Source organism: Falco punctatus (genome assembly GCF_963210335.1).
Source record: "Falco punctatus genome assembly, chromosome: 3".
Taxonomy (NCBI): Eukaryota; Metazoa; Chordata; class Aves; order Falconiformes; family Falconidae; genus Falco; species Falco punctatus.
The window spans coordinates 58,369,349-58,613,141 of NC_137582.1; the positions used below are offsets into that span (position 1 = coordinate 58,369,349).

At 40.4% G+C, this 243,793-nt stretch overlaps 5 protein-coding genes and 1 long non-coding RNA gene across 13 annotated transcripts; 4 read left to right on the forward strand and 2 right to left on the reverse strand.

Moving 5' to 3' along the window:
* The first annotated feature begins 16,517 nt into the window (after nucleotides 1-16,517).
* EMILIN2 (elastin microfibril interfacer 2) lies at nucleotides 16,518-62,222 on the forward strand. Of its 3 annotated transcripts, XM_080381369.1 has the most exons (9): nucleotides 16,518-19,435; nucleotides 19,586-19,708; nucleotides 32,525-32,700; nucleotides 35,489-37,423; nucleotides 43,467-43,799; nucleotides 44,379-44,417; nucleotides 50,808-50,939; nucleotides 51,713-52,074; nucleotides 52,632-62,222. In XM_080381369.1, exons 1-8 carry the CDS (start codon nucleotides 19,311-19,313, stop codon nucleotides 52,048-52,050), a joined length of 3,201 nt encoding a protein of 1,066 aa, XP_080237495.1. In that variant the 5' UTR covers nucleotides 16,518-19,310; the 3' UTR covers nucleotides 52,051-52,074; nucleotides 52,632-62,222. The 3 variants fall into 3 exon arrangements, with proteins under 3 accessions (XP_080237495.1, XP_080237494.1, XP_080237496.1); XM_080381368.1 differs by having other exon boundaries at nucleotides 51,713-62,222; XM_080381370.1 differs by lacking the exons at nucleotides 16,518-19,435; nucleotides 19,586-19,708 and having other exon boundaries at nucleotides 32,597-32,722; nucleotides 51,713-62,222.
* On the reverse strand, nucleotides 60,124-107,315 carry LPIN2 (lipin 2). Of its 6 annotated transcripts, XM_080381379.1 has the most exons (22): nucleotides 98,191-99,296; nucleotides 95,339-95,544; nucleotides 93,585-93,716; nucleotides 92,236-92,436; nucleotides 88,905-89,000; nucleotides 85,207-85,505; nucleotides 81,211-81,318; nucleotides 76,923-77,046; nucleotides 75,963-76,284; nucleotides 75,622-75,721; nucleotides 74,346-74,533; nucleotides 73,082-73,175; nucleotides 72,640-72,709; nucleotides 72,449-72,538; nucleotides 71,601-71,683; nucleotides 70,340-70,484; nucleotides 69,348-69,496; nucleotides 68,811-68,897; nucleotides 66,916-67,068; nucleotides 65,770-65,884; nucleotides 64,956-65,059; nucleotides 60,124-64,624 (listed from the first exon to the last, which is right to left on the reverse strand). In XM_080381379.1, exons 4-22 carry the CDS (start codon nucleotides 92,425-92,427, stop codon nucleotides 64,480-64,482), a joined length of 2,664 nt encoding a protein of 887 aa, XP_080237505.1. In that variant the 5' UTR covers nucleotides 92,428-92,436; nucleotides 93,585-93,716; nucleotides 95,339-95,544; nucleotides 98,191-99,296; the 3' UTR covers nucleotides 60,124-64,479. The 6 variants fall into 6 exon arrangements, with proteins under 6 accessions (XP_080237505.1, XP_080237507.1, XP_080237506.1 ...); XM_080381381.1 differs by lacking the exon at nucleotides 95,339-95,544; XM_080381380.1 differs by lacking the exon at nucleotides 93,585-93,716.
* A 3,004-nt stretch (nucleotides 107,316-110,319) lies between these two features.
* MYOM1 (myomesin 1) lies at nucleotides 110,320-230,759 on the reverse strand. Its single transcript, XM_080381367.1, has 41 exons — nucleotides 230,718-230,759; nucleotides 190,536-193,443; nucleotides 186,539-187,027; nucleotides 177,267-177,404; nucleotides 172,903-173,113; nucleotides 171,046-171,203; nucleotides 167,053-167,145; nucleotides 166,023-166,111; nucleotides 165,833-165,895; nucleotides 164,104-164,268; nucleotides 163,353-163,514; nucleotides 159,806-159,947; nucleotides 157,472-157,671; nucleotides 155,904-155,960; nucleotides 155,407-155,531; nucleotides 153,688-153,871; nucleotides 152,501-152,675; nucleotides 150,132-150,253; nucleotides 148,912-149,235; nucleotides 147,102-147,298; nucleotides 146,202-146,328; nucleotides 145,291-145,475; nucleotides 144,123-144,237; nucleotides 139,532-139,688; nucleotides 138,488-138,594; nucleotides 138,322-138,366; nucleotides 134,396-134,532; nucleotides 133,408-133,552; nucleotides 132,723-132,782; nucleotides 132,388-132,455; nucleotides 131,704-131,817; nucleotides 130,952-131,039; nucleotides 130,160-130,198; nucleotides 129,961-130,066; nucleotides 128,058-128,221; nucleotides 126,610-126,646; nucleotides 126,272-126,294; nucleotides 124,592-124,647; nucleotides 119,249-119,464; nucleotides 116,326-116,446; nucleotides 110,320-115,072 (listed from the first exon to the last, which is right to left on the reverse strand). Exons 3-41 carry the CDS (start codon nucleotides 186,964-186,966, stop codon nucleotides 114,861-114,863), a joined length of 5,355 nt encoding a protein of 1,784 aa, XP_080237493.1. The 5' UTR covers nucleotides 186,967-187,027; nucleotides 190,536-193,443; nucleotides 230,718-230,759; the 3' UTR covers nucleotides 110,320-114,860.
* LOC308061442 lies at nucleotides 119,472-124,500 on the forward strand. Its single transcript, XR_013927231.1, has 2 exons — nucleotides 119,472-120,319; nucleotides 120,628-124,500. It is a non-coding gene; the product is annotated as an uncharacterized lncRNA (long non-coding RNA).
* LOC308061437 (myosin regulatory light chain 2, smooth muscle minor isoform) lies at nucleotides 213,479-220,042 on the forward strand. Its single transcript, XM_080381396.1, has 4 exons — nucleotides 213,479-213,766; nucleotides 217,919-218,116; nucleotides 218,308-218,469; nucleotides 219,442-220,042. The coding sequence occupies exons 2-4, from the start codon at nucleotides 217,933-217,935 to the stop codon at nucleotides 219,612-219,614; spliced, it is 519 nt and encodes a 172-aa protein (XP_080237522.1). The 5' UTR covers nucleotides 213,479-213,766; nucleotides 217,919-217,932; the 3' UTR covers nucleotides 219,615-220,042.
* A 287-nt stretch (nucleotides 230,760-231,046) lies between the features above and the next one.
* On the forward strand, nucleotides 231,047-238,072 carry LOC308061436 (myosin regulatory light chain 2, smooth muscle minor isoform-like). The gene is made up of 4 exons (XM_080381395.1): nucleotides 231,047-231,186; nucleotides 232,640-232,838; nucleotides 233,030-233,191; nucleotides 236,927-238,072. Exons 2-4 carry the CDS (start codon nucleotides 232,655-232,657, stop codon nucleotides 237,097-237,099), a joined length of 519 nt encoding a protein of 172 aa, XP_080237521.1. The 5' UTR covers nucleotides 231,047-231,186; nucleotides 232,640-232,654; the 3' UTR covers nucleotides 237,100-238,072.
* The last annotated feature ends 5,721 nt before the right edge of the window (nucleotides 238,073-243,793 follow it).

The following is a 243,793-nucleotide window of genomic DNA, read 5'->3' on the forward strand; positions in this document are numbered from 1 at the left end:
GGAACTGGTTGGATGGTCACATGCAGAGGGTAGTGGTTGATGGTTCAATGTCCAGATGGAGACTGGTGACAAGTGGTGTCCCTCAGGGGTCCATATTGGGATGAGTACTGTGAAATGTCTTCACCAATGACAGCGGGATCAAGCGTGCGTGCCCTCGGCAAGTCTGCAGATGACAGCAGGCTGAGTGGTGTGCTTGACATGCCTGAGGATGCCATCCAGCAGGACCTGGACAAACTCGAGTGGGCCCACGTGAACCTCATGAAGTTCATCAAAGCCAAATGCAAGGTTCTGCAGTTGGGTCAGGGTATCAACACAGGCTGGGGGATGAAGGGATTGAGGGCAGCCCTGTGGAGAAGGCTCGGGGGGACTGCTGGATGAAAGGCTGGACAGGAGCCAGCAATGCACGCTGGCAGCCCAGGCAGCCAAACGTACCCTGGGCTGCACCAGAAGAAGCGTGGCCAGCAGGTCGAGGGAGGCGGTTCGGCCCCTCTGCCCCGCTCTGGTGAGACCCCACCGCAGCGCTGTTCCAGCTCTGGGGCCTCGGCACTGGAAGGGACAGGGACCTGCTGGGGCGGGTCCGGAGGAGGGACACAAACCTGGTCAGAGGGCTGGAACACCTCTCCTGTGAGGGAAAGCTGGGGCAGCTGAGGCTGCTCAGCCTGGAGAAGGGAAGGCTCCGGGGAGACCTTATTGTGGCCTTCCAGTGCCTAAAGGGGGCTTGTAAGGGGGATGGGGACAGGCCCTTCAGTAGGGCCTGTTGCGATAGCACAAGGGATTATGGGTTTAAACTAAAACAGGGTAGATTCAGACTAGATATATGGAAGACATTTTTTACTATTAGGGTGGTGAAACACTGGAAGATGTTTTCCCAGAGAGGTGGTAGATGCTCCCACCCCTGGAGATATTCAAGGTCAGCCTGGACAGGCTCTGAGCAACCTGATCTAATTAAAAGATGTTGCAGATTGTTTCAGGTGGGGTTGCGTAGAGGAATAGTAGAGGAATGAAGGTGGGTTAATTGACATTGATAATGTACAGCTGTGGGTTGGCTTCAGGGCCGGCGGGTTGGCTGATTTGGATAATGTGCAGCTGTGGCTGGTTCCTGCTAAGTAGTTAAATAGCTCTAAGGGGTATGGAAGAGGAGCACTGGATGAAGAGAGACCTGGAAGGAACAGAGGGAGGAGAAAGGAAAGTGCCCTGAATGTAGGAGAGGCCCCAGGAAAAGAAGGGGGCCCAGAGAAGGATGCAGCAGGGGCGAGAAGCAGGGTGGACTGGCCTGAAGAGGATGGAGAAACAGCACGAACAGTAGATGAACTGTTGAAACCTTGTGGGGGATTGGTGGCTGTGCCAGGGCAAGGTGTGGGAGCTACTTATTGAAGTTAACCTGGGATGGGGTGGTAAAAGCCTTATTGCAGCCAGCTGGTTTTGATAGTGCTGCAACAGGGTTGGACTAGGTGACCTTTTAAGGTCCCTTCCAACCCAAACCATTCTGTGGTTCTATGATTCAGTTGAAGAACTCAGTTTTACTTGATGCTGCTCAGGTGTTTAAAGATTCATTACAAATTAATTGTTTGACTGCTGGAATGGTGTAATATTTGCCCAGTTTGCTTCAGACTTTGCATTCTTTCTTGTTGTTGTTAATCCTAACAGTCATTTTTCTCCTGGTACCTTCATCCTCCTCATCACAGTTTGTATTTTCTGACTCCTCAAGAGTGCTTCTATCTTACTTCCTTTTTGTTTTCCATGTGATAGCAGCAAAGGAGTCAGCATTGTTTTTAAAGGTTGGTTGGTTTGTTTGTTTGTTTTTCCCCAATCACTTTTCCTAGCTAGTGTAACAGGGGTTCTTAATCAAAGACTTTTATGATTATAGAATGTGGCTGAGGTTGCGGTGGTGTCATTTCATGGACATTTAATAAAGCCTTAGTAAGGCACCATCATTAAAATGTGGTCTGCTTTCATGCATCAACATTTTCTCACAATAAATTGTCCTCCCACCTTTTTTTTTCCATATTTGGGAAAGAAAGCCACTTCCAATTGCATTTCATTAGCACACAGCAATGTTTCAACTGAGGCAGCCACTACAGAAGAGATCTCCAGTCAATTCCTTTTCATCTGTCAGAATGCAGTCCAGCACAAGAGAAGCCAAATTACTTCTAGTATTATTTTTTTTTTTTAAAGTCTGTTTGCTTATCCTCTGGGAATTAAAACACATTTTACTGATGGTAGCAGTAACGGTATCTTTCCATATAACATGACTACTAGGCTCCCTTTCTGCCTGTTGCTGGAAAGGGTGTATCCAGTGATTTTGACATTCCTGCCACACCAGATCATCTCCCCAGGCTTCAGCAACAGGGATCATTTCTGCTTCACAAAAAGTATAGGCACGTGTATGTGCGTACACACAAAAAGATACGTATGTATATGCATACATATAGTTCCTCTTCTATTTTATTTATTTTATTTCCATAAACAGGCTCTTCCACTCTCACTGTGACTATGGAAATGCATGAAAGTCCAGCAGAGCTACTGTGCTGACTAGGTGTACTTTAGCTGCTCTCTCTGCCTGTGCTGCATGTCTTTGCCACAAAATGGTTCCAAGAAACACCGCAACCTCAGCTTTAGCAAGCAAAACTTATATGAAAAATGTGTGCAAGTAAACTAATCAAATACAATTTCATTTTAAGCCACCCTATATGTAAAACTAAGGAAAATTTTCAGATATTGGAGGCAAACAAGAAGCACCATGAATTTTGCAAATATATTAGTTCCACAAGTTTTACTGTGTGTTTAATGTATGTTAATGGGTTCTTGCATCTCAGTATTTTTTATAGGACTGGGTATTTGTGAAGGCTCTAAAGCAATCACCACTCATTCCTTTGTGAGCAATTATTTTATAGCATGCTAGCTGTTTACAACTACAACATTTAGGCCCTGTTTGTATGCACACAATCAATCACACATGTAGTTTGCAACAGAAATGGACCACAAATAATAGACCTTTGTTTGATTTGCCAAAATTGAAAATATTTTACAACACCAGAACTATTTGTTTCACAGTCTTACATAAGAAAAAATTATGTAAGATAGTTTTTTTTGTTTCATCTAGTAACATAGGCCAAGAATTTTTGCCTAAACTATATACTAGTCACTTTTCTTAGCAAAGGAATGTTCTGTTCTAATTGCTTAAGGACATTTAGCAGGCTCCTATTTCCTATCATACACAAATTTGCATTCATGCATAATTTCTAGAACAGAAAAACTGCTTTATTTTCCCCCAACGTACTTACAAGTTTGGAAGAATGGTGAACCAAGCAACTGACTGCAGGAACCTCTCATTCATCATTTTTCACAAAAACTTGGTAAGTTAAAAAGTTACTGAATAAAAAACTGGGCTATTGAATTAAAAGTTGCTGCTACTTTGTTTAATGAAAATGATCCCAAAAAACCTAAAAGTTAACTTTCTGCAGTAAACAGCTAGTGAAAACATATATTTCATATTACATGCAGCTCCTGCTTTTAGCATGTTCTTACAGCGAGCATGTTCTTACAGCGAGAGAAATGAAATAGTGGTTTCATAAAATTAGTAGTTAATTAAAAACTCCTTCATAAACAGGCAAGGTGGACTGATGTGCTGCTCCTCTTTGTCTTACTTTCAAGACCCTGTCTTTTTAACTCTAAGGGGTTTTTAGCATGTGCATGCCCCTGTGTGCAGGTATAATATCGACCTCAATAACAGCTGCTGTATTGGAAGATAGAAATCTCAGGTCCAGCTCCGACCAAGCTGGAAGAGCTGGTTGTGCAAGAGGAAGATTCATGACAGCCTGAGGAATGCAGTGAAAAGAATTCTTCTGAAACAATGGAGGAGGCCATTCTACAAGTTGCTCAAGAGCTTCTTTTCTTCAGCAGAGTCCTGAGGCAATTCCAGGACAGAGGATGTCCTGTGAAAAGTGAGAAGGGATGGTTAGAAGTCCTCTTAACATTAGGGAGCTCTGGCAGAAGCAGTCATGACAGTAGTTTTAGTAATGCATACCAGAGCTAACTCAGTGAGGGAAATCAAAGCAAAGCTGCTGATGTGGAAGCACACTGAAGGCTGGTGCACACGCAAGAATCCTCCCGTGCTGAAATTGAGCCTGCTTCTGTTGCAAATGGTAATTTTGGCAGATAAATTGGCTACAGAGATCGGTCTCCGCAACTTTATCTTCCACGCCTGAATTGACCCGAAGGCATACAACAAGGCTGGTTGAGTCAAACTGCTGCAACAGTGTGGTAAAGATGGGGATGGGTTAGATCAGTTACTGAGTTACGGTGTGTTTCTGTTGCAGTGTGTTGTTAGACAGACATGTGGAAGCTTGCAACTAATCATGTCCTTCACTGGCATTTTAACCATGGTTTTGAAGTTTGTAATTACATTCTGAGTGCAGATCCTTCAGATGCCAAAGGCAGTTTATTGTCATGCACAGCATGAAAAGAAAAGTCTCTCTGAAAGCGGACAGTCAGGCCAAGACAATTATCCAGCTGGACTCTGGGTGGTGTTTTTATCTACCTGCAGAACTGAGCCCATCTGGGAGCCAGCGTCAGAGCATCAACCTGTATGAGATTTGAACATTCGTGTCCTCCTTACTCTGCAAGCACGCTGAGGCCAACAGGAACGCTGGCGAAGGGCTGTACTTGTCTCACACTGCACAAAGCCAAAAGGGTCTTTACTTTTTCCTCTTAACTGTTACTGGGAGTAAACTTGTGCTGGTAGAGTCTCTCCCTTCCACAAAACTTTGCTGCCCATATGTGCCAAGATGTTTCAAATATAAATGAGTCCTCAGAGAAGTCTGAATGGAGGAGTGTGTGGCAGGGAAGGGGGAAGTGTGGAAGTGATGGAAATAGCTTAAGGTATCAGACACCACTTTTTCACATCTCTCGAAAGGAGACCTGACATTCCTTAGACCTCTGGTTGTTGTTGGATGCTTCCAAGACTGAAGCAGCTTGAGGTTAAAGATGGACAAGCCATGGAGGCTACTGGCAGATGACTTCAAGAGCTTCCAAGAGACTCAGCTCTGTGGTAGGAGTTCCCTACAATTAGATGCTGATAGCACAGAGAAGACAAGCAGGAAACCAGAAACGGTTAGAGGTCCTGAAAATAAAACCCCCAGGTATGCTAAGTATACAAGAAGTAACGTGAAAGCTGAACTGAGGAGATGGATATGTCCATCAACACAAGAGAGAGTTACTGGGGTAGATATATGGGCGACCTCACCAGTAAGGCTCCTAAAGCTGATTTCTGTTTCCATGCTGACAGGTAGGTGTAGGTTCAGGATTCTAGATTATACATTGCAAAACCTCTACGTAGTGTATTGCAACTTATGCCAAATATCTTGTCCTAAAAGACTTTTTATGGGCCGCTTTTCCTGACAATTGTGATCACATAACTTCCCTGCATTGCTGAAAGATCAGGGAGACAATCAATTTTAAACAAGGTTTGGTGGTACAGTAACCATTTTTCTTATGGGAAAGAAAACTCTGATTTTTTTAGACTTTGTATCTTCCTTGTGGGATTTTTTTGTGGCTCCCAGAGACATCTAATCCCCAGTTAATCAACCACCCACTGAATCACACCGTGGGAACATATGTTCTAGGATATGCAAGTCCAAGTAATTTTTTATGTTAGTATTTCAGAAGTGTAAGCAGCATTTTCTAGAAAATTAAGTTAAGTGGGCTTGGAGAAAAAGAAATAACCACAGATATATGCAGATACACTTCATGTGCTTTCCATACAAAATGTCAGGTATTCTGGAGAAGAGTTGCTCCTTATATATTCATACACCAATTCTTAAATCCCATAAATACATTTAAAATGTGCATGTTGAATTTTTTTTTTCCTGAAGCGCTCTACTTTCTCTTGTCTTAGAATGGTAATATGTATGACTTCTGGTGTAAAGAAAGATTGGAAAGATTATTTTAACCAAATGTGTTGAAGTGCAAATAACAAATGAACTTTTGAACTCTTTTGCACTCTTTGAGGGTCTGGAGGGGTCTCTGCCAGGCTTTGAGAAAGAGCAGAATGCGGATGCTTTTGTTAGAAATTTGGCAAATAGAATTATCTGGAATTAACATGGTTTATTCAGATGTGTATATATTCCAACTTTTACTTTTAGGGTGCTACTAAGGAAATTCATTCATGGTTCATGATATTGAATCAAATGGTGTATTTTCACATTGGGGGGGGGGGTGTTTCTTTGCTTTTACAGATGGATTTTCTCGATAAAAACCCCATATTTTCAAGTGATCTGTCAGAATTCTCTCATACCTCAGATACTCTTGCACTCAGCAGATAAGAAAACTAGCATAGCCATAAAACAAAGGATATTTGCAATGTATTTGTTTTGGGGCCCAGCTTATCACTTCAAACTGGATTTCTCTTGAATAAGCGTTACCCAGTTTCTCTTCTGAAAGTCTCCTGTATGTGAGAGAGTAACAGTGACCCTGTGTCAAATGCATGATAATATTATCAAAATTGAAGAATTTGGGGTCAAAGAGTTTGCTGGTTAGGTCTGTTGCCAAGATTGACTGTTCCAGATCCTTATAAAGACATGCTGACACATCTATGCAGTGTGTCAAGGACCTGGTGATATGAAACATTTTCCACAGCCCTACTTGAAATGTGAGCCTTTCCTTTGTTGAAAAACTCTCCTACATATGCAGAGATTGTATGTGAAAAATAATAATGAAAAATATGCCATCTTTCTGGAGAGTAAGAATGTGAAAGAAATCTGGGCTCTTTTTCCTGAGCTGGCAAAGCAGAAAGTAGTTCAGTGTTCTGCACTAAAATGCAATTTTGCAAAACATTTACAATACAGTTAGATCTTTGGAAATCAGAAAGTTTATTAATTGTTACCTCGTTCTTTTGTTCTCAGCTTTCAGAGTGTTTCTGAATTTCAAAATCACAGCTATTGCTTTCAAATCTGCTCTGTTTTGGGGACCTATTTGCCATATTTTGCATGCACACTGACTGTATATCCCCTTCACTCCTTCCAGCAGTGCTCCTGATTCCTGGGAAAGAAGGAAATTTGTGAGAACATTCCTCAAGTTTTAGGCAATGCCCATTATTGCTCTTGGAACACTTTGACAAAGCAACTACACAAAGAGAGAGAGAGATACAGATGTAGTCAAATCCTGTCAAAATTCACTTACGTGAGAAATAAATAATATTTCTCAGATTCCATAACATTTAGGGGTTTTGTCTGCATATTTTCCTTTGTCATCTTACCTTTTAAAAAAACAACTGTTTTCTAATCCTTTGCACATATATATATATGTAGCTAGTAAAGACTGAGAAAGATTTGTGAGTGGTAAATTTCCTCTCAAAAGGAAAAAGAAAAACCAGAATCTTGAGGATGAAAAAAGAGCTATCGGCTTATCTCTGCCAAAGGGTCTGAAAGGCTTTGAAGATTAAGTGCTGGATGTCACGTCACACAATTAATTTCTTTCTTTCCTAAACTTCAGGTTAAGTCTGCCGGTATAAATTCCTCCAGATGGAAAATAAAGATGATTAAATAGGATTCATTCCTGTAGGCAGTGATGCAGTAGACTTCTGTGGGAGCTGCTGGCTGTTCTGTACTACTGAAAATCAAGCCATTGGATTTCCACCCTCAGAACACAACACAGTGGCTCTCTTTTGGGTACCCATTTTTGTTCTGAGGGTGATGACGAGTAGACTTGATCTGCTCATCATTGACTGTTAACAGCTGCAAAATCTGCCTGTTTTAGATGATCTGTCATTTAGTAACCTGCACTTGAAGTTTTAAAACCAAATGCTTTCTCCCTTTTTCTTCGTTTGAAATATCAGAAAAAGAACCAACATTCTAATAATTACTAAACAGCAGCTGTGGATGGGTCCTGTCTTTTTTAACAGTCTGGTCCTCTACTAGACTGGATAAATGTCTTGACCAGAGGTAGAAGCCATCATTCATTTGCATGTGTACGATTCTGAATGTTCCAAAAGTCTGTATTTTCAGCATCAGCTTGTCCATGCAGCTACATCGGATGCTAACACCTTAAAGCACAGACACAGGGGGCCAAGATTCAGGCTTCCCATCTGAAATGGCTCACAAGGTCTACAAAACTGAAAAATTGATTCCCTGTATTGTACAATCAAATGCACTGTCTGGTAGAAAAAGCAAATAAAAATGTTTATTGTGTACCTTGACTACAGCAACTGCCCACTAGTCTGCTGTTGGTCTAAGAACAGCAGATGGGTATATTGTGCATTATCAACAGTCTCAGCTACAGCACCAACTGCACATGTACTGGTAACTTTGTACTTACTGCTTTTCCTCACTTTCACAGGCTGCGTGTGCTTCACACAGAGCATGGAACCTCCAGAGGCCCCTTGCCTTCAAAACGCTCAAGCCAATCTCGTCCTTAACAGCAGTGAGTTTTTGTTGTCAGTGTAATATCATTTATAACCATCTTTTGCCAATGGCAAAACAGGACCAGACCCTAGAGACAGTCTGTACAAAAGGATTGTTTTGTTTCCACCCCTGGATATGTGTCCAACCTATGTTGCAATGTTTGGCTGTGGACTTTTGTCTTTCCCTGTCCCCACCCCCCTGCTTTTTTTTTTTTTTTTGTTAACTGTCTGAAAAGAAAAAGTATATCTATGCAAAGGATCTAGGCTTGAATTTTAAACTGAGCTCCTCACACTTGGAATCACTAAAGCCTGGAAACAATTATGAAGCCTGAACACTTATTCTTCTCAGAATTGTGCAAGTCACCAAGAAATGAGTCAGGCATGAAGCACTGTCTGTAGATTTAGGGGGCAGCTGAAATACAAATACCCAGTTACCACAGACTGAATTGAGGGAAAAGAAGGGAAAGTGTCTTTTACTCTAGGTTACAGCAAGTACCTATTCTAAAAGTTTCACGCCAATAACAACCAAGATAAATGACCTGTGCCAGAGAATGCTTACACACAAGGAAAATTATATCAAGTAATTGTAGAGGAAGGTTGAGCCATAAGAGAGAAGAGTGAAGAACTCTGATTCCATAATTGGATGGAGAAATTCATTAAAGTCTTTATTGCCTTCTAATATGCCACATGGTAAACAGTGCTTTCTAAGATAATCTGCATTGTAGAACAGCAACTCAGAGGACCACTGCAAGTCAGAAGCAGTTGGATAAAGACAGTAAGTTACTGCAAAGCTCTAGCAATAAAAAAAATTGGAAGACCAGCTTAAAAGTCAGGAGATTTAAGAAGTATACAATTCTTCGCACTTGCCTTTTTGTTTCTGAGTCTGTAGGATGATTTTGAGTCAGGTTTTCAAATTACGCTCTGCAAAGGAATGCCAGAACTAACTTTTTCTTGCAATACAATCTGATGTGCTCAGATCACGCTGGAATTCCAGGAACTGGAGCTTGAATGAAAAAGCAAAATGTAGGAGATGCTGCAATACTAAAAAAAAATGTAAAGACAAATGAAGCACAGCAGTTGGGGAGATGAATTTTTTTTAAAGAGAAGACTAATGGAACAAAACATATTCCATAATCTAACAATGATAAGACATTCCTCCTCCATCAGGGTTTCACTGTTGTAACAGGTAAAGTCCATTGAACTGATCAGACCTCTCTAGCAATAAAGGTCTTGGGAGCATTCCCACTTTTTCAGGGCAAAAAGGACAACTCATGAGGCAGTCTTAGGATACAGTCAGTGAAGTGGCTCTTGTGAGTTATCTAAAACTAATTGAAACCCCTTCAATTACACACAGTTGATGTTTCTAGACATTTGGCTTACTGTGCCCTGGATATAGATGTCATCTTCTGTGAAAGAGAACTGTCCCTGTAATTCAGGCTAATCTTCTGCAGTATACTATTTGCAGTGAAATCAAAATGTAATAATTTGCAGTGACTTCCTTGACCTCTAATTAGGAAACATCCTAATATGCTTAAAATAATTTATTTTCCCCTCGTGCAGTTTAAAACTGTGTCTACAGCTATAGCCTTAGCGAGGTTATTTCTATATTAATGACAAACTTCAGGGAAACAGTAGGAAGAGCTGATGTGACCCATTAATTGAACGTTTGCCTTCAAGTGGTCTGTTGTTGGTAAGATTGGAAAACTGTTCAGACTGAATGGGTAGACTGATGGGAAGCAGGGTGGCACCTCACAGCAGAGATCGTCCTCTTTCTCCACAATTAAATTTGAAAGGAGAGATACGATAGCCAATATGTTTCTTAACAGCAATGACAAATGTAAGCTTTTTTTTTTTTCTTTTGGAAAGAGCTATACAATGTGAAAGGAAAGACAGAAAGTCCCTACCCCTTCTCCTCTGCTTCCTTCCTGCTGCCTCGTTCCCCATCCCAACCTCAGCTGGCTCACACCACTTAGCGTGGGTGCTGTTATTACTGGAATAGAGGGAATTTCATCTGACACAGAGCTTAACCACTTCCAAAACTGAAAAAGGCTATACCAGTTTATGCACGATAGCCACATCTGTATCTACAAATCTTTTTTTCTGGCTTTAACACTGTTAATATAGCTGAAGTGGCAAAACTGCCTGTAAGGACCAGGCCTTGGCACAAAGCTGGCAACTGTGTAGCGCTGAAGACAACAGAGCTCTGGTTTTGTTCGTATCCTCTAGCATCACTGACAAGTACCTATAAAACATCAGGATTTCTTCCTTTATCATTTCTTATCCTAGACAGTAATGACCCCACCATGTTGTTCTGTAAATGGCTAAAGGGAATAAAAAGAAAAGCCTAACACTAACAGGCACAGAGGGTATTAGCAGTCCCTGACAGTTCATCCTTAACTTTTGGTTTGCATTTAACTGTCATAAAAAAGTATTTTAAATAACACTCTACAAGCCTGCAATTTTGTGCTCCTAGAAGTAAAAGCGAATGCTGTAAATAATGCCAGATGCTCTGAATTGTGTCCATGACTGAGTTCATTCTTGAACACATGCTGCTATACATGAATTCTTCATATCTTATGTTCTCTTAAGTAAATTCTGAAACCATGAGTTCATTTTACCACTACTGCATACAGTCTTATTGTTCAGTGGAAGTATTACAGTCATTTGATTCACCGGCTTTCAGCCCACCACACAGGAAACACACCAGCAATGTTCATCACTTCTAATAACTTCTTCCCTCCACCCCCCACCCCCCATAGCCATAGCTCTTCCCAAATGATATAAAAGACACACCCTCTTTTGGAAATGGATATTTCTTTTTAGCAATAAAAGACAAATTAAAGAGGATACAAGTCTGTGGCTGATCAAGAATGCTCACCCATACAGCCTGCAGCAGGACGTGTCTGAAAGAATCAGAGGAAATGGTGTCACCAGGATGTTTTTATCTCAGGTGGGAAAAAGGAAATTCAAGACTGAGCTGGACTCATCTCACAGGTGACTTGCAGATACTGCTGAAATCTCTGATGTTCTAAAATCTAAATATTTGTCAATATTTATAAATATTTACTTAGCTAAAGGATATTATGATGCAGAATGGAAATGCCAGTGGTGAGAGGGTTTAAATATGTGTTCAAATATTCCTCACTGTCTACTAATTGCAATTAAACTACATGGCTATTGCTTGTCAGGAGGCATGTATTTAAACCTGCCTACCCACCTGTCCTGGTACTGGAAAGAAACAATCAACAAAGCCATCACCTGAGGAAAACTCTTCTGTACTTCTCCATTCTCCAAGGACTTTGCCATCCAAGTCATGGAATTGCTTTAACCCAGCATGCCTGAACAAAAGGATATTTGATTTTGTTTAATTAAACTATTGATTTTTGCCTGAGATTTTCAAGAGAAGGTGACAGAGTGCAGCACACAATGCACACAGATAGTATCCAGTGATGTTATCTAGCAGAGGTTTGGTTGAAACAAATCTTGGGTGCTTAATCTCTAGTTCCCACAGAGATGAGGACTGTTAGCTCCCATCAAAATTGGTAGGAGTGAGTGCTTAAATACTTCAAAGATGTTGCCCTGGGCTCATTTACATCGCTTAACTGATCAAACCAGAGCGCTGCTACCACCAGTTTATTTACTTGCAGCCCTGAGAAATTCAATACAAATGGCTTGCACAGTCATTCCTACACAATTAGGACACAATGCAAAATATTTATTGAGAATAATTTCTTGAAAATAATTTGCAGAATAACCTCTAGAATAAACACAGATAATTTTTTTTGTAAACTCTGTGAACAAAATACTTTCCTTTTTCCCAGTTTAAGATGTTTCTTGGTATATTTGTCTTTGCAACCACACATCCCTTCAGAAGGTATTTAGAGTTCAGTAGCGGAACATTCACAGCCAGACTCTCCCCAGCATGCAGGGGGCCTGAGGAAGAACAAACACTTTCCCCTCAGCCCCAACTAGTAGAAATTTATGTTAGAGCAGATGAAGTACAGGAAAGTACAATACAGTAAGGCATATGTGTAAATAACAAAGTTTCACAGGATTCGAGCATATGACCAGGGCAAGATGCTGCCCATCCATACACCATGGAGCTCACCACCTCCTTTTTCCACATCTTACCTCCAACGTCTTTTTGTGCCTTATCCCCAGTTAACATTCTTGTGCGTTCTCTTACATTTTACTTCATCTTCTTCCTTCTTTTGTTTAACTTCTCATTTTTTAAAATTGCCACCTCCTTTGAAACTCTTGGATGATAAAAAGAGAATCAAAAGCAACTGCAAAAAATGATCAGATCGTTTCCTTTGCGTTTCACACTACGACGAAACAAGATATGAATTGTCACAATATAATACTGGAGCTTACAGATGAGCTGAGAATTATAACATTTGCTGCCTGAGTCTGATCTGACTGAACTCTTTTGGGTAGAAGATACATGTTCATTTTTATGAACTGGATTGTGATAGCCTTACTATTATATAGGAAGTCCTGTTGCTTTAGTAGGTCTGCACACATAGAAGTATTATAGCCTCATCAAGTATTTGTAGGAAGTTGCCGATGTCCTTCCACACAAAAGCACGTTGGGGACTGAGCAGGGGAGAAAAGAGCACTGGGGAAGGGTGAAGACAGTGATCTGCTGAAAGGGACTCTCCTGCCACTTTCCTCCCCATAGTTTTGCATTTCTGGTTAGAGTCTCACTGGCTGCAGGCACCGGAGCCTGGGGCTGTCATCTGCTTTGTTCATCAGAAACCGCAATCATATGTTTTGAGTTGTAGTTTTTGAGATGAAAGACAGCCACATACCATCATCATCCAGCGAGAATATAAAAATGGAGAAGGGAGGTGAAAGAAGAGGTTTTGGTTTTGTTCTTGTCTTTTATTTGGTTTGTTGCACCTTCAAGCTTCTGTAACCTTCATGAGCATTTACAGGACCAAAAATGATCAGCACCTTCTACCAGGGAGAAACCAGGAGAAACTAGAGAAGCTGAAGGAATTTACTCAGGGTCCAAATGGCTGAATCAGAAAAATGAACTAGCCGATACAAATCCTCTTCCTAAAACATGGTGTGACTGCAGAGAGTCATGAAATATTTGTGGCCATGGTCTTTACCTAATGAGGTCTTATTTAAAATATTCCTGGCATTTTTGTGTTTGGATAGCTCACTTTGAAGCACGAAATTTCCTTAAGAACCCTACATTTTCTTTACAGTGTGAAAGTTAAACAGAATTTAACCTTGCTTTTGAATGCGAAATAGATAAGAATTAGAAGAAATTTACAGAAGGCTTCCTTAAAACTAGCAGTCATTTTTTTAAATTTGGAAATAATTAGGCCAGGAGTTACTTTTTCCAAGGAAAAACACACACCTGTTGTGGCTAACCATGTGGTTACATGGTCAAACTTCCTTTACTGTCTTTCTTAGTTAAAACACCAGGAACTTCAGCAAGAGACTGGATAAACTGATGAACAAGGAATTAAACCTTCAGAATCATGTAATTTTCTATCAGGAACAATGGAATTGTTTAAAATTCTGTTGACAGTTTTGTCCCAAACACTGTAAAGTCATGTGCCACTCCCTTTCTTTCCTTTCCAGCTCATCTCTACAAAATCATGAAAGCTGAAATCTGACACATTCAGAGAGAGGCACATTAGGAAGGGCAGTGTGCGCCATGAAACTCTGGAAGCTGCCCTGTATTGGAGATAAGGACTGCACAGTAATTAATGCCCTCAGTTTTATTCTTTGTTCTGAGCTATTGCGCTACCATCAGAGGTGAGATATCAAAACCAATGGCAACTCTTCATTTCATAACAACCAAGACTGGAAGAAACTCTTTACAGTAAAAGTAAACAATGCATACAAATTCAGACTTAGTCTTTAATTACGTTTCAGCAATTTGCCTGCATTTTTTTTGAAGGGTCTGTTCACAGGTAGCAGACATAGCTTTGTATGAACCGACTTTGTCCTGCTCTATGTATATAGTAATATGAGAGAGCAGTCACCTTTCTTATGGAAGCCATGTAGAGCTTAATAACTATTTCTTTGACTGTCATGACTATTTAGTACAAAGTAGATAGGATGTTCCACAAGTGTGGCCTACTTGCAGTTTATGATGTTCCAGTGCTCAGGCAGATCATTCTTTCTGGTAGAGAATAATGTATATTGATCTCGTCTGTCCTGCCTTGAAGCCTTGAGCAGATTTTGTTCAGATAGCTGTTCCCAGGGACTAACTTTGTTTATTTTGTTCTCCAGCCAAACCCATAACTATGACAATAAAGAGCATCCTTTTGAATACGAACATTTAATGCATGCCACAACTGGGCAGCGCTTGGGCTGTTTGTAATACACTGATTTGGTTTTCTGTTTAAATAATTCAACTTAGCACAAATGTTTTCCCTGAAAACAGAAATAACACCAAGGAAGAAAGGCTGGAGTTGTGAGGTTGCCCACCCATGCACTGGAACACCCCCAAGCCTGTTCCACGGAGCTCATACAACACCGCACCATCAGTGCCCAGATAGGCAAATACGGCACATCAAGTAGGTGAAGATGTGGCCTAAGCATTGGTCAGGACCACAGGGGCTATTTCTGTGCTCAGTCCAAAGCTTCTAGAGTGGATCTCCACTACAGACCTTTTTTGTGGAATTAATGAAATCGTTATAGTTGTGTAACTGTTAAGGCCCTCCAAGGTGGCTCTTCAGTAAAAAGAAAACCAAAATCTTCTGTTCTCCCTCCTCTCTTTTGTTTATTTATTCACCTCTGACTAGGGCTTGTATTCTTCTCTTTAAGGTTACATGTTTATAAATAGTAATTTTATTAGCATCTCTTATTTACTTTTCATTCAGTCATTAATTTTCTTTAAACATTCACAGCTAAGTATGTCTCTGGCTGACCTTAGTGAGGTGATTACACATAAACATTTCAAAATTGAAACCTGACTCTTGCAGTGGGGAATAATTTTTGAAATCATATTGCAAAAAAAGCTCATGATCTTATCTGATAGGGCAGAAGCTGCAGGACACCAATCCTAGACTCAAATTAGAAATGTTAATGTTAATATTAGAGATTACTCTGTGGTGACATATACACCAGGCCAAATGAATGGGACAGGGCTGTATCACATCTCTGCAAAACAGTATTCAAACTCCTCTTTCCCCATGGAATACTTTTACTGGTATATCCAAACCAGCATGCATCATACACCTCAATCAAAGCCTTTCTCTATTAGCTTGGAGTTTCCTACAGCTTCTTTTCACACTTTTCTTTGTTCCCTAATACCAGTTTCATCTTCCCAGAGGGACACTGTGACCTGCTTTGACTCATGGATGGAGTTAATAGAGCACCGAAGAAAGCCAGACTATACACAGCTGTAGGCTGGCTTCTTGCCTCTGGTGGCCAGGTGAGAAGTATCTGAAAGACCTTTTGTGCCACAGACAGTATTTCTGGAGAGTTTTTTTATTAAAGAGGAGCGTCAAGGGAGTACAAATGCCTCTCTAAAACCCACTCACCTCAGGTCATTTTGGCAATTCTTTGAGGCAGTGAACCTGAAGAAAAGGAACACAGAATTCACGAAGCAATTTGTTGCTGAAATCCACAGAAAGAGCTGACACATGAGAGAGGTAAACTGCAGGGGGAACACCGTTTCCTCTCCATGCACCACACCATTAAGACACATTTCTCTTTTGGAGCTCTGCAGTAAATACGCTGATAATGTTTTTGCTGTTTATCCTGCCCACCTGCTCTGTGGACCTTTCTGTCTCTGGCAGACCCTTACACGTGGCCCTAGCTGCTTCCCCATCATCATTCTGTTCTGAAGCATGGAAGTGTTGTTGATCTTGATGCTGGACATGCAGTCTGACTGCTTAGTAAAGAAACAAGAACTTTACAACAATTTAAAAGGATTTATGGACACATGTCTGTGATCTCCGTCTCCCAAGAACATGTGTACTGACCTTGCCGGTACCCGAAGCCCTCCTCAGTGCATTCACAGACTACACGCTCCATTTGGAGGGAGGGGTGGAGGGATGCTTTCCATGTACTGTAAGAATCATCTGACTTGGGATTTCTGTGAATTTTAGAGATGAAGGGATACAGCACAGAAAAATAAACTGTGAGCACTATTAACCTTCATACTTAGACTCTGAAATAAAACTAGTTACACCCTTAGAAAAAATGCAGCCATGAGCAGAGCTGGGACCACGTGTTCAGTGTGCACCTGAGCTGAAGATTCTCCTGGCAAAGCCCAGTTTCTGTACTGGTTGTTGTTGAATCAGCTGATATCATAGGCCCAGTGTGAATATTAGAGGAGCTGAGGTCAACAGTATGCATCTGCCCAAATTCATCCATTTCTCTTCAGCTCAATACTGCTCAGCACAAGTCATCCTCTGCTGTTACTCCTTACTGAGCCATCACTCAGCCATGCATAAAACTTCACTCTCTGCAACAGCACTTGGATTAAAGTTCCCACAGAGCTCTGGTTTCAGCAAGGAGAAGCAAATGATCCTGCTGGATTTTGTTTTTCATTGTTATGGTTTATTTTAAATGAAACAAACTCAAAAATACACTGTGCTTTGCAGTGGAAAAAGTCTCACATATCCTTATAAAGAAATGGCAGCAAATACTATCGAAGTCCTGTTTCATAATATTTACAAAGTAGTTGATCCAGACAATAAAGGGACAACTCCTCTATATCAGAAATCAAGAAAGAGACTTCCTTGCACAGTTCTTGAGTGAACATTCACAGAGTCCTGAAGTTACAGGCACCTTCTGACTCATTATCTGCCATATCCATGGGGTAAGCAAAGGCTGTAAGTGCCCCATGTTATGTTTGATCCTGCAACTGAGTCTGCAGTTCACAGGTTAGAAGGGTGCCCTCATGGCAATTCAGGTAACATCTAGTTTATTTCACTTCACGGTATGTTTCCATACGCAAAACATTGAGCTTATATTTTATAAGCTCAGTGGTTTGTGTACGGAAACATACTATTTCTTCATGCTAATTTTGTTTAAATCAGCCTACTAATTTTTGTACCGTGCAGTCATTCTCAAGATGGGCATGACCTCAGTCTTTCATTATTTAATTATTTTCCCTTTGTGGGATAACATACAGCTCTTCCATGTAGCTCATCGCTTTTGGAAAAGGACCAACTTTGTGAGCTCCTTGACTGGATGAGGAAGGGAAAAAGGAAGAAAGAGCCTTCTTCATTGCTTTTTAGGGACTGAACTGTATTCTTGCTTTCTTCAGGCTGGAGAAACTCCAAATAGTTTCTGCTGGCACAAATAGTGACACCTGAAAGGGCATGCTGTTGCAAATGTAAACAGTGGCACAGCAAATTGTTTAACCTTTGCCTGAAGCATAATTTCTTCAACAGTGAGGTGCTACCCTTTCCAAAGCAGCTGCAGAGCATTAGGACAGTGCCATTTTTTCAAGTGAAACAGGACAAATTGAAACGACAGTAATAATCTCATATTTTCCCATTGTACTTAGCACCAGCAAAGTGTTCCTACGCATCTGTAATGGGACGCATTTCTCTTGGGGGCAGAAAGCTTTAGTGTGCACTTCCAGTGAAACAATTACCAAAAAAGCTGTTTAAAAGCGTAATTTTGACCTCAGCATTTAAAGCTTACTTCCCTGTCAGACTCAGAGGCTGAGGGAAGTTGTTGGGTGAAACTGGCAGGTGAGAAGCCCTCCTGTTTCAGCAGGTCAGAGCAGCCAACGAGGTCCCGGTTCGGCTGGGGCAGGCTGCTGCCCACAGCAGCAGAAAGGGCCCGTCCCTGCTGCCGGCTTCGCCTGCATGAGAGACCTGGAAAGCCTGAGTGGCTGCTGTGGCTGTGAGAGTCCTGGGAGTGCCTGGGCAGGGCTGGGACTTGTCAGGCTCAGCAGCAGGCACTGCTCCCAAAGCTCCCACCCAACCTTCTCCACCCAAGCATCACATTCTCCCTTCCCTTCCTTCCCTCTGGTGCGAGCAGCCTGCCCTGGCCCAGCCTTGACACCTTGTTCGGCTTTGGCTGATCCAAAGCAAATGCTTCAAAAGAGCTGGAGCTGAGGAGGACAGAGGGGCCTCCTTGTGGGCCAGGCCACGGTGGGACGAATCACAGCCAGCCTCATGCGGGCAGGTCACCCAGCCAAGGTGCTCGAGGTACGTTTTAACACCCCAGTGAGCCCGAACACCCATTGCTCTCCCTGCCCAGGGAACGTTTCTCCTCATGACTAATGGCCTCCCCTGCAACACTCGCAGCGGTAGCCGCCAGCAGCCCTCCCAGGCCCAAGGGTCGGAATGAGCCGTTGGACTAGCAAGAGAACTCCGGCCACGTCAAGCGGTGTCGAGCGGGGCCACGGGGCCACCACACGGCAGCAAGCCCACCAGCTCTCCCTCACACACAGCCGGCGGCCAGCGGGCCTGCGCCGGCACCACCGCAAAGGGGAACCCGCGGCTCTGGGGCCGCCGCCTGCCCCGCTCTCCCCCGGGGCCCAGCCCGCTCCCGTCACCAGCACCATTCCAGTGGGACAAACAGGCCCGGGGGCGGCCGGCGGACAGCTCGGGCAAGGGACGGAGAGCGGGGGCTGCCCTCGGGGGTCCAGGCGCCATGTGCGACCGGCGGCTGCCCCTCCGCCTGCCCGCCCCGCCGCTCCGCTCCTCCTCGGCCGGGGGGCTGGGGCGGGGCGGGGGCCGCCAGCGAGCGGGGCCGGGGCCGGGGCCGGGGCTGGCCGGGCGGGGGTGGAGGGGAGCGGCGCCTCGGCCGGGGGGGGTGCGGAGCCTCCGTGGAGGGCGGAAACGGGGTGGGGGGGGATTTGCGTCAGTGAGGGAGCGGGGAGCGGGCGAGGGCGGGCGGAGGGACAGACGGACGGAGGGAGCCCGCCGAGAGGCACCGGCCCTCCCGCTCGGCCGCCGCCGCTGCCCGTCGCCCCATGGAGCTGTGCCCGGGGCACGCCGCGCCCTCGGGCTGGGCGCTGCCGCTCCTCCTCGCCCTGGGCGCCGGTCTCAGCCACGCCACGCCGCACCTGCGGTACACCCGACCGGGCTCCCGCAGCAAGTGAGTACCGTCCGCCCCGGAGGGCGCTGCGGGAGCCGCTGCCGGCGGCGGGGCAAGCCGGGGCGGGCTGGGCAGCCGGGGGCGCTGGGGCGGCGTGTGGGCTCCCTCGTGCCGCCGCCCGTCCCTGACGGCCGTTGTCTTCCCCCCCAGGAACTGGTGCGCCTACGTAGTGAACAGGAACGTGAGCTGCTCGGTGCTGGACGGGACGGAGAGCTACGTCCAGGCCCAGTACAAGTGCGCCTGGAACCAGTTCCCCTGCCAGCCCACCCCGGTGTAAGTAGCCGAGGAGGCGACCTCGGGAAGGAGAGCGCTTGGCCACCCACCGCCAAGCCCCAGCGGGGAAGCGATCGCAGCCGCTGCGCTCGGGCCGCGCCGGCACCCCAACGAGCGCAGGGCTGGGGCGGGGGGGCTCGCACCGCCTTCTGCGCCGCAGCACGCCCCGAACAAAGCACGCTCTTAGCGCAGACGTTAAGGCTGCCGGAGCTAATTGGAGCCAGATTGAGTGCGTTGCCGGTCCGTACAGCCAGTCCGCTGCGCACAGCTGGAAGGGGAGCTGGGCTGGCACACCTCGTCACCCCGCGGCGGGGGGCTTGCCGGGGGGCAGCGAGCGCCCAGGCCGCCCTCTAGGGCGGTGGGAATGCCAGCACCTGCTAGGAGCACACCTACGCACCCTGCTCCGGGTTTGCCAGGATACGGCGGCGATTAAAATCAGTTTTATAGTTGCTCTGTCTTGCTGAATTGGTGCGTAACGGCAAGGGAGAGCCAGGAACACGAGCCAGTACATTTACAATGTGTGTCCTTGTCAGTTGTCCAGCAAGAAGAGCGGCCAGGGCAGAGATTTTTACAGGAGGTAATACAAAGTTACTTGTTCGGTTTTAGGCTTCATGCTGTTGAGTGTGACCACTGGGTTGTCTGTAGAGTGACCAGGTGTGCTGTAGCAAGGCCGTGTGAGCCTGCAGGTACAGCAGGAATCAGGGAACAGCTGTATCTCACTTACGTTCTGGCTAATCTCAAGTAAATCCCCTTTCCTCAGTTTCCCACTTGAAGAGCAGTAATACTCACACACTTCTGTTTGAAAGCTGTAGGTGATAAGCACTCCAGCATGCCCAGAAGTCAGTGGAAGGGCGCCCACGGATTTTCATGGGATTGGTATCAGAGTTGGGCTGACATGATGGTGAGGATTCTTTTGCAACAAAGAATAATGAGTTTTTATTTTGACATGAAACAGTGAGGATGAGACTGATACTGATAGATCCTGGGTGCTACCGAGATAAGACTGTGGACGTTGATGCTGCTGCTGCCCTGGGGCCTGCAACAATAGGTGTTGGGCGTTTGGCATTCAAGTACACCGTTTTCTGTTTATTTGGGTCGTTATTTTTGTTGAAAAACCAGCTTTTCTCTACTGGAATATATAAACACCGGGATTTGAGGGAAATAACAAAGGCAGCAGACAGCTGAGTAACATTGTCTTGTGTAATTTCCCTTGTTTCTCTTCTGAGTGTCGAACTGGCCATTTTGGACTTCTGGCTGAGCTTATGGGCTGTGTAATGGGGTGTGCCCTCTGTCATGCCAAGTCTCAGTAGTGGAGCTACAGAGGAGTGAGCTGAAACTGAGCTCTTTGAACACATAAATCACCAAGCATTAAGATAAGGAATTTCAGGGGTGGTAAATTAGGATTTTCTTGGACTGTTTGCTGGTAGATAATGAAGAAAGTGCAAAGCCATTGCTTGTAGCTCAGGAAATTCCTGAACCAAGGACTGCTTGAGCAGGTGAGATCTTTGGCAGGAGTTAGAAGGGGAAGCCCAGCTTGAGCATGGGGCTGGACTGGACGACCTCGAGAAGTCCCATCTCTTCCAGATTACTCTCTCTACTTCTGTGAAATGGCATAGTCTGTCCTTGTGCTTCTAAACATCTGGAGTTTGCTGCTGTCAGAGAGAAAATATGGGGCTAATCAGACATTTGGTCTCGCCCGCTGTGGCCAATCTCATGGGGATTTTTTGTTCTTTTGAGAATGGAATTAGATATTTACAAGCCTTTGTTTCCTCAATTTGGCTTTCTTCAGTGAGCATCACTGTTATGTTCTTCATAAGGGTAATGGCAACTGCAAAATAATTCCTTATTCTTAACATAAAATATTTTAAGTACCTTTCACAGCACCAGCTGATTTAACACTGAAAGCAGTTGGAATATTAAAGTCTTTTTATTTTATTGTTTTCAAAGCTCTCTGTTTGGAGGCTGTGACTCTTATTTTTCTGTCTGTTGCTCATATACACATTCTCTCAGTGGCATAGTAAGAAAGGAACTAAGCCAGAGCGTTGGAAATACACTTTCCAAATCCTGCAAACCCATAACTTCATTCCTGTGAAAAGTATTGTTTAATTCAGTAGGAGCAGTGGTCTGAATAACAAAAATGTGTTTATATACATTTGTTAGCTAATGTTGACAAAAATAGCACAGGAAGGAGCTATAAAAGCAACAAAGAAATGGCTGTGAGGACTTTTCTGAAATTATTCTCTTTTTTCCTTTATGCACTTACGTAGAGAAGTTAAAAATGAACTAAATAGCAGATATTCATTGGAATAAACTACAGTCCCTGTGTAGTCTTCTTTTGATACCCATGGTTCATCTAAAAGCTCGTTCTGCTGCAGACAGTGGGGGCAGTGAGATCCAAATCAAATGAAGAGTTTGTTAACTGTGTCATAGATGTATGGGGTTTATTAGTACTTAAGTACTATTAAGGCTTTTTTTAATCAGTCAGTGGATTTACTGTTGATTTAAATTAGGTTAAGATGAGGTTTAAAGAGCCCTTATAGTGTTTATGTAGGCTAGGTTATGCATAACAATTTCTTATATTAAAAGGCTCACTGCATTTTATTTGGGAGTGTTTCACTGGTTTAAACACAGTGTGCTCCTGAATTCCCTGTGTTCTTCACATACAAGACAGTGTATTGCAGATATGGATTGCAGTCAGCACTGATTTTATTTTTTTATTATTTTTTTTTTTTAGAAATAGAAAGCTCTGGTGATTATGCCTAAAAATTATATGCATACATGAACCCTTTTTATCTACTCTTTAGGCCCATTAAAATATAATTTGTCTGAAAGAGCCTACTGTTGGAATGACTGCACTTCCAGGAGTGTTAACTGTATTTTCAGTTTGGCTACAGGTTTTTTTTTTCTGAAATGTTAAGTTGAAATTCGGGAAATTACTACACTTCACTGTTTAACTGTTCTATAGGTATTTGGGCTCGATAGTGCGTTTCCTCACTTCACAGTTAGTGGATGCTTGGCTGATTAAGGTGTCAAGGATAAATGTGAGTTGAAGTGTGGCTGCTTAAGAGATAGGAAAAGAGGGAGTAGGAAGAAAAATCAGAAGGGCCCTTTGAAGTATGTTCTCTTTGAAGTATGGGGGGCTTCTGACTGATTTTTCTTAAAACTGTGACTAGCAAAGGAGGGTGGAACTTTTGTTATTTGTGGGTCACTGGACTGGAAGATACTTATAGAAAAATATTAGTGTTTATACCCACTAAAAAGAACTTGTATGTTTTGAAATTTAATATTACTTCATAAATAACTCACCCCTCCCCACTTACTGTGTTGTGAATTTCCTTTCCTAGCTTTCTTATGAATGGTTTAGTAACTTAATTAGCATTATTAGCAATTTGTAACTAATAGCATTGTCTGATTCTAAAAGAAAAATATGTTGCCCTTCTGGCTAGATCATACACACTTTAGGGTTGTGACTTCTCTTTGACATCCTCTGGTCAATGTTGTGGCTTCATGGTAGGATGTTACACCAGTTGTTTGTTTGCCTCTTGTGCTGTAGAGTATGTTGGGACACCTGGCTGTACCAGAGGTGCTCCAATTTATGACCCACTATTTTTAGGCAAAGTTGCTTTCACTAATAAGATTTTAATATTAAAGTTTGAAGTGAACTGAAGCAGAGGAACGTTTTCTGGGTTTCCATCTTTGCTACAGAACTGCAAATGGGACTTACGCATACGAGGTAGTAAATCAAATAGAAAATAAATCAGATTGGGAAGAACCTCTGAAGGTCATGTAATCCCCACATAGCACACAGCAAACAGCAGCCCCAGCTTCAAAGTTAGATCAGTTTGCTCAGGGACTTGAAGAAAGGATGTTTTATCAGATCTCCTTTTTCAAGTATCAGCCCCCATTAATTCTGCTCATGTGAATAAATATATTTGTGTGCTCAACTGTGTAATGAGTCAGGTCACCTGTCCATAGCTTGTGGGGACTAGTTTCATGATTTAATATGAGCTTCTCATCTTAACACTAATGAGAAATGTATAATAAGCAAACTCATTATTTCACTAGGTTGCGCATACTTAGGAAATGGACAAGTAAATGATGAATGAATGAATAGCTAAATTAGCAAGCCTTTCCAAATATCTCATTGAGCAATATTTTCCAACTTCTTGTCATTTAATACTTTCAAATGAATGTACATAAGCCCACTGCCAAATTAATGACAGGTTTAATCATTGCCAACAGGGAGATTTGAGGCAAAAGACTGAAATAACTATTTAGAGACTGGTACTGCTAGTCTTCTGCAGTCATAACTGTCAGGATAGATGACTATATGTATGAGTAACACACCATTTTCAATAAGCAGTATCCGGTGTTTATTAATAAAATAATATTGAGTAAAAGTGGAAATTTTAGTAGCGAAAACTAGCAAATCAGGCTCCCAGTTCAAGTTAAATGGCCTTATTGATTCACCATTTTCTGGCAACCCCAGAACAACCTGAGTGGAGCATGTCAGCCCCAGTCTAGGAACATGTAGGAAAACCACATGTAGTTTTCAACCCTTCAACAGTCCCAATGTATTTTTCAGTGAGACAGTTCAGTTGCTAGAAATTAAGCATACAGACCAGTGCCAGGCTGCTCACCACCAGGCAGGAACAAACCTAAGATTTACAAGTTAGTACAGATCAGAGCCTGTTTGCCATTGCCTTATAGCAATGCAGATCTCATAAGAAAAACTTTCAGGATGCACAAGAACTTGAAGAAAAAGCAAGGGCTGTTAATGTTTCCCCTCTAAATATCTAGAAAGGTCTTTTGGATTATTTTTTTTTTTCCCTACTCAGTGTATTTTGTATGAAGCAGAATTTCTTTGTACAGGCTCCAGCTAGCTGACTGCATAGGGAGGTTAGCCTAAGGGGTTGTGCATTGAAAACAGTAAGGAAACTTAAAAAACTTCAGAACGTGCTTCAGTTTCCTGGAGTGCTTGTTTGAAAATCTTTGAGCGCCTGCTGGGTGTGGTAAACTTTCCTGGCTGTCTCCCTTAACTTGAAATTGTGCATCTCTGCCTCCACGCACTGAACGCAACAGAGTCTGACTTCTCTGTGAACCGGACAGGGAATTTTCATTTCACACATCGTTCAAGCTTGTTGCAGTAATTCAAAAAAATCACGAACTTCTCCTTAGTTCACATTAATGTAAATAATTAGAGGTTTTATACTTTTCTGGTGTGAGAATGTGTGACCTGGAGGTCTGGAGCCTCTTCTGTTAAACATCAAACTGTTGCCAAAACAACAAATGTTAATTTTAGGGAGCTGCTTACCAGTTTAAGGCCTATTTTGTCATAGGTCACCCAAATAACAAAGGAACATTTTGCACTGTTAGACATTTTTACACATTGCAGATTATTACTCCCATCTGAATTCCTTTTTGCATTCACATCTCATCTTTCCTCTCCCCTCTGGTTCATTTTTGACCTAGTGTCTTGAAAAGCATCAGCTCTCAAAACAATGCTGCGTTTTGTTCTGAAAGTTGAGGTCCTTAGCTGATCCCACAGGTTAGCTCTTGGATTCGTGAAAGTACTGGTTATATCTATTTTGTCTGTGTATGTTTTCAAATAATCTGTCAGCAGTAGCTTTTTCTTGGAGTGATCCTGGAAATAAGCTTATTTCACAGGCAGAGAAGCAGAAGAGATACTACTGGAGCTCAGTTTTTCAGGCAGCAGTATCCGTAGCAGCGCTCTGCATCCTCATTTGACATTTCCACTGGTGTAAGGTGAGAAACTTGGTCCCTGCTGCTGGAAGAGGTATGTGAGCATGTTAACACATAACCCATGGCAAAGTTGCTCCTGTTCCATCCCTGTTAGACTACATCACACTGCTGATCCACAAAATTTTTTTTACATCCTTTTGAAAGGACTGTATTTTCAGGGTTCTCTTATCCCATTTTATTTTAGTAGTTTTTATAATAAAAATAAGTATTTAGGGTTTTAGTAGCGTACTGTTGGTCTTTCAGCATGTGGTTGACTGGCATAGGTTTATCTTGTGGCAAAATGGAAGGAAGCAACCATGTAAGATAATGCAAGATTGTAAATCCTAAGAATGAAGCTCTGCTTTGAGCCTTGCCACAGACTGTGGTTGTAAGTTACTTAAATGTCTTTATGTCTTGGTTTCTCTGCTCACAAGAAGAGGATGCCTACCTAGCTTTCAGGAGTGGTGATTCATGAACATCGAGAGTATTACAATTTTCAACCCGAAACTTACTTTTTGAGCATTTTCTACTGGTTTTCAGTGGTCTGCTTTTTAAAAGTAAAGTCCTTGGCAGCTGAGAGAGTTAAACAGATGTTTTCATAATGTATATCAGGACCTGATTATTATGTTATACAAAGACCTAACCATGGCCTTTTGGGAACTTCAGATGGCATGGCTGTGCCTGTGCCAGGCATTGGGCTTGTGGGTAAAACCGGCATTTTTTTCTGAAGAAAAAGTAATTCCCCAGACCCCAGCACCTGGAAACACATGCACTGACCTTTTTTTATATAAACTTTGGAAAGCAAAAATGACAACTGAAGGAAGAACAGCAGTGGAAAGATGAGACTTTTGTAAGTCCATCTATAAGAAGCAGCTTAGTGTCTATAATGCCAGATCAAAATAAAAAACTATTTTGGGGTTCACTAAGATTCTTTTAAAATTATTTTTTCTGCAACATATAATTGGGATTTCTTACGGACTCCATGGCTTGCTTTCACTGAACACCTAGGCTTCTGTAAGCTAATCTATTCCTGTCAAAACATCTTTTCACTGCTTACCCTAAATGCCTTAAGGATAAACTTATAGTAAAGACATATTTTTCTCAAATTAAGCTCATCTGTGGGCAGGAACACAAGCTAGCTACCAATGCTGCTGTGTAGCAGCAAAGTTATTAAAGAACAAAACACAGAGATGGGATTCCACTTGCGTTAACTTTAGTTGTCTACCATACAGAGGAGTGCATGTGAGCGTAGGCACCTGAAGTAGTGGTGATTCAAATGCAAGTTAGTGGTGTCCATCATGCTCTTTAGGTAATCAGATGTAAATAATGACTTTAGGATGAGAAGCAGCCTTGTTTCAACTCTACTGGCTGTGTTGACTATGTTTCTGTTGGCCATAATGGAAATACAGAAAACTAGTGCCTGTCCATACCTACACAGCAGGCACCTGAAATTCATGTGTGCTGAAACTCACTGTTACAATCACTAAAAGTCTCCGTGATTTCACTGGAACTAGGATTTCTGCCACCATGTGTAGGGGTTGCAATTAGGCTTGCACTCTTGGGAAAGAGAAAACTTGGAATCAACTAGTTCAAGTTCAGTAACTGTGTAGTATAAATGGTCAACTTTGCTGTATTTTCAGCGGAAGCCTTTGCAGCATACAGAATAAAAAATGCTTGGTCAAAATATGATTGCATTTAAATATATCTTCTAAGTAGTATTTTTTGGGGAGTGTCTATGTGCTACTTCAGCATTCCCATTGCAATATGTTGGAGATTTGGATGACTGGGACATGTAAGAGCAGACTATATAATTTACAAAGAATGGATCTACATTCAATAAAAGCCTTAAATAGTGAAGATTCATTATCTTCTATTCAGTAAGACTGTGATTTGCAGCCTGCTGAAGTTATGGGACCTATTCCAATGACTACAGAATTTTGGACCAACCTTGAAGTTTTGTGCTTAGAATAAACATTTTATACACTGCTTATGTAGAAACATATGCTGATTCTGCAGTCCCTTCCTCACAGTGAGGATGTGGTAGCACTTATCTCCTTGCATTTCCCAAAAGGTGGAATGTTAGTGTCTAGTTACAGAACTGAGCCATATGTTTTCCCACCAATTTTGTCCAAATGTTTCTAATTTGTTTTATCACTATTAGGTGACATTTGAAATATCAGTGCTAACTGCTTCCTTCTGTGGTTTAGCACCATGAGAAAATTACAGCTTGGTCCCTAGTCAGAATGTCTAGCATTTGCAGGAAACATGTATTTTTAATTAAGCATTTTCCTAAGAAAATGCTTTTCTCTCAAGAGGAATATTTGAATGCTATTGCCACACTTTACAGCTTTATTTCAGCTTTGAAAAAGTTAGATATTAAAAGCAGTGTTTGTATTAGTGTTCTGAATGTTTTCTCATTTGATCAGCATGTTGAATTCATGGTGAAGGTAGTAGGTGTTGGTAATTGTAAGCCTGTTGTGCAAAGACTCCTAAAAAACAGCTGTTCTTATTTTCTCTGTTGCAAGGAAAGATCAGAGGCTGTTGAAGTCACCCTTTATTCATGCTTTCTAAAAGAATGATTTCATTTGTAGTGTTTAGCTTAGTTCACCAAAAGGATACGATCATGATCTTGGGCTGGAAATCCAGAAGAGGATGGGTTGACTACATACAGTAAATGCTGGTGTATCGTATGTAACTTTTAACCACATAAGATTATGTTTTTTTTTAATATCTTTGAGGCACTTGTAAAAATAATTGTGTTTATTAACACTTACTTGAATAGCAGAAATCTAAGTCAGCTGGAGGAAGATCTAATGTTTTACTATTTTTTAATTACATTCTGGCATATACAGGCATTAAAGTGGAGCCTCATTTCTTTTGAGAGACTTTATGAACCCTTTTGATCAAAATGCCTCACTAGGTAACTGTGCAAATATTCACTCCTGCAAAATACAAGGTGTGAAACTGGCATGTTACGGTCTAACCATGAAACTCTAGCCATCGTGTATAGAGAAGCACCACTTTGTATGTTGGCTACACTGAGTGCATTTTGTGTGCTTTGAATGTTACATGTTTGCAGTGACTATGAGTGAGCAATTGGATTCAGAATGTTTCAAATGTAAATAAAGATGTGTCTGATTTGTATATTCTAGTAGCCCCCAGTCCTATGTCATTAGAATACATAGAATCACAATTTTTTCTCAGGACGTGGTCCCTAGCAGAAAGTTGCAGTTTGTTTTGTTAGAATTGTAACCAAGAACATAATTGTGTTCAGCGCTGTTAGACTGCTATATCCTGGCAAAATCCTGGAAGTCTCCATCTCCTCTACTGAAATCCACTGAGTGAGCAAAGTTCTGGCTTTAAAAAACGCCGAACCACTGAGAATCTCTCTTGGGCTGGATAATGAGAGGTGACTCTCATTAATCAGCGCATCTGAATGGTGCTGGCACAGTGACACCATTCCTTGCATGGACAACTTCCACAACTGTGTATGAATCTTGTCATCAGTAGAGAAGCTGTAGCAATGAAATTTTTAAGATTGTGATTTTTAAGAAACTTTTATGTGACTGGATTCAAATTAGAAAAGTGTTGGTGTAAGTTCCTGTTTCCCAGCCTTATGTGACTAGCCTTGCTGAAGCAAATGGGACTAGCTGTATGATTAATTCAGCTGGACTGGTAATATAGAGGAGCAATAGTTCTTGGCAAGTAGATCCCAATTTAATTTCTGACCCACCGGTGAGTATAGCTGTCTTGTTACCATAGTTCCAGATGTAAAATACGGAAGCAGTTCTACATCCAGATTTTGAAGCATTTTGGTTCTAGCTTATTTTTGCTCTAGGGGAATTGTGGTTTAGGATTCAGGTTAATCTGTATTTGATGTACCATAGCTGAAATCAAAACAGATCTAATTTGTGTATTTGCTTGAGCTCTTAGACTTGCAAGAATTTGTAAGGAATAGGCTGCTGTAACACTCTAGATACACAGTGTTTATATATATAAAAAAAATATAAATATATATGGTTTATAATTTAGAATGGGAGAATTCTTCTGCATTTCAAATAATTTTTGTATTAAATCATATTAAAACATTTAATGCCTATTAATATCATAAAACTATGAAGTAAAAAAAAGTGAGCGTTGAACTTGCTTATCTTTTAAGATGGAGTTTTGAAAAGTTTCATCATTTGCCCATATGAAAAGTACTAAGCTTGATTTCTTTTGATTTATTTATATTCTTCTTGTGTATTTGGTTGTGTCTTACAACTTGTCTGAATGTTGAAGTCATCTGAAGGTGTCTACGTTGATGGAATGTAGAGGAAGTATACAAAGAAAAACTTGTGGAAAATATGATAGGAAAGGCAGAAAGTCCTCATTATATAATTTGAGCAAAGTAGTGCACAATTTGCATAAAAGTAGTTCTTATTCCTTTTATAAGATTTGTTTCAGCTATATTCTTAAAACTTTGTTGGGAAAAAACAGAGAAGTTTAATGGTGTTTGAAGATAATCAAAATACTGTAATTTTCAGGAGGGAGTTTGGCCCTGAAAGTATAGAAAGGAACACACACAAAGTTTGGAGCAGCTAACTGTTTTATGGAAATCAGAGAAAAGTATGTACTATCATTTCCGGCATGTGAAAATTGATCTGGAAGTTCAAAGTTTGCATTTCAGTAATGTGGTGGTTGTGAGAGAAGTTGTAATGACTCTCAAAACCACTTCAAAACACTAAAGCATCTAGCTAATCCTGTTGCTTCTCTGACTCTGGCAGCTAGTTGGAAGAAAAGGAATCAAACCCAAATTACCTACGTGAGATGTGGTTTAATACTTTAGATAAGGGAGAAGGAAAAGGAAGTTCCTGGGTGGCCAGGATGTTGTCCTTCCCAATGCAGAAGTTCATACTTCCTCTACACTGCACTGTTCTATTTAATTTTTAAAGCACTTGACTGTGGGGATGTCTGTACTTTAAATTTGTAAACAGGATTCAACAGATGTTTCAGTGAAAACTATAACAAAAAGATGAGCTGGGGTGCAGTGTACAGCTGTTTTATATATGGTGTTGCAAAGGTAAAAAAAGGATTGGAAACCTACTCGTGAGTTTGCGTGCTCCAAGTCAGAATCTGAAAAGCTGACAGCCACAGCAAACCACTGGGGTTACAGGCAGCTGATAAGAGTTACAGCCTAGCCTGCCCCTGCCTTCCTATGAAGATTCACAGGAGAAAGGAATACAGAGGCTTATTAGAATGAACTACTCTTTGACCCCAAAATAGTTCGAAAAAATATGACATTATTGCTAGTCATAGTAACTTTTTCCCCTTAAATGAGAAGTAGTAGGTAAGGTAATAATGCAAAAGAACACAGTATTTCCCGACTGCAAAAATTACAATATATTGTGGCAGAACTGGGAAGGACATGGTTGGAAAAGAAACAAATTTGTAGTTAGTAGTTAACATTTTAAACCCTCGTCCCCTAGTTTGCTAAGCAGCTTGCCAAAGAGAGACAGCAAATGGCTATCAGATGTGGGATGTTATATTAAAATTGTGTCTCTGAAGATGAAAGATGCTGAATAAAAATATACAGAATTATTCAGCAATTATTTGCACACGTGTCAAGAGAAGCTTTGAAGAGTAACAGTTAAACTCTTACTCTGTGACTTTCAATAGACTTTCAGAGTCACTGTAAGGTTTAACTCCATTATTGGTAGGTGATTACGGGTTATTTTTAAACAGTAAGGAATTTTGCATATTAATACAAGGCAATACAATTTTGTGTATTAATGAAATGTAACTGATTTTTGTGTGATTACATTGCTGTTTCTGGTGCCCATTCTGTACTGTATTCTTTCTGCCCCAAAATATACTCCCTATGAGCCCAGCCAGGCTATCAGTGAAATCTGCTGCAGAGCTCCTGTTGAGTACTTTGCTGCTGTCCTGTATTGATTCTGCTGGTTTTACTGCTTTAGGGACACCTCAGCTGTAAAGTGAGCCTGTTGTTCATTAATGGTTGCAAACTGGAGTTGTAATTTGAAATAATTTTAAGAAAAAAGTTCTGGAAAGACCATAGGGAGGTTAATAGTATGATACTAGTTTTATTCAGAGTGAATAATGTGAGAAATTGGAGTAACTTTTTTGTTTCATTGTGTTCCAAGTATACTAATTTATAGAGCTCAGGTGGCAAATCCCTGTTTTACTTACTTTCCTCATCTCTCAACCTGAAATGAGCTGTACCTTACATGGATTTAGTTTTTATAAAATAGCGCAGCCCTGCTTGTGATCTGGTGGGACACCAGAGTGTCTGACTGCAGTTGAACCCACGGTACATGTACTGAAGGGAAGTTATGGAAGAAGTCTGTGGTTAAAGAAAGTTGCACAACCGGAATCAGTTTGCCATTTATTAACTTTTGAGTGATTGATCGGGGAAACTTAAGGTTGTATGTACATAATGTGTGCATAGGTTTGTCTGCAAGACCCTCTTCAACTTAACTAGTGAAGTAGGAGAGTTGATTCCTTTATTGGTTGTAGCGTTTCATCTGACTCCTTCTTTCATGTCCTTATCTGACTCATGCTTTCAGCATGTTGTCCTTCCCTGGAATATCCCTCCTAGCTTTTATTGCTCTGTGCATACAGATTCTGAGGAATGGTTTAAGTAGACTGCGGAAAGACAAGTGGAACAAAGCAGGCAGAAACATTTTTTGAAGTCCAGAATAGTTGCGGCCAGAGTAGCCCTGTGGGTGGGTTTGCAATGAGAAGCAGTTAGAGGAAAAAGGGTAATACACTGTGGTCACTGTTAACTTTCACCAGTGTCTGATGAGTTGAACCTTCAATTCCCACAACATGTATCCCTCTGCTCACACATGAAAGCCCCTATCCTATGGCCATATTTGCTCTCCCTGACATGAATGTGGTGAGTGTAGATAATTTTAAAACCCAGAAGCATTTTTTCATTTGATGTTTGAAGGAGAAAATTAGTCATAGATGAAAGTAATTGATTTTCATTTAAAACAACCCATTTTAATTTTAGCTTTAGTCTAAATAACAGATTAGATTATGGATTGTTTAAAATGCTTTCTGTTTTGGCAGATACCGGATGAGTTTCAGACCTCGATACACAGTTGCATATAAGACAGTAACAGAGCTGGAATGGAGATGTTGTCCTGGGTACAAAGGGGAAGACTGCAGAGAAGGCCCAGCAGAAAACCCAAACACTGCTCGTCGTCCCACACCGCCAGTGAAAGCTGTTGTGAAGAAAGGCTTGGGTAACTTTTTGTTTGAATTTTGGTATGCATGATCACATCTGGTTTCTTGTTTCATCTTTTAAATATAAAAGCCGTTATGGTTTCTATTAAGCTCAACTACTGGCAGGTACAAAAACCATATGGAAGATACTGTGTGATGGGGAAATAATAGCTAGTCAGTAACAGTCCTGGTACAGAGAATTTTCTGAACAATAATGGAAGGGTGGCTGTAGAACACTGGCTGTAAACATTAACTATCTACTCATGGTTCAGGAAAATATTTGTGTTAAGATTGGGGTTTTTGTACGAATTCAGGATTTTTTTTGTCGTTTCTTCAATGTTCAGGAAAAAAAGATGTATTTGAGAAGAACTATTATTAAGACAAAAAAGGAACAGGTACTAATTTTAATGTTATATCATGCTCCTTGGTGGTTTCACAGTGTTTTGTTTGTTCAAGGGCTTGTACAGATTTTTCAGATTCATGTTCTTGATCACCTGCCTCAGTACTAAGGAGTAGGGGAATGACAGGCCTCAATTTCTGAAAAAATACCTTAATGAATGAATGAATTATGTTTGTTTGTGTAAGATGCGATCTTCTGAAAGAGTAAGAAGGAATGCTGTTACTGCAGTATTATACCTTGCCTGCATTAACAAAAAATGATAAACAGATGTTCCCTTCTGAAGGACTTTTTCCAGCATCACTGGAGGTTAGTGTCACGAATAGTGCTTAGTCAGATTTCCATTTGTGGTTTTTGTATAGTGGAATGGATTGGTCCTGAACACATGGTTTCAAACCAGTCTTATAGATTATATACCTCCTCTAAAAATAAGCTTTTAAAATAATTTGTTAGCCTACCTAAAATATTATTTCCAAAAGACGATAATAAAACAGTGATATCTCTAAGTCACATGCGCACTACTTACGTCTAGAGATTTTCTTTCTGCTCTGACCCTGAAAGAACTGTAATTCAGTGCAAAAATAGACCAGTGTGTATGTAAAAGCTATACTCTGTGTGTGCATACTTTTTTATTATTAAAGGAATTGTCCCCCTGCCAGTCTTGAAGACTGTATCTCTGACTTCCTACCTTCTTTGTAATGTCTTTAAGCTGAAATCCAGTTTAAAACTAAGAAAAATTCCAACTGCATGTCCTTCGGACCCTACCTCAGTGTTCCTCTCCACTGTATATCTAGCATGCATAGCTTGGAACCAGTGCTAAAGTTCTTTTGTCTGAAGACTTAATGGTTAACACCACTTGTCATTTGAAAGTTATTCTAAGGCTAACAATTGTGTATCTCTTCTCTGTCATATTTAAAGAAGTATATTTCCTTTGCTTCTTAACTCATTTACTTTTTTTATGACCGCAATAGTACACCTTCACTGTGCAAAGGTCTTTGGATTATGCTTTGCATAAAAGGTATCACGCAAAATCTGAATTACGATTATACACGATGATTTATGGAGCGTACACCTCTGTGCGTAATGGCAAAGATGTATGCTAGCATGCAAATAAATATGGTCATGTGGATCCACACATTAAAGTGGTGTTAAATGTTTCTTAAACAATTGGTAGTCTAGCTGCAGGTTTTATTAATATTAGGTTATTATTTGGGATCACACTCAGTATCTTGACTTACTACTGCTTTGTTAAATGATTCTGTGGTTCTGCAATCCCAGAAAACAGGACTAGAGGAATCTTAAAGGGTCTCATTACCCATCTATAAGGTAGGATCAGCTATGTCTGTCCAGCCTCCAGTGGTAGAAATGCTGCTGCCTATGTGGACAATGTCTTCTGGCATTTCACTTTCTGTACAGCTATCCCACCTTACCTGCACTTGCTCCAGTTGAAGCCCATTCTTCTTGGCCTGTCCCATCAGTAGCAGATGTGGGAAACAGTTTATTCCCTACCAGTCTGCAGATATCTTCCAGAATATCACTCTTCATTCTCCTCTCCTCTAGCCTAAATAACAAACTACTTTGACTTTTCCTACAGTTTATACTTCCATGACATCTGATGATGTTTCTTTTTTTCTTCTGCATGTTCTGCCATTGTTACGCATTTTGCTTGAAACTGCACATCCAGTATTGCACATGCCCCTGCAAATGAGGTGCTGCCGATGACAAACATATTGCAAGGATGGTTTCAGATTTATTACGTGATTTGTACTAGGTAAAAAGTAGATTGCGGCTAAAAGTCTTTTACTTGATTTTGGCTGTGTAAAGTTTATGCTTTTGTACACATTTTTATTTCCTACTTACATATGTGTCAAATAATTATTTTTGAAGCAAGTGTGATAACTGAAATATCTTGCAGAACCCCATCCAGTATATGCATTTGGACCCCAGTGCAGCAAAATACTGGAGCACAAACCCACTTCAGGCACATAAATTACTGCCTCTTAAGTTTTCAATGGGAATTCAGAGCAGCACCTCCCAAATTATTGCTACAGGAGATGCAGTGGCTCTAAGGTGATTGTGTTGTGGTGTGTATGGATCTATAATGGTCTGTGATATATGATACAGCTTAGATATATTGCTGAACAAGAAGGGGGGTTCTGCTTTCTAATTTATTGATTTATTGCCATTGTATCTTGGCAGGAATTTGTCAAAGTGCTAAAACTTTTAGTTTGGAGTGTTTTGATAATATTTTAATTACAAACTAGAAAATAAGTATAGAAAAGGGAACAAGCATTATGCAATTTAAATCGTTATTTGGCTTTAAAGAAAAGTGAAGTTAGCCTCAGCTGATTAAAACAGATACCACTGGGAGTATTTACATCCAGACTTTGTCTGTTATTTCCATTAAACAGATGCAGAACCAACAGAAGTACCAGAACCTCCACCATATGAGAAGAAAATGCAGTTTCTTGAGGATGAATTGTTTAGACTTACACGATCAGTGCTTGAACTTCAGTCCTCTGTGGCAGGTGTGAATGAAAACCTGAAGTTGACTGTCCAAGAAGACGCTAGTAAGATGTTGGTCACTTGGCTGAACAACCTTTATGACCGCCCAGAGCCTGATCACGCAGTTGGTGGTGAAACAGACACTATTCATCTGCCTGGGCTCCTCAGCAATAAAGATCAAAAAGACCCTTTTATTGATTTTGAAATGGAAGACATAAAGTCTGAGCTAGCTGAGGTCAAAGAAGCCTTGAAGATGAGGAATGACAAGCTGGAGGAACTGAATGGAAAAGTAAAAGGCTATGAAGGACAATTAAAACAACTACAGGAGGCAGCACAAGGACCTACAATAACAATGCCCAGTGACAATATTTATCAGGAGTATATAGACTCAAAATTTGAGTCCCTTAGACAGGAAATACTGGAAGGATTTGAAAAGAAAATGGCAGATCTGAAGAACTCCTGTGAATATAAACTACAGGATATCCAGCAGCAGTGTGATGACAATGAAAATAACTGTTTAGGAATAATTGATGTTATAAGAGGAAAAGAGAATGACCTGAGGAAAGAAATAAATACTCTCCGAACTCAGATTCCATCAAACAAATCCAGTTGTTGCAAAGAGGGCGAGAGAAATGACTTTGACCAACAGATAAAAGATTTAGATAAGAAGATTGACAGAATTGTGGAAGCACACAGGATCTTGAATGTCCGAATAGATAACGAAATCAGTCGATTGTCAACTCCAGATCTAGAAGACATGTTTGGTGAGAGGCTGGAGGAGCTAGATGCGAGGATGAATGTTACAGAACGAAATGCTGAAGAACATTGCTTTTATGTTGAGGAAACTCTCCGTGGTGCTATAGCTGCTGAGGTAGATGAATTGAGAGACTTGTTTGACCAAAAGCTGCGGGCACTAGAAGATAGGCTAGGCGGCACTATTTTAGAGATCGCCAATACCACAGACCCAGATGGAATGTATATTAATCCTGGGCCCATCTTGCCCAGTGACGCAGGGTTTGCAAATGAGCAATTTACAGCAGAGGTGAATTTCCTGAAGAACAAAGTACTGTCGCTTGAACACCTCTGTGGGCAGAAATGTCAGTCTGCACTACAAGGTACAGAGGACCTTCAGAAAGAACTAGAAAACTGTAACAACAGATACAATCACTTGCTTTTGAAAACAGAGAATAATTCTGTTCTCCTGCAGTCTCTAAATAGTTCTCTTAATGAGAAACTCAACTTAATTAAGGGTAACCAACGTGACATCCAGAAAATGCAGAGAGATGTACGTGTATTCCGGTATAGTCTAAATATCATGGATAAAGATATGAAAAATCTTCAAGATGGCTTGAGTAGCTGCAAGGAGCAGCTTCTGGGTGTCAATTCTACCTGTAGAAAAACACAACGAGGTGTCTTCCGAAAAATCGATCAAATGCAGAGGACATTTGCAAATCAAACTGCTCATTCTAGTGATAGTTGCTGTGGTGAAGTGAAAGAGAGACTAGAACAATTGAATGATCATATCCTGGATGATCTTAGCAAGTGCAAGGAAAAGACTCAGGGTATCCAGGAGGGTGTTTCAGATGTTGAGAGCAGAGTCTCACGTGTTGAAAAAGTTTGCGGCAAGCTGGACTTGGTTTCAGGTAGCCTGCAAAAGATAAAAGAAGGCCTGAATAAGCATGTGAGCAGCTTATGGAATTGCATCCATGAAATTAATGGAACTGTGTCATCTCATTCCACTGATATTTCTGGCCTCAAGAATTCTGTCCAGCAGTTTTATAGTCAGGTCTCCAGAATCACTGCAGACATTGAAGGCATGCTGAAATCTCAGCCTGACACAAGTAAGGGTTTTTTTGGCTTTTTTTAATACTTTTTTGTTTGTTTTTCAACTGGTTTTCTTTTCTGAATCATTTATAAAGGAACTAAACAAGAAAGGAAAATATTAGTACTAAACAAGGAAGGAAAATATTAGTATTAAGCAATTTCCACTTTGTTTCTACAGTGACTTTAATTTTGGCTCTTTGCTTTAGAATTCTTAGAGGACTTTGAGTGCTTTTAAAAGTATTCTCAAAAGGAAAAAAAAAAAAAAGAAAAAGTCATCTTTCATGCTTTCATGTTTACTTTCAGCCAGAATAAAGAGAGTGGGAAAACTAATATTTTTGGATAGTGAGTTTAAAGTAATAATTATCTGTGGGTATTATTCCAGTTGATTTGGTTTGATTTTTAATTATTTTTTTGGTTTGTTGTGTGAGATTATTCTTGATTCCTCAGGGGAAATTGACAAGTAAGTGGAGAAAACCGAAGTCAAAGGAATTCAAATTTACGATAAGGAAGATTCCCTGTAGGTCTTTTTCTCAGCATAAGTTAATGATTATAATTCAGCACCAACTCTTTGATTTAGGACTTTTGCAAACAAGCTCTGGCACATCTTGGTGTGGCAATATAAGACTTCTGCTTCATAGCTCTCCCAGAAGTTTTCATTCCCACAATGTAGTTGGCAATAGGTGCACACCCCAGCTGGCAGGGTTTTCACACCTCAGCCACTTCTGTTAGTAGTCCAACGTGTTAGCTCAAATCTGCCTCCACAGATGGTTTAAAGTTTGCAATAGAGTGGCTGAGAAGCAGAGGCATGTTCCCTTTGGCTCGAAGTGCTGTGAGATGGTAATAACCTCAATACGTTGGTGAACCTTGCCATGAAGGTTAGAGACCTTGCCAAATACCACTCTATTCCCTCTGCAGTTCTTGCCCCAGATTTCAGCAACAGGTTGTTTTTCTGAGTCAGAGTTTACAGAGGGAAGCCAAGTTCCTGTTTCTGTTAGCATGGTACAAAACCCTAGGAATTGCAGGCTATTTTGAAACTGCGCTCTTCAGTTGGTTGATGCTTCTGGTTTTAATTCTGTGCACTTATGAGATAAATAAGAGGCTGATTTCTGTGACTGGCCTTAAATCAGAAGAGGTGCTGAGGGAAGAGCCTGTGGGCTGTTGCAGCTGATGGTGGTTGGGGGAAATTTCATGCAGGACCGAGTGCTCTTGCTTGAATGGACAAGTTGTGCTTCATGAAGGGTTTGAAAGTAATTTCTTTAGGGAAGAATATCCTTTGCACTCTGAGGCAGAGACATGAAAGCCTGTGATAAATGTTTTTCTTCTGAGTGTTTAACTATTTAAAACCAAATGTACTGCAGTACTTGACACAAAAATCCTACTGAGGTGAGAAGCTCCTGTGTGAAATAAAAAAAAAACCAACGCCACATTTCTCTTCCTTTAAGGGAAGAAGTGAAGGAGAATGGAAGGGGTCGGTAATTCTCAGATAATTACTTTGGTGAAATCTTGACTTAAATTCAGAAAGGTTAGGAGCTTCGCCCCTAGATCTTGCAGAAGCAGACCCAGTGCCCTTTAAAATGCAGTATGATATATCTATGTAATCCTGTTTCTCATCCATCTTGTCCAAAATAAATTTGCACTAGGGACCGACATTGGAGAAAGGTCCGAGAGCAGTCTTTCTTTTGCTATTTAAAGCAGGTGTTCAAGCAGCCTCGTGAGTTTCGTTTATCAGCCTCTATTACAATGTTGCAAAGCAGTAAAAAGCCTCAACATGCCTTGGTTTCCATAAAACAATGCTGTCTCAGGGCAGAGCTCTCCATCCACCATTGCGTGTTAAGTGCCTATGGAGGGACACTGCTGCTGGACCTAGGGTGCAGGCACTCTGAAAGATCGGTGAAGCACGCACTTCAGTCCCAAATGTTTCCAATTACAATAACACTGTATAGCACAGCAGTCCAAGTAAGTTCTGATGCCTGCAGTTGCAGAAAGGTTTTGGCAAAAGAGCCTTTTTTGGAAGCAGTTTAGGAACCCTGTTAGATGAGCTGGGGTATGGCTTTAACTATTTTTGTATCCGTGATCTGCAGCATTGTCTCTGATAGCAGTGTTATTTGAATGTCAGTCAGTCCTGGCTATAGATCGGTGTGGAATTTCTTATGCACTGTTTGTCAGCATATCGTAGCATTCAAATGATGTCATTTGACTTCAAAAGGGCTAAAAAAGAAACAAGTTGTTACTAATAACAGTTGAGGCCAGTAACGCAAGGATATGTTGCAAGACATACAATATAAAATCTTACCAAGCAGTGTAAACCCAGTGCACTGCAAACCTGAGCAAAGTCAGATGGCCCTGATCTTAGGAATATGGCTGTGTTTTCTTCCAGATTTTTTATTAAGGAGTTTCAGTGCCTCAGTCCAAACTTAACAAGACAGGTTAGTCAATGATTGTACATCAGATACAGACTCAGAGGCCAGAAATTTATTTAATTTGTTATAATTTCTGAAGGTAGTGCAGTGCTCTGCTATAAACAAGGTGGTGGTGGTGGCAGGTGGTGGTCTGCTCTAAGTGTGTAGGGGACCGTACACGATGTGGTCACCAAGGTAGTGTAATCCAGCAGCAACTGGTCCACGTTAAATGGTGACTGCCCCCAGCTTCAGGTCTCATAGAGTAAGTTGTTATTGCACTCTGTGCCTCTCTGTGGGTACGTTTGCTCTTCAAATGGCACAAAGCTGAAAGCCGTGTTAAAGTTATTGGTCTCTTTTAACTTACTGCCTATTCATACAGATTCATGAAGTTTTCCAGGAATCAGAAGTGCAGTCTTGCAGCCAAATACCGTGCTGGGAGTGCAGTTTGCTTTGGTTACAGTTATTTGACCTGAACTGCAATTCCTCTGGTAATCGTCTCTGTAGCAGAATTTTGCAAGCAGCAGCAAAATACTGTCTGCTGAAGTTATGGTCTTAAGAAACCCAGTGTATGCTCTGCATTACAGAATCGATAAAGGGCAACATAAAATCTTAGTGTTGTAGTGCAAATACTCATACAGTAGTCGATTCCTCCAGGCTTCCTGTGAGCTTGTGCAAAATGGTACTTTGTAACTTAATTGTCAGATGCCTTTGATATCTATAAGAAAATTCAAGATCTTTTTAGCTTCTTGTGAGTGCAGTCACAGATTCCTTTACTCTCTAGGGTTTTTTTACGCACTTTGTTTCTGTGTGTTTTGGGGGCTGAGGAGAGCATGGTTGGGCCAGAACAGTACTAGAAGCTGACACACCCTGAAGATCCACCCATCTCATGCATCCAGGTCACTGGTCATCTTCCTTCCCAGCAAATCATTCCTCGTTCAGTGAGGTAAATTGCAGATTAAAGCTGCCTGGCTGAACAAACTGAATAAAATAAAATATTTTTCAAGAGGGGAAGGGGGAAAAAAGCATTCTTGTTTTCAACTGAGGAGGAAGGAAACCTTTCTGTTTCAGTTGCAGATGGGCATGCGAGAGCAGAAGCTGTTGTGTGACATGGTAACTGAGTTGTCACTTACACCAGTGATGACAACTGGAGCAGTAAGAATGGTGCTGCTGCGGACAGTGTTACCATTCTTAGCTGTGTAATGATCTCGGCGTTGCTTTTTGCCTTCCCAGATAGATGGGAAGATGATGGGGAAGATTTTTGTTTTGCCCACTGCTCAGCAAAGCTTAAGCAGGTCCAGCCACATTCACCACAGCCTTCCTTAGGGGTTTATTTTCTCATTGCCTTGTGAACTGAAAACATGTTCTGGAATTCAGTGTCAGGATGGGGTGGCTGCACTGTTATCATCTTTTAACTAGTGATTTATTAGTACTTTGTCTTGCTACAATGCATCTCAGTAGAAGAGGCCAGAAAGGTTGGCAAAGATATGGCAGACCAGATCCCTCTCAACCTGCACATGTCTGATGAGTGGCACTTTAAGTTGAGCTTTAGGCAGGTAATTTTGGATTGAACTTTATGGAGATGTAGTTGGGTATTTCTGAATATTGCAGTATTCAAGTTGCACGCAAAGAAGTTGTTTGCACGGGCCACGAGCTGTTGATTGTTGTTTAAAGGTTTAGAAAAGCGAACAGAGAAATTTATTCCTTTTCTCTGTGTCAGCCCAAGTAATTGTCTTAATAAAGCTCAGCTTAACTGACTAGGGAAAGAACAAGTACGTGCATCCCCAGGTAACGTATCTTGCCCATTTCTATTTTGAACGAAGTTAGTCTGATGATCTTAGTTGAAGGTCCAAATCGATGCCACTGTGGACAGAAGACATCTTGCTAAGTTAACAGCTCTGTTAAACAATTCACTTTGATACTTTAAGCCTTTTTAAAAAAATTCTATATGATTTTTTAATCCTGGGATTTTTATGTAGATGACTTTAATCTATATAAAGTGAACATTTCACTCCTTAGTCCTCTCCCTTGTGGACAGAGTTACCGAGTGAGCTTCGGTCTAGATTTGTGGTGTGTTGCTTGTGTAAGTTTCAGTTCTTGTGACAGTTAAAGTCAGCCAGCAACACTCAGTAAGATATTTTTTTCTAGGAGTTTTATCTAGCAAATGAATGCAGGTGGTGTGAGACTGTGACTTCAGGCAGCCTCTCAGTACCCTGGGAGGCTTGTGTAGACTCTTTATGAGACTGAAAACAAGAAATGAGATTCACAAGGGTAAAGTGCAGGTGTCAAGTAGTTGTGAAACAGCATGTGGGTTGCCAGCAACACTGTCTGGACCCCAGCCATGCATCACGGACAGTACCTGGTTGTAAGCTCTCACCCAAAGGTACAGTGTAAGGCCCTCCTGGGGATCCCAAGCCATGCAGCAGAGCTAGAGGAAGCCTCACACTACGTTTGCTTCTAGACACAGCCATTTGGTTTAGCCCTAGCCACTGATGAATTTACCCAAGCTGATTTTGGACTGTAATAAAGTGCTTCATTCTGACCACTGAGACCTCAGAGCGGTGTTCTCCACTGTGGACCGTGGCAGGCACCTCTGGTGTGATGGGTTGCATCAGATAAATTTGCAAGGGGATGTTTGTCCATTTCCCCAGAAACTCACTCCATCCCTGCACCTAAAGCCATGCTTTAGTCTTGAAATGCAATCAAAATAACCAATGCTAAAGTTTAATATAGAATGAAATTCTAATTATTCTGTGTAAAAGCTGTCATTGCATCTGCTGAAGTGTACACATTTGTAAATTCCTGTTCTTCATGTAGACGTAACTCAGCTTCATTCTTGGGAGACGCTGCCTCCTGAAGTGTTGTCTAGGACTTCATTTTTATGAAAAAGCTGTAATTCCTATAAAGGGCTTAGAACTGGAGCCGATGATACACAAATGTAACCATGTCAGCATTGTTCAACCCTGATGTCCTATGTGTTGGCTGCCCTACTGGAAAAGTCTTTTAATGGTATCTCTTCTCTTCAAACAGTAAAGAATTTTCTGGTAGATTATATCCTAGGGATCTGCCTTCCTTGTCAGAAAATATTAGTAATGGGAGTGTTTGGAATTTTAAGTTCATTGCTTTTCAAAGTTTGGAAAAAAGAATCTGTAAGTCAGTGTTCGTTACTCAGGTTCTTTGCTACGGATACTTTATGTTAGTGCTAAAGGGTCAGCCTTGTGCTATGCATTGTGTAAGTACAGAGTCAAAAGTAGGAGTGGTGGGCAGGAGGGGTTCAGAAGAACTGATGTGAAGGTAGAGAGAGAAAGCACACAATGAAGATGAAGGAACTGGTGGGAATAGGTGTGATACACAGCCCACTTGGAGCAGAAAATTAAAGCTGGACTAGTGGGTGAATGTTGGTGGGTTATTTGACTGCTGCTTGTTCCGTCTCCAGGCTGTCTTCATTCCTTGCCCTGTGTCAGGGGCTGGGAAAGAGGAGAGTCTGTAGTACTGCAAGAGCAGAACGGCATTTTGCCAGTGCAGTCTTGGGTATGAGGGAAAAGATGGCCTTAAATTGAGTCCTGTTTTATTTTGAAGTATTTTTCTTACAAAATTATGCAATTTTGTATACTATTTTAGGCAAATAATTCTGTATCTTTCCTCTTCTTTCATCATTTCCAAGGGCGATCAGAAGTACCACGGCAACTGTTGCCACCAAGACCACCCCTGCAGCCCCAACCTGGCATACCCCTGCTGCCATCAAGGCCAAGGATACAACCACCACGACAGAGGACCCCCCTCCAGCCACCGCAGCCCAGACTTCCTTCACGCCCAGCACTGCCAGGGTCAGCAGTTTTACCATTTCTGCCTGGAACAACCGGGATCATCTTGGAGACTGGAGAGGCAGGGCCTCCTGGCACTGTTTTAATGTCAGGAAGAGGGCGGCTTGGAAGTGTGGATGGTCAGGCGGGTCAGAGTACCATGCCCATTGCTGAAGGGTATGCTGGAGCACCAGGTGAGACAACCAAACTAATAGTGAATCATTCCCATCTAGGTGCAGTGGGCATGCCAGGTCTTGCTAAAGGGGTGACGCTGAGGTCTGTTGAGCTTTACCAGCCACTTTTCAGCCTTTCATGGATGCCCATTGTAGCTGTTGCTGTTGGGAATGGGCTTACGGCAGAGGTGATTAGTGAGTGGGCCTTCAGGCTCCAGCTGGCTACAGAAGTAGGAGAAACACATTCGGGGCCAGTTTTGTTGCTTTTGCCAAGGCTGCATAAAGCATGAAGTCAACAGGGCTCATGTAAAGTCCTTGGTAACTACAGCAGCCTTTGCCACTAGGGAAACTACATTATTATTTTTTTTCTTGCCATAGAGCTTGCGGTGGATTTAGTACGTTGTCATAAGAATCTGGTTTTCTTTGCCATGATCACCCCAGTTTAATGATAATCGATCGTTTCATAGGAGATGCTATTGGTAGCTGTTTTGGTAGGTTGCTGTTCGGTAACAAAGGATGCTTTTTAGAAGGCTGCAGTGATGTTTTGTCATAATGTATTCCATTATGTACTGTGTCACACATACTACTTTTCTTTTGTAGGATATCCAAAGTTATCTCCTCCTACCATAGACTCACAAGGTAAGGCAGTTGTTTCCTAGAAATTGTTTACACAGGTACTTAATGTTTATTTCAGTCCATAGAAAGTCACGGTTGAGGGAAGAAAGTGTTGATTTTTAGTATTTAAGTTTAGCGTTGAGGAATATCTGACAGACTTTTGCTATACCTAAACATTAAAAAAATTTGCATCCTTCAAAAATATGGGGGTTTTGAGGTTTTGAAAAAGAATTCATTTTGGGTTGTTGTTCCTTACTTCAGTGGGTTTTTTTAAATGCAAAGGGTTTCTGTTTCCTAGCAGATGTCAGTACTGACCTTTTTTATGTTTCTTTTAAATGAGAAAATATATATTTATTTTTGATTATTTTAATATTTCTTTAATAAGATATGAATAAGGCCAAGACTAAGATCTTGAAGCACTGTTAGTATCTGAGCTAGTGCATGACTTGGTCCTCCTTGTGGGAGAGTTTCTGGCTTTGTTAGAATCATGAGGTCTTGTGTTCCTGACTTCAGTGAACGCCGGAGTGCTGCCACTGACAGCCACAGTTTAAAAAGATTCAAGATGAAGTTTTCTTTGTTTGGTGGTTTGTTTTTTTTTTACTTTTAATAATTGTTAATATCACAGTTCATTTGTGGATTTGTATGATAAACAGGTATAAATCTCTTGTGGGACATAGTAGTTGGCCTGGATACATACATGGATTGGGTGGTGCCTGCCCTACGACCTCACACTTAAAATACTATCAAACCCTGGGGAACGGTGTCGTGGATCAAAGTGAATATTCCCACACCCTCTTCAAAAAGAGTGATTTCATCTAAATTTATTTGAGGAGATATGAGAAATAGATGAAAATAAAGCGTCAGAGCTTTATGGCATCCAAAATCCTACCCTTGGGACTTAGTTTGATGGTCCTAACAAAATCACAGATACATGTCTTGAAGACTGGTCTAGGGACTGACAAAAAGCGTTTTAAAAATTTCACGCTGTAATTCTGATATTTATACTTTCTAATTAACAATCTGTCATAGCCTTAAAGCAGTCTGTTTGCATTTGAGGACTGTGGTGGTGGTAAGAACAATCAACAATAGATGAGGCTTCTGGAAGAGGATAAGAAGTAAAGAAATGTTGATCTTGATGCCAGCAAAGCCAATAGAGATTTCTGTGATAAATGGATTTCCTGGGGGTTTTCTTCCACTTTGTGCAATCTATTGCTTTTATAGACTACAGTATTTTAATAAGTTTATGCTAAAACTGTGGAACAGTAGGTGGATGTCAACAATGTTGAAAAGCCAGGGTATGGCTGGCATTGCACCTATGTGCTGCTTGATGGAACATGTTGCAAGGAACATTATCACCTGGAATCCAGAGAGTGGTGGGCCTGACCAAGGAGTTCCTTTTCCTGATCCATGTCCCTGAAGACCTATGTAAATATAAGATATACCTGCTACTCTGTTCTATGATTTCCCCCAGAATGCCTTGCAAACCACAGTGGCAGATACAGTCATAGAAAACAGAGAGGTAAGGATGGTACAAATAACCATTAGACTTCCGTGGAGTACTTTTATCCACTGTCCCTAATCGTCAGTGGCTGCTTATAAAAAGAAAGGGAGCATTCTGGGGCAGAATGCAGCAATTAACAGTGTTGTGGAGATTAACAGCTGGGGAAGAGAAGATTTTTGTCTTATTGGAGGAGGAACTTCATGCTTAAATAAGTCATCAAGGAATCCTTAATATCTAATTTGTGCAGGACCACAGTTTATAATGTCTTTGCCAGTCTTTACCCAGTATGTTTTGTGTTACTGATATTGAAATTTGAAAAATTAGACCTTCTTGTAAAATAATTCCTAAAGTAAAACGCTTGTACTGTCGGTCTTCTGAGTACCCCCTTTCATTTCTGTTTCTGAATAGCTTGTTACATAAAAGCTGCTTAGGAAGAAGTTGAGGGCTCCAACTCTGTCCTCTGGGATTGAACTAGCCCACTTTAGTGTCTTTTTGAATGCTGAGGCATGATTTGCATAGTTTCAATACCAAAGTATTTCTTGAATTTTTCAGATTTATTAGCTATCTCTTTACATGCATTGGACAATATAACCTTCAAGGATTTACAAGTATTAATGAGAGAGTATAAAGTATGATATTGCATATTAGCTGTATTTTCACAGGTAAGGAGTTCTATGACAGAAGTGAGTTAAGTGTCAGGACCTAAGTGCATCCATGTAATCCCTTTTAATACAGAAAGAGTTGAATCAATTGTTATTTAAAGAAACATCAGCAGCAAATGTTATTGCAGCCTGGCAGTTTTACAGTTATGAGAATTTTTGTTTGCTGGAGCAAAGAAAATTGTAGAGGCAGAAGTAATGAATTGGCTGATGAACTAGTCTGGGAACTGATGAGAAAATGCTTGTAAGATCCCAGGTCACACAGCTAGGCAAGGACAGAGCCAAGAAGAGGATTTGGATGTTCTGATTAACATATAGAGGGTCACAGTGAAAAAAATCCACTGAAAGCTCTAATTGCCTTCCCCACCCTGCCCCTCCATGCAGTCTGCCCTGTTGCTTGTGTCCTTAACCCTGCAGCTTCAATGGAGGGTGTCCGCTCCTCACTAAAAGAAACTCCTGGTATGGTGTAAGAAATGAAACAGCTGAGCTAGTGAGCCCTACCGCTGTGTGAACACAGCTGTCTATATCCGTGCAGATAAAGGGCTAATTTTGGTTTGGGCTTTTTAATTCTTTTCACTTGTCTGACACTCAACCATCTTTACTTCCTCTGTGACTTCAGGCAGCAAGTCTGTAGGACACGTTTCAAATATAAAGGTATGATCTTATTGTAATGTTAAGATTTACGTTGTTGTAGGTGGTCCTTGATTTGAATAAAGAGTTTACAGAATACATAGATTACCCTGCCATACTTGCGATGGGTTCTTGGCTCTTTCTTTTGATCATTGGGCAGGGAGCAGTATTCTTAGTAGTACACGTCAGTGGTCTCACACAGGGGAAAGAAAAAAGCGTGTTTACTGACTTTGAGGTAAAGAACATGTGATCACCCACAGTTGCACCAGCGGTTGTGTTTTGCTGCTGTTTGCATAAAAGAACAGCGCAAGTCACAGATGCAGGCTGAAGCATGGGGTAGGAGATGGGTATTTGTGTAAGGAGCGGTAGGTGGGCGCTAGGGCAAACCTCTTGCTGCGGTGTGAAAAGTAGGAGTTGTAAGAGCAGAAAGAGCTGTTAATAAACAGACTCAGGAGAAAAGTAGCTGTGTCTTCATAACACACTGCGTGAGTTACTCTCTGCATCAGAAACGCTGTGACTTAGCAGGGCAGAGCTAATGGGCCCAGACTCATTGAGCACTGGCTCAGCTCATGGAAATAGGTGTGGCACTGTGCTGTGCTGCATGGCCGTCCCATAAGCAGATGGAATGTTCCTGAAAATGAGATGTGTTAGGGTCAAACTGAAGAGTTTTTAAAAAAAAAAAAAATGGGAGGCGATAAATTGCTGATATTTTTTTCCTATTTGCTGTAACTGAAATTACGCATTTTTCCCTCATTTAGATTTAGGAATATTGGCCAAGCAGAGGAAATGTGACATATCCTCCCTACTCATGCCATACACAAAGGAGTCATAAGAGCATACTGACAAATTAATTACATACTTAAGCTCACTTTTTTGCATCGATTCTTGAAGAGTCCTCATTCCAGCTGCTGAGCAATTGTCAGCAGCACTGTCACACTTACTTATTTTTTTTCTCCTTTTATCTTGACAGAGAGTGATGTGCACTGTTTCGTTTTGCTTGATTTTATTTTTTCGTTGTTTTTTTTCTTATTCTGGCCCTTGAGCTTTGTGGGAGGCATGAACTGTTCTGGGAAGTCAAAAGAGAGATGAAGAATCAGAAATACAATTAGCAGATGGGTGAAAGTAGATGTAACCTAACAAAGGCCACCCATGTACCTTCTGTGATCTTTTGACTCCCCAGAATGCATTATACTAGGCTTAGGTTGCCATGAACACACATACTTGCTCCTGCTTAGTTGTGTGCATATGTGTGTGTATATACGTATATAAAGTGAAACCTTATTGAATATGTCTGAACTCATGAGTTTTTTCCTCCCTCAGAAGCTGTAAAATTATGGTTGAATCTTTTTTTTGTCTGCGTAGCAGTGTCTTCATCAGAGCTGTGCATGTGGTTCCCAGCTTTTAACTGCTTGAAAACTTCTCTTTCTCATTTTTATAATTCCACAACACTAACTGCTTAGGTGAAAGGAGTTTGCAAGCCTGGACCTTTCCTAGAGAAGCTGAACTTTGATCTTTGCATGAAGAAAAGTGTTTGCAAGCAGGGACATGTAAGAGAAGGTGCTTCATTTCTCTGTAAGGTTCTGCAAAAGCACTGCTGAGAGTTGTTGGTAGAACTTGTGAAAGCTTCAGACAGGTGCAGTTCCAGCTGGAAGCAGGGAGGAGGGTAAGAGAGGACAGACACATTGCACCTTTGCTGTGCCTTCTTATCTTGCCCACTGAACTGATCTACAGGATATTTAGATGGGTTTAAGATCGTTCCTTTCAACAAACACAGATGGTGTGCTAAACTAGGTTGCAGATCCCAAGCAATTTCAGCAGCAAACTCTAATTAAACTGTTCTAGCAATTAGTGCAGGAAAATCTTGAAGTAAACCCTGGTGAGCCAGGGCAGGATTTGCTGCCTTGTTCAGGTGACACCAACCCAAACAGAACTGTAGCTACTCCAAAGAGAGAGGACAGTGTTTCTAGGCAGGCAGCAAATAGTTTGTGCCATCTGTGCAGTATGACTGCAGGGAAGAGAAACCTTTCCGAGTGAGCCAATAAAAGTTAGTTGAGGTGCATTTTCAGTTGATTTAAGTCTCAGGGTAAGCTGAGAATACAGGGAGACGCTTTCTGTAAGCAGCGTGGTGTTAAGGTGGTAGAGCTTTACAGAAGCTGCTTAAGTAAGTAGAGTTCCTGCAATTAATTTTTGTCTTTTCAAATAACCTCATTTTAGCTTACAGGAGCACTTGCAGGCACACTGGCAGGTAGGAGTAACGAAAGAGGTCTTCTATCTGTTTTCTGAGCGTGAGACAAAATACTGAATGAGGAGATTTCCAAAGATACACAGGGCGGCTGGTTACTAGCCCCTGAGGGAAATCAAGGTAGTTATTTGCCATTTCTGAAGTTGCAGGCATGTCTTCCCCTTCCCTTCTCCTCCCACCCTCCCATGCCAAGTTATTCAGAAAAAAATGGATAGCAGGGCGTTTGTATATCCACATTTTAGATGAAGATTTGACATTTTTTAACTTCAATTTTTAAGCGGTATAGTCTGAATTGAGCCTTGGTTGCTGATAGGCATCTCAGATTGAGAGGAAGAAAAAACCCAAAGGTTTCTTTTAAGTAAGGCAGGAGGAGGAGCAGGGGTGAAACAGCATGGAGAAGACGTGGATCCTAACCTGAACAGGGTAGAACAGGAGGAGCAACTGAGGACAACTTTAAGTGCAGTTAGATAAACAACAAATGTTTGTTGTTTACCTGATTGCCTGAACAAAGCAACAAGAGTTGACTGCTTCTAGCAGTGTGTCCTGCCTTAGGGGAAATGTTTAGAGGGAAGAGAGCTGAAGGGAGCTAAAGTGGGACTAGTAAGTGGTCCATCACTAAACACTTGCCACTGAAGTCAGTCTAGTAAAAGTAAAAAATTTTCTCAGTGGTTCAAATTGTATTTTGTTCAACAGTAGTCTAACAGCAGTGTTTAGTTAGTAAGCAGACAGCTGCTACAAAATACCTAAGTGTCTGTCTGAGCTGCTGAGAAAAGAAGAAAAAACTGCAGAGTGAAAAGTCCCCCAAAAGGGTAGTACTGGAGAGAGAGAAAAGGCCCAGTGATGGTTCTCTTTGCTTCAATGCTGAAGTGTTAATTCTTGTAGCTATTTTCACTACCCTTCAGCAGAGAAGGTAAGAGATCTAAGCTATGCGCAGCTTCACAGGGTGGCTAGGAAAGCTGGCACAAGCTATACACCTTTAGCCTTCCTCTTGCCGTTGTGATAGTGACAGAGAGCGGAGATGTCCAAGGGCAACCTCAGTCCTGGAGAAGGTCGGTGGCAGAAGCATTGTTGAATTGAGACGTGGCAGGATTTCCAGTGCCAGCATTTACAAGCCATATACCTTTTCCTTAGAAGGAGGAGGAAAAAAAAAGGGGGGAGGGGAACGACACGAGAGGGGAATTTTATGGTGGTCCGTTAATTTTATGGTGAGACATCTGGGACCTGGGCCAGCAACACATATTCTGCTAATTCTGGCATCCCTCAAGTGACAGGGTTAGTTGAAGTGGAGTATGTGCAGGAACAGAGACACTGGATTATAAACCATCACAGGGAGGCTGTGTTGTCGTCCTGATGCGACTGACTCATGTTGTTACCCATTTTAGGACCTGCTGCTGCGGCCTCTCTGGTGTCATTTTCTGCTGGGCTGACACAGAAGCCTTTCTCCAGTGATGTCGGCGTGGTTCACTTTAACAAAGTGCTTGTGAATGATGGGGACTATTATAACCCCAATACAGGTAACAGTGAAAGAAGGACTCACAGGGACACCAGATGAGCAGTAGCATGGGTTTGCCAGTGTTTGATGCTATCTCAGGCCTTGCTAGTGCATTGAACAAACAAAATAAGTTCACCTAAACCAGACACACCTGGGTAAAAGCTTCCTGTGGATGTGGCCAGGCATGCACTTTGCCACTGCTGGTTTTCCACAACTGCCCAGTAATACTGAGGCCCACCTCACCACTGTCTGCTGTGCCAGCAAGGTGATTGTGCTCCTCAGCCCACCTCGCGTCAGCTGAGCCTGGGCAGCGGAGGTGAGGTTCCTTGCTAACCCACTTCACTGCAGCTCAGCCAGCTGGGTCACCTGGGGGAGAGGAGGGAGATGGGTGATACATGCTGCCTCCCCAATAGCAGTAACTGCAGGCTGCTCCCTTCTTGAGCAGAGTGTTGTGTCACTTGAGGGTGTTAGGCATGCTGCTGGGGACTTTCACAGCATGTGGGTGTCTCTTGCCCCTTCGCCTAGCTCTGAGTCATGGCAGCTGCTTAGACCAGGAGATTTCTGAATGTCGACAAGACCTGCTTATGTCCTGAAGGACGGGTAAGCTGTAACACAAAAGCAAGCAACCCTTTGCCTTCATGACTGATGTCAGTTGGTCAGCTACCCAGGCTGACCTTGTCACAGTTACCTATACGTAGCAATGGGTGTCGGTTTATGTTTGTCATAGTGCTTAGAGCGATCAGATCTCTCAGTTTTTAATAACTCCGAAAAGCTCAGTCTGTCTCTTTTCTGCAGGCATTTTCACATCACCCTATGAAGGGCGCTATCTGATCACTGCTGTGCTGGCCCCAGAGAGGGACGAGTATGTAGAAGCAGTGCTGTCCGTCTCCAACGCAAGTGTGGCTCAGCTCCATACAGCTGGGTACAGAAGGGAACTGCTGGAGTATCACAAACCCTACTCGGGGAAACGGACCTGTGGTGGTCCTGGGACTTTCCACCTTGTTCTTCACCTCAAAGCAGGAGATGAAGTAAATGTCGTTGTAACAGGAGGCAAACTGGCGTACACAGACTCTGACGAAATGTACTCCACGTTTAGTGGGGTTCTCCTTTATCCTTCCATTTCTCATGTTTAGATTTACCTTGAACAGGAGAGAAGGGTAAGATATTCAGAAGAAATTAAATGTAATAAAATTCAAAGCTTTAATATATTCTGTTTATATATTTGATTTCAGTGATGGGTTTATATCTCTCTATACTGAGACCTTTTCCTTGTCCCATTTCCAGAGGTAGCTACAAAAGACGTGTTTCTGTAGCTAAATTAACTCCTTCCCAAGCCCTTGTTTACTTGTACAAGCAAACAACTGTTCAAGCAACAAATATGATTTTATGAGATACTTCTCCACTGTGCTCCTACTATTACCTATTAAATTGTCTTTGCAGTTTTCTCCCTAGTTTTTAAAATTGTCCCTAGCATATCAGAGTTTACATCACTGCTGAAGTTTACAGTTGTGGTCAGCTATTTTCATGTTTTCAGTAAAGCGGGGCCAAGAAAGTGAAATTGTATTGACACGGTTGATGACTTATTATTCCTTATGTTATTTAGTATGCTGGGTCCAGTGAATTCGCATAAACAATTTGCTCAATGCAATTGCTAACCGTGATGGTTCAAAGCAAAATGATACTCATCTGCATCGGTTACCTTTTTTCCTTTAAGGGCCAAACACAGTGCTAGAGACAAGAGGAATGACTTATTCCAATCAAGTGGAAGCAGCCAGGCAGAGAGGAACTTACTTTGCCTCAGCTTGCCACCAGGCAGATGTGAGTGTAAGGTGCAGTTGCTGCTACTGAAGGATTTAGAACAGTTACTTTCAATTGATACGGTAAAAAAGAGGATCAGTTAAGTATGATGCTCTTGAGATTATAGCTTGAAATGAATAAAACAGTTAAGAAAAATGTCAATTGTCTATGCTTAGCTAGAAAAATGGTAATTTTGAAATGTTTAAAAAAATTCTATAAAGTTTGCTTCTGGCACTCTTACAGTATTTGCATTAAAAAGGAAGTTTTCCTTGTTGCATTGTAGAATACAAATCGGAGGAAAAATTGTTGATAGAGGAGAATAGTCTTATTAGCCAATACTGTCAAATGCACAAACCAGCCATCTTCACTGTCTTTGTTGTAGCAGCCTCCTGCATTGGTGCCTTTGAGTGAGGTTTGTTTTAACACTCATTGTCCGTTTATATGGGGAAAGCAACTTTTTTACCTTAAACAGATTAACACATTTGGGGCAACGGTATTTTCTCGTACTAGCCACTTTGCAGTGGAGGTAACAAAAATGGTGTTTTGGCTCTGAGCATTTTGATCTTTTTCATGGCTGGAAAAAAATATATCTAGCCACACTTTACTGAGAGCAGGACTGTTCATTTGTCACCTATGTATTCTCATGTAAACTGATCCTTTTAATAGCCTATTTGTGCTGTATAGAGCTGTATTTATTGTAGTGGTTTGTGTAGTATGTTTTTCTTCTTGCAAATGTAGAACAGCTGTTTATGGCCTCAGAACAAAGAATTCCTTTAGGTGAAGGAAGAACTCCCCATGCTGTAAGCAGCACAGTATGGTTAGGTGAAGCCCTTCCCATCTGAGGAGGTCAGATGAAGACTTACGCCTTTGTTACTTAGTTTTGGAATAGATAGTCCTCAATAACTCTTGTTTCCAGGCAATGAAACAGGGCCTTCCCACAACAAACTGTCAGGTGGAAAAAGCTTTCCCTCTGCAGAGGAACTCTGAGTCAGTCCCTGTGCGGCTGGGATTGCACGGGGGGAGCTGTGAGCACGGGAAAGAAATTGTGAGCAGCGTTGTAAAGCACCTGGGTTTAAGAAGAGCTCTTGGCACCTGATTTTGAGAAATGACAGTGTTACTGCTAAGCAGATAGGACTGGATGTATTTTGTAGCAGTGAAGGCTGTTCCTGTAAAAGCAGCTGTTAGTAGCCAAAGATGTACAGTGAACTTGCATTTCACAGCTTGATAAAGGGAGCCACCGTCTCATCTCCTGCACATTTGTCTTGATCTGTGCCAGCCTGTGAGGCATTAGCATGCCGTTAGGAACCACATACTTGTTTACTTGTTCAAGGGGGGGGGGGGGGTAGTTTTCTTTTGTTCTAAAGCAACAGCCCCTTTCTGTCCCATACTTTTCTAGGTCTCAAAGGGACAGACAGGAAGGATTGTTTTCTGTGTTTTCAAAAGCCAATTACATCAACCACTTTTTTTTTTTTTAAACATAATTTCTTGTTACGTACAAAAGCCAGAGTCACTTTTCCTTCTAGATTATTTTCTCTCTCAAGAAAGTTGTGTTCTCTAAGAAGTTGGCTCCAGACTATGTGTGACTCAAGTGTTGTCAGATTATTGTTGCCTGTTCTAAAAATGACTCATGGAAACAAACAAAATGAGCTGAGCGCTTAGGGAGACCTAGCTGGCAAACACAACCTCCCATCTCCCGCAGCTGAGACATTTTTAAGTATCAGCAGAGCAAGTTTAGTGCTATAGTTACAAAAGTTGTATCATCTAATTCTTGCCTAACCGCTCTGGTAGATGTCCAAATCCAACCCACAAATTTTCACGAGCCCAGTTCCGCTGATGGGACAGGGCCATCTCTTACCAGGTTTCTGCCTGTGCCCGGGATCTGCTGCTGCTGAGATTCTTTGAGCCCTCCTGAGGCAGCGTAACTGGTACTTGTACATGGGTATAAAGCATTCACTAACCTGTCACAGCAGGGCCCAGTCTCAATGGCGTATTTTGAGGACACCTTTTAGAGCTTTTAGGGATAGTTTCCCATCCACCATTTCTAGCAGCACAGTGGCTAAAGCTATTGACCTTTTACAAAGAACCTCTGTCTTAGATTCCTGCCTTTGTTGAGGGAGACTTGGCCCTTAATTTCCACTTCCTTGGTAATTGCTGTAATCAGGGTAGGTGGCTTAGTTCCTCCTAATGAGATTATTTTCCTGGAGCCTACAAGGTGGAATAATCACCCAGCTGGGAAGACCACAGCGCTGTAGCTCCTGAATAGCAGAGGGGGGAACCTGAGTTCCAGTCTCTGCTCCAGCTTGGATAAAACATTCATTAAAGCAGTAGCTGAAGCACAGATGCGTTCATAGGCCTGCCGAGGGTTTGCTCCATACAGGACAGCCCAGCTTCTGGAAGGAAGGAGCAAGAGCCCTACTCCAGAATATCCTGAACCCACTGTTGGAGCATTTATATCTTCGATCTTAACATCTCTTCACATCTTCATCTTAAACAGAACAAGGAAATGCCTGTACTGAAAGGAACATTTCACACTGTGGGTTCATGATTTGACCACCCCATCCAAGATCATCCACTGGTTTAAATAGGAAGCATCTGTTAACCAAGAAAGCCTTAAAAAAACCACCCTGTAAATGGGAGCCGAGGCTGGTATGCTGCCTGTTTCAAAAATCACAGTACTACCTTTTAGAGCTGCTTTGTAGGTAGCTTTGCAATGCAGTGTATAAGGACTGCGAGATTCTTTAGCAAAACAGCATCTGTTGTGCCAGGTTCTCCCATTTGACCTCAAAACAGGAAGAAAACCAAACCATACCAGGTGAAGTACAGACGTGTCTGACAGCCCCTTAGCTAGGCATGAGGCATGATTTCTCAGGGACTGTCCAAATATCAAAACCAGCAGAGTCCCCAAGGCAGCATTGCTTGCGGGACAGGTGAGTTCCCACAGCTAGGTCATCTGAAGACAAGCCAGCGTGCTGACAGCCAGAGAGGCTCTGCTCTGGGCAAACCTGTGAGGCGTATCCTAGAGCAGTATGGAAAAAGGCAAAAAAGGGACGTGTAAATCAATTGTATCCCCAGGAGAGCTTGGAGCAAAGCTGGAATATCCATCACAAAACATGTCAAAAAACCCAAACCAAACAAGCTACCTCATTATTTTAATTTGCTACTACGACTTCAGACACCGTGGAGACATTTCTATGCTGACCACTCAATGCAATGAGGATTTTCTGTGTCCTTTCAATGTATGCCAGGTTACTTGCAGTTTTTGTGCAGTTTCACTGAGAGACTCTAGTCAGCTTAGTGAGACCAACCAGCCAGTCAAGAAAATTTACAGTCGAAGGAAATAGAGTAAGCTGCAAATGGAAAGCGTAGGGAGGCAACTTGAAACAAAATGCCCACCACCTCCCAATACAGCTTTAAAATGCACTGGGAACGCAAGGTAAAGGGCTCCTCAACTGCAACCAGGAGATTCAAATCAGGATTAAATTGTTTCCTGAGAATACATCATGCATTTGGAAGTGAGTTTGATCTGCTGAGTCCTTATGTTATGGCCCAGTAGTGGATATGGACCTATTTCACCAGAACTACAAATGCACTTACAGTCTCAGCTTGGAGATGGGAAGAATATGCGCTCCACTGAGACTTGATCAGCAGGTACGCTTTGGCTGCTAGTTGCTCCCAGGTAATAGCATAAAGTTCAGATTGTCAAGTTACCAGGAACACCTGGGGGCTATGTCCTGTCATCACAAGACGGACTTGCACTCGAGCCAGCACCAACAACGTACCCTGCAGACTGCAGAAGGAACAGCTCTGCCAGCCCTTTGTGTATGGGAGACTTCAAAGAACGTCTTGTAACATGCTACTACAGAAGCAGGTTTTGACCTTCATCCATTTTGTTATCTTGATTGTGAACAAGGGAATATTACTGTAATTTTTCAGCAAAAAGAACAGCGCGTTTGAGAGTATGCTTTAGGTGTGCATGTGCATACATATATTCATGTACATATATATATAGGGAGAGTAATATCGAGGAATATGAAGAAAATTGTGTGGTGGAAAACAACTGCGAATATGTCCAAATAAAGCCTACCTGTTGTGTGATGTCTTGATGCTCTCTCGCTTTCCACTGAACACAGCTCTGTAAACCTAAGTTTTTGCTCTCTCCTCCACCACTTTGGAAACTGCAGCTTCTGACTTCACAGTCAAGTCTGCATGTATATTTTCAGTGTTTATTCAGCGTCAAGCAGTGTTGCATAGGCTTTGTATGGTACACAGAAGTTCTGCCAACACCGCTCTTACCCGTCTTTGTTGCTTATTGAGTGCTCCGAGTCCTGGCTTATCAAAAGTTAAAGCTTGTTAAGGACATTGTCCAAATGCCTCTTAAACACTGACAGGCTTGGGGCATCGACCACCTCGGTAAAGAAATGCTCCCTAATGTCCAGTCTGAACATTCCCTGGTGCAGCTTTGAACCACTCCCACGCATCCTGTCACTGGATCCCAGGGAGAAGAGCTCAGCACCTCCCTCTCCACTTCCCCTCCTCAGGAAGCTGTAGAGAGCCATGAGGTCACCCCTCAGCCTCCTCTTCTCCAAGCTAGACAAGCCCAAAGTCCTCAGCCGCTCCTCACAGGACATGCCTTCCAGCCCTTGCACCAGCTCTGTTGCCCTCCTCTGGACACATTCAGGGACCTTCACATCCTTCTGAAGTTGTGGGGCCCAGAACCGCACGCCGTACTCGAGGCGAGGCTGTACCAGTGCTGAACACAGCAGGATGATCACCTCTTGTGACCGGCTGGTTGTGCTGTTTGATGCCCCCCAGGACGCAGTTTGTCCCCTGGGCTGCCCGGGCACCCTGTGACTCACAGCAGCCTGGTGCCGACCAGCACCCCCAGAGCCCTTTCTGCGGGGCTGCTCTCCAGCCACTCCTCCCCCAGTTTATACTGGTGCCCCGTGTTACTCCATCCTGGGTGCAGAACCCAGCATTTGGATTTGTTGCTAGACTTCATCCCATTAATCATTGCCCAATGCTCCAATCTATCCAGATCCCTCTGCAAGGCCTCTTGCCCCTCAAGAGAGTCAGCAGCAGCTCCCGGTTTGGTATTGTCAGCAAACTTGCTAATGGTGCATTCAGCTCCTGCATCCAGATCGCTGATAAAGATACTGAACAGAACTGGCCCTAGAACTGAGCCCTGAGGAGCACCACTGGTGACCGGTTGCCAGTTGCCAGTCAGCTGTAGCCCCAGTCATGACAACCCTTTGGGTTCTGCCCTTCAGCCAGTTCCAGGCTGAACAGTTCAGGTTATGCTGCTTATTCTCACCAGAACATGTACACATGAAGTATCATCAGAAGTAGGGAACACAAGATCATAGAGTATAGCAAGGTAGGAAGGAGAAGGAAAAAGGTGAAGGCAGGGAAAGACTGGAACAAATGAAACTACTAGGAAGAAAACATGAGGTGCACCAGCTTTCAGTGCTGGGGTAAGCAAGTCTGGCAGCCACCCAGTCCTTAAAGCAGAATTCAGATGAATTCAGACTGGAGTATTTAGTCAAAACCACATCTATCTGGCATACTTCCTTAAAAGCAAAGGCTTTTGTAGCAACTCCTGAGGAGGTGGCTTAGCACTGGTTGTAGTTCTCCCAATACACAGTTAATTGTGCCCTGTTCAAAGACCTACACACGAAACCCGTTAACACAAGTCGTCGCTCCTGATGGCTCAATATCTGTTCTCCCACCGAGCCGCAGCTTGGCTGGGAAGCCTTCCCAACGCACACCAGCCTGGGGCCTCAGCCCAAGCTGGCAACCACTCCTGCCACGGAGAAAAACACGGCACGTGGGGTTACAGCACTGGGGTCTTTCTGCTGTTCCTTGCTACAGTCCCCTACACGGTTAAAGGGGTCCTGGGAATTGCCAGTACGGGACAGGAATGTCTATGTGGATTTGATAAATTTGTCTAAGACAAGGGGAGAGGATGAAAAGCAAGGTGTACCGCCATGCTTAGAAAACACTATGCATGGAAGTGGCCACCCCTGCCAGACAGAAGACCCTGATAAGCCCTGGCCGTGTCCAACAGTGAAACCTCTGGAAGCTCTGAACTGCCCCCCTCCCTCCCATGCAGCATGCGACACCTGCCCGGGAAACCCTTCAAGCGGCCAGCGGACTCACAGCTCATCTCACCCCCGCTCTGAGAGCTCGGCTGGCAACTGCAACAAGTGGGAGCACACACGTGCCTCCCAGCCAGAACGGTGCACACGTTGCTTCCTGGGGGCCGCCAGGTACAAACTGCATGACGTAACTCTGGAAACGATGCCCTGCACACACACAGGGAAGTACCCATTCTTGGAAACGGTGACTCTGTTCTTTACACATCTAAGACACTTGCTCCAACAGAAAAATCCATCCACAAAGAACAAGATTACCCCCGTAGAAGTCCATCAGGGCAAGACGGACACAGGAGAAACAACACCAGCTCAGAAGTGTTTTTGCAACAGATCTGAACATTTGGCACACACAGGACACACCACCCTTCCATTGCTTGCACTGGCACAGCCACTCGCTGCACACAACAAGCAAGTACTGAAACCTAGGTGTGAAAGATGGGCAGTGAAAAGAGCGTGGTGTGAGGAGTGAAGTGCCCAAGGTGTGAAGAGAAGGGTGCAGCGCTTGAGCAGAATCACAGGGGAAACCCAACAGCAATGCGGGAGACAGAACTCTAGCAGAAAGCTCTGTGCCTGGGCACAAGGAGAGTGAATGGGTGCTGGGGGCGGCAACACAAGTGACACACTGCATAAGGATCAAAAGGCACAACACAGTTTACACCTCCATGCAGATGTGTCATACTTCTATGCGTGACAAACAGTTGCATTTTCTAAGGTAGGCTGCTAGATAGTTGCATTTACCAACAGCAGCAAGAGACCAGGAAGAATAAGTTTCTACTGAAAGCTTGAGGTCCCTTTCACGATAATGGCCTCAAGCAGTTTAACTACTGTCACGGAAGACAAGACTCTTTGCCTTGAAAGGAAAAAGTTAACTTTGATGGAAATCAGTTAAAACTCCAAATTACAGCAGATGAACAAAAGCTGAAGCTAGGCAGCCACGAGATTTTCTTCAAGGCAGCTTGTGTATCCCCAAGTCACGCATCTGTTACCTGGTACTCTATAATATTAATGCATGTTTGCTTTTCATTATAGTTATAAACCAATATTGGTACTGGAACAAAAGGTAAGTTAGATAGCAGCAACTATTTATCAGTTATACAAATACTCTGACAAAAGTAAACTGAGTGCTACAGAAAGAAAATGTATCACAGTCCTTAGAAGAGCAACTGGAATTCTGTGTAAAATATGAATACAATTCAAATACTCCCACATTTGCTAGACTAGCAATACAAGAATTCCCAAGTACAAAGTGAAGAAAAATTCTAGTTTAAGTTTGTTTATTGTGATAACATCGTTCTGAACATCAATAAACATTGCACGGAAGTGTGGGTTACTGTACCCAAGATAGTCCAGTCTTAACAAAACCCACTGTTATCGGTATGACCACAGATTTGACAATTTTAAACACACTACCTTATAAGTGATTGGGTTGCTTAACAATCAAGTATTCCACATCTTCAATGCAAAAATGCAACAAATGTTTGAAGAGAGTTTTCCCACCCTCAAAATAAACCAACATTTTAACTTTCATCTGGAATTAACACTGTAAACAAAATCCAAAACGATCCCACTCTATTCAGATTTTAACTTTGGAAACTAAAACTTCTTCAGGCAAAAGTGACACTTTAAAGGCATCTCAAATTCACTATGTATTTTTGATATTTCATTATGAATTTGCATTACAGTCATTTAAACGTTCTCTCATATGACAGCATTTTCCAGAAGACTTGTATGAAATATTAACATGAAATCTCATCTCTCTTGTCTTTACCATAAGTGGATTCAAAGTTTGCTTCAGAAGTTCCATAACAGAGTTGACACAAGTGTTAAAACTTTTCCAGTTGAAAAAAAAAAAAAAAAAGTTTTAGGAGGAGTATACTGATGACAGGAAGCTAAGGATACATGAGCCAAGACGCACATGCAACTGTATACTGTTAGGGATAAGAGCCCAACCTTTTGAAGTACAAACATGCTTGGTACTGTAAAAATAAAAATCCAGAAATGTGTACCACTTGGATTACTGATCTTTAAATAATTACAGAAAATGGCTAATATCCAAGTCACTAACAAGTTTTGAATTGCAATGTTCTTTACTTCCAGACAGGTGTCATTGATTCAGCCTTTGACATGGTTCCAATAAGTATCTGCATCTTCAACAACACAGTCTTAACAGGGGTGTGCATGTGCCTACAGACATACACACTTTGAAGTTCCTCTTTCACAGAAAGAATGATTTAGCTTGCGCTAATTGGAAAGAAGTATAGCACAACTTGTTCTCAAACATTAGTTTCAGGCCACTTCTCTCTACTAAGGTCACAAAAGACAGGCTAATGCATAATTCTTATTTACCTCACTTCATATTAATATTGCAGCACAAGCCTACAATTTGATAGTAATGAGATGTCGTTTCTAGAGTCAGTAAAGTGCCCAGCAGCCCAAATTACATAGGTATGCAATGACAGGTACAGTGCCCCCAAATTCTGTCCCTAAACAGGGTTCACAAACAATCTGAAAAGCTTCAAACAAGCCAGATTTAGAAGAACAAAAGAAAAACCCCACCCTACTCATATCAGAGACCTGAAGAACACTTTTACATTTTATCAAAAACCAAGTATCAAACCTGTAGCTGTTACAGGGAAAAAAAGATTTTTTTTTTAACTAAGCAACTTGTTGGACATTCCTATAATGCAAAATAACATGTTAGCAGAATGAGGAGCTCTCTACAACCACACAACCCCCATATTCATACCAGCTTAAGTTATATGCATTTGGAGATACACCTGATACTATTTTTTCCACATTGCTCGTTTACTCACGTCCCCACCTTAATAACCACAGCTTATCTTTATGACAATCTGAAAAGATTAATGGAACCGAAAAGAAAAAAAATTAATCAAGTTAAAAAAATCATCATCATCATCAAGCAAGAAAGATACAGCCAAACCTTGGAAACAATCTGTCCTACTTGGAAACCCATCCCAGCTTCATGAAGTGCTTTTATTTTTAGAAAACCTGTGTAATACCAGGGCCACCAAGAATAAGTTGAGCATGGTAAATAAAATTTTGACATCCACAAAGGACTGTTTTAGGAAAGGCAGCTTTACTCCCTTTATGTAAAATAAAATCTTGAGATAGAATATTTTGTCTTGTAATTAAAATACTTTATTATGCTGGATTCTTATTTATTTACTTTAAAGTATTTAAGTGACTTAAATCCCATTGATATTCAAAGCACTTGGTGATCATGAAAATTTCAGTTTCTAATGAAGTCTATGGAATAAAAGATAAGAAAAAAAATGGAATGATCTTTGTAAGCATCTGACAGTAAAAATACAAAAAAAAAACCCCAACCAAAAAAACCCAACAAAAAAAAAGTAGTAAGAGCAAACTATCCTATGAGTTGAATCCTGTGAAATCCACTTAAACACAAAGTAGACTGGTGACAGGACCAAGAATTTGCTGAAACAGTCACGGAAAGCATTGTTCTCATTGTACAAGAATAAGGATGCCTTTCAGTTCACTGACATGCATGGCACACCGTGACAGAGCGGTAATTTTTCTTTCCTGCTCTCATACGCCTGCTTTGAAAGAGGGGCTCCATGTTGATTTTGCTTGCCTCCACTCTTTAATGTTTTATAAACACAGGAATACACTAGAGTTTGATAAAAAAAGTTATTTCATTCATATAGTGATCTAAAAATGACACACACCCCCAGCGCTTCACCAACTGTCCAGCGTCAGCTGGTGTTGTATCAGAACTGTGGGTTAAGACTACTCAGCCTGATAAATGAAAGATCATATTCACGGGGTGGTGGTGGTGGTGAAATCCTCTAAATGTACTCTTTTGCAGGTAGTGGGAGAGAGCTCCCTTCCCACGTTCGGCCCAAGTAAGCTGAAGCAGAGGGGCCTGCCCAAGCTGCTTCTGCCAAGCGCAGCCCCTGGTGCAGGCAGCCATACAAATGCCTTCTAAAGATCACTGACACTGCCCCCTGCACGCTTCCCTGCTCCCACTGGGAGTGCTGCATGGGAACTGGGAACAGAGCTTACCCTGGAGCCTGGTGGAAGCTGCCCCTGGAAGGATCTTTAATGTGCGGCCCCATGAACTTGCTTAAGGTGTCGCAGAGAAGACTGTGCCCAGAAAGCCCAGGACTGATGTTTAAATGACTGTAGTCCTTAAGCCCTCTGGACTGGTGAAACGCTACATTCTCACCATAGATTTGTCCAAAGGAGGTTAAACCACTAACTCAACTCACAAAGCAGAACCACCTTTGCCTTCAAGTATTTCTGGAGAGAAATACTAGCTGCTTTTCCAGCTGATGAACACCAGACTTGGAATGCAATTTGTTCACAGGCTCTGATCTGAACCTGAGGAATGAACAGCATAATGTTTATGAATAACCCAAAACTTAATAAAAGGAAGAAAAAAAAAAAAAAAAAAAAGGTTTTCTTCTGCTCTGCAGCATTTAACCATTCTCATAGCTGAAATCTCATTATTGAGCTGCATTTCCTTCCAGCTAATGAAAACCTGCAATACAGAATTCTGGAAAGACCTGCAGTATACAATTAAAAAATTAAATACATAGTTTTTCAGTATTACAATTCCCTGAATATAATCTGTACATACTTTTTACTGGCCTACACAGCACACATATACATATGCATCATTTCTGTGTTGAAAAAGGAAATAAAAATACCAGCTCCCCAACTCTTACAGAAATGTTCAAGATTTTTCTTGATGGAAATATAACATGACATAGCGCAGCCTGGAAACAACAAAAGCCATACAAGTGTCTGAAGACAACTTTCATTTTAACAAGCTGATGAAGTTTGAAACATTGCATGTAAAAAAAGTAATAAGCAGAGTTAGTTTGAGTGTGAACTGTACAAGCAGTCTTGTACATGTGACAAAAGGCATATTTACATTTAAAGAGGAATTTTATGTCTTCAGTCTGTCAGGCTAGTAATGTCTACACATTTTCTGTATTTTAACTGAGAAAGAGCACACTGGTCTTATGTTCTGGTTCCTTTTAAAAATGGCCCAATTGCCCATGTGAACATTAGACCACGTTTTTTATTAACTGGTCTGACATTCTATTTGGCAGTTTCCATACACTTTTTGGCTTCATTTTAGAAAATATACTATTAACACTAATACCAAAAAAAACCCCAAACCAAACCAAAAAACCCCAATGCATTCCTGCCTACCCTCCCCCTCCAAAACAAAAAGAACACCCACTATGTTTACAATATGGTCTGTATTGATGAAAATGCAAAGTCATAGTTTACCTCAGCATTTAGCTGCCCTGAAGCACTTGGGTACCATGACCATCAATGACAGGCCAATCTCAAGTGCCTTAGAACAGGTATATAAAAACCAGCAATAAACAAACAAAAAACCCCAACACAATTCCCCCCCCCCCCCCAAAAAAAAATAAAATATTAAGACAGCAGCTTTGCATTTTCTTTGTTTTAAACCAACGGAGTTAAAGTGATTTCTTTAGTAAGACTTAACGGTACCAGTATAGAAATTAGCATATTCATTAAGAAAGTTCTTCACATTTAAGCTGAAGTTGAGTAGCTGAATATGAAATTCCATCTCTAGGTGAGAAGTATTTTTCAGGCCAGGTCATCCATGTTAAGGTCAGGAAGAGGCTCTCTCCAATAGCAAAAAGAGCTGAATTCTGGGCATGGAAATGCAGAACTCTGTTCTTTATTAAGCAATGGGAACACATGTTCCACAAGCTCACTTAGTCTGAAATACCTATATTAAAAAAAAAACACACAACAAAAAAACAGACCATTATTTAACGGTCTAGTCACTGTTCAGCAGTAGCCAAAAAGGAACTTTAGAAGTCTAGACCAGAAAGCTATAGTCAAATAAGGCATGACTACTGCAGAAGCAATTTTCAACTTTGCCAGTTTACTTTTCTTTTTGTAAAGTTTCGGTCAAGTACCCAAAGCTGTAAGTGTCTGGCAAACAGGATTTTCATGTGTCGCAATAGAAGCCTGAACCATCACAGTTACAAACTCAAAGATTTTGTAATCTCATGCCTAAATACTTTCTTTAGCTGAAATAACAAAAATGATCTTACGAAGATTTGTTTCCCTTAGTCCGTTCTTGGATCAGTTCACCCTTTGGATTCACAGTAAATATTCTGCAGTCTGGAACTCCCACTTGCATGTAGGCATATACATCCTGCAAAAAGCATGAACAAAAGCAAATGCTTCAACATTTCCTTATTGAATGTGATAAAACAAACAATTTTTCTAAGGAATGAGAAAACCTGATCCAAAAAGGCTACAGTAAAACTGCCCCTACAAAAAAATAAAGCTTCCTAAACAACCGCCAAAAAAACAAACAAGCAAAAAAAAATCCCAGCACACACATAGCATAACAAAACATTCCCCCCACCCCAAACTCTTAATTGTGGTCCCAGGCTTGGGAACAGAAAACACACACAAAATCTACACCACACAATACCATTCCTTGTGACAATATTCTTCTTACAATACCCCCTCTCTCTCTAGCCCAATTACAATAGCACTGAGCTGCAGAGAAAATACAAGAACTATACAACAGGGAAAAGGATTAGAGACTGAGAAGCACTGAATGAATATCCTTAGGTTATAAAGCTGTCAAAAATGCTGAAAAAAAGAGTATGGAAAGGTGGCACACATTCAATAAAATCCTGAAAATACTAACACATCTTTGTAACCTTTCTCATATAAGCAGTTAAAGCAGCTTTTAAGGTATCTGCATGTGGGTTTTCCCTGACCAGCTCCATAAAAGCACCAGTGTTCCATTTCCTTATTCAAATTTAAGTAGACAAAAAGAAAAGCCTATTTCTTTTGCTTCCCAAGTACTTCATGCATTTTAACCCTTCAATTAGAAAGGGGCAGACTTACATTGGGCCTGTTTCCAAAAGCAGCATAGAAAGGCTGTTTACTGGGAGCAAACAAATTCTTGATATCATTCAAACATTCGATTTTGAACTTTTCAGGCTTCTTTTCTATTACTTCCCTAAAATAAAATTTCAACAGTCAAATTCTAAATCATGATTTGATAGAGGGTATCCTCCTTCCCCCATTTATCTGGTATTTATCTTTGCATTGCTTCCTCTTGCTACTGTTAGTAGTTATATAGACATTGGTCAGTAGTTTTCCCAAGAATGACACAAGAGACAACAGAACAGTAAAACATCTGCTTTTTCCAACATCCATAGTAAAAAAAACAGGTGAATAATCCGTGCATAAGCTAAGTAAATGGGATGAAAATTCCACTTGTGAATGCAGTTTGTGAACTGTTTTTATTGCAGATGGCCATCTGAATCAGAAGACCTAATCAAGTACACATAAGCTTGTTACAACTCCTGTCTCTGACAAAAGTGTCAAAAGCCTATTTAGTGACCTTAATGGAAGTTACTGTCATTGCCAGTCAAGAATCAGTTGTTTTTACTAAAAACAAGCAAAACCAAAAAGGATTTTCCACTATTAGCTCTTCCCATCAAGGACAGGTAGACTAGGGCTGATTCAAAAGACCGAGCTGAACTGTACCTACAGTCCATATTGCTTTTTAAGTAGTCATATATGGAGCACCCCAACACTGCAAGACCATTTAGTATGACAGTCTACATTCCCCAGCTTTCTTCCTTTTCCCTCCATCTTCCATAGTAGCACTGCACTACAATCCTTCCTGATATACTTGAAAAGATAAAATTGTACTGATATAAACAGAACCTAGTAGTAATCAGTCATGGACTTGAGGAATGAGGAAAAGGGAAAATGAACTGCTCTGCGAATGACATTTTGCATTTTGTAGCCACTTCTAACATGCCCACAGAAACAGAAGTATGCTACAAGTGAAATTCAGACAAAACAAATAGCTTAGAAGGTCACTAGAATCACTAGAGGGACATCAAGTCTCAGTAGCAAATCTAGAGCAGAGTGGAATGTTTGATTACAGCTATAACGATCAGCATGCCAATTCTTTTTTAGCCTGCTGCTTTCTCTGAGATGGGGAGGAAGTGGATGTATGAAATCCCACATGCTTACCTATGAAAGGCAGAAAACAAACTGCTGGGGGACAACATCAGAGGACCCCTGGGAAGAATTGTTCCTTTGTCATTCACCCAGTGTAGGTATCCTCTGGTCATATCTGCCATCCCAATGGCACGGGCAGAACAGTACAGAAACTTGTAGCCATTTCTAGAAAAGAATTATCATTTTAGTTCATATTTCTGCTGAAGATTCTTTGCAAACATAAGCATACGGTTATAGCAATGTCCAGAGGCATCAGTTCAGGTATTGACTTGTTGCAGTGCTCTGCACACACACAAAGAAAAGACTGTTCCACTGTTAAAAAATCTGCAAGGCATGTAATAGTTTAAATACATGACTCAAAACTGAGAAAACGTGAGTGCAAAAAGAGCAGGGATGGTGATACTCAAATTACACAATTAGATGGACTAGACTGTGTTTAAATCAGTGCCATATTGGTTTATCCAGCTTCTTTCAGCCCAGCTGTAGGATGATAGCAATTATTTAAATTATCTGCAACGCATAATATTAGATGCCAGATCTGACTTTGTTGGATTTTTTCAAGTTGTTGGCAGAACTTGCAGCACAGAGTGAAAGATAACAAGAAGCATTCACCAAACCCCTAAATTTTTCCTGCAGACTTTGTAGGTTCATCTGTTACACAGATTTGTACCCAGTTACTGCATGCAGAAAAGGCTTGAGTGTTTATGTGCATTTTCAAAGATGTGATTCAATTTGGCAAGTAATTATGAAACTACTCTTCTATTATGCCCCGAATACAAAAAAAAAAAGCTCAGGTTATCTCCATAGATGAAGTTTAGCCACTGAATGAAGGCCACAAGAATGAAGGTCAACAATAGATTCTAAGACCCCAAATGTTCTTGGGGAAAGACAGACTACCAAACTTAAAGATAAAAGTTCATTATTTTAAGTGGATAATGAAGTGTTTAACAGTTGATCATCCTGTGATCCTTCTCAGCAGCAAGCGTTATTTCTGGTATCACTATATTTTTGAAAAAAGTTTGCTAAACAAAGGCCCGAATTTGAAAAGGGAGGAAATATGAAGGTTTATTCTGCCCTAGGTTAACTGCACGTAAATATTATAAGGCTGTATGTCTCTTGGATGAACAGTACACTTATAAGGGTGTGGTTCACAACACTTTTGAACTAAGCAAACACCACTGCTGCAAGGGGGAAGTTCCGCACATGGGCTGCCTCTGCAGGTTCTTGCAGAGCACAAGATGAGCACATTCAGTTGACCAACCCAGAGACGGGAACGGGAAACTGCTGTTTTGCCAAATTACTTTTCTACTGTTCTACTGAACTGCATCCGCTTATGTTGTAAGTGCAACAAAATGACAGAAAACTTGAGCCAGGCCACCACCTTCCTTTTGTGGCAGTGGCAAGGTGTTAATCAGGCTTGTTTCAGAACATGAAATCTATCCTAAGCAACATTCACTTGAGTTTGGTAACAAACACATTAAAACACAGAATATTTATGCACTGGAAGAATGGAATTTAAGTTTGAATTACACTGTACTATGTTTGTAACAGGCTTTGGCATCAACCTGAGTTGGTGGAAATGGACATATGCATGACTGTGTGAGAGACTGTTCCTATTATGGTTCTGTTTTGTAATCACAACATTACACACATACTTCAAGAACTAAAATGCAGAATCAAGTGTTTGAGAAAGGAACTAGTAAAAATGTTGGCTTCCATTCCTGTAAAAGTATACATCTGGGGAAACAACCTAGTTTTGTTTGTGTATGGCAGAAGCAGCTTACTTTCCAACATTTAGATCAAAAAATTGTAATAAATTGCGTAATTATTAACAATGATCCAATTACCTGCTCATTCATTCCTAAATTCCAGAAAATCCTAATGGCTTCATAAGATTACATACTCACTCGTTTATGGAATGATAGAGTTTTGCAATGCCCTGATGAGTCCAGTCCTTGCCAAGCTGAGGGAGGATCTGTCCTAAAGCATCAGACCTAAAAGCAAAATCAGAGATACCTATGTACATGCGTTTTGTTAAAGAAAAACACTAATGAATATACAGTTTATAATGAGCATTCAAAGAAATACCTCTGCAGAAGGTCCTAATAATTTTAAAAGAGAATTAGTAACTACTCCAGACAGAGCAATTAGCAGGGCCATCCAGCACGAGTCAGTTTCCAAGTTAACCTATGGCTGCTACATCTGGAGAAGTCTAACTGAAAGGGCAATAGTCACATGGTAAACATTAACACCTTTGCATTATTCTTTTAAAAGACACTCTCTAGTTTGCTGTAAATGCAAGTACAAATTAAATCAAAGCAACGTATATTTTTAACGACTGTTAATGAACATTCTGTAATAGTTGTATTTATTTATTTTTTAAAGCAGGATAGGATCAATAAAGCAAGACACACAAACACACAAAAATTAAAAACGATATTTACTTGGTTATTGTTCCATCAATGTCTGATATGATGATTTTATCATTCCAGTTCCAGAGATATATTGTTCCTGCACAGCGGCAAGTCCCTTGATACTGGGTTGTAATACTAAATACAACATCATTAGGGCCATCTCTGAGCTTCAACTTTGCCTTTAGAAATAATGAAAATAATTGAAAATGTAAGTTGCCCCCACCATAAGATTTTTAGAATCATAAATGAGTGATAGAAAATGACTCATATACTCTTCCTTGACTATTTTGATTAACTCATCAAAAAGCGAACCATGGTTTAACACTGGCACAGTTCTGCTAGTAAAGTCTGTTTTATAGTCTGGGTACATGTATTTGTCCACAACTCCCATAGCTGCTTACAGCAGCAGATATTTGACTTTCTGCTACTTTAATTTTTGCTATTACAGTAGACTCACAGTAGTACCAAATGGAACTCTCAGTTTGTTACAGTATGCAATAGTATTTTCCAGAAAAAGTTAGTGCATACCTTCCACAAAATTCTTTGCTCATGAAGATTACATGTATAGACAGTAACGGAGTTAACTTCGAAGTTAGACTGCGACGAATAAACTGCATACCAATTTAAATGTGAGTTATTAAGACTGTTCAGACCCCCGGGTATCCAAATTGCAGAAGCCAACAATGCCACTTTTGGGGCAACATCTTAATATAGAGATTTGATTATAGAACTTTGTAAGAAATTATTTTTTAATCCAAACACAGATTCTTAATAAAAACAACAGAAAAAAATAATGAAAAATTGCCTGCATCTGCCCACACTACCACAGGAAATGATTTTAAATTTCTTTTTAAATTTTAAATTTCCCCACTCTTTTTCTACTGCTAGAAAATTAACCTGGAGATAATTTTTTACTTTGTGAAATGTACTTATGTCACTTCTAAAAAGCAGAAGAATTCCAAGTCTTAGAATCAGAGTGGAATTATGAAGCATCCTATGTACAAGAAATGCATGCCACTTACTATTTGGTCTGAAGACAGTCTAAGTGATTTCTTATAAGATGTAATGCTCCCATGGGCTGGATGCTCTACTGGGGCAGAATCTATTTTCAGGGATTCCTTCAACTCCTGTGATGTTTCGTCACTAGAAGAATCATCTTCTGGAGGTCTAACATAACATCAACCAGAATAAGCATAAGCTACAGAAAATCCTTCTTTAATGGTGTAAGATTCTTAGGCAAGAGTAATTTTGGCTTATGTTGAGGATTTGCTGCTAGCCTGATAGCATAGACTAACAAAATCCATGGTCTATCGAATGCCCAGATAAACTCAGCATATGCCAATAAGCAAGTAAGACTTGTAATGCATGCTAGTATTGGTGGAGCTCTAAACGTTATTATTACTAGCTGGCTCCATACACAATGGGTTTAGTAAAGACACAGTGTCAAGTGGTCGCTAATACTGTGTTGATGAATTAGGTAAACTGCAGATGAAAAGGGACACTGAATGAGTAACAGTGGGTTTTGGTTTTTTTAACAAGCTGCCACAGTTACTAAATAATTTAAGATGTGGGTGGTAAGTTAGTGGAGTATCTCACCTTTTAACTTTATTTGGACTTATTTTTCTGCTAATCAGAGATTTCAAGGTTAAAAGCAGCATTTAATCTCTCTAAAGTACTCCATCAATAAATATATGTTTTTAAACCTTTAAGACACCAATAACATTTACAAGTATCTTCACAAAATCATGGGAGAATATGAGTAATAAATTACCTGGATTGGGACAGTTTTGTGCTAGTTGTTAACCATAATTTTGGCCAACTTGTGCACTGTAATTAATATTATTTTATTGTTTCAATTACTTAACATTACAAAAAATTGTACATGGTTTAAGTCATGCATACAAAATTAGGCTTTTACAAAAAACAAGATAAAACAAAAAAAGAATGACAAACATTATCTCAGGAACAATACCACTATATTTACAGAGCACTGGCCCATTACTAAAGGTTACCATATATATGTTTGTTGTTCTGTCAGTTATGTGATTATTTAAGAAGTAAACACAGTAGGATTTAAGAAATAATTGTAGTGTATTTGTAGTTCCTACAGTGTTTGCTGCCACATTATTTTGCTGAACTGTTTGCTAAACACATCTGGTTCCGCAGAGGAAAGTTCTTCCCACAGTAAAATTCCTACTGAATTCTTCATTAAAAAAATAAAACCAACCAAAAATACCCCAGACACTATTCAGTCCACAAAACAGTCTTCAGACAGGAACACACCTACTATTAACTTGCTCTTTTATGGTTGCTGGAAGTTCATTTGCTCTTTGTGTCTCAGTTTTCCCCTCTTTTGCCTCTGGTATCTAAAGCAATGTAATAATAAAAAACATATTGACATTTTAAGCATTTTAAACTGATCCAAGTGAATTCATAGTTTGCACTTAAGCAAATAGCTATCGATGTAGTATATAAACTATAGTAAGTCTCAGAATTGCTTATTCTTATTCTGTGAACTATTTAACAAAAGGATGCTTATGAAGAGATCATCCATTAAAGCTTTTTATTATTTCAGGAAACAAAATTCTGCATGCCAGAAGTTGAGAACTGCTAGTTTAACATGACAAACTTATCATTAAAAAGGAGCTGGCAACCTCTAAGTTTATAAAATTCATTTTTTTGGCGGGAAGTAATAAATTTAAAGTTTCTTAAGCCTTGAGTATGTGCCTAATTTAGTCTAAAATGGGGTGCCCTCAGCACAACATCTATTATGCAGCACAGCACCTCATTTATTTGTGTATACATTCCTAAAACATACTGCAGTGACTGAAGAGAACCCCTGAAAACTGCTTATGGCTTACAAGGAAGAATTTTAAGAACACTGTGCAACAGTTGAACACAATAAATTTTGTTGAAGCAACTAGTAACAGCAAATAAAGATGTGGTATTTAAGACTAAATATACAGAAGCAGCCACAACTACTACAATGCTGAGTAACTCAGTTGGCAATCAGTGACACAGCTATATGAGCCACATTCTGAGGCACTTCTGACAGACTGCAATTCGTTCATCTTTCAACAGCTACAGAAAGGTGAACAACAACAACAAATATGAAAATAGGTCTCAGTTACCTGTTTAGTCATGCTTTCTCTCTTGCGCCAGAACCACCACCTTCCAGACTTCTTTGGCATCTTTTCTTTGACCCAAGACTCAACAGTAGCCTGAAAAGTTAGGCATGTTTGTAATTTGTACGGAAAAACAAAATAATCATGTGTTACTACATACAAAATCTTCAAAAAAACATATCCATGTATCTATTTACCTTAGGCAAACTCTTCTGAAACACCTGCAAGCTCAGAATCATTGGAGCAGCCAACGCCCAGTTATAATACCTGTTTTAAGACATGTTATTGATAAGATATTACAAAATCCAACTAGAGGTAGATAAGTATCAGCGTGCAAACTGCCCTTTTCTTGAAGAAAATATTTATTTGCTGCCAAAAACTAATATTAAAAGTTTTCTGCAAGCAGAGTTATTTTAATATATACAATTCATTATCAGTGGTAACTACTGAAAGAAAGTCTCACTTCAGTTAAAGCTAAATTTAATGCAAATCTTCAGTTCAAAATCATTCTCTTTGAGACCGAGAAACAGATCTATCAAAAACACAAATTCCAGTAGAAGCTGAGAAATACAGTCACTTTAAAGGGTAGATTTTAAAAGAGATCTTCTATGACCTAATTACACAATATAGAGAACTTACCTGTTATAAATCCTTATTACCAAATTAGGATTGTCTATGAGTCCAGGGTTTTCAGCAAATTCATGATAAGTAATAATATGCTCCATGAATTTTTCTGTAATAGAAGCATATTTTAATTAGAAATAATAATATAAAGTCCCAATATGTCCAATTATTTTGTATCTAGGAAAATGCTTTCTGTCATTTCAGAGTCTTCGCTGATCTGGCAGGATCACTCAAGATAAGCCAGTATGGCCTACCTGTCAAGAGTCTTGTGACTGCCTCCTCAGTAACAGGGAAAGCCTCACAACACTTCAATAGCCACATTAATGAGAATTAAGAAATCAGAAGAGGGAAGATACGAAGGAAGTAGGAACTAATTCAGCATGCAGTCTGGAAAAAAGAGTTATGCTTGTCCAAGTTTTCTTTAAAAATTATTATGACAGGTAAGGGGCCTACATACTACACTAAAAGGGAAGCGAGAAGGATGCTGTCAGCTTTTCAGGTTTTTTTAATCACTGACTACTAATAGCATTTTCGTGACTAGGGACAAGTTTGCAGAAATTCATGATTTAGTGTAAAACCCTTGCAAGGAAGACATTTTCTTTCAAATCAAATCCAATACTACCACCATGTCACCAGGAGTGCTGTTCATTAGGGACACGATGACCATTAAAAGAGTAATACTAAAAATGCTGCAGGACATGTTCATGAAGACTGTGTGCTCCCTCAAAAATGCATATAGCTTCAATATTACAACTAACTAGAGCATGAAGAGAGAAGAATCTGCTGGTGCAAATCTAAAGGTTAACAAAAATTTAGGATAGGAAAAATACAGCAGGAGAAAAGGCAGTCCAAAGTTTTTTCATTGCTTAAAAAAACCCAACCAAACAACAAAAAAACAAAACAGAAAATAAAACTGAAAAAGAAAAAATATCAGGCAACTGGAAAGAATATGAATTGTGAAGATTTATATAGGACTAAGCAAGTAATTGCAGCCAGAAACAAGAGTGGCTGGTTGGATAAGCAGTATGTAGTAAGAAAAAGCAGACAAAGTTTCTCAAGACATCCAAGTGCTCTTGATTAATTTAAGGTTAAATTCTGCTATCTCTGCTTGGTAAATGCTTCAGGTTTTCAGAAAATGACAGATTATCCATTCCTTTTTCTCAATATAAGCATAATAATAAGCCAAAGCATAGCACAGTGGAAATCAGAGCATTCAAGCCACTTCATCTGTTTAGCTGCCTGAGCTTTATTACTGTTTATGATTTAGTCTTTCACATACCTTTAGAAATCTCTCCATTTTCATTGAGACCCCCACAAAGTGAAAGTGTAACATCAGGCAAGTCCATAGCAGAATCAGACATGCACTCTATACCGCTATCAGCGGCAGCACTTCCTACTGATTGGGGTGACTGGGAACCGGAAAGGGTGTCTGACTCTGTCCACTGCCTGAAGCCTGGATCAGAATCGCTGAAGAGAAGAAGTCCACATTTTCCATAAGTATTTCACTTGCAAAAAACGTATAAATTTTAGGTTACAGGACACACGCTATAAGATTACTCAAAAAAGTCATCTTGCTGTTGCATTTCTTTTAAGTACTACATCAAATTACAACATAGACTTAAAACAAAACAAACAAAAACCAGACACAAACACACCCCCCCAACCCTTCATAATACTGGCAGACTGACAGTTTCCAGGAAAATAATTACGTTTCTCTTGCCTGCAACACAATTGGATTTAAATGAGGAAAAGATCCTCTACATTCTGTTTTTGCAGAACACCACTACGCTCTTCAGTCTTTACCAGAACGCTCTAGAACAAGACTAAAAGGAAAGAGAACACTGCTTGATGTTTTTAGAACACTGTGTTTGGAAAAAGTACAGTAGAAAGGAAAAGTATCCTCTTAAGTAAAAAAATACCACATCATCATCTAAGATTAGAGTTATTAGTTTCATCCCAAGTAATGTAATCAGTAAGCACAGAAAAGTTTACAATTTTAGTTTTAACATAAACCAATAGTCTCTTCTTATTAAGCTGTATTTTTGCAAAGTCTTCTACACAGTTATTCTTCTGGAGAATATTTTAGGAGTGTAAAATGCTTTGATTTGATTTAAAAATAAAGTGAATTTTGAGACTGAGCTGCCTTGCAGGAAGACCTGGTGGGATTTTTTTTGTTGGTCTTTTTTGATATTAAAAAAAAAAACTTGGAAGGGATGTACAGGTCATGCAAAAAACAAGCTGACGTGTGCTTATCTAGAGCTAGCAATATGGCACAATACAGTACTGGTGCAAAAGAAGCACACAGTTTAAACTTATCCCACCTCTGTATCTGCAGAACATACATGTTCCACAAAGATGACAACTCTCAGTAATGACCTCCCATGTGATCTTTCAATGTGTTTCTTGTCAAATTAAAAACAGATTCTCACAGTGACATCAGTACTAATTACTCCACAAAAGCCTAGAAACCTGAAGTCCAATACTTTTTTTTCATACATGCAGACAGTGCAACTGCAATATAACCCTAGTTCCAAAGAACTTTAATTCAAAATTACCTTTTGGGAAAATAGAGTGCTGCAACTTCAGGTTCCAAAGCTTTTAGGTCCTCCAAGTAAATATCATCAGGTCCTTGATGATGACTTCGCTTGTGCACTCCTATTAATTTTAACAAATAAGATTATTAAGATGATGCTATCCAGATGCATTAAAGAGAAATGTGAATGTAAGAGACTCAGACTTACTTGTAGCTTTTATAAATGCAAGAGTTTAAATATACTTTTAGACAGGTAAGACTTTAAATAGAAAAAATGGAATAGGCACTTTTACACTACTTCCACTACGGCCTCAAATTTGGTAGACCACACTGAAGGAGAAAATCAACAGCTTTATTATATACCTTTCTTTTTTGAAGGAGAGTCCATTTTTGTTGTTGGCTTTGTTTCTGGTAAAGGGTCCACCAACAGCCTGGAATGATGATCAGCATCTAATGGCAATGGATCTTGCGGTTCTATGATTGCAGAAGCAAGAGAATCTTTAACATCCATCTGCTTAAGCAGAGGATGAGTTCTTGGCTCAGGTTTCAGTACTGTGCAGACAGAATCTTTCACATCATCATCATCTTCAACTTCATCAGAGCTGAGAATGACCCTAAAATGAGTCTTCTCTGATGGAGTAATGGTAGCTGTTCTGAGATGTTCCAGTTTCTCTTTCTTGCTTATCTGAAAAACAAGACTGGTTAATCCTTTCACTTCACGTTTGTTTTATTCTGGTCTAAACATTGAATTTGTACTCATGGTAAAATTCTGGTCACAAATATACCAGGTAAGAATTTAAACATGTATTTTAGCAACATAAAACATGCCCCACCTTATTAGCAAAGTCCCCTGCAACAGAAGCTTCATACTAGCTTATTTACAAGTTCAGTAAAGAAACTGGCATAGAGGAAATGCTGACTTGACTAAACCAGAGCAAGAAAAAAGGATAAATGTGGACATACCAGGGCTTCTGTCACCAGCTGTCCTGTTAGATACCAAATTTACTCTATCAAGGCTAAAATTCCTCTGGAATGAACTAGAACTTAGCCTATAATAAAGGAAATTAATTTCTCAAGTTTCTTTCTTCGGTTTCTAACTAGAAATTTTAAAATTTCAGACTTTTACTGTTAGGTTTTCTGAAATTACTTTGTTGACCAGCTTTTGAACGTAACATATTCTATCATCTTCCAGCCACAAGGGGGCGCTACTTCCCCATTTCAGCTGAATCCTTCTCAAGAACCGCGGCAGATTTCCAGTGTTAGGACACAATTCGAGATACGTCAAATCTCAGTTCACAAAGTGAGAGCCGACAATAAGTTTACCTTGGTTGATTCTGGGAATCCTCCCCACGTCCATTCCATGTGAGATTCAGATCTCAACAAGCTCTCAGCAGGTTTAACTTCCAGTTCTGAATCACTTTTAGGGCAGACTGGCTCAGAGAAAGGGCTAGCAAATCAACAATTAAGGAAAAAAAAAAAAAAAAGAAAGAAAAAAAAAGAAAAAGAGAAAGCTACAGTGTTTAAAATGCGTTTGTTGTGCAGCTACTTTGTTAAGACTTTTCTACAGCTTAACAGGGCTTCAATTATACAGCAACATGGCAAGAAGCCCAGCAGGGTTTTCAGACTGAGAATTAGGTTAAAACCAAAATCACATTAAAGGACTTACATAGCCATCACCCTAAACAGATTCCTACACTGTCTGCAGTGTAGGTATAGCTCTCCCCTCAGCCCATGCTCCATTTTTCAAACAAAACAGAACACAACAACAGAGTTTAATCTAAAATTAAGACAGAAATTAGCTTCAAGTTCCTTTCCTCTGTAAAAATATAGCATTTAAGCTTGCTATGCCAAGACTTGAGTAATTGAAGTCCTGCAAACCGAACTCACAAATGCACAAAACCAACACCAATTCCCAATGCAGCAAAAACAATATAAACAAGGTAACTTTGGAGAGGGGAGATCACTTGAAAACTTCCTTCAGATGTGTTTGGTCTATATGGCTTTTCAAAATCCATCCTGTTTTTCCTATAGTGGTTATTACCCATAAATCTGAAACAGACCTCTGAAATTTACTTTAGCCAAGACTATTTTTAAGGTGGAAAAAAACTCTCTGCAAAATGCTAGAAAGGTATTACTTCAAAATCATTTTGCTCTTATGATCTTAGCAAGGACAGGAAACACAACAGGTTATTTTAAAGTAGCATTTAGTGTTGGGACAGATCCAAACCTCTTCTTTCTTGAACAGGGCAATTATACTGTCTATTATTGAAATGCTCTTTTTACACTTTGACATTCACAGTGTATTCTGGTTTGTTTGGGGTTTATATATATGTATATACACATATGAAATCCTCAATATTTGATTTTGAATTTTAAGTACAGGAACTGGACACAGCACTCCAGATGTGGACTGACCAGTGTTGAGTGTAATGGGATGATCACATCTCCATGTCTGCTAGTAACACCCCTCCAGATGCAGCCCTGGACCCAATCCGCCTTTGGGGCTGCAGCGGTGCTCTGCTGACTCACGTTCAGCTTGCCGTCCGCAGGAGCCCTGGGCCCTTTCAGCAAGGCTGCTGCCCAGCCACACACATCCAAGCCCGTACTGGGCTCTTTGGTTATGCCACCCCAGGTCCAGGGCTCTGCACTTGTTGCACTGCGAAAGGCTTCATCCTGATTTAAGAGATCTTTTACAGTGAGAACAATCATTCACCAGAACAGCCTTCCCAGGAAAGTGGTCCCCATCACAGGATATTTTCAATTTGTGACTGCTTGGGATGCAAGATATCTCATCTAGTCTCCCTTTCCCACAAAAGGCTGGACCAGGTGATCTTTCAAGGTCCCTCCTAACTTGGGCTGTTCTATGACATAACACTGAAATTTTACAGTAACCCCTACAGGTATTCAATGTGTGGAATTCCCTCCCCCTTACAAAATTCCTGCAACAAGTAGTTATCTAATGCAGCATCACATCTGAAAACTTTCTGGAGGTTCGTGGAGCCAGGGTTTTGCAGTATCATACAAGGCTAAACTGATCACAATTCGGACTGTAAAAACAGACAGTACACAGATCAGATCACGATCCAGACAGTAAGAATCCCTCATATTACTCAAACAGACGCCACAAAATCCAAGACAGAAGGAAGTTTAAACATGTCTACAGTGATGACTCATGCCACTGTCAGCTTCCAACCTTTATCATCAGGAACACAAAAAAGAACCCATTTAGAGATTTCCTCCCTCAGTTCTCCTGTAACAATTTCCTACAGAAATTACATTTTCTGTACTGTTAGGAGGGCTTATTTAAAGTAACAGATCGATGAAAATACATGTACATATTTGTTTTCAATGGAATCTTCAAAAGGAAGAATATGAACTCATTTTCTCTACATGCCAAATCCACCTATAACACAAGTCAACTGGAAGCCATACAGACATTAACGTGTTTCTAAGCCTAATTCTTATTAATATTCAGCAGTACCTGCAAAAGATTTAATACTTCAGGACTTTGAGAACCTAAGTCCTGAACCTAAGTTTTCCATTGTCATTCTCAGGGAGAAGTCTTTAGTCAAAAGGTACATGCTTGTACTAATGATTTAATCATGCTAGTATTGCTGTTAAAACAGACAGAATATTGATGGTATCAGGTATCCAACAGTTGATCGCTATGTTTCTTAGTTTTATTACAGTGAATCGGACAAGCAGAAGTGTCCTCATTGAAAAGACTTAGGCTATTATCTTCCCTTAGCTCCCTGCAAGGGTTCTGAAGAGCAAGACAACCAACCTCAACTAAAAGTCAATTAGCTTTTCCAGATCTCCAGAAAGGAGGTTATTAAAACCTACCATTTCTCTTTCACGTTACGATGGCTACATTATAAAAAAAATTTTTCTTTGGTGGCTTAGGAGAAATAATTTCATACAAAATTTATCTTCTTCTTGATGGTTCATGTGAGAGACAATCCCCACCCCCCAGCTCCCCAAAGAGGGAAAAGAAAATTGCCAATTTCTGTGTTGCACTGCAATGTGTACTGGATAGCTTCTTGCTAAAAAAAAAAAAGAACCAAAACTATAAGGAGCCTAGGCATCTCACATGATGCACAAACAAGTTGTTAAAAGCAGACTATCCCCTAAATATGTAAACAAGAAGAGAGACATGAATCGTATATCCAAGATATAGCCTGGTAGTCTCTGTTGAGTTTTATAAACTCAAAAGGAGTATCAGCCTCTGTGCTGCCATTATCTGTGTGATACAACCCATACAACACCGTGTCAGTCCTCAGGGTCAAACACTGTGACTACTTTTCAGTCACAACCACAAACGTTTAGGGAACATTTGAAGGCTACACATCACCAAGTACAATTGAGGATGTGGTTGTCACCCCAAAACATGAAAAGGAATGATAATGGGATTTCCTGTCCAACTGCTTCTGTTCATTAACAAGCTACGGACTGGGGGAATGAGCAGGCTCCAAGCATGGTGTTACACATTCAGACTCTACTGAGGCCACAGCTTTGGAAAAACTCAAAGCAGAGAGATTACATACACTTCAAAAAGTATTTTCTGAAGCTTAATCTCTTTTCTGCACTACCACCTATTGATACAGAAGAACAGGCACCTGTGCACTGAGCAGCCGACATGCAACAATGGGTATCTCACAAAGGCTGACCAGTAATCCTCACTGACACTGAATGTATCTTCTGTGAGGCAGTTTTCTTAGTCAAACTGAACAGCGGTAAAACTATACACTCAAAGTATTAAAATGAATCGAGATACTGCTCAGCATGCTATATACTATATATATTTGTCCTTCCTTATGTCCGATGTTCAGGAAAAGTATGAAATTTACCTCAATAATACTGCATAGGGACAGAATGCTTTCTTTATGCGAACAGAAATCAGTATTAGTGGTGAAACCCAAAGGGTGAACCTTGAAAAATCTAGAAATGGAATGCAAGAGGAATATAATAGCATGAACATCAGAAATTGAAGAGCTTGAATGTATAAACAGAAGCGTACTAGTCACTGTAACTGAAAACTGGCGAGCTGTACTATGCCATTTGTAAGAACCCACCACCAGCTCATACTGTTTCCGGTATCTCTGAATAACCAGAGATACCACAATTCCAGTAACACAAATCTGTTCTGAAGTAGAATATGATTCAAGTTTAGGACCTAGCCTTACCTCCAGTAATTTGTGTTTCTTCACCTGGCAAAAGCTAACTTACATATTCAACATTGCTTTATGGCACATCAAGTGTTGTTTATGCTAGGGTGAATCACAGAGAACATATTTATTTTCCACACACTTCCCAATCTAAAGAAATTTTATTAACTGTATTTTCTTTCTTTACTAGTGAATTTTAGTAAGAAAGTTGTTGGTTTTTATTGGAGTGGGATAAAAAAAAAAGCCACAAATTGTGTTTCATACATACAGTGGAGAAGGCGGCCATTACAAATTCAAAGTAAGTATCAAATGCTGCATTTGGTACCACAAAAGTTGGGCATGTCTGATAGTTTTACAGCTCAGGGGGAAAAAATGAATGAAACTGCAATTAATATTTTTTTAATTATTAATCATTATATATATGATAACATTACAAAGTGACTTACTTCTCCAGAGGGGACCAGTCTCCATCAGATAAGGGGTAATGATCCTTCGAGTGATAGATCAAAGATTCTTTTTGTTCTTCACCCTTTGGTGATGAATTTGAGGAACCTCTGTGGAGATACACGGGACATTAAGTCAGCTATAAGAAATCGTCAGTATCAATTCAGTTAGAAAATTTACTTATATATTATTCAAAACTCAAGATTCAAAGAAAGGAGCGTATAGCTTCATAAATTCCTTCTTCGCAACACACCTTTATGTAACTTAAAATGTATATGAAAACTATTATTAATACTTGAAAATACTGCAAGTTTAAAAATCTACTACTCCAACACATAGTAATTTAATATTAAAAAAGCCACAATAGCATAAATGATATTACTCTATACAGCTAGCTAGTATTACCAAACCCCAAAGATGAACATAAAAATTTACACATCCGTTATTATGTAAATGTTAGAATCACTGGAAAAATTAAATAGAAAAGGTAGTTTTGACAACGCAGTTTACACTGCACATTTCACAATTTAAAACCAGTCAGAAAATAGGAATATGCATTAGCCTCACAATTTACCCAACAGTTTACAAATTAACATGAACTACAATAAGTAGCTAAAGTGCTGTACTTTTCTAAACAGTGGGGTTTGTTTTGCACTGGGAACTCTACTCAAGTGTCTATAGCAAAAAAAACTGCCAACCAATCAACAGCAAGACCTATTGAGTAGGCATGCACTATATTTTACACAGAAGTCCCTTTTAAATATCACCATCATAAGTACTTCAGATCTTTTTACAGCTCTTTGAATTTAATGGAATTAATAGCTATTCTCAGGATACAACTAACTTGTTTTGAGGTTAGATCAAGGGCTTCATGGCTATACAGCGGATAGACTACAAGGAAGATAAGCCTGGACTTTGAGTGTAAAATGCATTAGAAATTACTTTAAGACATTATTATGAAAGAAAAAAGCATTTTTCTTCTATTTTCAACACTGTTGCACTGGAGCTGTTTTGGAATGCTAATGCTAATTTCTCTTACGGGTAGAGAAAAAAAAGATTTTATTATCTACTAAAATACATAAATATTTAGAATTTACATGCCTATGCAAAACAGCCCATTAGACCATAAGCAGTTACAGTGATCTACCTAATTTGCACAAGTCTTTCACTTGGAAGACAGTCTAGACTGTATTAAATACAGGACTCTACAAACATCTTAATATCTCCACTTCTCATTCAGTAGTAGTACTCTTATGAAACTTGATGGTAACAGCTTGACTTGAGAGCTACAGACTGTACATCCTCGGTATTCATAAACCAAGCTAACCGTGACACAAAGATGTTTCGTGCTGTCTTTGTCTGTATGCAGTGCTAAGTATCTCCAAAAAAGGAAAAAGGTATTATTGAACAAATAAATAAACACACACAAAAAAAATCAGAGGTCCTCAACATTATGACTTCAGAGGGGGGCAAGATGACACACAGATGGTACTGAACAGATTTTATTCACTGGAAATTAGTGATCAAGTTATTTCATATGAAGCATAAACAAAACAAAAAAAAAAATCAAATTTCATCCATAAGTGAATAAATCTGAATGCTAAAAATCAAAATGCAGTCAAAGATTACTGAAACAAAGAGGAAAATCAGTATGCATTATCTTGAATTTATAAGTTGCACTACCAACTCTAATTTATTTTGCAACATTTATAAACAGTGCTACCACTCCTAATCCTTATCCACTTCATACATGGTCTAAATAAATACGTAAGATTTTAGAGACAGATAACTACTTGAACTCTTTAACATCTTAGCACTGCAGAAATAATGCCCCCTATTTCTGAGTTGTACACACTGTAATCTCAGTCCTCCTGGTATTATTTTAGATAAGTTAAGCACTATTAATATATCTAAATCACAGCTAGAAAATACAAAGGATGTGTTTTAAAGAAAGCTGGATTTTCCCAAGAACAGGAAACAGTTTGTTTTCCACTTTGTAAGAACAGAACCAGGTAAGACATTACATACTGGTACCTGTGGCTGAATTTTTGACCTTCCTGTTGGAACATCAGCCTCCCTTTTCACTTCCCAGTTTCACTTTGAAATCTAAAGTGGTGTCTAACAAGTTAGTTATGTTTCTTTATTTTCTTCTTTCTCCAGAGCCACACATTTATAACAAAAACAAACCCGCTGTTATCACCTTACATGCCCACAGGATGTGAAAAGAAAGCTTACACTTTTTCACAACCATATCTTTAGGTGGGAAGAAAGCAGTGTACGCCTATAACAAGGCATTTTATTTCGTCCCTTAGTAGCCCACTGGAATAACTGTATATGAACTCCACTATCAGATAACCTACTGTCTCTGGGCTTCCATTACTGCAATGTATTTTTCCATCCTGCACTTATACTTGCTATTCACAAGAAAACAGCTTTCTTTTAAAAAATTTTCTTCCTTCCACATCGTAACAATTCAAGAGTTCATTTCTACTGCTCTTTGTTTATATATATGTAAAAAAATGTGGTTTCCAAATAAAAAGCTTTTTCAATATTTCATTCTAAAGGATACAAAAAATAAAACCAGAGTAACCTTTGAACGCACCGTGGTCTGTTCAGCTATGACTAAACATCTGACATTTCAATCAAGCCTTCAATTTTTTATTCATCTCTAGTCAAACTAAGATAATTGATACAATAGCAATTTGAATTCTAAACACGGAATGAAAAAAGCCATTATTGGCCTGACATTCCTAAATTCTTCATACATTTGTAATAAATAATTAACTAAAGAAATAACAATTCATGGGTTCTATTTTCTTTCTTCCTGTACTTGATGCTTGTTTTTATTTTTCATGGTTTCACTATGACAAGTTACTGTCTTAATACCCTCACACTGAAGACTGAACAAAGATCTTGTTTTTCTTAAACTGGAAAAAACGGGAAAAATCTCAAATTAAACAAAATGCCAATTCCCAGACTTAAACAGATGAGTATCTAAATGACAATTCATTGTCATGACAGTAAAAAAATAAGGCAAATGAACTAAGAAAGCCACAGACATTCTAGAAAACACTTTAAAATCATAATTTTGTTTGTTGTGTTTTGTTGGTCACAGGTGTGATAACAGTTTGTATTCATGTTTTTCTGTTGCATTAACTTTTTTGATCCATACTTACTGAAGTTGAGACACCCTCAAAGACCCACACTGAAGGAGTTTTTTCAGTTATACTTTATTCTTTTATAGCAAAACATTCTTTCAATTCCCAGACCAGATCTTTAATTTATTCAGACAGTACTACATTTAACAGTAATGCTGTCCAACAAAGCAGCTAGCTTTGTCTAAAAACTACGCCCGCTTCTTTTGTTAAGCAGCCTAAGAAACTTCCACATAAAACTGATGAGGCCGCCTTTCCTGGATTTTAAGCATTTATATGCTTGATAGCTTTCTTCTATTACTATAATCTTTCCTATTACTCATATAAGCTTCTTCAGCTTATTAGTACGTGCTACCACTTTACCACAAGCTCCACTTTGCTAATAGTTTATCTACTTCAAAATTCCTGACTGATTTTTTCCCGCTCCTTTATGACTACACAGATGTAAGGAATTATCTTTTCTAATGTGAAGGATCATTAACTTACGTAGTTTTCCGTTACCAAAGTAAACTTGGAAGATACAGAGAAGTCAAATTCAGATGTGGTGTACTACAGGCATTCCACACTGCAGTTTATGTAGAGTTTACCAAACACTCTAGAAGATGATGGCAACACTTCTTTACCAGAATGGCCTTAATTGGATTTTATATTCATAATAAAATGGCCAAACTTGAAAGATTCTGTAAAGAGGTGGAAGATAATGGTTTGGAGTTCTGTTTGAGGAAAAGCCTACCCAAAGCCTATTGAAACTTATGCACTGCTAGCACAGAGGAAAGGTACAAGTTACATTTTCAATGTTCAGTGATAACAATGAAAGCAGTCAGCAAGTATCTGATAGCTTACCTTAAGGGTTGAACACTTTTTTCATCATCTGAGCTTATTTCCATTTCAAAAATCTCTTCCGTCCCAGTAGAAGAGATCTGATCTTCCTTCCTGCTATCTTGTTTGTATTTCTTTCTTCTTCTTTTTTTCTTCTTCACAGAACCTGGTGTGAATACAGTCTCTGTTTCCACAGTGTGTGGAATTTCTGAGTTTGCACATGTCCTCTCATTTTCACCTGATTTCAAATGATTGTCAGTATCTTTAAAAAACTGGTCTTCAGTGGGTATTGGAGATGTTGCCAAATATGCAGGAACTTTTTCCTAAGCCAAAAAAGAAAATAAAGAACAGACTATATTTTTTACTATGTTTTGTGCATACAGGATAGTTGTCAGCTACAGATTAATCCCTGCATCTATATTTAGACACAAAACCATGTAACAGCCCAGTGGTATGAAGCTGATATCCAGAAAAGAACCACGTTCACTGGAAGGATTACAAAAAGTTCTGAGAAATGAATGCTAGTATTCTTACCGTTTCAGACATACGTAATTGATTTTGCTAGCAAAACAAATACCCAGTCAGTAGAATGTTTTCAAAATTATCTGCTCTTGTGCACATCAGTTCTATCCAGGCTTAGTAAATGTGTTAATAGGCTAATTAGATCCACTGCTGTCTCCTTATTTTGAAACAATTTCACAGAAAGGTGTAGGTTAGAAGGGACATCTGGAGAATATCTGGTCCAATCTTCTGTTTAAAGTAGGGCCTCAGGTTAGGTTATCCAAGGCAAAGGCTGAGTATCTCCAGTGAGGGAGTGTCTACCACCTCTCTAGACAACCCATTCCTGTGTTATATTGTTCTTGTAGCAAAAGATTTTTCTTATATCCAGCTGGAATTTTCCCCTTTGTCCCATTTACCAGGCATCCTCGTGAAGAGAATGCCTCCATCTGTTCTGTAACTACCTGTAGGTACTGTAAGACTGTGGTTAGATCCCTCTGAGTCTTCTCTTCTCTAGGCTGAACACAATCATTTCCAGCAACCTTCCTTCTTATTTCAACTTCTCCAACCCTCTGATCACCTTGGTGGCTCTCTACTAGACTCCTTCCAATTTTCCATGTCTCTCCTGAACTGGGGAGACCACAACTGCATTCCAGGTTTGGTCTAACATATACTAGGCTGAGTGGGACAATCCCACATGCCTCCATCTGCTGGCTCTACTCCTGCCGATGCTGCCTAGGACACACTTGCCTTCACTGCTGCCAAGGCACACTGCTGGCCTTTACAGTAGAGATGCATTTCATCCAGTCAGACCCCAGCCTGTACTGCTGTGTGGAGTTCTTCCAACCCAGATGCAAGACTTCACATTTATCTTAGTTAAACCTTGTGCAAATCTTCACCAACTGGGAGACTGGATCAACAAGTTGGCTCTTTTTCTGGCCTGTCTACCTCCCCTCCCTGTTCAGCGTTACCCACAAAACTGGTGAAGATGCGTTCAGTCTCGTCATCCATGTCAGAAATTACTTATATAAAGTATCTTTCAAAAAGAAAACCGTGAATATAATTTACTCGCTAAAACCAACAACCAACCAACTCTCTATTAATTACAACTCACTGCCTTATGAAGGAACAATTCAAATGAAGGCAAAGCTTAACCAATGGACTGCCTGGGGTTTATTTGCATTGTAACAAGAAATTTAAAGATACTGACACCGAGATTGAAAGAAACACCGCAAAAGGACAAAGCGGAACAAAAATAGAGAATGGAATCTGCATAGCAAGGAGAAAAAGTTACAGAGCTTAATTTCACGGTAAGAATAGAACTAATTACAAGACGACTGTTATTTTACAGGACTCTTACACAGATTAGTCAGGAACTACACTGTGATCAGAAACAGCCAGAGCACTGATACTACTTTTGATGTCTTCAAAGCCTGAACTGATAATATTTAATATTAAATTCAATTTCTCCACTGAGTTAAGAGTTACAGACTACGTTTTATCCCAGTAATTGTAAAGTAGAGAGAAGTGGAGAAAGGAGAACAAGAAACAGCTTTATACTGCACTGATACAGATTTTGCATTGTAAAAAACCTCCAAATAAAATGATAGCACCTAAAAGTTAATATTCTATACAATTAATGACAATAAATCCAGAATAGCAAGACAAAATAATAAAAAAAAAAAAAACCAAACAAAAATATCCACCAAAAACCAGAGGAAAGGTTAGAAGAAAACTGGCTGAAAAATGATGCCTAAAAGTTACATTATAGTAGTCCTGATTTATGTGAATTGAGGTGTGTGGTATTACTTCTGAAAGTCCAGATGTGAAAAATTGACCAATTGAAAGAACTTTTCTGAATCCATCGAGAACTCTAGGAGAGCTTTATCATTTATACCTTAAGCATAGCTTCAAGAAGTGACCACAAGGACAAACTGATCAGTAGCAGAAATACTGAGGAAAAAAATAAATTCTGAAAGCACTAAAACCAACTCAGTCCTCTGCTTTGTAGCTAACTCGATCTATAGTTTTGGCATGAACTACCAGCTTTCTGAAACACATTATACACAGATAAGGCACTCGTTATAAATTAAAACATACTAAGCAAGTGCAATAGCTCCTTTAAAACACTGTGCTGGGAACAACAGTAGTGGTTATCACCCTTGCTTTCTGAAAAGTCTTAAGACTGATCAGTTCCCACCAATGGCTGACACAGCCTATATCTATAAAAAATTGCTTTCAGGTTTGATTTTAATCATGGTGTATGCTAAAACAGAACACAACCTTCCTTTCTCTTAAATGTTATCATCTGGGGTCTCAATGCTTAAATTCTCCTTCCGCTTTAAATTATATTTAACTCCTTTCAAGATGACAGCTTCCTCCAATCACTCACAGTAAACAAGCAGCATAAACTATAAAGTGGATGAAGCTCATTTCCTTGAAAGTCTGACTCCTAATAAACAACAGGAAATTAACACTTCATCTTTTACTTCACTGAGACTTTTTTCCCCTCTCTCCTTTAATGGGCTATTTTCATTAAACCTTTTGGAACTTTGTATTTAGAACTTCTTTCCTTCTGTCTTGTTAAAAAATGCCAACAGATTCAAAAGCAAGCAAAACCAAAGCTCAGGACTGACAAATACTATGACTATATAGGTCCCACATCCTTAGGAAATCAGACTAAAAATGAACTATTATTCCCGTTTTTCAGAGGCTCATTAGGTTCCAGTTGCAACAGGTTCTTGGGAAATTTAATTACTGTACAGGATATATTCTCAAGTCAAGGAAGATACTGTTAACTGGTGGAAGTTTCATATATAAAATTGTGAAAAACTATGCTAAAAACTGTAAGAAAAATTAAAAACATGCCAAAACAGACAACCTTTATTAGTACAGAGGTCAGTAGCACAAGCTATAAGAACTTAAGGCAAAAATTATTATAAGGCACTGCAGTTTATGTAACTGCAGTCAACAAGAATGAATATACCAAAATAAAGTAAAAAATCCAACAAATCTTTCAAGTAATGCTCTAATTAAAAAAAAAGTAGTTACTTTTTTATCACTGGTAGGACTGTGCAAAGTACCAAGCATCTTGGTGGCATATGAAAGTGATGTTAAGGTTCAGTCACAGAAAATGTAGCTTTCATAAAAGTTACAATATTGACAACATTATGTTAAGCATTTTTAACACACTACTCTGTTAATACTGCACACAAAGCTCTTACATTTTCCTCCTCAGTTTCTTGTACAAAGAAAGCTTCTCCATTGTCACCCAGTTTCATATGAAGATCAACAGCATCGCCATTAATTTCTATATCAATCTGCAGAAAGAGACAATTTAATGTAAATAATTCATCATAGAGGAAAGCACTGACCTCAAGGCCCACTCAGCTCTGACAGTAAACTTTGTTCCATTGTATAATCGCGTCTCATTGTCCTCACTCCGTTATAAGAGACATTTCAAAAAGCAATGTTCTTTATTTTGTTAACCTGCAAAATATATCATGTTCCTAGCAGAGAACCTAACACCTACAAGAAAAATAGGAAAAAAATTAAAGAACATCTAAAGACTGAATCTTGTTCAATTAATTTGGAGAGCTAGAAGCATAAATAATATTCGTTGATCTAGTCTTTATTTCCCTGAAGAATAATTGAGACTGTTCATATGTTTAAAGCTCAGCCTGAATTGGGGCCTGGTATAAATCTGAGTCCCGAGTACCAGGAGTTCAAGACAACAAACAGGAAGCCTCCTGGAGACAGGCTTTGCTTCAAAGGGATAGAGATTTGCCACAATTACTTCTGCAACTCAGTTAATGTTTCAGATTTTCCTTCTCATGAATTTATGAGGATATGACATAGGACCGCAACCCTTCTGCAATCACAGTGCTTTTGTCAGACGAAGAATGGTTTTGTTCTTATAGAAAGATACTTTAACTTAGATTACATTGTACAGGTGGGAGAGATTACCCTTCCCCACATGTATGAAATAAAGGAAAAATGGAAAAAAAAAAAAAAAAAAAAAGCCTTTCAAAAACCAAAATACAGTTATTTTACTTTCTCCTCTTTGTGAAACCTTGGGCATCCAGTTAAGTTCCATTTCAAATTTTTCCAAGCAAACTGTGTTCAGTATTCAGATAAAATTCCAATATTTTCCAGTAAATCTGCTTTTCTGTATATCTGCATTTAGCCTAGCTAATTAAAAATAATTTAATACATGTCAGACAGAAACACAATGGACTTGCCTTGCTGCAGAAAATGCCAATGGCATTTCAGATTATATATAGGTTAAACACTTCTGTCAAAAGGAGACCAAGTTAAATACTGTAATTGCTATGAGAGATCCAATATGTACATTACTCAAATTCTAGTTTCCTGCCAATACAAAACAAAAAATTAAACCCTAAGCCATACATCTAGCACTGTGATACAAACACCTATATTTATAGTTAGGTATCATGACATGAAATGGCCAGTCAAAAAGGAAAGAGAACTACTTTTAAGATTAGCACATACTGCCAAGAAAAAAAACACACAACAAAAACCCCAAACACCACTACAGAGCTAAGAAAGACAGTATTCATGTATCGTAATCCACTCTGTTATTTGCCCATTTATGAGAATAAAACCATTAGCCACATTAGAAACCCAACCATAGAGGATGATAAATTACAGGAAGATTAAGCAAACATGCCTGGGGACTATACCCAAATGCTTAAGATAGCAGCTTTTCTTTTTCCCCACAAGAACTGAAAGGTTTTGATCTGAAAAATGTATTTATTTCACTACTGAACACAGTTTATTCTTAAAATACTTTCTTGAATTTCCAACTCACTAACAGAAGGGTTTTTTTTAAAAAAAATTACCTTAATGTTTCTTTTTTTCAACCTTTTCTTTATGTTGATTTAGATAGACAAATATCTGTACTTTTAGTACCTATACCTCACACTGGTTTCTGGACTTCAGTATGTATCTTAAGTATAGAGTTGAAGCACAGATATGCATATTTTGTGTTCCCATACATCTTGAGACTACCAATTGATCCTAGCCTCATGACATGCCAGTGAAAAATGCATACACAACACAGCAATAAACATGCAATTGACTACTAAAAGAACAGTCAAATGCAGAATGGCAACTCCAAGGATGAAGGGAGCAAGAAGCAGCACCCATCCACTCAAGCAAAAGCTGAGAAGTACATTGACAGCCTAGTACAGCAGGTACCAAGAGCAGATGTTTCTACTATTCAACAGCTTTTTAGAGGTACCCAGAAGCTGAAATCCTCTCAAATTTGGTTCAGCTTCTCAGAAGTGTAATTGAAGACATCCAGTAAGCTCAAGTTTCATATCATTGCTGTTGTATGTATATCTCACTTGCTTAGACATTAGAAGTACAGCTACATCACCTCTCTCATACCTTGCCAAAAAACTGTAATGTATTCAGTTGCAGAATTGTTAAGGAAAATCAAATCTGTCATTGGTGTGCACATAAAGAAAAGTACTAGCAAGTGGAAGATCAAAACAAAAAAATGAAACAAGGAAACTGCAGCTAGCCTGTGTTACTATGATTAACTTGCAACTTTAATGCATGTAACTCCCAGTATGGACTATTAACAAAAAGGTCCCAATATAACTGTTCTTTTAGTTGCACTTTATTCTCCTTTTACCACCAAAATATAAAAATGGAGGCAGTTTCCTGCAGTGTCCTTTCACTTCTTAGAAAAGCAGCATATAATCTTAAGATTTTATGATCTGTTTAAATCAGTCCATCCTTTCGTAGCACATCCCCAGGCAATACTGCCATACACAGTATTCCCTACTGACAGTAATGCAAAGTCCCATCCCACACACACAGTAGGTCCATTTTTCAGCCCAATATACAACCCTATCCAACTCACTCCCTAGGCATGAGTACTAAAGCCTATGGAAAGGGGACGGCAGGACAGTCCTAAAGCCTATGGAAAGGGGACGGCAGGACAGTCTCAGGTAGTGCCACAGTTTCAGACTGGCTGGACAGGGAATTACTATACCAGGTTCTCTGTCAAATATGCCCACATACGAATGAAGCTTCAGTCACAGTTTTTATTTGCTTATGGATATTAATAACGGCATTTCTACTGCAAATCAGCTTTGAAGCTAACAAGGAGTACTATTTATGCTAGGTCACCAACCCTTAAGATATGCTCTATTTGTCCTCCAGACATTCCAAAAATAGTTGCTTGTAATATCAAGCCTCAGTTAAATAGCAATAAGCATTTCCTTTCCAGCATACTTAAATAAGAAAATAAATAGCCATGTAAAGACTGTGAAGTTTGTATGTTTGTATTGTTCTTTTTTTTTTTTTTTTTTTTTTTTTTTTTCTGCAGAGCCCTTAGACTACCACAGGAAGTTCTGTTTTGCATTCCAAAACTGTCACTCCACAGAATATATATGCGAAACTGCTTTGTACTAAATTGGCCTGCTAACTGGGTATGTGGGGGTTGGGAAGGAAGGAAGAGGGGGGGAAAAAAGGAATGCATTGGTATTAAAAACTTTGGTTTGGCCCACTTTCTGAACTTACCACTTTTTCTTTAGAGCGCAATACACCAAGCTTCCCAAATCGGACATGAAAAGGAGAACACTGGTATGTACCATCCTGTTGCCGGACCACAATGACATCAATGCATCCTGAAAGGGTTGCCTGATTAATGCCTTTGTACAGCTCCTTCACAGTAACCAGGACTTGTCCTGCAAGTTGTCCTACGTAGTTCATAGTCTGAGACTAAGGGAAAGGAAGAAAAAAAAATTATTATTTTTTAAAAAATAAAAAGGTTTTTAAAATTAGTTTTTTAAAAACATCTAAATAGAGATGTGCAGCATCATTTATCAATTACTCTTATTGTAACAAGCTTTACACAAATGCCTTCAAGTCAACAGAATTTTGAGCCAATTCTTGTATTACTAAGTCTCCAGAGTCATAAAAGCTATTCTTAATAGTTTACCAACTTGAATCTATGATTATTTAAACATTTTAAATTTTGAAGCATGTCATTTTTCATCCCCAAAGCCTAGATTCAAGTGATAATTACTCTCATAAGCTGAAAAGACAAATTCATTCTCTGAAAACTGCCTATTTAACACAACTGATCCTCTACTGAAAATGGAGATAAACTGTACACAAGGATGCAAAAAAACCCCTAAATAATCTCAAAAGTCATGAAAAGTTACGTATAGTACACTACATGTAATTCTTCCTTTTTGGCTCTGTATTTTTAAAAAGGCTGAGTCACCTTAAAGAAATTATCAAAAGGTCTAATGGGAGACAGGAGTTTGCACATGTGTGGAGAAAACAAGTATGGAAGAAATTCAGTTTTCCCCCCAGATAAGGAAAGCACACCACCAGTGAACTTACTTGCCGTTAAACAAGTACTAAACCTTCTTGCAATGTAAAAATAAATGAGCTTGTAAAAACTTGTCTTGAAGAGCACTGCCATCAACCTTCAGAAGTTAAAACTGAGAAGAGCAAGACTGCTACCTGTGGTAGGTGATGCTAGATACTCAAAGTTACTGAGACTCTCCTATTAACTTCTGATTTAATAAAACTACAATACTTATCATGTATAGTTACAAAGTACACTTCCCTGAACAGCTTAATGAAGCTTGTAGGTACCTATATTTAAAACAACTGCAGAAGTAAAGTTTGCTCTGCAAAAACACAGTGAACCTAGTGACATGACCCTGTCCCAAACACACTTCTCGTCCATGAGAAGTGGATGACTTTACAAGTTAACAAACATTATTTCCACACAAATTACACCTGAAACATAAACCTAAATGCCAAATACTACATTTTCATATATGAAAGGCAAGTCTTAACGAAGTTTACACACTCATGCAATATATTATTTTAAGTGTAAAGAGTTATCTTACCCACTAACCACTTTGCATAGGTTTCATAGTTTCAGTCAATAGAAAACAGATCTTTTACAGGTTTTTGTGGTTGTTCATACTCCTGACATCCGAAAATTGGGAAAGAGCAATATGTAGTGTAGGCAAAGGAATCTGGGAGTGGGGAGTTCAGGACAGAATACAAGGAAAGGAAGATGCACACAGTAAGAAGAGTATACCATAATCAAACATATTAAAGAACACACAGAATCACTTATCAAACATTCTGTCTAATCTATTAAAAATACTTAAGTGAAAGAAGGAATTTTGAATGATTGTATGTCTTTCAGATTACAAATACAACGTGAACTACAACTGCCAATAAGAAAAGATGTCCAAAGATTTCTCAGAACATCTGAGCTTTGATAGAAAGAGGAAGGAAAACTGTAAAGGTGTTCTAATGGAAACTTAAGTGCAACCCTTCCTCATTCTGCTATCTCCTGCCTTCCACCCAAAAGACTGCTACAAGCTACAAGCATCCAAGCAATTGCATGCCTCTGAAGTTAATGATATTATTTGAGACAACAGAACACTGCTGCAAACAAGCAAAACACACAACACCAAGCACATAACAGGGCTTAAAGTATAAAAAAAATCTGGTTTGGGATAGTATTTATAAAACAAAAAAACTACAGTGAATTTCTTTTTTCTATTTGCTAATCTGTTTTTATTAGCCTCTGAACAAGGTCTAGGATTTTTCTTAATGACTCTAAACAAGACCATATTGCACTACAAGAGTTCTTCCTCCTGATACTGCTTTAATTGCCTAGGTAATTAATCAACTATTTCTGTTCTGAGCCCTCAAAGTTTTCCTTACAGTAATGCAGGGTATATTGCATTAATTCAAAAGGAAGCTACTTTTGTAGCATCTAACAGTACCAATATAATTGTAAACATGTAGGAAATCTAAAACTATTTTCACAGAATTAGAGCAGCTACAGAAGTATTTTTCTCCATTTTAGGCTTCTCAAGCCTAACATATGCTACCTAATCATATTTAGACTTTTGAAAAAAAAAAAATCCTTTCTTCCTTTTTAAGTCTTGTGGAGAGGAAGGGCTTTTCCAATACAGTTTTTAAGTTCTTTTGAAATTATCTACAGAATTACTATGCTAGGTAACATGCTAGAGAATTTTCTCCTGTAGCTTTTGTACAACATAGTTGATGAAGACAGAAAGAACAGACCATCACTGAGTGACTAATGGGATTAGCAGAACGGACTCCCTATCAATATCAGTGATTAATAAAATTAAGTTTCATCTCTAAGTCATTTAATGTACAACTACAAAATTGACTGCTTGGTAATGAAATAATAGCTCACTCTTGCTAAAAAGGGGAGGTGTCACTTCAACCTTTCCTCATCTGACCCTCTTAATGAGCTGATTTTAGCTTACTGATACAGCTGGCAAAAGTCTACCCATTTTGTCGTTGTTTGTTTCAGTGGATTAGTAGATTAGATTAACTCATGAAGAAGAACATGACAAACACCAGAGAGTCATGAGGCACAGGGCAGTACCAGAGAGTTAGAAAAAAACGCTGGGGTAGGAAATTGAACATCTTCCTTTTGACAAGTGAGATACTTGCTGCATCTTATGGAAATGTAACCCAAGACAGAAAGGTAGCAACGTCTCTGCTTTACTGTTTATACAATTAGTCTTCCCCTACAAGGGCAGTCATCTTTATTCTCAATCTTAGGAAAAATTCTGTAACACATAGTCATTGTCATTCATGGCTGTACCTTGGCTGCTTCCAAGAGGACTCTATGGTATTGGCTTACAAAGCAAAGTTGATTTCATGACACCGTGAAGACTGAATTTGTTAAATGTTTGGGCACAATCAGGCACATAAGTCCTTAACAGACTCTCCATTCCACATATTTCATTTCAGTGAACAGGACTTGAGAAGTGGACATCAGCAAGGAATTCTCTATCATTTAAGAGGCAACTGTTCAAAAGATCAGAATTTCACACCAACTGCTAAAATTTAGTTCAGTTGATAATCTAGTTTTCCCTCACATACGTGCTAACTGACCTTGTCTGAAATACAGAAAATCACCCAAAACAACCCACAAGACTGAAGCATGAACCTATTCTACATATATTCTTGCTTTCCTGTAGCAAAAGTTCTCTCTTTTATACATCTCAGTTACATTTCTGTAGCTCACAGCACAGTCACTTTTCTGATCATATATAAACAGAATAAACTCTTATGCATGAAAGTTAAAAACTTTTCAACCCACTGAGTATTAAAAATAATGTTTATACAGAAAGAAACTTTTCATAATCCAAGTCTTAAAGCAAACATTGTTTTGTACATTGTAAGTAAACAAAATTGCAGATCAGAAACTAATGTATGTTATTGCTTATCAAGTTGTAGTTCAGCTTTTAACATAATGGTTCAATTTGTAAGATAAACAAGTTATTTAAGAAGGCTTGAACTGTAGCAAGAAAAAGATCAAATAGAAATAAAGTGTCACTACATACCTGAGAAACATGAGATATTTAATTTATTTCAAATGTCAGTAGAATCCCAGCTAGGAGACTTAAAAAATGTTGGGGTTTTGGGGGGTTTGCTTTTTTTTGGTGTGTGTGTGCGCTTTAAGTTTTATTGTATATTGTTGAAAACCTTTTGGTCAGCAGTACTGAACCTGACTATAGAGAGGAACAGCATAAAATGTTGTTAATTCTTGCAAACGCAATAGAAATAGCCTGATCACAGAAAAACCAGTAAGACAAAGTATTTCCTCGACAACACTATTTCATGCTTAGTAAACATTTGTTAAATGTCATTGTCCTGAAAGCAGAGAAAAGTGGAGAGCAGCATGCCTTCATAACCTGCCATAAGAACCTAAAAAGCATGCCAATTTCCAGTCCTGCAATTCAAGACAGAATTCTGATGGACAAGACAAGCTAAGAAACAGCAATGCAGCAATGTTTCACAATACTGTTTGGCTTTTTTAATTTATTTTGATATCCAGAGTATATATATTACTTGATGCAGTCAAATTCCAGAACTCTGCATAAAAGCTAAAGTTAACGTAGCTCACTACTACTTATCCTTCTAGGATAGCAAATCAAAAGACTATCAATACCTAAGGTCTCACAGCAGAAAAAGACTTTCTGTGTTCTGAGGCTCCAGAAAGATTGATTTTTGAAAGTTTATGCAATATTACCTACTTTGCAAAAATTCTTATATCTGAATATATTAACACTACTAAGCTAAGTGCAACTGTCTGGAATGCAGGAAAGGGTGTCTCTGTCCTGTATCATAAAAAAAAGATTTTGTTTCTGGCAAGAAGCCATTACACTGCAGAAGGCAGAAACAGAGAGAGAGAACATAAAAGTAAATACAAAATAATAAAATATCTACTTTGGAAATTCAAGAACTAAAAATAAAATTATGTGCCTCATCTATAAAATACATCAGTTAAACTAGAATTAACCTTGCATATGTTGGTTGACTTCCTGACGTTGCAGCAATAAGCAATAGAATGGCTTTCAGATAGAATGATTAAACACTATGACAGCTCAGATAAGTCTCTAACATGCTCTACATGATAGATCACTGAATTGTCAAAACCCACCATTAGGAAACACTTACACTAGCAGAACTTAAGCAGGAGATTCTGTGGATAGGAATTATAACATCTTTGTTGATGGTACATAGATATTTTGGCTGCTACAAACCCAATGTGTATTCTTGAACAATTTTTTAATGTTATTCAGCAACACCCATATAAAAGTGCAAGATATACTCAAAAGTTGGACCACAATTTTGTGTTTTCTGTGCTTCTGGAGTACTGCTTCAGTAAAGGTAAACCATTTTTTGTGTTCTTAAAGCCATATATATAGGTGCACTTATATGAACAAGAACACTAAAAATGCCCAGTTCAACAACATAAAAAGAGGAGTACAAGTTACTCAAAGACAAGCTATCCGATTGCTCTAGAGAGACACAGCTATAAAGGGCATGTTTTTTAACTATCACTGCAAAAAATAGGTACTTAAATGTAGATCTTAGCCTGCAAGAGAGTAGATATTTATATAACCCATTTATTTTGAGATACATTTAGAGGATTAAAAGATAGTCTAATGCCACATGATGTAAACAGTAAAGAAGTTGCACTTGTTTCAAGGGACTGGGTAAAACAAAAATCATGCATAGCAATGGTTTCCCCTCAATTTATCTCATCTTGCCTGTATGTGCATGTATATATATTTACGAGGCAGAAGCTCTCCTTAACCAGACAGAATCTTTAGCAAGTGTTTCACTAATTTCTACTTTGTACCCTGAGGAGATTGGCAGGGGGGGCAGGAGCAGAGGGAATGACCATGTGAAAAACCACCACTGTAGCATCAGGTCTACTCAGCAAAAACAAGCAAACAAAACCATCCTTGCTCCTAAGCAAAGAACTTAACTGGGGTTTAGGATTGCTCCTAATACAGCACAGAGCACTTATGGAACAAAAGTGAGAAACAAAGCAAGTCTGTTGAACACCTAATTAAAGTCTTCCACATACTATTAAACACAGGCAGTCAATTTGTATGTATTTTAACTATGCCATAGTAGCAATAAATCTGTCAAACTCACCAAGATCCCAGAAGGAACCCTTTCCTGGGCAGCAACAAGACTTCCACTGAAGTCATCTTCAAAACCATCCATTTCTGAGAAATGCATCTCAGAAAACAGGAAACTAACTTTCCACAGTACAAGTAAACCCAAAGCTTACAGCCATAACAGAATGTTGTATCAACATTTCTTCTCTTTCCATAGAAGCAGAAGAATTACGTAAATATTCTGGTCGCTTAGACAAAAACACTTGGTATACTTTCCCACGCAATATTATGATTAAAAAGGAAAGGCTTCTTTAAGAAAGCTCACATAGAAACTCTCACCAGTAGGCTTTACTGGAAATGTCACAGCCCCCTTGCGCTCTTTGAGATAAGTAATAACATGGGCAGACTTTGCCATATGTTTGCACTGATAGGTAATGATCTTGTTTTACATCAGCTCACGTGACTTTAGCTGCAGCTCCCACGAAAAGAAACAGGGATTTAGTTAATGATTCTTAAGCAATGTCTACATTGGCTCACTCAGGAGACTTTTTGCCCACTGTTGTAACTCTACCATCAGTAGCAGCATTCAAAGTCCTCGTTCAGCCTGCTGCACACCTAATTCAAGAATGCCTGCTGCCACTCCATGTGCCCACTCCCTCCACTGACGGCTTTACTGGGCTAGCTAGCCACGTTTTATAGGACAAATTTGATGACCTTTCAGGGTCCTGTGTTTGGGGGCTGTTGTCCCCAGTTTTGAAATGACATTAGAATAGTAAAGAGACAACTGACCTGGTGTCATTTATACTATGCCATACAAAAACAGTGCACGCCAAAATAAGCATTTTTTTTCCTGTGTAAGTTTTCCTGCTTTCTTTAAACTGAAGTGTTAAAGCAGTGTAATTTGGGTATGTGGACAACACACAGAAAATTAATGTACACCTAGCTCCATGACTGAAAATAAGAATTTTTGATCTGAGGAATTTTGCAATGTCATTACATCTTTAAATAGTATCATGAATTGGTGAAATAACTGAGGAATTGTAGTAGTACAGGGAAAAATTCTACCCCTGAATGGGAAAGACATTCTCTGAGGACCATTAATATTCCCCTCAATGTAGACAGATTCTCGTTACCTTAAACCCATGCATTTCCTCCCCACTCCCATTGTGTTACTTTGCGTCTGCTCAGAAGGCTGTGAAGGACTACTTCTTGAATTACCAGCTAAAAGATAATCTAGGATACTGCTACCATCTTCACGCTATCCTCCTCTTAAGTTTTGCAAATTTATGCATTAAGCTCTGATGCAAGGACACTGAATTACATTACCAGACACAGCCAAACGGCTTGCAGGTTTCCAAAATAATTTATGAACTGCACCCAAGGCCAAAACTAAATCAGTCTTGATAACAAACTCCTGACTGTCGGGACTGCTACATCTGCAGTAAGGTTGCTGCCATCTCTGGGCTGTCTTCTATACACTAAGTTTGTATTTAATATGGCTCTTCACAGGAAAAATTACTGGTTTTGTTAGCAGACATGAGTATTTTCACAAGATATTAAGAATTACTAGTCACACTCAATTTTCCTCTACTTGTTCATCATTCCTTTATCATGTGTGTTCAATTAAAATATGGTAAAAAGCAGATACGAGCAGAATGGAAGCCAGCTTTGTTAAGACAGTACTTCTTTTCAAACACTTTTGACTTAGTTTATGCGATTTTTGTTGTTGCGGTGTACTGTTTTCTCTTATATGTATTCTATTTCAGTATATTTCAGATTGACATTATTTTCTTCAAAGCTTCTAAAAGTGTTTTAGAAGACAGCCTTTCTAGAATACAGGTAATACTGTGGTCACTGCAGTTAAGGTTAGATTTACACAGGTAATAAGCTTTGCACATTTAGTAAGCCTCCTTGTCTTTTATTTGTCAATATTAATAAGGTAAATAAAATTCCCTCTGAGTAAGTCCAAGTACTATGTTATTTAGTTACAATTTACCCAGGAAAATGAGCTTTACTTTTGAAAGGCAAGTACTTCACATTTGGAAGTATAAGAAGCAATGTTTTTCATACAACCTTAATACATCTCTTCGATGTGGATAGATTTTACTGTGGTCTAGCCTCAGAAAACACATACAAGTTCTTTCACTAGCCTCATGTAAGTTAATATTGCTAACAAAGACCAGTCATCACCTTATGTTCCTTTTTTTTTCGGCTGCTCTTTGGGGGGTCTACACATCTTATCTCATTGCCCGTCAGTCAAAATCCCCAATGGGAAGTATGATTCCATTTTTAAACAGTACTTTCCTACAGAAATCTTCATAATATATTTGATTGCATTCATCTAATTTTACAGCATCCCAGAGACGCAGTAGTATTTTTTTCACCTATGTAATGGAAAACTCAGGCCAGGAGACTAGGAATTAAAAATACAGGGGATTTAGCACGGCTAAAACTTGACTTTGTAGAGTTTCCATTTTTCACCTCTTTGCATATTCAAAACATTGCTTCCACAGGCTACATTTGTAGCTGTTAATCAGATTTACATATCCCAGATGGTCATAACAAAAAAAAAAATAAAGTCTAATTGCCTGTTAATATTACATTTAAATGATCTGACCCTGCTGTACAGGAGCTGCCAGACCAGCATGGCCAACACACAGCTACAGGACATTTCCCCAGCTTTCATCGGTACATGTCATTTTAAGTTCTGGAAGGAAGGAAGCTGAACTATAGACATGAGCTTCTACCAGTACACAACTGCAATACACTCAGATCAGAATAAATCAGTTAAGATGAATAAATGAGATAAATCCTTCTATAATCAACATATCCTAATGGATATGGCAAATGTAGGACAACCTTTGTTCATGTCTCATGTCTCTCCTTCACCTCATCATGCCCCAAATCATTTACTTACTATCAGCTAAGACTTAAGCACCACAGTTCTCAGCCTCACACCCCGTCCTGTCATTGGAAAAGGTCCTTTCTCCCCAGGCCTCAACTTCTATTCCTAAATTCCACTGCACTTCTTCATTTTCATGCACTTTTTACACTTGGTCTATCAGGTGCAAACAAAGTAGAAGAGCTCCCAATTCTCCTATAGAGTTTACGAAAATCAGACTGGGGTTGAAAACACTTAGTCCTGTGCCCAAGTTCTTGATCCTAGCCCTGGCCTGAAGCATCTGCTCACTGAAACTGGAAATAAAGCTCTGTTCATTCCAGCTTGTGATAAAATACATTCAATACAGCATCCCCGCTACTTTTAACTACAAAAGTCTATCCATTCTCAATATGGACTTTTAAAACTAATTCAAAGGCTAGTAACTTTACCAAAATAAAACAAGTTTAGATGTGAACAACAGAAGACATACTGAATGAAGACCATGTGCCTCATATCCCTTCTTGTAAGAGAAAACAGCTAGGTTTTTTCCTCCAGTAGAGTGGAAACATACCATCAAGTTTTACTCCTTTTCAAAAACAATATACTTGCTAAAATTTTCCATATAAAGGCTGAAGGTGGCTAATATATAACTTGGAATGAAATTTTCCATTTTAGCAAAGTTATGTGCAACTACATAAATCAAGTTCTGCACAAAAAAAGCTGAAAAAGACTAAAAGGCAGTGTTACCTGCTTTTACCTGCAATTCCCATATGTCCAAAACATAAGAATAATGAAAAAACCCTATCACAAGTAATGCTAGCATGGTACAAGAATCCAAGCAGTTAACAGATGTTAAGAGAAACACCAGTAATATAAAAGCAATGCATTGTCCACTAAACTGGTGGTTAAAAAAAAGAGTAAAATCAAATGTCTACTTTTCCATCTATGATGCAAATGGTAAATCCAATGCCTTCAAGATCTCCTGTCAGGTGGAGTCAAGAGATATTCAAATTAAACTATTTTTCAGTGCAGTTTAAGTATTTTTTATGTCCAAGGGGAGAGGGGGAAAGAAAAGATAACAAGAAAGGGAATCCACAGTTTATTTGGACTTGGCCCTTTTGTAATGTGTCAGTTACATCTGTACAATCTACTATGAATCATCTGATTCTGGCACTATGGCATCTTTCCTTGTATTAATTTGAGCATTTTCTGCGCGCCCCCCCCCCCTTTATTTTTTCTAGGGTTACCTTTTTTCCTCACTTCAGTGAAACAAAGAATACTCCAAGAGTCCATAAAGTGAGTTTCACTGTTAAAATGATTAGTTCAATCAAAAACTTAGGTTACATGCACACAAAAAGTTCTTATGTATATGAGAAGACGCTAGCTTCTTTCAAAGGACTGAAAAGAAGTAACTGGCTAATCCCAGAGTGCACCCCTTTAGGATTTGTACAGGCATATCCCACACAAGTGCCTGCCACACTTGAAATACATCTATTTTGAGCAGCACAAACTCTTCTACAGCCACATCATCCTTGGTTGAACTTCTAGACACATACCACAGAAACCAGTTTCTGAATAGAAATTCCACCTATCTCATTTTTACATGAGGTAAGAAAGCAGATGAAGCTTTTCCTGAATGTTTCTAGAAAGCACTAAGCATTTCCCTAATGAACAACTCCTCACCTTTCTATTTTCTCCATTTGAAAAGGTTTCTTTCCAGACACTGATCTGCCTCAGGTGCATTTACATTTTCTTGCAACCTTCCAGCAATAGAACACAGTCATGTATTTAGGCATGCAATGCATCCTAATCAGTTAGTGGTGAATAATTTGGTTACCTTTAGAATGGATATATGAATACAAGGTCTCAAACTAGTATTTATCTTCAGGCTGACAAGAAATATACTTATTGTGAGAAATAGAGAATACCAAAAAAATTCTGAATACAGTTTATATAAACAAGAAACCTTTTTTTACTCGATAAGACTCTCCACATTGTTAAATTGATGAACATGAACCAGAATGGAACAACATCCATAAATTTAACTTGAACATAAAACTTGGCTAATTTATTAGAAAACCAGGTAGAAATGCTCCTCTTACAGAATTCCCACACAAGGGTATTTATAGCATGAGATATTGGGAAGGAGAAATTTATAGCTGAGAAAGCAGCATATGCTTACTCATTCACCAAACACTACCTACTTGCACTATTGAGTTTTAATGAATGCAGAGATCACATCTGTCTGAAAGATATCTGTTCAGCCCTAGCACACAACAGCATGTCTGCATCATCTATATGGGATATGACAAACCTGTAAAGCAGCCTCACAGTTTTTCTTGTTTGTGTTAACATGCACACTTTTTATTTGGGGAATGAATGGCTTTAAGTAACTAGTAAGTAATTACATTTTTTAAAAATCATCGTATTTCAGTTCACATCACAAACTAAATTCTACTGTTAGCCAAGTGAGAGACAATTACTTCCACTTCTAATAGAATCTCAGCTACAATTCATTATTGGGAGCACTCTGAAATAACTTTGCAAAGAATTCTTTACACGTTGGCTTTAAAAGTCCTTTACTAACCATCAATCCAGAAGTACTTTTCCTGAGGAGACAGTTATGCAATCTAAAAAAAAGACAAGTTAAACTAAAGACACAGCCTAAGACTGGCTTAGCATGTTTAGCATGTGCTGGCTTCAGCTTCATAGACCAACAAAAAAATGTCACCTAGTACGCTGGAGACAGAAATGGGCCAGTTCCTCAGTTCAAAATCTTATCCATTCACTCAGTACGGATAGCAGCAATGAGGAAGCATCCCTTAGTTCTGGCAAAAAGAGTGACTCAGGACAACTTCTAGTGGTTATGCCAAATGACATTACTGCAAAGCTAAAAGAAACCGGTAACAATAAAATACTTAACTAGGAAGGGGAAGCTAGCATCCTTTACTTGGAAATGGCCTTGAAATATAAACACAAGTTTCTATCAAAATTTTAAAAAAATCTCCCAAAACTATGCTTAAGCTCTGTCCTCCAACACAATCTGGCTTGATTTGGCATGACAGTTTCATATTAAAACAGCCTTCCTGTTCAAAGTTCAATGTAAGCACTAATGCTACTACATACTAGAGCATTTGTAACAACCATGATGAGATAGCAGCTAGGCGAATAAACACTCTTTTAAAGTGAAACATTCATTGCAAAAGCAGCAACATTTTTTATATGTTTGAAGTGGAAAATTTTATTTACAATTTTTAAAAAAATCTCTGCTTACCTATATTAACAGTGAGGTATTTACAGAGACAACATCTTTGTGTAACTGTAGAACCTTAAAATGCAGCTTCAATGAGATCAAAGGTTCCTAAAGTACTCCTGATCAGCACTGCCAGACACAAAATCATTGTGATACAGTATGCTATGTTATGTTCTCAGAATTTGCCCAGTATGGCGTGAAGATATCTAATGCATACACTTTAGATTTGAATTAAATCACAAACATATAACCCATTGTTTTGTACAAGCCTGAAAGCTTTTTCACTGTGGACATATGTAGTATGCAGCACTGAATCTCACACCAGAAGGTGTCCTTTCATCCCTTTTCAATTACGTACAGCTTATTTGCAATTCATGATATAAACAAGGATTAAAAGGTACTTTATATATATAAGCCAAAGCTATTTTACAAAAAAAAAACAAAAAACCAAAACAAAGAAACCCACCAAACATTCTAATTCAGCACAGACATGCTATGACCCCACACAGACCGTGAAGAACTGTCTGTTCTCCTGTATGCTGTGATCTTGCACTTAAGATGCAAGACTGGAAAAGAAGAAATTTGTGATCTGGAGTATTAACCGTGTGAGCACCTTCCAGGAAGAGAGAAACAAATGCAACTAATGTATCCTCTAACTTTGACAGAGCTTCCTAGTGTGGCTTTGGGCAAAATCCTTTCAGCTTCATCTGATCTAGACTGCAAGTTGTCTGGGGCTGAGACCAAGTGAGAAAGCATGCAAGGCAAAAAAGGGCTATTCTGGGCCTCAAGATACATAAGTAGGTGTCAAGTGTAGTAACTGCAGTTTATATTTCCCCATAACTGAACATGACATTAAATGAGTGGAAAGAAATGCTATAAGTAGGGAGAAGGACAAAAAGTCCACTGCACTGTGAAACTAGAACATTTTACATGTCTGTCTTCCAAGTAAATAATAGCGAAGAACTAAACTAAATTTTGTAACAAACTAAAATGTTAAGTTCTAAAAATAAGACAAGTTCAAACACCACCTCTTTCACATGCCATTAAAAAAATGAAACATTTTGATATGCTCAACTGAAAAGTTGCACAACACTAAAAATTAATACCGTACCTGCTTACAAGGACCTTTCAGCACTATCTAGTTATTCCTACTGTAATTAAGAACAATACCAAATAATACAGCATTTCATTCGAAGTTCCTGACATCCTGAGTTCATTTAGATACTTTTTGACTTTAACTTGTTGGTTGAATATTCTACTATATAACAGTAATATGTTTTTACAGAGCACCTCACGTATCATACCCTCATACCCTTATTTCACTCTGGTAAAGGGATGTTTGTTGATTTTTATAAGAGATGGTGAAATTGTTCACATTCCTGTGTGAGCTGGGATGCAAAACAACTAGCAGAGACTAGGAGAGAAAGCACAACTAATGGCCTTGACTGGAGCTAGTTTGCCGGTGTACATACAATGGTTAGGTATCAGCTACTGAGCGACTGACATGCCCACACTTTCATAAACACACAAAGCAAAGGCATTTGGTGACTTATGATTTTTCATCCTGACTAATGAATATATGTCCATTCTTAAAATGCATATAACTGCACTTTTTCCCCTCTTTCAATGTATTTTGCAAATATTAAGAGCTCAGTATTCAAAACTGTCCTGAGAAATGTTATTAGAAAGCATAAAAAGCCAAAACCAACCAAACAAAAAACCAAACAACTGAGTTCTGTAGGACTGTCTGTCATTGTTATCCTAAATAACACCGTATACCATTATGGGATACAGCTAACAAACAAATTATCGTAACAATGGAATTGGGGGGGGGGTGGTGGTGTAAGTAATCAGATGATGCACGCACACAGAGCGCAGCCAAGCAGCCAAAACACAGGTATATTTATGACATCATTTTGTAATGTAAACGCATGATGTAAACGCACACGTTTAAGCGGCGTATTGTCTCGCTCCGTTAAAAACCATCGATGTCTGCTACATGTACTCAGTAACCAGCAGACGAGAAATAAAATGCAGCTCACACCAATGAATTCAGGAGTGCGCTTGGCCAAGGCGGGGACACGCACCCCCACGAAGGGCACGGCAGCCGGTGCTCCCGCTGGCCAGCGCTCCGCACCGCCGCGCCGCCGGGGGCAAACAGAAACCGCGGAGGAGGCGCGCCCGCAGCCAGGCGCCTCGGCGGCCCGCGGTTAGGCAGCGCGGCGCGGCAGGGGCTGGGCAGCGGGGCTCGTACCGCGCCCCGGCACGCTGCGAGCGGCACCGCCGCGCAGGGCCAGCCGCGCCGACGTTTCCAAACGGTGCGCGGCCCTCGCGCCACCGCCACCGCCAGGCGGGAGGGCAGCGCCCGGGGCCACCCAGCGCCGGCCGGCAAGGCTGGCGGACTCGCAGCTCCCGCCCCCGATCTAACCGGCGCACCGGGCAGCCGGGGGGGGTGTCTGCCCTCTCTCCCTCCCCCCGCCCCCGCACACCGGGACAGCGCGGCTGCCGCCGGCCTGGCGGCGGGGAGCGCAGCGCAGCGGCGGGGAGCGCTTCCCAGCGGCGGCCGCGGGGGGCTCAACGGTCGCCGCTCGGGGCTCGCTTCGGGTTGGGGAGCGAGGCCCGGCCGGCGGCCGTGCGTGGCCCAGCACCCCCCTCCCCCCTGCACCCGCCAGGGCTCGCTCGGCGCCCCCCCGCCCCCGGGCAGACACCCCGCCCCCGTGCGCGCCCCCTCCCCACGGCGACGCGGCGGTACCCTCTCGCTTACCTCGAGCGAGACCCGGCGAGGCGGGCGCCAGCCGAGGAGGGACCGGTGGATGAATGGAGCAGCGCAGCCCGGGCACCGGCGCGGCGCGGGGGGAGCCCAGAGCGGGGGCGGCCGCGGCCGCGCTCGGCTGGATGCGAACTGCGCCAAGCGGCGGCGGTTGGTGCAGCGAGGCGGGTGGCGGGGGCGCGCCGCCGCGGCGCGGGCGACTGGGCCGGCGAAGGCGCGCGCCACCTCAGCGGCGCGCTCCCGCCTCGCCCCGGGCGCCACGTGACCTTGGGGCGACGCAAGGGGGAGGGGGAAGGGCGCGCGTGCCCGCGCGTGCGCGGGGCGGGCGGCAGCGGAGCGGGAGCGGCGGGCCCGGTCTCGCGCAACTTGCGCCGTGTGGGACGGGGGGCGGCTGCGGGCCCTTTAACCGGTGTCAGCGAAGCGGGGGATAGAGGAGCTGAGCCTGTGGCGACGGCGGCCTTGCCGAGGCAGTCACCCGAGGCGGGTGCGGGCAGCCTCCTCCGAGCCTGCCTTTCTCGCCAGTCCACCTCCTCCTCCGCGCCCCCAGCGCTGCACAGCCTCTCGGGGGGCGTCGGGAGGCTGTGGCCCCTTGCCAGGCTGTGGCCCCTTGCCAGGCTGTGGCTTTGCTGTCACAAGCGCAGAGCGGTCGTGGCTTGTTAGGCGTCCCGGCCGGCCGCCCGCCGCGGGGACGTGGTTGCCGCCTATTTCCTCAAGGCGCGGCGCTGAGGTGACGAGCAGCGCTGAGGTGACGAGCGGCGGAGTGCTCTGTGCAGCTATTTATAGCCGTGGTCTCAGCGTTAACACCTCGTGACAGGGATGCTTCAAAAGAAACTGCACGTTCAGGGTCTTTGCTGCTTTATACATCCGCCACTGCATCTTTCTGAAAGTTACCTGCCTACCCGGAGGAGGCTGGAAAAGAGATTTTTTTATATATATAAATGAAAGTGTAGAATTGCAAAATCAAAACATGTCCAGCTGGCCAGGTATGTCTTTCAGGTCAGCAGCTTCACTGCCCATTACTTAGGTGATTCATGCCACTGCTCACTGAAGTTGGCTCGATTACGTGTTACTACTTACTTGACTCATGCAGTTGCCCAGAGACCCCAGATGATACTGAGACATCATATGTACTAAACCAGGAGGGATAGTATTTGCACCCCAAACTAGCAGTACAAAAAAAGGGAAAAGAGAAGTAGCATAATTGGAAATGCAGCTTAGGTTTCACAAATGTGAATGAAGTCATTTAGCACTATCCATGTTACTTGGCTATTCTGTCCTTTGTCTATCAATTACCTTTTCATTTGCCAGTCTGCTGACAAGAGTCTTTAAAAGCTGGCTTTGCCCCACTTGGTGTTAGAGCCATTTTAGGCTCTCACATAGGTTTTCTGTAACTGTCGCACAAGAAATCAGGCTAGTTAACAAAGCATCCAATGCAACTGGCAAAAAGACATGCTAGCGTGCAAAGTATTGTATAGACAATGTTTACTGTAACAGTCCATGTGTCTCTGAAAGAACCTTGACCATCTTTTGTACCAGCCTTACGAAGAGAGATCTGTTTACTCATCTGCACTTCCTGTGACAAACTGCCTAAGTCAGTGAGTTTCCTTATTTGAAAATAATATATTTAAATCCTTCTGAGCATGGAACAACAAAAAATCTACCCGTGTAACATGCAGGCTGGATTTTTAAAGAAAGCAATTCATGGAAGAAGATATAAACACAGAATTACATGGATAGGGTGACTATATTATACATATGTAAAAAGAAAGAAAGGTCAGATTTCATGCCTGCCCATTTTGATGATGTTATTTTTGTGTCAGAAATTCTGAGTCAATTTTGGAACACTTTCCAGGACTCGGGATACATGGATGCAACACAGACTAATGGAGCAATTTCCCACTCTTTAGTTCAACCATGTTTCAGCTGCAGCAGTTTTCTGAAGAGGCCTCTCATTTGAATGTAATGTCATAATAATAATAATTACCTAGCCATATTAGCATAACATCTGTTGCAAACACGCTTCAACTAAGAGATCATTTCCCTGCTTTACTGAGTTCCTTATCTGGCATCTTAGTTGCTTAATTTGTGAAGGTTACCACATCAGCAGTTGCTCTAACCAAATATTTTTATGTTCCCATGATCTTATCTTCACTGGTCATAACAGCAAGTGGGTTTTTTTAGTTGAGGGGATTCTTCTTTCCAACACCAGACAGCCCTGCTCACAGGGAGGTAAGAGTTAAAGGCTAAATATATGTCCTTAAATATAAATTTGAAGCTAGATCCTATTATAAAATTAAGCCTAATCCAAAAGCAGGCTAGCTTCTTAGGTGACAGGAAAAATCATTACTTGAAAAGGGGTAACAAATTGATAAGTCATATTCTTCTACTTCAGACCTGGAATTTGTGCTTCTGATTAAAGAGCCTTCATTTGAAAACAGTGTTTTCCCTTTAGATAACCTTTTCCATTCCAAAATATCATCTCCAGACAATCAGAAGGCTACAGAAGTTGACAGCCTTCAGTATTTTCCTTTTGTATTCTCTACTCTTTTGCACTTACACAGAGGAGATTACAATCAAGCTTTAAAAATGGCCTGGATTTTCCACAGCTGTATCAAGTGAGATTTGTTTCCATTCTGATTGTGTGGAGTTACACAACGTAGTGGTATAGATAGGATCTCTGTACATCTGTGCATGATTTGTGGTCCTCCTTGAACCATAACTCACTGGTAGTTAGTTAAACCAGGGCTTCCAGGCCGTAGAAAACCTGCCACTTTATTTACATTAGTTTTACCTTTTCACCACAAATGTCACTATTATTTTTCCCATCAGGGACAGGGGAGGGTGTGATAAGAGCAACTGCTTACTTTTTTGGGTTTTTTTTTTCCTCTCGTGGAGGGGAAATAATTTGAAAGTGTGTTACCTAGTGCCAGCGGCTCTCCAGTTAGCAGCAATATGTCTAGCAGCAATATTGTGTGAGAGAGGTAATCTGCTTAGAGCTAGGCAAGAAATGATGAAGAGTCTCCAGCAAGTTAGGATAGAGTGCCAGGGGTAAATCACAGGTCTGGGAGAGTATAGGGTGCTAGGCATGGCTTTGGTGAAGTCTGAGAAAATTTGTGGTTCAGCGGATAGAGAGCTGTAGGTGTAGGGATGTAGCATCAGCCAACCAGCTTGCATTGATCCCTGAGTGCTCAGCATATTACTGACATTTGTAAAGTAAAGAAAAAATGGCCTTTGCTTAGTTGTTACAGCAGTTTAAAAAAAAAAAAAAAGTCTTTGGCCACATAAGGCAAAAAAAGCTGACATCAGTGGTGAGATATTATTATGTCATTTGCCTGTTTGTATGCACACAACACCTAGAAACAACTTTTGGAATACGTATTCCATGCCCACCATTACCCCTGTTCGTATTATGGTAGTCAGGATATCCTAAAACTTTTTTTTCAGTTGTTTAGACTCTAGCTGTTATACCTTACCTCTAGTAAACCTGAGAGATTCCTCATCTCTGTATCTTAGATCTCTGAGATCAGAATGACATTATGACAGGGTGTAACAATTTAGTTTATCTTTTTTATCCCATTTAACAGGTGGAAAAAAATGTGGAAAGTTAATAGCAACGATTCAAGGCTGTAAGGAAGTGTACCCTGAGCTACCAAAATACCTAGGCACACCAGTAGTCCCACTGTAGTTGATGGACTTGTTTGTAGGTTTAAGGTATTTGGTTAAGTCAGCATACAGATCAAGTCTCATGTGAGCAATATGTCTCCATTCTTTGTCAATCATTAGCAGGTGGTTTCACAAACCTTTTTCTGTTAATAGATATGATAGGGTTTCAGGCCTCCTGTTAAGAGGTTCCTTATCTTTGCCAAAGTCACAGCCTAATTAAGTAGGAGGTTTTATTCTGTTCCTGTTAGCAGTAGTGATGAAACAGTAAATGGAAATGACTATCAAAGAGAATGGACGGTAGAAGATGCAGAGGGGGCGAGAGGGAGGGAAAGGTGTTGCATTTGAAAATGTGCAGGAGAAAGATTACAGGAAGGACATCTCACATAATGAAATGGGAAGTGAGACAAGGGGAAAAGTCAGCAGTAGGTTGCAGCCAAATTTGGTGCCTGCCTTCCTCTCCTTGCCGTCAGTCTCATCCTCTCACCATCTTGCTCACAGTACCTTCATCTCCAGACACCTTTGTGGAACAGAGCAGTTTTCTGTAACGTTTTTCTCTTTACAGCTTTTGTTGCTCTTTTCCCTGGCCAACATTTTGCTTCAGTTCTTAAAACTTACTGTCCTTTTAGCAAGACAAAAAAAAACTGTGGAAAGATTTGTTTCAGATATGTCTGGTCAGTGTAAGTGCAACTTAGATGGAATATTGTTTGTGTGTTCACCTTATGTAGTTCAAGGATACAGAGCAGAAGTCCACCCTATGCTAGTTTAAGGATGATCTCACTTTGCAACTGGCTGCTTCAAAGATTATGGCTTTATGTATTACCAGATTATGTTTTGTCAGTCTCAGACCACAGACAGATCTTCCTCAATAATTGCCTAACAAATCCAAAACTAATTCTCAGAAGAACTCAAGGACATCTGGAATCACAATTCTTTTACTACAGTGGAAGGTAAAGCCTGTTTTTCACATCGTTGATCTTCAAAAATCACCTTTTGTAATTTTGGAAGGTGATTAGATAATACAGATTGATGCAACACCTCCCCAAACTGTTAAATATAATTGTTATAACACAAGAATATAAATTTGTAACAGAATTATAAATTTGAATATAAAAAGTAATGCATGCTGGAATGGAATATGTAGGTAAGAACGAAGATACTATCCAGAAGTGGCACTTCAGATAAACATTGCAACCAGTGTCTGATTTTAAATATAGTCAAATGGTTCTCTGTGTTTGGTAGGAGATTCTGTTGCTTCAGGAATAATTTGTATTCTATCATTATGTAATGGACAGAGACTGAAACAATTTTTCTTTATTATCATGGAAAATAGAACATAAATTACACATTTTGATTGCAAGAAAAAAGAATGTTTCAACCATGGTAGCATAATAAGCTTTAATATAGTCAGTTCTGTTAATAATAATTTTGAACATTTTTTATACATTTGTGAATAACTACAGCTTGAATAATCAAAATGAAAAATAAATAAGGTGGTTTTTTTAATGTTTGATATGTTTATTTGTGTATTTCATTTACCATGCATAACAACACTATGCTTCTGGATAGAAATAGTTTCCAGTAGAACAGTAGGAATGTACTTCATTGCCAGCTGTTTGAGGAACCATCCAAATTTAACAAAAGAAAACCAAATACCCTCGTGCATTTTAGTTAAAAAAAATTTAAAGTATTTCTAGTAGGTTTTAATTGAAATACCAGAAAAGTATTGGGTTTTCTCTCTGCAAAAAGACCTGATTCTGCCACAGTGACACAGGAGAGATCTGCCATTGGCTTCACAGTGAGCAAAACAGTCTTTGTAATCCGAGGTTGGGACATTTTTAGAACATTCCTCTGAGATCCAGCTTGTTTTCTATTAAAACTAATGAAAAGACCCCTGTGGCATTTTGCAGGAATTGGATCAGGCTCTCAGTGGTACAATCTGTTCTATATATAACTTGCACGTTGCCGTTGATGTTTGTGGGAGATAGGCTCCCAACCCAACGGAGCTGTAAGAGGTGATGGATTTTTAGAGAGGTAAGAAAGGCTGAAATAATTGCCATGACAAAGATGAGTTAAGAGTTGTGTGAAACAACCTGCAACTTTGTAGTGTTTTGAAAGGTCAGAACCTGTAACTGTCTGGCAGAGTGATATCATCACACATCTGTAGATATTTATCATTTTCTGTAACAGTTGCATGAGAACCTACATGCATTAAGGTTCTCATTTAAAACGTGTCCTACCATGGAAATGCTCCTTACTGCGTTTCTGTGTGGGACCTACCTCATGTCGTTTGCTGCTGGGCTACTCCAGTTTTCTGCTAAGTTAAACTATACTACATAGATGTAGAACAAGATGTAATGTAGAACTGAATCAAGCTCTGCGTTAAACAGATGTTGGATGATGTTGGTTATAGTCCAGTCTGTATTTTGAGTTTCTCCCACTACTTTTTTTGTGTAGCAGTCAATATTTTGATTTGCATATTTTTTTCTGTTGCACCCTACATCTTTCTGTCACTCAGAATGGACCATCCAAACTATTTAAATCCTTTACCTTGTTTACAGTAAGGTTATTACTCTAACTGCCTCCATATAAGCGCTCTATCTTATATTTCATGCAGCAGGAATCTTTTTGTTGGTCTTAAAAAGAGTTGAACGGAACCCTGTTGGAATTCTGCTGGAAGGAAATGGATTTCTTTATATCACAGATACAGTGTCTCAGGTGTTACACTTTTACATGCTATTAAGATTCTTTGTTTTCTTAAGCTAACAGTTCTGTAAGGATGGATTAGGAACAAACATTTCTTGTGTTTTCAGTTTTCTGCATTTGTCATAGATCTAACACCCTAGAAACATCAGTGGAGTTCAGTAATCTTTCAACAATAATCCATCTGGAAGAAGCCAATATAATATGATTGAGCCTTCTAAGAGTTGGTATCAACACAAATATTTTCCTAGTAATTAAAATACCTTATTTTTAATTTTTGTATTTAATAATTCCTGGTCACTTAAAAGTTGAATTCAGCTTGCATATTAACAAAATAAATTCTGACCTTTATTTTTATTGATTTGTTTTTCAGCTTGAACTCTACTTCTTCCAAGGTATCTAAGCACCTACAAATGAGTCATATTTTCTTATAGCCTCAGTATATAAGCATGTGAGTGAACACAGTAATGATTTAAAGCAGAGATTCTTGACTTAATATTAATTCCTCGCTTACATGGACCATGAAGTTACACTTTCTTATAAGAAACCAGTGGGTCTGATCCTAGTGAGGGGAAGAAGCTATAGTGGTGGGCTGAGTCACTGAGAGGAAGGAGGACAGTGGGTTTAGCAGGTCTTGCAAGCAGAAATATGATTGCTGTAGCAAAGAGGGTGGAGAGAAATGAGCATGTGGGGCAGTGGATACTTTATCGGTTAATGCTACATCCATGGTACCTCACCAGAGCCATGAGGGAGTTAATGCAGAGGACCAAAAAGCAGTCATGTGGGTCTCGGTGATAAGGAATGGCCAGATGTCGTCCTGATCCTCCTGACAAAACAGGTTTGCATGAAAGAAATTTGGATCAAAAGAAAACCTATGTATGGCCCCTTTGCATCCATAGCAGATGACTCTGTTTCTGGAGATCTTCCCATGTGGCCAAATTGGTTGTGGTGAAAAGTACAGCCCGTTTGATATTAAAAGGATTGTATGTAGAGTTTCCTTGAGAAAGTAAGTGGGGTCTGCCTCAAGCTGTGATGGCCTACAAATATCAATTAACAAATCCACACAACTGATACCACCATTCTTTTACAGTAAATATATATATATTATATATATAGTAAATATGTCAGTTCTGCACAGGATTCACTCTAATAAACTCTGCTTATCATGGACATTAATTAAAATAACTTTGTCAGTATGTGAATCATTATTAAGATACTTAGAAATGACTGCAGTGCAACTAAACTGGTATAGAGACGTAAGTACCCATCTACTATGCATTTAAAGTTATGAAGTATTACAAATGTTATTAAAAAAAAACTAATAAACTTTTGTGTTAAAATATTATGACTAGTCTACCACCCATGAAATCTCAGCTTGAACTAATTATCCAGATCATAACAAGACCACATTCTTCATTCAAGAACAGCAGGGTTTACTCAAGCTGTTTTTTCCAGTGGTTTCTTTCCCTGCTGATCCAAGCTTCCTGTGGGCTGAGGAACCATTTCTGCTACTGCTGCCTTTCCATCAGTCATCTTTGCTGCTTGCTGGTTGCTTTTTGTATCCTTTTCTGTTTCCTCACAGGGGATTTCATTTGGGTCAGGTGTCTCTTCTGTAGCAATAATTTCGTCTGCATGTGGCTTCATAAGATCTGATTTAGGAAAAGTAATATAATTTCTCATATATTTACTATGTCCAGCAACACAGAGGTATGTAGAGTGAGCTTTTGCTTTCACATTGGTTATGACCCTATCATGTTCTGTTCCTCTTCCCATACCCATATAGAGAGATTCAGTATCACGAATAAAGTTACTGCTTTTTACAGAGCAAAAAGCAAGCCCAGGTCTTTATGGTCTCTCATTAAAAAGTTAAGGCGTAGAACCTGCAAAATATTTACAGATGTAAAAAATTGTTTCTCACATAAGTCACCTCATTAACAGGACTGCTCAGATATGTCTAGGTTACCCACACCAATAAGACAAGAGAGGAAAAAAATGCAGTTAAATGTTTGTTCTTGCCTTAAGAGCAGAAAGGGGAGGGGAATAGGAACACAAATTGTTCTGTCAGCAATTATATAACGTGTACACCCTGCATACAAAGAAAAAATACTTGGGCAAAAATATGTAGAACATGTCCTGATAATGTTGGAATTTAAGCCTTATTTGGAGCTAAAATGCTTTAGATGATTTGTAATGAGGGAGTTGTAATTGTGAAGAATAAATCAATGTCCAAGTAGCAATTATATAGTAATAGTCTAAAAGAACAGCAAAAATGTGTAATATACGAGGATGCTGACTCCCAGAGAGCTTTTAATTTTCCACCCTTTCTCTAAATTGGACCAAAAAATGTTCACCTATAATTCCAACTTTAGTATTCAATAGGGACATAAACCTAAGAACAATTGATTAATCTCAAATCATGGCTCTACAATCAGCATTTTCTAAAACACTTTGGCATTTAGGATCCCTTAATTAACAAAGCTTTTTTTTTTCTTTTTTCTTTTTCTTTTTTTTTTTTTTTGTTAAGTGTCAAAAGTCTAGCTGCTGAAATAAGTCCTACTTTGGAAAATAACCATATATATATATATATATACATACTTAGGAGGTCTTCCATCTGCATTCAACAAGTTGGAAGTATTTATTATGGCTTAACAAACTTTCATCAGCCAGGTGAGCTGAGAACTCACAGCCTAGTGGAAAGAGGATTTGAAAGTGTTGATTTAAATCTCTTTCACTGAGGTTTAACCTGGCAATTCATACATTGCATTGTTGTTGGTTAAGAGCATACATACTGTAAACTTGATTGATTGGGACCTGAGAAATATTGATTGGCACAGACTATTAACTGCATCATGTTTAACAATTTTTTCACTGGAGAAGACCATAAAGGGGAAAGTGCTTTTACCTTGCTTTTCCCCTTCCTTCCGTTTGCTTGATGTTGTTTTTTTCTTTTTCGATGCAGTTTTATTTTTTTGATCATGTCCTTGGACTGTGGCAGTCTGTCCTGACACAGATATCACAATCACCTGAACCAAAGGAAGAACAAAAAGCGCACAAGCAAAAAATGTGGATGCATCACAAACTCAGTTTGAAACCACCGTAACTGAATTCCTGGCAGCAACATGTTTAGAAGCAGCTATTGCTCTAACTTTCAGAGACACATACATCTTCTAAAGCAAAGACGCACAGGCTCCAGCCTGTTACCTGGGAGATGACCCGCTTTTATTCCCTCACAGTTCTGCCAAAAGGAGGGAGGCAGGACAGATTTTTGAAGATAAAATAGTAGAAAGAAACTGCTGCCAAAATGCAATCATTATTAAAAATATGTTAACGCTATGTAGGAAACATCAGTTATTGCAAAGAGCAAGTCATATTGTTGTTTGCACTCTGAAGGATGGGGGGGAGATGTGACACTGTTGCTTTTAAGGTGTATGTCCCGGGATCAAAATGGAGTGACCTTATATCATCCTTGAATTGGCTTCATGTCATACTAAGGAAAATACTAAATAATTTTACATTTGTTCTTTAAACTCAGAAAGCTTGCTGTATCTCTAATTACAGATTTTCTCATTACTGTATTTTTAAATCTTAGAATTAAGCTGTTTTACTTTATCTGATACATAGCAGCTATAGTAAATAGTCTGGACTTTTTTATAACATATTGATTTGTTAATATACATAATTACACGCTTAAACCTTATATATCCTTTGATATTTGAGTTTTAACTGTTTTAGGAGATAAGGCTGTGTGAACACATGCACTTGTTTATGTGAAATGCTGAAAACACGTTAGTTTTACATAATTTCATGTTAAAAATCCCTGTGATGTAAAATCTGTTCTGGAAGAAAAAAGATTTATACCAGATAAACTTAACATGTTCTTTGAAACTGGTGGTACTATTAATGCATAAAGTTAAGGACATGCTAACATGTTTTGGTAGGTCATAAATCTGATATAAATCTGTATTATCTTTTTTTTTTAACAATTAAGATCATAACCATTAGCTCTTTATAGAAACTTATTTAAAAAAACACTATTAAAAATTGCAAAAAATCACCACTTCCACCATTGATACCTGAGCCATTAAGAACTTCCTTATGCTTCCACTTTGGCTTTAATATTAGCTGACAGTAAACCTCAGATGGCAAGGGTTTAAGTGAGCATTAACTGTACAGCACTTACTTGTGGCATCCTCACAGAAATGAAAATACTGCAGTAAAATGAGTACCTGAGAAACAGCACTATTTCTGCAGTCACAGTAGCTAAAACCAACAGAAAGCATGTGAAACCTGCACAGGTCATGCTTATACATATGTTTGTTCTTTAGATTTTGATGTGAAGAACTGTGTTGTAGCACTAATAAATAAAATAGTTAATATGGTATGTACATTGCTCTCCTAATTATCTATTGGACTGATAACTTCTGCTGATCTTATATGTATATATGATATATATTGTATCACATATATATAAATCATATATATATGTCCAGGATGGACATATATGTACATTCGGTTGCTCTTCCTCAGCTAACATTAATCAGTGGCATTGGAAAATAACTGACATGGAGTTTTTAATCTATGTAGGTTTGTTCAAAGATCTGGACAAGTGTTTTTTGTCTGATTTTTATCTGAAAAAAACCCACATGTTCCAGTGAAGATTCTTTTTGTAGCTTTAAAAGATTTGAAAAAATGTGTTATTTCTGATCTCCACTGTTAAGTTTGGATGAAATTGACTGAGGTCTCAGTCTAGCAAAATACTTACCTAACACCCTTAAATCAAAATTCATGAGCAGGTCCATTGAATTGCATGCAACTACTATGTCTGAATTTGCAAAAATACCTTGTTAAGTTGAGATGTGAAGGTCTGGACAGAAAGGTGCAAAGAGATGCTGTTGAGGGTTTTGTTGTGAACAGTAAAGTGAAGATTAACAGGGATCTAAGGGAAGCTGGAGGTAATTATGGTGGTAAAAGCATTAAGACACTAAGATACTGTGCACAACTACCAGAGCCGTGACTAGTAAAACAAGACACAGTGAAACAAGCTTGTGATGGAAGGAAAGAAGTGAATTCCGTTTATTTGTGAACGTAGAGGAGAAGTTCATACATTTTTGCAGACACACATACACATTAGTATTCTGGCCTCCTCAGCCTAATTTTCATTTATGGTACAGTACTTCTACCCCAATTGGGCAGATTAAACAATATTTATGGGTGTAAATGACACCCATATTAAGGCCTCTCTAAATTAACACAGCAATACAAAGGGGCCTTAATGTAGACAAAACCCAGCACTAATTTCTCCATGATTTAATTCTCTAACACATTCCGTCTATGCTACTTTACCAAAGTTGGAACAAATCTAAACTGCTGCTCAAAAACGCCTCGATCATTTTTTATCTTTCCATCTACCTCATCAGTTGCCTCCACTGAAACAATTCTTCACCCTTTCCATGTTCGTTGTAGGGTCAAATGCTCCAGGAATAATGTCAAACAGCAGGCTTGTGATACAGTGAGCATGCATTTGGTGTGGCTCAAGATGCTACGACTAGGTTCTGTGACGTTAGCAGTACGAAAACATTTAGGAAAGGCCCTGTTTTCCCTGGCACAATTAAGTGTATTAGAAGCAAAAGTGAAATGAATAGAAAAATTCAAGGCTGCCTGCTAAAGCAGAAAGCCATTTACACACACAGATTACATCAGCCTGTCATTCAAAATTTCCCCCATACTTCTGTTTTCTAGTCTTAAATTCATGCTTTTGTTTTGTTATCTTCATTCTTTTTCTGTTGCTGAGACTGTCTCTCTTCCTCAGGTATGAACACACTTACAGTGACGTCACTGGTCTCTGTGCCATACTTATTCTTCACCACAATGCTGTATTTCCCAGAGTCGAGTGTGGACACAGTAGAAATGGTAAAGCTGACTTTTTTTCCAGATTCATATTTCAGGATGCAATTAGCATCTGATACAAATGACTTTTCATTTTTCAGCCATGAGACCTCTGGGGTAGGATCTCCCCAGACAGTACAAGAAAGATTAAGTGCCTGTAGAAAAAGTACAAAAAGATTATAAGTAAGAGTCAGTAAATGTTTGCTGTGGTTTTTGATGCCTGATTCTCCAAATGTTCCTACTCCCCATTTAGTTTCCTGCTTTTAGTAAATGGATGCATATCATCATCAGTAATCAATAGTTTTTGTCAGAGTCATCTGTATCATAAAAGAAGGAACTCAATTCAAAAACTCTATTAAAACCTTTCAATATTTTATGGACCTTCTTCTCAACACTCATAATCATTAGCACAGCTTTCTCCATAAATGTTATTTAATATAAAATTGGATATTATCTGCATTTGCATGTTAGACCTGAAATGAGAATTTGAGGAACCGTCAGATGGATTTCTTCACAATAGACTCACTAGATGTTTACCCTAGAAGTAAAGAAAGTGTGCCTGCCTTTTTAAATAATTAAGAACAAAGGGTCCCTGGAATATTTTGTTTAATTAGAACGTTTTTAAACTATGTCCTGACAACTCTTCCAACAAATTTGAATTGTTCTGTATACTCCTGTAAAACTATTTGTTACTGAAATCAATACAGGCTTTACCCTTTCTTTGGTGTTCATATTAGTGTTTCTCTTTGATATTAGTAATGTTCCTAAAGGGCTGAATTCAGTCCCATCAGACCGAAGGAAGTCTCTTCATTGTCACAGTCAGTTGTTGGAGAGATCACTGGCATTTGGATATTTTCTGTAGGCTGGCAAGTCGATCATGCACACAATGTTCAGGCCTCCTTTTTTTGTTGTCAGCTGAGAAATTCATGTTTGGAAGATACCAATACGTACAAGTGATCCCCTCCTCCAGTCACAGTGCTATGGGAATCTTCTCAGAAGGGGTTGCAAAAGTGAGTGTCACGTAGAGAGTCAAATGTGAAAAATGTTCACATGAAACTTCAGCGGTACATAGACTTTTCTCTGGACCTTTTTTTAGGAAGGAATGCATTTGTATCTAAGTATTAAACAGCACATTGGTCTGGATTGCAAATGTTATTCAAAGCGGAATCTAACTTTCTCAGTTGGAAATTGAAGAATTTTTACTGGAGAGAAAACAGTCTTCAGTGGTTCATTAGGAATGCACTAAATGATACATAAGGAATGGACAAGCTTCCACTTGACTGGAATGAAGTTTCTCTTCCTTTTTTTTTTTTTAAAGGCTCTTGATAAAAATATGTGAAAAATAGAGACAACTGAAAAGCATTCACGTCATTGGCCCTATCGGCTGTCAAGATAAAAATCTACTGTGAGAAATCTACTGAACAGGCTACCTTCCCTTCGCCTCTCTGCTTCTTATCTGGTAGTGAAATGGTGGAAAGATGGGACAGAAGAGAGACACCCAAAAGGCTGTTGAAATGAGCAGATAGAAAAAATTGATACCTCTATAAAAACAAAATATTTTTGTACCTCTGAGAACAAAATAAACATCAAATAAATCTCACATGCCCTGAGGACCAAAATGAGAACAAAAGAGAGGGGGAAGCCTTTCCTCCATCAACAACACAATTCTTGGTACCGAGGGAAAGACAGGTTCCAAGGGAGAGGTGGTTATGGCACAGTGGAATGGCCTCTGTCTGATTCCCTGCAGCACCTGCAGCTGGCTACAGTGTGGGGCTGTTGACTGCCTTCTCTTGTAGCCCACTGCTGTGAATGTGAATGTGGTTTTGATTGCCGTATCAGTCCATCTTTTTGAAAAATGAGGGGAAAACAAGAGGTTTTACATTTCCCCCTCTTCCTTATCACTCTTGATACAAACATGCCCTCAGCCTCCACCAGGCATTGCATATGGGCCCCTTCAGGTGCTCAGTATTTCTTTATTGTCTTCTGATTGCCTAGCAAGCAGGAGATCAGCACCGAGTGGCCTCAGCTCCCACTCCAAGATGCTAATGAGCTGAAGTCCATGCCCAGGCAACTCTATTAGTGGCATCATTCAAACCTTGGGTGTTTGAAGTAGTGTCAGTACTCCTTAATTCAAAGAGATTCAAGTGGCAGTGATGACTTTTATTCTTCTAAATCATTCCTTAAAATAGCTGCGTTTTCCTTAACCTTGCATCACTAGTTCCTGTTTGACATCACTGCCTCCTCTTGATGTTCTCAACTCTTATTATTTATTTTCCAGCTACTGATGTGCAGAGATATGTCTTATCACTCACTATGTAGATGGTGAGATCTTTGGTTTTCTGGAAGGTAATTCCATAATTACATATATATATATAGAGAGAGGGAGCCTTAGAAAAGAGAAGTGATTGCCCACTGTTTATGCATCTATTTGTGTCAGGTTTTCTGTTCTTCAGGCAGGAGATTGTCTTTGCTCATGTATATCTTTATTACTCACTGAAACCCCTGATTATAATGCTGTATTCAACTTTAAATCCTTATCCTGGTAAAAAAAAAAAAAGTGTGTCCTCTAATCCTGGGGGGAAGAGGCACCTTTCCCCTTCAAGATAATCCCCCTTTTCCAGTAGTCATCTGCCTCTAATGATTGCCTGGGGCAGGGGGGAGGGGGGGGAAACTGTCTAAATGTTGTGGTTAGTGAATGAAATCTGTCAGGAAATCAGATCTATCTGAAAAATTCTGGGTGAGTAAACCCCATTTCTTTGAAACGGATCTCAGCATTTCAGAACTCCACACAGAAGTTCCCATAACAAGTGTGGACCTGGGACATTGAGGCATGTGCACCTGGAGCAACCAGCAGCCTCAGGTCCAGGCCCTTTGTGCTCCCCACTAGCTTTTCTGTCTTTCACTGCAGATTATCACAAGTAGGATAGCGTGGGTGGCAGAGGAAACGTGTCATTGTATTTCAAGTATTCCCTTTCCTCTTGCATATTAGCACAAACTCACACTCATGCGTGGTTTGGACTAAGATGCCAGTGAGTGAGTTGAAGCAGCTCAGTCAGGGGAACCTGCTTCCTTCTTCCAGCCTCCCTGTGAGGGCACCTACCTCTGGCAAAGGGTAGAATAGGGAGTAGGTAGGCAGGAGAATGTAACATGTTGCTTCTAGGTCTGAAAGTGACTGTCTGTCAGAATCCTAAGTCTCTCCTTTTAAAAATAAAACCTCTTACTCACTTACAGGTCTTCATTAAAACAGTTAATTTGGCTGACTTTACACAAAACTTACACTAGAATTCTCTGTCAGGTCGAATTCCTCCCTAATAGGAACTGACACTTAGCCTTTTCCAATTATATCACACTGCTGAAGAGCATTTATGTCTATCAGTGGAAGCCTCTTAGGCCATCTGGAAGGCTGTTTCATTAACACTGGGTAAACAGTGGTTCATTTATTCTCACACGTATCCTTCAGCTTACATGTAAAAAGCTAATAAATAGCATCACAGTCATGGTGTTAAGTTTAAGTCTGAGATATGCATATGCTTGGAAGTTCAAGCCAGGGGGACCAATCTGTTCATATAGCTCTGTAGTTACGGCTGCACTTCTATTCAGAATCAAAGCTTGCAATTGCCAGTCCTCTGCTACCTCATTTTCTATTTTTCAGAATCGTGGGTGACTGTGCAATTTGCATGAATTACACAACAGAGAGGTGCATTCCCCTCACTCCAGCATATACGCAAACAATAGACAGATGAGCCAACACCACCCAAACAAGTGAAGTTTTCCCTGATCACTCTGTCCCGCTGCATTTCTCAAAAACATTATCTACTGAATCCAGAAACATAAGGTCAGGGATATTTGTCTCAAGTTCTGGGAGGTTTTCAGTCACTTACTCAAACATTATAAATGTCCTTGTGGTCAAGGACATTGTGTGTCTAGGTAACATTTTGCAACTCATTTTTTTATAAACACTACACATTTTGCTATAGTAAGTTTATACTCAAGTTCATATTAACTCTCTTTTGGCAGAAGGCTTAAAATTGGTAATAACCACGCAAATTTATCCTCTGCCAAAGCAGCATAAGAATCTGGTCTCCAAGCTCAAGCACTATTAGCTGAGAATCTGCAAATTCATTGTTTCTTTGTGGCTTCTACCTACAGTTACAGTTCTCATGGGAGCGCTTCTTTCTTCTACAGCATTTCCCAAACTGCTAAATCCTTTAATGAAAGGTTTAATTAAATGCTATTTCATTTTGTAATGCCAACATACTTAATTTTCCCAGAACTGCTGCAGTCTACTATTTGTTGGCTATGCTACATCTCGCATTGTTAAGCAATTCAGATCAATATTTTAGATTCTTAACACTTCTGCTCAGCTTATAATCAAATGCTTCTAACCCAGCTGACCTACTGCCAGATAAAGCCAGAAATATCAGGAGGCTGCCGTAATGTAGCTGTCCTGTTACACGTTTTCAATGACATTCATGTGCCCTATTTCAATGTTCGCACGCACCATAAAGAGGAGCTGGCTAGTGGCAGACCAGTGGGAAGCAAAGCACAAGCGCTTCTTGGTCTCAGTACTATTAAGCAGCAACTTGTAGAAGCAGCGTGCTGGGAAAAGGTTGTGTGAGAGTGAGAACTGACTTTCTGGGTCATCTGTTCTTTGCTCAAGCATTAATGTAGCCGTGTTCCTCTGGGAGTGCCTTACAATAAGCTTGCGGCTAAACTCTGCTAATATAATCCAGCGTGACCCCAGTGACTTCTTTTGACTTCCTTCTCATTCACACTGATGAAATAGAGAAAACATTCTCCTTTTGTCTGGATGAGAATTGAGTTGTTATGGTTTACTACTTTTACACCATTTAAAAGCCAGCCTTGATGGGTGTGACTATCTTGCCACATCGCAAGGAAGTTAACTGCAAAAGACATAGAATGACTAGCTATTTTGTAAAAAAAGGAATTAAACTTCTCTGATACCCTGTTACAAAAAAAAAATCTGACTGTGAAACCTATGCATGAATTTTTAAAGAGCTGGTTATATAAAGAATTTAGTTTCAGCTCACATTGTCATCTCACTTTTATCTAATGCTTAAGAAAAGACACTGCCCTGAATACATAAACCCATCTGTGCAAGACCGCTGAATTATGTACAGAAGGCAGGGGATGAATAAATAACGTAGCAGATTTTAAAGATGGCATCTTTTTTAAAAAAAAAAAAGGTGAATATTTTCCCATCATTGAAAGGCATTCAAGCTGTTGGGCTGTTGTGTAAAGCTTCAGTTACTTTACTGTACCTTGCCCTCCTGGATGGTGACAACATCGGGCAAACCTCCAAGTACCCGTGCACGATCTGGAAATAAATGAAAGTAATTTTCTTTAGTGTCTCAAAATCAACTGTGTCCTAGATCTTGTTTCCCCTCTAGTTTTTTACCTTATTTATGTACAAACTTGTCTCTGATATCTGCACTAGCAGAGAACTATTCAGCATTCTTAGCACAACATTTGGACTTAAAAAACCATTGAATTCACAGCAAAAGATGTGTTGATAGCCGGTGTCAGTCACTTACAGAAGGGAATTAAAGTACATGTGCTGTGTCCTGCAGATTTTGCCATCAATTCAGTGTTACTTCTGAGTGCACAAAAAGAAGTCTGAATTTTTGAGATCCAGTGCTCTAAATTTTTAGTGACATAAGCTAAAAACGTTGGTTTCCAAAAGGAGATGAATGACACCTAATGAAGTGGTGGAGATTAGGTTTTAATCTAAATACAAAGAGACTTCAGGCTCAGTGACAACACTAAAATTCCACCGCTTTGTAAGCATCTCTTTGTAAATGACGTTGATACCTGATCTAGTTTTAAGCTCAGTCCCATAGGAATCTTACATAAATACAAATAAACTGATCACATGCAGTCTTTGGTGCGCTTATCCTGGAATATGGATTTTGTTCGTTATATGTCTTGGTGGAGCCTAGCAGAGGAAGGAAATGACTATACAGAATGTTGCCCTCTAATGTATTCTGTAAAAGATGTGCTCTGCAGCACAGAGATAACAACCCTACGAGACCAGGAATAGGACTGTGTTAAGTCATTTAACATGCCAGCCCCTTATGAATGGTCCAGGGTTAAAAACTAAATGCCCAGGGTAGGACTATTACTGACCCCTTTGCGCTGTCTCAGCTGGGACATGTAGGGGGTCACTGTACATATACAAGCTCCGCTCTATTTGGAGTATATGTCCAGGAGGAGTTAGCTCAGATCTCTCTACACATTTTTCTCCAATAACTTTTCAAATGCCAGTTCTGCCCTCATTTTTATGCAAGTCTGAAAGTCATCTGGAGTGGGAGATTTTTTTGATGTTACATTTTTTCCATGTGTTTTTCTGTAAATAGGGAGAATACTGAGCTTAATAGTTCAAGTTCAATTCTAATGACTTATTCCTTGGGTGGTTAATACATACTTTTGTTTTAGTTGCTATGTTGGAATTAACACACAGGCAAAACTATGAGGGGGTTCAGGGATCTGTCTTTAATGCAAAAGCTGCTGTTGCTTTCTTACCCATTTCTGTATGTAATGCAGAGTCATTTGACATTTTAGATAGTTCAGAATTAGCCAAATTATTTCCTCCATCTTTGAAAACAAAGTCACTTTTGTGCATAGAACATGCATGAGAGATCCCAGCAATGAATCTAATTTTTAGAGAAGTCTAACTGGTAATGACAACAGGAGCTTAGATGGGAAAAATCAACATAATCCATAACTGCAATATGATTAGCTGCAATGTGCACCAATGTTAAATCACAAAAAGGTCACTCTCCTTGCTTTTTCTTGGTGTATGGACAAACTTGTTTTAGGATGAGCACAAGCACATACACATGTATACAAGCCCTTTCTTTCCCAACACACAACCTTCCTGGAGAGGAAGAAAACCTTCATAAACAGTTTGTTGCAACCATTGTCAAAGAAGGCACACTTACTTTTCTCTGCAATCGCAGCTTGCCTGGAATTGAAAGAAACAAAAAGAAAGTCCAATTTCAGTTAAGGCTTACTTAGAGTGATTGAAAAACTGCTTATCTTTTTAACTGCCTTTAATCCACTAAGGAAACTCTCTCTCATCATTTGGCAATACTGCTTTTTCTTTATTACTCAACTGTTATATAAGGGTTACACTAAAGAAGTCACATGCAAAACTCCTACAGGCTTCTGTAGGAATAAGGTTTGTTTCATAGCCTATGGTTAGCTCCAGCACAAAATAAGCCAACACTATTTTTATTTTATGAGTGCCATTACTGTATTTAGATGGCATAATACTTACTTTAACCTCTGGAACTCGGCAAAGGCTTCATCAAATGCTTTGTAAAGAGAAAAGTTGATTTTAAAGGTAGGTTCAGAGATAAATCATCACAAGTTCAAATTTAAAATGCAGAAATAAATTTAAAATGTAGACATCATTAAAGAAATATTAATGGATGGATGGGTGTATATTGTATAAACCCTAAAACGCTGAATGGTTCAACTAATAAAGGCCATCTATGGCAGCTATTATATACACGTATGAACACATAAGCACACTTTTTCTCTTCTAAAAGTCAAGCTTTAAGACAAAGAGATAGCAGGGGAGCAATAGATTGAAATAATTTCACAAGAAGAGGAAGAAACCCACAACGCACCACCTAAATGATAGCTTATGGCAGTGGTCTCCCAAACTTTTTTTCACTTTACACCTCTATCTAAAATTTTTTTTGAGCACACACTACCACTATATGTATATTTATTTATAAATTATGTAAGTGCAGTACAGAAGTTCTCTTATATTTTCTTCCCACATCCCAGCAGATCATCTTGCATGCATCCTGCTTTGGAGACCACTGGCTTATGGAATACAAGACATCTGGTTTTCCCAAGTGCTTTTCACACCTGCTCTGAAGTATCACACTGACGGCCATGAACAGACCAAACAGAAAACTATTGTCTCCTTTGTAAATTCAGACTAGGCTACCATCATGTGGGAGGTCAGCCTTTCCTGCTTTGAAAGGGAAGAAGAAATCTCTTTTCTCAGGAAGTGGAGATAGAGTACAGAAGGAGCAAGGGGGAGATGATTATAAGGTTGTGGCCCTTACACAGCTTGCAGACCCAAAGTGAAGCTTTAAGGGTGGAAATGGCTGGGGATGGAAACTCAACAGGTCGGAAGGAGTTAATCTGTTTCCTAGGATCTAAGAGGTCTCTCAGAGCAAAAGCTTCCAACAGTCAATCCAAGTAATTTCAGCTGTTCCCCTAACAGTCCTTCATCATGTTGATGAAAGGTCTTGTCAGCTCTGAAGAATAAGGACCCCTATTATATCCATCAAAGAATACAGTAGGAAAGAAACAGAACAAACTTGTCCCTCACTTCCTCCTCCAACTACTACTTGGAAGGAAGAGATAGAGAAAGCGTTCAGTGCTACAGCTTGTACTTAAAACTGCCAATCAATGCCAGCAACACAGGGGGGTTTATAAGATAGCTCAGAAACTGGGCTGATGTCTCAGTAGGCAAACTGTAAGCGCCTATTTGAAATAGGAAAAAGCTGTTCATAATTTCTGACTCAAGAGCACAGCTTGGAGAAAACAAGTTGCACTGTCTCCACAAACACTGCTGGGTACACACGCCGACCCTACAACCCCAGCAGTCACAGCTCTGTAGCGAGATCCTGCCGTTGACACCCCTGCCCTACCGCACGCAGTACGATGCCCACACACACAGTGTTAGCAGAGGGAATGGCCTACCTTGTCCAGAAAGATCCACTGTCTTTTTGTGTCCTGTTTTACCGTCGAAGAGTTCCATTGTGTATCTGCCTTTGTCCTGCGGAGTTGGTTCATTGATCTGCAACCAGATCTGCTCCCCGGTGACACCAGTCTTCACTCGGTCTGTAAACCTAATCTGGGTATCACTGGAAAATACAAAACAATGTTACTCTTTCAGTTTACTGGAGTACAAATGGGATTTGCTCATGCTGAGTCACTGAGTACATCTGCAGTTACTACATGATTTCCAAGGAGCAATGGTACGTCACCGTATTAAACTTTTGAAGTCAAATTCTTGCTAAAGCTGTAGGCCAGCTGGGCAGAACTGGTATGACAGTCTTTCCCTGTTGAAGGTCTAGCTCTCCTCAGAGCTTCCAGGAAGGTTATGCATCTTAGCCTATGACCTGAGCCATAGAAGAGTTATACAAATGTAAAAGCCTGATCTCTGAAGGGTAATCCATGCATCCTTAAATGTTCATCTTCTCTTTTTAGCATAGGTTTGTTTCTGCTTGGGCAAAAAAACCTATACGGTGCTGTACCTACCAAAACCCCACACTTTTGTCACAAGTGGTGTTTGCCCAGTTGGGCTGTTTTCTGATGCTCTGCTGTGCTTTGGTGTTTACAGTTAAACATATTTTGACATAAATGTATCCTCTTCCACAAAATTATCAATTTCTCAGCTTCCTAGATAAGCAGTTAAGTGCCCTGGATGAGGCAAAAGATATTCGTCAAATAAGCTACTGGTTTTATTTTAATCTTTGAACTGATAATTTTGAATATACTGAAGGGAAAAGAACACTTTTTTCTAGTTTAATTTGATATGCTTCAAGACAAAACTAGTTTCTAAAAATTAATATGAGAGAAGGGGCAAAAACTCAGAATACTTCATACTCACTTGCAGTTTTGAAATACTTAGGACCTCTGGTGATACCAGGTCAAAATGGGTGCCAAGAAACAGGAAAGCCTCAAATAGCTTTCATTTCTCTGACAAGGTTGCTGGTTAGCATCGGTGTCAATAATTACAGCCAGACTGCTACAGCACATCCTGGGTATTCTCTCAAGAAAACTCATGTAAATGAGTTTTCTTGAGATGTAAGTAATTCAGATTCCACCCTAAAGTCTAACTACTACCGTGTCCACAGGAAGTGAAACAGCAAGAATAGCAATAATAGATCTGAAGCTGTTTACTTTTCTGGGTTTTCCAGTGCGTGCTGTTTATGCTGGCTGAGAATTCAAAGATGTCTTATGGATTTGGATATACAACTCCCATTAATTTTGTGGGGAGCTGGGCATTCAAATTCTTTTTAAAAATCACAGTTCTTCTGTCCGTCTTGGTTAGGTTCTTAGCACTCACAGGAGGAGCAGTCTGGATTTTACTGCCCCAGGCACATGCTTGAACTTCCTTTGCCTCCTAACATGAACCCATGTATTAAAAGGACATTCCCACTTGTCCCAGTTCCCATGAATTGTGGCTTCTAGACAAGCAGACCTCCAGGCTAGGTATCTCTGAACCCACAGTGCTGGCCTCTTTTAAAGCTTGTCAGTCTCTCAGGTTGTATTTGCATCACTTCTTAAAACTGATTCAGGGAAAGCTGCAGCTCCCATTTAGGAGGTGGGAAGCACCTGAAGCAACACATCCCTGACAGCATCTCATGGCATGGGACTATCTGTCTCATGAGGGAAACAACAGGAGGGCCCTGCACCACCAACACCTGATTCATACTGGTTTCATGTGGACGTAATTCACTGAAACTAACTCATATGAGATAAGGACTCATAAGAGGTGAGAAGAAACCAGGGCCTCGCCCCTCTCATATATCCAGGTTCTTTCTGAATCTATAAAACCAAAATTGCACTGGCATTTGCAAAGCTCTTGCATACTTACTTGTGCACCCAGCCTACTCTCAAATCTTCCACATAATGAGTAACATAGGAGTACAGTCTGATACCCTCAGCTGTGCTCTGGATTTTCAGGTCTGTGGCAGATAAAGCTGAAAGAAGAGCACATGGTTTTATGCAGCCGTGCAGCCATTCATTGAGTGTCACAATGAGTCATTCATTCGAAGAGAGAATGAAGTTCTTACCAATCCTTCTGCATACTTCATTCATCAGATCTGCAAAAGCTGTGGAAATAAAATCCGGAGACTAAGACTCTGTGACTGCAGCTCAAGCAAAGTCAATAACAGGACAAGGACTGGCTCTGAAATATTCTCACCAGTAGGGTTGAAAAAGAAATCGGACCGACCTTATAAAGCATATTAGAAACGTAAGCAATGCAGCAATATAGCCTGTTAATCCACAATTTCCAGGCTTTATTTAACTGCAGCCTTGATAAATACTGCTGCAGCTGAGCAAAACTTTTTGGTTTGTTTTGGGGGTTTTTTGTAAATGACACTATTCAGTTGGAATGCTAAGCCATCTATATACATTCTAATGGATAGAGTTATTTGCCTCTTGCTTGGAAACGTAAGTGAAACTTTAAATATATAGTAATCACATTGAGTGGGAAGGCCCCTAAACAAATGAATGGCAAAACATAATAAAAATGTGTAATCTTTTAAAATTACGTAATTCTATAATTTCTTTCTATACTTGTAAACTTACACTACTGATGGTCCCCTGAGGAAACCCATTATAATTTCACTTAGCATTAGTCATCATATTCTTCCAAAATTAGACAGAATCCAGATGCAATAAGCTGCATTCAAACACTATTTGAACTGAAAAATCTCATTTTTTCTAATGAGATGACCTTGTACACAGGAGGAACAAAGCCACAGGAAGGGGACACATTGCTTGTACCCCGGACCCGCTTGCAGGCGAGCACCCAGGCTGCCAGCTGGTGTGGCTGACAGCATGCAGAAAGTGGCTCTGACCTGTGTCCTTAAGCTGTAGCTCAGTGGAGTCCTTTCCTCTGTCATCCTTCAGTATGACTTCATAAGTGCCAGCATCTTTCTTAGAAAACTGCAATATTGTAACAGCAAGAAAAGTTTTCAGAACAGTTACTGTAGAAAAGTCTAGATTTTACTCCCGAACACAGCTGATGTCCTGTCCCCAGGGAGGTACCCCAGGCTGGGGCTTCCCCCGGTGCCCCCCAGCTGCCCTGCTGCTGGCCAGGGTGGTGGGATGGGCTTGGGCTGGGGGGTCCTGGCCTGCAGCTGTGGGGGAGCCTCCAGCCCCGGGGGGTCCTGACACTTCTTCCCTTCCTCAGCCAAAGAACCAAGAGCAAAGAAATGAAGTGGTGAATGCAGGTCACCCCCTCGAGCCTGCAGCAAGGCTGGGTAGGGACCAGACCTCTGGTGACTCCGAGGGTGGTCCTTGGAAAGCCTGAGTGACAAGCGCTTTCCAAATGCTATTTGAAACATAAATGTGGTTTCATTCTGTTGTTAAACTGACATAGAAAGGAAGTGACAAGCTTATTATCTCTTCTGTCATCATTTCCTGACAATCTGAACAAGCAGTTATAGACAGACATTTGCTCCAGCTAGAACGCAGACGCCTCATTTTTTCATTTTGAAAACCCACTTCCTTTTTTGATTGTTCTGCTGAAATATTAGATTAGATCGTATCGTTCATCTGAATTCGTAACACTGACTTCAGCTGAGGGCTAACAAGGACAGTCACTCACCTCTGATATCAGCAGAGTACACACGCCGTCTTTAAAGTCATGTTCTTCATCTACCATTATCTCCCTGTCATCTTTGTACCATACAATGTGTGTTTCCTTCTTAATATTAGCCACCTAAGATGGATGAAAACCACATTGTAATTGTTCTCTTCATTTGAGCAGGGGAACTTAGTACATGGGCCAGCTTGTTCAATCTCTCATAAAAGGACAGCGAGCTTTACAACTTGATCAGAGTGAGTTATTGCAGGCCTCCATTTTAAAATGAGGGATGCAAGAGGGAAAACAGCAGGGATGGAAAGAAAGAGAAAAGGACTGCCAGCAGCTTCAAGGAGCCCAGGGAACCAGTGAATCCTGCCCAGGGGATTTCTACCATATAACTGGCCAAAAATGAGAAAGTCCCAGGATTTACAAAGACTTGTCATTCCTATTCAGGTGCCTTTTCCTGAATGGGTGGCTGACAGACCTGGAGAAAAAAGTTCAAGCTATCTTCCAAGGTATTTTGTTACACACAATGAGCAGTTGCCCCAGCGTGATTAGCCTTCAGAGGCTCTGTCGGTATCCAATATGCAACTGGGAGTACAAAAGCAAAGGGCGTATCTATAGTCCCTTCCTACCCTCATCATCTAAGTAGTGGTAGGTCAAAGTGCTTTGAACATTGTAATCAATGTTTTCCTTGCCCCTTACCTTACATTTCAACATCACGTTACAGTCATCAGTAACTTCCCATCCCAGTTTATCCACAAAATGAGGACCTGTATAAAAATACAGATGTATTATAACAAAAATATATTTTTAAAGGTCACATCAATGCTATTCATGATACAAAACCAAAGACAAATGTGTTTTTCTTGACAAGAATACTGTTATGTTTTAATGTGGTTTTATTTTCCTATTTCTCCTTCAGAAGATAAGCAACCATATAACAACAAAAAACATCTATTTAAAATTAATATATAGAAATAAAAACAAACTCTTAACAGACTAACACGTGTGATTCTTATAAGTAACCATATTATCACCTTGTTTCCTGTGCCATTCTTTTCTCTGGAAATCTGCTTCATCCTGCAGCTTCTTGAATACTAGGAATTAAAACCAGCAAAAAAAAAATCCAAGGTTAGACATGGAGTGCCATTTGTACGGTGCTGAATGTCACTGTAACAGTTAGGTGCAGCTCTGTCCCTTAGAGGTCAATGAGAATCCTGCCATAGGGCCAGGTTTTCACTGAACATTTCAAAGTGTCAGAAGCTGATTATGGCTAACTCAATTTTCCTAGCTGCTTGCAGTCATCAGAAGTTTGATGTGTCATGTCTGATGAAGCATAACCCCCAATCATACAGCTACTTTCTGCTCTCAATAGGAAGGCAAATGAGTGGCACCAGAGTCAACAAGCTGCATGAGCTCTAGGAGGTGCAACTACTTGCTCCTGGCTGGATGGGCTTTTTAGAAATTTTCGTTCCACACATAGAAAACCAAACCATAGCAAGCTGCAATATTTTACATTTCTGTAACAATTCCCCTCCCTCCCAGGACTTTAAAAATTTCAGTTCACACACATGCCCTGTACTATACGAGGCAGGCAAGCAATATGGCATGAAAAAACACTGGAACATCTATTAGTATTGAAAACAGTGGAAAGTGAAGATGACAGCTGAGGTAACCTCAGGATAATTTTTCCAGCCTACTGCATAATATAGATCACTTTACCATCACCAATTAGGACAAGGCTGGATTGATTGGTTGCTTTTCCATCCTGCAGCTGGAAAGTGTAAGTCCCTTCATCCTTGTCCTCGAGTTTATCCATAATCATTTCAACAAGGCCAGTCTTCTGGTCCACCTTCATTTTATATTTCTTCAGGAATGGAAAGTAAAGCAATGATTAATGGATATCAGAGTCAGAAAATATTTGTCAAATGTTATATAGTATCTTCAGGTGAAATTCTGCTTTCTTTAATTCCCACTTATTCAGATTCCCGCTATCTCTAGCTCCAGCTTTAAATGTATAACCAAATAAATAAGAAATCTGTTAAAGGTGAAGCCTATTTAATGGTACTATACAAGCACGTGACATGCCTGTTGTATGTATGTACCATGTTCTTTTTCATTAGAAAGGTTTAGATTTGCACCTCTTCAGAAAAACACTTTATTTGAAGATGGTTATACTTTTACAAGCTATTGTGTAGAATGTTCCATCTCTGCCTTCTACCTGACATCAGTGTTGCAACAAAAGCATGCCATGTCATGTCTGTGGGAGTAACATGCTCTGCTGTAATAAATTCCTCCAAACAGCAAAGAGAGGTGAGAACCAAGCACACAGGTTTGCTAGGGCCATAGATGAAGGAGACAGGATGAATCTGGGCTACTGCAGTGACTCCTTCAAGATCACAGTAGCTGCTTACCTGGGACTAACTTGTTGCAGGAACTCGTATGATCACCACTAGTTAACGGAACGTGATACTCACAAGGATGGCAGGAAGTCATTTAACTCCACTTTATAAACTGTGCCCAGTAGAATTCATCTGGAGCTCAGAACTATGGACAAAACCTTTCTAATGATGCTTTCAATTACATATGTTATTTCTCATGAAAATGCATTAATGTGGAACACTATTTGGAAGTATATTTGAGACAGAGACATTAATATTCATTGATACTCATAAAAATGCAAACACATGTGAGCAATGAAAAGGCTTACCTCTCCATTGAAAATCTCCTTATCATTAAAAACAAAGTTGGCCTTTGCATTGCCAGACAGTTTTTCAGCTTGCAACCAGAATCTCACTTCTCCTTTTTCCAAAATTTCCACTGCCAACTCAGAGGCAAGTGGGACAGCTACAAAGAAGAAAGAAAAGAATAAGGCATATACTTTGCCTGTGCCCCAACAACTATTTTCTTCTATGCTCAGAACACCACTTCTTCCTTTCATACTCAGGTACTGCATGCAAGGTAACTAACTTATGACAGCTCTTCATATAGACAGAATGCCCCTCCACCCACATATACATGGGATGAGAGTCAAGATTTAATCTTTTGATCCTTCAATCACTAGGTCTGTACAGACTGGAAGTGTTCAGGATTCGAGTTATGCTCCATTCTGATACCAGGCTATTTCAAAGGTAAACTGCAACTATCTCTGCAGCATGATGTGAGTCTGTATGGCACAGACCCATGTTTAATGAGTTGCCTAACAATATTGCTCTAAGACAGTGAACTGTTCAATGGAAAAAACCACAAAAATAAACCCCAAGCATGAAGCCAGATTAGAAAGTCAGCTGCTGAGCTGCAGGTTGGGATATTTTTGTAAGCACTCTGATCCTTTGCTGAGCAGTACCTCTACCTCCAGAATTTACCATGTATCATAACATACCCTCGATCTCCCCAATACATTTTCTTTACCTATAAATAATGGAAACCCCTACATATGGACCAATTATTTGTCTTAGCAGGAAAAAAATAGTGTAAAGGGTACTATACCATAGATAATATTAGTATCTTTTAAATTTTTTTCCATTTTTCCTTGTTCTTGTTAGTAAAAGCCTTCAGCTTGCATCCACTTTAATTTTTCATTTAAGATGTCTTAATCAGCAACATTAAACATGATCATTTAGACTCTGATATTGCTCATTTTATTGGCTTCCATCATTTTTAGCTGTCTTAGTGAATGCTCAGGTTCTTCACAGAAATCATACTCTGGGAAGTATGTATGCTGTATGTGAACTCTCCCCCAGTCTCCGCTTTCACAGCAGTGTAAAGTCTGCATCGCTAGGGTGTAACATGGAACAGCTGAGGACAGTGTACAAACACATTGCAAAATGCTTGATGATATAGCCTGGTGATAGTGTAAAGACACACCTCCCAGACAAATCCCAGGGCAGGGCTGGTTCTTTTAGCTCCGTGTATGCAACGGCCCGGCTACAGCAAGAGAGGACTGGGACTGAAGCAGTGTCTAATTACTCTCATCTTTCCATTGGCACCATACTAAACAACTGGGGTGCCTTCTGGAGCAAAGCTGCCATCCCATCCCACTGCCAAACAAAGTCTGAGAGTAAGGACCCCCCACGTCCTTCTTTCCCACGCGCACCCCTTTGCCGCATCTACGCACTCCCACACCTGCGGGTGTGCTGAGCAGCACAGGACCCATCTCTGGTGAAAATAAGGCTTCTGGGAGGTGAGGGGAAAAAAGAGAATTATGGAAATGGTTGAGTCACTATCCCTGAAGGTATTTAAAAGACACGCAGATGCGGTGCTTAAGGATATGGTTAATGGTGGACTTGGCAGTGCTAGGTTAACAGTTGGACTTAATGATCTTAAAGGTCTTTTCCAACCTAGATGATTTTATGATTCTATGAAAAAGACACAGGCTTAACCAGAAAGAGGAAAGCCTGGAGCCTGAAGGGACAGCATTACCACAAGGGAGCAAGGCAAAGAACGACCCCATAGGAGTGTGCCTCAGCAGTGCAAGTGGTGCATGTGATGCTTTCTCACCCAGCACATCACTTTGCTCATAAGAAACAGAAGGAATCTCAGGTCTTGCATAATTTCTCCAAACAAAGCGACTGAAATACTATGGAAGACAGTGGAAGTAAGAGGGAGAAGGTGTGAATAGATATCAGGCTGCACTGCTTTTGTCTCATTGTCAGCTCTATGGCAATTTTAAACACCCACTTGGTTTGCATGTAATTAACTATGAATATCTTATTCTAACAGCGAAAAGAGGAAAGTGTCTCAAAAGCTGTTAAATAAAAGGCTGAAAGGATGCAAGAGAATTCTTTTCTGGGAAAAGGCTGTTCACTTCTCCACCCAAATGAACTGGACAAACCTGCATTACAGTCCTCCATGAGCAAAAGTCTTATTTTAAGCTATTTCCATAAGCACTGACTGACAGCCACTTTAGGCATTTTCCAGCCATCATGTTTGCCAGGTTTTACATCCGATTTGTATAGCATCACAAGTTACTCTGAGGACTTCAGAGGGAGTCCTCAGGCAGCTGCTCAATTGAAGAGCTAGAACAATTTATTTTTACCTAGCACCAGTACACTATCATGTCCATACTTAGTTGCATTCTGTAAGGCTGCAGATATTTCTAAGCAGAAGTTACAATTAAGTGCAGTTCAGAAATACAAACAAAGCAACACACAGGAGCTCATGTTGAATCAGAAATGCCTAGCAACTAATTTTTTTAAAGAAGCTGGGTAATCCTCAAACATATTATCTGGAGATATGACTAAGGTTTCACGTTGATCCATAGAAGCTCATTATTTTTCTAGCCTCATAGGCATAGCCAGGTATATCTCAACCTCTGTTTGTAGTATTATTTATTTTTTTTTAGTGTCCACAGGGCCTGGAATGGCCAAAGCAAGTAAGATAGTTTCCTCCTTAAAGATATATTCTGCAGTGATCTCCCTTATTGCCTGTGCTACCTGGAAGCTCATACACAGCTAGAAGTGTCCTGTTACCTAGTACAATGCAAAAAAAAAAAAAAAAAAAAAAGACATGATCTATGTCCTGAGGAGCTTATTTTGTGACATTGGTTATGAACACAGAGCATGGAAGAGCACTCAGAAGAGAAGGGTCAGGGCACGTCAGGACATGCAACAACAGGAAGGTTTTGTGATGACTGTCTTTAAATGTGAATATATAATTAGGAGGAAAGAACTGGGAGGAGCAGGAGTAAACAAGGGGATGCTTGGGCTGTCATTAAGCTGTCAAAAGGTGATATAATATGATGAGAAGAGTAGAGCTGATATGGAAAAGACAAGAAGGAAATGAGAGAGATGATGTGGGCAAAAAGGCCACTTCTGCATCCAAGTATTGACTGGGCTGAGAGGCGCAATGTGGGCTGAGCTGGCAGAGGTGCCACCAGTGCATATGCAAAGCTGAAGATGTTAAAACATAAGCAAGAGTTTTCATGCCTAGAATGAAAAAGAAAAGAATGCCGTGGGAGAGCATGAGACCAGGTTCACATCTTGTCTCATTGTGTATAACAGGACTCATCACACAATCCAATTTTTTTTTTCCAAATTATTCAAATTACATTCCAATGAAAATAACCAAGTTGTGCTACTATCAGGATATCACAAAGGTTATGGAAAGTCTGTGGGGTTGACAAATATACCACCCTAAACAGCAGGAAGGTTGTTCATATTGTCAAGTGTTACAGGAAAGAGGGGAGGAATTCATTTCGTCAGGATAATTCTGCATATATATATATATATATATAATTACATCAGAATTTACTACAGCTTTGTTAACCTTAAATTTAACTTATATTAAATTCAGTTGGAGCAAACTTAGAGAATTTTTCAAATTCTGGTTTTCAAATCAGGTTAGGTGTGCCGAGTTCCACAGAAGAAACAAAGCCAATGGGATACTTATTCTCCAGCTGTTATACAGACTTACTATATGCCTAGACCAGTAGCCTGCAACAAATCAGGAAGAACATCAGTAATACCCAAATGTACTGAAGGAAAGAGAAAAAAAAAAAGGAATCTTAGATTTTTAATGCAAAACCACTTTCACTTGAAAATACTATAGTGACTTCCCCAGCTGATGGTGGCAGGAGCTTTGTGATACCCCACTGCATGCAGAACATTTCCCTACAGACGTATTTGATTCACTTACTTGGGAATTTGCGTTCATGGCTCAGAGCAAGCAGGCGTTTCATTTCTGCAAAAGACATAAAAGAAATAATACAAGGTGTGTATGCCTTATAGGTCTGAGATACACAGCAGGAGGGAAAAACAGATGTGAAAGCAAAACAGACATGCTTAATAGACATTGTGTTTACCTTCCTCATCAATTGTGTGGCTTGATGAGACTCCATCAGTGTCTGTAACAACACAAGAGTAAATGCCCAAATCATCTTCTCCAAGATCCTTAAAGATAGCTTTTGACCTTTAGGAAGAAAAAAAAAAGCATTTTGATAGAAAGATGAGATCAGTCTGAACCAACCCCTTCCCTTATGTCTATAACACCAGATAAGAATAGTCTTGTATTAGCTTTTGCTCTGACTGAAGAGGCAAATGCAGGGCTCTGGCCAGTATAAACCAGGGTAGGTCCTATCACGTGTGGCGCAAGTGGAGATGGCACAACTCTCAGATAGCACCAAAAGTGCTGGAGATAGCTAGTTTAACCTAGCTCAAGAATGCTTAAAAACACGCTGTCAAGTCTTGGGTGAGCGTGGAAGGAGATTTAAGTACAGGCTGATTCAATTTTCATATGCAATACCATGAGTGTGGTGAGGCACCGTTTCTTTCTGTATGGTTTCTAGAGCTAGAAGAGCACAGAGGCACTTCATAGACTGAACCTGTGCCTTTGCCACTTCTTCCTCTCTGTTAAAAGCCTGAAGAAACAGAGTAGGCTTGTAGAGCATTAAGAAGTTACCAAATCAGGCTGTGGTGATGCTGTCAGAAGAGAGTCTTGCTTATTACAGCACCTCCAAAAATTGTGAGAGTATTACATGGCAAAAGCATTTTGCAAGCAGCCAAGTAATTTTATCCTTTGGAGACTTAAAATAATAACAATAGGAATAATAATAATAATAATTTGCCTCGATTAACAGGTTATAGGCTGACAGAACACAGATTTTCCCTTCCTATGCCTCAACATAACTAAACTGCCTAAACAGGAGATCTGACTCATTCTGTGCAAGTTACAACTTCCTAATGGTCTGCATGTGGACTTGCTAGAGAACAGCATACTCATGAAGTAGCCTTACAGTAATGGAGGCAGAGGTACCTCTTACTGAGGTCATACATCCAAAAGGATGGATTTCTGTGACCAGTCTAGATCTCTCAAACATGAAACTATTGCTGCCCCTGAGGGTTCTTACTTTCCACCTTTGGTATCGATATTCAGTCGGGAGTCATCCGCAATTGGTTCATAATTCTTGGACCAAACAAACTCAGAGTTTGGAGACATCTGGTCACATTCAAAGTTCAAGGAAATTATTCCATTGTCATCTACATCAACCACCACTTCCTTGGTTCCTGAAAGAGCAGAACAAGGCAATTCCATTTTCTCAGAGAAGCCAGGAAACAAATGCATATAGATATCATTCATAGGGTGGATTAAAACAGATCCTTGCCATTTTCTCAGCTGGCACATCAACTGCTGCAAACATTGGCATCCTCAATCTTTTGATTCACAAGAACTGTTCTTATTCTAATCCAAAGATTAAAGAGCATCATAAATCAACTGGTTTATTTGAGCAAGTCTAAGCCTACATGAGAGTTATATTTGTTCTGGAAAAATCTGAAGGGAAAAAAATAAAGCAGGCTTTTAAATCCACTAAATGTTTGAAATATTAAATAGCAGTATTTTCCATGGTAAGGGGTAGACAGAACTTTTGTTATACGTCATGATTTTATTATTCTCTAGTAAGATAAGAACTTCTACAGGGAATACCGTGTGCAAATGTGGGTGTTTGAAGAGGTGCAGGAGGCAGAAGAGGAAACAATGGAGTTACCCTAGCAGTGCACACTTGTGCAACTGAGGCACATTTTCAGTGACTCTGGCTTCACTCCGGGAGGTTGGTTTAATTGCTGTGCTTGGCACCTGGCCCTGCTACCGTCTGCAGCATTAATCCTGGGCCCACAAAGGGAGCGAATATTTGCAATTAGCTGCTTAAGTCGCCCACCCTGTTTTGCCAGTACCTACAGTCCTTGAGCTGGATAAGGTGACCCAGTTTGTCCTCTAAAAGGCCCTGGGGCTGAATCTCAGATCAGAAACCCAAAGGCACCTCTATACTGATCCCTCGCATCCTAGTGAAGCTGAGGGAATTTTGTCTGCGATTTGGGAGGCTCAGCAAGCCCGTCATCTGTGGCATTAATTTTCATTTCAACAACTTGTCTGAGAATGTCAGGGAGAGCATGTGCACTGAGAGGTGCTGGAGAACGTCCAGCCTCCTTTTCCAAACAGCTCTGAGCTGGATCTTGCATCTGAATAGGCCACTCATGTTATGTTACTTAGCCTAAGACAATTCTGGGCTGCCCAGAATGCTAATGACACACTTTTCCACAAAGTATTGTACCTTAAAGACAAAAGCCTTATTCCTGACATTGAGATTAAATGCTTTATTTTCAGCATAATTCTTAATGAGCCTCAAGCATACAAGGAGATCTCTGTTTCATCACCCTAATACTATTCAGGTCCTTTCCAGCACTGTGAGTAGCTCCTCTAATGACAATTTGTGTACATGCAGCTTCCTTAGTCTTTATAATTTGGCATAACCATTTAATGAAAGATGAGATTAATATTCCCATTTTGGTACTGTTATTTACCAACCCTTGCAGTAATGAAGCACTCAGTACTAATATTTGATAAATGAAGTCTAAGGTCTACAAGTATTTTACTAGGCAGCAACATATTTGCAATTTTTTTATAATTTAATTTATTATATGCAAATTCATCACTTGACATTTCATTAATGTTTAGTTTCCTGTAGATCATTAGCACATGAATCTTTTTATGACAGTTTATGCAATGTGCAAAGAATTACAGCCAGAAGGTTCATTTGAAGGACAGGATGTTTTATATTTGTTTTACGGCATTCTCATTATGATAACAATACATAGCATTTATTTCCAGAAATGATGATGGCATTTACCTCTAATATTTACACGAGTAAAAAAAAATATCTGTTTAAATTACTGACTAGAGGTCTCCATCTATCCTATAAAGTGGAACCAAAGAGGCAGTCGTAGTTACCCTCCTCTAGACAGCTTGGTGGTTTCAACATATCACCTAGAGCCTCTCTTAAAGTCATCATAAGAAATAAAATACTTAGATGTCATATCAAATCTCCATTTATCTGAGTGGTTTAATGCATTAAAAGGAAAGAGGTAGCATGAAGGTAAAGCAGACAGCCTCAAAACACTGGAGTTAACGGCACCATTTTGAATACAGCTAGTCAGAAAAGCTGAACAGGACAAGGTTCCATCAATTTCTGAGGTTCAAGCCTTTCTCAAGTGACTGATGCAGAATCACAATTTTTGCTTTGCACAAAGTTGCACAAGGACTGAGGGCAGCAATGGGGAAGAGTTGCAGTCTGCATTTCCCCTGCTTCCTGTAATATACACACACACTGAAGTGCTTTTGTCTAAAGACAAAGTTGGGGTTCAAAGGTAGCCTGGATTGGTATTTTTTTATATGGGTGGGTTTTTTAATTTAATTTTAGAAGATAACTGTAAAAATTAAATGTGGTTTTCAAACAGGAGAAGGTAGATGTAAAGTATCGCATCATTATACTTACACATTTCAGTGGATAAAGACAGTTAGTACCAGTTGTATGCAAATATTTTAATTTAGGATATTATTTACTTACGTTCTTTGATTAGACAGCTCAGACATCTTGTGATTTTACACATTTGCCAAAAAGCAACATACTAGCAGGGATTGTCTAGAGAGATCTGACACTATTTTGTCTTCATCCAGGGTGGTAATAAAGGCAGAATTCATTGGGCAACACTCAAAGACTTGTGATAATTTTTAAAAAGTTGTATGATTGTTCTTGAGATTTGTGTGGTTTGAGTAAGAAAGGTGGCAGCCTCCCCAAGAGATTGCTTTCTGAAATAATTATTTTAATTAGCCTTTTGTCCTTTCTTAATACTTTTAAGAAGATTAGTTTGGGGGATGCCATATCTGCAGATCTCTGCTCAAAATATGGGTCAACCGGGTTTGTACAAGTAAGCCATTTCCAGCTTCCCTGAGATTTCACTGTGCCAAACCCTGACTTGCTGGTGATCCCTCAGACATTACACCTGTGAAGCCTGGCCTCACTTGCTAAAAGGCCATGATCCCAAGATGTAGCTTCTTCTCTACTGGTGAGGTCTGTAAACCAAATGTTCTGCTCAAGTTTATATTGCCAGGTGGGCGTGCATCTCATTTAAGTGAACACGGAAATCACTGTACAATTTTTTTTTCTGTCGTGATGATCATCTTCACAAGTTTACATTGGTGTGTTGTTTTGAATTGTAATGGTCTCACAGGCAGTCACCCCAGCCTCCCCACTCTGAGTTTTCCAGTTCTTTTACACCCCAGCTTCAGACTTCCTTTTTCAGACTTTCTTGACTTACAGCCTCAGGATTACCCTGGACATAAAGACCAGGCATTTATAAGAGCTGGGCCAGTGCTGCTGCAGGAATAGGAGATGTAAAAATGGAGCTGGGAGTCAGAAGCAGGGGAATGATCCCAAGGAAATGCTCCTGAGACAGCCAGGTGGGAATGGGAACTGTTGATGGGCAGTGATGGCTGCTCAACACCTCACAGTCAATACCACCCCAAATAAAACCCGACTGTTCCTCCAGGCAGGAGCAGCTATCAGCCTGACTGTGCAGACAGGTCAGTCGGCTCTTTGCCCAGCTAGGGACCTCCTTCGCCTGTGCCCCCACGCTGCCACTTGTGCTCCCCGTGCCCCGCTGCCCCAGGCCCCCGCGCTGCCCTGCCTGCTGCCTGCCCACAGCCCGCTCCTGCCTCCGTTCCTGTCCTGGTAAGGCTCTTAGAAACCTTCCCAGGTGGGATCAGGTATGAAAATCTGCAGCTGAAGGAAGGGAACTTGTCAGGGGAAAAAGGGTGTGTGGTGGATCCAGGCTGGGTTGTACCTCTGTACCTTCTTGCGTCATACTGACCTTATACTAAATTTGGTTAAAATATCGGGGAGTTTGTTTCTCCACCTTGTAGGACCCTCCACTTCTAAAATAGTCTATAGATGACTAAGCCATAAGCCCATGCTTGTGTTTTCTGTTAGGGACTTAGTGACAAAAAGGTGTTGACTTCGATCAAAGTCACTAATGTTACCTGTACAGCTAAATAAAACTCAGAAGTTTTCTGAAATTCCAGGTGTGGAGATTCTGCCTCTGCACCAGTTCCTGCGTTTCTTGCTGGCATTATAGCCATGCTGGAGCCAGCCTTCAAGGATGACTCCAGCAAGTTGCACTTGAATTCCTACTGAGAGAGGCCTCCAAAGTGACTTCATTACATTTTTGAAATCTTTATTTTAAAGGCCAAGGGAAAAAAAGTAATTTCTTTGACCCTTTCTTTCCTCAGACATATTACAGAAGTTAAAGAAAGGAGAACGATAAAGCATAAACAACCAGTTTACTATAGGAAAGGCAAAATATACAATTGTACCCTTTTTTGGTCGAGCTGATCTTAGTGGGTCCTCTGCTTATGCATCTATCTATAGCTATATGCAAATCTTACAGCTTTATTGTATTTTTGTATCCCTGGATGTGTTAGACAATCTGTTCTGACCTTAAAATATACCAGACATGAAAGTCAAATATTACCCTTAACTCATTTCCTGCTTAGTAAAAAAGTTTTACTTGAGGGGGGTCAAACTGCATGCAGCCCGTGTGCAAACACATCACACAAACAGGAACCTGTTTAAATATGATGAAAAAGAGGAAGTATTTCTAACAAACCTGGTCGTGTTTCAGCTACGACAGGATCTGTGACATCAGATGGTTTCCCAACACCAGCTTGGTTTGTTGCCCGCACACGGAACACATAGCTCACACCTTGTTTTAGGCCACCTATCTGGAGGAAGCAAATATATATACACTATGTGTTACAAAACACTGATTTTAATTCCACACTTATTACAGATCAGCCTGGATAGTTGATAGTTATATTTCCTTTTTTTTTTTTCTTTCCCCCCCCCCCCCTTCTTTTACAGTGGACAAATATTTCTTCCTCTTTTTTTTTTTCCAGTTCCATAGTGACATGACTAATCTGTATGGCTTGCTCTTTCCTTGTATGCATAGCTAACGTTTAGACAGCGTCATCACTGTCATCGATTTCTTTGCAAAAGGAGCCTTGTTATTGGAACAGGATGTTTTTAACTCATGTACCTTGACCTCTGAAACATCATAGTCTTTTACTGCAGGTAGATCTGGCTTTTAAAAATGAAATTATCAGGGTAATAAGTGGCAGCCACACCTATTCAGAAACAGAAGGGCATTTAATTGTACAGATTTAATTATAGTGACTTCAGGAATCATACTGACATTATAACATCTGTGGATACTCCTTTTAAACCTATATAAAAGGATCACACTTTAAAATGAGTTGTCTTTCAAATATTCTGAAAAGCATACAAATAGCAAAACTACTTCAGACATACCTCTAGAACTGAGATACTGCTGAACCCTAATTTAGAAGTCATTCCACAAAATGATGTAGCATAATAGTGCAAAAAGCTTGGGTTTAACTTGCTGTGAAATGTGAGAAGGTACTTTCTATTAGAAATGATCACCTGCCACATTATCATGGCATCTGGTTTTGTGCCATCTGTTGCCATACCTATCTTGCTCTTGAACCAGAAAATGCTAGGGATGCCTCCTGTGTTACAAGAGTGGTATTTGGGTTTAGCAGTGCTTTCTTTTATTTTTAGCCTTGTCATACCAGGTTGTCTTCTGAGTTACAGTCTTCTCTGACTATACAGGCATTACAAGTATATATCCTTAGCACAACATAGACTACTATGTCTTTTATTAAATGGAACCATGATCAGCACAGGAAGATGCTATTGAAGGCTGACTTCTTCAAGGTTATACTGTTATACCAGTATTTGAATCTTAAGCAATTTACCTTCAAGAATTTCTTTTGGAGTGGCTTCTCATTGACACTTTTCCAGTGTTCCTCCTTTGCTTCAGTTTCCTTCATATCAACATAATAACCAACTATGGGACTACGACCAGTATAAACTGGTTCCTTCCACAGTAAAACCAAAGAGTCCTTCCTAACTTCTGTGCATGTGACATCATGGGGTGGCCCTGAAAGGTAAAAGTTGAAGTTGTGATATCAAAACAAATCCCAAAGGAGCTAGTGCAGACTTCAGAAACAAAACCAGACACCATGTTGTACACCTAGAGCTGACATAATATGTACAGCTCCTCTGTATCATATCTAGACCTGATATAAATACAACCCTTGCCTATTAAAAAGACTAGCCCCAAAAAAACAAAAAATCGTTGAGGCTGGTATCTTGATCAAATATTTATGAACAAACAAAACAAATAAGTAATCTCCAAACTCAGGGAAATAAGTTAATTATTAAGCTAATGTGCTGCTTCAAGGACTGCTCTAAAGTCCACTGAAGTCAATGAAGGTTGTTCTCATTCATTTCAACTAGTGTTAAAAGGCCAGCGATCTTGACCAGAGACAAGGGTTGCAGGACCTCATTCTTCTCTGCCCTGTACCTTAGACAGGTATTTATGCCTACCATTTAAACTAGGAAGCAAAGTGGCAGACACAGTTCAGGAGCCAAGCAGGAAAGATAAAGAAAATACAAGCTGCTTGTAAAATGCTACTGATTAAACATGGATTGTTTAATGTATCATTGTAAATGTACTAAATCAAAGTGATGGAGATTCAAGCCTAGGTATGAACTTCAGTGCCCACTGACTCCCCTGGAAACTGAAAGCATTGAGAACTTAGGCAACCGACTGCAGAGCACCCTTGGGCTGTGAGTAACCTCCATCTCCCACTCAGGATCCTACCAGGTACAGCAATGGTCCATTCTTCACATTTGAAGGGCTGGCTGGGTAGGGAGGGTGTCCCAACCCCAGCCAGGTTAGCAGCAGCCACCTGGAACTGGTACACCATGTTTTCCTTCAGGTTTTGAATCTGCAGAATTAACGAGATGGTACTTATTAACTTTGGATTACGGCTTTAGAAAAAAGTCACAATGACAATTATTGAACCCATGAGTGTGCTTTTAAGTGCCTGAACAGATGAAAGCGTTATTGACATCATACATAAGGCGATAACTATCTTGGCTTTTCCCCTAATCCACAATGGAGCATACATGAGTGGTCTCGGCATGCTCTAATTGTAACCTTTTTCCTATTGATAGACACTTTGGTAGCCAGGGAGGGAGCAGGGTATTGCTCAACAATCACATTAATCTGTCTCTTAATACGGAGTAAGTTCACTTAAGGCAAGAGGTGTCCTCACAGTGGGGTGCAACTCAGTCCTGGCATTGCTTTTCATTTGTGAAGCAGCTCAACAAGGTTGTAGCTAGCTCTGTCTTTAAATTGGGTCAAGAACTGATCACAGAACACAGCTGGCACAGAGCTGGTTCCAGCACCAGCAAGCACTGGGGTAGGTCCACCAAGCCCAGTAGGAATGCCATTTGTTGTGAGGAGCTGACTTACAAAAGATCAGGCTATGTCTAGAGTAGTGAATTCACAGATGACAGTTGGTGCCAGACTAACAGATAAGTGCACAGACCATTTTGCATAGACGTTTAACAGAGCTAAATAAATTTGTTATCACAGATATAAAACCCTCTGAACAGCAATCTGTACACTGAATCATAATTCATCTGAATCTGCTTTTCAGGTCTGTTTTGGAAATATTATCTGCACCCACAGCAATAACAGAAATTAACCTCTTACCCTGTACGCCCTTTCACTAATGGCCTTGATGTTGGCTTCCATCCATTTCCCAGGAACTCCATCAACCACTTCACGATAATTCACGTAGTAGCCGGTAATTTCTGTTCCACCAATGACTTTAGGTTGTTTCCATCCCAATACCATCGAGTCACGAACACTCTCAAGTATCGTGATGTCATAAGGTGGAGATGGAGCAGCTGTTTCAATGTGAATAATACATAAATAGGAAGTTATATTTTGATAGTTAGACTGGCATTCAGCTACCGTATTCAGGTGGCTCCCATCCTGCATTTCCTAATTAGGACAATATTTACATGGTCAAGGGAAATTTCTGGAGCTGGAATAAGAAATGCAGGATAAAAGCTTCCATAAACCAATTGAAGAAGTCTAAACTGCACAGGAATTAGTTTTCAGGATTGTTTGTTTTTTGAGAAGCAAGCTGATACATAGTGAAAAAATGCATTGCAGTTGCAGCTCTGATGTAAGTGCTCACGACTCGCTTCAAAACTGTGAAGAATGAGGAACTAAAACTAATATTACAGGAAAAGTAAAAAAAAATGGAGATGCAATGATTTGGTTTCTTTTGCTGAAAGCAAACCCTTTTTTCACACATACAATATTTGTTGTATTGATTGTTGTATCTTTTTTTTAAAAATAGGCCCACATTCTTCCCTTCTGAGAATGGACTTTATCTGTTCATTCTTTTTTTTTTTTGGTTTTTTTTCTTTTAAATTTACACACTATGCAAATTTTATCATTGCACCCATCACATGATCTTACCTTTAGTGGAAGGAAGTGTGATCATAGGCACTGTAGACTGACCAGAAAGGGAACATGTCTGTTACTGGAACTTACATTAAAGAATCTGTGGCATAGTCTCTTTAGTCTCTTTCTTTAATTTTACTTTTTTTTTAACAACACAGAAATCATTAACTTCATCCCAACCCATTTTCTTATAAAGAATTTTCTGTATCTAGTGGGGAAATGCTTGCCCACACCCAATATGTCATGGACCAGTGAAGAGCCCTACTTGTGACCCTTAAGTTCTTTTGATAGAAATCCTACATCATAGATGTTTCCTTTTGTCTTTCATGTTTTATGTCAGTGCCAGCTAGCCCCAGGCGCCTCCACTTCATTTTCTCTTCAGTGCTTTGCATAAGACTTTTGAGTCTCACTTCAGAGGCCTGGGGAGGAATTCAGTTCACTGGCCAGGTACCAGGACCTATATGAAATTCAAGCCTCCACATTTCTCAGGCACAATGGGTATTTAGGTGTTGACAACATAAAACACGATTTTGTGTGTGTACCTGCAGCTTGATAGATTTTCCTCACTACATATTGCTGTCAGTCAGAGATACAACACAATGTTCATTAGCACTGTGTCTCACAGGATAAGCTGTAGCTTAGGCATAAATCCACAAAGGATCTTCATACATCCTAACAGAACACATGCTTACCATCCTAATCAAATTTTTTTTCCTTCACACATACATAACCCAGAGGCTAGGTAACAAAACACCTAACAAATTACTGAAGTAACTTAGAAATAATACATTGATATGTAGTCAAGCAAGCTATTAAATTAGTAAACACATTTATAGGTTTCGCTTTCAGTAGTCACTAAGTTTGTAAAGTGGTCTCCAATACTATTCCACGCACAATGATCTTAACGGAGCATGTAATTAATGGGTCTGATAGAAGATGCATCACTGGAGAGCGCTTTCACTTGTGGCATGGACAAGCAGAGGTTATAACTGTCTGAAGTGGATGTAACAAAGCAGTGAAATCTATTTATTTTATTAACTCTCACCTGTATCTTTCTTTGTCACTTTTTCCAGTGTCAAAAGATTCCCAGGTCGAGACTTACTTGCCTGCTTAGCAGCAATATTTTGTGGTGCAGATGTGACAGCATCTTTAACCATTTCTCTCATGTTATTGTCTCCTGTTCTCCCCAGTTTGTCAGAGCTACTGGGTAGTGTGTCTTTATTAAATTTAGCATTGCGTTTTAGCAAAGCATCTGTGTCAAAGATAGGCTGGGAGGACTCATGCATGCCTTCCCAGCTGATAGTGCAGTCTGTTAGTCCACCAGCTTTACCACTCAGTTCAGGACACACACCATGAAGCAATCCTCCCCCTATAATTGCCAGAAAACAGCAAAGACATTTTGAATTAGAATATATTGTTTTTTCTTCATTTAGTCAACAGAACAAAGAAATGCATACAGTGAACAATACAGCCAAAGTATGACAAATCACAGGTTTTACATACAAAACATTAAGCTTGCATTCACAAAAATTTGAAATGCACCTAATACCTCTCAACTTGCTCACAAGCAAAGCAGAATAAATATGGAAAGTTAATAGTAATCTACATTGGCTACAATTGTTTTTGTATCAGATCTTCCAAGTCATATTTCTGATCCTTTCAAGATGAAAATTGCCATAGGCTGTATCTCTGTGCTCTAAGGCTGTGAGGTACACGGTTTTGATACAAATGAGTGAGGGTGTTGCAGACACACAACTTATTGTGGCTCGATAATCTCATTAATCTTTATGGATTAGTTCAGGCAGTGGTAAACAGAAATAATTAATCAACAAAGGGAGAACACACAGGGTTATAGAAGGCTTACAAAAGACACATTGCACTGATTATTAGATTTAGGTATGGAAACAAATTTCTTAGTAACTGATGGTATATAGGATGTGTGCATTAGAGGTGATAAATACCACATTACAGAATCAGAATGCCATTCCATTTCCCAGGATACCTATGAAGTGAACTTGGCAGTGCTCTCTTACAGTGGGTCACAAGAAACACCTGAAGAAGACTGGATGTTGAAGGTGAACAGTCTACAAGAGTGCAGTGACTGTGAAACTATGACTGTGAGACCATAAGATCTATGGATAAATTATTATTTGTGGATAGCATTGTAAAACAAAACAATTAGTTACAAATAGTTGCTGAAAACATCTTTACTTAATTAAACCCCAACATATTTATAATTGAAAAGAGCAATGGAAAACAGCTTACCAATGGCTGCTTGCACTTCTATAGGCTCTGAATCCCGTGAAAATTCACTGAGCCCCGCTGCATTAACAGCTCTGACTCTGAAAATGTACTTCTCACCATTGACGAGCCCATGGCAAATGAATCTAAAGTAAACCAGTGAAGGAATTAGAAAGTATGAAGAATATTAAAAAAACTTAAGAGGAAAAGAAAGCATTTCTTCCATAAAATGTATTCTGGTTTCTGAAAACTGAGGATAAACCATGACCCCAGTCACTTAAATGAATGTCAGAATGCAGAAAGTATCTAAGCACCTTACACATGCAACAAAGATAATATCTAAAACCATGTCTCTTCAGACATACCATATATCAACAGTCTTTCCTTCTTAAGAATACACAAGTTTTTGTGTTGCTAGAGGGTCTAACTTACTTCTGTTATTATGTACAATCCATACTTTCTAATGGAAACAATGCAAAAATCTGCAGACATAAGCTCTGTATTTTCTTGTGGGATATCTTCATAACTAAAAGACACCTGTAGCACAAGTTCCCATAATTCACTTCCAATCATAAATGAAAAATTGCAGTGTTCAAAAAAAATTATAGGGTATTGTGCAAGAGCTATGCAGTGTCTGATTTTTTAATTTCACTTTCTTGCTTTCGTACATGGCACAATAATCTAAGTCAGACAAACTCTTTTATTAGAATATTTTTTCTACTGGATTGCCTAATGATCACATGAAAAACACTCACCAATTTTCTCTGGTATTCACCCTGAAAACACAAAATTTCCCAAGACAGGAGTAATTTCTTTCAGAAAAATTGAGTTTTGGGAATGTAAATACTTTATTTAAAACAACATTTATTTTTCAATAGGTATTTTCAGTGTATTTTATTTCACATTACTTTTATTTTGTTCTGCTTCATAATGTCACATCTTCCACTAGCAATGCTGACATCATGCAATGATGTACGAAGCAAATATAACATGGAAAACAATATTCAAAAATGAAAATTTTATTGTAGTGAAAAAAATAAAACCTGAATCAAAATTTTCAGAGCAGAATCTTCCCTACCCATTCAACCAGACTTTTCCAAATCATTTGCTTTAACTAGGATGTGTGCAGAAAACAAATTTCAGAAGATCAAAATATACTGCATAATGCAAACTATGAGCTACAGCTAATGCCTTGAGACTGACTCAGCTAGAAAAATCAAGTTTACAGACAGCCTGTGCCTGACTGCATCATACATTATATTGCACTGACTAAAAATGCAGTGATAGGAAGCTAAGCAGTGTAGTAATATCACAGTATATAGAAACTCAGAACAATATTTTTATTTCTACAATGAATAAAGATCACATTTCATATTTTAACATCAGAAAGCAACATGAAACTTCACCAACACTTGATGCAACCACAATATAAATCATAGAAGTATATAATATTACCACATACAACTGTTGCAATATAAATGCACAAAATACTTAAAGGAAATTGTTGTGCTTGTGTTCAAGCAAGTGGGGGTTTAGGTACTTTTGATATACTAAGCATTTACAGTGCCCTTCTAAACAAAAAAATTGGTCCAAGGGTATTTAGCAGAGTGTTACTTATTGCGATAAATGTTGTCATGGATAGCAATTACAAATAAGCATAATCAGTCATAACAAACAGGGACTGCTTCTGGATTGACATTAATCCACTTGTGATCAATTTTTGCAGTTACTCCTTTAGACTCTGAATATTACATCCTCATCCAAATAAAACCAAACCTGATTTAGCTTGCAAAGTTTTAAATCTTGATTATTTCTTCTGACTGCAGACTGAGCTTCATGTCAGTAAGCAATGTGAGTTTACACCCAATATTTAAGAGTGTTCATTAGTATCTTGACAATTGCAAGAGCAGTTAGAAAGCAATATTGTTAGTGTGATACAGTCCACATGTCCTCCTGACATTCTAGATACACAGTCCAGAAATGTTAACAGCAGTCTTCCAAAACAAAGGACTTTGCTTCCAAACATTATGCAGTCTTCCGCATTTGTAACTTCAGTCATTCCTCACTGTACTGTTTTTCATCAAACTGATAGGCTGTAAAACAGCTAGAACTAGCGAGCTGCTTCTCTTTTCTTCACTAGCAATGTACATGTTTCCTTCCCCCTTGACTAATTATTTCTATTATAAGGTTGATTATAAATTCTTTTTGGAGAAGACTCACAGTTTGAAATATGTGTTTGTAATTTCTTATGAACTTCATCTGCAAGAGTGATTCCAGCCTGCTGGCTACCACACAGTGATTAACTCTGCTACTACTACTAATGGCTGGAAAGCACATCTCTCCAGTAAATCAAAAACTGATGACCATAATTTCCATGCTTAAAAATCTGTTACCTTGTGCCTTTCACTGGGTTGTTGTTGCATGGTTCCCAACGGCCAGATCCAACTACACTTGACTCAATGTAGTACCCAACCAGCTCCTTGGCATCTGGGGGCTCTGTCCAAGTGACAACAACAGAGGTATCTGTATTCCTAGTTGGCATAATACGGCCCGGAGCTTTGGGAATATCTGTGGGAGAGAAACAGAAATAAATCAGTGACCAGCCAGTCAAAATTTACAAATAAAATAAGGATGACATTCTATTCTTGATTATATTAGTACAACCAATACAGATTTAACCCTCAAAAAACTCCTCTGATTTAAACTAAGTAATCTGGCACAACAGGACAAGGTCAGTAGGTTCAAGCCTTCGGTGGTGAGCTGCCTCATTTCTCCATTGCCTATGATTCAGGGCATTTCCTTCAAACTACATCTAGTTTATTCCCTTGTGCTGAACATCTGCGCTAGAGATGTGATTTGGAGCTTTCTAAAAGGGAAAAAGTTTAGGTGCACACTGAAGATTTTGTGCCTGCAGAATAAGTCAGAAACCAATGCCCCTGCGAAGTGTAAAAGGCATCTAAAGTGTTTTTCAGAAGCGCGGGTTTACTCTTCTAAAAGAATGTAGTTCATGTGCATCAGACTGCTCTGAGAATTCAAACAGTATGAAGTAAACAGAGACAATCAGGGAACTGGATTGAAATCTGCACTGCTCTTTGGAAACAAATTGCTAATGTAGGTGTAGCTACTGATGCTTTACTGTGGTGAACATCTTGGCTTCTCTTGCAGTGGAAATAGACTCTGCATTCACATAAGTATTAAATTTCTCACTTTTGTTTAACTTGGCGAACAAGAAAGGTTAAACTCTGCTGATGTCTGGGCTTATTTTCAATAAAGACTGTAAGTAAAACAAAACATTTTTCTACTTCCTTGAGTATTCATTTTCTTTCACTATTTGCAGCCTTCGCAGTTCTTGGCATCATTACTTGCAGCTTAATTCCCTTGGTTTGCATCTGTCATTTGAGTATACGTTAAAGGTTCAACAACCAAACTAAAATTATTTTAGCTAAAGGGAATAAGTCACTGGCTACTGTTTATACGTGAATTGTTTACTGGGCAGCTATCTGTCTTCGGCCAAAACCATTACATCATAAAATGAAAAGATACCGTGGAGGTAATTGAATACGTACGACCACACACTTACCAAGTTTGTCATCCACTACAGTGGCTTCAGTTGCTTCTGAAGGTTCACCGATTCCAGCTGAATTGCAACAGCGAACTCGGAAGCAGTAGGATTTGCCTTCAGCCAAATCAAAAACTGCAAAGCGAGGAGACTTCACAGGGATCTCAGTGTTCACCCTTTGCCAGTCCTCTGTGCCAGCAATGCACTGTGGTCAAACCCAGAAACCATGTTTGGAACAAAAACATCTAAAAGCTGAGTGTCTAACCCAACAGGACTTTCTACCCAGACCACCAAATGCATGTCTGCAATGGAGAACAGGGAGTCACGTTCCCTTTTTGGGCCTTTCCGCAGAATGAATGCATTTCAAAGCTTATGAATCTGCCAAATGTTTACCTACCCCAGAAAACATACATAAAATCTTACTGGGTTTAATATATCAAAGCTAAACTCCTCTCCACCACAAGGAAGTGATGTTGTTATGAACTGCACCCAGTTCTGAACCACTTTCAAAATAAGTTCTGCAGACATTCAACATCATTGAAAGAACAAAATTCTAACATTGCCACATTGCTTCTAGATGTTCGTGTCACTCAATTTTTTTGTGGTGGCTTCCAGAATTAATCAGGATCTGCCCTTCATTCTCCAGAAAAAATCAACATGTGCAATTAATTTGTGAATTATTTTTATTTCTGTGGCTAGAAGTTCTACATACTTGGACCATTTATACCATTAATATTAGTGATTAATTTTTGCCTGTGATTTACATTAAGGATAATCTCAATTAATCATTCTGGTTTCTGAGGGATTTCAAATTCTCAGGAGAACATTATCTATGTGACATTAGTGCTCAGTACTCAGCATGCAATATGTTATTACAAAGCTTTCTTATATGGAAACTCAAAATTCATATATTCATCCTCTCTAAGTCTGTTGCTAAGTGAAACTCATCTTTTAGACCAGATTTTGTAAGAGAGATGAAAAACACATAATGGGAAGATATTTATGTCTCCCTTGATGACACCTCTAGATTGATAGGGAAAAGCATTGATAAAAAAGTTTGTGAGCCATGAGATACAAGTAAAAAAGGTGATGGAATGAAGAATTTTCTAGGCTAGCAGCCAAGCAAGAACATCTCAGAAAAGCAGGACACCGAAATTCAGACTTATGCTGTTCTAGAAAAGAAATTTTGTCATCTTTGTTGAGCTTGTGAAGCAAATGGAAAGTTAATGTAAAGGATAAACATGAAAAGACAGCTGGAGGAGAAAGCACTGATGCCAACAAACTCTTGCAGAATGCCTCCATCCAAAATGTTAACAATCTGTCCCACCAGACAAGCTTCATTTATACAGATTTTATTTTACATATATATATATAAATACATATTTTATATATCATATATATGTGTGTGTGATATATATACATAAACATGTGACTTTGCTCTGTGCTTTCTCATTATGGAGGGAGTCTGACAGCTTGTCTACTCCAGGGTAGGTCAATGACACAATTCATAAAAGGATATTACAGTGTGTGACATGTTCTGCATCTACTTTTCTATTTCCCATCTTTCTTTTCTTCCTGGTTTATCTTAACCTACAGTAACAGTTATCTTGACGGAGTTCTAGTCCTGGCCCTAGTTTGAAAGTCTTAGGTGGAAATGAAAGTTAAGTAAAAGTCCAGAAGAGACGGTAAAAGAAATGTAAAAGATTGCCACAACATGGTTCTGATTTTGTCCAATTTTACCTTTTCCACAAAGTACATGATACCCTCATGGCCCCGCTGTCCTGGAGGTTTCCAGCTAAGCACAACATAGTTCTTGGTGGCTTCAGTAACTTGGAGGTCTGTAGGTGGACCAGGAACAACACCCTCTGAAGAACAGTGGAGAATAGGAAAGGGAACTGGGATTTAATTCCTTCATATTTTTATCAGAATTAGTGCCATTAATTAAAATATAGGAGTATTAATGTACCGTGGCATCTGATATTTTTTTTAAACATAAAGTTAAAAGCCTTCTAAACATTGGTTTTAAACGTCCTTGTTTTAATTCTAAGCATGTTTATTTGTTAGGTCTTGAATAATGAAACCTCACCTTGACAACCAAGTTGTGAGTTATTCAAGGTCAAGTGAATCTCAGAACAACGGACTTTGGGTGTGTGCCAAAGTCTACTGAACTCACTGGGAGTTCTAATTATTCAGCCAGCTTCACATTAGGCTTTTGTAGGCAAAAGGACTGTGTTTACCTGCAGGTTCTTCCTCAGTGACAATAATCTGTCCAGTCCATGGAGCAGAAGGGTGACCTGAAACAAATGTCAGAGGTATCAAGGGAATGGGAGACTTCAAAAACTTTTGAAATAATGAGAAAACTGATTCCTGTGGTTCAAAATTAACATTTGCAAGATTCACATCAGCTCTATTTTTGGTTACTACTGTGACTGTTACTCACGTAGTAAGCTAGTTACCCAAACTAGTTGTACGTTTACCAGCTTGAATATTAAAGGCAGCTCAGTGATCAATAGAGCTAGACAATTTAATCCACTGAAACAGCTATTCCTTCCTGAAACGTCACTGAGGTCACCTAGGTGACAAGCAGAGGTATTTGGCTCACTCAGCTCATAGTTTTCAAAGAGCGAACTTCAACTGTCTTTTTCATACCTTATTCACTTAGTTTAACAGCTCACTCATTAAACGAACAGCCAAATTCCTGCAGGCTGCTCTTTGTCTCTTTTTAACCACTTTCCCTCACATTACCAGCTTTCAAATCATGGGTCACAGTCACAAACAGAAATGGCTCAGCCTGACTCAACATACCCACTTGATATGATTTGGTGGCTCTCTCAGCACCGCTACGTCAGCATATTACTGCAGTTATGCATTCAGCTATCAACCAGGTCAATGCACTTTCAGAGATAATTTTTGCAAATTCTGTTCTCCACCTCCACATGCTTGACCTTATATTGGCTGATCTGTTGGATCATGAAGGATGAGAGGAGGAGATCAGTTTCCACCCTTCCCACCAAGGAGTCTCCTCCAGACTTCAGGTTTCACATGTCTATCTGAGCACAGTGCTTCCCAGCAGTGCCAAACCTTCTTCCTCTGGCCTTTTGTTTTTCTTTTGAATGGGAACTATGATCATCTGACTGCAGCCTGTAGCTTGCAGCTTTGTAGACATACAAGCTGGGACTGTGGGAGCCCTGTAGCTTGCATGCAATACCCCTTCACACTGCACCATTTTAAATAACAGGACTTCCAAAATTAGTAGAAATAATCGGATTTTAGGCATATGATTTTGGCATATGGGTAGAGAGATGTATTTGGAAGCAAAATGTCTGTGACACAGGAGAAATATCCTTGACTGGCAAAATGTCAGAAAGCAGGGAACTTGGGATCTGTTGGGCTACCCTGGTATTGTACTGATGTTACTGGAAGACTTCGATCATCACATGAGCCCAGAATGAGCCACCCTTGTCTGCGACTCAGAGACAGACTATTCACAGGATCCATTCAGCTATTTTGTTGGCTGAACAAAAGCAAGTCTCTTTAGGCAACTAGCTCTCCTGTGCCTTTTTCCCCCCTTCCTGCAAGTTCGGAGCACAGCACCACAGCCAGCCAAAGCCACTTCAGCCGACAGAGCACTTTGTGCAAAGAGCACGGAGATGATTTCTTGCAAAGCTGTTTCCAAAGAATATTTTGTTTTTGCATTGCTCCCTCTAGTGGTGTTTCAAAGGTTTATGAGTAGATCGTTATATTTTATTTTTTTTTTTTTTAATTACTTAAACCTCGCAGGTAACCTGCAAAAAGCACATCTTACTTCTAAGCCTGGCTCTGTCAGCAGGATCCAGAGCAGCCACGGGCTCTGACACCCGGGATGGCAGGCTGATGCCAGCTTTGTTCACAGCTCGGACTCGGAAAATGTAGGAACGGCCTTCAATCAGACCAGTGACAGGGAAACGAGCAAATTTCACAGGAGTCTCATTGCACTGGGTCCAGTGGGCTGTGCCAACCTCACACCTGAAAAATAGAAAGAACAAGAGCAGTGCCGGGAAGGGGAAAATGCAGACTTGGCTGGTTCATACCAGTTTCCTCTGCAGCGTTGTATACTGGTGACAGCAAAGCAGCTGCACCCAGGGGTCAGGGATGAAGTACCATCTGGGCATGCCCTAAATCCCTCACAGCTGCACCCCTTCTTTCCTGAACTGAGGAAGGCGCATGAGCAGAACTCAATTCACTGTTTAAACTCTCCGAAGTATGCTTAAGGAGTGTCAGCTTTAGCATTCTTGGAGTGACATGAATTACATGGATCTTTTACATTTACCAGAAGGTGACCAGTTCATGTTTCATGCAGTGCTTCACTACATCCTACAAAATGATGGGCTTCATGGGGCATGGAGACCTCCATTGTGAGTTCTGTGACCAGCCCAGCACACAGATGGCTGTGAATGGGGTTAAGCAGCTGGACCCTGCTTCAAAGGCTGCTGGGGCTGCCAAGGGAGCCTGCGGTTTGGTGGCTGCAGCCACTGCAATGACAAGACCCTGCAAAGAGATGCTGGTCCTGCTGCTGCAAAACCTCACACCTGACAGGAGGCTGTTTTCTGGCAGAAGAGATAACAAGCAGCAGGAAGGGACTGCAGTGACTTCAGCTCAGGCAGCCAGGAGGAGCCTGTGGGGATGGCTTCCCTGTATCCGCAACATGGTCAACAGGAACATGAACTAGCAGCTTGGGAAAGACTTTTTATTGTTAATGAGATACCTGCCAAACTGAATGTTGCAGTGCCTACCCAGATTTCTTGGCATCTGTGAGCATCTGTTTTCTGGGAATTGTTACCATCTTGCTCAGGGTGGTTTTGTGGCTCTGGTTTCTGCTTGGGGCAGAGGATGCCCACGCTTTGCCCCTAGCATTAGCACAGACCCCTCCTGCTGGCTTGGGTTACCCACTTACTCTAGGGTCCTTACTCCAGGTTAGGGGCTAACCTGGCTGAATATTTGGGTGCCTAAATACCTTCAGTGGGATCAAATACTGGAGAGCAGCAACACAGATTTGAATTTAGGAGCAAATTTAGAATAAAGAAGGTGAACACAAAGGAAAAAGCAAAGTGCCATTCATCTTGTGGTTAGTCTTAGTGCTGGCATCCCTCAATAGCCTAGTTTTAAAATGAGATATTATTTTTCAGAGTCTAGTCCTGTCTTTTGTTTAGGCTTTTTCAATGAATGTGAGAACCATAGCTTAGGTCTAGCGCAACATAGTTACAGTGGCAACTGACACTCAGAAGTTAGAAAACCATTTTTGTATTATTTTAATTATATTTGAATTGAACGTACTAATGTTAGATTTATTTCACAAAGCAATGACTTCTTTTTCACATATATAATTTATATATATACAACGGCATAATACAGTGGCATATATATATATATATATAAAATATTTGCAGGTTTTTTTAACATGCATCTGAATAAACCCACACGAACACCATACTACTAATGATGTATTCTGTTACTGACATTCAAATAGATATTAGCAGCTCCGAAGATCATTGCAAGTCTCAAAATACTGACTGAATTTCTTAAACCCCAGGCTTCTGGAATCCTGCCACTGTGTGACACATTGACGTTTCATATTTTTAAAAATTATTTCAAACTCTTATTGTTACAGAGAAAAACACCTACGCGTGACCTGCATGCAGCTTGTCAATCTAAGAGTTTGAAAAACAACAGTGCATAAAAGAAATGTAAGTCCCTTTGGGATAATGTTTTGCTTTGTGCTACGTAGTAACTATTTGGAAAGGTGCAGGAGAGCACTGACACAGAAGGAGCCACTGCTGCCTGATGGAGCCGATTCTGTAAGCTACCAACCGCTGCAAAGTCCCAAAGCCTCTCAAGCCCCACAGGAAGCAGCAAGGGCTGAGCTATGCAGTGTCTCACAGAATCCTTTCTATGTAGTTAAATGAAGCAGGACGTAATTATTTCCATGAAAGTTGTATCAGGCCCAGCCAATCTAAACCAAAGAAAGTGATTTTCTTCTGGCCAGCAACAAGAATTAAAATAACAAAATGACCATTTTATCTCATGCTTTTCAATGTGCTTTTAGATTTTTGAGTTAGAATGAGCAGCAATATAAATTCTCCAGTCTGGCGTGCTCACTGACCTGTCAATGAAATATCCAAGGATGGGGTTTCCTCCATCAACAGCAGGCTGCTTCCAGGAGACAATGACATAATCTTTGTTGGCATCTAAGCACTGCACATCTAGTGGTGCGCCAGGGGCTCCTGGGATTTCAGCGTCAGCATCTGTGAGGATGGAGACATGTTTCCAAATGTGAACCATAGTTCTTTCTCAATTATTAATCTTTAGGACCAAACACTGCACCTAATGAGCCAAAAAAAGAAGTTCCATTACTGGCTTCAAAAAGTATTTGTTTTTATATTGCCAGTGTTTTTTCTAGGTTTTGGGTTTCTCTTTGGCACATTTACAAATGCTTAGTATGTTATAGCATACTGTACATGTAGTTCACCTAGGCATTTTAAACAAAATTAGTAACATGCATTCTGGTTGGGTCACTGCCAGAGACATAGCTGAATGAAAAACTCCACAGACTGTATATTTACCTGCTATTCTACTTAGGAGAAGAGGCTGATATATTGTCTTACTGCCAGGTAATGGCTCAATCAAAAGTATTCATCCACTGCATATACAACACTGAAAGCTCTTACTTCCACACATGGCCCTTCATTGTTTGTTTTCGCTTAGCTATGAACTGCAAAGGTATCAAAACCTTTTGAATTTTAATTATATTACACATACACTATCACTGTGGAATATAACCTCCATAAGAATGAGCATATTGTTCCTTTCAAGTGTTTATCACAAACCTGGGACTGCTGATGTCAAAGGGTCCTGGCTTCAGCTTCTGGACATATCTTATTGAAAACTTTAAAAAACAGAGCACAGTGCTGGGCACTGCGGAATTTTACTGTTTACACAGAGTCTGATTGGTGAGATAGGGTAATTTTCATGTCGAGAAAAATAACCTTTACTGGAAGAATGTATGAAAGATTTTCAAAGAAAAGAGGTGGTTTCTCTGAAGAATAGCACCAATTTGTACACTTACGTGTAGCATTTTTCAAGCCCTGTTGTGAGTTTAAAAGAAGACCTGACTTAGACAAGAAAGATGTATAGATCTGAAGAAAAAAATACTTTGCTAAAAAACCTTTTTCATGCATTCTATCTAAACCCTAGACTTCTTAAACAGTATCGGTGTTTCAAGGCATTACAGGATTTTGTACTGCAATATACAGTAATCCCTATTTTTCATGCTTTTGGATTCAGAAAAAAAATGCCTTAAGTAAAACAGTAGTCTTCAGAAAAAAGAAACCCACATTTTACACCGTTTCTTCTCTTACAGGCAGAGTAGCATCATATGGAGCTTACGTGCTCTAATTACAGCTAACCTGATGTATTTTTAAAAACAATAACATACAGGATATAAGCAATCCAGATAACAAAATAATAGAAACATTAAGAGCAATAACAACATGTATTTAGTGCTCTCCATATGAAAAGTTTTAGTTGCCCATATTTACCACTTGATGGAACATGAGACACCACAGTTTCTTTCCAAGACAGACTGGGAAATAGCTGGGACAACCAGCATTGCTGATCAGCCTCCAGGAGGCTAGGATTTCACCCCTGATGGGCTTGCTGACAAATGCTCAGCTGTAACCATGGCAGAAGGGTCACACACCCTCTCTAAGTCCATCTAGAGACTTAACAACATGTACTTGATCGGTGCAGCGCTCACTTCCATCGATACACAGGAATTTCTGTGTGTAACACAGAAAGACAACGGCTTGTGCCTAAATACCATAGCTAGCCATTTACAGCAGATCTGTCTACAGTTTAGGAGGAGCAGTGAGGAATATAGTAGCTAACCTGAGACTGTGGGGACGTTTTAAGTAGGAATGTATAATATAATTGCTCTAATTAGAATTTGGCAAACACACTGATTGGCTAATAAGATACTCTGGTGAAAGGGATTGTGGGTTTGCAATCAGGTCATACCTGAGCTGCTGGAAGATGTAACAGGAATGAGGGTGATTATTTATGTATATGGCAGCACAATTTTAAACAAAGCAAGAAAGGCAAGTCCTATTTCTTGTCACAGCTGCTCATTTCAGTAGAGTCTTTCCTCAGGTGATGAAAACATCTGCTCCAGTCATATTTTCTGAGCAGGCTGTTATCTCACACAGCTCTGCTGGACTTGGCAACATAGTACCATTCTGGGCATGGTCTTAGAGCCAAGAATTCCCAGAGTTAGCATTACACACTTCAGCTGCTTTTAGCAGCTGGGACAGATATAGAATCAGCACACAACCTGATAGCCATGGCTCCTTTTAAAGAGATATTTCTCTAATAGAAATTCAAGGAAGTTTTTTTGTGGTACAAGCAAACAACACCTGGAGAAATTGCATTTTTATTGTACACTCTGCTGCTTTACTATAGAGAATCACAGAATGGTTGAGATTGGCAGGCAACTCCAGAGATTGTGTAGTCCAACCCTAAGATCAAAGCTGGCTCAGCTAGACCTGGTTGCCCAGGACTATGTTAAATCAGGTTTTGGGTATCTCCAAGGATGGAGACTCCACAGCCTGTCTGGGTAACCTCTTCCAGTATTCAGTCACCCTTGTATTAAAAAAAGTGTTTTCTTATGTTAAAATGAGCTTTCCTGTATTTTAATTTGTGTCCATAGCCTCTTGTCCTGACACTGGGCACCACTGACAAGAGCCTGGCGCTGTTGTCCTTACTCCCTTCCGTCAGGTATTTATACATATAGATAAACTCCCCCTAGCCCTCTCTTCTCCAGGCTGAACAGCCCCAGTTCTCTCAGCCTTTCTGCATATGAGAGGTGCTCCAAGCCTTTAATCACCTTCACAGCCCTTCACTGGACGCCACTCCAGTAAGTCAACGTCTCCCTTGTACTGGGAAGCCCAGAACTCAATCCAGCATTCCAGATGAGTCTCACCAGTGCTGAGTGGAGGGAAAGGACAACCTCCTCAACTTGCTGGCAATGCTTTTCCTAATGCAGCCCAGGATGACACTGTCCTTCTTTGTGACAATGGCATGTGTTCACCTTGGCATCCACCAGGACACCCAGTATCTTTTCCGAAAAGTGGCTTTTCAGCCAGTGAGCCCCGAGCCTATACTGGTGCATGAGCATATTCTTCCCCAGGTGCAGATCTTTGTGTTTCCCTTCCACTGTATCTTTTCCTGCATTGTGCATTACAGACCCCTCAAATGGTGCACAAAATCTTAATCAAAACAGTGTACTTTTGGCTGGCAGTGAGAGGGTTACAAAAATAAATTTTGAAGTTATTATGTAGATTTTTCCTCTTTATGACTTATGTCCAGTACTCTTTTCAGGCTGAAATTGAGAAAGAGTTTTGTTACATCAACACCCTAGATTTCCTCCTCAGAATGCCAATGGTGTCTGGAAGTCTTCTAGCACGTGACACCAATGCATGAGATATACATTCAGTTTTTCCAGAGTTAACAATTGGAAGCTATATTTCTAGAATATATGAATAGAAAATCATTATCCTCTTTTTACTGGGAAAAAAAAAAAAAAGCACCTCAAATGTCTAAAGCTTATTTTGCCAGCATGTTTTCCTCATTTTGGTATCCTACCAGTATCCTACCTCGAACGAAGACATAAGCACTGTACTCTTCATAGTAGTCTCCCATCACCACTCGTAGAGTGTAAAGACCTTCATCTTCCTTGTTTGCATGAGTCAGTGTTAATGAAGCTCGCTCCCCACTCCAGTGCATCTGGACCCATTTGGATGGTGTAATAAGAACACCTAGAAATTAGAGAATTTCATTATGAGAACTAGCTGGATATACTAAGGAACAGAGTCCAAATATGAAGACTATATTGGAATAGATTGGAAATACACAAGAGACCATTCTTACTATGCAATTTTCTGTCTTTGAACACAATCATAAATTATAAATCATAAATGTTCTCATGCCAATTTTGTCTTAGTTTTCAATGCGTAACTTCAGAAAGCAACAGCTTTTTAGTCAGCTGTTGCACAACACATTTGTGCAACTACTTAAGAAATGTCTTGTCATATAAATAAATAGTAAAAACTATGTGGGTATGTAGATGGGCCACATAGATGTTGGAGCTGATCAAAATGCTTCTAATTTAAATATTTTAAGGAAGAAAAAATCCCTAGAAGACATTTTCACAGTGCTTCATCAGTTTTCTAACTGTGGTTCCACTTCAAAATGCTGGATTTTGAAAAACTTTTAATTGAAAAAGAGAAAATGTTATTCTTTGAAAATCTGAGAAAGTGATGATCAAATCATAAAGTTCACATGTGCTGAAATAAGTAAAAATTTACATAAGAGCAGTTTTTATTTCTTCTTGTCAAACTTTCTCACCATTTCTGTACCATTCGATTTCTGGTTTGAAGCGCTTGATATCAGGACTGATGACAACTGTGCAGCCCAGACTCATTGTCTCGCCTTCTCTCCCAAAGGCTACATCAAACTTGTCGACAAAGCTGATTTCAAACCTGGAAGCATAGCCATGAGGGGTAACGCCAACTGTGTAAGGGAAAAAAAACATCTGGTTGGTTACTTTTTCTTTCCTTTTGTGACAAGAGTAGGAAGCAAAAGTACCCAATAATTATGAGTACAATCTCAGGCAAAGTTTAAGGTATAAATAGAAACAATGTATATAAAATCATCATCTTCAGAGGTAATTGCAGTGTTAAATAATCCAAGCCTTTACTATCACAGAGAATCAACTATTTATTCATACAACTCTAGTTCTTGCAGATAGTTCATTTTCTCAGGGAAAGGCTCCTGCAGAATTTCAAAATTTCAGATCCAGCATTTTATCATAAGGTTTGTTTTATAACTTTAAAAGACTTCTATTTATGATTAATGATTTGTTCAGGCCCAGCTGATTTTTAGCTTATATGGTTCTTCTCTTTCCCTAATTTAATTCCTGCTCCATCTCAGGGCAGTCATGTGTCCCCTCAGCCTTCATTTTCATAAACTAAACAAGCCTTTGGGAGGGCTCTTAATATAAAATTAGCTCCCCATTCCCTCAGGCATTCAGGTAGCCTGTTTCTGTACTTGCTCCCGTATTTATCTTTTCTGGTGCTGTGAGGCCCAAGTTGTGCAGTACTCCAGACAGAATAGCCGAAGTGCCTTACACTTGTACTGAATGTACATGGCACGGGAGCTTCCATGTTTCTTTTAAGAACAGCTCAGCTGGTAAAACCTAGGGTCACATTTTCCTTTTCCACAACTGCCTTACACTGGTGGCTTTCAGTCTTCCTGTAATAAATAAATATATGCAGATTGTCATCTTCCTTTCCCATAACCAAGTCATAAATCCCAAATTATATTGGAAATGTGTGGCCTTGCATTTTGTAATGTGGTACATAATTTTGTTTCTATTGTTTCAGAGCTTTGGTATATAAATACCAGCTAGTATGCCTTTGCAACATATCTCTGATTCTATTTGTGCTGCTACAATAAAAGAAATGTCCACAAGTCTCATCTGTCAAGCCTTCCAACCACAGGGCCCCTAGGGCACTTCACCTGCATGACATACATGGGTGGATTGTCTTAACGTCATGGAAGTATCTATGCAATACTGTAAATCACTTCAAAGTGTGAGTTTCTTATGTAAAACAAGCTACCATTTTTACCTTGATATATCCAAAATATTCAAATTGGATTCTGGCTCTTTGATCTTTTCTACACATTTACGCAATGCATGGAGTCACATAGCTGCAGACAAGAACAATTAAGTCAACTATTCTACTTAGGTGCATGCACCCCCTAGATTTTTTTCTAGGCCATGTTTTACATATTGCAAAAGAAGAAGTGTCTCTTCTTTTGGCAGATTTTATTCCACAATAAAGTGCAATATTAAAAAATTGTTTCTTATATAATCAAACAGCCATAGTCCTAGAAGGCAGTGTCTTTTTCCCCTATAGGTGAGGCTAACATAATCTGAAACTGTAGAGCTCAGTACCTTTGTAAATCAGACCTGCTTCCTTTTTAAATAATGTTAAAAAATAGTCTGCTTAGTCATTTCTCATAATGTGCAACTGTAAATGGATGGGTCAAACAAACATATGGTGCAACTTACAGCCCAGAGGCATGGAAACTGTTCCAGCATACAGAAGACTTGGATCAATTTCTCCTTTGTATCCTAGGCAGAAAAAGAACAACTTCAGTCACTATCACCAAGACGTAAAGGCTCTCTGAGCCACAAAACCAAAATTGGTAATGTGCATCTTAACAAAAAAAACCCCAAAGGAAATATTTTGCAAACCTACTCTTTACCACAAGAGAAGCATAAGCCGAAATTTCTCCTTTAACATTCATAGCAGAGGCCCGATACTGAGCAGTGTCGTCAAAATCACATCTAAAATGAAAGAAAATATTAAGCAGAGCACCCATTTTACTCCTTGTCATGGTCTCTCCTGTTTTAGATTAAAAAAACACTAAGAAATCTAGGCAAAATCTATAAAGAAGTAAAAGCTTAGAAGAAAGACACACTGGACTAACTAGTTAAGTTTTTATCAATGTTAAAAATCCAATATTTGAAATAAATGTCTCTTTTCAAATATCACCTACAGATTTGAAATTAAGAATACAGCATAAGTAGGAACAAATTGTCTGATGATATTTATCTAAGTTATCTCTAAGTGTTCTCTTATTTACTGCCTCCTATGGAGAGATGCCTAATGTGGAACCTGTAGAAATGGTAGATACCATAAAATATTTTCAAAAGGCACCCACTAGTATCTGAAACTAGTCAAAATCTATATCAAATCTAGATTGTTACTGATTGTCAAATTAACTGATTGGGTCTCATGTTTTCAGTGTTTTTTAAATCAAAGTGACTGCAAAGAATTCCTATTTGAAGGATGACTACTGTTAGAGATCTTTTTTGTGTCTAAGTGAGGACATCTCAGTTCTGTTCCTCATTTCAGTAAGAATCAGGAACTTTGCTGTATTTGAGAAAGTTAACTCACATATTTTTATCCTGGATCAGATTTTTCTCATGTTAAACTACACTCATGAAGCAGACAAATGGAAAAAAATAATCACAAATGTCCCACATGTTTTTGACTCAGCCATAAATAGAATAACAATCCAGATAAATTGCTCACTTAGGTAAACTGCATACCATCTACTGAGGAAAACCAGAACTGCTTCAACATTTAGTAGACAGCATTCATTTCAGCAGTACAAACTTGGTCCGTCTTACATCCCCAAGAAATATGTTCACATCTTTCAGGTCTCAATCTATACCAACATTTCAGCTTAAAGGATTTGTTCTAGTATCTATTATTTGCTTACGTGCTAATCTCCAGTGAGTGCAGCCCATATCGACTTTCAATGATATACTTGCCAGGGTGAGTCTGTACATCAATGGGTACATTGTTTTTGTACCTATGGAAAAGCAAAGAAACCGTGTGTCACAAATAGAAGTGTATACAAAAGGTCAAGTGCTTGATGTTTGAAATAGAACACCAGTTTCTGCATATTTCTCCCAGATAAACTGTGAATTTTATTTTCGAATTATAAAGAGAAAATAGTCTTGAATGGGATGAGAATCAGTTTCTATTACTATGAACTTAATGTTACTACTTGTAAAGGAATGGAGGAGTCACATTAATAACACCTCATGAGTAACATCTGTGAATTGCAAACTGAAAATTCTGTAGCATCCTTACCTACTAGATATCGTACGCAATTTTTTTGTCCACATATTTGATCTACTTTCAAAACCTGCATATTCACAATAATGTCAGGTAGGAAGTTAACTTTTTTATTATTATTTGCATAGCTAATTTGATGGGATTAGACTGGTAAAGAAAAATTGTCTTGCTGGTAAAGTGCATTGCAGCGAGGGATCAGGCAAAAGCTGTACTACTAAAAACTTCTCTGCCTTTACAGGTATACACTATGAGTGTTTTCTGGTACAGTTACATCTTCAGGTAGGAAAAGCTTACTGTTCAAAATCCCCAGCAAGTAATTTGAAGGAATGAACAAATACTGATCTGTAGTGAGCTGGTACTGCTAATTTCAGAATTGCTGTAAACAGGTTGAGATTCACAGAGGGAGAATTCAGTGGTTCACACTAAATTCTTCCTCATCAACCGCTGCATAGAAAGTCATTCATTCTGGACAACACATGTATAACCAAGTAAATGTTCAAGTGAATCCCATCTTAAGTAAGCACTAGTAATAAACTGTCAACAGGAGTCTAATAAAATTACACACTGAACTGTATTCAGTACATTTGGGATTGATTTGAGGTCTATAAAGAAACAACGTTTCCTAAGATAGTGTCATCCTTTAACATAGCTTTCCCTGTGCTCCGTAAGTTACATATATAAGGGAAGTGGAAATAAAAATTATGATTGATAGATAGAAGTATCTTCATCTCTTACTTTGATGTAGCTTAAATAAACCTTTCCCTTCCTAAGTCGTAACAGATATCCAGCCAAAGAGCTTTGCTTCTTCATTACAGATTTTAAATTTTAAATCTCTCATGATTTGCAGTCAGGAAAGGGAACTGGTCTGGTGTCAGTGGCTTGTCCCACTTCACCCAACAGGTCAGTAATAAGAGATTTTATTTTTACCAAGAATATTATTAGTTTAATATATGTCGAGATGAAACCATATCCATGATAAATCTGCAAATTGCCTTTCAGCACTTTCAGTGTTGTGGAATAAATAATATTTCCCTGGCTACAAATATTTTTGCATAGTAATACACTGGGATTTCTCCAAGTGCCAGAGTAAGGGAGGATCATAATCCCTTATGCTTTTCATCCTGATCTTCTTCTTAGCAAGGTATTTATGAAAAGGGACTCAATGCAGGCCAAGACTTCAAACACTTGCAGAGATGCTTGACCTCATTACAGATCTCCTACTGCGTTATCCTGACTTACAACAAAGAATAATGCATGAGTCCAATAAGAGTAATCCATTCACCACCACTCTTCACCTCATCTGTGCAATGGTGCCTCCCAGACTGATCTGCCTGGGAACATCTGGGCATCTTTATATTCCATGTAGTGCATCAAATAGTTTAGAAAAATAGGATAGTGCTATCAGTTCCTAATATTTTCCAGGGAATATGAAATCCTGTGAAACAGCACTTGACTCCATGATCTCTTTACATTTTCTCCAAAGGGCTGGGCAACCCTCAGATCCTGTTGGCAACAAAGGCATTTGGTAGCATGTGATGCCATGCAGAAACAAGCTTTGACTGAGTCATGCCAGCAGTGATATGACTTTCACTTGGTTTATTTTCATTATCAGGTTAGTAAAAAATAATTGATTTAATTTTCATGTACTTATATTCATCTATGGAAAGCATATGGCTCGTGTGTGTTAGAAGGACCAGTTGTTATTTCTGGAAATGCGAGTTCCAGAACAGCCAAGTCATTAGCTAATGTTGGACTGCAACCTCCCACTGTCATTATGCACTGATAGTTTATGCTTCTGCTACTGGTTTCAAGTGTCCTGGGTTTTCCATATGCTTTTTCCAAGGGAGTCAGAACAGCTGCATGAGACAGTAATGTTTTCTTTAGAGAAAGTTCATTAAGTTTTATAACTTTTCAGGTACGTGAAAAGGTCTTCGTTGCTTATGCAAAGAATGACTGTTTGGAATACACGACTGACATTTCGTTAGAAACGTTGAATGAAAGCTGACATCAGCATTGTTGTGTGCCTCAGAGTAAAGGCACCTGCTGAAATGGCTGTGAACTCTTGGGTTTTTTTCATTAGTAGCCTGTGCTGAACTGAAATCCCTTTGGAATTCAGATGTACAGTAAAATGATATATTAATTTCCACCACCCACATTTAGCACATAGATGAAAGGCAGGTTCACAGTGAGAGCAACAGCAGACAGCTGAAGGTTTGCTTTAACCACGTCAGGTTTCTGGGATAACGTGTATCTCAACCAAAGTGAAAAAGCCTCAGCTCTTGCATTCTTGGCTAGGATTCGGGTTACAGAGCTGGATTACAGCCGTGAGTGTAGCTGGCCATTCCTTATGTCCAGCTGAGACCAGACTCAAAGGGTTTGTCTGGAATCTTGTCTAGGAGCAATGTCAAAGCAGGCCACTTGCAGCGTTTACATGTGTCCATGAAGAGCCTGGCTACTGGTTGTCATAAGTCTGAGAAGAGAGACCAAGTGAACTCGTGGGTATCAGCTCTGGCCTATTAATGTGCCTCTTAGCAGCACTTTTTATGAAGCTCTGAGATTAAGGTTTTTAAGACCTAAATAAACATAGAGTCCATTAAGCAATTCAAGCAGTAAATTGCAAAAAATTAGTATTGCTTTACATCGTGATATAGTAAACGTTTTCTGTTTTCTCCACAAATAGACTCCCCATAGGACTTACGCCTAATCAATGTTTACTGCTGAATGCAGGCTTAGGGTTTTTTTAAACATTTTATAAACACATACACACATTTTATATACACATTCTGGAATAATCTTTTAAATTAAATAAGGAGCATCAAATCTCATTTTATGTTTGGAAAAAGTTGTTACATATTATCTTACCAACTTGATGGTATCCGTGTAGCATGAAACATAAGAAAGATCAGCGCAATAGGTGGTGAGACAGTAAAGCTTCACAAGTCACTGTTAATTAAGTTAAATGCAATTCCAGTCAGGGTAAGCTTTAACCCAAGAGTCAAATTAGACCTTCAGCTATGACTAAGAGTATCTTTTAGGTTTCTTACAGTAAAGGTTTGGTTCAAAACCCATTCAAATGAATGGAAAGTTTCCACTAGACTCCAAAGCTTTCATAATATTTGAATGGTCCTGGATCCGAGTCTTTGACTTCAAATAATTATGTCTGCTATGAACACCCTGTGTCATGAAATTCCAGTTTCATGGAGATTCAGTACTTGGCTCAACAGCCAAGCTGCTAGTTTTTAACCAAAGCATGCTTTAATGCTTCAGAACATTAATGGCATTTGTAGACTAAATAGAACTATTTGGAAAATATTATTTTAAGGATAGTACTGGTGATAAATTAAACTGCTATTTTTCCTTCATCAGCAGATGGAATGTACTGGATGTCTCTATGAAAAAAAATATTCTATGCATTCCTATTGTTGTTACACAAAGTATTATTCTGCTTTTTAATATTTTGCTTTCGTTTTGTATGAGGTTACTTGAAAGGTGTTTGACAGTCCTCTGTACCTGTTTTTTTTTTTAATCGAACTTGCATCTTTGCATCTTTCTGGAAAAAATACCATATTCACTAAGGTGACTTCAGATATTGGTTATGTGGTGACTTTCAGTGCTTGAGATACAAACTTACCATGTAACACGGGGTGCTGGCCAGCCAGCTACGGAACAACGAAATTTGACATTTTGCTTTTCCCAGACAGTGTGGGAACGAGGCTCAATAATAAACTCAGGAGCATGTAAAAGTTTATCTTGATTCAACTTTTTGTGGAATGCCTGAGTATCTTCTAGCTGGAAAAGAAACATTTCATTATAAACTCCAGCAGCTATAAGTGCAAATTATTAATATGCAAAAAGCTTTCTTTTGAAGGCCAGTAAAAATTATGCTTTTTTTATTTAAAAATCCAGACAGACATACTTCATTTATTTATCTCACCTAGACACAGAAAACAAAGTTTTCATCTTCAAGAAGCTCTCCTTCCAAAATAGCTAGAGTTGATTTTACTAGGGTTTTTCCCTTAAAATTATTCTAAGTAGAATAATTTTCCACATTTTTTTTTAATACAGAGTGAAGGGTGAAATATGTCTGAAACTCAAATGTCTTCTGTGCTTTTTCTCTAATGCAAGATCATGTATGCCTAGATCATCTCTGACAGACCTGCTCTCAAACCTTTCCTACTGATGATATCTTTCATCCTCCAGGAGTAACTGTTTCAATTGCATGGCTATCCACAAAGCTGCAAAAAAAAAAATCCTAATATACTATAAATCTTGCTTTCTTCAGACTATATGATTTATTTTCTGCCCTAACTTTCACATATATGGAGAATTACAGGTCCCTGTATTAAGGTTATTGAAAGAAGACAGCTTTCATTATCCTCTCAGTCTTCCATAAACTGCGCAATGCCAATTGTCCTTACAATTGTTTCTCAGTTCTGGACAGGTTTTACTTGTCCTCAATGTTCATAAAACAGTAAATACGCATTATCAGAGGTCCAACAGTCTCCACACAATTAAATAATTCCTCCCCATGTTTTAGTGACAATATTTTTGTTAAAACACTCTAGAATGGCATTTGTTTTTATACATCAATGACTGACATCAGATTTCTGACCTGTCACCTCAGGTACTTCTACCTAGTCAGGTATTCCTCATTTACTTGTTCTTTTCCTTCTGTGTGTAGTAAGCTCCATTGCTGTTATCAAATTTTACATTCACTGTTTCTCAATTTCTGAGATGATTTTGAATTTTTACCTTACGTTTAAAAATGTATATGCCCTTTCCAACCTCATGTCATGAGGCTATTTTATAAGCATATCACCAGTTCTTCTGCTCAAAACATTAATATATTTGCTAAATTTAACATATTTTCACTTGATATATTCTGCCATTCTGGTCATAACGTATTTGTACCTTTGCTCTGAGTACTGGTTTTTAAGAATTTGCAGAATAATATCAAAACTACCTACAGTTAGACATTCAGTTTCAGATGTCTTTGGCAATCCCTAGTTTACACCCTGTGATTAAAACTCTGGAGTAAATATTCTTCATGAGCTTGTTCCCAGGCCATAAAAACCTAGAAATTGCCCCATCACATTCTTATTTGCAAGATACATGTATTGGCAGCTTTCTGCTCTGCCCAGCCACTGCCTCATTGTCCAGGCGAAGGATGCTGTGCCATTTAATTAGGTGTGGGCATGACCAAAGAGTGTTCCCCAGCCCTGCTCTCCCTCACTTTCTCCCAGCACAACAGAAGCATTCCAGCATACCTCAGGCACAGTGCCTCTTTTCTTATCTGCCTGACACCAAGATAACAAGACTTTAAGTCATTGAAAAGGTTTCCACTGAAAATCCTTTGGTTTTTTACTACCAGTATTGCGGTTGCCCACATGGTGTAAATCAGGGCCCTATTGTGCTAGGCACTTTACATACACCAAACGAAAAAGATCCATGCTGTTTATAGTCTAGGTGTTCATTTCTAATTTTTTACCGTTTTCTTCAGGGCCACACGTTCAGCAGACTCCCGGATCGCTACTTTCCTTGATTTTTTTTCATGACGTTCCTCTTCAGAAGCTGACTTGGCCACCTTGCTGACACTAACTCCTTCACCTGTGGCAAAAAGGTTCCTCTTGGCAACATATGCAGCACTTTCTTTAATTCTTTCTTCTTCTGTGTCTGTGATCCCACTGATACTTACTTCTCTGAAAGAATTTTTAAAAAGCAGAATCCCATTGGAAAATGCTGAAAACATATTCCATTTATACTTTCTATCAAATTAGCCAACTGCAGTGACCAACACTTTCATATTTCTGCTATTACAGTCTCATATCTATTCAAAGCTGAAACATGGAAGGGTACTGCGGTATGACTAAGTATTTCACCGTCCAAAGTCATGGCTGTTGTCAGTGCCTCTCTGTGTAACTATGCCATACATGTTCTCAGTTTAACCATTATCCTGCTGTGGTTTTATACGTGCATCGCTATAAAGATTAGCGTAAGGCCTATCCACAGATCTTCAGTTATTGACCTAGGGCTGCAGCGTTTATAATAACACTACCAAAGTGGTAGGAGATAATTGTAGCTGTATAAAAATGTCCTCGCTTGTGATTCATACAGAAAAACATGTTACTGTATATCACAAAAAGTTCTCTTTATTCATAGAAAATGCAATCCTGTACTGTTTGTAGGGTGACTGTTCTTCCAAATGTTACCAAGAAGATGATTAATGATTTTCTTGAAGCACCGTTCTCAGTCTTTCTACAGAGGAGAGATGCAAAGAACGGTTACTCTTAATGGGGCAATGCTGTTTCCATACGCACATGTGGAAGTGTCATTGCAGCCATACTGTTTTGCAACTGCCAGGACATTACAGCTGCTACAGTAGTGCATACACAATGAGAGTTCTTTGGCTTAAGGAGAACCATTAATATCCTTCTGCTGTATTTAGTTACTTTAGGGTGACGTTAGATGGCACACTGAAAAGAGGTTCTGTTTAAGTTATTAAGTGCCATCTTGCAAGCACTACGGAGAAAGTAGCCTCTGTTTCATTCCAGAAGGCACTCAAGCATAACCTCACTGTTATAGCATAAAACACTTAGCACTGCTACAAAGCAAAAAGACTAGGAAGAATTATTTTTTTCTGTTTTCTTTAAGTTTGCTAATATTATGCATTTGACAGCACACCTCAACACACAAGAAAATCTGGATTCAAGCCCATAATTAACTGTCCAAAACCTTATCTTTGGGCTATGAAGTCAGTTCGATGAGATGCAAGACAGCCAAGCAGTGGAATGTGCTGTGAACTTAACTACACATAAAAATTGCTGAAAAGACTAAAAAAAATTACTTAACAGCATAGAACTTTGACCTCCCTCATGCCCTCAAACTCTGCCTTGAACTTTCTGTGTTTCAGGCTGCTTTAACAGGATGACTCTTAAAAGTGCCAGTGGGATGATGGATTCCCTTCAGTTAGGCACAGCAGCCCCCCCCACAAACACCATCTGAAACTGCAGATATATGGCAGAGGTTTCTAAAGACAATTTTGAAAACCCACTTTAATGAATATGAATGGAGCTACATGCCATTTAAATGAATCAGTGCCACTTTCCTTCAAAGGCAAGCTGACATTATTTCCTCCCTAATTACAGTAGTTAAGATCTCAGCAACTTCATTGTATGGACCTGCTCTTCAAGGCATAAAGCATCTTCTGGGAGCTAATGAATATCTTCAGACTAATATAGGACTCAGCCTAGTCATCTGCAGTAGTGGTCTCCAGATGCTTTTGATCAACAGTATTAAATAATTAGATTTGCTAATAACTTCTTCCTGTTATAATGTGCCCAGATCAAAGAGAAACGTGTTCCCTGAAATGAATGCATCAAAAATAGCACACAGTACCATTTAAGAATTGATTCTGTAGTAAGTCTCAGGGGTTTCAGCAGAAAACACTTTTCAAACAGAAACAACAGGATCAAACCCCAAATGGCACACACAAAATACTATTTAAAGGGTATCTGTCATCTGCACTCCTTTGGCATAGGGTTATTGGTGGCTGCAAATAGTTGGTGCACTGGGTGTTTAATTATCTACAATACCGGCTGGTTGTCCTTAATTTTATCTTGCAAGGATTACGCTAGGTGTTTAAGAAGAACAGTTGTGATGTCAATAATCTGAGCAAGGGAGGTTTTTACAGCAGAAGCTGCGAGCTCCAAAATAGAACCAAATAATGGAAATGGTGACACGGCACTGAAGGTCGTCCAGCAGAACAGACAACAGCTCTGATGAACCCACAGAGGGATGACCTTTATAAATACTATTCCTTGTAAAAGTTATCTGCCCATGGGAAACAACGCATCAATTTCAGAGGGGAATTTGGGAATGACATATAACATGCACATGGTTCAATGGGCTTCAGCTGTTATCTTACAAACAAAAATAAATATCTGACAGGAATGTGGCATGCAGCTTCTGCAGTTTTGGCATGTGGTCATGAACATGATGCCAACAGAAAAAATGCCTAAAACAGATACCCCAACCATTTCATGACATGTTGAGTTGGGCACCCTAACAATGATCCCATGCCTTTTTTACATTTTTTAACTAATTAAAAAAAAAACAAAACAACAAAACAAAAACAAAACTATTTGGCTCATTTCAGTGTACAAAACCACACACAACTTCCTCAGCTGCCACATGCAAAAGGTAAGATTCATACCAACAACACTAAGAAGAATAGTAACAATGATGTAAGAATCCAACAGTATCTTTTGATGTACAATCCCAAAGTATTGCAGAGACACAAATAAATGAAGTTACACACCACCACACTAAGTTAGATATTACTGTATGCATTTCAAAAGAAAAGAAAAATAAAAAAGATTATTTGTTAAGATGTTAACATGATGTTGTAACATCACAGGGGCCTGTAAAAAAGCTAAGAACATCATCCAGGAGTACTAGCCATCAGTCATGATTTTCAGCTATTGACCAGCACTATAAATTTTACTTTTGTAGACTCAAGACACAATAAAAAGGGAGAATATTTGTACTTGAGGGCATGGGAGACAGATGATAGTGAGCTGTAAATCTACTGCTATGTAAGCAGAAACAGCAGGTGAGACACAAAGGTAATGAGAAGCCTTGAAAATATGTACTGCAAGTTTTGTGTGAGACATATTTATGTATTTCTGTCACAGAAGATATAGCTGAAACTCCAAAGCAATGTTTTAAGAAGGCAACAGTGTGTGCTTCTGAATGTTGGTTGGATCAAAGAGCAGTAATGCAACACAGAAATGTACAAGAGGTGTAAAAAAAAATTACTCTGGGATAGTGAGAGGAAATTAATAAAAACAAAAACTGCTGGTCTCATCACAAAAGCACCACAAACCCTCAAAAGGTTAAAGCAATACCATCTCCCCCTGACAAAGTGGAACTCAGTTTCACATGAAAGCACAAGCTTAGATGCAAAGCATAAGTGACATTGGGTGCTGATTAAGCAGTAGACAGAAAAACACTGGCTCCCAGGAACAGCTTGGAAGTGTCCCATGAACAATGCTGTGCTGCAGAAGAAAGTCAAGTTGAAGGAAAGTTTCTGTTCAGCTGCAGGTGGGCAAGAAATTTTCCTCTTGGCCTCCAATCAGGAACCAGTTTTCCACACCACACCCCAGTATGTATTAATCTGAACAAGTGACTATGCTTGAACTGCCAGAGACTCCTAATAAAATCAGCATGCCATTCCCCAAAAAGGGCAGGGCAGCCTCCGTGCTCGTGTTGGTTCTGGCTTCCACATAAAGTTCACATTCAGCTTTACTGAGGGCACTGCTGCAGTACGGTGTATTACATCAGTAGTAACTATGCAATAAATGCCACCAACACGTGAGATCAGTATGAATCATTACAATGGATTTGAGGAAGTATTTGGTTTCATTCCAGGTTTTCCCTGTGCCAGGACAAAGTATTAGCACATTGCTTCATTGTTTCTATGATTAATGCTTGGTAAAGAGACGTTGAATTACAGAACAAGTCTTCAAAAGAACAAGCTAAATAATATGGACAACATGCTAGTCTGGTTCCCAATAAGCAGAGTTATAATTATGTCTTAATTTCATAGAAAGTGGCCTTGGCGATATGTTCAAAACAAATCCTGGCACCTAGGTTCCTTTGTCCTGGCTTTCGATGATCAATGTCTGATTTTCTGCCAAAATGAGCTTATTTTGTCTCTTTATCACTCATGTGAAGTGCAAACAATCACCTTGAGATCCATGAGTGTAAAAAAAGAGTAATGGATTTGTTATTTTATAATTTCTTAAGAAAATGTCAGAAATAAGATACCAAACAAAAGGAAAATCGACATACCGCCCTGTGAATATGGGCACTGAGTAGTCCATGGCTTCATTCTCTTTGTCCTCAGATACAAAATTCTGTTTTGCTCGCTTTGCTTTGGGACTCATCTTATAGGATTGATTTTCAATCATTAAATTAGAATCTTTCAGCCTGAAATAAAAATAATACTGTTAAGTTCAGGGAAAAAAGCTGTTAAGAAACACTCCAAAATAAGATTAAAGTACTAAAAATTTTTGCTGTCTTGTTTAATAATAAGAAAATATAACTTTAAATAGCCATCATTTCAGAATTACTAGACGCATAACTAAATACGCTTTTGACAAACTCATTATTACAAATATAACACTGATGCCCCTTGATATCAAATCTAAATAAAGAGGATAAACAATATACATGATAGCAATGCACATTTAATAGCTTCTTGGGCTGGGACTTGGAGAGTTTGGATACTCAGTAGACCCTGAAGTCACTGAGACCGCTGTGTAATTCTGAAGATTGTACCCGAACTCATAACCTCTACTTTTCCAGAATTTACTGTCCTGAAATTGCCTGGTCCCCCACCAAAATGTTGGTGTGTAAATGTATTCAAAGTAATAATGCATTTAAGTCTCTCTACAGAAATTGTGGGGCAGCATATCGCTCAGTAGCCATTGCTCAGTTGCCATTCCCACTGCTCTCCCATACCACCCCAATCCATTGGAAGCAGAGAGCTGAGTCAAGTACCACCATTTAACACAGCACAGACAAATGGAGAATGAGTGGAAAGAAAGAAGAGCAAACCAAAGAGAAGGCTTCCCCTCGTCACCCACCTGGGAGGGATTCTGAAGAGTGTGAAGCATATTTGTGGCAGTCATTTGGGGTTCATTTTTAACGTGGTTACAAATTGTGTTAACAAAGCTCCAAATGCCTCTGCCTTTTCCCAATGCAACACATCTTTAACTCCCAGAACTATGCAATATCTTGATCTGGTCTGGAGATTTGTCTACACAGCATAAGCTTACCACTTACGTGCACAGACCAGACACGTACCACCACTATGGCTAACCTGATTCCCATACTCTGGGTAGCTTACGCCGGTGTCTCTATGCAACGTGCTGCACACATACAATTGAAACTCATGCTAGCACTGGATCCCTGAGGATGTTACACATGCATGATGTAAGATTACAGATACATACTTGAGCTGATGGTTTTCTTAGGCTACAGCCTTGCAAAAGTACCAAGCTCCAGAAGTGCCACCAACACGTCATACCAGCAACAGTGCTTACTTTCCAAAATACGTGTTAATAATCTATCCATGTGGGACTCTGTGTGTGAGAACACATGGGTCCAGTGTCATTCTTCTATCTTTCCTTCCTTTGTTTCTTTGTGTCTGTCCCTTTGCTCAGGCTGAGTTTTCTCCCTAAGTAGTGCCTATTAAATCAGTCTCCCATTCCCTAGCTCTTTTAACGGCTTTCTTGCTGTCATCTCTTCTCCTTCTTCTTCTAGTTCCTTTCCTGAACTTCACATCCCCTCCCACATCTGCTTTCCAGCCCTTATCTCTTTGCCCTGCCACTCCCAGCACCATCACTGTTTCCCTTCCTTTCTGCTCAGTCCCCATCTCATCAGACTCAGCTGTATTCAGCTCACCCACATCGCAGTGAGACAGCACCCTCCCCTGTGCTCCTTGTGTGCCCACTTTATAGGCACCACCACTGAGCTTACAGCACCACCACCAAGACACACTCAGTACAGGAGGTAAAAGTAACCGTGCACTGATTCTCCTTCTTTCCTCATCCTCCTGGTTTCAATGCAAACGAAAGCACAGCCAGCGAGAGGCTGTGGCACACACCACAGGGCTGGGGCCAAGGGTTTACCACAGCAGGCACCACTGGGTCAGCCAAGGCACAGACTAAGCCTACAGGAGAGAGATGCTATCTGCTCCAGGGTCTGATGACAGGTTCTTCCTCCAGGGAAGGCGTCCAATTGAGGTGGAACGAGCTTTAGGGACAGAAATCCAAGCAGAAAACACTCAGGAATGGTCCAAGCAGAGTAAAATAAAAAGGTAGAGACAGAATGAAACAGGGTATGCAGTGGCCTCGCTCCTGGGTTGGGCAACAATGTAGTACAATCACTATGGCCAACCAAAATGTGTTGGGAGAACTCGCCATCAAATAGGTGGTGAGAAACATCAAAGGCAAAGTATTTTCATTACTTTTCATAATTGAACTATAGTCTGTAAGGAACTGCAGTTCTTTACTTAGCAGGCGACTTTTATTCCTGTCCTATTTTAAAATGGGACAAACCTGGAATTTTTACTCTAAGTGCCATCAGATTTCCTAGGGACTTTAGTCTGAACCCTTTAGGAGGCCACTTGATTCCTTTTTTTTTCTGGATTGTGAAGGATCACAGTATTATTTAAACTTCAGTTTAAATGTCAAAAAGTTTCTATTTTCATAAAAGCAGATGAAATGTGGTGAAAATTTCAGCTCAGGCATTTTGAGCACAGTTAAGTCAAGACTAGCTCTTTGTTCCTAAAGAAGAATTTGGCTGTTCTGTTGGTTTAGTTTTCAGTTCAGGTCCAGGTTACACACTCGTGTAGGGAATTAATGGAGAGCGTACGTAGCAGTTCCCATCACTCTTTGCTAGGCCTTTTGCTGATGTCTTTCCTACATATTTTTTTTCTATCTTTCACTTATAACTTGCTAAAATTATTTGAAAAGGAAAGAATAAGTTGCTCTAGGTTCTGTTTGTTTGGTGTTTGTTTTTTTAATCAAACACTGCAAGTCTTTCAAGTTGAATATCTCACTTTCATTTCTAATGCCTTCTATAGCTGGCTTCATCAAAATATCCCCCAGACCTTTCAGATTAACACCAGAGATCTCCATCACAATGAAGCGTGAGAAACAGAGATAGAACCGGGACTTTTATGAGGTGTGATGACTAGGTTAAACATACCGTACATGCACAGCTGATTCCCGCTCTCTTTCAAGTTTTCTAAACCATAATGTCTCTTGATTGAGGCACCTTTTGCTGCAGCCACCTGATTATTTTCTGGATTACTACTCTTGGATCCTTCAAGTTGTTGCATCCTTTGGTCAGCCCTTGTGTGTAGGTGGTCAGGACCAGAAAAGCACTTTTCCAGATGCCTTTTCCTCCCTTCTTCTTTCTCTGGAAGGTACAGCTGCAGTAAGAGTTGTTGTGCTGTCTTTTTTTTGTGTTGTGTTGTGCAAGGATTGGGTCCCAATACTTTGTAGTGGTACAGAAGAGGGAGCGCTCAGCTATCAAAAGTGCAGATGGTAACTATGAGCTGAATAATGGATCCATGGGGATTCTGTAATTGTCTGCTGTTCTCAGATCCCTAACACAACACTCCAACCAATTTGCTTCAGACATTTGCTCTTCCAGAAACTTGACCTGGACTAAGCGAGGCTGCAGTGAAAAGCATTCCATTGAAAAACACCAATGGTGCTTTTAGACCAGTTTCCTGTTCCAGCAATGGTCAAGAGCAGGTAAAAAGAAAGTTTATGTAAAGAAATACCTCCCTGGATAAATCCTTTTGGTTTCAAGCAAAAGCCTAGGGATACCCTGAGCCAGAGGTTGCATCCTGGCTGTAGCAGTGCGCTTACAATGCATATATGAAAATGGCACTTTCTTTTGTGATTCTTATAATCTCTTCTGTGTTTACATACCCCTCTGTGTGAAAAATCATTCCTTGTTCACTCTGCACATTTCACTATTTTATACATTAAAGTTACATACCCACGTTTGCCTCTGTCCCAAGGTAAGAGCTCCAGTGTCTTACCTTCTCCCAAAAGAACATATTCCACACCTCCCACTACCCTACTTGCTGATATCTGATCTTTTTCCTGGTTTCAGACTGTACTGTTTGAAATTAGATGATCAGCACTGTGCCTAGTATTTCAGCCACAAGCATACCTTGGATTAATGCACTGACATAATATGCTTTCTATTTTATTTTCACTTTCTCTCACAGCTGTTCCTAAATTTCTAATTTCTTCATGACCACATCAGAGCATCCAGCTGGTGCTTTCAGAGAAGTATCCAGAGTAACTCAAAAATCTTTTTTAGAGTTGCACTGCATAAACCACGAGCTGAGATAAATGCATTTGAAGCAGAAGAAAATGTTTCTCTTTTCCAAATCCTGTTATCGTTTGCTTCCATTCAGGCAGAGCTATATGGATGCTAGTAGAAGTGCACATTCAAATGGAACTCCTCACACAGGAAAACAAATTGATCACTATTACTGTCATGATGTTTATTTCCCTGTTTCCCTTTTTTTGTTATTACTATTTCTTCCTGTGCAACACAAAACCCAAACCCTGCCTACAACCTTTATTTAGGTAGCCCAAAGAAGGACTCTACTTTCTTGAACCAGATTCTAAAATCTTGCCCTTTATTTTAAAATGTTCCAACCTTTTAGCTGATATGTGGAACAGAATCTCCCTGGAGGAGAAGGAGCAGGGTATCAGTGCTCTCTAGTTTCATGGGGAGGAACAGTACCATGACCTTTTAACAGCTTTCAGTCTCATTTGATATGCTCAGAGCGCATATGTGTGGTTTTTTACAGATCAGATACTATCTGTACTGCCTTATCAAGGTTGGTGACCCAAGCCTACTGTCCTCATTTTTTGATGGCTTTCAGCATGTTAAACTATCAACACCAGCATTTTCCTACTTTCTCAGCAGTCACTGAATTGGGAGTTGCGTGACTGCAAATGCTAAAGGCACAGGCATTGCCCTGTAGAGGTGTGAAAAACAGACACTATTAGCTTTTTGCTTTAGCCCAACAGAGGAACTAAAGACAACAACACTGTGCAGGACATCTGAAACTCCCCAAACAGAGGTTTTCTTTTATTGTCTTATTCTCAGATAGAAAAGTACTTCAATATGTTGGCACTGCCCTTGTTTCTGTGCCTGAAGGGACAGGTTTCCCACCCTGCACAGTCTGTGCCCCGTGGATGCAGAAATGTGTTCTGTGAGTGGACCACAACACCCTATTCCTTAGTTATTCCACCCCTGAATGAAAAAGCACCTGTAAGCTCTTTTATACCTCTAGAAAATCATGGTTTTTGTCCTTAGCATGCTTTTGTTACATCTCTCTTTCACTTTACTTGGACAGCAGAAAGGGATGCATTTGGTACACACAGTGGCTGCATCTGCTGAAGGAGCCCCATTAGCCAAGAGGCATTTTCCAGGCTCTGTAGCAGCTGCTTCTTTCCTAATATGCAATGTTTGAATTTAGTCACCATAAAGAGGAGATAGATTGGCAAACTCAGTTACAAGAAAAAAGAAAAAAAAATATTTCAGCAAAGAGCTCTTTAAAGCCAGCCTCTAAAGATGAGAGGTGTTTTCTGGTTACTATATTCAAGTTAAGTTGCTGACAGATTTGTCACAGGCCCAGGCATACTGCTGGCAATAACCATGCTGTTCCCTAACACAGCTTCCACAAAAAAATTTTTTTTGAAGTGGGATTGTTTCTTTGCAGCAGGTCTCATTAAAACAATATGCCCGGTTATGAAGTCTGGAAGCCACCTTCTTAACCCTCACCTGTAATAAACCAAAGGATGAGCAATGCCAAGATCATGGTCTTCCCATATTTCTTTAAGTATATTATTTACACAGCCCTGTCTCAACCCTGGTTACAACGTTGCTCAGAAGAGCATTCACTCTTACTGTCCGGCAGCCTAATCGATTGCATGCTAGTAGGGCATCTCTGCCCTGTGTGCTTGGTTCACCTGAATTATACCATGTCTTTTCTGTTTCTCTTGACCTGCAAAATATATGCAAATGCTTGAGCCACACCAATAACTGCTGGTTTCTCTCTAAGCAAGTCTCTGGCCCATTTGGTGGCAGATAACCTGTCTGTGTCATGATGGGATTATCTGATGCTGCTGGCCAGGAAAATTACTCATGGAAAAGCAGTGGAAGTTTGAGCAAAGACAAATGACTGAGCTTCCAAAAAAAGAGGTAAGCAGGTTTAATCCAGCAGTCTCGTTTGACAGGCCTGTAGTGCTATAGGCAGCTTTGGCAGACCTGACTCAAAGCTTCTTAGAAGTGCACAGAGGATGGAGTGGTGCTATGGGAAGAAGGTTCTCCCACAAGAGCCAAGCTGCCCACCCCAGCAGCTGCTGAGGATGGGACAGGGGAAAGGACTGGACAGGGGAAAGGATGGGGTGGCCACAACAATGGCTTGTGGGAGAGAGCTGCCATCCCTTTCCTGCGTGGATCCTTCCTTCCCTTGGGGGAAGCAGCACACCCCACTCTTCCTGGCTCTGTGGAGGCCAAAGAAGCAGTGTACGCTTACAGACAGCCCCTCAATCTGGTAGAGAGGGCTAGGTGTGAAGCAGCAATCTTTAAATAGTAAGACTTGCTGTCTTTTAGGAGCCCAGGGTTTGGCACTTTGGCAAAGTTGCAAGCTTCCATACTTGCTCTTGGTTTTGCCTGTTTTCATTTCACTCCTTTAACTTCTTCAAGCTGTCATGATGTAAAGAAGACTTTAAATGTGGGGAAAGGATAGCCCACTTGCAAATGGGGACTTCATTGTCCTCATGAAAAAACAAGCTGCAGCTCCTTCAAGCTGTCCATGTCCGTGCTCTGGACATGTTTTCCACTCATGCGAGGCTTCAACATCAGAGAACTGGGTTCAGGTCAAGGTCTTATAGGTTACCTAGCCCCTAGTTCCTTCTCCAGTCTTTTCCCATGATAAATTTCCCACATAGCACTAAGCGGATGCCAACACTGTTGCTTCATGAACACTCTCTTTCATACAGTTGCTACAGAAAAAGAGGAGACTTAAATTTTGCAAGTATAATAAAGTTTAGCAAAAGGTATTTTAGATAAAAATAAGAAGTGAACGGAATAAAAGTTTAATGTTTGAATAGTAAACTTTTCCTGTTAAGCTCGGAGGGGTTTATCCACAAACTATATCCATTATACATAAGTATATATTTGATGTTAAAATTCAGTGACTGCAATAACCAATTGTTAGACAAAGAATTTTAGCTGGACTTGGATTCATGTGTCCATTCAGGTTTCAAGCAACCACCACTGTTGTAGGTCATTTAGATGGAGCATTTCAATTCAAGACTCTTTCTACTTTTTGAAAATTGAAAGAGTTTGAAGGCTCATTTTCTTTTTTTTTTTTCCTTGCTACACCATTCCTTTCATATGGGCAAAAAAGAAAGTCTTTGATTTGCTGAATTTATTTTAGTAAAACTTTTTGTCTTCACATTATCCCTGGGAGTGTTTTGGGACAGCTGGGGAAGACAGTACAAACGTGGAAAGAATTACTTCAAATTGCCACTACATTTAACCATATAGTCACATTATTTTATTCTACTTTACCTCTTGCAAATTACAGCAAAAATGGGTTGCAAAACCCTAATAAGTACTAACATAGAGGTCATATTAACCATAAAATTAGGTTAAATATTGGGATTATAGTTCAGAACCATATTGTCTCAGGTATTAATAAATTTTTGTGCAAAAGAGATTTAAATAGCATCTAGTCTTACATAGCAGCACTGAGTTTCTCAGACTTCCAACACAAAGACAGTATCACAGAAAAAAGAGAAGTTACAACAGAGACATTCTTATGTCTGATTCCTAGGATAATATATCAACCTGTTGGCAACTCTTGTACTACAAAGTAGTTTAGAATTCCCACTAAATATACTATTTTAAACCAAAAGCTATTATCTTGAACAAAACCTCAGGAAACCTGGAAATGTTTTAAGTTCTCTACTAATTAAGCAATTCCATTTCCTTTAACATTACTTTGCTGATGTTAGAGGAGTCCTTGATGAGAATATACAGGTTTCAGAAGAAACTCACTTGACAAACCAGTTACTGAAGCGCTTGTAACTGGGACTCAGAAGCAGGTTACTTTACAATAATTTTTTGCAACTTCAGATAATGTTCCCGTAAGAACATTTTCTATGAGAAAAAGGCAGCTTTGGGTTAGAGTCAGCAGTAGCATGAAGGCACTGCTACATCACTGCAGAAATTTGGGATATTTTCCCCTACCCAACTCTCTGGAAACATAACCACCAGTCCCAGGATCTCCAGCTTACTTCCCTTCATCAGCAGATTATAAACGAGCTTCTTGCTGCTCCACTCAGTGGTTAATTATTTGCACAAGTGAAATTGCTGCAACAGCAAAGACTTGATATGACCCAGCCCCAGATAGTCAAGTCATTCATGTGGGCTCTAACAGCCTGAGGTTCAAACTCCTGAACAGACCCAGGCAAATAGAGACTTGTCCCTGAACTTCCTGAAAGCCAAGTGAAGGCTGTAATCACAAGGTATTGTTTACTGTGGTACAGGTAGTCTTTCCCTCAGTGGTTTTGGCCAAAATTCCATCTTTATCCACAATCCTTGAAGGATATTCAGTTTTCAAAATTTAAATTTTCTGATGGACAAGCCTTGACCAGTTCTGTTAATAATACTCTAAATCTTACAGTAATATAACAGTAAGCAGATGTTTTGGGCTATAATTTCTTGATTGTTTCCTTTATTGCTAACAGCTGCTCTAATCTTACTTTAATATGCCCCTAATTTCTGTAAATCTCTGCGATACATAGACATAATGTGAGGCTATGATATCTGAAATATTCGGCTAATGTAATTGCTTAGGCAATATCTATCATCTTAATTAAACAAAAACCATGGCAACTAAGCATAACTGCTATTCTAGTGCAAGAAACACTTCAGGGTATTCCTACTTTGGAAATAGTATGCCTCAACCAATATACAGTGTGAAAATTTCTATTTCTTGAATCACTCACCATAAAAGTAAAACCATTAGGCAAAAGGACAATTGTTTAATGATATATGGATATGTCAGCTCAAACTTGGGTGAACAGCCTTAAGTTATTTTACTGCTCCAACCTGGCCAGATAAAAGCCAGCCTCAAAGCAAAAACTATCTCAACACTGCATATTAAATTCAGCTGTACTAATATGGCTAAACAACTTGGAAGGAGAAGTGGTTTACGCCTAATCAGTTTGGAGCATGAATATGTCATCATTCAACCACATCATCACTGCCAGTGCTATTCTTATGCCAATCCAATCATCAAACATGGTTTAGTCCAACAAACTAAGCTGGCCACAGTCCTTCCCACTGCCAAAGCCAAAGGAAAACACCACACCTGGAAAATGCATTAACACCAAGTTACAGAGACAATTTCTGTGGAGGAGAAGAGTTTTGCCATTGATTTCAGTGGGAGGTGGTTGGACATTTTTGTTTCAGAATATTGTTCCAAAGACGGATGTACTTACCCAAGACTGTAGGCTTCAGATCCCAGCCTGTAGGCTGCAGCCAGCTTGTTGATGGATTCAGATCCATGGCTGTAGGCAGCTGAGCTCTGGCTGAGGGATTCAGAGTCAAGACTGTAGGCAGCAGATCTTTTACTTTGTGCAGCAGAGTGATCATAGGCTGTAGATCCATAGCTGTAGGCTGCTGACTCAAGGTCATAGGCTGAAGAGCCATGACTATATGCTGCTGAAGAGGCAAGGCTGAAGTCTGCTGCAGATGCATGGCGGTAGGCAGCAGAGCCCCTAGTGTAAGCTGTAGATCCTTGAGCATAGACAGCAGATTTGCTTTTTGTTTCCTTTTGGTACTGGTTTAGAGTGGACTGCAGTGCTTTATGGCGGTACGCACGGTCGTAGTGCTCATGGTGTCTTTGGTAGAAAGGTAAAGACATCATGGGTGTCTTCTAATTTTGTTTTTTACGGTATGTTTCTGAATGTAAATAAACGGGACAGTGCCTGAAAAAGGACAGAACAAACATAAGGACTACTGTCAAAGGAAGTTCTGAGTTAGCATACAATTAATACACAACTTCCTACAAACTAACACAGAACTTAAAACTTCAAAAATAAAATGCAATGAATTTAGAGTTATCTTTCTATGATGTGTGTTAGACTCTAACATTTGAGTTTCAAGATAGTCATATGCCATTCATCATGAGAGAAAACCTGCACTATTGTGTCTGTTTCATTTGTAGTTGGTCTCCCTGTTACTCCTCAAATTTTGCATGCTCAGATTCTCCATTCATTACTGTGAACTAATGAAATTGCATATGTTCAGCTTCTTCAGGGATGGTGTAAATACTTTTGTTAAATTACAAAAGTGAGAATAAGGTAATGAATTATTTAAAAAGGCATGAGGAATTCCAACAAGGCTATATAAACTGAAATACAAATCTATGTATATTTCATTCATTTCTGTAATCCAGTTGTCAGATTGAATTTAATATTTAGTTTAATATTTTAACAGTGAATTAAAAAGTGAATTAAGATTGAGAAGGATGTAACTTTTTCTATAAACGTGCATTACATTGATTATTTTGTATGTGATATCAGAGATCCATTTTAAATGGCTTATTGTACTTTTGGTTTAATCAGGGATACAATCTGTATGCAATGAGTAAAATAATGTAATGCTCCTCAGTCCAAATGACCCTTTTTCTTTAATCTAGAATGTCATGTTCAAGATTGCCAAGAAACTTCCTCCAGATGACAGTCCCATCTAAGTTTTACTTTGCACAGTCATCAGATTGTCTTGCAGTCACTCATAGTAGGAAATTTGATCAGGTGAGAGGTGGTTCCTCCCTCAAAATCGGATGAGGGTTGAGTGCAGAAAGGATTTCCCTTGTTTATTTATTTTTTTTTTAAGCTGGCAATTCACTCTTTATTTTGTTATTGTTTTATTTTGCTGTTATTAAAACTGAATTCTCCTCTGACGTGCAAGCTTGCCTCTACTAATCCCTATGATAACCTTTCTCTTATCACTGGTGATTAGGCTTACAACACAGCTAGGATTGTTCCTGAAAGGCACATGATTATGAACAGAAATGAGTTACAGTAGGGAAATGTTTAGATGAACTTAAAGAAGATCTAAAAATAATGGTGAGAAGTGGTTGATGGGGTTTTTTTACTATCCATCACAACAAAAGGAGACTTGTTCTGCTTTTGGTTTTGTTCATGTTGTTGAACAATAATCTGATGTTTTGACATAAAATGCACTTACTGAGCTGGAATGTAAATCATGATTTCATGAAAATCAAGATTTTTTTTTCCCTGGTTTTTATGCTTCCTAGGTTTCAGTCTTTGGCTTTTTCTTCAGTATTTGGTTCTGATAGTGAGTCAACAAACTGCAAACTATTCTCTTTGGTAACTGCTCAGATACTCACCCTGACTAAGGCAAATTATGGAGAAAAAAAAAAAGTTTCAACTTTCTTGTATTTCAGGGCTCTCTCAAGGGAACTGCTCTTTATGTGATAACAGAACAGATCACTTGTTGGCAGAAAGCCAAAAAGAAAGCCAGTCATTCAGAAGTCTTTAAGTATGTAAAAAGAAATTGCTGATATCCTGACCACAGTGAAACTGTGACTTCAGGAAGACCAATTTATGAATTTACTTGATTTTTATCTGAGGAAGGGGGAGGAATGAGAAAGTGGTAGCTCATTGTTCTCCATGGCAAAAAATTATGTTCCTTTTCAATCCCCTTATTTCTCCTGCTGGCTATTTTTTCACATAAGCCTGAAGAATGCAATTATTCTGTCTAGTAGCCTTGTTTCTAATACCTATCAATATTTTGTGTCATTATTTCTTTCATTTTGTTAGCTTCAGGTATTATGTAGTTCCTCTTAATTTCCCAAGTTTCAGAAAATTTCTTCTCCGTTTTTCTTCATTGCTTTCCCTCCCAGCTCGAAGAGCTAGGTTAAGGGTCTGCAAGCCATTGTGAGCTCTGCTGAGCAAAGTTAAGGCATACAGATGAGTATCGACCCCTGCACACTGAAAGGGAAAGAACATGAGAACATCCTGTTTTCCTTCTGTAGAGTACTACAGTTGTCTCCCTTCATCTTCACCAGCTTTATTTGTAGTGTTGGCTGGCTTCATTGTAGATACAACAGCCACAATGCTAACAGCCGTTTAGCCCTGTTGTTCAGGGGTTCCCAGAACCTTCCAGGCTTCAATGTAAGGAAGATGATCCACAAGTATAACCACTGCATGTGTTGCCCATTAAGGAGAAGTTAAATGAGGCATTTCATTCACATCTTACCAGAGCAAAAGAATAAGCAGTGGACTTAAAGTCAGCATAGTTAAAATTCACAAAGGCAACCTTTTTCTTCCAAACATAAAAGGTCTGGATCTCACTGTCCTCAGGAATAAGAGAAAGAGTCTATGACAGGGGTAAAACTAAGGCAGTAAGGCGGGAGCTAAGCACTGAGTCAGCTCTCATGGTTCAAATCAAAGGCCAATACTGATGTCATATAAGAGGAAACTTCTTTTATAGGTATTTTATCACACTATGAGTTATGTTTTATATTTCCTCTGACACATCAAGCATTGCTCACAGGTCAGGATCAGTTAGTTACAATAGTCTGATCAGATATAGTAGTTTGATGCTATTGGAGATGACAAGAAACTCTGAACCTTCTAAGGATCTTGCTCCTATTTGAAGTACTGTCTGATTATCTGGTTGACGGCAATTTCTTAGATTTTATAAAATCCATGCTATCTGCACCTACTTAGTTTGTGTCCACTAATCAGCCCCCCTTAGTGTGAGGGCAACACTCCCTCTCAAGATCTGTGTAGCATTTCATAACTGCAGAGCTTGGCCTAAAAATATTAGTGGCCATAGTTAGATGAATACGCAGGGTTTGGAGCTATATGTTAGCAGCTGTTGAACTGAATTTTCAAAATGACTACTCAGGAGACAAACAGTTCTGTACTTGTTCATAGGTCGTGGCTACACATTAAAGACAGTGATTTTGTTGGCATTATCTCTTGCACTGTTTGCCAGTCTGTGTAATTCTTTAAAGACCTACTCCATCAATCAGTGAAAATAGTGAAATAGGTGAAAACCAGAAACTTGTAAGCAGGAAAAAATATGATAACATTTCCTTCAGCTCAGCTAATGGTTTTACAAATCACAAGACATCCTGTGCAACTAGAAAATATTTAGATTATATATACGTTCTCTAAGCCCAAAGGAGGTTACATGACAAATTCCTCCTGTATCTCAGTAACCCATGCTTCATCTGAGACTACTGGACAATACGCAAAAACAGTTGTATTAATAATAAGTGACCCTTTGCACTACTTTGCTTTGTTTCACAGTGGAACCCTCAAATGTCTTCAGTTCACGTCCCCAAGTCCCTTCAAGTAACTGCTGAACTGAGAAGAATAAAGGAAGCTACTATCACCTCGTCATTACAGATTCGGATTAAAAATAATTGAACACATAGAATCATAAAGGAACACTTACCAGAGCCCAAATGAATGGCAGCAAATGGAATAGCTCTCAAGTGGATGTAATAGCAGAAAAACAGAGCAATGATGAAGCCAGCAAAGAAAGAGGTAGTCAGGATGAGGGGTAAGAACTGGACTTCAAGGTCCAGAACAAAAATAATGCCTGCAGTCAGTGGAATGTCAGAGCCCCAGTCCAGACCTTTTATGGCCAGGAGGGTGATAAATATAGCATCGAAGAGGGAGAGAGAGAGAGAGAGACACCGATACCCTGTGCTATCTCTGTGCAAAGACGTGATGACAGGAGCTTCACACTGAGTTCTCCCCTTAAAGCATTTTCACTAAATTCCATATAAAATCAGCATTTCGTTTCAAAATTATTTCTAAGATTTTTTTTCCTTAGTTAAATCAGATTTAGGAGAGAAAAAAATATTTATTGTGTCATGAACCAGAAATGAGGGAAGATCAGTCCCCATATTGACCTCTGCCATGGTACAAGAATGTGAATATTTTATGGGTTCCTTTCTTTCTTTTTTCATGCCAAGCCACAGTGTGTGTAATGTAGATATTTCAGCTTAATAACAAAAAGACAAACAATCTAGAGAAGTAGTTAGCAGCAAAACTTTATAAAGCTATTCAACATGTTAAAATTCATTAAAAATTTACTTTGTTCTGTTGACAAAGTTTTACTTTATCATCTTATTTAAGATAAAATACTACATTAAAATCATGACCTCATGAAGCATTTAAGTATATATATATAACGCAGCTCTAAGATCCAACCTTTTGTTTCTAAATTGAACACTGTTACCTCTAGGTATAATTAAATGGGCTTGTCTTCTTTCATTTTGGTCACAGCATTTTGGCACAGAAATGTACAATCAGCGCAGCTGAATATTACATCACAACAATTTCCATCATCTGAGGTCTAATAGGTGGAATACACTGTGACTTCGTTGTAAATACAGATTTTGCTCTGCACTGTATATTTAACTTTCAATACAAGTGATTAGTCCACTCTCTTTTGTGCATTTGCATTGACAGAAATATTAACCCTCTCAGTTCTGCTATAGCACTTTCCACCACACCCACCAGGCAACAAAACTGAGGACTTTTCAGATCTTACTCCTCTGCTGAGGTCTTCTCCCTTATGGGTGGAACCACCAGCAGAAGGTCAGGATGAGGCCAACAGGTCTCAGGTTTTTCTGTACGGTGGTTCATCAGTATCTTCTTCTTCACCTCACTGCCTTGATTCCACCTGAAATCTCTTCATTCTCCCCAGTAGCTACTTGTTTCCTGCGGAGCTGCTAACTGATGCCTGATGCCTCACCATGAAGTAAGTTCACATGCCTCTTCATATCCCACACCAGGAACTGCTCCACTACATTAACCATATGGGCTTTTGGTCTTTGCTCTTCAGCACACAAAGTATGTGTTTGTACACATACAAAAGTTGTACAGTCATAGAAACTGTGTCTTGGCTAAGGAAACTGTGCAAAATTGCAACAACAGAACGAAAAATGGGAACCCAAATACAACCTCTACTGCCCCCCAGAATTCTGTGCCAATGGCAGAGCCACTGACCTATAGAATCTGGGCTATAATATACATTTTTATGTTAGAGAAGATGGGGGCTTCAGTGGATGGACTCTTGGATTCTATTACAGACTCCTAATCTGCTGTGGATCATTTAAAGACTAAATCACATGCAAATTGCTTTTTAAAAATTCAGAGATATAGAGAAATGAAAACAATTAAACATCTTGTTTCTCTGCTTTCATTGCAATATAATTTGTATAGATCGCAGGTGGGATATAAAAATCTAAACAACATTTTCAGTGTTTTTCCGGGTATAATGGCACTACCAAGTCCAATACAGTTTTCAAATTCTGTACTGCCTCTGTTTATTCTGTAAATAAAATGGAGATAGGTGGAGTGTGACAGCAAAATTGTTTGGGTTCTTTCATTACTTTGCCACTTAAATTTACAGTTATATATGACTTTAAAATGAGATAATACCCACAGATAATTTTAAACCACTTAACTCTTATTTGAATACCAAAGCACATGTTTCAAACCACTTGGAGCTCTGTAAGTCTCGGAATCCCTGAGGCACTGTGTAACTACATGTATTTAGTCACATCAGTCCTGGGAGAGAAACTCTTTGGAAATGTTAGTTCTGTCTTCTGCTTATTAGAATTACATAGTGCCAGAGACCGGTTTGTTTTTCTGAATGGGAAAGCTGGAAGATTAATTTAAAACCTGACACAGCTGAAAAAATAACTTGTCCATTGAAGTATTGAGAGCTACAGCATCCTGTAGCTGTGGGTATTAGTCAAATTCCACTGCATCCAAGTCCATCTCTTTCACTAGATTCCTAAATGAAACTAGCAAAAAAGTTTTTGGAGGACAGTTTTTGAGTATGTGTGTTGTCTTCTGGAATTTATTTTCAAATTTGGGTCAAATTATTGAATGGAGTCCCAAAAAAGATGTATTTCTCCAGAAAAAAATGACTTTGGGAAGATGTGCTATTCTCCATTATACCCTAATTAGCCATCTTCATAACCCACTGAAGACAAGGGAGATCTGTGTTCCCTTACCTTCACCCATGAGAAGAACTTAATTCCCAGGTAAAGTCAGTTTTTCTGTTTATTCTCTGCATCACTCTCCATTCGTGTATTTCGCATGGAGTCAGACTTCTAACAGAACTGACTAGGAACAGCCTGCTGCAGTTTGAGAGTCTGGCCTCACACCTGGAAGACCAAGTGCACTTTCTCCTTGATACGGCTAGAAATCTCATTTGAAGTTTCCAGTAGTTCTGATCAGCGAGTTCCTCCTCACGGACATGGCGGCTGGGTTGCAGAAAGAGGAGGATGTTGCCACTTCCTGCACTGCCAGTCTGTGATTCCAGCCCTCCCGTTGTTGCTCTGCATGAAAACAAAGGTTAAATAAGAAAGGGATTTCTCAGATCTTATTTTGACATGCAGAGGTAGGGGGAAATTAATCAGGTATGAAATGAACCAACACTGTTGCAAGTTTTTCACTACGAGTGCTGAACGTTACTGCTTGTTTTGCATTGGGAGGTGCTGGTCTGTCATTATCCCAGTAAGAAAAGCACTCAGACTGGAAGGTGTTAGTCAAAATGTAATGTATTAGTGCCAACGCTGTAAGAAGAAAATAGTACAGATAATCTTACACACCCTTATATGCTGGGAACCCCGGGCAGTGTAGCATCAAACAGGACCGAATGGCAGAGCTCAGGGGCTGTGACCAGCAGCGCAGAGCCCAGCTGGAGGCCTGTAGCTGGCGGGTTCCCCAGGGCTCAGCGCTGGGCCCAGCCCTGTCCAACGGGCTCACCAGCGCCCTGGGTGAAGGGGCAGAGCCCTCAGCAAGGCTGGCGGTGACACAGCCCTGGCAGGAGCGGCTGGTACCCCAGCGGCTGCGCTGCCCTTCAGCGAGGCCTGGGCAGGCTGGAGAGCTGGGCGGGGGGGACCGAATGCAGTTCAGCAAAGGGGGTGCCATGGGGGCCTGGGGGGCATCGGGAGGAACGTGGCCAGCAGGTGGAGGGAGGTGATCCTGCCCCTCTGCTCTGCCCTGCTGAGGCCGCACCTGGAGCGCTGTGTCCAGTGCTGGGCTCCCCAGTTCAGGAGAGACAGGGAACCGCTGGGGAGCGCCCAGCGGAGGGCTGTGAAGGGGATGATGAGGGGACTGGAGCATCTCCTGTGTGAGGACAGGCTGGGAGAGCTGGGCCTGTTCAGCCCGGAGAAGGGAAGACCGAGAGGGGATCTTATCAATGCACACAAATATCCCATGTGTGAGTGTCAAGAGGACGGGGCCAGGCTCTTTTCAGCGGTGCCCAGCGACAGAACAAGGGGCAACGGGCACAAACTGCAGCACAGGCAGCTCCATCTGAATATGAGGAAGGACTTCTTTACCCTGAGGGTGACAGAGCAGTGGCACAGGCTGCCCAGAGAGGCTGTGGAGTCTCCTTCTCTGGAGACATTCAAAACCCGCCTGGATGAGATTCTGTGCAACCTGCTGTAGGAGAACCTGCTTTAGTGGGGGTAGGCCTAGATGATCTCCAGAAGTCCCTTCCAAAACCAACCATTCTGTGATTCTGTGACTCACAACCCATATGCAGCACACCATGCAGACCCTGTCAGAAAAGGATCCTCCATTTCAGTCATTTCAGCTATTATGGGATTTTCTCACAAGAAAACAACTATTTATCAATTCTACTGTCAAACAGAAAGGATGTTCACAAGAGAACTTCTCACTGCACTGCTGGACACAGGGGAGGCCATGCAGGTGGTGTAATTGCTGGTGCCGTGTGGGAGCTGCCTGCAGGCTCCTTGGTGCAATCAGCTGGAAAAGTTAAACCCACAGCTAAGGCATGTGTGCAGCAGCCCGAAGGCTGTGCCGTTCCTGCAGCACAGCCTGGCACAGCACAGCACAGGCCTGAGCAAGCTTGGGTGAACTGCTGTGTGGATCTCTCCCCCCTGTACAGAGGTCGCTGGTCAGGACGACAGCATAGCTCCACCCCTGGTCCCGGCTTCCTCACTGTACGCTCCTTCCTTCTACCTGCTGACAGGCAAAGATGGAAAAACATTTGTCATAAACTTAGCAAAGCCCACCTGTACCTGGTCCCGCTTGGAGTTATCTTTCTGCACCAGGGGTGACCTGAACCACATACAGTACTCCAGAAGCAGTTTCATTAGAGACCGTTACCTTCATACTGTGACACATTTCTGTCTCTGCTGAAAAAAACTCAACTGATAAACTTTATAGTTGCATTGGCCTTTTTCACACACGCATTATATTGGTAGCTTACAGTCGTTCTGGCTGATTAACGTCTTCAGATCTCTTCAGTCCCCAGTCACTTCCAGCTGAGGCAATCTAGTAACAACTTACATCTCATGACCTTGCACTCTGTACTACTGAATTTCATCTCAATTACTCTAAGCCTTACTGCTATATAATACTCTAATCCTTCTTTGCAGGCAGATGCCCCTCAATGTTATGTAGTCAGCAAATTACATTAGAACCTTTCTATTTTTTGATAATAAGACCACCAGCAGAAAAATTAAATACCACTCCCAAGACTGTTCCTTTGCTACTAAAATCTCTCCTCCAGTTCTTCCCTTCTCACCAAAACCTGGTATTGCTTGACTAGCCATTGGGCTAGCGTAGGGCTTGGCTGCCCTACATCTCTTACGTAAATTTGCCATTTTAATTAACAGTTTTCCAGGTGGTAGGATATTGAATCCAGATGGACTCAATCTGTTGCACTTCTATTGTTTGGAAAATGATTTATCATGTTATAAAAAAATAGGTTACTCGATCTGTTCTTCCTGATTTTGGGGGTTTTTTTTGCTCTAGATGGGCTACATGATTTATTCCACAGTGTGTCTCTGGAACTGCAAGTGTCCCATAACAAGTTCATTGCTGGCAGCATTTATTTTCCTTTGTAACATTTTAAAGGTTTCTTTTCATTTTAAAACCTCACCCTGAGAGCCTATAGCAGACTCCTAGAGCTATTCCAACAGAAATTTCTTGTTATTTCTTTAAGTGCCTTTGGCACTCACATGGTTTTTCAATCCATAGTATCTCCTGTCATTTAAAATTACTTATCAAAAGAGATGATTGTTAAATCTTGTCCTATACTGTGTCTGTCAGTCTTTTCTAAACACCACAGGTCCTTCCATACCTTTATTCCAATGATGATGGATAATTTCTGTTACCCTTATTCTATTTAGGTTTTCATCTTGGAAAGACTGGCCAAAACACTTTGACACGAGACTGCTGAAGGACCAGAGAGTTGCTCCAACTGCAGATAACCCAAAGTCAGAAAACTGGGCTGAGGCATAATATCTGAGCTCTTGTCATTTAGTTACACAGCTTTCAGAAGCAGATAATATACTTCAAAACATGAATTAAGTAGTTTGGTCAGGATATTGGCCAAACAGAGGTGTCCAGTGCCTGGAGCTGGAGCTGCCCAGGTGTCCCCCAGCTGCCCTGCTCCTGACTGGGGTGGTGGGACAGGCACTGGCTGCCAGGACATGCCCTGATGTACCCCCACGAGCAGCCCCCATGGCCCCCAGGGAGCCCAGACACTTAAACAGTGACTTTATATTAATTGTCTTCCTCTTTCCTGTTACCAAAAGTCTGTTTAACTGCACTATTCCATTACAAAGAAAATAAACTGCAGATATCATCCCACTCAAATTAAAGCCACTATTGCAATAATATGAAGCAATTGCCTCAAGTATTGCAATAATCATTACCACAATCATCCAGGCATAGCTAACACAAATTTACCACCCAGTAGGCAATAACAACTTTAATTTTCCTTGTCCTCACATTGATTGATGAAATGTTTTTGAATCAATCAAATGTTTCCATTAAGGGAAAGATAGTGGCAATATCTTAATAGAAAAAAAAAATGGGTTTAACTACCACAGTTGGAAATTATTTCCAATATAATAATAAAGCTGAACAAAGTTTGGAGGAAAATTTGCATCAAAAAATTACAAACTGATTGTTTTATTCAATACTCCCTGCAAGACAGAGCCATCAAATTCAAAACATCAATTATGAATGAAAAACTTTTCCAGAAGCTGGGGATGTAACGCAAAAAGACCTGGGGAAGACAAAGAGAGGAAAACAGACTGGAGTTCAGTATTTGAAGAAGAGAAGGAGGTACACTGAAGAAAAGAAGGAAATGAGATTAGAAGGATCTGATGGGTGAAGGCACAAGTCAGAGACGATTCTGGTGATTATTTGCCATGTGTGATTTAGCTTTAAATGAAACAGCTCAAATACCAACAGCAGAAGTTGCAGCAGCAAATTATTTTGAGACAACCACCAAACCTACCAGTATTTTTTATAAATATTAAGACAGTTAATCAAATTATTTGAGTAGTTTTTTCCAGTCACTTAAAACATCTGCTATAGCTGGTGGCTTCAAGCTGCAGTGCAATCATATTCCATGAGGGAAGCAATGTGTTTAACTTTGAAATGGATCAGTTCTGGGTTTTATGTGATGGGTGTTTGTTCCTCCATCCATGCTACAGGACAAGTTTCCTACAGTTCTGAGCAAGTTCACGTTTGGAGACCCAACAAAAGGGACCAGCATCAGCTAAAGTAAGATGCTTCAAAGGCTGGAGAATATATGAGTTTGTAGGGGGCAAGGCTGGTCCAGTTTCCTGACTGATAGTGGTCCATGCTAGATGACTCAGGAAAAGATGCAAGAAGTCACACAGTGGGCAGGTTTGCAATATCCTTTCCAAGGGGATGTTTCACCTTAACATTTGTTGTTTATCAGTTATTTTATGATCTTATAACTCATGTGACTTATAGGAGAAGTTGAGGTGGCTTAACAAAGTCCTTTATTAAAAAAAATAAGATTTGTAATAGCTATTTGTAGTAAAACTTCAGAAATCAGTATAACGGTAGTCCTACAGATGACAGCTCAACCTTTACTGACTGTCTGAAAATCAATTTGGATTTGGTTGCTTTATAAGCTGTCAAAAGTTACTAGTTCCCATCTGTCTTTTTCTCGATATATCTTGTCCTTGGCTTTCTACCAGAAGCTGTCAATATCCTGTTAGCACATCCCTGCTCCTTCCTCTGAAATCTCCTTCAGCAGGACACTCCAACAAGGTGGCAGCACAATGACTGGAAAGAAGCAGAGGACCACTGCTTCGTTTCTAATGACTAGGATTCACAACTCAGCATCTTTATACCCAAAGCAAGCCTTGTAAGCCACTGTAAGGTTAAACAACAGCAGTGGCAAAATATGAATCCTAATTTGGCAAACCCATCTCCTCCAAGTCATTTAGCTACACTAAATTTCAGAACTGCTCCTCCAAAATACAGTGCTTGTGTATGCCACCAGTGAAAAATGAAAGTGTCATTTACACCTCTTTTTGGTATTTCCACCATGTAAGCTGCAGTGGTGTTGAGTGGGAGACACAGACCATATGGGCAACAGATGTGCCCAAACCCCACTGGCTGACATGGCTCCTGAGGAAAAGGGACCACAGGTTCACTGCCAGAGAAAGAAATCTCTGAGACTGCAGGTGGGGGAATGAAGAGGAGGTATGAAAAGCAACATACCAGGCAGGGGAAGGCCAAGCAGGGGGTGAGTTTCAGTTATTAAAATATCCTCCCCTGCCTACACAAGCAGCTGGCTTAGAAAGTAGAACATCTTTTCTTCCTGCTATCTCAGAGTATAGATTTATCCATGCTAGATTTAACTAACTAAATCCAGCATCAGTGATGGTGTAGCTTTGGCAACACGAAGCTCAGCATGGGACTTTTTCAGCTGCTAATTACTGAGCTAATCAGTTTTGGGTAAGTTTTTCAGTCAGCCCTGAACTTGGTATTGCTGCAGGTATACAGCTAGCTGAAATAAACTAGTTAGTTTAAAGTGCTCGCAGGTGTATCTCTAGATGATGGCTGTGTGGACATATCATTAATTATTTTTTCCAGCACAAGAGCCTGAGGTCACCAAGGCTCTGTTAAAACCCAGATGATGTTATACAATAAGGCACATCACAACATGCGTAATGAAAAAGTCCTGCCTCCTAATGAAAACAAGAAAGAAAATTACTTACCTAGCATATAGAGTGCTATTAAATCAAGGCTGCGCTTATACAGCCTTAATTCTGCCCTTGTGTCTGATTATGTTTGTACTTTGAACCACTCCTCCCAGTACACATCATGTCCACATTACATGGATGTGGATGCACATTGATCACCTGCTCCCTCATTCTTCTTCTTGTGCCATTCATAAACCCCCTACTCTTGTTTACTTTTCACCTACATATTTTCACTTTGAAACACCATTCTGCACGCTGATGTTGCATGTCACCACTTGAGACAAAATATTAAACCATATTTGGCATGTTTTATTTGGCCTTAGAAATATAAAGTTACCATTCTACATGCTGTCAAACAGGTAAATAGTATCCCAGGAGCTCAATTTCTGAGACCTTAAATAAGGTCTGAAAAGACTGAGATATGATGTAATATGGCATAAACAAATGATGTATGGACCATTTTTGTGGTGCAAAGCACAGGCTGTAGCACTGTTGAGTGTACAGCCTGGCCCACGCTGCGTACTCAGTTTCTCATTACGGTATTTTTCATTTGGTGCTTCAGTCATTTTAAATGGATGTTGAAAACAAAACATTGTCCAAATGAGCTAAAAAGCTTTCCATTAAAAATCTTTGTACTGTTTCACACCAGCTACTTTGAACCTCTTCCATGCTTTGGCACTGTTCAATCTCTGCATGGAAACTGTACAGAGATTTTATATGTGCTTGTGAATCTGACAGGCATATGTAATAGAAATTATTTCAGAATATGCAAATTGATAGGGGGAAACATTCTCTTGCTCTCTTTCTTCCCTGACTCTGATGATGATTACTGTTGCTTTGCATAAGTCAGAGCAGAGCTGTAGGAGCTGGAGAGGTACAAGATTCAAGCTTCCTATGTGATGTCATTTGTCAAAAATCTTCCACATGCCGATGTGCTCTCAAAAAAAAAAATCACCATTTTAGATTGAAGATATTGCATCTCACATCTCCCAGTTATTTCATATTTTAAATATTACTTCATTTAACTTTTATCTGTAAGGCTGGATTTTTTCATCAGTTCTTATTTTCTTGTGTCAAAACTTTTCCATGTAGTACCTATCATGGCTGTCTCAGCTAAACTGGAATTCCCTATATGTTTTAAATTGGACCCCTTCTGTTTGAAAGAACAGTTGGTGGGTTTTTTACCCATATTAAGAATTTTTACATTAAAAAATTCTGAGTGTTGGCCCATAAATAATAATTTTCTTACCATATTAAAAAACAGGCAGGAAGACTGCAAATATAAATTAAATTTATTTTAAATAATTTTTATTTTAACTAGTCCTTTATTCAAAACCATCAAAGATCAGTTTATCAGACAAAGAAAATAATTTAATGTGGAATCTTAACAGAAACCCAGCTGCAATATAATGGTTTGCAAAAGGAAAAACTCATTCACTGTGAGGGTGATGAGACACTGGACCAGGTTGCCCAGAGAAGCTGTGGATGCCCCATCCCTGGAAGTGTTCAAGGCCAGGCTGGATGGGGCTTTGAGCAACCTGGTCTAGTGGAAGGTGTCCCTGCCCATGGCAGAGGGGTTGGAACTAGATGATCATTAAGGTCCCTTCCAACCCAAACCATTCTGTGATTCTATGGTTTTCTCCATGCCTGTGGGTCCTGTTCTTGCAGCCACTGGCTCTTCTGAAGTACTAGGTAAACATGAGCTGGAGAAATCCTGCTGGAGGCTCTCACAGATGAGTAACTGTCAAGCATTGCTAGTAGGCTGAGTACCAGATTTTTCATCTGGGTACCAGATAAAAAATGAACCTTTATAATGTGATTAACTTCTCATTCTTTTCTGGTTTCCAAGAAAAAGACTCACCCAATATCTGTGGCAAAACATCCCCATTTTGATGGCCAGATGGGTAATTTGGTACTGCTCCCTTTACCAAACCATAGGAATCAGGGAAATTTTCCCAGTGTGTAACCATCATCTCTGCATGCTACCCATGGCATAAGAATCAGAAGACTTTGGTTCATATTTCTTCTCTTTTATAGAACTTTCTGACTTGTTATTCTGTGCTCTTCCTTTACTTTTTTTCTCATTTTCCTCTTTCCCATCAGTGTTTTGGTCTTCGCAGGATCTTAGTATCGTTTGACTGTACAATACGCTGATTTCTGAATTTTCCTTACACCATACAGAATTACTACTTAAAACAATGCACCACCGCAGAATTCCTAAATCTAGCTCTACTTCATTTGTGGTTTACAATCACACTTCTCTCTAGCAAGTCTGAACTGTGTGCAGCAGTATAAGACCAGCCTTTTAAGCTACTCTGATTGGTTTACATGTCTGCAGTAAAACCAAAGAGTGTTTATTACTTTTATTCGACTGCATTTACACACTTGGAACAATATTCAGTTGCCAAGAAAGTCATTACTGATCTTAAGCAGAGAAAATCCATCTTGGAAAAAATTAAGCCTATGTGTAAGTGAAGGACTTCAGAAATTGCTCATATATTTTTGTAAGATAGGATTGTTGGTGCTAGACAGAGGACAAGTGTCCTATTATTTTACTATCATCTGTCTATTTGACATAATTAGCCCTATGTTTGTAGAAATTTGCATACTGTTTTCCATCTCAGGGTACCATACTGTTAGTCCAGCTAATAATTTTTAGTAATTGGTTGACTATCAGCATACAGTAAAGCGCATCTGAAAGGCAATTTGGATCTACAATGAGAACCACAGAATCACAAAACAATTCAGGTTTGAAGGGACCTGGGTGGTCTCTTGTTGAACCTCCAGCCCAGGGGTCCTCAAACTACAGCCCACAGACCAGATACAACCCCCCAGGGTCCTCAATCCAGCCCCTGGTATTTACAGAACCCCCTGCCACCCTGTCGTCCCCCCCCGTCCCCCCCCCCGCCAGGGGTTGGGGGGGGAAACCAAGCAGCCGTAGATGACTGCCTGCCACTTCATCCGCGCGCCGGACCCCTGGTTAAAAAGTGTGAGGACCCCTGCTCCAGCCCAAAGCAGGGTCAGCTGTGAGATTCATCTGTGAGATTGCCCACAGCTTTTCTGAGCTGTATCTTGAAAACCTCCAGCAAAGGAGACTGTGCAACCTTCCTAAGCAGTGTGTTCTAGCCCTTGAATATTCTAACAGCTGAGAGACAGAAGCATCATCCATAGATCCTCACAAATCTGGGGCTTCCCCTCCAGAATCATAGTTTGAGTCTTTGTTGATGTTCTTAAAAAACTGTGACTTTTCTGGCTCTACAGACTAGTGTTTGAACACCTCCAGACAATTGCAATGCACACAGGTTGCCGGTACTCTAAAAGTTGCAGAACAATAACCACAGACCACATGGAGGTCTGATGACAGATTTGTTTTAAAACTCTCCACAGTTTAAACAGTGTTGTATTTTACTATTCTTGTTACTGGTTCAGATCTGTTAGGATCAAAGTCAGCCCCAGAACCGTAGTCCATCAATGGCACAAAGCCAAGTAGTTTTGCTCCGTTGTACATTTCCAATGTCTTAACTATGGTTGTAAAGCTTTCCTTAAGTCCAAAGGATGACTTCTGACAGTGACAGGCTCTAAAGATTTAAAGGGTATTTCTATATTGCAACCTACTTGCCCAGTTTTCCATCTCCCATCCTATATCCCCATCTCATGCTTTCCAAACTTTGCCTTACCTGGAAAATCAGTGGCAGAGCTCCAGTCATTGGGCTGGGAGCATTTGAAGGGATGCAGCTGGTGAAAGTCTCTCAGGAGAACAGGTTTCCCTACCATCAGTTGGCTCTATCACCAGAGGGGAGGTTTTTCCTAAGAAGGCAAACTGTGACATCTGGATGATCCCTGAACATAGTTCAAGGAAGGGTTAGTGCTGCCTCTCCGCTACGTTGTCAGGACGGCTCACAGAGTTACAAACATTTAATATTAACAAGCATATGATGTCCAGAAACATGGTTAGGTCTTAAGCTGCATGTTCAGATAAAGGATGTGGACCTGAGAAGAAGGAAATAACTTTTCCATAGGTTCTGAAAGAGCTGCATACCAATGCACAGAAGCTGAAGTGGCTTCAGGAGCTTAATGTCCTGTATGAAGGAAGATTAACTTCTTCATGCCAGACAATGGCAAGGGAAAGCCACCAGTAACAGTCATCAATGTCAGAGGCAAGCAGTCTGTACTTACCTTACACAACACTGAAAGCACTGAGCTGTACCTGTATTGCAAGCTGTGAGAACATGGAGCTGTGGCAATCATAGGCATTTTAAAAATTTAATCTGCTCACTCAAATTGCTGAACAACATTGATTTTCAGAGCACTGCATCTCCGAATTATGTGTATAACTAATAGATCAGTATTCTGAATGTAAACTCAGACTAGCTAATCAACCACACACTTATTTGCATAGATCAGTGAAAACTGCTGAAAGCAATATTGGTATTCACAATCTCTAGCGAATGCAGCAATGCCTTATTTGTTTTTTAGTTCTTCTTTCCAAGTGTCAGATACAAGCATAGCATTATTTCACTGAAAATAACTCTGAAGTAATGAGCAAACAGAAACTGGCTATACAATTCACAAAGCTCTTTAGTTCCAGTCCCTTCTCAGCACAAGTTCTTAAAACAAGCTTGTAATGTCAAATTGGGTTTGGAATTCAAATAATTTTACTTAGGAGAAGCAATTACCTGGGAAAGACACCTCTTAAGAATCCCAAAATACTTCAAGGAATAAAGACTATACACTAGGGCATTACTATACAAGCTGTAATATTCAGGGAGTTTGTGAACAGTGTTCACTGGGTGAGCTGCATGTACACTTAATTAACAACCAGCTTTTAATAACAGTGGACTTAGAGTTCATGGGAAACTAAAGATTCATTCACCATTATCACAACCTGGGCAGGCAGATGTAGGGCTGACATCTGAATGCAGTCTCAGGGAATGGCACCAGTAGGATCTGGGCACAGAGGGGTTATCTTCTCCCTGCCTTTTCTGCTCTGTGATCTCTGCTTTTTCAGCCTGCACATGGAGGTGGCAGGCAACAAGGAGATATGACATAAGAACCAAATATGTGCAAGACTGACCAGAGAATGTAGTGGTGGAAATGTATTTCAAACTCCAGTTATCTAAGTCAAATTTGCAAACATTAAAATCCTGCTACATAAATGACTTTGTAAATTTTCCTTTCTTTCTTCTCTCCTTTCTCTGTAGCCCAACTAAATGGAGATCTATTTCCAAAGTACATTTGCAAACTATTTGGTATTTAAAGCTTTTAAGTCACAATCACTTTGCTGCTGCATAGCTATGTCTTATTCTGAAAAAGATTCCTCTGAGAGCTTGTTCAGTACAGCAGGTACTACCCCTACTAAGTGCCAGTACTAACTTCACTGGCCAAGGAAGGTGTTGCCACCTAATTCTCTGCAACAGCTGGAAGGTTGGTGACCTTCTTGCTTTGCCTGGGTTTCTCCTGCTCACCTAGTAAAGGTGCTACATGGGCAGCATGGCAGCCATTTGAAACCTGTCTGGGATCTGGCATTAATAATTCTGCATTTTTGTCACAAAATGTTTTTAGTTCTAGTGTCCTCATATACACTTCTTCTGTGATTAACATTAGCTGTTTCCAGTTCAAGAAGCTAGAGAGATACTGACATCATGGGTTTTATCTTCCTGTGAGTCTCTGAATTGTTCTGATAAAAGTATTATAAAAAACTTTGTCAGCATATGGTCTTACTACTTGATCTTACTGTTGCTGGTAGTGAGCTGGCAATGGGGCGGGAAAGTCTTTTGCCTAGGAATTTTGCTTCTGAACTGCTTATAATAATGGTTCCTCCAGCACTCATCCCCTGTGTATTAAAATGGGCTAGATGAGTAATCCAGAGAACTACACACAGAGGGCTGAACTCTTTATGGATAGACGCACACATTACATGATTCTATAATGCCTACTAGCATAATTGCAACACAATCTCTTTATCACAAGAGATGCCACTCTGCATGGCCCATCACACTGGTAACCCCAATGGACACGGCTCCAAATCTCTATATCTATCAAGAGAAAAACAGTGGAAGGGAGATAGCCTCTAGAATTATCTCTATATACACACACTCCTCGGATTAATTAGAAACATTCCTATAGATAACGGCATAATCTTTGTAGGAATAATTAGAACAGTGATACAGCCCCACAACACTTGAAGTTGTTAGATAAAGTTAGAAGAGTGTGGAGCCTGGAGTTGATTCACTGTGTTGTAAAGCTGATACCAACCCAAGAACTAAATATGCACAGCAGAAAATACAGGGTGTATCTTTGTTTACTATTTATAGTCACATGCAGGAACAGAGGGGAAGCATTTGTCCACTAGATGTGTCTTATTTTCTATAAGATGGTCCAAATTTGAGCCCATCTGTTGACCATTTATCACCTCCTGGCAGTTCTTTGAAGTTTAGCCAGTTACTGTATTTGCTGTTACAAGAAAGATTTATTTAAACATCACTTTAGCTCTGGCCAAAGGCCAAAGAAAATTAAAGTTAGCTACCAGGGAGAGATCAAACTGAATAGTTCAAGCCTATTTTTATATTCTGTGGTTTTATGAATTAAAGTTTTAGATTACTTAACTTGCAGAGGCTGAACTTTGTGAAAGTTTCAGATTCTGATGGGATTTGGGGAAAAATCTTTGCAACTAATCCACACTGGGGGGAAATAGCAATATTTTGGGACCAGAAACATTATTATTAAATATTTTTGCCAGTATTTTCTTGTGTTTGTCTATATATGATGAAGAAAGTTTCCACCAAGCTATCCAGACACACCTTGAAATTTTTAATACATTTATTTATCATTACTTCTGCAGGTTGGTAAGTGTCATTAAAATAAAATACAGAATGAATATATTTCATCTGATATCAGATTTCTGTCATTTTGCCTACAGAAAAAAAGTTAATAAGTGTATCACAGGACTTCACACTTCCCATCAACAAAAAAAGTCCTGTGCTTGGGGTTTCAGAGCGGAAGGGTGTGTGCTGCTCCGACAGCAATTGTGGGCAGACAGCTGAATCCTCAGCATCCAGCTCAAAGCACAGGGCACATCTGAGAACAGCCCTGCTAAAGGTATTAGTGGTTTCCTGATGCGGGCTGATTCTCTGCTTACCCTCCTCCATCTACATACAATTTTACTCTTTCATTATAGCTCTCTAGGGACTGTTACAGTAGCTGGTAGAGTGAATACGGAGGGAATGTGTCCCTTCCCTCTGCTAACTTCAGCAGAGACTCATGAGCAAGTGCAGCTGCATAATGACTCCTAGAGGGTTAATAACAGCTGATGATGAGCTCCAAATACACCTGGTGGAGCAATTAATTTTTTTTGCTGCTGGGTTGCTAATGAAAAAGTCTGCCTGCTGGCAAATCTCAAATGAGCAGTGTCTGGTCTTGTGCATGTGCTGGCTGCCCTAGCAGAGGGATGCCTTGCTGGGAGGGTGCAGGAACCCAACCTGCAGCAAGGAAGCCAGAGTCACTTGTTGCTCCCTGCAGCTGCTCAAGAGAGAGCAGCGAGGGCTGGGTGAGTGGAACCTGGTGGGAAAAGGACCAGACAAGGGCTTCAAAACTTCCAGTTGGAAAAGTGAGAACTTTTCCTTTTTTCTTCTTTGAAATCAGTACAAGGGGAGGAAAAGGGGAAAAAGGATTTTTATCATGTCTCTCACACACCCAAAGGAAGCCTTTTTGGGGTGCAGTCCTGGGGGAGCATGATCTGTCAACAGCTGTTCAAGACACTCACAAGAAGACTACCTTTAAAATGTGAGTAACTAGATGGACTTCAAAACAGGTTGGTTTTTTTTATTCTGCCTACCATTTGCAATCAGCTCCTGTTCACTATTATCGCTCCAGAGCCGTGGGTCAGATTACAGTTTAGGGTGGAGTGTCTGGAAAATGATTATGCTTTCCTTTATCCCCACTTTTAGTTGGAGAAGTTGAGTCAAGTTACACATGCCTTTTCACCTTATCATCTGTTTTCTGGTCTCAAGGCTGCTTTCATGCATAAAAAGGCCAGAGACGTAATACTTTTTTTTTTTTTTTTAAGTGAGATTTCCATTTAAAAAGCACAAAAGCTGGCTCTCTAAACAAGGGCTTTTGAGACATCTTCCCAGCTCATCAACAGAAAAAAATGTCTTTCCATAGCTGGCAACAAGGAGCCAGTGGAGTCCTGGGTACAAGCAGAACATCCAGATAATGTTCAGTAGGATAGGCTTGCATACAAGAAAAGCTCAGAATATTTTATTTTAAAAGCATTTATGTCTCTTGCCAATTTTTCACAGACCTCATTAAGTCATTATTATTTTTCCTATGCTACACAAGGGAGAGAACATGTCCTAACATCAAAGCTAACATGTTCCTGTGAGCTATCCAGGCAGACTTGAACTAGGAAGCATGGCTAGAGAAGGAAGGTGTACCTAGAGCTTTGTCAAGCTGGGTTTAATTTGCTGTGTTCATTTGCTCATTTTTTCATTGTAATTTGTTTGTTTGTCCACTGCTGTCCATGGGCTCATTTCATCAGTTCTCACTGAAAAGGGTTCATAAATTATGAGTTCTCCATTGGCTCTCAGGTTTGAATGAAATTCATCCCAAACCTCACTTTTTCCAGCTCTTGGTCTGCTCTAGAATATTTGTTTTCATATACTTTCCAAGCACTTAGATATTTTAGTCAAGCCAGATTTATTCAAAATTTCCTTCTGGCCTGTTCTAAATTCAATCCAGATTCAGAAGACTGCAAACCTCATCTAAGCAGTAGGTCAGCTCTGGCTCATTACACTCACACAGGTACCTCTGCTGAAAACAAGAAGACTGAATTTGTTATACAAAAGAAAACATATTTACCGTAGGTGTTATTGATTACTATGATGTTGTACCTGTTATTGCATTTGTGACTTTGATTGCAATGCCATAAAACAAAATGCTTTCCATCCCAGGAAAAAAAAAATATTTGAGCTTTTCATAAAATGAACACACTGATTCCCAGCCTATATCAAAACCAGAGATACTGCTCGGGGTTTCGTAACAGGTGAAACTGTGATGTCAGCTTTCACACAGCTTTAACAGCTGTGATAAATCCAGCTCTCAGGAAAGCTTCTGAAGCAACCAGAGCTTGGAGACACATCTGTAAGTTTCTGACGATTTGGGGAAAAGCAATTAACAGCACTGAAGCAGAGCAGAGAGGGACTATTACAGCAAGGCAGGCCCTCGCTTTGTAAAACATCCAGCGATTTTTCTCTGTAGAGGCAGGCAGACGCTTGCTACAGGCATTTGAGGAGCTCAGAAGCACCCCAAGTGTCACCCCGGAGGCCGCGGCACGTGTAGTGTCTTTCCCCTTCCTTTTCCAAGCCACAGTAGGATTTAGCCCAAAATCCGCTTAATGGCTTTTTACAGCGCCTTCCCCGCCCGTGGCGGTCCCGGGCCTCGCCCCGCCCTGGGTGCCCACCCAACTGAGGAGCGCCCCCTGCTGGTGGCAACCGGTACGGGAGCTGCCCGCGGCGCTTTCCCCGGGCGGGCGGTCGCAGCGGTGCCAGCGCGCCCAGCTCAAGGTGGGAATCGGGCATCAGGGTGGGCAAAGCACCCTCAGCCCCCCAGGGCCGGGCGGCAGCAGCAGCAGGACCGCCGAGCGGGTGTCTGGCACCGGGGCGAGAGGGGAGCTGCAGGAGTATGGGCTCTCGGGCCTGATCCACCGTGTACGTACCGCTGTGCTGCCTCGGGCGTGCAGCCTCTCTGTCCCAGCGTTTGTAAGGACAGCACGGAAAGGTAGCAGGCCCCTGCTGTAAATAAAACAGGCACCTTCCTCCTGGAGCAAGGCACAGTTGTAAGTGCTATTTAGTCTTAAATGTAGTACAGTCAACATCCACAGCAATCGGGAAAGAAATAACCTGGAAAAAATAAAACATTTCTAGTACAAGTCATATATAAATTACAGGATGAGGATTACAACAGGGGCTTAACGAATAAAGGAATGCTGCTATGGAGAGCAGGGATGTCTCACCCGCCAACCAGGGAGGCCTGGGACTCCACACAGTCGACACTGCAGGAATGTGGCTGTGCTGCTCCCAAACCTAACCTGTTCACACAGCATCCGCATCGAGTCTGTGCACCCCTGACTGCTGTGCAGCCTCCGTAACCTGCCCACAGAGAACTAAGATGTGACAGAAGTGGTCACAGAGCAGAATGGGTGTAGAGGATGGACGGGCCACTATTACTTCCAGTGCTCTCAATGTCCAGGGTGTGGCCTGACTCCTTGCACTCAACATTGGAACCAGGTTTTGTCCCAAAATGGGAAGACAAACCTGCTTCACACATAATGCAACAGTAGATATAAGAGAGAGAGATCCATTTGCAAGATTAAAAAGAAAACAACATTACAGAGTTGTTCAAACTCAAAACGTTCCTGTAGTACTGATCATGGCTCAAAAAAAGTAACATAGCTTATGTGATCGACTGCAGACAGAAGTCTCTGGAAAGAGCAAGAAGGTTGAATATCAGATCTGATGTCATCCAGCATACCGTAATCAAAGGTAACTGTATTTTTATTCATTAATTTGCAGTTATTTGCTCTTCAGCAATATCAGAGGACTAACTCAGTACATAGACACAGTATAGACAGTCCACCAAAGTGCTCTTTTTTAACACTTCAGACACTTTGGTCATTTCTCTTTCTTTCACATGCTGTCACCTACGGCCTCATGGCGCTGGAGGATGGCAGCTTGACTTAGTGCTTTTGTTTGGTTCATTCTTAGGTGTATTGACATCACTTTGCATTTTCAAAGTATTTCTTCAACTGTGAGCAGTACATCTGTGTTGTGCAAGAAGCAAATGGACAGTAAGGCTCGACTTGCAGAGTGAGCAAGCTGCAGCATCCCTGCTTTCCCCACAGGCATACCTTCACTGGTCACTGAGGTGCAGGGCCGTGCTCCCATGCTAGCAGTGCCCCAGGAACAGCACCACCAGGCCTGCCATGTGGCACCCACCTTCCACAGGCTGGTATCAGCTGGAGTTGCACTGTTTAAGTAAACTCATATTATTCGCTGTAGTATGGAAGATGTGTGTTGATTGCTGGAGCTGGTAACAAGTCAAAGCATGTTCCTTCTTTCCTGACTGTAACTATAGTTACACTTTCCCAGAGTGTAACTATAGTCCGGCTTCCTTGTTGTTTTTTTTTAATAGTCTGACTATACTATTGTTTACATAATTGAATATCAAAATATATTCTGACCTTTGTTTTAAATGTAATAATTTTTTATTACTGTTGTTGTTATTACTATATTTTGATATTATACTATAATGTATGATTATATTCTGTTATATTACTGCTATTATTTAACCACTTTGGTAGTTGTTTCATTTCTAGACAAAGAAAATAAAACATATGAAAAGCATTAAACAAATTGCTAAATTTGAAGTATGGTTAGAGTAGGTAAATCATCTACTTGAGGACAGTGCTCTGATTTTGTTTCTTTGAATGCCCTAGGTCCTACTGAGTTGTTTGGGGATTTTTATGAAGCGTGAGCTTCATTAAATTATGCAGTTCCCTGAAGTATGCTTCTCCCAGTAAAATGCATCCTCACAGAGAAGACACACTGATGAAGAGGTGTGACATCCTGGCCCTTCACTTCCATGTGTCCAGGATTTTGCTGGCCACAGACTCTTCTTGGTAATTTCATATAATTCATTTTAGGCTGCCATTGCCAGCCTGGACTGCAATACAGTTGTTTCCATGGAGCAAAATTGTATGGCATGTATGTGGAAAATACTGATTGACATACAGAGTAAGGTATTATTGAGAGTGAGAAAAAGTTCCCAAACAGTGTATAGAAAGCAGCAGGGGAGAGCCTTATAATGGTGGAGCGTGAAAAGACATGGAAGATGCAAAATCCAATGACCAAGCAAGCCCAAGAAGGCAGACCCTTCCCAAACAAGCAGAGAAGTTCCCAGGCAGATTGCCTGCTAGCCAAGAGAGGAGCCTGGCTGCTCCATTAATACTGTATTTACTTCAATGTGACTATTCATGCATTCAAAAGAGACTCCAACCCAGAAGGATTAACCTAAGTCTAGCATATATTCAAGACTGAGTTTAAAAGCAGCCTTGGCAAACTTCCTCCTTTATGGACCTCTGGCCTCTGAGAAAGTAGCAAGTAAGTCACTTTAAGGTATATTCTAAAGTTATTTATGTGTCCAAAGACTGGAACCTCATAGGAATTTTGGAAGTGTGCAAGCTTCCAAAACCCATTGAAGACAGACCCTGAAACTATTTACCTTAATGAAAATCCTTTTACATTCCCTACCACATCTTCAGTATTTATGTATGTTTGTTTGGGTTGTCTAGCCCACCTGTGCTTTGTTTTCACCATCTGTAAAGCGGAACTCATTATGCTTTTATACTGTCTAAGGAAATTTAATGAAAACTAATGAAGAAAAACGTTACAAACAAATAATGTTTGTTTTATAACTGGTTAATTGTTTTTTTCTGGAAACAGGAGTGCTCTTCATAAATCAATATTACTGGCATCTGTATTTCTTAAAGATGCCTGAAATCTACTGAGTCTCTAAATTCCTATCTACCTCACAATATAAAAGTTTGCACACCTTTTCCCATTAAAAAATTATTCAGGAAAAAAAAAATCTTGCAAAAGGTCAATGGGCATTAAGCTATGATAATTTAGAGTATAGGCTGAAGTCCTCTGTGGTTAGTCAATATATTAAGTATTACTCATTATGTTAAATATTAAACGTGGCAGCTACTCATATCCAGACACTTCCAACGCAGATCCCAGATACAAAAGCTTATTCTGACAGGTCCTCCTACATATTCTTTATTCACATTTTTGCCTTTGATTGTTCTTTTATTTGCACGTTTCATTATTCCAATTTTGGGTAAGCTAACAAATTATTTTAGAATAGGTCATAAAATAAACATACCTATAAATCATTGAGTTAGTATTGCATTAATTTTTGAAAGAAAAATTAGAAAACATTGGGGTTTAGTATTATTTATTTCATTGTTGGATAAAAATACCTCTAAGATAAAGATCCCCATTCCTGCTCTTACCAAAGCTAACTCTGCTAAATTACATGTCCATTTTACCACTGACTTCAGCAGTAGAAGTACTGGAGTCTAGAAGCATAAGTAAAAAAGATTGAAAAAAGTGGTTCAGAACAGCCATGAGTTTCATCCGTGGCACAAGGAATAACCTGTTTCTGGATGACCAGAGGAAAGGCTGTCTCAGCTTCCACATCGCAGGCGCTCTGCCAGAGATGCAGAACTGGGGTCAGGCACTGCCCGATAGGATGCAGAAGGCTCGTACCAAGCGGGTGGCCTGCAGCACCTCACTAGCGCACCAGAGAAACGCAGGGGATTTGACAGAGACCATCATGCTTCCCTGTAAATAAAAAATGCTGCCGGCAGCACCAGCAAGAGGGAAAGCCGTGCGAGCAGCTCCCCCTGGCCCAGCGGCCCCCCACAGCCCTGCTCTCCGCCCAGCCCAGGGAGCCTGTGGGGAGCACAGCCTGGCACATGCACCTCCTGGTCACCTCCGTTAAGTTTATTTCCCTCAAAAAAGTCAGAAATATGGGTAATCTTTCACTGTTTTCACAAACTATGTGAGAACTGAACCTGCTTGAGGCCGCTGGCTGCCCATTATGCCTGCTGGCATTGGCTAAAGCGAGTAAAAATTATTCAAAGATGGGAGGACACTGAGGCAACAAACCGCTGTGAGCCCTTTTCCTCAGGAAACCGGGCCCGGCCTGCTCCGAAGCCCAGCCACACCACATAGTTAAGTCGTTAACAACAACCTTCCAGACCGACCCGCTCCATCGGCTGTTGTGACACTTCACCTGCCGAGCACACACGACAGCTTAATAAAACGTACTTTTAGGTTTTACTGGGCTGGCTGCCGGCGCCACCGCGCCACCGCCCCACCCCGGGTGGCCCGAGGCGGCCGGGAACGTGCGCTATTTTTCTGTCAGAAAACGAGAACAGCTGAGGCCAGTGGTGCATTGTGAGGCAGCTGCAACCCTAACCAGCAGTACGGACGCCTGGGAACGGGACTGCGGTGACGGACGGCAGGAGGGACAGAGGGCAGCCCAGCACGGCGCGCCCAGGGCGGGGAGGTGACACAGCGGACCCCGCCCGCCGGAACCGCGACCGCCCTGTGGCCACACCCACCGCGGGGCGGGGCGAGGGGATAAGGCCCCGCCCCGCGCGAGCAGGAAACTCCCGCCGTTGCCTTACAAGGGCAGACGTGGCGCTTCCTCCGCCTCCCGCTCCTGGAATGCGGTGACCGTACCGCGCTGCACCACCGCTGCGCTGCGCCGGGGGGAGGCGGGCGGGACAGAGGCCGAGCCCGGCGCCCGGACCTCGTCCTCCTGGAGACGGTCGAGACCCCCGAGAGGACGCGCGCAGCCCACGGCCACTGCCGGGGCTCGTCCTTGGCACGGCCCGTGGCACCTTGCCGCCGAATCGAGGAGCCCCGCCGGCACCCCTCCGCCGCTCCGCGCGGATGGTCTCGCCCACGCCTTCCTTCCTCTGCGCCGGCGGGCGGCGGCCGCTCGCTCCCTCTCCGGAAGCGCCGGCGCCGCCGCTTCCCGCCGCTCTCGGACTAGGACCCTCTCCCGCAGCCGCCAGGTGAGGCTGGGCCGGGGGCTCCAGCGACCGCCTGCCTGGTGTGGAGCTGGGGGGCGGTGCGGGGTGCGGCGGGCCGGGGCTGTCTGATGGGGCGGGCCGGGGGTCCCTTGCGGCGTCACCCGCCTGCGGAGCAGCCCGCCTCGGCCCCCGCCTCTGTGCTGCCGGGCCCGGCCGGAGCCGAGCGTGGCGCGGACGCCGCGGCGCTCCCTCAGCGAGGAGCCGGGCTGGGGCTGGGGGCCGGCAGCGCCCGCGGGCCTGAGCAGCCAGCCGTCGGGAGGGGGCAGCTGCCTTCCAGCCCTCTCCAGCCGTTTCCTCGCCGCCGTCGGAGCGGGGGAAGGGCTGGCCTGGAAGCTCCAGCCGTCGGAAGAGGCTGAGATAGCAGGAGCTGCCGCGAGTCTGCCCTGCCGTGGCGACGTTTTGAAATAACTATGGCCGCAACGACTGCTGGGGACAGCCCGTAGCGGTTTCCATTCCCTAACTTGCAGACAGGCTTCGTTGAGTCACAGGCATTAGATTTTGAGGCAAGTGTGGCTCCTCCTGTACAAGGCTTTGGGAAAATTATTGGTGAGAAGTGTATTAAGGTGGCTTTCAAGACTAGGTGAGGTGGCATAGGGCGGCTTTTTTCCTGGAGGGTGCCTTGGTCTTGCATTTTCCTGCTACCCCCAGACCGCGGTGGATGCGTGGTGGTACCTGATGCTGTAATTGATGGTGTGAGCAGAACTTGGGGTTTAGCTTTGAGGCTGACCTTTGAATTTGATGGTTGAAAAAGAAAGTGACTATTATATCTTAGCCCATGTAGAGATTTTTTGGGGGGTGGGTTGTGGGGTTTTATTGTGTGATGGGCTTCGGGTTTGTTTTTTGTTATTTATTTTGAGTGATAGACGGTTACAATCATTGTAGCGTTGTTTTTATAACGTGAGGGTGTCTTCTAAAGTATAACTTTCTATTACTGCCTCTGAACAGATACAGCCTACCACCACTGTTAGTGGGTTGTAAAGTTTCCTATCTTACTGTCTGGCTCAAGCTCTTTAGTTGTTCAGTTTTGTCTCCTCCTAGGGCTTATCCTTTTCCCAGAGGTAAGGACCATAAGACGACTTTCTGTACGTCTGAAGTTTGATATCAATTGCTTGACTAAGCAAACAAATGTAAACGTGCAAGCAGCACGGTGCTATTACTACCTCTCCAGTCTAGTGGGTGTGATTTATTACTTTTTTAATATGTGAAAATCTTCCTAAATAAAGGTTATGTTTTTGGAAATGTCTTGTGGCAAGCGTTACAGGCAAGATTTTACGTTGGATCTTACATTCTTGAACTGATGCCAAAAAAGGCCCAGACCATTCAGTGCATCATAGTATTAAACAACCGAGACTAAACCTGTCTGTCACTACTTGTACTGTCTAATGTGAAGTTTTTCCACTTTTTATCTACTGAAATAATATTTTTGGTATATACTTACTCTATTTCCATTATAAAAGCATGACTTTTTTAAAAATAATAAATTACCTGGTGGATTTATCAGATGAAATATTATTTTTGTAGAATGAGTGGGTTCTGTGCTTGACTCCAGTGAGGTTAGTTCTGGGTTGTTACTTGTTCCCTGTTGTACATGGAGAGATAACACTGAGTGTAAACACTTGAACTTTCTCATCAGAAATTGATCTCTTTGGCTAAATGTATTGATGTCCTTGTTTTTCTGAACATGTTCCAATTTATAATTCGTAATAGAGCTTCTTAGCTCTGAGTGCCTTGATTCAGGCATAGCTGAACCAAACTTCTGCTGAAAGGCATTACAGTTCTGCGAAACCTAATGTTTCTCTGTACGCAGGCTGACAGGTCTCTTGAAGTGAGAATTGTGTCTTCTGTATTCTGTATGACTGCTTCTCAAGCCTGGTTGAGGATGGCTAATACAAGCATTGGCAAATGTTTCATCGTCTTTAGTATGATACTCTGATGTGGCAATCTTCTGAACAGAATTAAAAAAAAAAAATAGGCTTTCTTCCCACCATGTGTAGCTACAGTTGGCAGTAGTCTGCTTTTGTTACCTCCTCTTAGGATTGAATTGTACATGAGAGAATAGCAGATAGTGGCTTGCTGGGAGCACTGCCTTGCAGCGCATGCAAAGTAAAATTTTTAGCTTACTTTGGATAGGCCATATCCTGAAAACTATGAATTATTTCAGACAGTTATTAATAGATACCGTTTGACTCTGTTTTGGGTAGTTGAATTTTTAATCAGTAATTCAGAGTTTAACAGTAACTTCTGTGAGTGTTTTTACTGAGGTAAAAAAAAGACTGAAGTTATGCACAACCCTTCACTGCTGCTTGAAAGCTAACTACCTTTATTGTCAGCTGTCTTCATAAATATCTAGATGTCAGGAGTTCATATTTATTTGTTGAAGTGTTGTTGGAGGCCAGACATCTCAGATAGCTTGTGATTAGTGAATGCAATGAAGAGAACTTCAGTGTTGAATGATGCGCAGTTGCATTTCATATGCTATTTATAGTTCGGGACATAATGGTTTGGTTTATACGTCAGAAGAACGTTGTATATGCACATAGGATTTAAAAGTGTGGAATTAGCAGGGGAAATCAGTAACACTCTTTGTAGACAGGCTGAGAAGGACGTAACCATGGAATATCCTTTTATGATCCAGATGCTTGGTACAGCATGTCAGGTATCTGATACAAAGCAAGGTAAAATGTCTTCCATCTTAATTTAAAAAAAAAAAAAAACTGCTTTTTGCCTATTGGATTGATTAACCATGTAAGGGAATTAATTTGCTTAATTTTATTCTCTGGTTTTTAAGGTTGAATCCAAGTTAGTGACTTCAGTCTTGGTTTTCAGGTGTCTAACAGCAAGTATTTTAACTTTGAGAACTATCTGAAAAAGTTAGACCTGTGCTGTGACTGATTACAGTTGCATTTCTGACTAGATATTTCTTTAAAGTTATAAAAATTAATACTTGGTGTAAATTTCAAAATGTTGGTGTTCTTGTGACTACAGGTGCAGCTTAAATTTGTCCTCTTTCAGGACATGCTTGCTGCAGGTGCTTCCTGTAAAATTCAAAATCAAGGATGGAAGGAATCTGGTTTACATAACACTTGGTTTGGGCATAATAACAGGCTATAGCTGTATAGATTGCTTGCATTAGATGAAACTAGAGCATAGAGGCATACAAGACTTCTAGAAACAACATTAAACAGGGTCTGCTTCCTTCTGATCTGATGTTGAGGCCTTTTGTGTTTGTGTTTCAGTGAGTGACTCAGCTTTTTGTGATTGTACCATCAACCATAGTTGAACACTAAATGTATCTTCCCAGCTAAATAGAAGCACTTGAAAGCCTCACTTCTATCCTGATTTTATTAGTTATAACATGTTAACTACCACATTTATTTTTCATTTGACAGCTCAAGGGTAACAATGAAATTAGTATATTAGTGCTGCATGGAGCTATATAAAAATTCTAAGAATATATAGAAGTTTTTAAAGGTTGATAACTTACAAGAAACAGTTAAGATTTTTAGAACTATGGTGTCGTTAATTCATTTAAAGCAGAGTATGCTGGCATTTGCATGTGTAATGGTTCCACTGTGTAAGAGAAGAACAATGCACTACTTTTGAACCAAGTCCATGTCCTTTCTTGAACACACACAATCCTGTAGTTGACTTTGTTGAACGATGCTGGGAGAAATATCTGCTAAAGAAGTCCTATTGGAGTTCTTTCATCAATCTTCACAAAAACCTTATGCTTGATTTCTTTAACCACTGTATACTATGCTAGGCTAGCAGCCCCATATACTTCTGCGTGGTAGGTCAGCAGTGTGCCTCCTGAACTGATAAATATGTAGTCATCCTAATGTGTGGAAGATGCTGATAAGAGTATTGACTCAGTAATTCAAGCACTGTAATTTGATTTATTTAATGTAGCCTGCTATTGGCCTAGAGTGCCAGTCCCTGGATCCTGAAGTGTTATGTTTAATAGCAAGTGAAGTCTGAATGAAACGAAATGGACCCTGAGATATTAAAATAAATGTGTACTTTGGGGTATTTGCTTATTACATGGAATTTGATACACCTTTATCCATCCCTACCCCAAGGACTTGTAATATGATTTAATAAGGCTAAATCTTTAGTATGTTTCTGTCTTCCTAGAACCAACAGTCAACATGTCCAGCAAAAGGGCAAAGACAAAGACCACCAAGAAGCGCCCTCAGCGTGCCACTTCCAATGTATTTGCAATGTTTGATCAGTCGCAGATTCAGGAGTTCAAGGAGGCCTTCAACATGATTGACCAGAACAGGGACGGCTTCATTGACAAGGAGGACTTGCACGATATGCTCGCCTCCCTTGGTAATGGCACTTCTCTGTTTATGGTCGCCAAACAACTTTGTGCAATACTTACATTATTATATTCTAAATAATATTTAGAATACTGTGTTTGGGATAGCTTATGAGAAGTGTCTCCATTTGTGTTGAGCTATTCAGCTTGCTTTCTCTTTTAGTTTGAAAGCTAAACCAAATATGAATCCCTTTATCCGTAGGAAAGAATCCAACGGATGAATACCTAGATGCCATGATGAATGAGGCTCCAGGCCCCATAAACTTCACGATGTTCCTTACAATGTTTGGTGAGAAGTTAAATGGTACCGATCCAGAAGATGTAATCAGGAATGCGTTTGCTTGCTTTGATGAAGAAGCAACAGGTATGTGGGTAAAGTAACAGTGTATGTGTATTAGTTTTGTAACAAATAATCATATTCACAGAGGTGGTGATGACTAGGTCTGGAAACTCTTTTGATTTCTGTAAACTGAAAATCATGCCTCATCACCTGAAATTACATTTTCAAAGACTGCAAAGCTTAAAATCACAGACTTCTGGCACTTCTTGCTTCTGTTGTTCAAGACGGGTGAAAGTAAAAAATGTGGATTGGAAACTAGGGTCTTAAATTTTTCCTAACTTAAGTTGCCCCAGAGCTGAATATTATGTAAGGGGAGTCCTTGTCTTCAAAGCTGTTGAGCTTTTATGAAGAACTTATTTTCTGTCAGCAACTTGTATCCATGCACCTTCCCTCTTTTAAGCTACGCTTAACTGGAGAAGGAAATGAATCGGGGGGGAAAAACCTTGTGTGACTCAAAGTGCTGACAGAAGGATCACAAGTTCTATATAAGGTTGCTTGGTTGCTTTTTTAATAAACAATGCTAAAAGTGTATTCTTTGCAGCCAGTCAGTCTAGTAAATCTGAGTGGTGTCGCTGATTTAAGATCAATTTAATATCTTTGAAATATCTCAAACTTTCCTGTGGTTCATGCACTTCTTGAACACTGGTAGTCAGGTTCCATCATTTTTTTTTTCAGTGGTTTCCATTAGGAATGTTCAAGACCAGATGGATTCCCTTTGTGTAAAATACAAATTTGTATATTCTTTGAAACAACACAGGCAAATCTCAGAACGGCCTTTACCTGAAGTGAGAGCATGCAAATTAACAAAGAGGCTTGACTTGATTGAATACTTGTAATTATTCAGTAATTACAGTAATAGGTTTTAATGGCTGTTTTCATTTGGCAACAAAAACTGTAGGTATCATTAATTGAACAAAAAAAATTGAAGAAAGACATTATCATCTGTCTATCAGCTGATAAATGTAAACACTCATGTCCTCTTCTGTTGTGTTCAAGGGTTCATCCAGGAAGACTACCTGCGGGAGCTGCTGACGACGATGGGAGACAGGTTCACAGATGAAGAGGTGGATGAGCTGTACAGAGAGGCCCCCATCGATAAAAAGGGGAATTTCAACTACATTGAATTCACGCGCATCCTGAAACATGGAGCAAAAGACAAGGATGACTGAGCAAATCACCTGATACCTGCAGATTATCTCTACTTTACACTTAGGTTTATTTTTGAGGGTTTCTTCCTGATAGAACTTGTTGCATGCATCTAGCTTTACAGCTTTTGCCTTTGTCAATGTATTTATCTATTCCAGGCCGTTTAGGCATATTTGCACCTGTGTAATCAGACTGGAACTGGGGGAAATATTGTGAGGAAAAGGGTATGGGGACAAAGATGCCTGGATTTGATGGTCCAGGAAAACAATCTCAATGTTTCTGGATTAGCTGGATTTTTACACTTTTGTAATAAATGCCATTTTGGAATAAAGATTGCTATATAGATAAATACCCTAATTTTTTTGTGAAAAATGACACTTCTATTATGCTTTTACAAATGCAGGGGTTAATTTGCAACTGCAAGTAAAATACAATTAAGCTGGAAAACTCATTTTCTTAATGTCTTGTTTGGTGTCACACAGTCCTGAAATGTGCCTAGTGGGATGTGCTGATCTTTAAAAATGTAGCTGTAGTAATTTCTTAACTCAAATTTTTAAGTGGGATTGGACTAGCGTAAGTAGTTAGCCAAAGAAATGGTTAGGGAAGATTGTTAGAATTGCCTTATCACCAGCAGAGAACATTAATGATTATTGAGCAGGTATCATGCCCAACTTTTATTTTCTTTTAATATTGCTTTTTAGCAATAATTTCATATCAAAGTTTGCATTCCTGTTTGCTAAGTTTTTATGTTGGCAATAACTGGGAATTGGGCATATTTTTTTTTCCCTTCAGTTGAAGGAAGCTTGTGCAATGGAATCTGAGAAGCTACAGTGCTGTGATACTGTGATAGCACTAATTAACAGCAATACATGACTGGAAAACCTACATACAGCTGCATTGCTCTGTAGCTAATGCGTTTGCATGTCAGAATGTCAGCAAAGTTGTTCTGAGAATTAACTTGGTGCTATACATGCAGAAGTCCCTCTCACTTTTTAAAAGGTCATGCATATTCCTTAGCTACATTGATAAGATGACTTTTAAGCAAGCAGGAACCATTCATTCAACAACATCTGTGCTGATGCTGTTGCCTCAAATACCAAGAAAAGAGGAAGGTGGTTCTCTTGGTTCTTAAGCATGACTGTGTCCTTCCATGTGTCTTATTTTTCAGCTTTCAGCTGAAAGAAATAAGAGAAATTTCTCGCCTACATATTTTATCAGTTAAAGTGATGACCTCTTACCCAGGAACCCTGCCCTCAGCTACTTTGCATGAATTAGGACCCCAAGGAACAGAAATTTTACTTCAGCTAAAGGGTTGTAAAGGCTGGGACAGCTTATCTGGTAAGGAGGGTTTGTTTCGTTTTGCAGTGTGGTAGCGTGAAGGCTCAGTTACTTAATCTTGCTTCTGTTCCCAGTATGGTAGTTCTTGAAGGTATTCTGGCTTTAGCTTTGTAAATAAATTAGTTTGACAAAGTATGCTTGGTAGGCGTACTTTTTAATTTTTTTTTGTTATTGCTGTGTAGCTTCTACTTCTAGGCTTAATTGAAATGAGTTTTCAGCCATTCCTTTTCCGATTTTCTGGTTTATTTGCTAACTGGAATGTAGCCTCAGTTTTTGTTTTTTCCTACCTGTGTTATTTGCTGTAATACTACAGACTGCCATGCCTGCTCCTTTTTTTTCCAAAGCTTGTTTTTAAACTATTTCAGTGCTCCTTGCAATGGTGGCTGAGGTATTTCTCCATGGCATGCCTGCAAGATTCTAGTAACGGCTGATTTTTTTGGAAGGGACACGTATGGAAGTTTTCACGTACATAGCCTGTGTGACAAAGATAAGAGTGGAGATCTAGGAAACATTTGTCTTGTTGAAACGTTGCTATGTAACTAAGCTGAAGAAGATACTGTCACTTCTTTAGACCGATCTTGTCACATCCTTGCAATTTAATACTGTGTGCATACGTGCAAGCAGCCTGTAGAAAGGATAGATGTTAGACTATGTTGATGATTTTTTTTCCCCATTGACTGTCTAAATGGTGTATCAGTTTTCTTATGTTATGAACAGTGGGCGCCCAAACCATTCTTTCCCTGGTACTATCTTCTCAGTAAATTTTAGGTGTTGATATGTTACACCAAGTAATAGGCAGACAAGCCAGCTGGCTGCTTCTTGCTGGAAATAAGTTTTGAAGTAGTGATTTTTAAATCCTGAATATGAGTTACATAAAAGAGAATCTGGTATCCTCCTTGGGAGGAAATTGTCCGCTTAAAAATCTTCTGTACCTACTGCTCTCTGTTTTTGAACAGCTAGCTGAAACATGGGATGTAGCTACTTTGTTCCTCATCGTGCTGCACAGGTGCTAGGCTCTTGGCTGCTTTCCCCAGTTAGGGGGTGGTGAGGGCAGGGAACTGTATTAATGCAAAGGTACCTGCCCAGGAAGACATGCTATTGAGAAAGAATTTCCAACTATGTTCGAGTATATTTAATGATGGCCTTCCAAGTTCAGGTTTCCCTAGTATCTGTATTGTAATGTGGGAAACTAGTTAACCTGCAAGTGGGCACAAGCCCCTTAACCGCCAGAAGGCTACGAGACCTACAGACCCAGCCAAGAGACCATATAAGAGCATCTGATGCGTTTTGTAGCCAGGCAGCGAGGAATGTCCAGACAGCTGAGGCTGCATGCTGAGGGCTGTAGGGATGTGTCATCAGTGATCTGCTTCCAAAAATAAAAATAACTGGTCACTGAAGCAGCTTAAGCTTCTGATGACTTAGACTTAGCATTTTGCAGTCAAAATCTTGGAACCTAATCTTTTCTCCCTTGGGGTTCATATATAATGATCTCCAAGCCCTATGCCAGAGTAAGCTTATGATGAAAAACTATTTTCATAGGCTGATGCACACATTTAATAGCCTTACATCTACAGTGATATAAATAATGCCATGTGAAGCACTACTGAAAACCAGTGACTTATTTTATGTGACCCATTTACCCTGTTCTAAGGCTACATCCGCAAAGGTTGACTGGAAGCCAAGGAGCTGCTGCGGCTGCATGACAAACCTCCAAAGGGGACTACGTGTGTGTGAAGGGCCGCCAGCGTGTGCTTACCTGCTGCCTTCTTTTTTTTCCCCTCCTCTCACTGCTGCTGGAGATACAGGTAATATGCAACACTTTAACCATTTGTTTCTATTCTATACTCCATGCTGCCTTTAAGTGAATGAAACGATCAAACAATCTTTTATCACGCGGTGATCAGGTGAGTGAAGCATTCTGCAACATGAAGTCAGCTTAATATAAGAGCTTAGCAACTAACGGATGTCACAGGGGTGGTGTCGTACGCTCTGAAGTAAGGATCTGTTTCACCACTGCCCTAAGAACTATCTTTAGATGGGTTGTTTCTAGGATCACTGTCATATGTCAGGAAACAAAACTAACGCAGGGGCCCCATCCTGGCACAGGAAACCAGCAACAGTATGCCTTTGTGTCCTCCCCAGTGCATTTGTTCCAAAAGCTGGAAAATATCTGAAATCTCATCATCGCATGTTTCTTGTGACCCTTTCTTGTCTGGAATGTTCCTAACGTATTCTTTGGTATGTTCTTGTGGAGTTTCAAATGGCAACGAATAGCTCTTTTGCCATACTGAAAGCATTCAGGCAACCTAAGTCTTAATAACAGGTGAGTAACAACCAAAGTTGAGTCGGGAATATTTTAGCTATCACCAGTTAATCTGCCATTGGTATTGCCTGTGCACCCATGCTCCTCTTTTGGCTTGCCTACTTAATATTTCAAACTCGACTGTCACTTCTAGATAATCTCCTCCTTTTGAAAAATTATTTAGGATGACAGTAACTCGGAAACAGTATTACAGAAGCCAGGAACAATATAGAGGCGAAAAGAAATCAGTAAATGCATCTCAAAATGCAGCTTAAAAATAAGTTATCATGAAATGTTGAAAAGCAATACTGGGGGGCAAACAAATTCCACGCAGCTCATTTTTGTTGTGTTCCAACAGCTGCTCCACAGAGATCACTGTTTTCCCAAACTTCTCATAGACAGAAAACTTTTTATCTCAAAAAAAAAAAAAGGAAGATAAAGAAAAAAAAGTAGCTGCACCCAGCTGCTCTTCCTGTTTTCCTCTGCAGCCCATGGGCCTGTACCCACATCATTGCCTGTTCCTGGGGACCACTCGTTGTGGGTAGGAGCCAGCTCAGTGCTGCGGGCAGACAAAGCAGGCAGGCTGCCGTGGGAGCAAGTCCCTGTGCTAGACCTTGGCGGGAGCAGGGGAAATTGTCTTGCAAATTTCAACAATACAGAAAAATATACTGCCTAGATACTCCCTAGAGAAAAGATGATACGTAACAGTCGTTGCATCACAGGGCTTAAGGGGTCATTCGGTTTCTAACAATGTAATACATCTAAGGGAAAATATTTACATGTTTCTCAGAAGCACTTGGTTAACAGGAGAGCAGGAAATTAAACCGCCTCCTAGAAAATCCCAGCTGCTTGCTGTGCTGCACACAGGCTCCCGGCCACGCAGCGTCATCCAGTCCCTTGGCAAACCAGCCTTGAACCCTTACAAAGCTTGAAAGACGGTTACAAATACTACAGGATTAGGCAGGTCAAGCCTAACTTTAGGATGCACGCCTCAAGGAGCAGATGGTATGTGACAGCAGCATTCATTTTACATGCTTGTAAGCTGTCACTGTTCAATTTTGCCACTTTTATTTAATCCTTAAGTTGTAATATTTCATCACATTTTAAGGTATCAGTGAGTACAACCTCACTAAATACTGAACTAAGTTTTGGTTTTTTCCTCATGAGTGTTGTGGACACAGCTCCTTGGAAGTTAAAAAGACAACATTTCACATTACTTTCCAGCTTCTGTCTAGCATATTCAAGGAAGTGGGTGTAAAAAGAGGCCTGCGACCCCTGTCTTGGTATGTGCTAAAATAGAGCTGGTGTCAGATACCAGTAACCTGAGCCTTGACCAAGCGTTGTATCTGACTGGTGTTTTTTTTTCCTTTGTTGAATTCTTCTTCCTTAATTGTGAGCTAACGATCTTCAACACAATACATTTTATACTGGTAGCATACTACCACCCCACAAGAAGCATGTTGATTTTGAAATGGTTCCACCAGCTGACAAAACCTGCATAGGCATTAGCTAGTGAGAAAACTGGCAACAGCTTACTTTTTATGTCAAAGACCTGACTGAATTTGCTCCTCCTTGTTTTCTGAGTATGTTTTAAAATATCATCTTAGGCCTTCAGCCAAGCATTGAGCACATTTCATTTTCTTCCTTATTTGTACATACATATTGTCAGATAGATACAGAAATGCAAGGGGAGGGCATATACGTAGGTCCTTAGGTTTAGCAGAATTAATTACATGTATTTGAAAGACCGGTGGCCTCACTCTCTTCTTACTAAGAATACCTTAGGAACACTTGTTTTTGTATTTCACTTATAAACATTGTGGAATCATGGTGTCTGGCAATACTTCTCATTAAAGCTAGTGCAAAAAGGGGAGGAAAACCCCAGAGCCTTGGGTAAAATTATTGGCACTTACTAGTTGGAATAAAAAACAAGTGATGGACATACAGCACAAATAGCAGTACGGTGACTTCTTTGTCATAGAGAACAGGTAGCAAGGGACAAAAGCCTAACAGAAATCAATGGCCCAAGATGTACTTTTCAATTTTTCCTTCCTTTATTTTTTTAATTTGTGATTGTATATATAAAGGACTTTGGACTTAGCAGACAAGGTGCTCCTTGCATTTCCAAGTCCAGTCCCTCAATACTTTGTCAGACATGTTCAGTGCCCATTCATATGGTGACTGAGGTGCAGATTTAAATAATTATATTGAGGTTTTTTGTTTTCTCTTGTTTTACAACAGTTCAGAGGCTATTTTATTTATGTTCATTACATTTCTCTGCTTTGTCCTTGGCCCTGGTGTACTGTTGTCATATGATGCTCTAGAGAACTTAGGTCCTCACCTTTTTCTCAGCTATGCACAGTGGAAGTTACCAGAAAGTCAAAACAGAACTATTTCTCATTTTCAATGTGGAGAAAGATTGTATCTTTCTTCTATAGGCTCCAGTACATTCTTTGAGAGCCTTTATTTTTCATGTTTTCAGCATCCACATTGTGGCAGGCACCACCTGGAAATGCAGTAATTTACCATTTTTATTCATGAGGTGTTTGAATGAACACAGGGAACACCCTGCAGCCAGTTAGAAGTCTTGCTCTGAGGCCCTCCAAGAAACCCAAGCAAAGGCATGCATTCAGAATCCCTTCTTTCACTCATGACTTCTCAAACATTTTCCCTTTGGATGACTGCACGGGAGCTATTTTTGGAGAAATTCCAGAACAACTCTGGGACACTCCCAGCATCACAAAAAGAATGGCTGTCACACTGATACAGCACTGCACTTGGGATAGCTTGGCAGAGATAACAGATGCCAGCTGGAATCAGGGAAGAAGGGATGATGGAAAGGCAGATGAATGAGCCAAAATACTAGGTGAAGAAATTGACAGTCAAAATGCTTTTGTTAAATGACTGTTTACACCTAGAACTGTCTCAGATGGATATATTTAATTTTGATTGTGCTGTCAATACTAAACCTCTGTAACTAGCATTTGCTGCTTTTGTTGAACAGTGATAACATGCTCAGAAAAAAACCCTGCACTTAACCAGCAAAACTTTCCATCCAACTTCCACACATTTTTAATTCTTAATTTGATGTGAAAATCACAAATATACTTTTTCATCTAGTCTCTTTTTAGACTCTTCTGTTCATTCCCTATGCTTATCCTCAGTCTTCTGTGATGACCAAGGGTATGGAATAGCTTCTGTACAAAATTACTGAAGTGGGACTGTGCTGTAGCTGACGGAACATGCAAAAGCTCTGTAGAAGCAAAAGTAACATGAAAGAGGTGGACACACAATTCAGCCTTAGCATTTCTTCCAATATAAAATCTAGACCATCAAATAAAAATAGGAATAGGTAGGTTCAAAATCAGTAAGGTGAAGTTCTTCCTGTAACAAATAGCAACCTTGCAAAGAATCCAAAAACACCTGCAAAGGATATCAGGGATGCTAAATTTACATCAATTCAAGCACTGCTTATTAGGCAAGCTTGTGAAAGAAGTTCATCATGGGTTACTAAATACCACATCTGGCTCAGGGTGGCTTATCCTTCCATGAGCTAAAAATAGCAGAGGTTGGGAGAAGATTCTGGGAAAACAGGCTACGCTGATTGTTATTTTTCCCAAAATACCTGCATATGGCCATTGCCGCTGTTTTCCCCTCAAGAACAGGCTTAAAGCACCCAGTGTGCTCTATCCTCTAAAAAGAAGAGGAAGTACAGAGAAATAGGTTCTCAAAAAATCTGATGATTTTTAAGTTTCAGAGAATAAACCAAAACCATAAAACTCTCCAGAGACTTGGAGACTTCACAGCATCTATTCTTTGTTGAAGGCACCCAGGGAAACAGTAAGCACATCCCAGCGGTGTTCCACCTAGAAATGCAAGAAGAGGACACAGCTGCTGGGCTTCCCCTTGCCCACTCTCAAGACAAATTTTGACTTGCTGAAAAATCAGGGTGAGACTCGGACAATCTCATTTAACCCCAGCTTCATGGTTGTCATTATCTCAGGAGGCAGCAAGATCTGAACGTTGAGCAAAACTCTAGCTCGAGCAATCGTGACAGGCTTGCTTTCCTCCTCACCACTGTGTATGGCCAAAGGTGGGCGCTGGGGGTGATCCTGGTGCTTTTCCTGGCCTTGCAGTGAGCAAGACTGCACAGAAGCAGACCAGTCCCCTGGCCCCGACTTGTTCAGTACAGTTGCTTTTGTGGAGCAGACAGCACAGACACACGGTCTGTGGGAACAGCAGCACACCAAAGGATGGCCAAGACTTTGCTCCCTGCTTTCCACATCCAGAACGCACATGTCTTTACAGCCAGGGTGCACTGGGCTAGGCAGACTTCTACTGTGAGCCCGTCCCGTTGTTCCTGTAACATTAATTAGATTCATACAGAAACATCATATGACACAGATTGATTCTGCTTCATTAAGCAACCAAGTTAATCATAAATATTTGCAGTGTCATCATAACTCAGCAGAGGTGGTGAAATGGAGAGAATTAAACGGAGGGAGAAGGTTTACTGCAAATCGCTTGCTGTCACAGCCTTAGAACTTAAGTATGAAACAAATAATTTTGAAGGCTTTTAGACAGTTCAAAGAAAATAAGCCTAGGAAAACATTCCAACAGCACCAAAGTAGTTGAGTATTTTAGATGGAAAATACATGGAAAAATTATACATTTAGCTTAAAAGTTTTTTTTTTTTCTAATGACTGACATAAATGAGAAAGTGGAAGTAACAAAAGAAAAAGTAGTAGAAAGAAAACAACCAAAGGATTTAAGAGTTCAGCACTTGAAAAAATGTTTTCAGAATAGATAAATAAATTCCTGTTCTGTGCCGTTTATGCAGGAAATCACGCGGTACTGAGAAATTAACAAATTTTTGGCATACATTCTGGGACGCGGTCGTGCAAGCGCTTTCCCCCCGCCCACAGAGCGAGCGCTGCCTGGGACCGCGGCCCGTCACCAGGCGGCGCTGTTCCGGGGCGCAGCGCTGTTGGGGGCGCAGCCCCACCCCTGCAGGCGCCCCCCCCCGGCACACACGGCCCGGGCCCCCCGCGCTCGTTCTGCGGGGGCTGCACGGCCGGACCGAGACGTTCCTGCTGGTGGGGTGGCACAAGGCTGGGTGAACGCTCCGCAGCACAGCTACGCATCCCCGCGCTGCGCTCCCCAGAACGCGCTCTGCCTGGGATGTGCCCGGACCGTTCAGAAGCGCCCAAAGGCCGTATTCAAGAGCAGGTCTGCGGTCCCATCAGATAGCGATCTGCAAGCGCAGCTCTGTACAGTCAGGAAGCGCCACCGGAGCGCAGAGCAGCCTGCATACTCCAGAAACAGCCTGTGGCTTCCTCAGAAAGAGTCTGCAAGGCAGCAAGGAATGGGATTACAGCCAGCATCAGCCAGGGATGCACAGTCACTGTGAACTAAGCGCTGTTGGAGGCTGCGGGTAGCTCGGGGGTACCATCCTCAAGCACCCGGCCTCTCCAGAGGGAGGTTTAAACAGCAGAAACTAAGTCCACCCTTCACCTGAGAGACCACCACAACACACCTTAATTAAAAGCTGAAGTACAAGCTAACACATTCACAAAAAAAAAAAAAAAAAAAAGGCCTTTATTGTTTTTGTCTTTTTTTACGATTTATGTTAATAAATAAAAAAATATTCACGAAATATTATGAGGCAAAACAAATCCCTTTTTCCCCCTTTAAATTCCTTTAGTTGTACCATGAATGCTGGAATCAAGTAAAATTGAACCATTTGTAAAAGCATTATATAGATTTATGTCACACAGAAAATGGTCTGCTTATAACAACTGCTTCTCATTCCGTTATCACAGAATCACAAAATGGTCAGGGTTGGTTATGATGCGATAAATTGGAGACAAAAGCCGAGAGAAAAGAGAGATTGAAATTGAGATTTGTCAGTAACAACTGATCTCACACTGGGCCAACAATATTACCATATCTATTCTCACCTCTTTGGAAGTTAAACGCTAAAAACAACATACACGGTGACAAGTTTCATGTAACACCTTTTTAATAGCATGAAAAACAATACACTATAGCATAGCGTGTTTACAGCAGTGGTTCAATTTGAAGTAACTGATGAAAGGATTTTAAATGAAGATATCAAATAACTATTTTCATAATTAAATTGCAACACACAACTCAGTTGTCAACATTATCCCAGGGTATTTTAATAACTCTATTACTATCTTGGTGTTTCTACAGCTCTCCTGCCCACTCACACTTTGCATATAATTACCTTGAAACTATGTGCCATGTCTAGTAAGTACAGAGGATTTTCCCCTAAAACTGTTTTCCATTAGCATGCTCTCAATTCAGCAAAGTTTAGTATTTTTTTCCATTGCATGTTGAGGCAAATTTTAGAAAAGCAATATTAAAATTCATCGGGGAGGTATTTCTATAAGCTAATTAGGCCAAATTCTCAGACTTCATGAAGTAACTCTTCTGGTTTAAGGGGAGGGCAGGAAAGAAAGTTGGCCCTTTTAGCAGTTGTGTCTTCAGATCTCGGCCTGCGACTTCTAGATTGTATATTAACTTCAGTATATACAGTACCTAAACATAATCCATTTGCATTTGTAAACACAATCAGTAATTTCAACAAATGCACGTTCATGTGGTTTTTTCCATTTCCTCCTTAAGAGTTACTGTTTAACAAGATACTGATCGTATACCAACAAAACTGATAACAGACAGCAAAGGAGTTAAAAGAATGATAAACTGACAGTGCAGCTTTCCATCTGACAATATTCAGAATGCCTTTGTGTACCAAACCACAGCTACTTGAAGCCCAGGTGATTTCTATGGGACTTCAATATGCAAAATGTGAGTAAGCATGCCCTTAAGAAAAATCTCAGAAATGCAGAAGCGGTCACGGGCTACAGACCAACTGCTTCTGATGTCATTTCAGACCCCATCCTCAGGGGAGCTCTAAAAAGACCTTGTAACTCAATTTCTTTGAGATCCTACATCAGTAAATGAAGCAACAAAAAAAATAAAATAGTGTTCTCCTTTGCACTTTTTTCATGAAGAAAATATAAGCAAGTATAAATCCTCCGAGTATGGCTGCAAGAAGTGTAAAGTCTTGCTCCGGCGGCAGTACTCGTTTAGAAGGCTTAAAGGTGCGAACCGGATTTTTTCAGGTCCCTTCAGCGGCGCCCGAGGCGACCCGGGCGGTGCCACCACACGGCCAGGCTTCGCTGACCTCGCCGCGATGGACCGCGAACCGGTAACTCCGCGCTCGCCGGTAGAGGCTTCAGGAACACGGACCGAAGCTCCCTTTTCCACGTGATAAATAACACTAACCGCGCGGGAGGAGGCGGCTGCCCCCAGGCGCTGCCTGTCCGCCTCTCAAACAGCGGCGCCGAGCGGGGTGTCCCCGTCCCCCCGCCCCGCTCGGGTGCCGGCGGCCCCAGCCCGCAGCAGCTCCGCGTACCCCCGGTCCCAGCCACGCGTTTTTCAGGCAGTTCGGGCTTACCTTCCGTCCCGCATCACCTTCCTGGGCTCTCCCCGGCACGGCTCGGCTCGGCTCGGCTCGGCTCGGCTCGGCTCGGCTCGCCCCGCTCCGCCCCGCTCCGCCAGCCGCCAGCGGCGCCCCGAGCCCCTTCCCCGCCGCCCGACACCTGCAGGCGGCGCCCGGGGCCGCGCACCGGCGGCGGCCACTTCCCCCGGGCCGCGCCAACGCTGCCGGGGACGGGGGGGAGACGGCGGCGGGGACGTCCCGAGCCGGCCGCCCCGAGGAGCGGGGCTCTGCCAGCGGTAAGGGGCAAGGCCCCGCTGCCGTTCTGCTGCTCTCCGCTGCCTCTCCCGCCGCCGTTCGTCGCCGCCCGCCGCTCGTCCCCACCCGCCGCTCAGGAGCGCGATGGTTTCTCCGGGAAGCGCCGGAGCCGCCGCCGCTTCCTCCCTTCCGCGTCTGTTTCGCAGCGGGTCCTGCTGCGGCTGCTGGGGTGAGCCGGGGGGGCTCTGGGGGCGGGAACGGGCTGTGGGGACAGTGACCGTTGGGAGACGCGTTCGGGCCCGCGGCCGTTGGGGCAGCTGCTGCCGAGGGGAAGCGATGGCGCCGGGGCCGCCCCCACCCTCAACCGGCGGCGGGCGAGAGCGGCCCCGGCCCCGGCGGCGGTGGCGTCGACGCTTCATGGGGGCAGCGAGGGTTCTTCGGCTCTGGGCGCCCTTGAAGCCTAGGAGAGGGATGCAGCTTTTCCCAAGAGAGCTCGGCGTGCCTCCGGCGCCAAAAAATAATAATTTTGGTGAAAGACCTCCTCAGTGGCGTGCGCTGGAGAGCTGAGCGCTGTCACCGAGCTTCATTCTCCCCACGCGTAGGGCGAGGGGCGGCTGCCAGGCTGCTTTCAGGTCACAGCCTTCCCGTTAAGGCGGAGAGGGGCTGCATGTAGGTTTCCCCCGTCCCCCCCTCCTGCCTACCGAAAAGAACAAGCGTAGTCTCCCCCTGTTCATTTTATAAAATCTTAAAGCTTGCTGTGCGGCCCCGTACGATGGAAACCTTAGCAGGCGTAGCAACAGGTACATGAAATGACAGTGGTAGGGACAAGAATGGCCGTGCCTGGATCTGTTTTCTTTGTTGTTCAGACCCAAGCTCTGGGTGTTACAGGTGACAGTACCTTTTTTGGAGCACTTGGTCGAGGGAGATGAGCAAAAGCCATGTGAGTTTGTTGCTTTCCCTTTTTGCTTAGAGGAGTAGGCAGCAGAAGTCAGCTTTCAGGTATGGCAGACCTGTAGTATATTTCAGGTAAAATTAAATGCATAAAAGTAAATGGAGGTCAGGCAGAACTTGTTGGTATGAGCAGAAATATACCTTCCATGGGTTTAGGCTGTTTTAAATAATGGAAGGCAAGGCAGGGAGGGAGACCCATCATACAGACAGCAGCTTCTTAGCACTGTCAGGTGTCAAGTATAGGCAGTTCAGAGTTTGTTCAGGTCTACTGAGTTGTGTTTCTCCTTCCTCTACTACCTAATATTGCACACAGTTATTGTGTATCCGTATCCATGCAGAGCTCTTCCACAGGCTTAACAACAGCTTTCAAAACCTCGCTTTGCTCTTTTACACTTGAGACCAATTTGAGCTCCCTTGTTGCAGATGCATGTAGCAAGAAAGGATACCAGATAAAAGCTGTCCTTTTGAAGACGGAAATTCAAGTTTAAATGTGTCTTCTTTTAGTGACTGTTTTTATTTAAGAGTCTGTCTTTCAGTTGTTTGTACTTCATGCTTCTCTTTTTTTCCTTTCTTGATTGGGGATATATGTTCTGATGAAAGGAAATGGAAGTGTGTTAGACATTTTTCTGTCTGTGAACTTTTAACATTAAACTTTAGTATGGGGGGGTGCGTATGTGTGTGTAAGTCCTAACTCTGATCTTGTATCTTATTGTATTTACTTCTCTCCCTAGTATCCAAAAATCAACATGTCCAGCAAAAAGGCAAAGACAAAGACCACCAAGAAGCGCCCTCAGCGTGCCACTTCCAATGTATTTGCAATGTTTGATCAGTCGCAGATTCAGGAGTTCAAGGAGGCCTTCAACATGATTGACCAGAACAGGGACGGCTTCATTGACAAGGAGGACTTGCACGATATGCTCGCCTCCCTTGGTAATGGCACTTCTCTGTTTATGGTCGCCAAACAACTTTGTGCAATACTTACATTATTATATTCTAAATAATATTTAGAATACTGTGTTTGGGATAGCTTATGAGAAGTGTCTCCATTTGTATTGAGCTATTCAGCTTGCTTTTTCTTTTAGTTTGAAAGCTAAACCAAATATGAGTCCCTTTATCCGTAGGAAAGAATCCAACGGATGAATACCTAGATGCCATGATGAATGAGGCTCCAGGCCCCATAAACTTCACGATGTTCCTTACAATGTTTGGTGAGAAGTTAAATGGTACCGATCCAGAAGATGTAATCAGGAATGCGTTTGCTTGCTTTGATGAAGAAGCAACAGGTATGTGGGTGAAACTCAGCTGCATGGGGGGTGGGGGTACTTTTATGTTGTTTATTTGGGTTTCTAAATAGTATGCTGATTTTCGCACCTTTATAAATGAAACGTGGCACAGTAATCCTAGATGACGTATTCCACCAAGTAATGAGAATTTGTCTCGATACACTGTCTGGGTGTTCTGGGGGAGTACTGAGGACTAGTAGTAATGTTCTTCTGTGAGGCTCTGAAGAAGAATGTTTTAGCTGGGCAGTTTGTATGTTCCTCAGAGTGCAAAATAAGATGCATTTGCTCTAAGATGAGGAATTCAAATTGATAATACGTGATATTCTATGACATTGAAAAGGTGACAGATGTGAAATCCGTAATACAGGTGAGTTTGTCCTCCCTTGCAGTAGATCCGAGATGCATCTGAATTCTTTAGTGTTTCCAGTATTTCAAGAGAGGCGGTCCAGACTACATAAATTCTTTTGAACCCTCATCTTGCCTAGTGTATGTTATGGCTCCGATGACAAACACCATGTCGTGCCCTCACTCGCAGCTCTGTTTTGTTTTCAGGTTGCAAGGAAGGGCTGTACCCTTAATGATCTAAAGATAAAAACCAGTTGGGGTCTAGAAGATGGGAATGACAGATTGGACTGATTTGAGTACTGAGATATAGAGAAAGAGGAAAATGCAAAGCTCAGTTTTACTGTATCGGACTTTCAAGGTTGTGTCTGTGATCTTGAGGTTAGAGTTTGTGCTTTTATTTATTATGTAGGATAAGATTCTGGAGAAGTGTGTAGCAACCAGGGATGAATCCTTGGACAGCTCTGCAGAATTACAGAATGTCAGCACTTTGACATGTTGTGAACGTGTCTTACTAATGCGTGCCAAAATTACGTAGCCTCTTCACTAGGGATGTCATTGCACGTATAACTTTCCTCACAACTGTCCACCGCAATATTTCAATCTAACCTGCATATGTGCTCTGAACCTTTCAAAGGATATTATTCCATTTCAAACAGCTATTCTGAGTCTGTGTATTTTTAGCACCTTTTGCCTTTTCAAAGAGCATCCCCTTCCTGCTGAGGTGTAGGTAAACAGGCCTTCTGTTGGTAAGGCCTTTTCAAATGTTAATTTACTTCCTCCCTCTCAAGGGAAATCTCTTTACTATCTCCTAGAGAAGGAAGTTTTGTTAGTAGGTTAATTATTTTCTCTCCACAGGTAGTCTGACTCACTGTGCTACAGGGTTTTTTTTGTGCACACCAAAACAAGAGCCTGTGAATTACGATATAAAGAGAATTATTGTCCGGCCAGTTCTTTTGAACAGTAACCTTCTACGTCTGTGTAAACAATAAGTTACTAGTTCAGGCCCCCACGTACTGATAAGATTGATTTTATTATCTTTCAACTCTGTCCTAGGATGATTTGATAATGGTTCCAGCCTCTTTTGTGTCTCATGTCATCCTCAAATTTTAACCAGGAAGCATGTTAGTTATGCTGTTGCATTGATTTTTTTGATTCATAATAGTAAAAATGCAGTCTTCAAAATACCGTGTGATGTATTTATAGAACTCATGTTATGTTTGCCCTTTATTCGTTTTACTCTCAAATTTGTCTTCCAATCAGTTTGTTTCTTTTAAAAATGAACAAAAGCATTTCCAGCTATGTAAACCACCTTCTTTTTCCCTTCATAACCTCCATGTGCGTGTGTGTTACAGGCCTGATTTTCTAGCTCTACATCAGTGTAGTCCTTTTGAACTAGAATAATATAAATCAGATGCTTTTGATGAGGATAAGGTAGTTTTACTTGTTGGTTTTTACTTACATTTTCTATATTGCAAATCTAGTTGGGTATATTGCTTCAACATTACTATTGTGTGTAGTACTGTAAAAATAGTATAAAAATCCTATCTGTCTGCATTTGGTACATCTTTTATCTGCTCTTTGATCCTGCGTTGCATCTGTTTTGTGCTGTTTGCCACAAGATAAATCTGAAATTTTGCTTTGTTAATTTGTTATTCCCCATCTACGTTGAAGGCTGGAGTATGCTTTGCTTTAAAATTTTGCTTCGTTAATTTGTTATTCCCCATCTACGTTGAAGGCTGGAGTATGCTTTGCTTTACAATTTGTTGCTGCTAAAACTTCTAGCATATTCCTAGTCTGGCAATCTAGTTCAGTGTTTAAAATATCTAGCTGTTCAGCCAGAAGTAATTAAGTCCTTGAGGCTAAACTTGCAGCACCAAAGGCCTTGCGTTATCTGAATACTGATCCCTGTGTCTTCTCTCATCGCTGCCTGTAGGACTGCAGAAATAGAACCTCATCTGTTCAGCTGGTTTTTCCCCTTCTTTTTGCACATCTGCAAAAGACGACTCCAAAATTTGACCCGATTAAGATGGGCTTGGCTAACTAAACATTCTCCCTGGTTTTAACGTAGAACACTGCTGTTAGCCTTCTTAATTTGGGGTCAGTAGTCAAGGGCTTGCCTACACTGGGATACGATGCCATTTTAATTAGTGTAGAAACACAGGGGTTTCTCCCTTCCCTGCAGCATACACCAACCCCATGATAATTTGTCATGCTCATTGAATGCCTTTTGGTCCCCTGATGCCCCGTTTGGTTTTGTCTCCCTACTGAATCTGCTTGCTTAAGTTATTCAACTCTTTTTTCCAAAGCAGAACTTTTTTTTTTTTTTTATTAATCACATTCTAATTGAATCTAGATCAGTTGATGTGGGAGTCTACATATGATTTCCAGCTGTTCTGCACAGTTTATGTTGGGGTTTTTTTTGGAATGTACTTCTACTTCCTCTGTTCAGTTGTTATTTCTCCAACTAAAGTTCAATAACCAGTTTCTTTCTCAAATGAAGCAACTGTTGTGTATTTAAAAGCATGGCAGGTCTTCTTTCAACATTAAGTAGTTTCTGCATTCTTCTGTCTACCATTTGTTATGTGCATTCCTTTTTTCATCTCTCAACTTCCCTGGAATTATTTGGCAACTGGTGGTCCTGCCCACCTATTGAAATTGAATTAACAGAACATACTTAGCAACTGCTCATTTTTGTATTTTTTAATTTTCTCCAAAATCTTCTGCTAGTGTTTTAGCCTAAAATAAATAACTTTAATATATCCTACCTTCTTTTTTTTACTAGCTTCTCCATCTCTACCTCTCCACAGTAAACATTCTTCCTCCCTCCAGAGTTAACTTGCTCAATCTTGTCTGAAAGTCTTTTCTGTTACAAACTCTTTCCCTGGACGCTTGCCAGCAGTTCACTGTGTGCACGTAAACTGCCTCCAGCAACAGTATTGTGCAGCAGTGAAGAGCCAACCAGTGGTTTTTTAGTCCCCAGAGGAAACTAGTTCATAGAGGATGCAAAAATATATCTAATTAAGTCAAGAAAAATATAATTCAGAGAACAGCTTGTGTAATCAAGACTAGCAGTGACAGGAACTTGTTTTCCCACTCTGAGCTGTTGAAGATCAATACATGGAAACAGCTGTTGTTAGATCACAGCAGATCAGGTCCTCTTTTCTTAAATCTGTATGCAATGCATTAAGCTTCCCTCTTTTCCCTTTTGCATTCAAGGAATTTCTTTAGAATTCAGTTAAGAAAGTATTTTGGGCCCTTGGTGCAAATGCATATATTACATGCTGTATAAGCTAATTGCATGTCGTGTTGGTATGTCTGTCTTACTGCTTTTGAAGACTCAGCTAAGAAATGGCTTCTCTTTTTTGTTTCTCTTTATATGTCTCATTCTAGGGTTCATCCAGGAAGACTACCTGCGGGAGCTGCTGACGACGATGGGAGACAGGTTCACAGATGAAGAGGTGGATGAGCTGTACAGAGAGGCCCCCATCGATAAAAAGGGGAATTTCAACTACATTGAATTCACTCGCATCCTGAAACATGGAGCAAAAGACAAGGATGACTGAGCAAATCACCTGATACCTGCAGATAGCTTCCCGCCTCCCACCACCGTTAATTTCATTTCTCAGGATCTGTTTTTTTCTTTTTTTTTTTTCTTGTTGGGACCTTTTGCATATATTTCTGACATTCCAGCTTTTTCCTCTGTGGACTCTGGGGCTACTCAGGCACACCTGCACCTTTGTAACAAGACTGGAAACAGACAGGGAGAGAGGAGCAGGGAGAGCTTACAGTGACAGAGGTTTAGGGACAAAGATCAATGAGTGTGGAGGCCCAGGTAAAAATGTCAGTGCTACTTATCCTAGCTAGATTAATTTTACATTTTTAATGGCAACTTTTCAAATAAAACGCTCCTATATTAGGTACATCATTATAATTTTCATGCTAGAAGTGGACTGTGTATCTAGTCATATCTGTGAATATTTTTGCAACTGTATGCAGTTGTGTTGTTATCCATTTTTGCCTTAAAAATGAAGTGTAAGTCACTTAAGTGTACCGATGTTTGTACTTCAGCGATTGAGTACTTCACTTACTACTGTGAGCGTATACAATGAAGAAATTCCCATCCTTCAGATTTTTAGTACATTGTAAATTAATGATTCCTGTCCAGGACTTGCACATTAAACATTTTAAATCATATGGATTAATTGAGGGGGTGTTTTACCACAGTAGCGCCCCCATTTCATGATACTGAGCACAATATTAACACTGCTTTTTAAAAACTTATAGTGTTTTCTTAAAAAAAAAAAATACCACGTGTGAGTAGAATGCTTAAGTGATGCCTCTTACCAGATCTGCAGGACTGGCAATGCAGAACTGATTCCATTTCATTGCAACTTTTCTTCTTTCTTTTCCCATGTTTTTTCGAAGTACAGTGGGGCTGGATGAAGAAGGAAGGTGTGCTCTCTCTCTGTTTTCTATCCAAAAATGTTATTCTTGCTTTCCAGATGAAACCATATACGATATATTTTTAAGAGCTTCTGCTGAGAGTGGTGCTTTGGAGGTATGAGAAGGAGGCAATCTTCCATTTCTTATAATTAACGTTGTCTAGTTCTTGTGGTATGGAATGCATAGCAGGTTTGCTACAGTACTCTCAAGCAACTTTGTCCTAATCCGAATACTTGTTTTTGTTTTTGTTGGTCTTGTGAGAAAGGGTGATCAGAGCTGCTTCTGTCACTTCTAAGAATGACATTGTTATCCCTTAAGAATTTAGGTTGCAAATTTAAGAAAAGTCATTGGGCTGAGAGCCTTTTGCTGTTTCTTGGTAGGATGCTACTGCGAACTGAACTTTTATTAAATTTCATTAGAGGACAGTGATTACTTGTTTTAGAAATACACTGTTCTTTCATGAATAACTTGCCAGGACTGTCTTCTCTTGAGAGGGGCAATGCCGTAAAAATCATCCACTGTACCTGAGGGAAAGGGCTCTGAAGCTTCTGCTCTACCTCAGCCCCAGTTCTCTGCAGAAGAAGGGGAGCTGTGTGAGCATACAAAGGATTACAGAATGCTGACATAGGTCTGTAAGAAGAGTAAGGGAAGACCCTGAAAAACAGAGAGGTGGGGGAAAGGGTTCAAAATGCTTTCAGGGATGACAGAAGGAGAAATCCAAGTGCTTCAAAAACAAGTTTTCTCCCAGTTGCTGCTTTTTTGCTGAAAATATTTACATTTAGACGGGGCAAAGGTAAAAACTCGAAAAAGAACTTTTGTCAACTCCCAGTGAAACCACTTTTGCCGTCTCTGAAGGAGGCGAAGCCCCAGCCCACCGGCGGAGGGCCGTCCCCCCTGCCCGCGCACCACCGGCACTGCCGCGGTGGCCGCCCGGCTCCCCGAGGGGAGGGGGCTGGGCAGGCGAGGCCAGTACCCGGGGCCATCAGTAGGTGGCGTTACAGCTCCTAGCACCGACGGGGAGGGCAAACGGCTGGCGGCTGTTGGTCGGGTTTTCCCGAGTCCCGGAGAGCTCACTGCTCCCTGTGTGCAGCAGCGAGAGGAGAGCGCGGGCAGTTCCCGCAGCAGCTCTGCTGTCGCAACCAAGCACTCGTGCTGTCGGGATTTTTCACCTTGCAGCTTTTGTAGGCACTGAATTTTGGCTCTTTAATCAAATTCATTCATCACAGAAGACAGTATAAAGAGGTATTTGTAAGCTGGTGTTGCAGTCGTGTACGTACAAACACGCACGTGGTGTGTTTGAAAAAGATTGGGTTTCAAAAGGACTCAAGGCCTTCCGCGAGACAAACCAGTTACACCGCTCCTGCATTTCATTTCTCAGCATCTCAGTAAGCATCCTTGTCTTGTAAGCACTTGTAAGATTAGCTTTGAAAAACTCCTCCAAATTCAAATGTATATGTTTACATAACTTTGTTTACATATGAAAGACTAAACCCTGTGATATAAACTCAACTGTTGAGGCTCTGAGTGAGGCAGCTGGTATTTATCTGTAGCAATAAATGCCCAATTGTTAAACCCCAGTTCCTGCTTATAGGCCAGGGCTGTATAGCAACACCTATATGTCATTTGGTCTTGTGATGACAAACTGGAATTCACTAATGCTATTGTTCTCAGCCTTGCCTTTGGGAGAATATTTGGTTTACTCTCTCAAGTTTAATGGCTTTTAATGCTCTCATAAAAACACGTCAGAGGGACTGATAAAAATGGACTTTTGGTGGGTAATTCAGAGGCCTCTTCCAAAGAAATTTTAAACCCCCGCTCACCTCCGATGACACCTTAAAGTCTGTGCCTGTCTGGAACTAGTAACACTGGTTTTATAGACTAATTGCAGTTCTCAGTCCTGGCAGAATCAAGTCTCACTGACAGCCACGCAGAATCTCCAAGTGTTCTCACTGGAGTGGGTAAGCAGAACATGGAGGCGTTCATGGTGGGGTATTTTTTTTTTCTTTTCTTTTTTATTAATTTAGTTGTTTTGTAGCTAGGTCATTTGTGTGGAGGGCTGGAACAATGTGGCCTTGAATCCTCTCAGCTAGAAGAGAGAATTAAAAGTAGGTCTGCAGCATTCGGGCTGAATGTTAAACCGCTGAACAATTGAATAAGGGAGGATGGAACCACCACAAGCAGCTGTGTTTCTTATTGTGCGGGTTTTTTGGTTGTTTTTTTTTTTTCTTTTGGCAAATGAAGGAGCTTAGTCAATGATCCCAGCAGAAGGGATTAACAAGATCAATTCTACCTGAAGAAAGACTCTTTCCTGCTCTTCAAGGTGAAGTTCCCAAAAGCTATGATTCACAAGTGGGGCCAGTATGCTTGTTTCCTGTGGCTGCGGAGGCAACAGAGCTAAACCCTAAATGAGTTTCAGGTTATAAACCGTTTCCTCTCTGGGACTGTTTGTAAACGTTTTCCTCTCCAGGACTGTTTGTGAGAAGCAGTGCCTCACCAGGGAACTGTCTCGCACATCCTGTATCTGGCTAACACCACCCCCTGCGACTCCCCGTCAGCATCAGCATCGGTAATAACTCATAAAGGGTGCCGCTGCCCTTATTCTGCTTTAACGTTGTGCACTGCAAGCTGCTGAGGCTCAGCACCCAATTATCCTTGAGTAACCCGGCTATCTCTGTACTGGAGGACGGTTATTTTGTAAGCTGTGCTGTCCCTACTTGTGAATTACAGCCCTAACTCCTGGAGAAAGAGCAGTGGTGACTCCTTACCTTCTCTTCAGTATTTCTTGTTCATGAGATTCAGCAGGTACTTACTCAGTAGGCTTGTTTTAATAGTTACTAATTTTAGTGCCTAACTCTCCTAGATGGGGAGAGCAGCATCTGTCAATCTGGCAGGCATGCCTCACTGTGAATAATAGCAATGAGGTCAAGCATTCTTCCCTGTCATCCAGATACCAAGTAGCGGGTATTTAATACAACAATATCCAAATGCCAAATAGAATGATGTTTGGTCTGAAAAACAGGAGAGTCTTAAGAGAATTCGTGTCACCAGGGTGGTAGTGTCTAAATACTAGGCACTTGGTATGACCTTTGTGGACTGTTTCCTAGCGGCAGGCATGGTTTATATTGCTGTTCAAATAACCTTAGCTAACTGCTGACTCATCTCTAGTTCCACTCTATGTATCCCATTGCTTATGTATAAAAATGGTTTTAGTAGTACTCATTAGCTGTGAAAGGCAAACCTAACTAGAGTTCTCATGTAATCATCATGAGATCGGAAGCGTCATGTAAATGGAGTGTTTAAAAATATAAAAAAGCATTCACACAATTTTAATAGGGAGGTATACCAGTCCCAACAGGCTCCTTTCAGTGGGCAGGTAAGAGTTGCAAATTAAAGATACTTGCAGCTGAAAACTTCCTTTTCAAATAACTGCAGGTCACTGTGACATTGGAGATGGTTGCAAATAGCTACAGCGAGACCACAGTCATTGCCTGCTGCCTCTGTCCGAGTCCGTCATCCCCTCCTGTCATTGTCATCGTCGTCCCTGTCATCCCCCACACACCCAGCCCAAGACTTCCTGAGAATCTGCTCAGCTCAATGCCCCACAGCCCTACGGAGCTTCAAAGCTATAGGGCTGGAGTCAGTTAAAAGGGGAGTTGACAAGTTTTGCATTAGCAAGATAAGGAAGTGAACTTTGTGATTCAATTCTCTTCCAAAAATGTATGGAACAAAACTGCTTGTAGTTAGTGCTTGCCTACAGTTTCTTTTACTGATTCAGGGATAAGGTACTGTATATTAATTAGAACCTGAGATATATGTTGTGCAAAACACAGGTTATAACACTGTTATTGCTGTCCTGTTGGCATACAGTGGAACTTGACCGTGAATCTAAACCCTTTGACTTTGCCTGCCCTCCTCCTCTGCTAATTAAAAAAACCTCCAAAAGATAGCAATGCAATTTTCAATTGTCAGAAGACAACATTTCTTTCAGACTTTGACTTTTTTGTAACTAATTGAACATAATCTTAGAATTTAATTAACAATAATTAGTTTCTTTGCTGAAACAAGTGTAGGTACGCAAATTGCATCTGTCTTGCTGGTGTTTGTTATTGGTGTGTTTTAGCACGTCCATCTGTTCCATGGACCTATACCTAGGTAAGGCAGAGTGCAGCAGCACTGTTACAACCATATTTGAGGATGTCCTGCTACACATGGACCTAAGAGGAAGGAGGAGTCATCAGACTTGTACAAAAGGGTGAGTAAGGAACATGTTGAAAAAACTGAGAACTCTGATTCACTTACTGGAAGATGACTATGGGCTACTTGAACCAACAAAGAGGAGGATAAACTGTTGCCTTGAAGTGCTAGTTATAACTAACCATGCAATTAGCAGAAACTCCACCTGGTAGCAGCTATAGCCAAATTCGGAGGCAAGTTGCAATGTCGATGGAACAGCAACCAGGAGATAGTGATGAAGCTTGTTGGAAGTACCTGGGTTTACTCTGTCCCTGTTGGAATGCATACAGCCTGTTGCCCCTGAAATTTTCTGCGCCAAGGTCTGGACACAGAATTTGGGTAGCAGAGTAGCCATCTAAACTAATGAGGATTAAAATTTCATAAAGAAGAGAGGAGACAGGGGCTGAGGCACTTGATGTAATTCCTGATGCAGCTGATTAGAGATGACTCTCTAGTTGAGATCCCAGTAGTAAGCCTTCTCTAGAAGCTCAACGTCAACACCTAGTCAGCTCTTTAAGTAGCCCCTTACTTTGGCAACCCACAGCAGCTCTTCCAGAGTTCTGTTTTGTATTTGATGTTTCTCTCTCTCTCCCTCCTCCCCACTTCTGGTTTTTTTGCAAGCACTTAAATGCCTTCCACATGTCAGGGGCCTGCATCTACCCCTTCTGCTGCAAGATTTACACATGCCAAAGGGTGGAGGCCCACAAGCAAGAAAGGCATTCCCTTCTCCACTTTGTGTACCTTGGGGCTCACCTCACCTTGAGCTAAGATTCAAAGCAGCTAATAAGCTAAAGCTGGCTTTTCAAATTTTGATGATTAAAAATTCAAGCACCTCAGGATTAAGGACTAATTCAGCGGCAGCTTGGAAAATGCTGGCAGTATCTAAAAGGGACATCAGTAGCTCAGACATTTCAGGCTCTTGGCTGAAAGTTGGAATCAGATTCGTGTGCACATCTCTGGATGCACAGCAATGGGGCAACATGTGACAAAACTGTCACCTAAGGGCGGTAAGTAAGTGTGCTAGGAAAACAGGAGACTCTTTTGGCTGGTGTTCTTACTAGTGATGCCTGGAAGATCTTACCCTATGCCAGGTTTTCAGGGCTAGTAATTATGCCTCTTCCACCACTGATCTCAAGTATTGCTAGGAAAGGGCAAATATCAAACAAACGGGTGCTGGCTGCTTATTTTCACAGCCACTTTCCAGACTCAAAAGGTACTTTACACCTATGTGACTGATTCTGGATTATTCTTACCTATGATAGATCTAGTGCTCACACACACCCTTTGCAGGAATGTTTTTGTTACCTACTGGTGGTTTTTAAAGTGACTATAAAAGCAAGGAAAGCATTTGGGAGATGCTATTATGAACAGGTTAGAGTGTATTTGTTTTAGTTATTTCTTCTCCTTCCAATCCCTCCATGCCTCCCTTAAGCCTATTCACAGGCTTTCCTTCTGCAGGGAAATTGTACTGAATTCAGTGAGGCTCATCTAAAAAGGCCATTTCAGCAACGTTATGTGGGTTTCCAATATTTACCTTTGCATACCAATACATAATTCTGGCTCATTTCCTGACTCTGCTGT

What these genes read in the sequence shown, in the direction of transcription:
- EMILIN2 (XM_080381368.1), top strand. Translation starts at nt 19,311, where the DNA reads ATGGAGCTGTGCCCGGGGCACGCCGCGCCCTCGGGCTGGGCGCTGCCG. An exon ending in CCCTGCCAGCCCACCCCGGT is followed by an intron (nt 19,709 to 32,524) that starts GTAAGTAGCCGA and finishes CTGTTTTGGCAG; the next exon opens with ATACCGGATGAGTTTCAGAC. An exon ending in AGGGTATGCTGGAGCACCAG is followed by an intron (nt 43,800 to 44,378) that starts GTGAGACAACCA and finishes TTTCTTTTGTAG; the next exon opens with GATATCCAAAGTTATCTCCT.
- MYOM1 (XM_080381367.1), bottom strand. Translation starts at nt 186,966, where the DNA reads ATGATGTCTTTACCTTTCTACCAAAGACACCATGAGCACTACGACCGT. An exon ending in TGCTTCTCTTGTGGTAAAGA is followed by an intron (nt 165,896 to 166,022) that starts GTAGGTTTGCAA and finishes TTTTCTGCCTAG; the next exon opens with GATACAAAGGAGAAATTGAT. An exon ending in AGCTGCGATTGCAGAGAAAA is followed by an intron (nt 124,648 to 126,271) that starts GTAAGTGTGCCT and finishes ATTTATTTCCAG; the next exon opens with ATCGTGCACGGGTACTTGGA.
- LOC308061437 (XM_080381396.1), top strand. Translation starts at nt 217,933, where the DNA reads ATGTCCAGCAAAAGGGCAAAGACAAAGACCACCAAGAAGCGCCCTCAG. An exon ending in CGATATGCTCGCCTCCCTTG is followed by an intron (nt 218,117 to 218,307) that starts GTAATGGCACTT and finishes CTTTATCCGTAG; the next exon opens with GAAAGAATCCAACGGATGAA. An exon ending in CTTTGATGAAGAAGCAACAG is followed by an intron (nt 218,470 to 219,441) that starts GTATGTGGGTAA and finishes GTTGTGTTCAAG; the next exon opens with GGTTCATCCAGGAAGACTAC.
- LOC308061436 (XM_080381395.1), top strand. Translation starts at nt 232,655, where the DNA reads ATGTCCAGCAAAAAGGCAAAGACAAAGACCACCAAGAAGCGCCCTCAG. An exon ending in CGATATGCTCGCCTCCCTTG is followed by an intron (nt 232,839 to 233,029) that starts GTAATGGCACTT and finishes CTTTATCCGTAG; the next exon opens with GAAAGAATCCAACGGATGAA. An exon ending in CTTTGATGAAGAAGCAACAG is followed by an intron (nt 233,192 to 236,926) that starts GTATGTGGGTGA and finishes GTCTCATTCTAG; the next exon opens with GGTTCATCCAGGAAGACTAC.
- LPIN2 (XM_080381378.1), bottom strand. Translation starts at nt 98,277, where the DNA reads ATGCATTTCTCAGAAATGGATGGTTTTGAAGATGACTTCAGTGGAAGT. An exon ending in GATTCCCAGAATCAACCAAG is followed by an intron (nt 76,285 to 76,922) that starts GTAAACTTATTG and finishes CTTGTTTTTCAG; the next exon opens with ATAAGCAAGAAAGAGAAACT. An exon ending in CTCTCCTTCAAAAAAGAAAG is followed by an intron (nt 75,722 to 75,962) that starts GTATATAATAAA and finishes TAAAATTAATAG; the next exon opens with GAGTGCACAAGCGAAGTCAT.